This window comes from Heloderma suspectum, chromosome 13 (genome assembly GCF_057233095.1).
Source record: "Heloderma suspectum isolate Gila_16-S chromosome 13, 16-S_ref, whole genome shotgun sequence".
Classification (NCBI taxonomy): domain Eukaryota; kingdom Metazoa; phylum Chordata; class Lepidosauria; order Squamata; family Helodermatidae; genus Heloderma; species Heloderma suspectum.
In genome coordinates this window covers 17,709,384-17,951,608 of record NC_139470.1, presented here as the reverse complement: position 1 = coordinate 17,951,608, position 242,225 = coordinate 17,709,384, and the positions used below count along the sequence as shown (strand labels likewise).

Below are 242,225 nucleotides of genomic sequence, written 5' to 3'. Positions count from 1 at the left end.
TCAAGCAAGCAAGAGGGAGCAATCACGAGAAAGAGGAGAAGAGCAGCTGGTGACAATGGTGGTGAGAAGGGAGACTCACGGAGGGAGGGGGCCCATGGAGGGTGTCTTGCCCAAGGGCCCTCAATGCCTGGCACCAGCACCAGATTGTCAGAGGAGGCTGACGGCCCCGGTTTCGATGGGGCTGCGAATCCATTCCGGGTTTCGGTCAGAACCAGCCACAATGCTGAAGGACCTGTCCAAGGTGCTGAACCCTATCCCCCAAATAGGTTCCACATCTTGGATAGCTCCTTGAGAGTTCTGGTTGGTCCTGACTGAAAGCCAGAATGGATGCACAGCCCCACTGAAATCGGAGCCACCAGCCTCCACTGCAGGTTGCCCACTCCTGGTCTACACAGATGGGCAGCTGCTCTCAAGGGCTTTCAAAGCAGAAGAGGACAAGGATTGCACAGTGCAGAGAAGGGCCCGGCTGGCTCATTCTCGCCCACACTAACTCGTAGGAGCCCTACAGCAGCCTTCCTCAACCTGGTGCCTGCCAGATGCACTGGACTACAACTCCCATCACCCAGCACATCTGGAGGGCACCAGGGTTGGTGGATGCCGCTTTACATGCTTTCAGTTGGGACTTTTCCCAGCCCTGCCTGGAAATCCTGAGGATCGAACCTGGGACCTGCTGCCTGCAAAGGATGCAGTGGCGCCCCTAGAACCAGATCACGGGGCAGAAGTCTAGGGCTCCCACAGTCCAGGTGGTCCCCCCCCAAATCCCTAACAGGTAGTGAGGGCAGTGGGTTAGTGGCAGAAAGTCATGGCGCACTGCCAGTAAAGGAAAGTGCTATTCCAATGACTGGCTGGTCGAACCTGCAACCGCATAGCATTTTAAAGTAAGTCTTTCCCAAAGTCTGAGTAGCAGCGAGCTGAAGCATTCATTCAGGCGCTGAAATTCATTCATCTGGGGGGCACCCTGCCAAGGAGGGCACCAGAGTGGTGTGAAGACCACCGTCTCGCCACTCTGGTGCCCTCATTGGTCGCACACTTCCAAAGACAGCGTCTGATTGGTTCAGCTGGCTGCTACCCAGGCTTGGGGAAATACTTTAATTTGAACTTGCACCTGTGGCTGCAGCCTTGCCCGCTGGTAGCTCAGTGCTTTGCTAGGAGGAGGAATAAGGTGCTGCCAATGCGGCCACCGAAACAACCAGTTTACACACACAAAAAAGGTGCACGACCCCAGAAGGCCACGTCTCTTTTTCTTGGCCCCACCCCCTTTATCCCAACCACCAATCGTTTGGTGGTTTCCTGGCTTTTGTGCAATTTCTTTCCCCCCACATTCTAAAAGTTTTAAATGCTTCTCCTGAGGAGAATTTAGTTACTGGAGCTAAAAGCGTCAAGCTAAAAAATGCAGGAATTTGGGGGTATTGTTTTGCTCCACCCCCTTGCCTTTGGCACCACCCCATTTGTCCTTTGGCCCTGCCGGCCCCTGGAATGCGGGCCCTGAAAGCTTCTCCGAAATGGAATCTGGCCCTCAAGCTGAAAGACGTTCTGCATCCCTGATCTGGCTCCTTATTTACACTGACTGAAGGCAAAGGCTCCCCAGGATTGCAGGAAGACGTTTTTCCAGCCCGACCTGGAGATGCCAGGATTCGAGGCTGGGACCTTCTGCGTGCAAAGCAAGGGCTGTACTGCTGAGCTACGATCTCTAATATGTCATGCAGATAGTATAATACTTGGTACGAAGACTGGGATGTTACAAGTAGTCCTGTGCTGAAAAACTCTCCCACATTCTTTTCTAACATTCTTATTCAATTGGATAGAAAAGAAATAGTTTTCGAAAAGAAATTGACAAGAGAAGAATGTTTGGAGAAATTCTCATGGGTTGGGTTCAGGGTTCTTGAGCTTGCCTTGCATATGAGGCGGCTGAGGAGTGTGCGTGAGTGTCCTGCCTTTCATTGTACCATCATCTCTCCGCACCTTAGAGACAAGATGCATCCAGAATTTGTCCTCAGAAATTTAACATTTGGAAGATCCTGGGGAAGGCACTGAACCCTAAAGAACGTCAAGAGCTCAGCCAATATTTCTCAGAAGACATTTTTCTTAGAGAAGTCCTGAGATTTTTCTTGGCTTAGCCCCCTAGAAATAAAATGCCGCTTTGCAAAATTTCCCCAAATTTATTCCCCATTTTGGGGTGAGGTTCACTTTCCCTCCCTACCGCAGTGCCCCAGAACGATGCTAAGTGTGGGGTCTTGCGGAGAATGCAGAATTGGGGCCAGGCTGCCAATACAGCTGCTGCTGTTGCCACTTGCAATGGCAGTGCAAACCAACAAACCCTGGGGGGGGGGAGGAACAGAAGCTGTGTTACAACCCTCGCCTATGGTGAGCCCTACCTGTGAGAAATTGTTGCAGAACTTCTCCTCCCACTGGAGAAATCGGGTGAAATTGTCCCACCAATTACTCTGCCCACAAATAGAATGGAAAATTTTAAGAGGTCATTTATGCACAGCTGTAGTTACAAATACACTGCTATTTTCTTCCGTGAAATGTTGAAGAGGGTGTTGCATAGGCAGAAGGAACGACTGCAGAATCAGCTGGCCTCAAACACAACCGTTCTTTAATTCATCACACACAGAAGTGGCCACTTAGCAGACGCTCCACCCACTGTTGCTACTCGCAGCTCTACAGGAGCTGCCAAGGTTCAAAACAATAAGCCACACTACCCCCCCCCCTCCCCAGGATACATAACATTCCTCCCCCCTTAGCTATCACAGTCTTCCAACCAATGAGGAGGTACCCTGTCACAGCACGGTCTCTGCACTCGACTCCTAGGTGTAGCTTGCTGAGATTACTTCCTTTCAAAAACTGCCGTAGGTATGGAAGGAGTACTGCTCCCATCACTTAGTGGTTCTGGTGCTTCAGCTTGCAGTGAGAGAAACACATCCGTCCCAGATAGATCTTCAGCAGCTACCTCTGCTGATGACAACCCACTCTGGCCAGAATGCCTTCTCAGCTGGTCAACATGGCGATGCCACACTACCCTTCTGCACACTGGGCCTTGTATGACACAGGTCCGATGACCTCAGTGATAGAGGAAGGAACCCACCTCGGTCCAGCATCATAGTTCCTAGCAAACACCTGAACTTGTGGGGCAAATGAACAAGAGCAGAGCTGAGAAGGCAGCATGCAGAGCTAAGCTACAGTACCACCTGCCCCCAGGATCCATAACATTGGGTATGGATTATCAAATGACCACATAGCCTAAATGAGCCAGTAATTACTATTCTTCAAATTAAAGTGCATCTCAGATACGGAGAAGATTTCATCCCTCCTATTTCTGTGCACCTCTTGGCACGGGCTTTTGTCCCGACTGCCCCCTTGGCCTTTGGCTACTTTAATGTGGGTCGGGCCTGGCAACGTCATCTCCATGGCAACCTTTAATGAATGCCATTGGCTTGGTAGGTCTGCCCTTGCTCTCATTACATTTAAATGACTTTCATAAGGCCTGGACATATAATTAATATCAGACACATGGTATTTGTCAGGGTAAGGTTTTTAAGGAGAGAGGGCGTGACATCATGGAGATCGGGCTGGGGGGTGGGGATTCAGCCCCCTAAGCATCACTGAGGCAAACAAAAAGAGGACCAAGGAGTTGGCCATGGTGCTTTGGTAGGCATTTGAACGTCTGTCAGGAGAAAATACATGTTCTTCCTTCATGTTATGAACGTTCCTTGTCTGGGAATATGTTGCCCGTTATACTCAGTGATGGCATGTGCTTGTGCTTGACTGAGTTTGTAAGAATTTGCCTCAAACCACTCATTTTCTAGGCACCAGGCCAACAGTGTGGTACCAAGCCACTTAGCATATTTAGGCAGTGGGTGCTATTTCTTAGGTAGCTAAAATGCATCACCCATGCACAAGAGCAGGTGTCCCAAATCTTTTTTGGGTCAGTGGTAGGGATGTACGGTTTGTGTAAAATCTGTTCTGTCTGTGTTGCCCGAATTTTCAGGCACCTTTCATTCCGCTGTCCTCCCATCCAAGGAATCAGATTTTTTTAATGGCTGAATTTGTGAAAATCCACATTTGCGCAAATGTGCACATGCAAAATTTCTCCCCAAATGTGCATTTCCACACTTCAGTCTGTTGGGGGAAATACGCATTTTTGGCTGGTTTTTAAATTGTGTGTATTTTTCTATGACTAAATTTGTGCAAAATTTGGGAAAGTTAGAAAACCAGTCTGCTAGACTGTGGAATCTGCCCGATGGGGGGAAAGGCAGTCCGCTGCAGAATCCATGGGTCAAAAGAAAATCTGAACTCATTTCATTCTATTGTGGATTTCTCTGACACCCCTAGTCAGTGGGCACATTTGGAATTTCAAGCGTCATGGGTACTCTCACAAAATGGCTGCCATGGAGCAGAATCTTGCCCATTCTTAAAATTGCTGCCATGGTGGGCATGGCCACTATGGATGTATGAGAATTTTGCTCTAGTTCATTAAGCCCCAGAACTTGCTCCTGCCACAACCCCAGATGCAAACGTGAACAGGAGCGCATTTCTCGGCCAAAGTTTGCATATTCCTGAGCTTGTCATTGCTTTTGAACAATGTACTTGCTTGAAAAATGTGCATTTTGAAGAAATATATGCATTTTCATGCTTCAGTCAATGTGGGGGGAGGAAAGTATGTTTTTGGGTGCGTACTTTAAAAAATGCTCCATTTTTCTGTTTGGGAAAAAAAGAAAGAAAAAAGCTCACATTTGGGAACTGGTGAGACGAAAAGAAAAATAACTTGCCCCAGAACCTAAGTACAAGGCAGAGGGGGAGTCTGAGCTCCCCAAAACAAAACCATTGTATGGAACCCAAATAAAGATGGTGCTGAAGGGTCTCCCTTCATAAAAAAAAAAAAAAAGGCCTTTAGGGCACAATCCTATGCCAGAAAAAAAAGTCCTACAATTCCCAGCATGCTGGGAGTTGTAGGGTTTTTTCCCCCCCGGTCTGAACATTATTTATTTATTCAATTTATAACCCACCTAAATACAAATACTCTAGGCGGGGTACAAAGTTACAAACAATTTAACAAAAAATCCAACAATAAAAACAACACAGCATAAAACCAGTATGCAATATATTTATTTATTTATTTATTCAATAGGATAAACAAATAAATAAACATGCACAGGAATGTATCTTTAAAAGTAGAATAAAAATCAAGAGAAGCAGGCAGGTGCCAAGTGAGGTGTCTGCAGGCAAATTGATGCCCACAGGTACCATGCTGAAGACCCCATCACAAGAAGGAGGCATCAGTAGATTCTGGGGGAACCCTGTGGAGGGAAGTGACTGGAATCCTGAAGAGGGAGCACTCTGAGGGAACACACTCTGAGGGGAACCCTGAATTCTGAAGAGGGAACACATTCTGAGGGAACACATTCTGGGGGAACCCTGAGCACACTCTGAGGGAACACACTCTGAGGGGAACCCTGAATTCTGAAGAGGGAACACATTCTGAGGGAACACATTCTGGGGGAACCCTGAGCACACTCTGAGGGAACACACTCTGAGGGGAACCCTGAATTCTGAAGAGGGAACACATTCTGAGGGAACACATTCTGGGGGAACCCTGAACACACTCTGAGGGAACACACTCTGAGGGGAACCCTGAATTCTGAAGAGGGAACACATTCTGAGGGAACACATTCTGGGGGAATCCTGAACACACTCTGAAGGAACACATTCTGAGGGGAACCCTGAAATCTGAAGAGGGAACACATTCTGAGGGAACACATTCTGAGGGAACACATTCTGGTGGAACCCTGAACACACTCTGAGGGGACACACTGTGAGGGGAACCCTGAATTCGGAAGAGGAAACACATTCTGAGGGAACAAATTCTGAGGGAACACTCTGAGGGAACACATTCTGGGAACACATTCTGAGGGAACACATTCTGGGGGAATCCTGAACACACTCTGAGGGAACACTCTGAGGGGAACCCTGAATTCTGAAGAGGGAACACATTCTGGGGGAATCCTGAACACACTCTGAAGGAACACATTCTGAGGGGAACCCTGAAATCTGAAGAGGGAACACATTCTGAGGGAACACATTCTGAGGGAACACATTCTGGTGGAACCCTGAACACACTCTGAGGGGACACACTGTGAGGGGAACCCTGAATTCGGAAGAGGAAACACATTCTGAGGGAACAAATTCTGAGGGAACACTCTGAGGGAACACATTCTGGGAACACATTCTGAGGGAACACATTCTGGGGGAATCCTGAACACACTCTGAGGGAACACTCTGAGGGGAACCCTGAATTCTGAAGAGGGAACACATTCTGGGGGAATCCTGAACACACTCTGAAGGAACACATTCTGAGGGGAACCCTGAAATCTGAAGAGGGAACACATTCTGAGGGAACACATTCTGAGGGAACACATTCTGGTGGAACCCTGAACACACTCTGAGGGGACACACTGTGAGGGGAACCCTGAATTCGGAAGAGGAAACACATTCTGAGGGAACAAATTCTGAGGGAACACTCTGAGGGAACACATTCTGGGAACACATTCAGAGGGAACACATTCTGGGGGAACCCTGAACACACTCTGAGGGAACACACTCTGAGGGGAACCCGGAAGTCTGAAGAGGAAACATATTCTAAGGGAACACATTCTGGGGGAACCCTGAATCCCGAAGAGGGAACACTCTGAGGGAGCACATTCTGGGGGAACCCTGTGGAGGTAAGTGACTGGAATCCTGAAGAGGGAACAGTCCACACTGTAATATTTCGTTGCAAGACCAACTTATACTTTACTATTTTTTATTGAAATACTTCATCATATGACGTTCCAGGTGGCCTGCCAACTTCCTTTTCTGAGCAGCTCTCAACTGCCTCTTACCTTGCACAGAAAGGTATGATCGGCCTCAAGAAAAACCGAGGCAAAAAGTTGGAACAAGAAGAAAGAACCTCTACCAGTTACTAATATGCCAAATGAATGATGAGTTTAGAGGACTGTATGTGTTAACTGGCTTTAAAGACAGATTATTATTTCATCTTCAGGAGCAAAACCGCTGTTCCCCGGTGAATCATCTCCACCTCCTACAAGGATATCACGGTATAATTTTGTGGTTGGATGTTCTGAAGTTAATAATCACTTTAATGAACATTACTGGGTAAGCCAAGATTGAATTATTGCTGGAAACAGTCCGTTTTGGTTGAACTGTGGTGCTATGTGGGATAAAGACAATCATTATTGACAATGCTGGTGAGGTTAATTTTGCCTGAGCAAAAGAGGAAAAGAAAGGGAAGAACAGGAACATGTGACAATTTCGTTTCAGTTCGGTTTTGAGCAGAATTTACCAAAAATGGTGAAGTCCTTCACATTTGGGACAAAAAGAAATTGAGATCTAAAAAACTTGAATGTGGGAGAAACTGAAACTTACAGATTCATCCAGCCAGGTCCAGGGCTTCAAGTGTTTTGCTCATACAGGTCTGGATTTGAATCCCTCTGTATTCGATCACGTTAGTGCTGAATAGGGCTGTAGGAGAACTTGTTTCATTTCATGTGTGCATGCACATGCTGAGTGAAGGCATGCCCAGTGGCACACTCGGGCATTGCCCCTGCCATGGTGCATCATTCCCATGATGGGAATGAGAGCAAGTGTGGTGTAGTGGTTAGAGTGTTGGACTGAGACTCAGGAGACATGGGTTCTAATCCCCACTCATCCATGAAGCTCACTGAGTGACTTCAGGCCAGTCACAGACTCTCAGCCTAACCTACCTCACAGGGTTGTTGTGAGGATCAGGTAAGGAGGAGGATCAGGTAAGCCGCCTTGGGTTCCTTGCAAGAGGAAAAAAGGCAAGATATAAATGTAATAATAAATAACAATTATTATTCTTTAACTGCATGAACTGCAAAGCTATGTCATAAACTGCCCAGAGAGCTTTGGCTATGGGGTGGTATAGAAACGAAATAAATAAAGAATATAAATAATAACTGGCTCAGAAATGTGCACAAAAATGTGTATGGGGGATTGGGATAAACAGGATTTAAATGCACATTTCCATGCGATCAAAAAGAATTGCAGAAAACAGGACAGAACAAATGTGCGACTGAAAAGTCATGTTGACCAGAAATAGATTGATCTATCCATCCCTAGGAGGAAGGCAGGGCAGAGAGAAATGATGGGTAAATAAAGGACCATAATTGGGGAAGATCTGCTTATCCTGAACTCTAGCTACTACATTAGGCGTGGTCAGAAGGTAGATTGGGATCTACTGGTAGACTTTTGGGTAACCTGAAGTAGATGGGCAAGGATTTCTGACTCCTAATTGTTTAACAATAGCAGCAGGAACAAAATGACCCCTCCTAACCCTCAATTACGCTGCTGAAATGAAGAAAGTTTGTTGCAACCAGGAGTGGATTATTGTATAGAAGGACTGTGAGCTCCATTCAGTTTTGGTACTCAGAACAAATCCCTGGGCTCAGAATTATTCCATTCTAAGTGCATTTGGCTCTGGTTGGTGGATCATAGAATCATAGAATAGTAGGGTTGGAAGGGGCCTACAAGACCATTGAGTCCAACCCCCTGCTCAATGCAGGAATCCAAGTCAGAGCATCCCTGACAGATGGCTGTCCAGCCTCGTCTTGAATGCCTCCCGTGTGGGAGAGCCCACTACCTCCCTACGGAATGGGTTCCATTCTTGTATTGTTCTAACAGTCAGGAAGTTTTTCCTGATGTTCAGCCAGAATCTGGCTTCCTGTAACTTGAGCCCATGATTCCGTGTCCTGCACTCTGGGATGATCGAGAAGAGAGCCTGGCCTTCCTCTCTGTGACAACCTTTCAAGTACTTGAAGAGCGCTATCATATCTCCCCTCAGTCTTCTCTTCTCAAGGCTAAACATGTCCAGTTCTTTCAGTCTCTCTTCATAGGGCTTTGTTTCCAGTCCCCTGATAATCTTTGTTGCCCTCCTCGGAACCCTCTCCAGTTTGTCTGCATCATTCTTCAAGTGCGGTGCCCAGAACTGGACACAGTACTCCAGATGAGGCCTAACCAGCGCTAAGTAGAGGGGAAATAGTACTTCCCGGGATTTGGAAGCGATGCTTCTATTAATGCAGCCCCAAATAGCATTTCCCTTTTTTTGCAGCCACATCACATTGTTGGCTCATATTCAGCTTGTGATCTACAACAATTCCAGGATCCTTCTCACTTGTGGTATTGCTGAGCCAAGTATCCCCCTTCTTGCAACTGTGCATTTGGTTTTCATTTTCCTAGGTACAGAACTTGGCATTTATCCCTATTACATTTCATTCTGTTGTTTTCTGCCCAGCACTCCAGTCTACGCAGATCACTTTGAATTTTGTTTCTGCCTTCCAAAGTATTAGCTATCCTGCCCAATTTTGTGTCATCTGCAGGTTTGGGTTCTTGTAAACAAACAAAGTAGATCCTGCAAACCTGAAGTCTGCCCACCCCTGCGCTACACCCAGTGGTGTAGTACTAAATTCTGAAGTGCAGGCGCTTATCATGACAGTCCTCATTGATGGGAATTATTTGGTATTGATGCCTTCTGTTAGAAAGACAGGTAGCAGAGAAAACCAAAAGCAAAAGACAGAACAGAATGAGCATTTACCAGTCCCATATGCACACAAGGTTAAAAAGGAGACTGCACCCTTCCTTAGTGAAGGAAAGATAAAATAGTTTACTCACAATATAACCTTGTATGTATTATGCAGATATAGTTTAGGGTTTCAAAAACAGTTTGTTCGGTCCATTTGTGTTTCATTACACCAGCAGGAGTTAGAACAAATACAAGTGCTCCCAAGCAGTGGAGGAGGTCGGGGGGGGGGGGAGAGGTGGAAGAAAGGGGAGGAGCAAAATGAAGAAATCACAGGAAACCACATTATAGGTTATAGAGATCCGAAGGCTAGCTGTGGCCTAAAGTCCTGTGCATTAACTACCTAACTGCAACACTGCCTGTCAGGGTTCCCTTTTGTCCCTGCTGAACTTCAATAGCTAAATAAAAACATAGACAAGAGGCTTCTATCCACAGCTCTTTAATCCTTTTACTTCAATGGGTCATACGGATGCAAATTGTCAGTAACTCACAGTCTACAAAGGAAATGCCTTCAGGGAGTTCAAAGGGAAGCTACGAAGGTTGAAAGTTGCCCACCGTTTGAGAAAAGGCAGACACGCTATCCTAACTTAAGGGGTAGAGTGGGGATCTCCCTCTATCTCGTGAGGTCTCTACGTGTAGCTGTTCCCGCCAGGCCAATTGGGCAGATTGCCTAAGCTCCGCCCTGCCATCTCTTTCTTGGCTCTGTGTCTGCGCCTGGCATCTAAGAATTCAGGCTCTCCAAGCCCCACCTCTCCATGTTCGCTATCTCTCACAGGGGTGTGTGAAGAGAGGCCCTCTCCATCCAGCTGGACCATTGAAACCTGAGGAGTCTGTCTCTCCCTGTCTGGAAGAGTCTGGGAAAGTTCCTCCCCCACATTTTGCAGTTTCTTTTCAGAATCTGAGCTACTCTCCCACTGCCTATGCTCAGAGGCACCCCTGACACTGCCCCCTTCCAGCAACTTGCAGACGAGGTTGCAATATTCCCAAACCCATAGCCATGCCACCAAGGAGAGTCCAAAAATACAAGTAGCTGTGATGATCCATATCTGTACATGTGTGTATATGTATTATCTATGGGTGCATGGGATAGCTCACAACAATATATTGTTGTTGGGAAAATCCATTCCTCTGCAGCTACTGTTGGGGATTGCAGCTTAGCTGAGAGGAAATATGGAAATATTGGTCGGAGATGACATCATACTCTCTGCTAATCATAATGTCCCGGTGTTTCAACCCTGTGAGCCCTGTGTCCACTACACCCCTGCACTGTTCTTTTGTCCATAGGCACTTGTGATTCCACAGTGGTTTGGAAGGAATTACTTTGGGAAGGAAATGCTGTAATGTAATGGTCCCTGTATATGTGGGAAAGAGCTGCGATCTAATGTTGTTATTTCCAAAGAAAAAGATCTCTGTTATTGCAGCTGTTAGATAAGTTGAGGGAAATGAACGCGCTGGGCACTCATATAAAATATTAGGAACGAGGCTGCCAGCGCTCAGTGTTCCACAAATCTCATTAAGTTGCAAAACAAGAGGAGATGGGTCCCCAAATCCATTTTGCATGACTTCTCCCTTTCACCGACAACTTCAAAAGAAGATTAAATCCAGTCTCCTTGGAGCTGTCAATCACATTTCACATTTTCCCCAACGGGAAAGAAAGAAAGAAAGAAAGAAAGAAAAGAAAACAGCCTGCCATCAAACAGGGGAACAACTCAGTTTCATTTTCTCTACCTGTCACTCAAACTATTTGAACTGCACATTAAAAGTGGGACCCATAGCAGCCATCTTGTGGACACCAGTTGAGACCAATACATCCAGCAGTGTGGGGAGCAAGTGGAGGGGGTGGGAAGCACGATTCAAAACCACCGAAGGCATTCCCGCTTTTGAGAACAGGGAGACCTCCCCAACATTTTTAATACTGTGTCGACTTTCTTCTGTTGGAACAAGAGTCAGAAATGGAAGGAAACATCAGACTCCCTTGGAGCTTCCAAATCTCAACATGGCTGTTGATGCTTCTGTCAAAGCTGCAGCTTTTTCCCCCCAGTGGAAATGCTTCAATTTTAATTTCAAGCATAATGCAAAGACTGGACATGCAGCTGTGTGAAGGCCATGCTAGAGAGATGATGCAGAAGACCCTGGATCTCTCATGTTTGGGTGGTGGTGGTGGTGGTGGAATGAATTAGCTGTCATATGCAGCTGCTTTGAAGATTGGGAAAGTGACACTGGGAAGGGGTATTATACATACATACACTCACACACGTGAAACTCCTCCATGCAGGAGTGAAGCTTGAAAAAAGCCTCCCACTGGAGGCTTGGGAAAGCTTTTTTCAAGCCTAATACTGCACAGGGAGGTTTCGGGAGGTCACAGAACATGGGAGAAGAGGATTAACCCTCAGCTGCAACCCTCTCACCCAAAACTCAGCCCACCTTAGGCTAGAAAAAAGCTGCCTCTGCCACCACTGGAAGCTTTTTAAAAAGCCTCCCTTCTGCGAGGGGGGGGGCAAGGAAGGGAGGCCCCCATGGGCTGCATTCAACATGCGGGCCACTAGTTCCCCACATCTGCCATCGAGGCTCAGACCTGTTCTTCAGCAAAGTTGATGCATCATGTGCCTTTGTATCAAATAGCTTCACTGTTTTCCGGTATCCGATTTACTGAGATAAGAAACTTTTTCCATGTCCCAATCCTTATGTAGCCAAAATGGTACTATCCATGCACAAGAGGACTTGAGGGAACCTCATTTTTGAAGATGTACAAAAATTCTTTAGGGAAAAAAAGACTGTGTGTGTGTGTGTGTGTGTGTGTGTGTGTTGGATAATAGGAACAACTCTGCATGCTTCCAGACACTAGGGGGCAATAGAGAATGTCCTGCAGCTTGATCAGTTTCCATTTCCTGTTCCCTGCCCTTCCTCTTCCTTCTTCTTCTTCTTGCCTTTGCAACAAGGCGCACCGTGTGGCCTCTCTCCTGAAGGAAACAAGTAACTATATCTTATGCTTTCGCTTACTTGCACTCATGCACCCAGCTTTAGGGGGTGTTTGTAGTGAAACAGTGTTAGACAGCCACCTCTGACGATGTATATACAAGCACTAATAAAGGAATTTGATTTGAACTTCTTCTAAACTTCTAGTCCTGTCCTCTGGAGCAACAGAAAACAAGTTTGCTCCATCTTCTGCTTTTGAGATATTCGGTTATTGCACTACATCGTTTCCCCTTAATTTTCTCTTTTCCAGGCGAAACATTACCCATTTCCTTCAAATGTTTTTCATAGCAATTGGTTTCCAGACCCCTCACCATCTTGGTCACCCTTCTCTGGATGTGCTTGAGTTTGTCCATTTTTATCGTAAAATGTGGGGCCCAGAACAGGTCACAGTACTCTCCAGCTTCTGTCTGACCAGCACAGAATAGAGCAGAGCTATTATTTCATGTGATCTGAACACTATGTTTCTGTTAAGGCAGCCTAAGATTGCATTAGCCTTTGGAGCAGTCACATTGCACTTGTTGGCTCATGGATGTCAAAATGCAAGCACGTTTGGGTGAAAAAGGCCAGTGTGTTGCTTCCTTCTCTGTCATACACAACTCTTCCACACAGTTTGTATTTGAAATGGGAGTCTGTGCAGGTGTGTTAACATGTAACCATCAGCATTCCTTTTTCACCCGAGACACGATGGAGGATATGATTAAAGAAGGAGTGGGCTGAATTTTCATAAGAAATATTTTAAGTACAAAAATGGGAGTTTGGGGAAGGGGACACAAAAAAATTCTCCAAAAGAATCTCGTCAAAAAAACCTTGTTGGTTTTCACACCTTTTCTTTCCATTTCATTCTGGTCCGCTGCCCTTTTTGGCAGCTGCTTTGGTACACTTTTGTGGTGTTCTTTCTTTTTTTTTTTTTTAAAGAAGGCTTGTCTTGTTGGCCATGTAGTTCAGCTAGTCAAGAGCTGTGTAGCCAATATGATGATGTCACTTCATCAGGGATCCAATCAGATACAGCTATGTGATGGCATCACAAAGTCAACACAGAGCGAGGGCGACACTCTGAAAAAGACAACATTTTATTTATTTATTTATTTCTATACTGCCCAATAGCCGACGCTCTCTGGGCAGTTCACAAAAATAAAAACCACAAAGCATAGCATAAAACAATATAAAATATGAAAGCTTAAAACCACAATATAACAGTACAACCAGAATAAAATCTAGGAGCAATGCAGAGATCTGTTTTAAAACACAGATTTAAAACACCAAAGCTAAAAGACTAGGAAGCTAAAATGCTAAAATACCAGAGAATTAAAAGGGCTTCACCTCTTGCCGGAAAGAGTACAACGTACGTGCCAGGCGAACCTCTCTAGGGGAGCAATCCTATGGCCACTAGACAGCGGCTAGACAGCCATAGGATATGTTGTTTTCTGGGAACCGACCTTGGAGCCCGCACTCAGAGGTCGGTTCCTGGAGAACCGACCTCCCCCACTTCTGCGCTGCCTCAGAGGCAGCGTGGAACAGCCCTGTCCTCTGCACTCACAAGAGGATTGCGGAGCTGCTGAACAGGGGCATGTCTGGTGGCATTCTGGGGTGAGGATGGCAGAAATGCCTGTATGACACATCCAATGTGTTGTACAGCAGTTTCCTCCTCTGCTCGGCGCCCCCACAGCTAGACAGCCGAAATCAGCAGTCTAGTGGAAAATTCAGGGCGGCTGAAGTGCGGAGGGAACGATCCCCTCCGTGCTTCTCCTGCCCTGGATTGGCTAGGCGGTCGCCTCCGAGTTCGGAGGTGGCCACCTATCTGAATAGGATTGTGCCCTAGGGAGCTCATTCCGCAGCCAGGGTGCCACAGCAGAAAAGGCCTTCTTCCTAGTCCCCCTTTTTTTTTTTTTGCGGGTCCTTTGAATTATCACCAAAATGACTGCACAGATGAGGGGAGAAGGCACTTTTGACATAGGGTGGATATTTTCACAAAACACCTCTCTGCTTTGGCTCATCCCTCAACGAAACACAGAACAAATGAGATTCAGTAACCAGGTACAATTGACGAGAATGAGGGCGTACCCGGCACAGAGGATTTGCAAGCATTAAACAGTGGCGTCCTTCCCATGCAGGAAAGAAACTGGCTTTCGTCTTGCTTAGAAGCATATTCGGCAACATAAGTGCGATGCAGTGAGCCAGCCCCTTCCACCCCCCTGCATAGTATGAATTAATGATGAAGCTGCTTTCAACTGGGGGGGGGGGATGGAATTTTTATTGGGCAGGATGCCTGGGGTCTACACAATGAGGTCTCCAGATTCCCCTCCCTCTAGGGGACTTCAATTACACTTCCTAATGAGCCCTGTTTCATTAGCGAGGGAAGCAGAAGTCGGCACTAATTAAAATTAAATTAGGGCGTACTTGAGTTCTGGCACTCAGTGCTCCGAGTAGTTAATTTTTTGTGTTTTTTTTAAGCCTGCCTGGAACAAGCGTAGGCCGAAAGGTCAAGCGATAACAATTATGAAATACAGGCAGCAATGTCAGTGGAGGGATGTTTTTTTTTCCTTTTTCTTTTTGCACTCTGAATTTGCCATCGAGGAGACATGGGTGAGACCAGGGGCTCCAGTTCTGAGATGCAAGAGAGAGAGAGAAAGAGGTCCATTCATCCGATGGTGCTGCTGTGTTGCGACTTACTAGCTTGCCCCTCTTCAAATCGGCACCCGTTCACAAGCCTAAGTGCTCTCCCATTAGGGCTGGCCCTACTGTTCGGCAGAGCGAGGCAGTCACTTCAGGCAGCAGATTCTGGGAGGTGGCAGCAAGATCTTAAGAGCTGTTGGCCACACGGCCTGCCCTGTGCCCCCTAAGCTAGCCTGCTGCCTTCAGGTGTAGTGGATGATGCTATCCCATTGCCAGTGTTGAAGGAAGACCCAACTGCCAGTCTTTGGGGGGGGGGGATTTTGGCCCCACGATCCAGCCCGAATTGCACTACTGCTCCCTATCTCTTACGTACTATGTACTTGTGTACATAGGCTCACTGCCTCTGGTACCGGAGGTAGCATATAGCCATCAAGACTACACCTATTGATACCCCTTTCCTCCAGGAATGTGTCCAGACCACTTTTAAAGCCATCCAAACTTGTGGCCGTCACTACATCCTGTGGTGGCGAATTCCACAGTTTAACTCTGCGCTGTGAGAAGAAGCCCTTCCTTTTCTCAGTCCTGAATCTCCCACCAATCAGCTTCATAGGATGACCCCGGGTTCTAGGATTTTGTTTCATTTTATCCCACCTTTCCTCCAAGGAGCCCAAGATCCTTCTCTCCATTTTATCCTCACAACAGCCCTGTGAAGTAGGTTATTCTGAGAGTCCGTGACTGGCCCGAAAGTCACCCAGGGTCTTCTGAGTCCCAGTCAAACAGTCTAACCACTACACCACACTGGTGGAGAGGGAAGGAGGTTCCCTTTCGCACCCCAAAATAACTTTGCATGGGGAGAAACCATTTACCTCAGGACCACAGCATGAGGGGAAAGGGTTAAACCTCCACACACCACGGTCCCAATCCAGATTGCCTGGTGAAGCTACTATTTAACCCCCACCCCCTCAGAACAGATATGTGAAATGTTATTCTGCGTGTAATATAATAACATGTTGTTTGACCCTTAGTGGGCCAAATGTGTGATTTATGCGAAACGGGCCTCTAGTACCACAGGCACCATGACAAACACTGAGGAACACACTGTATTTATTGACGGCAACGTTGGCAAGCATTTAACTGTAACTGGGGTGAGTCAGCAGCTTACGTTCCCTTAATGGGTATTTACAAGGCACATCATGAGGTCTCTAAATACCATGTGTTACAATAAAAACATCCTTAATGTGTATTTTTCATTTCCCCCAGAACAAGAGCCAATGGGCTGTTACTTTTAAAGAGGGTGATCGTGTGTGTTCTAATTCCCCCGTCGCCCTAATCTGTTTTGTACGAGGTTCCTGACTGTGAAAGGTTGTTTACTCCCAGTTGGCTAAATAGTCTTGTTTCGTTCTCTGCAGTCTCTCAAGGTATGCATTTATTTAGTCTCGTTACATTCAACTCTATCATGTGCGCATTAAGGGACCCTTCTGGTTGCATCATTGTAATGGTAGACTCCTAATACAATCTCGTTTATCTTGTTTGCTTGTCTCTTTACGTTGTGCATTTCATATGGATCGTAGATCTCTGGGTCGTGTAAGGGGTCCATGAGTTAGGTGCTCTGCAAATATATCTGCCATAGACCCGGAAGGTCCTTTCCCCTCGTTCCTGATTTCCAAAGGGGTAACAGTGTTAGTTCGTTGCAGCAAAAACAACCAAGAGTATTGTGGCACCTTACAGATTAATGTATGTATGTATGTATGTATGTATGTAATTAATTAATTAATTAATTAATTGCCCATCTGGCTGGTCACCCAGCCACTCTGGGTGATGTACAACAACAAAACAGTTACAACAATAAAATTCTACATTGAAAACATCATAAAAAATACCCTAACCCACCCCGAATACCTGCCTGAACAACCACGTTTTTAATGCGCGGCGGAAGCTCATTAAAGAGGGGGCATGACGGAGTTCCCTAGGGAGGGAGTTCCACAGAGTGGGGGCCACCACAGAGAAGGCCCTCTCCCTCGTCCTCACCAGCCTAGCTGTCCTGGCTGATGGGACAGAGGGAAGCCCATCTGAGGCTGATCTTGTTAAGCGGCCTGTCTGGTGTTGCTGGAGGCGCTCCTTAAGATAGGCTGGGCCGGAACCATATAGGGTTTTAAAGGTCAAAACCAACACCTTGAATTTGGCCCGGAAAACAACTGCTAACCAGTGCAACTCCTTCAGCACTGGAGTGATGTGATCTTGCCAGCAGCTGCCTGTAATCAGGCGAGCCACCATGTTCTGTACCAGCTGCAGCTTCCAAACTGTCTTCAAGGGTAACCCCACGAAGAGCGCATTACAGTAGTCTAAACGAGAGGAGACCAGGGCATGTACTACCAATGGGAGCAGATGGTCGGGAAGGTAGGGGTGCAGCCGCCGTATCAGATGGAGTTGGTACACCGCTGTCTGACTCACAGCTGACACCTGAGCCTCCATGGACAGCTGGGAGTCTAAAATGACCCCCAGACTGCGGACCAGGTCTTTCAAGGGTAGCCATACCCCATTCAACACCAGGTCAACATCCCCCAACCTCCTCTTGTCTCCCACCAAAAGTGCCTCAGTCTTGTCAGGGTTCAGCTTCAGCTTGTTCCTCCCCATCCAGCCACTCACCTTCTGCAGACATTTGGAGAGGGATTCTACGGCCAACCTTGGTGAAGATTTGAATGAAAGGTAGAGCTGTGTGTCATCCACATATTGATGACACTGCACCCCAAACCTCCTGATGATAGCCCCCAGCAGCTTCACACAGATGTTAAATAGCATCGGGGAGAGGATGGAACCTTGTGGCACCCCACAAGTGAGTGGCCACAGGTCCAAAACCTCCTTGCTGTCAGGAGCACCCTAGCGGCCTCTTTCAGTAGACCCCAATAGCCAACTCAAGACACAGACGAAAGGATTGTTTTCAAGGCTTTAATCCTTTTACAACTTAATGACTCTTTCAGATGCTATTCACCAGCGACTAAGCAAGGAACAGCAGAGTGGCCTATGCGCCGAGTAGGCAGTTGATCCCCATTTGAAGGAGAATCACTTGCAGACCCTGAACTTATGGGCTAGGGAGAGTTTCTCCTTCTTTCCCTTGGGTCCACGGGAGGCGGCCGTTGCTTGCGCGCCAAACGGGAGCTACGCCTCCTTTCCACGCCCTCCATCGCTCATCGCTCCCTGCGTCTGCATCGAGCATCTAGCAAGCCTTGTTCCCGCACTTTCTCACTGCTAGGATCACTATCTATCTCAGGAATGCTGGCAGGAGGAATCTCTGCCAGCTGCTGTGCCTGTGAGGGATGAGCTGGCTCCTCTGCCACGGATTGCTGATCCTCCTCAGAATCAGAACTGCTCTGGGGTTCTATCGGCTCAGTTTCCACCCTGACACTCTCCCAGCGCTATCCTCAGGTACCTGCCGGAGAGGAAGGACCGGAACCACCGCAATATGGTGTCTCCAATGCCCAACCCCTCCAGGTGGTCCAGGAGGATACCATGGTCAATGGTATCAAAAGCTGCTGAGAGGTCGAGGAGAACAAGGAAGGAGCATTTGCCCCTATCCAGAGCCCTCCTCATATCATCCACCAAGGCGACCAAGGCCGTTTCTGTCCCATGCCCAGGCCTGAAGCCTGACTGAAATGGGTCTAGATAATCAGTTTCTTCCAAGTGTGCCCTCAACTGCATCGCCACCACCCACTCAATCACCTTGCCCAAAAATGGCAGATTTGAGACTGAGTGAAAGTTGTTCAGAACTTGGGGATCCAAGGAGGGCTTCTTTAAGAGTGGTCTCATCACTGCCTCGTGAGGGCTGATGGCATCACTCCCTCCTCAAGGGAGGCATTCACCACTGCCCTGATTCCCTCACCCAATCTCTCTCTGCAGCCCATAATGAGCCAAGATGGGCAAGGATCAAGTAAGCAGGTGGTAGGCCTTACAGATGAAAGCACCTTGTCTACTTCATCAGAAGGAAGAAGCTGGAACCGATCCCACACCGGTTTGCCACAGACCACCTCTTGCTCACTAACTGTATCCACAGTGCATGGAATAACACTCCTAATCCGATCAATTTTATCTGCAAAGTGCCTTGCCAAGGCCTCACAGGAGGCCTTAGAATGCTCCAGCAGTTCCGGAGCCACTGGACTGACCAGGCTCCGGACCACTTGGAACAGCCTCCTGGGACAGCACTCTGCGGATGCGATAGAGGCAGCATAATATTCCTTTTTTGCTGCCTTCTCCACCATGTGATAGGCTGAAGATACAGCTCTAGCCCGTGTCTGATTGTCTTTGGAGCGAGACTTCCTCCACTGGCGCTCTAGCCATCTCACCTCCTTTTTCAGAGCTCGTAACTGCATAACTGCGGATTGAACCATGGTGCAGTCCGAGCCCTGTTCAGGGGGTTGTTGTTGTTCATTCGTTAAGTCATGTCCGACTCTTCGTGACCCCATGGCATGCCAGGCCTTCCTGTCCTGCGCTCTCTTCCAGAGCGTGCTCAAGTTCATATTCATTGCATCGGTGATGCTATCTAGCCATCTCATCCTCTGCCGTCCCCTTCTCCTTTTGCCTTCAATCTTTCCCAGCATCAGGGTCTTTTCCAGAGAGTTTTCTCTTCACGTTAGGTGGCCAAAATATTTGAGCTTTAGCTTCATTGTCTGTCCTTCCAATGAGCACTCAGGGTTGATTTCCTTTAGGATGGATTGATTTGACCTCCTTGCAGTCCAGGGGACTCGTAAGAGTCTTCTCCAGCACCACAGTTTGAAAGCACCGATTCTTCGGCGCTCAGCCTTCCTTATAGTCCAGCTCTCACAGCCATACGTTGCTACTGGGAAAACCATAGCTTTGATTATACGGACCTTTGTCGGCAAGGTGATGTCTCTGCTTCTTACTATGCTGTCTAGGTGTGCCATAGCTTTCCTCCCAAGGAGCAAGCATCTTTTAATTTCATGGCTACAGTCACCATCTGTGGTGATCTTGGAGCCCAAGAAAATAAAATCTGTCACTGCTTCCATTTCTTCCCCTTCTATATGCCATGAAGTGATGGGGCCAGATGCCATGATCTTAGTTTTTTTAATGTTGAGTTTCAAACCAGCTTTTGCACTCTCCACTTTCACCCTCAACAAGAGTCTCTTTAGATCTTCTTCGTGTTCTGCAATTAGGGTGGTATCGTCTGCGTATCTGAGGTTGTTGATAATTCTCCCGGCAAACTTAATTCCGACCTGTGATTCATCCAACCCGGTGTTTCTCATGATATATTCTGCATATAAATTAAATAAGCAGGGCGACAATATGCAGCCTTGTCGTACTCCTTTCCCAATTTTGAACCAATCAGTTGTTCCATGTCTGGTTCTTCCTGTTGCTTCTTGACCCTTGTACAGGTTTCTCGGGAGACAGGTAAGGTGGTCTGGTACTCCCATCTCTTTAAGAATTTGCCACAGTTTGTTGTGATGCACACAATCGAAGGCTTGAGCGTAGTCAATGAAGCAGAAATAGACGTTTCTCTGGAATTCTCTTGCTTTCTCCATGATCTAGCGAATGTTGGCAATTTGATCTCTAGTTCCTCTGCCTCTTCAAAACCCAGCTTGTACTTTTGGTAGTTCTTGGTTCACATGCTGCTGAAGCCTAGCTTGTAGGATTTTGAGCATAACCTTGCTGGCATGTGAAATGAGCGCAATTGTGCGGTAGTTTGAACACTCTTTGGCGTTGCCCTTCTTTGGAATTGGAATATAAACTGACCTTTTCCAGTCTTGTGGCCACTGTTGAGTGTTCCAAATTTGTTGGCATATTGAGTGCAGCACTTTAACAGCATCATCTTTTAGGATTTTAAATAGCTCAGCTGGAAGACTGTCATCTCCGCTAGCTTTGTTGTTAGTAATGCTTCCTAAGGCCCACTTGACTTCAACCTCTAGGATGTCCGGCTCAAGTTCAGTGACCGCACTATCATGGCTATCAGGGACATTAAGATCTTTCCTGTATAGTTCTTCTGTGTATGCTTTCCACCTCTTCTTAATCTCATCTGCTTCTATTAGGTCCCTGCCTTCTTTGTCCTTCATCATGCCCATCTTTGCACAAAACGTTCCCTTGAGATCTCCCATTTTCTTGAAAAGATCTCTAGTCTTTCCCATTCTATTGTTTTCCTCGATTTTTTTACATTGTTCATTTAAGAAGGCCTTCTTGTCTCTCCTTGCTGTTCTCTGGAACTCTGCATTCAGTTGCATATATCTGCAGTACTGCTTTTCCCACCCTTTTGTTGCCTATGAGTGCTCTTCCATTTCTTCTAAGGGATTCTTGCCCACAGTAGTAGATAGAATGGTCACCTGAATTAAATTCGCCCATGCCTGTGCATTTTAGTTCGCTGATTCCCAAGATGTCGATGTTCAATCTTGCCATCTCATATTTGACTACCTCCAGCTTACCTTGATTCATTGACCTTACATTCAAGGTTCCTAAACAATATTGTTCTTTACAGCATCGGACTTCCTTTTCACCACCAGACACATCCACAGCTGAGTGTCCTTTTGGCTTTGGCCCAGCTGCTTCACTCTTTCTGGCGCTACTTGGAAATTCCCTCTGCTCTTCCCCAGTAGTATATTGGACACCTTCCGACCTGAGGGGCTCATCTTCCGGCGTCATCTCTTTTAGCCTTGTGATATGTTCCATGGGGTTTTCTTGGCAAGAATACTGGAGTGGGTTGCCATTTCCTTCTCCAGTGGACCACATTTTGTCAGAACTCTCCGCATGACGCCATGTCTTGGGTGGCCCTGCACGGCATAGCTTACGGCTTCACTGAGTTATGCAAGCCACTTCGCCACAACAAGGCAGTGATCCATGAAGGGTGTTCAGGGGAGAGGGTGTTATTTATTATGGTATGCGTTATAGGGTGGCCAGGAGTCCTACTTTACAGAGGATAGTCCTCTATTTTTTGAGAACCAGCAGAGGACAGTCCTACTTGAAGGTGTCCTCTATTTGAAGAGATGTCCAGTCCATGTTTGGTTCAAAGGCCTTGAATCTGCTTGTCAAAAGTTAGCACCTGGACAGCAGACTGAGCAGGCACAGAGGTCACCTGCTCAGTACAGTGAGATTATATATTATATTTCTACTGAAATTATGATTTCTAAATTTGCACCTATGCATATAAATGTGCATGTGCAAATGTTATGTAAACTGTTGTCGTCTTTTTTGGCCATGTGTAAGTGACCATTTGAGAAATGCAACTTATTCCTGTTTAAATTAGAATTAATTTAAGTTATTTCTACATATGCATCTATAGATACAAATTAGCATATGCAAACAGTATACAAAGATTTGTCCCTTTTTTCTTTTTCTTTTTTGAAGATGCGTCAGTGGCCACCCTCAGTGATGTCGACTGTACTCCATGAAAGCTTATGATATAATGAATTTGTTAGGCCTTAAAGTGCCACAAAACTCTTTGTTGTTGTTTTTCTCACTGTACGGAGTTATCACTTATCAATGGTTAATACGGAATAGGGAGGAGAAACCATTCAGGGTTTCCTTGAATTATTTAGGTGTATATGTATTTTTATATATATATATATATATATATATATATATATATATAAAAAAAAAGCGTCTTTAAAGGATTTCTTTTAGGGTCTAGTGCACGGTGGGAAGGAAGTTCCATAACTGGGGGTGAGAGCACTGAAAAGGCTCTGTCTCGTGGGATATTTTGAACCCAGCACAATCATAAATGTAGCAATTGGTCTTCTGTACAAAGTGCTGGTATTAAATGGGTCTTTATATTTAAAGTGAAAGTTTTTAAAAATGCTGGGAGGGGGCTGATAATTGGATCAGAGCAGGCATGGTGGGGGGAATTTTCCCTATTGTGGTCCTGAGGAAGACCCCTCTTCTGTGGTGGCCATGTGTCCTCTTTTACGGAGGACGGTACTCTAGTTAAAGGGCTGTTAGATTACTGCCTTCTGTTTGAAGGCACCCTCTATTTGAAGCACTGAGCTGACCATTTCTCCTTTAAAGATAAAGAACAGAATCCAATGGGGCACTTACACCCCTGCCGATTCTCTTCCGCCTCGCCAATTCCATTGCACGAGCAGCCATTGCCACTTGTGCAATGTTGATTGAACGCTTCCAGGGCAACCCGAAGTGAGCGGAAATGTTTGTTTCTGGAAGGTGCTCCGCTGACCTGACCTGATTTGGGAGCACCCCTAGCAAGTGCTAAATGTCCCTTGCATAAGCTGTGGGTCCCGCTTGCGCAACAGAACCAGCAGGACCCACCGCTTGTGGAAGGGAATTGGTGCAGCGGAAGGGAATCTGCAGGGGTGTAAGTGCCCAATTGGATTCTGCCCAAAGAACCATAAGAACTGTTGCCCATCCACAATCAACACTTGGTCACCTGGTGGCAGCCTTCCAGACTATGATGAGATGTTCTGAGTTGCTGTCTAAAGTGTAATAATAATAATAATAATAATAATAATAATAATAATAATGTCTAAATTTGCATCTATACATATAAATTAGGATATGCAAATCACATGCAACTCAGTGTCCTCTTTTATCCTCTTTTTGGGGGGTGATGTGTTTTCTTTTTTTGGCAGTTCGTAAGTGGCCACCTTCTGAAGCTGATGTTTGCTGCACAGGGAGGTGGGGAGAATCCCCCATTGGTGCCAATGCCAATGGGGGATTTCCCCCAAGAGCAAATACTACCAGCCCCTCCAGCTGATGTTATTTGACTTAAAGCAAAACAAACAAAACCCTGCACCTTAAATACAAAGATGCATTTGACACTGTGTGTAGTTTGTCCTTGATTTACAACTCATCAAGCATGAACTTCCTATCTTTCAGCCAAAAGTTGTGTTGTTTCACCAATTCGGTTATCAGAGTTTAGTTGAGAGACCCCTTTTCTAGGAGACCTTTCCTCTGATCACTAGACCACCTCTTCTCCTCTTAACAGAATAGAGGATGGACCAGCTGTCAAGGGAGTGCAGGGATTTTCGGTGAGGAACAGATCGGGACATGGGCATTAGCAGGTTTCACTGGATCCGTTGGGGAGGTGGAATAAATATCCCCCTCGCCAAGCCAAGGGAAGAAACGTTAGCAGTGATAAGACCATCAATGTCTGCAAGTCATGATGGCTATAGGGTGGGGGATTTCTGAATCCCCCCTTACAGAAAAAAAGGAAATGCGTCACCCAAAAAAGAGGACAAAAATGTGCACATGCTCATTTATATGTATATGTGCAAATGCAGACATAATTATTATAATTTCAATAGAAACAAAGTACATCTTGGCATAGCATGGAACACTGTGACGTGGTGATCCATGTGCCTGCCCTGTTGTATCTGCTGTCCATCCCTCCAAGTCCTTATTGTGTTGTTTCAGTGCATGAGAGGATTGCGTTGGTTAGTCCCACCCCGTCATCTCCTATGTGTGCACTGGCCACACCTGCTGCGGGTGCACATTCATTGGTGTGTGAAGTGGCCATACATCTTCCTATGTATAGCTCCTTCACACAGTTACCAATATAGGCAACAGCCAGGGGAGGAGAATGCATACATGTTGGTGTGATAAGCATGATAAGCATGGGCATACCACCCATGACCCTGCGACCTTTACACACATCGAAAGAATGGTGAGGATGCTCGAGTGACACCCCGGTGTGGGTGATACTAGTTTTTTGTCTTGTGACCAAAAGAAAAGGAATCAACATTCACATTTCTGTGCAATTCACAGACAATGGAATGAAGCTGGAAAGACAATTAGAAAAAAATAATCCAATCATATTTAATGTTAATATTGTTGGATTTTTAAAAATTGTCCTTCCAGTTTTGTTCCATTTCCTATGCCCCCAAAATTGGTCATCAGAGATTCCCACCACTCCAGTTGACCAATTTTGGGGTCCCCCCCAGGCAACTTATAAATTCCTGGTAAGAGTGGTCAATAATAGAAGCATTTACTGGGTCACATATTAGGGAGGCAACTAAAAGTTGGCTTATAAGGTTAATTTTCTCTATGCAGGAGGAAAAGAGCTATCTAAGGAAAGTGAGGCTAGAGATGTCAAATGACATGATTCTCCCCTGTGGGTTCCGTAGCGGACTGTCTTTTTTCCGAGTTCCGATTCTGCAAGCTTGCACACTAGTTTTTTACTTTTAGGGGGTATTTGTGGAAATGCACATTTGTGCAAGTGCATGCTTGTGCTAACATGCATTAGTGCTAATGCACATTTGTGCAAGTGTGCATTGGCACAAATGCACATTTGCAAACAGGAATGAAATTCTCATACATCCCTAAAAAAACTGCTGGTTCTGTCAATGAGCGGACAACGGAATGAAAGATGCCTGAGAATCTTCAAAACACAGATGGAACAGATTTAACAAAATCTGTGCATCCCTAGGTGAGGCAGCTAAAAAAAATTCCTTAGGGAATCCCTTGAGGCCATTGTGTGAGAGAGTTTGCAAAAATGAGGTTGAAACGAACCCAAGAGGACTAGAGGAGGAGTCTCCGACTTCTCCTGAATGTGTTGATTTTCACTAGGGAAAGTGCAGCCATTCCCTCAAACTCTTCATTTATCATTTTTATTTTTATTTTTACTCCCCCAACCTTCAAAAAAGAATATACAGTATTTCTTCCCTCATAGGCAATTTCTAGGATCCGCACGCAGGTCTGTGCTTGCTTGCTTTCACATATGATTCTGTAACAGCTCCCTGGGGAAGGAAATTTAGTCTATCATCCCATTAGGTTCTGCAAAAGAAAGGATGGGCTGTGATGTTTGCAATCTGGCCTTGTTAAATAAGGTGTGTGTGTGTGTGTGTGTGTGTGTGTGGTATTTGTGGCAAGAGAGGGGACTTCTTTTGAAAAGCTTCCAAGTTTCTGTTCTCTCTCAGACATCCAAAATGGAAATCAAGAGAGATAAGAACAGAAAAGCCCTGCTGGTTCAGTTGCTGGAGGTTCATCTAGTCCGGCTTCCTGTTTCCCATGTTGGCCCAAGCCAGATGCCTTTGGGCGGAGCTCATCACTTACACATCACTTACCCTAACTGGTCAGTTTGCCAGAAGACAGATTTCTTGCTTTACAACAAGAACATAAAGATCTTGAGAAGAGTCGCTACATTCCTAATAGCATTACTAAACTCCATACCAGATTTAATAAGGCAGATGAAACACGTTGCATTGGAGAAAATTGGTGGTTTAAGGGTGCAATCCTATGCCTGTTTAGACAAAAAAGTCCGACAACTCCCAGCATTTCCCAACCAGCATTCTGTCTAAACAGGCATAGGACTGCATCCTAAAACTCTTAATTTTAACCTTGTATGTTTTATTTTTGGTTAGGTTAACATCCAGTTTTAGAAAGGTTGGAAATCAGTATCAGGGAATTTTATCATAAATCTTACTTTGTTAGAGAGCAATGCTATGGCCCCTGGACAGAGTCTGGGAGGCCATAGGATAGTTTGGATTCCTGGATCTGAGGCCAGAGACAGTGCTCTGATCTCAGACCCAGGAGTCCAAGCTCCCCTCCCCCACCCCCTCGCAGCTGGCGTCCACGAGCTCACAAATGCAAGCTTGGAGAGGAGGGAAAAGGGGTGGTTCTGTGGGCAGGGAGGGGACCAGGGCAGATGGCTTACGAAGAATCCTCCAGCTGCCCCAGCCTCCTTCCCTCCTTCTCCGCAGAGCCCTAGCTAGACAGGCAAAATCACCCATCTCACAAAACTGCAGGGCGAGAGGTGCGCAGAGGCAACGATTGCCTCCACGCTCCTCCCGCCCTGCATTAGGATGCCAATCTGCCTCCAGGTTCGGAAGTGGATAGGCATCCAGATAGGACCCCGTCCTTAGTTCCGAATTCTTAGTCATTTTCCTGATAGATGTATAATTTTTAAAAAACGTTTTGTAATATGCTGGATATTTCCTTTCTGTTATATTGTGATGACCTAAGGTTCTAAACAAGAAAACTGAACATCACCTACGTGTCACATCACTTACATGTTCCCCAAAAAGAAAACAACAGAAGGCACATATTTGCATACAATTTGCAGATGCTTGTTTATATAGTAATGCAAATTTAGAGATAATTGTTTTAATTCAAATAGAAATACAATTTCGTAATGGGGAAGACTTGGACCAGTCTGCCTGCTTCTTCAGTCTCCTCTCCGGGTGCTAACTGTAGATAGGCAACTTCAAGGACCCAGCCTCTCCCTTCTGATGGTTCCTTCACTTTAAACTTGATTGGACAGGACAGTCTTTTAAAGAGCAGATGCCTTCAAATACAGCACAGTCTTCTGGTGGCCCTTCAACAACAGGACTTGGCCCCTGTAAAAGAGAACTCATGGTGACCCTAAGGCCAGAGTCACTATCTGGCATCTTTCGGCAACTGCTAGAGACCCAGCAGGGATAGGGTGACCACTTATGAATCACCCCCAAAAGAGGAAATGCATTATTAAAAAAAAAAGATGATAAAATTTACGTAACATTTCCATATGCTAATTTATACATAGAGCTGCAAATTTAGAGATTATTATAATTTAAACAGGAATACAGTACATCTCGCCACAGTGTGGAAGGCTGTGACCAGGTGAGCTGGTGTGTTGTCCCAGTGTTGACAGGCAAGCTCTTCCTTCTCGTGGTTCTTTCTCTTTCAGCTGGACGTGGACTGGACAGCCATTCAAAGAGAGGATGCCTTCAAAATAGAGAATTGTCCTCTTTAAAAGAGGACACATGGCCACCCTAGCACACTGTTGACACAGGCCCTCCCTCTCCATACATACACTGCCTGGATGGGACTGCAAGCCGCTTTCCAGTTTAATTACCCACAATTAGGGATATATGGATTTTATTATAGCCAGGGCCAGCCCTGCTATGAGGCAGAATGAGGCAGCTGCCTCAGGCAACAGATTTAAAGGGGCAGCAAACTTTTAGCTATTCAGTTAGTTAATATTATATTTTTACTGCTAGAGATGAGGAAAGGCACTTCTGGGATTTTCTGCCTCATGTGTCCAAATAATGTGTCTGGCTTTTCATCCTGTGCACCTGACTTGGGTGGGTGTGGAAAAATGTCTTGGGCGAGCTCTGGTTATATCCATTCCATCTGTATTTCACAGATTGTCAGGTATCTTCTATTCCATCGTCTGCAGGACACGGAATCATGGGCTCAAGTGACAGGAAGCCAGATTCTGGCTGAACATCAGGAAAAACGTCCTGACTGTTAGAGCAATACGACAATGGAACGAATTATCTAGGGAGGTGGTGGGCTCTCCCACACTGGAGGCATTCAAGATGAAGCTGGACAGCTGCTGGTCAGGGATGCTTTGATCTGGATTCCTGCACTGAGCAGGGGGTTGGACTCGATGGTCTTATAGGCCCCTTCCAACCCTACTATTCTATTCTATGCTCATTGTTGGAATAAATTTTTTTTTAGGGGTATACAAGAATTTGATTGCACTTGCACAAGAGCACATTAGCATTAGTGTGCGTTAGCACAGCGTGCATTTGATAATTCAGGCACTGGAGAAGATGGAGGTAACTGTGCTATCTGTTTTTGGTGGTGACTTTATTAATTACTCAAAACAACTGACTTAGGGTGCAATCCTATGCATGTTTAGACAGGAAAAAGCCCTACAATTCCCAGCATGCCCCAGTCAGCATGGTTGGCTGGAGGACTGCTGGGAGTTGTAGGACATTTCTTCTGTCTAAACATGCATAGGACTGTGCTCTTAAAGCATTTAAGTCCTGCTCAATTGCTGTGATCATCAGGAGGTCTTCTCCGAGAGCAGCTGCCCATAATGGTGCAATGGGTGGCTGTCAGGAAAGAACTGTGTAGTGGCTGTGGAATGCGCTTTCCAGGGAGATCTTCTTGGGCTCCTCACTGAATACACTGACACTCCAGGTCAAGAACTGTCAGGGTGGAAACTGAGCCCATAGAGCCCCAGAGCAGTTCTGATTCTGAGGAAGAACAGCAATCCGTGGGAGAGGAGCTCGCTCATCTCTCACAAGCACAGCAGCTGGCAGAGATTCCTCCTGCCAGCATTCCTGGGAGAGATACTGACCCTGGCAGTGAGAGAGCACTGGAGGGGGGCTTGCTGGACGCTCGACGCAGACACAGGGAGCGAGGAGCGATGGAGGGCGCCGAAAGGAGGCGCTCTGCTCGTTTGGCGCGCAAATAACGGTTGCGTCCCGAGGACCCACGGGAAAGAGGGCGGATCTCTCCCTAGCCCATAAGTTCAGGGTCCTCCCGTGGTTCTCCTTCAAATGGGGACCAACTGCCTTACCTGGAGCTTAGGCTACTCTGCTATATTCCCCAGTGCTGTTCCTTGCTTAGTTGCTAGTGATTAGTATTTGTAAGAGTCATAAAGTTGTAAAGGAATAAAGCCTTGGAAAGAATCCTCGTTGTCTGTGTCCTGAGTTGGCTATTGGAAGGGACTGCAAGAGGCAGCTAGGGCGCTCCTGACAAGATCTTCCTCTTCCAGCAGGCATTTCATCTTTAATCCCTTGCTCTGATGATGAAATTTACTGCTGGCTCTTCAATATATTAAGGCCGCAATCCTATGCATGTTTAGGCAGAAAAAGGCCTAGAACTACCAGCATTCCCCAGGCAGCATGGCTGTCTGGGGCATGCAGGGAATTGTAGGCCTTTTTTCTGTCTAAACGTGCACAGGATTGCGGCCTTAACGCATTTTTAAAAATGCTTTAATATTTTTATATGCTCTTCGTTGTATCTGTTGTTTTGGTAGTGATTTTATTGTTTTGATTTTTTATGATTGTAAAAAAAGGACCTCAAGCCAATTGGGTGGTACTTAAATTTAATAAATAAATACATCCATACATTTACAGTAGTTGGAGGAAATTGTTTTTTCCCACATAAATCCATGGGTGGAGCTCCACGGCATGGTGCCAATGTTAAAAGGACCTTTGTTCCAGAAAAAAATGTGTCCCAAACACTAGGCGAATGTTTGCTCTATACTGTTTTGTTTTGTGTTTTTTAAAGCATACCTAGCATAAAAAGAATAGGGTTTCTCCTCCCCTCCCTTATTTTCTTGTTCAAGTCTAAAAAGTGTCTCCCCTGCATTACAAGTGACTCCTTTGTTTCAACAAACCGACCGTGAATCAGCTTCCAAGTTCAGGGTCTTTTCTGTCTCCCGCTCCACTGTCTTGGCTCTCAAACGCTTCCGTGCCATCTCCCAGGTCATTGTGTTATGGAGGCCCTAGGAACAGGCCAGAAGGGTAAAGGCAATTTATAACTCACATTGTGACATCAATCGAACCTAGCAACCTCCTTAGCAACACCGCCAAAGCATTACGATGTGGCTCCCGTTACTCAGATGTGATGATGATAGCAGCATTGTTAGGGAAGGACAGTTTGCTGGCTTGGCCTAGCAACAAATAAGAGCCTGACCTTGGGCTCCGTTGAAAGCTGAGAAGCTAAACAGGAGAGGGGTGGAGGGCAAAGCTGGCCAAACGAAAGACCCCTCAGCTCTGGCCTGTTCCTCTTATTTGACGTACACAACTTTTCAGTGGCAGGCGGGTAGAAAATACAGTGTTGCATCCAGATGTTTTTGGGTGAATCCATTCCAGCTTCCCTCAGCCTCTTCTTAGGGTGGCCACGTTTATGGAGGACTCTCCTACTTTATGGAGGAGAGTCCTCTGTTTAAAGGGGTCCTCTGTTTGAAGTGCTATCCAATCCATGTCAGGTTTAAAGATAAAGGACCATAAGAAACCCCAAGAATGGAGAGCAGGGGGCCTTGAAGTTGTCCATCAACAGTTAGTAGCTGGTTAGGGTGCATCACCAAAAAAGCGGACAAAAGAGGGCTCTGAAATTTCCATATGCCAATTTATATGTATAGATGCAAATTTAGACATCATCTTTATTATTATTACTATTATTATTATTGTAATGTAAATAGAAATAGAATGCTTCTCGCCATAGTGTGGAAGGCGGTAACCAGGTAGACTTGGTTGCTGCCCAAGTACTGTTGATGGGCAACTTCAAGGCCCAGCTCTTCTTTTGATGGTTCTATATCTTTAATCCAGACTTGGACTGGTCAGCTCTTCAAACAGGACACCTTCAAAATAGAGGAATGTCCTCTTCAAAAGAAGACACTTGGCCACTCTGCAACCTAGTCAGCAGACTGGGCAGGCACACAGTTCCCCGGTCACTACACTGAGATGTATTGCATTTCTATATCTGTATTTCTGTTCATTGCTGGGAAATCCAGTTCTTTTTTTGGCTTGATGGAGTTCCATGGTGTATATATGACTTGCTATGCCTCTGTGAGCAGAACTACAGGCTGTTCCCCAAACTCCAGGACCTATTTTGTGCATTTTGGTTTTGGGGGAGAAGGTTCTGCAGTTCAAGCAAATTTCTCAGCCATTCGTGCAAATTATGGCCACATTTGTGCAAATTACGCAAATTTGACCACAATTTGTGCAAATTGCTCAGAAATTTTAAGGCAGAACCTTAAAAACAATGCAGAAAATTCCAGGAAAATCCATGAACTGGCCCAACTCGCTGCAGCTTGAGTCGGACACCGCAGCAGAACCCGAAATGAAGTCTGGGGGGCAGAGCCTAGGAAAATTTGGCATACTCCTTCCTGCAAATGGATTTCTTGGACATCCCTAATTAAGATGCAGATTTTTGTGTAAATTTATTATCTGTGTTGTTTGGGATCTGTGCATGAACCCCTTCTCTGTGAAAATAAAGGACGGCCTAAAGATGCTGTGCTGAATCATAAGTATTTGTTACTTATCTGTATTGAGTATGCATGTATATGTTTTCCCTCCTTTCTGAAACTGTTTCTGTACTATAAACACATACACACAGAGAGAGAGAGAGAGAGGGAGAAAGAGAGAGAGAGGTGTAAAATGTCCTCTTTTGAGGGGGAGGTAGAAAAGGAAGGAAAAGCAAAGGTAGACCTTTCCTAAACCTGTAGCAATGAATCTGGATATGAATTTGCTGAAGGATTTGGTGGCAATTTGAGGTGTGCACCTATAGTTCATTCTATAGCAAATGGTCATGCCCCCTCTGGAGGAAAACTCTTTGGCAGATGACCAAGAAGATTGGCTATCCTTGACTTGATCCTAACCAACAGAAATGACTTAGTGGATAAAGCAGAAGTTATGGGAACTCTGGGGGAAAGTCACAATGTTATACCCAAGTTCTTGGTTCTAAAGGAAGCAAAAGCTGAGTGTAGCCAAATGGAAACCTTGGATTTTAGGAAAGCCAATTGTAATAAACTCAGAACAATGATAAGTAAGGTCCCATGGCAAGCGACTCTAATGCGAAAAGGAGTCCAAGATGGGTGGGAGCTTTTAAAAAAGGAAATTCTAAAGGCACAATCACAAACAATTCCAACAAGAAAAAAAGTTGGAAGACAACAGAAGAAGCCAATGTGGCTTCACAAAAAGGTTAGAGATGACCTGAGAACAAAAAGGAACCCATATAGGAAGTGGAAGGAAGGCCAAGCTGCAAAGGAAGAGTACAGGCAGGTAGCACAGAATTGCAGGGATGGCGTCAGGAAGGCTAAAGCTGAGAATGAGCTGAGGTTAGGGAGGGATGCTAAAAACAACAAAAAGGCTTTCTTCAGATACATGCATAGTAAAAGACAGAGGAAAGGAATGGTGGTTCAACTATTAAATAAGGATGGCAAAATGATAACAGATGACAAAGAAAAGGCAGAAATGCTGAATTCCTACTTCGGTTCAGTCTTCTCCTGAAAGAGGGTCTATGAACCCCCTGGCAAAGGTAAAGTACAGGCTGAAGGGGCAGGATTGCGGCTTGAGACTGACAGGCATATGGTCAAGGAACACCTAATTATTTTGAATGAGTTCAAATCTCCAGGGCCAGATGAACTGCATCCTAAATAAAGGAACTGGCAGAAGAACTCTCAGAACCACTGTCTATTCTCTTTGAGAAATCATGGAGGATGGGGGAAGTTCCAGATGACTAGAGGAGGGCTAATGTTGTCCCTGTCTTCAAAAGGGAGAAACCTGGGAACTACAGGCCAGTTAGTCTGACATCAATCCTTAGGAAAACTCTGGAGCAGATTATAAAGCAATACATCTGTAAGCACCTTGAAAACAATGCAGTGATTACTCAAAGCCAACATGGATTTGTCAAGAACAAATCCTGTCAGATGAATCTGATCTCATTTTTTGATCATGTAACCTCCCTTGTGGACTGTGGGAATGCTGTGGACATAATATACCTCTCCTTCAGCAAAGCTTTTGACAAAGTGCCCCATGATATCCTGATTAGCAAACTGGCTAAAAGCGGACTAGATGAAACAACTATCAGGTGGATCCACAGTTGGCTACAGAATCTGACTGAAAGAGTGCTTATCAATGGGATCTTCTCAAACTGGGAAGAAGTAACAAGCAAGATAACGCATGGCTCAGTCCTAGGGATGGCGGAGAATTTCTCCCCGAAACTTCGGGGGGCCGAGCGCCAACGTGTTCGGCCCCCCGAACAAGTTTCGGGGAGAAATCCTCCGAACCCCCCCCGCCCCCCGCACACCCCCCCCGGGACGGGACTTACCTTCACCGAATGTCCCTCCCGGTGGCGGGTCCGGCCGGCGGTTCGGCGGGTGTTCGAGCGGGGCGGGAGCGGCAGCCGGTCTTTCGACCGGCTGCCGCCGCCGCCATTGCAATCAAAGGAAAAAAAAAACGCCCCCTGATAGGCTACGTGACGATTCACGTAGCCTATCACGGCTAGATCTGCAAAGTCAGCCGTGATAGGCTACGTCAATCGTCACGTAGCCTATCACGGGTGACTTTAAAAAAAAAAAAAAAGCGCGTACGGATAATGGCGGCCCCCATAGGGAGCCGCCATTCCCGTTCCTTATTTGGTCGCTGTAGTCTACGTAAATGTTTACGTAGACTATGGCGAAAATAAGGGCAACGCTATTTGCGTTGCCCTTATTTTCGCCGTAGTCTACGTAAACATTTACGTAGACTACAGCGACTAAATAAGGAACGCGAATGGCGGCTCCCTATGGGGGCCGCCATTAGCGTACGCGCTTTTTTTTTAAGTCACCCGTGATAGGCTACGTGACAATTGACATAGCCTATCATGGCTGACTTTGCAGATCTAGCCGTGATAGGCTACGTGAATCGTCACGTAGCCTATCAGGGGGCGTTTAAAAAAAAAACTTTCGCGTTCGCGGCCGGGTGAGGCGGGAAGCCTCCTCCCCGGCCTGAATTTTGGCCGGGGCGAGGCGGGAAGCTTCCCCCCCGGCCTGAATTTCGGCCGGGGCGAGGCGGGGAGCCTCCCCCCCCGGCGTGAACTTCGCGGGGGGAGCAGCGAAGCGCCTCCCCCCCACTGCGAATGTCCTTCGACGACAGGTAAGGGACTTTCGTCCACCCCTACTCAGTCCTGGGCTCAGTGCTCTTTAGCATTTTTATTAATGACTTGGATGAGGAGGTGCAGGGAATGCTTATCAGATCTGCAGATGACACAAAATTGGGCAGGATAGCTAATACCCTGGAAGACAGAAACAAAATTCAAAGTGATCTGGATAGGCTGGAGCGCTGGGCAGAAAACAACAGAATGACATTTAATAGGCATAAATGTCAAGTTCTGGACCTAGGAAAAAGAAACCAAATGCGCAGTTACAAGATTGGGGGATACTTGGCTCAACAATACTACAAGCGAGAAGGATCTTGGAATTGTTGTCGATCACAAGCTGAATATGAGCCAACAATGGGATGAGGCTGCAAAAAAGGCAAATGCTATTTTGGGCTGCATTAACAGAAGTATAGCTTCCAAATCCCGGGAAGTACTAGTTCCCCTCTACTCAGCACTGGTTAGGCCTCATCTGGAGTACTGTGTCCAGTTCTGGGCACCACACTTTAAGAAGGATGCAGACAAACTGGAGAGGGCAATGAAGATGCTCAGGAGACTGGAAACAAAGCCCTATGAAGAGAGACTGAAAGAATTCAGCATGTTCAGCCGTGAGAAGAGAAGACTGAGGGGAGATATGACAGCACTCTTCAAGTCCTTGAAAGGTTGTCACAGAGAGGAAGGCCAGGATCTCTTCTCGATCATCCCAGAGTGCAGGACACGGAATAGTGGGCTCAAGTTGCAGGAAGCCAGATTCCAGCTGAACATCAGGAAAAACGTCCTGACTGTTAGAGAACTACGACGATGGAACCAATTCCCTAGAGAGGTGGTGGGCTCTCCCACACTGGGGGCACTGAAGATGAAGCTGGACAGCCATCTGTCAGGGATGCTTTGACTTGGATTCCTGCATTGAGCAGGGGGTTAGACTCAATGGTCTTATAGGCCCCTTCCAACCCTACTATTCTATGGTTGTATGAGCTGGAGGTCCCCAAGCTGGACATCACAGAGGAGCTGCAAATGGGTCCTAAGGCAAATCAGGGCACTTTGAGGTCTTCAGGGGAGAGGGCCATCATCCTCTAAAAACACTTAGCCCTTTCTCAGACCTGGAGGCTGATGGTGAGCAGCCACCTAGCCCCAGGGAGTGCAGGCACCTAAAGGTGCAGGCTTGGCCGGCTGCCAGACACGGAAGTGTCTGCTGGAGGAATAAGGACTCCTTGTGAGTAAGGCTCTGCTCATGAGAAGAACATCCCCCAGGTGTCACTGGTAGCCTGCAGCTGTGCTCTGGGTGGGGTCCTGTAGGCTCAGGCTTAAAGAAACTTCAGTTCCCAGCACATAGTGCTGGAAAAATGTTTGTGTATCAGTTCTTAGATACATGCTTGGTCTTTCCTCTGCTCTTCTCTGGACCTTGGACTACCTTTGGAAGTGATCCTGGCTTTATTCCTGGAGTTCTCTGTCCCACTCCAAGCAGGGCAGAAATGTCAGGCTTCTAGAACTGACTTGATTTTCTAGTACCCCTCTCCAGATCCTTCAAATGGAGTCAAGTGCAAAAGAGTATCTGGGCGGCGATAGATGCAAAATTGTGGCTCAAGGGGTAGGAGTCCATTTTCCTTCTGCACCCTAGGAGCCATACACTGCAATGGCCTGCGGATGCAACTACAGGTGTATATCTGATGGCTAAACTAGATGCTATGTTAAATAAGTAGCATGCAGCTGAATGTCACCATTTTTTCAGGTGTGCCATCTAATGTAGTATTGGGGCCAATTGAGGGTTTCTTTCTTTTTTAAAAAAAACACCACCGGGAGGAGAATTTAGGGCAGAGGGCGAGGCTCTCAGGAGCAGCACTCCAGTCATGGGTGTGGTCAAGGGCAAAAGGGGTTGGGCCAAACCCCACAAATACTGGCCTATTTTAGTTTAAAGCTCTAACTGCCAGTAGCTAAACTTTAGGAGAGGCATTTGAACCTTGTAGAAAGGGACAAAACATGCAAAAGCTGGAAAACCACCAAACGGATGGTCAAGGGAAAGTAGCCATTATCAGGAAAGAGGCCATGGCCATCTGGGGCAACCAGACAGCTCGATTTAGCCCATAGGGCTGAGGTTCCTCATCCTCTGCTTTTTTGGCACACCCTTAGCTGTGCCACACCCTTGCCTGTGTCTGGCCCTCCTGATCTGTACTGGAGCCTTGTGCGCTTTCTTCAAGACTTAAAAAGTGGTGAGGATCAGCCACCAGTTCCATATTTAGCATAGTGTGCAGTTTAGCCCTGAGTCACTTCAGATTTCTAATTCACAGGTCCAACACTGGCTAGTACAGCTGCATAAAGACTTGTTCCAAGAAGGCAACCTATAGGGATGTCAGAGAAAGCTGCAACGGAACCAAATGATTTCAGATTTTCTTGAATCTGACCCATGGATTCTGCAGAGGACCGGCTTTCCCCCTGTCAGGCAGATTCTGCAGAGTTGCGGACCAGTTTTCTAACTTTCCAAAATTTTGCACAAGTTTTGTTGTAGAAAAATACGCAAAATTAAAAAACCCAGCCCCAAATGCATATTTCCCACAAAGGCCAAAGTGTGAAAAAGTGCATGGGGGGATTTGCGCATTTTCGCACGTGTGAATGTGCATTTGTGCAAATTTGGAAACAAAAGGATCCAATTTTGTTGATGGATGATGAAATGAAAGACATCTGACAATCCACAAAACACCGACAGAATGGATTTTGCATGATCTGTACATCCATAGCAATCAACGAATACTCATTTTTTACAAATGAGGAGCCCCGAGCCCTAAGGGATGAGCGGTTGGCACAAGAACATGGTAGGGATTTTTTTAAAAAAAATTGCACTTGGATTTTTACTTGCTGTTGTTAACCTACTGGGAATCTGTAATCCCTGCCAATTTACTACAAACAGGGCTGTGCTGACTTGAGGTTGTCAAAGTTTTCCGAATGCCATCTCAAAGCACGTTCCAATCCGCATCAGTCCGTGAGCTTTGTTTTTTCTCTTTTTGCATGAAAATCTGTGCGTATGTTTGTGCCTATTTTTCCAAATGTATGCATCCATTGTGCACATCTTTGAAATGTATGCATTCTTCTCCCTTTGATTAAAGTGTCCTTGTGTGCATTTGCCCCAAGTACACATTTTTTCATGCTAATTTTTCCAAGGTACATATGCTGTCAAATGCATTGGGGGAGGGGTCCATAGATGACATTGCAAGCTTGGAAATGTACAGCCTTTGGTTGCAGATTGCCTCTGAGTCCATGTTCAGTCCAGAAAGTGCAAAGTGGGTAAATCCTCATCAAAAACACATTACATCCCTAACTAAAAATAACCCAGAAATCTGCTAGGAGATCTTGATTTACCTTCTGCCCACGGCTGGTTTAGGCTGGTGATAACTGCATGTAGATCAGCATTTAAGTGCCTTGGAAGATATAGCCAAATCACAACAATGAGGATATTCTTCGAGGAAGGCATTCTTTCGGGGGGTGGGGGGAGAAAACTGACCCGTAGCAGTGATGGTTCAGTCTTTAAGGAAGGAATGAGGCTCTCTCTATATTAGGATCCCAAGTGCCTGCAGTTAATGCCAAGGTCACATTGTCAGCTAACATTTGTGCTTTTAGGCTGGGGGTGGAAGGGGGGGTGGAAGGAAGGGTGAGCTGTACTATGTAGTGAAGCCACAAGATGTCAGGAGGTTGCTGTGCTCACTCCCTTTATCAGACCATGATGAGGAAAGTTGAACGGGAGGGCCAGGTTTTACTCTAAGAATCTCTAGAAGTCTCACAGTGCAATCCTATATGCGTCTATTCAGACAAGAGCCCCGTTGAGTTCAAGGGGACCTTGTTGTTGTTCAGTCGTTCAGTCGTGTCTGACTCTTCGTGACCCCATGTACCATAGCACGCCAGGCCTTCCTGTGCTCCACTCTCTCCCAGAGTGTGCTCAAGTTCATATTCATTGCATCGGTGATGCGATCTAGCCATCTCATCCTCTGCCGTCCCCTTCTCCTTTTGCCTTCAGTCTTTCCCAGCATCAGGGTCTTTTCCAGAGAGTTTTCTCTTCGCATTAGGTGGCCAAAATATTTCAGCTTCAGCTTCAGTCTCTGTCCTTCCAATGAGCACTCAGGGTTGATTTCCTTTAGGATGGACTGATTTGACCTCCTTGCAGTCCAGGGGACTCGTAAGAGTCTTCTCCAGCACCACAGTTCAAAAGCATCAATTCTTCGGCGCTCAGCCTTCCTTATAGTCCCGCTCTCACAGCCATACATTACTACTGGGAAAACCATAGCTTTGATTAGACGGACCTTTGTCGGCAAGGTGATGTCTCTGCTTCTTACTATGCTGTCTAGGTTGGCCATACCTTTCCTCCCAAGGAACAAGCGTCTTTTAATTTCATGGCTACAGTCACCGTCTGCGGTGATCTTGGAGCCCAAGAAAATAAAATCTGTCACTGCTTCCATTTCTTCCCCTTCTTTATGCCATGAAGTGATGGGGCCAGATGCCATGATCTTCGTTTTTTTAACGTTGAGTTTCAAACCAGCTTTTGCACTCTCCACTTTCACCCTCAACAAGAGTCTCTTTAGATCCTCTTCACTTTCTGCCATTAAGGTGGTATCATTTGCGTATCTGAGGTTGTTGATAATTCTCCTGGCAATCTTAATTCCGACCTGTGATTCATCCAACCCGGCGTTTCTCATGATGTACTCTGCATATAAGTTAAATAAGCAGGGCGACAATATGCAGCCTTGTCGTACTCCTTTTCCAATTTTGAACCAGTCAGTTGTTCCATGTCTGGTTCTTACTGTTGCTTCTTGACCCTCGTACAGGTTTCTCAGGAGACAGGTAAGGTGGTCTGGTACTCCCATCTCTTTAAGAATTTGCCACAGTTTGTTGTGATCCACACAATCAAAGGCTTTAGCGTAGTCAATGAAGCAGAAATAGACATTTTTCTGGAATTCTCTTGCTTTCTCCATGATCCAGCGAATGTTGGCGATTTGATCTCTAGTTCCTCTGCCTCTTCGAAACCCAGCTTGTACTTCTGGTAGTTCTCGGTTTGCATACTGCTGAAGCCTAGCTTGTAGGATTTTGAGCATCACCTTGCTGGCATGTGAAATGAGCGCAATTGTGCGGTAGTTTGAACTTTCTTTGGTGTTGCCCTTCTTTGGAATTGGAATGTAAACTGACCTTTTCCAGTCTTGCGGCCATTGCTGAGTGTTCCAAATTTGTTGGCATATTGAATGCAGCACTTTAACAGCATCATCTTTTAGGATTTTAAATAGCTCAGCTGGAATACTGTCATCTCCGCTAGCTTTGTTGTTACTAATGCTTCCTAAGGCCCACTTGACTTCACTCTCTAGGATGTCCGGCTCAAGTTCAGTGACCGCACTATCATGGCTATCAGGGACATTAAGATCTTTCCTGTATAGTTCTTCTGTGTATTCTTTCCACCTCTTCTTAATCTCATCTGCTTCTATTAGGTCCCTGCCTTCTTTGTCCTTTATCATGCCCGTCTTTGCACAAAACGTTCCCTTGATATCTCCGATTTTCTTGAAGAGATCTGTAGTCTTTCCCATTCTGTTGTTTTCCTCGATTTCTTTGCATTGTTCATTTAAGAAGGCCTTCTTGTCTCTCCTTGCTATTCTCTGGAACTCTGCATTCAGTTGGATATATCTTCCCCTTTCTCCCTTGCTTTTCGCTTCCCTTCTTTCCTCAGCTACTTGTAAAGCCTCATCAGACAGCCACTTGGCTTTCTTGCATTTCTTTTTCTTTGGGATGGATTTCGTTGCTGCCTCCTGAACAATGTTACGGACCTCTGTCCATAGTTCCGCAGGCACTCTGTCTATCAGGTCTAATCCCTGAAATCTATTCCTCACCTCCACTGTATATTCATAAGGGATATGATTTAGGTCATACCTGAATGGTTTAGTGGCTTTCCCTACGTTCTTCAATTTAAGCCAAAATTTTGCAAGAAGCAGCTCATGATCTGAGCCACAGTCAGCTCCAGGTCTTGTTTTGACTGACTGTATGGAGCTTCTCCATCTTTAGCTGCAAAGTACATAATCAATCTGATTTCGATATTGACCATCTGGTGATATCCATGTGTAGAGTCGTCCCTTGTGCTGTTGGAAAAGAGTGTTTGCTATGATCAGCGTGTTCTCTTGGCAAAACTCTATTAGCCTTTGTCCTGCTTCATTTTGTACACCAAGGCCATGCCTGCCTGTTATCCCAGTGATTTCTTGACTTCCTACTTTAGCATTCCAATCCCCTATGATGAAGAGGACATCTTTTTTTGGTGTTAGTTCTAGAAGGTGTTGTAGGTCTTCATAGAACCGATCAACCTCAGCTTCTTCGGCATCAGTGGTTGGGGCATAGACTTGAATTACTGTGATGTTGAATGGTTTGCCTTGGATTCGTACTGAGATCATTCTATCATTTTTAAGATTGTACCCCAGTATGGCTTTTCCCACCCTTTTGTTGACTATGAGTGCTACTCCATTTCTTCTAAGGGATTCTTGCCCACAATAGTAGATATGATGGTCACCTGAATTAAATTCGCCCATGCCTGTCCATTTTAGTTCGCTGATTCCCAAGATGTCGATGTTCAATATTGCCATCTCATGTTTGACCACCTCCAGCTTACCTTGATTCATTGATCTGACATTCCAGGTTCCTAAACAATATTGTTCTTTACAACATCGGATTTTCTTTTCACCACCAGACACATCCACAGCTGAGTGTCCTTTCGGCTTTGGCCCAGCCGCTTCACTCTTTCTGGCGCTACTTGGAAATACCCTCTGCTCTTCCCCAGTAGTATATTGGACACCTTCCGACCTGAGGGGCTCATCTTCTGGCGTCATATCTTTTAGCCTTGTGATACGTTCCATGGGGTTTTCTTGGCAAGAATACTGGAGTGGGTTGCCATTTCCTTCTCCAGTGGACCACATTTTGTCAGAACCCTCTGCCATGACCTGTCCGTCTTGGGTGGCCCTGCACGGCATAGCTTATGGCTTCACTGAGTTACGCAAGCCCCTTTGCCACAACAAGGCAGTGATAACTCCCTGGTTATAAGATTACATCCATAGGCTGTAGTCCCAGACCTGTTTTCGGACACCGGGCATTAGTCCAGTGTCCGCATGTCCCACTTATTTCTAAATTTGTATGCACACATCCCTAAATTAGAATATGCACATTTTATGTGAATCCATGTCATCTTGTTTTTGGTGATCCATTTGCTCTTTTGGGGTCACCCTAGGCACAAGCCCCATTGAACTCCTTGGAATTCACTTTTGAGAAAACATATCTAGGCTTGCACAGCTCAGTTGCCAGGTCTTGGCACTGATCTTGCATGATGTTTCAGCATCTCACCCTCCTGTTCTCAGAGCAGGCAGTGCTGCAAGGGCTGGACCTGATGAGCAACAGCAGGTCTTCCTCTTCCTCTAGCTGGCTCCTGTGTACAAAGAAGCTTTGTGGCACCTGGCCGGTTGGGGCTGCAATTCAACCGCCCGCCATTCTAATTGAAAGGGTTTTTCTTTCCTTCTTAACTTCGACTAGCAGGGAGCTGAACCACTCAGATGCCGCCATTGGGGGAAGGCAGCCAGTGAGAGCCCAGGAGTGGTGTAAGGATTGCCCCTTCACCAGTCCTGCCCTCTGCCTGGCTTTAAAGCAACACAGGAGCAGGAAGCAGGGCAGGGCCAACCAGCCCCTTCCCTGACATCGCATGCACCAAAGAGCCCCTCTCCTGGCATCCACGCACACAGTACAATCATCTCCAGGGAGGGGGCTCCATGTGTTCAGCTGTATATGCAAAGGCCCCCTCCTTGCAGAAGTTTGCACTGCCCGTGTGGATGCCGGGTGGCGGGGGGGCTACTTTGCCCATGTGATATCATGCTGGGGCTAACTGGTGCATTTCTGCTCCCATGTTGCTCTTCATGGAGCAATAAGGCCTGGATAAGGCTTACTTAATCTCTACTTGTAACCATTGGGGCTCTCATGTGGTTAAAGTGAATATCTAAGAACATAGGAAACTGCCTTGTACTGCATCAGACTCTAACCTCTAACCTGGGTCCCTCTAACCCAGTACTGCTGACACTGGGTTTCAGGCAGGAATTTCACCAGGCCTACCTGGAGATGCCGGGGATCAAACCTGGGACCTTCTGCATGCAAAGCAGGTGCTCTACCACTGAGTTACGTCCCCTAGTTTCTTTTACCCAAAGCAACACCTGGGAGAAATCTAGGCTCATCCTCAGCCACACAGGTTGAGACTTTTGCATTTCTGCAATTACTCATTAAGGTTCTGTTGGGGCATATTGCTCACCAGGAGTTTGGTTTATTAGTCCATTAATATGTCTGTTAATTGGAGACCTCCACTCCGGCAACATAGACTGGCCTCCTCTTGGAAGAGTTCTTTCTCCTAGCGATGTCCAGACTCGGTCGTACAGCCTTTCCTCTTTTTCTGAGAAACCTCTGAGAGCCAGTGTGGTATAGTTGTTAAAAGTGTTGGACTGGGACTCGGGAATAGGGATGGTAAAGAAATCCCTTTGGGGGTTGGAGTTCAATGGGTTTTCCTAGGCTCAGCCCCCCAGACTTGGGTTTGTCTTCCGTTGCGTACACAACTAGATCTGCAATGAGTTGGGCCAGCTCGTGGATTTTCCAGGAATTTTGTGCATATTTTGGGAAGGTCCTGCAATTCCTGCAAATTATGGCCAAATTCATGTAATTTGCCCAAATTTGACTGTAATTTGTGTAAGGTGCAGAAACACTCCCCCCCCCCCGGCACAAAAAGGTTTCCAGACTTTGGGGAACAGCCAGAAGCTTGGCTCGCAGATACAATGTGAAGTCGTGCACACCACGGAACTCCACTGAGCCAAAAAAGAACTGGATTTCCCAGAGATAGACATGCCAGCTTGGGACATCTGGGTTCTAATCCCTCGCAGCCTAACCTACCTCACAAGGTTGTTGTGGGGATAAAACAGAGAGGAGGAGGATCATGTTTGCCATCTTGGGCTCCTTGGAGGAAAATGCCTTGAACCAAGTCAGACTATTTAGTTGCTGTTGTTGTTGTTATATCCTGCCCTTTTCCCCTCTTGCAAGGAACCCATGGCAGCTCACATGGTCCCCCTCCTCTCCATTTTATCCTCACAACAACCCTGTGAGGTAGGTTAGGCTGAGAGTGAGTGGCTGGCCCAAAGTCACCCAGTGAGCTTCATGGCCAAGTGGGGACTAGAACCCAGATCTCCCGAGCCCCAGTCCAACACTCCAACCACTACATCACACTGACTCTCAATTTGTTCCCTGAGTGGTGTAGTGGTGAGAGTGTTGGACTGGGAGCCGGGAGATCGGGGTTCTAGTCCCCACTTGGCCATGGAAGCTCACTGGGTGACTTTGGGCCAGTCACAGACTCTCAGCCCAACCCACCTCACAGGGTTGTTGTTGTGAGGATAAAATGGAAGAGGATGACGGTGTAAGCCGCCTTGGGTTCCTTGCAAGAGGAAAAAAGGCGGTATAGAAATGCAATAAATAAAAAAAAATATTGAGTAGACGCTACTCAAGCAGAGTCTGGAGTAGACTCCTCAATCAAATTCGAGGAGAGATGATGCGATGCACAAACACACAGCTGATGCGATGGAGGCATTTAAGAAATTAAAGGCTGGTGTTCTGTTTCAGCCTCTACCATCTTGCATGGAAGAGGGACAGCAACGTGTTTGATCTGCAGCTTTGGTGTTCGGCGTTTGGCAGGGAGGAGGAGAGAGGAGAGAGATGCCAACGCAAATTGTAAGCCACTTTGCCGCTTCTCAGGTTGGCAACTTTGCACTGTACGCCAGGGCTGTTGCGGAACAAGGGCTTTTGCTGCTACAGTGCCTGTAGAGAAAATCCTAGTAAATTATGTGGCGATAAAGAAAACTTAAATTCTGCAAATGGATGATGAGGATGATAATAATACAAGTATTGGTTTAAACTTTGCTGTGACATTCCTCGGGCCAAATGCCGCATTATGCCTACTTCCTCACAGAGAGAAGCAATCATAAAAAGAGCAAAATCTCATGCTGAGCCAGAGTTGAAATAAAGCAGGGGAGGAATTGAAAGCTAATCAGTGTCACAAGCTGTTTATGCCAAGAAGGGAGGATTGGGAGCCAGGAAGCCAGAATGGATTTTCCAGATGGCGTTAGAGCCACATCCAGAGAAGGAGCAGACTTTGGTGCACAAGCTCCCATGGTGGGTGAAATAATTCAAATCCAAATGATTTAGATCAGAGCTGGGCAACTGGGTGGTCTGGGGGTCCATTTTCACACACACCCGACTCCCCCCCACACACACATGGGCTGCAGTCTGCAGGGCTCGCCAATTTTTTTTTAATATTTAAAAAATATGCCAGGTGCTGATGCCAACCCTGATCCTGCCCTCTGTCCTGTGCAAACGTGAGATCAGGCTGTTTGGCCCAAGAGGCAGCGCCTTTTCAGTGGTGGCACCACAATAGTGGAACTCCCTCCCAGCAAAGATTCATTAGACTCTCTCTCTTTCTGTCTTTTGATGGATGCTAAAGATCTTTGTATTTCAACCCAATTTTAATTAGGGACCAGCTCTTTCTACAACATGTTTTGCTGAAGTGTGTTGGGAATATTGCAGCCTTATCTGCAAGTTACAGGAAAGGGACAGTGTTGCAATTATTTAATTCATGGGAATTGGGGGGCATGGCTAGCCTTAGGATCTCTATAGCCTACAGTGTGGTTTCCTATGATTGTTTTCTTTTGCTCTTCCCCTTCCTTCCCCTCCTCCTCTGACTTCCTCCATTGCTGGGAGCACATGAGCTTGCTCTGCTTTGCTCCTGCTGGTGTTATGGAACACAAAATGGACTGAACAAACTTTTATTTGAAACTATACACTGCACCTACATTTTTATGCAAAAATTGTGACTAAAGCTGTTTTACCTTTTCTTTGCTAAAGAAGGGTGGGGTCTTCTTTTTAGCTGTGTGTGCATGTGGGACTGGTAAACGCTCATTCTGTGTTGCCTTTTGTTTTTACTCTGCTAATTGCCTTTCTAACAAGAGGCATCATTACTACTAGGGATGGGGGAGAATTTCTCCCCGAAACTTCAGGGGGTCGAGTGCCAACGTATTCGGCCCCCCGAAGTAGTTTCGGGGAGAAATTCTCCGCCCCCCGCCCCCCCCCGGGATGGGACTTACCTTTCATGAATGTCCCTCCCGGCGGCGGGTCCCGGCGGCGGTTCGGCGGGTCTTCGGCAGGTCTTCGACAGGGGCAGGGGCGGCAGCCAGTCTTTCGACCGGCTGCCACCGCCGCCATTCCAATAAAAGTAAAAAAAAAAAAAACGCCCCCGTGATAGGCTACGTGACGATTAACGTAGCCTATCATGGCTAGATTTGCAAAGTCAGCCATGATAGGCTATGTAAATCGTCACGTAGCCTATCACAGGTGACTTAAAAAAAACACAAAACGCTATTTGCGTTGCCCTTATTTTCACCGTAGTCTACGTAAATCTTTACGTAGACTACAGCGACCAAATAAGGAACGCGAATGGCGGCTCCCTATGGGGGCCGCCATTTGCGTACGCGATTTTTTTTTTTAAAGTCACCCGTGATAGGCTACGTGACGATTAATGTAGCCTATCATGGCTGACTTTGCAGATCTAGCCGTGATAGGCTACATAAATCGTCACGTAGCCTATCACGGGGGCGTTTTTCTTTTTTTTAACTTTTTATTTCGCGGCCGGGCGAGGCGAGGCGCCTCCTCCCCGGCCTGAATTTCAGCCGGGCGAGGTGGGAAGCTTCCCCCCCGGCCTGAATTTCGGCCGGGCGAGGAGGGAAGCCTTCCCCCCCCGGCCTGAACTTCGGGGGGAGCAGCGAAGCACCTCCCCCCCACCGCGAAGCAAGCTGCGAGACCAGGTAAGTGACTTTCGTGCACCCCTAATTACTACATAATTCCTATCAGCGTTGGTACTGCCCCCTTCAGTTGTCGTCTTGTTTTTTCTTGTTTGAATGGATGCATTATGTTTGAGTTTTGCTATGTTGTATTTTCTCCTTGGTTATTGTTCGAACTGAAAAGCAGGATCCCAAATATACTCAGCTGAACTCAACAAAAACTAAACTTAGAAACGTGTCACTCAGTCATGTGATGGATCAAGTGATCTGTAGAGATTGTGAATCACCACAGCAACTGATGGGCCCCAAACACGACCTTACTGAAATACGTGTTTTTCTCAGACAAAAAAGGGAAGTGTGAATTTTTAATTCCTCCTAGATGTTGACCTCTATGCTTATTGCTGGTGATGGGGTTCAGTAATGAGGAATTTGATGAGCTTCAAAATTTATTTTGGGGGGCAGGAGCTGTATATGTGTTATTTATGGGGAATAAGTTCTTTCCAATGGCCAGTTGCAATGGTTCCTGGGGAGCCTGCATTTCCCCGAAATGAAGAGCTTCCTGTTGGTTCCACTTTTGATCTTTCCTCAGTGTCTGTTTGCTTTACATTAAAATAACTTCCCATTAAGGATAATCCCTGCAGCAGCCTCAGTATCACACTTTCTATGTTAAACTTTTAAGCATTTTAGAAAAGCCAGGGTTTCGTGTTTTAATAATCAGTGGTTAATCTCCCAGGAGTTGTAAAAATTTATGGAGCTTTTCTATCCGATTTGACTTTACGTCTTGAGAGCTTGCTGCTAATGGCCCATTCAACATTCTTACATTGGGCCTTGTCTCTGTTTTGTTTTGAAATAAAAAAGTGGGGGGGGGGGAATGCTTCCATGCCTTAAGCATTAGCAGATGCTATTAGCATAGGAAGCAATTTCAGCCAAACTGGGGTGGGGGGAGAGAGGTGGACTGTAGGGGGTTTACACCAGCAGTGGGGAACTGGGAACCTCAAGCCTGGGGGATAAATATTCCCCCACTGGCTGGTTCTGACTAAAACCCAGAATGTATTCACAGCCCCACCAAAATTGGAGCCACCAGCCTCCATTGAGACGATCTTTGCTGGCTCTGACCAAAGTCCCCACTTGTCCAGTGCCCCATTTCCCACAGTGGCCAACCAGCTGCCTCCTGGAAGTCTACAAGGAGGACAAGAGGGCAACACCCCTCTCCCACTGCTGCAACCCAGACACTGGTAATACAGAGCTTAGTGCTTCTGATCCTGGAAGTATTATATAGCCCTCATGAAAGGTGGCCACTGATACACTGCCAAACAGAAGGAAATGCATTAGCAAAACGGACAACAAAAGAGGGCACCAGTGTGCATAACATTTGCATATGCTAATTTATTTGAGTTGATGCAAATTTAGAAATGATAACTATAACTTAAATAGAAATAAGATGCACCTTACTGTAACTGGAAAGACCCCCCCCCCCATTCCCCAACTACCACTGGGTGGTTTCCAGTTGTCATGTTCCTTCATTCTCTCCCTTCACAATTAACACACTCCAGGAAACAAAGCTTCAGGCCAACATTACTTTTATTAGTCAAGGACTCGCTTCTTTACAAATGCAGATTCTAGGACACTCTCAGACTGCATAGAACCAGCTAATCCACACATCTGCGAATATCAATGGAGGAGACGAAGTGGAAGTTACAGAAGTTGCCAGCAGTCTGGGCATGAACTTCACGACCAGACCTGCTTGGTAGGGATGCCCTCCCTTAGGGTGGCTCCCTCCTACATTGGCTTCCACGAGTGGCCAACCAGGTGGAGCATCTGTGCCCTGCCCCTAACTTTTCCCACTTCGCTCTGCGACAGACCCTAGTGTCCCTCCAGTCACACCCCTCGTCCTCTTCCAAAACTTGAGTTCTCATGGTGGAGGAATGGGGGAGCTGTTCAGGCTGGGCTATCTGTGTGTCAGGGTCTTGGGAAGAAAGTCTCACCGTATCTGGGCTCACTAGGGAGGGTGCCTCCCTCTGTTCTGGCTGTTCCCCTTCTGATTCTGAATCTGAGCTGCCAGACATGCCCATACATTCAGATTCATTCCTGACACTGGTCTTTTTTGCAGCTTTTCCTCATTGTCAAATGCTGAAATGCTTCTCCTTAAGCTTATTTACTGGCAGGAAGAGCTTTAAGCTGGTACATTTGGCCCCGTCCACTACTGGAATGTGGCCCTTGAGAGATTTGCCAAAATGTAATTTGGCCCTCGGGTGAAAGAGCTTCTGCACACGTTTCTCATCATGAGGCATCTGCAACTCTTGAGATGGGCCTGCATGTGTGTCTGGTTTAGAGCAGGGGTGCAGAAGCTCTTTCACCCGAGAAAACTTCCCCAATTTCTCAACTATATTTCTTCCCCATTGCTCTCTTGTTGGCTTCTTCATCTCTCTCCACTTCTCCACGTGCCCAGAGAACACACAGGTTCTATAACCTCCCTGCTTTCCCTTCCCTTTTCACACTCTGTACACTGAGAGAGCTTTCTGCCAGTTATGGGGAATTCCAAACTGGCAGCTTTAAAAACCAAACCAAATCTCCTTAACAATGGGGTGATGCCGCCGCTGCTACTGAAGTGAAACTAGAATGAGGTACCCTGATTGTTTCAGTCATGTTGCTTCTCAGGTCAAGTTTTTATCTTTCTCTTTCCTTCTTAGTGTCTCAGCTTTGTGCGTGTTTACAGCTGATTCAGGAGGGCTGCGGCTTCTTTCTAAACCATCAGTGGTGTCTTGCCAAGGTAGTGCTGGGTGTCCTTTGTGTCATAACAATGGAAAGGCAGAAGTGGAGATCAAAAGCATCATCGGGTAAACCCATCACAGACGTTTGGAGCAAAAGCCCCCAAACTGCTACCTAAATGAGTGGATGCAGAGCTCCTCCCCAGCCGCATAATTGGTCCTCTGTCTACTGCTGAAAACCCCCCAACCCTCAACCCTTTTGTCCTTTGCTCTGTCGTCATCTCGCATTACACGGTGTGAAATAACGTGCTTTTGGCTGCAATGAGTATTGCATGCAGGAGACGGCTAAAATCACAGCCTTGTGGTGTTTGTAACCTTTCAAACCATATTGCTCAGCTTCTTCCTGCGGGGGCACAGACAGGGGCTCATACAGGGGACTTTTCTGCTGGGTTGTGCCAAAGGGCAGAGGGTAAGCAAGTTGATCTGTAGGGTACTTAGGAAGCTGCCTTATACCAGGCCAGACCACTTGTCCATAGAATAGTAGGGTTGGAAGGGGCCTACAAGGCCATCCAACTAACTTAGTGCTGAATTCTCCAACTGGCAATGGCTGTCCAGAATCTCAGGCAGAAGGTTTTCCCCAGGACCAGCTCAAGAGAGTTTGCCACCTGAGGTGAAGAACAAGATGGTGCCCCTTTCCGTACTATTCTCAAAAGCCCACTGGACTGGAAGTTGAATCTTTCTTCAATACCAGCATCTTGCACCACACCTGAAGACAGCAAGCTAGCCAGGATGGCACAGAACAGGTTACTTTGCAAATAGTTCTCTCCCTCAACACCTTGCTGCTGCCTCGCCACAACTGTCGCCTGAGGTGACCGCTTCACTCTGCCTAATATTAGGGCCGGCCCTGGTTTCCTCATCACCTGCTACTTGCTCCTTCTTTGACTGGGGATTTGAAAAAGAACTTTCTTCCACATGCAAAGCATGTCCTCTTCCACTGACCAATGGTCCTTCACCTTCCAGGAGAGAATGCAGGGAAGGGGCAATTCAATCCACAATTCAAGCACAAGACTTCCTCCAAACTCTGGCCCAAGATCTGCCTTTAACTTTAGCCTGTGACACAGAACCCAATTTCAATGTTTTAACTAGGGTTGTAACATTAATAAATGGACTGGATCAGGGGTGGGCAGTTTCAGGAGGTCTGGGGGCCATTTAATGCAGGCTACACCTTCCCCTTTCGTGGTGCTGAATCTTATTTTTTTAATGGCAGAGCCCCAAAAGGGTAAGAATTAACTTGTTTGCAAGCTAATGTTGACCCTTTTGGTGCTCTGTAGTGACTATGCTCTGTAGCGACCATATGTACACTCCCGGACTCTAAGATCATCTTCAGGGGCCCTTCTCTGAGAGCCCCTACCAAAGGAAGTGAGGTGGGTGGCTACCAGGAAGAGGGCCTTTTCTGCTGTGGCACCCTAGCTGTGGAATGAGCTCCCTAGAGAGGTTCACCTGGCACCTACATTGCACTCCTTTTCATGCCAGGTGAAGACCTTTTTATTTTCCCAGCATTTTAGCACTCTAGTCTTTTCACTCCACTGTTTTAAATCTGTAGTTTAATTCTCTGCATTGCTGCTAGGTTTGATTCTGGTTGCTTTTATATTGCAGTTTTAAGCTTTCATATTTTATATTGTTTTATGTTGTACTTTGTGGCTTTAATTTTTGTGAACCGTCCAGACAGCTTCGGACAGTGGGTGGTATAGAAACTAAAGTAATAAATAAATGGGTCAAAGAAAGGTCAAAATGGCTGCCCTGGGTGTCTCTGTATTTATTTTTATTTATTTTACCATTTTGGGGGGGGTAGCGGGGTGTGGTGCGGGTCCCATGCATGCAGGCAGCCAGCAGTCTGACCACCCCTAGTTTAGATCAACTTTTGCCAACCTGGAGTAGAATCCAACTCAAGTCCTGCTTAGAGCAGAAATGAACAGGACTTAAGATAGTCATGACTGACTTAAGTTCCATTTGTTTCAATTGGTCCAACCAAGACTTTAGTTGGATCCTATCTCCTGCAGCTGTGTTGGGCTGCAACTCCTATCAGCCCCAGCCAGCATAGCCCTACAGTCCAACAATCTGCAGGGAACCAGGGACCCATCTATACTGCACCACTCTGACTCCCCACCCCATTGCAACTGCACAGCAACGCAGCTTTAAATCAGCATGCCCTGCAATACACTCGCAGTGTACTGCACACTTCCCTTGCAGACTCGCTGTGCCCTCTCTTTTTTTGCCATTTTACTGAAATGTGCAGCTGTGCACTCCCATGAGTGTGGGCGTGCGACACTTCAGTGGCTGCCTCCTATCTGAGGGGCTCTGCTGTGCCTTTCCGTCCCTTTTTAGATAAAAAGTGGGTGTTTTGTGCTCCTTCAATTTGACAGCATCAGTTTGTCAGTTCCCCAGCCCGAGACTCTTGCAATGGTTCACACTCGCAAGCATGAGCGCTGCATGCCTAGCCATCATTCTAAAATGGTGGCCAGAACGATGTTGGTTCTCCCCCAAGACACACACACACACACACCCGGCCCTTGGGTACTGAGTCCACAACTAGTGCAAAGATACGAGGCTGCAAAACTGTGTGGAAGTGTGATTAAATAGATGAAAACACCCCTCTGTACCTGTAACTGCGCAGCTGCGAAGGGATGGGGGGAGTAAAGGGGCATCACAGAGTGACGCAGGCACTAAGCACGCCTACAACACGCCCACTGCAAAATGCGAAGTCGGTTCGGGGAAGGAACAGACAGCCTGCAGCCACAGGGAAACCCGCAGCAAACCCCCCAAATAGCAGTAAAATGACTCCTTGGAACTCTGCATTTGCTGGGCAAAGACCACGGATGGCAGCAAAGTTGTGACTGCATCATCTATCATGAGGGACCTTGACTTGTACCCGCCCCAGAGTAAAAGCCTGATATAGATGGGGCCCAGGTCGGGGAAGACTTTACTGGTAGGCCTTGATCTAGCTTCTGCCCACCCCTGCCTTAGAGAACCCCTGCAACCTTGGTAGAGAGATTCCCCAATGGGGCAAATACAGGGGAATTCACTCCTCCTCTTGCAAAGTGACTGGGGTCCCACTGGAACGGTTGCCTGTTTGCAATTATGTTGTTTTCCCACCCTCATTTGGCCAACAGTGTTTCAGTGTTTGAGACATCCAACCTTGCCATATTTCTTGGCTCTGTTACTGCATTGCTGGACGATTGCTGCAATCCTTTGGGGCTTATTAGGAGCAGTGATTGTGTGAGTGCACGCACAGGCATATACACACCTGGCTTGTGCCTGTTCTCTTTTTATATATAGCTCTTCTGGGATAAATTCCATTTCTTCCTTCGCTTTAGACTCCATCAGCCAGTGAGCAGCCTTCGAATCCTCACAACTCCGTCAGGGAATTCTCAGAGTCCTCCAAGAGGTGTTCCCGAAATTACGTTCGATCAGGGCACTAAGCTGGCAAGCTGTTGGCAGTTCTGACTCTGATGACTCATTCTTCCCTTTGTAGGGTGCTACTGTCAGAATCAGTGCGTTGGAGATCTTGCCGCTCTCTTATGTCATCTCAGTGTGGCAAGAGCAAATGGGGGGGGGGGGTTGGCTCGTGACCTCGATTCGCCTGTATAAACGAAGCGTGACGATTCTGGTGCATAGATTTCTGCAATGAGGGAGTCTGCATGTTCTCTGTCCTGAGAACCCAAAATGTGCAACGAAGGTGGGTGTAGTGACTTGTTTGGCATGGGGCCAATAGAGACTTTAGCAGCCTCCTCTCCTGCAGCACGAACAAGCTCATTTAATTTCTAGCTGGCATTTTGTTGACCGTTTGGACTATTTGCCTTCGCAACTGAGGATTTTGAGTTCACATTCATGTGCTTCGCTTGCAGCCGTGACGGGTTTGTCCCTGGTCCTGTTGACAACATCGGAACTATGCTTTGCATTGCTACTCCACTCTCTCCTGCACCATCATCATTATCATTATCATGCGCCTCATATTTGCTAAGTACTGCACAAACATTAATTCCCTCTCTGCAGGCATAGCAATACAAAAGACAAAAGGGGTGGGGAAGAAAAAGGAAAACAAATAAATTCAGCCGCTAATTCTTCACAGCTGCATATGGTACTGGCTCCAGGTTTTTGAGGGTCCTTGGGCAAGACACTCTCCATGGGCCCCGCTCTCCTAGTGAGTCTACCTTCTCAATGCCATGGTCACCAGCTGCTATTTCTCCTCGTCCTCTTCCTTATCATTGCTGCCACTTGCTTGCTTGACAGGCAGAGAGCCAGGGAGCAAGGAGGCCAAGGCATCTCCTCCTCCTCCTCCTCCTCACCACCACCACTGTTGTCTGAGCCAGAACCAGAGGCAGATGAAGAAGCAGGTTGAAATGGTGAGGAAGAGCAGCAACTCCAGGGGGGTCTTACCCTTGATGCCAGCCCTGGTTGCATAAATGTTTCATGAGCGGGTGGAACGGCCACTGAGGGAAGACGGTTCTGGGAGAGGAGGAGCGTCAGTGTTGGTCAAGCCAATGGGGTCACGCCGTCATGATCTCACCTCTCCCTCTGCTGCAATCTGGTTGGAATGGCTGCTAACAGATCCAGTGGTGTGGTGAAGGAAGAAAGGTGTGGCAGAGCATTTCCAGGACTTTTTCCAGAGCAGGAGCAATGATGTCAACTGCCAAAATGCCACGGTAACTGTCAGGCTCTCCTTGCTGTGGCAAGGGAATGAAGTGAAAATGAGGCTTTCAAGTTTTACTGTTTGTGACAAATTAGCACAGGGGGTGTCGATGTATATAGGGAAAGACAGTCTGCTAGGTATCCTGGTCCCGAGTTGTTTACTGGTTTATATTATTCCCTGTTGTAATGTGCAATATTTTAGGGTGGCTTGGCCTTGAATGGGCAATTACAATCCATTTGCTTTCTTTTATTTATTGCATTTATATCCTGCCTTTTTTCCACCTTAAGGCATACATAGTCCTCCTTCTCCTCCAGTTTATCCTCACAACAACAACAACCCTGTGAGGTGGGCTGGGTTGAGGGTCTGTGACTGGCCCAAAGTCACCCAGTGACCTTCCATGGCTGAGTGGGGGCTAGAGCCTGGATCTCCCGACTCCCAGTCCAACACTCTAGCCACTACACCACACTGGCTCTTTACAAAAGACCTGCTCCTGGTGAAGATGAAAACTGCTTTTATAGGTTAGTTGATATAGATCAACACAGCTGCCTGTACTTTTGGATTCTCCTTGGAGGTTATGCGGACTGTCATGATGAACGTCTGCACTTCAACATTTACAACTGCACCAGTGAGCAGGAGCTAAATGGCTGTTGGTCCCAGCAGATCCAGGGAGGTGAACTATACTGCTTCACCTCTCCACCTGCTATCGTCATAATGCTAATTAATTAATTAATCAATCAATCAATCAATCAATGGAACACAGTTCTATCCAGTAGTGTAAGCATGGCAATTTTAGACACTGGACTTAATGATCTTATGGGGACCCTGTTTAGACAGCCACGTGCATTACACAACTGATTTTTTTGGTCTCCCCGCCCTCCCCCATAACCGCTATTCAATGTGTACACCTGCTTCTACATTCCTGATATAGTAGAGCATGCGTGGGCAACACACACACCACATGGAGCCCCCTTACTGTTGCACATCTCTGTGTTAGATGTGCAACAAAACTGTCTGCCAATGCTGATTCAAACAAAAACAAACCTCTGGGCAACCCTCCCCCCTTTAAATCTAGGGATGTCCGTTGCTGGAAAATCAGGTACTTTTTTGGCTCGACAGAATTCCGTGGCATGCATGGCTCATTTTGTCTCTGTAAGCCAAGCTGCGGGCTGCTCCCCGAACACCAGGAACTTTTTTGTGCATTTTGGGGGGGGGGGGGAGTTCTGCCATTGCAGAAATGTCTGAGCAACTTGTGCAAATTATGGCTGAATTTTGGCAAATTACAGCCGAATTTGCACAAATTACGGACATTTGGCCGTCGTTTGTGTGATTAGTGCAGTTTTGGCTATGATTTGCACAAATTGCTCAGAGATTTGCACAAATCGCAAAACCTCCCTCACCCCCCAAATGCGCAAAAAATCTCAGAAAATCCATGCACTGGCCCAACTCACTGCAGATTGAGCTGGGTGCCGCAGTGGGAACCAAAATACAGTCCAGGGGGCCAAGCCTACGAACACTGATCACACTCCACCCCACAAACAGATTTCCCTGACATCCCTCCTTAAACCACAGCACCATCATGACTACAAGGATAAAATGGAGTTTGCTTCTGCCACGCTTGCCGCATGCTGTGGGGCCCATGACATCAGCCCCAAGGCCCAACCCTAGTGGCACTATTGGATCCATTAGTAGGAATTGCCTCCCAGTTTAGAGGCCATGTGCCTCTGAATGCTGATCATTAGATGGCTAACGGTGGAGGGCGGAAGGCTGCTGCCTTTGTACCCTGCTTGGAGCCTTCCTGGCAGTATCTGGCCAACAGTTGTGGGAAACAGGATGTGGGACAAAATGGAAGTTGGGTTGAGTGGCCATGTGTCCTCTTTTACAGAGGACAGTCCTCTATTTGAAGGTGTCCTCTATTTGAAGGGCTGTCCAGTCTAAGCCGGGTTGAAAGAGAAGAACTCTCAGGAGGCCTTGGAGTTGCCCATCAACAGCACCCAGATAGCAGACTGGGCAAGGCCAGGCACACACGTCAACCAGTCACAGTTTTCCACACTATGATGAGGCCCGTAACATTGTTCAGGAGGCAGCAACTCAATCCATCCCAAAGAAAAAGAAATGCAAGAAAGCAAAGTGGCTGTCTGATGAGGCTTTACAAGTTGCTGAGGAAAGAAGGGAAGCAAAAAGCAAGGGAGAAAGGGGAAGATATATCCAACTGAATGCAGAGTTCCAGAGAATAGCAAGGAGAGACAAGAAGGCCTTCTTAAATGAACAATGCAAAGAAATCGAGGAAAACAACAGAATGGGAAAGACTAGAGATCTCTTCAAGAAAATTGGAGATCTCAAGGGAACGTTTTGTGCAAAGACGGGCATGATAAAGGACAAAGAAGGCAGGGACCTAACAGAAGCAGATGAGATTAAGAAGAGGTGGAAAGAATACACAGAAGAACTATACAGGAAAGATCTTAATGTCCCTGATAGCCATGATAGTGTGCTCACTGAACTTGAGCCGGACATCCTCGAGAGTGAAGTCAAGTGGGCCTTAGGAAGCATTACTAACAACAAAGCTAGCGGAGATGACAATCTTCCAGCTGAACTATTTAAAATCCTAAATGATGATGCTGTTAAAGTGCTGCACTCAATATGCCAACAAATGTGTAACACTCAACAGTGGCCACAAGACTGGAAAAGGTCAGTTTACATTCCAATTCCAAAGAAGGGCAACACCAAAGAGTGTTCAAACTCCGTACAGTTGCGCTCATTTCACATGCCAGCAAGGTGATGCTCAAAATCCTACAAGCTAGGCTTCAGCAGCATGTGAACCGAGAACTACCGGAAGTACAAGCTGGGTTTCGAAGAGGCAGAGGAACTAGAGATCAAATTGCCAACATTCGCTGGATCATGGAGAAAGCAAGAGAATTCCAGAAAAACGTCTATTTCTGCTTCATTGACTACGCTCAAGCCTTCGATTGTGTGGATCACAACAAACGGTGGCAAATTCTTAAAGAGATGGGAGTACCAGAGCACCTTACCTGTCTCCTGAGAAACCTGTACAAGGGTGAAGAAGCAACAGTAAGAACCAGACATGGAACAACCGAGTGGTTCAAAATTGGGAAAGGAGTACGACAAGGCTGTATATTGTCGCCCTGCTTATTTAACTTATATGCAGAGTACATCATGAGAAACGCCAGGTTGGATGAATCACAGGTTGGAATTAAGATTGCCAGGAGAATTATCAACAACCTTAGATACGCAGATGATACCACCCTAATGGCAGAAAGCGAAGAAGATCTAAAGAGCCTCCTATTGAGTGTGAAAGTGGAGAGCGCAAAAGCTGGTTTGAAACTCAACATTAAAAAAATTAAGATCATGGCATCTGGCCCCATCACTTCCTGGCATATAGAAGGGGAAGAAATGGAAACAGTGACAAATTTAACTTCTTGGGCTCCAAGATCACCGCAGACGGTGACTGTAGCCATGAAATTAAAAGACACTTGTTCCTTGGGAGGAAAGCTATGGCAAACCTAGACAGCATAGTAAGAAGCAGAGACATCACCTTGCCGACAAAGGTCCGTCTAATCAAAGCTATGGTTTTCCCAGTAGTAATGTATGGCTGCGAGAGCTGGACTATAAGGAAGGCTGAGCACCGAAGAATTGATGCGTTCGAACAGTGGTGCTGGAGAAGACTCTTACGAGTCCCCTGGACTGCAAGGAGGTCAAATCAGTCCATCCTCAAGGAAATCAACCCTGAGTGCTCATTGGAAGGACAGATACTGAAGCTGAAGCTCAAATATTTTGGCCACCAAATGCGAAGAGAAAACTCCCTGGAAAAGACCCTGATGCTGGGAAAGACTGAAGGCAAAAGGAGAAGGGGACATCAGAGGATGAGATGGCTAGATAGCATCACCGATGCAATGAATATGAACTTGAGCACGCTCCGGGAGAGAGCGCAGGACAGGAAGGCCTGGCGTGCTATGGTCCATGGGGTCACGAAGAGTCGGACACGACTTAAAGACTGAACAACAACAACTGTATTTATATTTAAATTACAATGCTTCCAAATTTTCATCTATACATATAATTCAGCGTATGCAAATTTTATGCAAATTGATGTCCCCTTTTTGGGGTGATGCATTTCCTCTTCTTTGGCAATTCCTAAGTGGCCAGTGTAACTTTTGGTTTGGTGCAGCAGAAACCTTTTTTTTTTTTTTTTTAACATCCATCTGTGTGGCTTTAAGAAAAGGAAAAGCCACTATACAAAACGTATTGTGTCTGATGCCTCCTCTTGGCCCATATCTGACAAGCAGTGACATCTGTGCAGTCTCAGTTTGCTCTACCTGTCTCTCCAATTTTTGGCTTTGCATGGCAAGGACTGGATGGGGACATAGCTCGGATGTAGAGGGCATAGTTCAGTACAAAAGGCACCCGAGTGGACATGCTGGCATCTCCAGATCATCTTTGCTTGAGGCATGGGACAACTACAGCCAGTCAGGGGATATAATACTCACTCCAGGAACCCACAGCAGCTTACCTGGTCCTCCCCCTCTCCATTTTGTCCCTGCAACAAGGCTGTGAGGTATGTTAGGCTGAGAGTCAGTGACTGGCCCCAAGTCACCCAGTGAGCTTCATGGCTGAGTGGGGACTAAAACCTGGATTTCCCAAGTCCCAGTCCAGCATAGTGGCCTCTAACCACTACACCACACTGGCTCTCCAAGCACTCTCAATGACTCTAAACTGGCTCTAAACGGACCAATGATCTGACTCAGAGATGGAGTTCCCAATGTTCAGTAGAGGTGAGCAAGACTTTGTTTCTTTGTTTTGGAATTCCATTCATTCTCACCATTAACACCATTTCCTTAAGTGGCAGCTGCTGCAGCAGAGCCAGATGAGGAGGAAGGGCTATTCCGTCTGCCCTGTGGAAAGACCAGCTCTGTCCAGCTCCTCCTGGTGGCAGCCATTCCACCAGACTGCAGCAGAGGGGGACGAAATGGGAAGCAGGGCCATCCCATCAGCTCCATCAGGCTTTTCTTCTCCCTTGACTGTCACCTGGCAGCAGCCATTCCATCAGGCTGCAGCAGAGGGAGTTGAGATCGGAAGAAGGCCATCCCATCAGCTCCATCAGGCTTTTCTTCTCCCTTGACTGTCACTTGGCAGCAGCCATTCCATCAGGCTGCAGCAGAGGGAGATAGAAAGCAGGGCCATTCCATCTGCCCTGCCGACAGACCAGCTCCAGAGGGTTCCTTTTCATCCTAAACTGTTTCCAGCTGACCATGATAAGAACTGCTATTCAGCTTTAAGAATTGGTGCCTGACTTTGCTCCCCCCCTTCCCTCCCCATCCCTTTTTGCTTTGGGTTTGTGTCTTTTAGATTGTAAACCTGTGGGCAGTGATGTTCTTTTTAAAATTACTGATCGTGTGTAAGCCACCTTGGCAGAATATTTGGCTGAAGAGCAGGGTAAACATGCTGTCGATATAGGAGTAATAAGTCAAAGACTTCATTCATTGCAATATCGATTTGTTACAATCACGTTTGTGCAAAGTTCATTCATTACATTCAGATTAATTTTGTTACTCACTGTTTCCTTTCCCCCCGCTTCTGTTTTCAAAACTACTCTTTTGTTGCCAGAGGGAGTGACAACAGAGATCCTCCTTCTGGTGGCCACCATTTCATTTCCCTAGGAAGTCTGAAACTTTGTGGTGTTCTGGGGCATGCTGGGAGGAAAATAGCAACTGACACTAAAAAATGGTGGATGCTGCTGTTAGCCGTGCCCCACTGATGCCTCCAGTGGTCATGCTGTCCCACCATTTGCGAATTCAGCACATGTGAGAGGGGTCTCTTTGCAAGCAGGAGGGTCCTGGCTCAATCAGCACCCCTTCCACACTCATGTGGAGGAACACTATGTGTACACCAGTAATTGTGTAGAGCAGGGACTGGAAGCTTGTAGGCAAAAGGATCTAGGGTGGCCAGGTGTCCTATTTTGCAGAGGACAGTCATAAGAACATAAGAAGAGCCATGCTGGATCAGACCAAGGGTCCATCTAGTCCAGCATTCTGTTCACACAGTGGCCAACCAGCTGTCGAGCAGGAACCCACAAGCAGGGCATGAGTGCAACAGCACCCTCCCACCCATGTTCCCCAGCAACTGGTATAAATAGGCTCACTGCCTCTGGTACTAGGGGTAGCACATAGTCATCAAGAATAGTAGCCAGTAATTCATCCAACCCCCTTTTAAACCCATTTGTCCTCTATTTTGCCAGCAAAGGACAGTCAGCAAAGGACAGTCCTCTACTTTGAAGGTGTCCCTTATCTGAAGAAGTGTCCAGTCCAAGTCTGGTTTAAAATCATCTATAAGGAGGGAAAGCAGGAGAGGCTTTCAAGTTGCCCATCAGTGGTCAGCACCTGGACAACAGACTGAGCAGGTACAGAGGTCACCTAGTCAACCTTCTCCACTGTGGTAAGAGATATTGCATTTCTATTTAAATTATCGGTATTATTTCTCAATGTGCAAATATACCTACAAATTTGCACATGCAAATGTTATGTAAACTGGAATCCTCTTTTTCTTTTTTAGTGATGCATTTCCTTCTTTTGGGCAATATGTCAATGACCACCTTACCCATGCTCCCTCACCATGGGCTATGCTAGCTAGGGTTGATGGGAGTTGTAGGCCAAAACATCTGGAGGGCCACAAGTTGCCCTCCCTGGTGCAAAGCTGCTTCTCACGTGTGCACCGAGATATCCCCCCGCCCCCATAATCTTTGAATGAGTGTGGTGACCGTCTGACCTTCCCCTTCAACTGTAGCTTTAAAACAGAGCCAGAATGTATTTATTTATTTAAAATATTTCTTGGCTGCCTTTCAGGGCAGAAGCCTTCCCAAGATGGTGTACCATAATAAAACACAGAATAAAGCATTCCGTGGAAATATAGGCAGACGCTTTAGATGGATCCACATCCCATTTTATGTGTTTTGTGTGCTCTCTGTCTGCCTGACAAAGGTCATGGGTGGGGGGCTCTTCTGACACTCTGTTGATCTCTTTCTTATCTTTATTTGTATGGGCAAGCCCTTTTGGGTTGGAACAAGAGACCTCTCTGACTAAAACTTTGAACTCCAAGTAAGGTAACAATCGAAGCAAGTTTATTGGCAGACAGAGCTAACTCAACTGGGTTATTGCTTTGGCTACACTGCCCAGTAATGTCTTTATTTTACTGATATCCCATTTTCAAGTCCATCCTAAGAACAAGGTTGTCTTGTCAATTTCCTTGTATGTTTCAGCTGCCAAGGAAAGCACCTAAGTGGAGTAGTTAACATACAAGGAAACTGACAAGGCGAGACTGCACATAGGCTAATTTGCACACAGTTGTGAAGGATTGGGGGGGAAATAATAGTAGGGCAAAGGGGGGACCCATTTGCGTAATTCGGAAGTACCGAAAAAGGGAAAAAATGTTAACGAAGTAAGTGCACCGAAGGGGGGAGTGGGGACAATATCTCTCACTTGGCAATGTAATCCTCTTGCTATTAAATGTTGAGCTGTCAGTGTCTTCCTCCCTTTCAACACTTCCCTGAGTCTCCAGCAAGTCCAGAAAGGGGAGTTATTGGCTCTCCACCCTTTTTGTGGCTCCTTCTTGGAGTAATTGCTGCTGCTGCACAAATTTCCCCTCTGTTTACTCCCCAACCTTTAAATTTGCACAAATTTCTCATCCATTTACTTCCCAGCATCTAAATGTGTGGAAATTTCACCTCCATTTACTTCTCAGCCTCTAAATTTGTGCAAATTGGATTGACTCGCTACAGATCAAGTTGATGCCAGTGGGGGAAAAATGGAACAAAATCCACCAGGGCTGAACTGGAAAAATCCATCAGGTTTTCACCCCTCAAATGGAATTCTCATACATCCGTAGTATATACAGGTTTATTTTCAGTGTATGCTGCAATTCCCTGAGCTGATTAATGTTCAAAACACTGCAGCCCCTATACATCTGCATGCAATAGTATTGAAAAGTTTTTCTCTGGTCTGTATATATTATATATATTATATTATATTATATCAGGAATATTTAAAGGTCTCTCATTACTTATCATCCTGTCTGTTATCTGCAATCAACTGATCATTAAATTTTATTTTATTTTCTCTGGCTGTTTAGGCTGCATCATAAGCACACTTGAGCCACAGTCCTATATACATTTTCCTGGGAATAAGCCCCATTGAATTCAGTGAGGCTTACTTCTGAGTAGACATGGATAGGATCACACTGTTAGCGGGGAGTTCTATCAAACTTGCCAAGACTTAAACATGCATAGGACTCCACAGATATTTCTATTTTCTTGTCTTGATGTCTTTTTAATGTATTATTACAACTATATCCCATCCTTTTTTCCTCTTGCCAGGAACCCAAGGCGGCTTACATTCTCCTCCTCCTCTCCATTTTATCCTCACAACAACCTTGTGAGGTAGGTTAGGCAGAGAGTCAATGTTTGGCCCAAAGTCACCCAGTGAGCTTCATGGCTGAGTGGGGACTAGAACCTGGATCTCCTGAGCCCCAGTCCAACACTCTAACCACTACACCACAACTGATGTTGTTTCTCTGATCTGCATTTCTTAAACCATTGGCAGTTGTAAACCCCTTTGAAACTGGAAAAGTGGTGTATAAATATTTTAAGAAAATAATCACATAAACTGGGAAGGCTTGTTTTTGTTTCTTTGTTATAAATCTTGGTTGCTTTTTAAATTACAAATGTTAGCTGCCTCTAGCATTTTGTTTAAAACAGAAAATTGGGACAGAAATGTTTTTATAAAGAAATAATAGAAATGAGCAAGTGAATCCTCTGACACAATGTTCCTGTTCAGGATTCCAGCCAGCCATGCCCTCTTCCACGATACTCTATTCCAGTCCACACACCCCTCTGTTTTCCTCTCTAATCCTCAGCCAGGAATTTGTGGCCACTGAGCATGCTCAGTCCTACATGAGCTGTTTTTTGAGTCCCTCTCCTTAGGATCCCCCCCCCCTCAGTTTGTCCTGTTTGTATTTCCACAAACCCCGGGGCTCCCCCAAACCTGCGTGAATAGCACCAGAGAATGTATTTGCTATCAGTACTTACAAGTGGAACCTGCAACAAAATGTTGCAGTGTGGTATGCTCCTCTTCAGGATACTCCATTCCAACCTCACTCCTTCTATCCAGTTTTCCATTTTCCACCTTGCAACAGTCAGCCAATGTTTTATGGGTCCCGGAGATGCACAGTTCTCATTGGACTGTTTCTGCCCCCTGGCCAGTCCCTCCCCCGCTCATTTTTTGGTACTTGCAGACCCTCCTTGTGCATGGATGGTGCTGTTTTTTCTACAGAAGGAGCCACGCTGGGACAATGAATTTGCTATTAGCATATATTATAAACACATACGTAGATATCTGCCAGCTGAGGATTACAGGTCATGTAGGCGATGAGGTAGGCTCTAGTCCATCCAAGCTTTTGCCACAACGGCAATGCAATCCTATGCATGTTTACTCAAAAGTAAGCCCCACTGTGTTCAGTGGCACTTACTCCCAGGGAAGTGTGCGTAAGAAGGATTGCAATCTGAAGGTGCAATCCTATGCATGTTTAGTCAGAAAAAAGGCATACAACACCCGGCACGCTGAGAGCTATACGTCATTTTTGTGTCAAAACATGCATACGATTGCATTGTAAACCTCTTAGGCTGCAATCCTATGCCCACTTTTCTGGGAGCAAGCCCCACTGAGTTCAGTTGCACTTGCTTCTGAGTAGACATGAACAGGATTGCACTGTTAGCCTGTAAGGCAGGGATGGGGAACCTGCAGCCCTCCAGATGTTCTGTAGTCCAATTCCCATTCTCCCCAGCCAGCATGACCAGTGGTCAGGTGATGGGAGTTGGAGTCCGACTACCTCTGGAAGGGCACTCTGCTATGGAACTGGGTGCACACTCCTTGTATCAAGGATGGGGGATGTGATTTGATTGGGCTCCCATCATCCTTCACCACTGGGGATGCTAGCTAGGGTTGGTGGGAACTGCAGCCCAATACATCAGAGGGGTAACAAGTTAGGCAAGGCTGGGTTAACCCTACTGTGACTAACAGTTCAATCCTACACAGGTTTACTCAGAAGTAAGCCCACTGAGTACAACGGGTCTGACTTCCATGTAAGTGTGTATAGGATTGCAGCCTTAGCAATCCTATAGCTACTTGCCTGGGAGGAGGCCTCACTGAAATCAATGGGACTTACTTCTGAGTAGACCTGTATAGAGTTGGCAGTTAAGGTGTTTTTTTGGTGTGGCTACCTATGCCCTTTATAAGCACTTTATGCAATTAGGCTGCAATCCCACATAGCTGAGAGAATCAAGCCCCATTGCCCTTTAGTGGGATTTACTTCTGAGTAGACCGAGCCCTGTTTATTCCCTCGTTCGTTCGTTCGTTCACTCTTGGCGGCGCGGGGGACGGGGGGACGGAGAGAAAAGGATGCAGACCTCATCCTGGAAAACCTTTCACTGACACCCCTCCCGAGTGCTGATCGCTAGTGCGATCTTGAAAACCGGGCGCTACCCCCCCCAATAATCCACTGATGCCATTCACCATCCACAGCCTTTTGAAAAACTTTTTGAAACTTGTGACTCTGCGAAGTCGCGCACGCCCCAAGAGTAGTAGCCAATGTTAGTCCTACATAGCGGAGACCCACTGAAGTGAATGAGACTTCAGTGAGTCACAACTACCTTAACTCCCGTTCATTTCAATGGGTCTACTCTACGTAGGGCTAAAACTGGGAACTACCTCAAGCTCCAAAATCCGGCGTACAACACAACCGACTGCTTTCCGGGGACACACGCGCAATCATTCCACGGACCCGCGTCCATTCGCCCACGGCCTCAGCCTCTTGCAACTGGAGGGTCGGGGCGCGGGCATTGCGGAGGGGACACCAAGGGATCCGAGGGCGGTAGCCAGCGTCAGCCCTACTTAGAGTAGACCCATTGGGGAAAAAAGACTTCAGAGTCATGGGACTAGCTGAAGCGCCGTTCTTTTCAACGGGTACCCTCGAAGCAGGGCGAATGTGGGCTACGACCCCGAGGCAAACTGCTCAAATACCTCCGCGCTGCCTTTCCTTTGCGCGCAGGGGACGCGCGCGGGGGAGCCGGCGCGCGCGGGTGCGCAGACACCCCAGCGCTGCCTCCGCGGAGGGGTGTGCGGTTGGCCCAGGCCGGCGCGCGTGTGAGTGTGAAAAAGGGCTGCATGCACCGATCCCGCTCTCGCAAGGCGCATCGCCAAAGCAAAAGCCGTTATTGCTGCGCTCAACTTCCATGCGCAAAAGAGGGAGCGGGGCTCATCGCGCACTCCTCCTTTCGCCGCTGTTGCATGCCTTTCTTTCTCTTCCCCCCATCTCTCCCTCTTCCTCCCTTCTCTCTCTCTCCCTCTCTCTTTTCCTTTTTCCCATTTTGGCTTCTATTCAAATGTGGGTCAGGGGTGAGCGACTCCCAACGTCAGACGCTTACAAGATGGCGCTGAGAGCAAGGCGGTGAGATGGGAACGGCGCTGCTATAAGCCGGGGCGACCAGGGGCAGGAGAGCCGGGCCCGGGGCGCCAGGGGAGGAGGAAGAGGCGGGCGAGGGGCAAACCCAGCCAGCCCCCCACCCCACCCCCAAGAGAGGAACCGACTCTTGCAAAACCATGCAATTCAAACGGTAAGCGGCGCCGCTGCCTCCTTACAAAGCGGGGAGCTGGACGCGCGCCCGGCAGGGGGTGTGTATGTGTGGACGCGCGCACGCGTGTGTGTGTGTGTGTATGCGCGCGCGCGCATCCAGCCAACGGGCCGGGGAGAGCAGCTGCTTCTCCCGCGGCCCGGCTTGGCACTGCATGCAAAGCTGCCCCCCTTGTCTCTCTCTCTCTCTCTCTCCCCCCACCTCCTCGAGTTCTCCGTCAGTGTGTCTTTTCTCCGAGTCCCCATTCTGCGGGAGCCAACGCACAAAGGAAGGGGAGGCATGGGGGGGGGGGTGCGCGCGCGTGTTTTTAAACGTGCTTTACGCGTTTCCGAAGCAGACTCGCGCTGGCCTGCGCGGCGACTCCCACTTTTTTTTTTTTTGGCCTTTCCAGCGTGGCAGCCAAATAAATAAATAAACGACAACAAAACGGCCCGGCGCGTCATGCGGACTAGAAGATTCGCGTGGCTTTTGTTGTCTTCGGTTGCGGCTCTTTCCCCCTTGAATCGTGGGTGTGTGCGCCTCTGTGCAAGGCATATAATAATTAAATATCCTACCACGAATCGAGCTGCTCTGAAAACTTTGGGTTTCTCTCTCTCTCTCTCTCTCTCTCTCTCTCTCTGTCTTTTCCTTCCTCTCCTCTTTGTGTGTGCGTGTGTGTGTTTTGCATTGCCCTGCCTGCCCTACTGCTGAGCCGATGCCTCCCGGGGGGAGGAGGGGGGGAGGAGGAGGAGGAGGAGGAGGGGGCGGGGTAGAAGAGGGGGGGCATTAGGAAAGCTACTGCAGCTGCTGCCGCTGCGTTGGAGAAGCCATGCAAGAAGGGAGGGGATCCCCCCCGATACAAGGTACTCCCTTTCCCTGTTCCTCATTGACTGCTGGTTTGGGGAGGCAGTTGCAGCTAAGTAATTATTTGGCGTGTGTTGTGGGGTGCGGGGGGGGGGCGTTCCGTTTTGCACGGGCTTGTGTTTGTGGTACTAGAAGGCAAAGCGCCTCCCCGGCTTCCCCCACTCCGGCAGGGCAGTGGCTCCCGGTGGCGACTTTCCTCCTCCCCCCCCCCCCGTCTCCTTCCCGAGGCGGTCCGTGGAGCCCCCATCTATGGCGACTGAAAGGTGACCCATCCCCACGACCTCTCTTTCCTCCTCGGGCCGCGCACCGTGCCCCCCCTTTTCAAGCTGCGTTCGAACTTTTGCCACATCTCTTTTCTCTCCTCCCCCCCATCTCCATTGAGATCGAAGAGACACTGTCTCTACGGGGCGTTGTTAATAGCTGGGGGCTTTTGTTGCCGCTGTGAGATTCAAAGGGACTAGAAACAGAGGGCTTCCCATGTAAAACCTTGGGGTCTCCCCCAGCTGCATTCTCCTTGCGCCCTAACGCCCACCCCTTTTCCTGTGTTTTTGAAAGAATACCTTTCTGGAATCTCTAGATGATGGTACTATTGATACTGATTATTATTGTTTCTAGTATAATTATTATTATTAATGTGGTGCCTAAGAATACTTTTCACACATTCAGAGAATGCTTTGCTTTCATGCGGCTCTCCTACTCCTTCTTTGAACTGAATTCCCCCCCCCCACCACTCCATCTTCATGAACAAATGCACTAAGTAAGGAAATATTATATGTATGTATGTATGTATGTATCTGTGCCTGCATGTGCATGTTCTACAGATACCTAAAACAAAAGGAAGCCCAAACTTTTTGAATTTTAATCTGAAGGTTTGCATCTGTAGTATGCTGTTGCCAGGGAAATTGTATTTGGTGTGTCGTGTGTGTGTGTGTGTGTGTGTGTGTGTGTGTGTTTAGTCACTTTGGTTGATATTTGATGAATGAAATGTTCTTCTGCATGGGGAGCCTTTACTGGTCTCTAACTAGAGGGCTGGCTGATATTTACAAGTGAAAACGACCCCATTGTGTTTTTTGCTGGGCAGGGTTCCTGTGATCTCCTTTGGGTATCCTGGTTTAGAGAGCCCTCGATTTGTGAAGGGGAGAAGGAAGAGGTTAGACATATTCTGATTTTAAAGTTCTTCTAGGTCGATGTGGGCACACCAGGGAGGCCAAAAAGGGGGGGGGGGTCTCATTCTCACCACCGCCACCCTCTCCTCCTCCAGCACAGCACAGTTTCCTTCTTTATCAGTCCTGCCAGCTGGTTTCTTCTTGTTTAGTCATTTTACCAAGGGTGACTGTTGTGTCATTGGCTTGGAGGGTGGGGGAGCAGCTATTAACTTTGCATTTAAAATTCTGTTCTTTTACATTTTAAAATTCCTATAAAACCTTAAAAAAAGAGAGAGAGAGAGAGAATTTGGTACGCTGAACCCGGCTGTCACTTCTACCTACTGCGTGAGGAGTTTCGTTTTGTGTCTTGCTATTCAAAGGGAAGGTATATTTTTGAATTTCTACATAATGAAATCTGTTGGAAAATCCGATGTATGTGCAGTTGGTGCTGTTGGTCTGGAACACATGGTGGGCATGAACGGGGTGGGGTCAAAAAGTGGAGGGGGCGAAATCCTTTCGTGAACTCAACTCTATTCTGGCCAGAAAGCAAATTTTATAAAGTGCACGCCATGTCATTAGAATGGCGATATTCGCACAAACCACGACCCCCAAAACGAAGGGGTGGGAAGAAAGAAGGAACTTATTTTGAACAAAGATCTGTGTGTGTGGTTTTTCAGACTCAAGCTTCAGCTTTTAGGGCAGTTGTTCAGGCAGGAGCCATAAATGGCTGTTTAGGATTCTGCTGTTGCCGTTCTGCGTGCCATCAGTGACGTACAAGGAAAAAAGCTGACTTATTTTTACAATTGTCAGTAGCTTGTTTTGTGCCTCCCCAACCATGATACACCATAATCCTGAAAGCGCTGGGATCAATTAATTGCGTGGCACCTAATACTCTAGTCTGAGCTATTTAAACCAGGCCAACATCTGAAGTCAAAAGTGGAATACAAGGTTTCTACTCCGTTCCTATTTCTGTGGGCATAAATCCTGTTGACTTCAGTGGAGATCTACATACGGATATTGTCTGGGTGCAGGATTGGAGCCTTTTTCAAAAAACAAACAAAACCCCAGAGGGTTGCCAGCTGCCTCAGTCATATCATCTCGCCAACTATGGTTCAAAAATAAATTTGACAATAAACCCCTCTACATTTGTTTCATATTCTCTAGGGCATAAATGTCTTGTTTCGTTGGGGTCTAAAGTGCATTCCTCATGCATGCGTGCACACAAGAGACGGCATCTTAAGATGTGGCCGCGCGCGCTCATTTCTTTAAAAAGTAGCTTCAGAAATTGTCTTTAGGTGCATCAGCAGCCCTGTGTGCACAAGAGGTGCTGATGCAAAGAAATGCTTGCCTGTGCACCTACATTTAAAACTGTGTTTGCATGCTGTTTAGGAAGGGTTGTGCACGTGCCAAAATAAGGGCAAGTGTTCTCTTGACAGTCTCTGAAGTGCATGTCATCCTTTCTGCGTGACAGTCACATTTTGAGGTGAATACGCACCCACCTTTTAAAACTAGAAGTAACCTTAGGAACAAGTGTACTTAGGCCTCTAGGAAGTGGGTGGCATCGTGATGTGCACCAGTGCGCCCCTGGACACCTTTCTTAATGTACACCAATGTGCTCTACCCCTCCTTTTCTTTTTTTAAAAGTTAACACATTTTCTTACTAGCCGTTTCTGTTTCTGTGAAAGAGGTTTCTATTGGTGCTGAAAATCTGGGTTCAAAGCAGGAGTTTAGTGTGTTGAGGCTCAGACTCCACCTCTGCCTTGTAGTCAGTCTTTTGGGCAGGTTACTTGTCCTTTGCCACACCTCCCATGGCAGCCATTTTGTGGCAGTGCCCCAGACAGTTGCTCAGTCTGGCTTGAAGGTCTCAAGACGTAAACTGTTTTAAACTTACTGTGCACGTGTGTTTTTTAAAAGGCGCTCCTAAAGGGAATGGTAAACGGTAAAACACGAGCCTTGAGTGCTTATTTAGACAGGCTACTGTACTGAATTTCTTGTGGTAAAAAGTGTGCTTCAAGACTGCCTGAAGCACTTTTGCTATCATGTGATGAGGTTTAGCAAGCTAGTCCTGGATTGTTGAGCAGAAGAAATGGTGTGATAAGGAGGCCGTAGTCTTGGGAGGTGGATGGGTGCTACTTTAATTGTTTCCTTAAGCTGGAATGGATTTACACCTAACTCTTGGCTGTTGCAGTTCTAGTGTTCCCCTAAAGCGCTGACAAAATCTTGGACGGGAAATGTGCCACCAAGGTGAGGAGATTTGGGGAAAACTGGTTGTAACAAAGCTAGTTGGAACGTAAATTCCCCATTCGCAGAGGTGAAAGTGGGGGGAGCGTTAAAACGCATGTATCTTTGTTCAACTGTTAAGGTGGGAAAGGGCCCGTCGGAGCTGATGGATGCTGCGTTCTGTTTTTTTTTTTTTTCTTTTTTGGCAAAATCGGGATTTGAGTGCATGTTGGCAGATGGCTCCTTCAAATGCTGCGGCGTGTTGATTGGCAGGGCATCTTCTCAGCTTAACGAAAAATGGACCTTGTTGCCATATTGGAAGAGAGACATCCCCCCACCCTTCAACTTCGTTCCTACGGTTTGTAGCCTGACTCTGGCCCTCTTAAAAAAAAAAAAGGTGGGGGTTGGTCTTGGCTAGCAGTCTCCAATTTAAATGTAGTGCTTCTGGTTTTAGCCACCACTAAAAGCCATTGCCTCTGAGAGCGCCTTCGTTTCAACAACTCAGCAGCAGATGTTGTCTTGGAAAAGGTGGGGGGGGGAGGCGGAAACGAATTGCATTTGTGATTCAGCCATTATGTGGGCTGTGACAGTCTAAGCTCAATAGGGTCTGAAGGAGTGGGGGAGGGGCCAGAGAGAGAGAGAGAGAGAGAGAGAGGGTGGGGGGTTGCATTTCACCATCGCTGGACATGCCTGCCCTGTTCGGCTTTGCGAAAAATTAACTGGGCTCAGCTGTTGAATTGCTTACCGAAGAATCCAAGCCGGGCTATAAAGCTGGAAGACTTTTTTTAAAAAATGCCAAAACCTTTTCCCAGTCCTTGGCTTGGCCAAAGGGGAAAGATGACACGTAATGCCACTTTGTTCTAAAAGAGGTTTAAAATTGTCTCTTGGAGCTGTGCAAAAGCCAGTATATTGTCATAGGAAGACGAAGGCTTGATTCCAACCATGCAGGGGGCAGTTATTTTTCTTTTTAAACAAATGTGATCTGTCCCAGTTTCCTGCCCGCCTGCCTGCCTTCTTGAGGGCGGGAGGGGGGAAGTGTAATCATGTGTGTGAGCGGTTTCATCCACAGCGGTTGCATGGTTGTGATCTCTTGCGTCTCGGAATGTACACTGGGTGTTGTGGAAGTTTCCGCGGCTTAGATCTGTGATTGCCGGCTGGTTGGAAGTTGCTCCCTTTCAGACAGATGTGGGAGCAGCTCCGGCTGAATTCTGTCCTAGTTGGACTAGACGCCAAACAGGCTTGTTGTGATGTGAACGTTCTTATATGGTCTCAGGTCGCCTACACAAATCTGATGCCACAAGAAAATGCATGACTCCCCCCCCCCCCCGCTTTAAGGTGCCAAAGCATCTTCTATTGCCTTGCTTCTATGGGCAAATATGGCTATCCTTCTGGAATTTCGAATGCATCAGATATTTCATGTGGCTGTACTGCAGTTACTATGGTAAAGATTCTCTTGTAATGTGTGGTATTAATGATATGTCCTAGTCTCTCCCCCCACACCTCTCTCTTTGCTTTAAGCTCCTGTTTAGAATCTCAGAGGTTCCCAGAAGCCGTACATGTTCCTAAGAAAGCTGACCCATCAGAACCTAAAGCATCATGTGGAACGCTGGGTATTGGCTTCACATCGAATGTGCTAAGGCATCTTTCCCCAACTTGGTGCCCTCCAGATGTGTTGGACTACAACTCCCATAATCTACCAGCCAGTATAGCTGCAGGGCACTCCCATAGTTCCCCAGCCAGCATCTGGCAGGCACCAGACTGGGGAAAGGTAACTTAGTGCTACTTATCCAGACTTATAAGAATCGGTTACACTGTGATGAGCAATAAAGTTTCTTCTTGTGGTGCTGGGCTCTGGCAGACCAAGGGAGAAGAGAAGCAAAAGTCCAGTTTTGTGTCTCGGGTGCAATTTTGTTTTGCTTTTTTAAAAAAGCAGCTGTTAGAATTACAGCGCCAATCTGTACCTGCGGTGACAGGTGGGAGAAATGTTCGTGTTGCTTTATCTGTGTTTGGATGGAGGCCCAGTGTTGGCTGCAAACTGCAATCCGGGATTAATCTCCACATAGTGTTTTCTTTCTATATATCAGATTTCTCATTTTGTTAATAACCGATGCTGAGCTGGCCGCTTGAAGTCAGCTGTTCCAGAGGAGAAGTGTGGAGAGAGCCCTGAGGTGCGTGTGTGTTCTGCATTATTGAAACGGCAGCTCTTCTATGGTCCAGGAGCTTGTATGGTTTGACCCCGGGACTGGGTGTTGTTTTTTTTTTATACTGGTGGTGAGCTCTTGGAAAAGGAATTAACTTGATGGAGACGTTGGTTTCGGTTTCTTATTTGGCAGGTGGAGGGTGGCAGGAGGAAAGAAGAAGAGGCTCGCTCACTTTTGCAGAAAGGGTGGGGCACATCAGAGCATGTGTCTGACAACCATTATGGGAAGGTATCCTTGATTCCCTATCATTTGAGTACTAAAGCAGTTTGGCTTTCACAGTACATATAAATGTACATATATATGTACATATTTACAAATGTACATATACAAATATGTATATGTACAAATATGTACAGTACATATTTGGCTTTTCACAGTACAATAAATACAAACGTATTTATTTGTGACGTATCTTGCCTTTTCCACCAGGGTGCCCACGGTGGCTTACACGGTCTCGCCCCTCCCCATTTTACCCTCACAGCAACATCCCTGTGAGGTAGGTTAGGCTGAGAATTGGCGACTGGCCCAAAGTCATCTGGTGAGCTTCATGGCCAAGTGGGGACTTGAACCCAGGTCTCCGGAGTCCTAGTCCAACATCTAAGCACTGCACTACACTGGCTCTCCATTTCTTGTGTTTAGGATTTTTGGGGTAGTGGTGGGGAAATGTCTGACCTTATATGAAGCTGGCACCAGAGCATATTTACATGCCCCCTTAATTCTGCAGATGTTGCATTCAGTGCAGCCTCTCTCTCTTGGCCTTGAGAATGAAAGAGAAGAAAGGCCAATCCTCAGACATCATCATTATTGTTGTTGTTGTTGTTGTTACTTACATTTCTATACCACCCCACAGCCAAAGCTCTCTGGGCGGTTTACAGAAGATAAAATGTTAAAATACAATATGCAAAGTTAAAAAGCCATTTACATAAAAGCACACAGACAATATACACAAACAGCGTAAAACTAGCAGTTAAGGATGACCACTTTTCTGTCATCCCACCCCAGTTTTAATTTAATGTTTTAGTTTTAAGTGATCTTCTGTGGCCACCCCCAGCTTCCACTCCCAAACACGTGTCAATAAAAATATGATGTTTCTGACACTTGCCGAGTATTCAGAGCATTGTGAATACATTGTCTTTGGAATCCTAACGGCAGTTAAGCCAAGATTGTTACTGCCCATGCTTCAGATCCAGTGGTGTGCGTGCACGCACATGCACAGAGGAGTCAACTGAGAAAACTGTGTCTAGTGAGTGTGGGAAGCTGCCTTTACACCAGGGGTGCAGAACATCAAGCCTCCCCAAATCTGGGGTCCCAGTCTGGCCTTCCAGGGCTTCCCAGGTGGCCATGCCTTCTTCCCCGACTTCGCCCTCTTTCCCCCAAGTGCCAATTGTTTGGTGGTTTCCCAGTTTTTGCACAGTTTTCCCCCTGTTCTAAAAGGTTGAAACACCTTTCCTAAGGCTTAGTTCCTGGCAGTGAGAGCTTTAAGCTCAAAGATGCTGGTCTGTGTTCTTTTTGGCTCTGCCCCTTTTGCCTTTTGCCCTGCCCGCTGCTGGATGTGGCCCCTGAGAGCTTCTCTGAAGTGGAATTTGAAAAGCGGTTCTGCACCCCTGATTTATACCACACCAGACTGTGATCCTTCTAGGCAGAGCTGGCAGGGATTGAAGCTGTGGTGCGTATGGAACCCATGTGCCCTGCCACTGAGCGATGGCCCCTCTCCCCCATGGATTTATGGCAAGCCTGAGCCTTGCAGCTCATTGCGACTGCATCAGGTTGCTTGAAACGTCTCATCGGTTAGAATTGCCTGATGGCTTCCATGCCACTTTGCCTCTCTGCTTAGCTCCTACATACTCGCAGACACCAGTTCTTCTCCTGCTCCTGCACTCTCCTTCTTGACTTGGTTTCAGAAGCAGCAGTTAAAGACTCGTGACCCCCCGTCCTTCCTGGTCAGCAGTTCCATTGGTGTTGCAACCTTCTCTTTGGGAAAGCCCCGAGCCTTGACCGGTCAGCCTGTAGGCGTGTTCACGAGAAGTTGTGTAAAATAAACCTGCCAAGATCATACTGCCCTTACACAAATCTCTGGCTTGACCACGCTTAGAATATTGTGTTCAGTTCACCACATCTATAAAAGGGCACTGTAGAGTTGGAAAAAGTGCAGAACGGGACAACTGAAATGATCAAGGGGCTGGAGAACTCCACTGTGAGGACAGGTTACAAAATCCGGGATTGTTTAGCTTTGAGAAAAGGTGAGTGAGGGGAGACATGAGGCGTGCAAAATTATGTATGGTGTGGAGAAAGTGGATAAGGAGACATTTTTCCACCCTGTCTCATAAAACTAGAACCTGGAGTCATCCCATGAAGTTGATTGGTGGGAGATTCAGGAAGGACGGACTTCTTCACACAGTGCAGAGTTAAACGATGGAGTTCACTTCCACAAGGCCACTGCTTTGGATGGCTTTCAAACGGGATTGGACAAATTCCTGGAGGTGAAGCTATCAGTGGCTGCTAATCCTATCTCTAGTATCAGAGGCAGTATGCCTGTGTACACCAGTTTCTGAGGAACATGGGCGGGAGGGTGCTGTTGCGCCCATGTCCTGCTTGTGGGTTTCCCGTGGGCAGCTGGTTGGCCGCTGTGTGAGCAGAATGCTGGACTAGATGGACCCTTCTGTGATCCAGCAGGGCTCTTCTTGTGTTCTTAACTTAGGGCTAAACCACACACCCATTTTGAGAAGCATGGTGGTAAGGGACTGAGACTGTTACAGGTCTAGCTTACATGAGCCAAAGGGGAGGGGCCGTAGCTCAGTGGCAGAGCCCCTGCTTTGCGTGTAGAAGGTCCCAGGTTTGATCCCCGGCTTCTCCGGGTAGAGCTAGGAAAGAATTCTGCCTGAAACCCTGAAGAGCTGCTACCCATCAGCGTTCACGAAACTGGCCTAGATGGACAAAGGGTCTGACTTGGCTTAAGGCAGCTTCATATGTTTCTAAGGGCACAATCCTCTGGTCGCTAGATAGCAGCTAGACGGCCACAGGTTTGGTCAGTATCTGGGAACCGACCTCAGAACTCGCGCTCTGAGGTCATTTCCTGGAGAACTGCCTCCCCAGCCCCTCCCCTGCCACCTCGTGGGTAGTGCAGATCTGGCCTCTTAAGAGCAGCACAGAGCAGGCCAGAAGGGGGCAGAGAGTGCGGAAGTGCCGGTCTGACACTTCCTGTGTGTCGTCTGGCCTCCCCACCCCGCGCTCCAGCGTCCCATGGCTAGACAGCCTGAAATCGGCTGTCTAGCCACAAACGCAGGGCAGCTGGAGCGGGAAGAGAGGATCCCCTCTGCGCTCTTCCCTCCATGCGTTGGATAGGCGGTTGCCTCCGAGTTCGGAGGCGGCTGCCTATCCCAGTAGGATTGCTCCCGAAATGTGTCAGAGTTTTGAGTTACACCAGATAGAATGGCAACAATTGCTTGTCTGTAGAGAGATCAGAATTGTTGATCTCAGCCTGTGTCTTTGGCTGCTGTACACGCAGAAGCGTCATTTGACCTGCAAGGGGCTTCAAGTTGCTGTAATGTCCCAAGACCTGAAGGACTCGCTCTGTTTGACTTGAGATTACAGCCACTGGGCCATTGTCTTCTGAGGAAGCTCTTCCGGCATGCTAGTGTGATACGAAACTAGGCCTGTCAGCATTGTCTTGGAGCCAGACAAAGACCACCTATACAGTTTGCTGCTCACCTAGGGAGATTGGTGGTTGCCCCAGGTGGATACCTCCTTGTGGTTGGCTTTCTCTAACTCAGTACCCTATGGATGTGTTGAACTCCATCTCACCATGCTACAGTTCCTAGGGTGGGGAGATAGTACATGGTATTATGACTGGGAATATGATTGGGATTAATTAATTAACATTTATATACTGCCTTGTTTACTAAAAAGCGATCAAGGTGGTGAACAACAATTTACAAATAAAACTGTAGTAATTATTTCATATCTATGCCACCCAATAGCCAAAGCTGTCTAGGCGGTTTACAAAAATTAAAACCACAAAGTGCAGCATGAAACAATATGAAATATGAAAGCTGAAAACCACAGGATAACTGTACAACCAGAGTAAAACTTAGCAGCAGTGCAGAGATTTCAAATGCAGATTTAAAACAACGAAGCCAAGTGACTAGGAAGTTAAAATGCTAAAATACACGGAGAATAAAAGAGTCTTCACCGGGGGCTGGAAGGAGTACCATGAGGTGCCAGGCGAACCTCTCTAGGGAGCTCATTCCCAGCCGGGGTGCCACAGCAGAAAAGGCCCTCTTCCTGGTAGCCACCCGCCTCACTTCTTTTGGCAGGATGTGTTTGTTTTTGTCTTACTGCTGCCTTTCCCATTCCTCATCTTCAGAATTTACGGAGAGGCTGATGGATGGGCCCACATTTTGTGGCTTTTTTGTTTGCTTGTTTTGTTTTGTGATTGGCTTTCTCTAACCCAGTACCCTATAGATGTGTTGAACCACATCTCCCATCATTCCCAAAGTGGCCCTGTGACTTCATTAACTGTTGTCTGCCCTCCCCCCTTCCCCAGGAAACTGGTAAAGTCAGGGCAGAAAGCCTGTCAGTTTCATCAGCCTGGATTCCTTTATCCCTTCAAAAGAGTGTGTGTTCGCATCAACACTGGGGCACATGTTAATATAGTAAAACATTTAAAAAATAACGGGGGCGGGGGAGAACCTGACTAGTCTTTTCCCTTGATGTTTACTTATAAGGCTGTAAATGGCTTGGGGCCGAAATGCTTGTTAGGGTGACTCTCAGGTAAATACCAGCTCTGGCCTTTGGGGTTCTTTTGATGAGTCGGTTGAGGTTTCCCCCCCCCAGCAATTATGTATCATTTTGCTGCTGGTTTGGTTTTGATGACTGTTTAGAGTTTTATAGTATTGTTTTATTAGTGCTGTGCTTTGTCTTGTTATTTTTATTTGTAAACGGTTCTGATTTCTTAGGAAGGGCAGTATATAAACCTGTTTTGGGGTTCCTCCCTTTGATTTTATTCTATTCTTGTGTGCTTCTGCAAACCTCGGGTTTCTCACACGCCTGCTGATGACTCTCCCCTGGTGTGGGGGCCCTTTAGCCCTTTGCTTCCCACTGTGTTCCTGATCGAGACGAGGCCTCCGGTTCCTGTAATTTGCTGCTTTTTTGTGTTGGCTGGGAAGAGAGGTCCCCTTCCTTCTGCAGTCAGCATGGAAACCGAGGAGGAGAGACCCTGCAGGCTGGATGGGAATTCTTCAGGGGCCGTATCCAGGCTGGAGGTTCTCAGTCTCTGGTCTAAAGGCACATGAAGCAGCAAGTCTGGGTCTGGTCTGTGTTTGTATGAGCGACCGCTTGGGAGGTCACTCTAGGCAGTATCCAACGCTATGCTACCGCTAATGTAAATTCCATTGCGCAAGCGTAAATGACCTCTAGCTCAGTGCCAATTAGGGATGGGCGAACCCTCAGTGTCCAGGCTGGGGGCAGGGGGGGAGCACTGTGGGGCAATCCGGGCTGCTTGGGGCCCCTGGATTTCCCTAGAGCCTTGGTGCATCCACCAGACTTCACAGGGTTCTCTGTATTTCTGAAAGCTTCAATAGCACGTGAAATCTGAGGACACACAGGTAAGCGGGGGCCAGTGTGCTGTGGACTCCGGAGGTCGAATTCCTGGGAATTTGGCCTCATTTGTCTCCGCAGCAGATTTCTCCAGCATCCCTAGTGCCGATAGCATTTGCTGGTGTCATGGGTTTCCCTGGAAAAAGTTGCACCAGCAAGTGCTATTGGGATTCTGCTAGAGGTCATGTACCTAGCGCAATGTAGTCTGTGTTACCAGTAGTGCCCCATTGGATTCTGCCCATTGAGCAGTGGAGGCTGGTGGCGCTGATTTTGGAGAGGCTGTGAATCCATTTTGGGTTTCAGTCAGAACCAGCCAGTACCCCAAAGGATCTATCCAAGGTGCTGAAACATAGCCCCCAAAGAGGTTCAGGACCTTGGATAGCTCCTTGAGAGTTCTGACTGCGTCTGACTGAAACCCAGAATGGATTCACAGCCTTACTGAAATCAGAGTCACCAGCCTCCACTGCCATTGAGCCTTATGATGGAAGAAATGGGAAGGACAGAAATACTATAAAAGAAAGCTCTGCAAACAGTCATGCAAACATTTCTATGACGTTTTGTCGGTGTGGTGGAGTGCTTAGAGCTGCCTTCCCCAACCTGGTGCCCTGCAGACGTTTTGGACTTCAGTTCCCGTCAGCCCCAGCAAAGGATGCCCTGGAATGCCGGGAGCTGTTGTCCAAAACAATCTGGAGGCTGCCAGGTTGGGTAAGGTTGGATTGGAGTGTTGCAGACTTGGGTTCAAATCTCTGTTCAGCCATGAAGCTCATAGGGTAGCCTTGGACTACTGATGCCATTTCTGTCTTTCACAGTCCAATTTACTTCACATGTGCAATTGTGAAGATAAAATGGGGCGTGGGGGAGAACCATGTATGATGCCTTGAGTTTTTTGGACAAAAGGTGAGACACAAATAAAATTTTACCCAGCTTGAGTAGATTTATGGGATGTCTGTATGATAATGATGACTTCCCATAGTTAAAACGTCATTGCCTTCTGGCCTGTTGTTTTGAGAGAGAGAATAATTTATGCCACCCACTTTTCCTGGAAATCCCCCCTCCCCCCACATCTGTCCCTTTTCTGAACCTTCATGAGGAGCAGCCTATTTGTCTCTTGTTTGTGTGCATTTTTCCCCCTGCTGTGCTCTGGTGCCAATGTACGGTGTGACTCAAAGCATTCAGAAATTCTTGGAAAAGAGTTTCCTTTTGCTCGAGGTCAAAACCGTATTGGCAGTGAATCGGGCACTGCTGTTTTTGCCAGCCTGTTTCAGGAAACTCATAGCATAGTTTTGATGTGTGCAGCACGTGGGGATGTACGGATTTTGTTAAACTCGTCCCGTCTGTGTTTCGTGGATTGTCAGGTGTTTTTCTTCTGTCCGCTCATTGACAGAACTGGGTTTTTTTAACCAGAAATTCATTCTGCTTGCACTAATATGCATTAGCACATTTGTGCCAGTGTGCATTAGCGCTAAAGCATACTTGTGCTAATGTGAACTAGTGCAAATCTCCCCCAAATTGAAAACCCAGTTCTAGATGTCCGTGGAATCCATGTGACTCAGAAAAAGCTGCAGACTCATAAGAATCCGAACTCATTTGAATCCGTTGCAGATTTCTCCAGCATCCCTAGCAGTAAGCCCTGTGAGGTGGTATAGGGGGTTGCAAGTGCCAATCTTCTGAGGAGTCGATAGGTTTTTAAAGGGGATGAGGTTGTGCCCATGGAAGCGGCTGCCTTGGGTTTGCCATGCTGGGCTGTATTCAGCTTGTTTTGGATGGGGTAGGGATGCATGAGAAATTAGTTGGGTCCAAATTTTTATGCAGAAGTTCCTGATTTACATCTCACAAATGTATATGCACACTGGAATGCACTCGCATGCCGCAATCTGCACTTTTCCAAATTTCGCAATGCAATTCGCAACTGAAAAAATGCACACAGAAATGTATATGTTAGGGAAAAGTATTCACCAAAACCATGACATTTGGGGAACATCGCTTGCAAAAAGTACACGCGCTCTGAAAAATCAGTTCAAAAACTAATATATTAGAAGAAACGTACACAAATAATGCAGACTATTTATTTATTTGCCAGTTCCTAAGCTGATGCATCAGTGGGCTGAAACAAATGTATGGTTGGGAAAATGAAAAACCGAGCAGACCTGAAATTGACTGATTTTTGCTCTTCCAGGGTGTTTTCCAAATTCAGCTCTGTTGCTAGAGCCCAAGCAAACTTGGAGACATGAAGCAGAGCTTTTACCAACTAGGGCCAGTTCCCCAACTCAGTGACTTCTCCTGAACAGGTCAAGTCCGGCCGTGGAGATCTATGCTCTGGTCACCTCCGAATTGGATTACTGCAGCGTGTTATATGCAGGTCTGCCTTTGAAAATAATTCACAAGCTCCCTTTAATATAAATACGTCTGCTGGAGTTTTGACTCTTTCCTCTAGCTCTGCTCATATCACACCAGTCTTAAAAGCACATTGCTGGTTGTCTGTTGAGTCCAATTCAAGGTGCTGGTATTTTATTTTTACTGCTTGAAACAGCTTGGGACCCAAGTACCCAAAGAAACACTTTTTTCAGGGTTTCCTCAGATTGTCACCCCCCACCCCCTGACCGTCAATTGTTTGGTGGTTTCCTGGCTGTTGTGCTATTTTATTCTCCATTCTGACACCAACATCTTTTAGTTGCCAGGCATTTAAAAAAAAAGAAAAAAGATTCAGTTCACCCTAGCATTTTGAATTTGGCTGGCTGAGTGCCCTTGATATTTTCAGATGCCTTTTCTGCTGCTTTGTAGTGATTTTATTGTATGGTTTTTAATACCTGAGCTACCCTGAGGACTTTCTGTTGCGGGGTGGTGTATAAATACCATAAATAAGTACAATAAAACTTAAGTGCATGACGTTGTGCTTGTGTTTCTATGTATTGTTGGAAAACAATCCTGAAACATTTCAATGAAGGACAGTATATAAATATAGTAAATAAAAACCTGTCCACTGTCATACTCCCCAGAGTTTTGTAGCTTGATTTGATCTCTTTCCCAGTTTTTGTAAATGCTCGAGGTTTATTGTAGTTCATGCTCGGCTTCCGCACTTCACAGATTCTGTTGTGGAGAACACAATTTCTTACCCAACCACCCACTGAGGTTTGTGGCTGAACAGCAATTTAAATATACGCCTGGTGCACGGTGGCTTTCGTGAGCTGGTGATTGGCTCCTTGATCTTTCCATGTAATTATCTGATCTTTTAAAATGGCCAGTCGCCGCTGTCGTAACAGCCTTCTCAGTTAATTACGTAGGTTAATTATGCCTTGTGTAAAATAAGTAGTTCTTTCAGCAAAATCCACTGCAGGAATCCTGGCTTTCCATTCCTTTGTTTTATCTTGAGAAGCAGATTTCTATGGAGAAATTCGACTTTCAGATTGAATTTGGTCTAGCTGTGGTTGCCTTTTCATTTGTTTTTTTGCCAGTTCTTCGCTTTAAAGGTGATAAGTGTTTTCGTGCATGCGTGTTATGCTCAGGGTCATGCTCCTCATGGGTTTTGTTGTTCTTAAGATTTCATTAACTGTTAGTGGAGGTTGCGGAGTTAAAATGGTTTGAGAATGAGGATCGTTTTAGTGCAAAAGGGTTAAAATTTGTGAAAGCAGATAGATGGTTTGGCGCAGAAGATATCATGACACTGCGTGAGAGCTGATGGCAAGAATGCACGGTGCTCATTTACGGCTCATAAAAAGGTTTGTTGAAAGTACAGTCGGTTCTTGGTGTAATCGGTTAGCTAACACAAAAGGCCCAAAGCTATAGTTAGTGGTGCTTCTCTACTGGTGGTTGTACAGTCTACTCTTTTTTTATTATTATTATTTAAGTTCAGAAATGAAAATGCCTGCTTGTAAGCAAAGGTAGTATCAGAGGGGTTGTAATTAATACTGTGGCTTTTCCTGAAAATTTTGAAATGGAAAATGCTGTGGACAAAGTTCCAGAAAATTTTTCCCTGTGTAAGTTATGTTCTGTAATTTGCATTGGGGGGAAAAAAGAGTTAGCATTTCAATTGTACTTTTAGTTAGTAAACAACACTCCCCCCCCCCCCCCCGGCACCATGTAAATTCTTTGTCCCAGTACACAGCAAGTATTCGACTTCAAATATTTGAGGGCAAAAATAAAAGCACACTAAATGTGATTTAAATGTTATAATATGTAGACTTTTTTTTTTGGAATGCTTGTAAAAGTTTAAAGACTTCCCTTACATTATTTAAATTCAAGGAAAATAACAAAGGTACTGAAAAGTGTTGACACACTAATAAATCTTAGCAACCCAAAGAACTGTGCATAATATGCTGACAACTATTCATCTATTTCAAGAGTTCAGCTCTTTTCCAGTGAGATTGTTCAGGCATCTTTAGTTTCACTATCACTACTTTTCAGTTCCGTTTCACACTGAGACATATATGTATTTCACTGACATATAGGTATTCTTTCACATACTTGCTAGGGATAATTATCTGAAAAGCATTAATTGTAATTTTGAAACTGCCAAACCTGGTATAGTATTTCCAGCTGGTGTCCATCCATTGTTACTAATGAACTTAGGAAATGGAAAATTTTCCACAGAAACATAAAGTACTGGAAACTTTTCTGTGGAAACTTTTCTGGCCCATATCACTGTAATATACGCACATCCCCTCCCCATGAATTTTTCCATCCCAAAACACTAGAACCATATGTTCAAAATCTCCAGTGTCACATGATTGTGAGGGGTTGAAGTCATGAGGTTTTCAACCTGTAAAATAAAAATGAAAGTTGAACTGAGGCACAGTAACACTATACTTTGCTCTTCGCCCTCATCAGTATAAAAGGGATATTCTTACCCCCCCACCCGATGTATGAGAATTTGGTAGCAGATCCTTGCGTCGAAATGTAGCCTGGACTTCTGCATGTGGAAATATCCTCTTCTTCAGACTTCCTAATATAATATTGGCTCTACTTTCTAGGCCTGATGTAAATAACTACGGAAATAATATGCGTTGACAGGAGCATGCTGCTTCTTGATTACAACCTTGCTGGCTTCCGATGCGTTTTCAGGCTAAATTAAAAGTGCAAGCGATAACCTTTAAAGCCCTAAACAGCTTAGGGCCAGAACTGTCTGTTCAAATGCAGAGATCTCTGGAGAAGTTCTCCTATGTGTCTTCCCAACAGTTGATGTAGTGGCCATGTCCAAGCTTTGCATCTCCCTGCCTTGTCCCCTCGCTGATAACATTTTGGCCTTACCCTGGAACTGTCCTCTTTCTGCAGGCTGTGGGTGTGTAAGTCAGGGGTGGGCGGAAAGTAGATCTCCAGATGTTCTGGACTTCCATCTCCCAGCATTCTTGAGCATTGGCCATGCTGGCAGGGACTTCTAGGATTTGAAGTTCAAAATATCTGGAGATCTACCTTCTACCATGCCTAAATTGTAAGTTTTTATGTTCTCTGGATGTCTGTGAGTTTCTGTTTTTAGAAAAGTTCTCACTGTCTTTATAGTTGTTGCCTGTTTTTTAAAAAAAATGTCAACATTTCTGTTGCCTCTGAGTGTGCTCAGTCTTCATTGGGCTGTTCTTTGGTGTGCCCCCCCACCATTCTGTGTACTTCTGTTAGCTTTCGGGTTCCCCCAAGCCAGCTGTTCCCCCCCTCTTGTGTGTACATGGTAGTGTTTGAGCTACATGATAATCTACACTTGGAGAATGGCTTTGCTAGTACTGTATGGGTGGTTCCCATAAGAATGTGAGCATGGCCAGGCGTCTCGATAACCGACCTTTCCAAAGAAAACTTTTGAGAGTGCTTTGTAAACAGGAATAGGCTCTGAGCTGCCCTGGCCATCTCTGTTTTACTTGTGTAGAAACATACTTCCGCACAGGTTAATTATGTGACTTCCAGAGGTCATGCGACCAATCAATTAATGCAACTGGGAAGAGAAATGGGTCTTGTCACCCAACCAGAATGTACAATTGTGGGCTAAAACTGGAATGTATACTGCAGCCTTCCCCCTGCCCCAAAACCGGGTGCCATTCTGGCTGGGGATGATTGGAGCTGTAGTCTTAACACATCAGGAGGGCACTAGGTTGGAGAAGGTTGACGTGCCAGCAGATCGCAGTGTCGCATGTATGAGAAGCAGGTAGTTGCTGCTGGAAAGTTTTAAGTTCCATCTTTGATAGGCTGTTCTCCCTTCCAGGGCCTTATGGGTTGGATCCAGCAGTTCTCTGCCTCCAATGGAAAGTCTGTTTTGATTGACGGAAGGGAGTCTTTGGATCCAGCTGTTTGTATTTTTTGATGGACCTGACAGAAGGGCAGAAGGCTCTGCTCTTCTTCTTCTTTGCCTAGTTGGCACAACCTTCGGTTAGTACATGCTGATGTCGATGTGAGTTGACGTTGGTTTTTCTTTCTCATTGCATCTGCTGGCTTTGTCTTGATACGGTCTTTGAAAGGATGTTTGAACCCATGATGTGAATGAGGTTGCCACTGGAATGCATGTCGTTGTTTTCCCAGCACATCCAGGTCCAGTGAAAACTCTTCCTTGAAAGGAAGGGGGACTCTTATTCCACATAAATGCATTTAGAGGGGCTGCAGCTCAGTGGTAGAGCCCCTGCTTGGCATGCAGAAGTTCCTGGGTTCGATCCTTGTCATTTCTAGGTAGGGCTGGAAAAACTCCTGCCTGATACCCTGGAGAGCTGCTGCTAGTCAGTGTCAACAATACTGGGCTAGATTGTGCAATGGTCTGACTCAGTATAAGGCAGCTTCCTATGTTCTTACGGAGTGGCAGCCTTTTGTGAAGTGATGGAGAGGTTGTTGACAGTCCATTCTGGAACAAAATGAAAGACGTTGCTGAAAGTTCAGGGGCCAGCAGAAGAAGGCAGGAAAGAAAAATGGATTCATTCCAAAGGTGTGGTTCCTCTGCTTTTCTGAGAAGTCAAGGAGCTTTATAGGGAACGGGTCCTATCTCATCATTCATGCCTAAGGTCCCAGGTTCAAATCCTATCATCTCCAGTTAAAATGGCCAGGTAGCCAATATAGGGAAGACCCTTCTTTGCTTGAGATCCACTGCTGGTCAGAGCAGATCAGAGGTGCTGAACCTTAGGCCTGTGAGTCAAATTTGGCCCACCTGGGTCCAGCCCTCTAGGTTTCCCCAACCATTGATCATTTGGTGGTTTCACAGCTTTGTGTCCCCCCTCCCCTATTCTAAAGCCTCTCCTAAGGCTTAGTTGCTTGGTGCAAGCCTTAAGTGAAAATATGATGGTATTTTTGTTTGTTTTTTGGTCCCACCCCCTTTGCCTTTTACTCCACCCCTTTACCTTTGGCCCCACCCTCTGCTAGAATGTGGCCCCCGAGAGCTTTTCCAAAATGGAATTCAGCCCTCGGGCTGAAAGAGGTTTAGCACACCAGGAGCAGACAATACTGGGCAGGCTGGACACATAGCCTGACCTGGTGTAAAGTAGCTGCCAATGTTTCTTTCTGCACTCTGGTTAATGCAGAGGTGTGCACATGTGGCTAGAAAGATATTGCCCTGACGAGGTGCTGCTGCTGAGTTGTAGTTGCTACAGTGATGATGAAAGGGGGTGGCAACAAGTATTTTTTAAACTCACACATGGGTAGAAAAATGTGTGGAAAAGAAAATGCAAATTACTCTGTTCTAATTCATCCTTTGTGGAGCCTGAATATCAGTGATGTGATAAAAAGGAACATTCAGTTTTTTCATTGATTGGGACTTGATTTAGCATGCTTGTTGGGTTTGTATTTAGTAAATGGTATTTTGTGTTTCTTTTCCATGCTGTATCTCATAATTTTGGCTGCTGGGAAAAAGATGAACTAAATATTTGGTTAGTGGAGGGGGGAGAATCAATTAAGCACTTACAGTGCAATTATATTTACTCAAAAGTAAGTATCAGTGAGTTCAGTAGGGCTTGCTTCAAAATAAACATGTATCAGGTTGCTACACTTCATGTGGTTTACATTTTATAGGCAATCAAATTCAAAGCTTTACTTGGAAGTTATTTTTATTGCAATAGCTGTCAATATTTATAAAACATGAGTATTTAGTAACATGCACTTGGTTTAAAATTTCAGGGGGGAAAGCATCAAAAGGTATTAACATACTGACTTTACTATGTCCCAAAGAGCTGTGCAAGAGACTTCCTAAGTATAATCATCTGAAAACTAAGTAACAGTTTTGAAGCTGCCCAGTTTCAAAAGTATTTATCCGTTCTTTGAACAACCATCTTGATATGCAAAGATTCTTTGGAATTGAGTGTTGTACCAGAAGGAGGAATGATAACTTGCTTGTGAGTAGTCCCATTGACTTCATTGAGCCTTACTGCTGGATACGGGCTGTGTGGGCATCTCTCCCTACCAGCTGATCTACAAGCTTTCATATTCATATAGCGTCTGCATGTGCAGATAGCATTGCATATTTATTACATTGCTATATTTATTTTAGAAAATGTATACACTGCTTCCCACTTAAAAAAAAAAAGTTGGTAGTAATGGTAATTTTGGGACTTAATGCTATTTATGGTTACTGTTGGTAATGTAGGTAAGTTTAGGACTTACAGTATTATTGACAGCATGGGTGTTAAGGATATGGGGGTTTATGAATTTAACAAAGATATTACTTTATAATTCAGTAGTTGGCTTAAAGATTTTCTGTAGTGATGTACTGTATTTAAAGTGTGTGTGTACATAGAGCAGTACTGGATACATCCATGTGCTAGTGGAATGTACTGCTAGTGTGATGGAAAAGGAATGGAAAAGCTCTTTTCCGGAACCTGGAAGGAAATGAAACGCTTGTTTCCGGAAGGGCGCAGATCAACGGAGCTCGCAGAAGGGAACTTGGCTGACCTGCTCCATTCCGGAAATGATAGTTGCCGCTCATTTCCTGGGTCATTTTTGGAACAGCCAGTTCCTGTTGCACAAGCAGTCAGTTCTGCTTGTGTGAGAGAACCAGCGGAGGTGCAGCAGCAGTATAGGATACTGCCCATACATACCTAAAATCTGAAATTGTGCATATTAAAATAATTTATTTAAATTTTGTTTAAGTTTCAAAAATAAAAGAGGTATGTAGCTGAGAGCCAACGTGGGTTTTTTCCCCTAAAAGGAGAAAAGATAAAGTAGCAATGGCCCCTCCTGGCATATGTTCAGTGTGCAGTGTATCAGGTGATGTTGGGGAGTTTATGGCAGTATAGCCGGTTCTCCCCCCAATTTTATCCTCATAGCAGTCCTGCGAGTCTGAGAGATGATGACTGAGCCAAGGTCACCCAGAGAGCTTCCTGACTGGGAATTCGAACCTGGGTTTCCTAGTCGAGCGGATTTAACCACTATTCTGCCTTGGCTCATGAAGCATTGTATGCTATCACATGCTGTTGTCCATCTGTTTCTTCGTTCTTGTTCCTCTCGGGGAGCAGAAGGGAAGGAGCCTGCTAGCTGGTTGCTTGTCTGATGGTACTTGAAGAACAGCTCACCTCCCTGCCGAAGTGCCTAAATAGTTGGCAATGATTTGGGTATTGTTTATGTTGGCGAAAGGCCATAGTTCAGTGGTAGAGCACATGCTTTGCATGCAGAAGGTCTCAGGTTTCATCCCTGGCATGTCCAGGTTGGGCTGGGAAAATTCCTGCATGAAACACAGGAGAGCCACTGCCAGTTGGTGTCAACAATACTGGGCTAGATGAACCAGTAGTCCGACCATTATAAGGCAGCTTCCTATGTTTATATCAATGAGTTGCAGGGGGCTTTGAAGCTATCGGGTGCAGCCCCCTGCTTCCTGCATGAAATCCTTTATGCTTTCCAGCCATTCGCTGTTTCAGCGATGGTTCTACTCTCTGGTTCCTTGATCAGAACAGTAAGATTCCGGTGAGGTCTAGCCCTAGGGTTTAATTCTGGAACTCTTTCCAAGATGCTAAAGTTGCCACATTTGCAGGATCCTGTTTACCAGTTCACATCTCCCAAATGTGATTCTGAGAGTGCCCAAATAGCCAGGATGTCTGAATCGGGCTGTGATGCTACACTGTAAATTCAAGCTGCGGTATGAAAAATGCCATCAAATGAACCAGTTAGAGCGGGCTTCAGAATGGACATATATTTAGCACAAGATCATTCTTTCTTTTTAAGACTTTAGCCTTTAAAAGTGTGTAGTTTTGAATGCTTGACTGTTTTTATTGTTGCAAGAATTAATCTTTTTAAAAGCCTTGATGGCTTTTTAGCTAGCAGATAAGGCAGCACAGAAAGGTTAACAATAAATAATAAATAAATACACAGTGAAGATGCAGGGCCGCTTTTAAACGTGTGGGTTCCCTAGGTGTTTCTGACCTATCATGTACTACTATTTAAGGAGGTCTGAAAGATTCAGCCCCCTCATTATCAGTGTGAAGCAGGAGATGCAATCCACACCCATTCACTCCTACTGCTGGCTTGGCAGTTGCAGCTGTGCCTCAGTCTCGCACACTCCCTCCCTCACTTCTTGACTTATGCCATCCATAGGTCAGTCTTCCCTAACCTGATGCCCTACAGATGTTTTGAACTACAACTCCCAGAATTCCTGGCCATTGGCCCTGTTGGCTGATGGGAGCTGAAGTCCCAAACATCTGGAGGGCACCAGGTTGGAAAGGTCCTCCATGGGTGGTAGTGGGTGTCGTTGTCCGAACCAGAGAAGTGACGGTGGTGCCAAACAGTTGTTAGACTTTCCAGTTCTGGGTTGAAGGCAAACAATAGCTTGCCTAGTTTGTACATAACATGCTAGTTATTATTGCAAATCAGCAAGTGATGGAGGAAACTGCACCCTTAAAGGTGGCCTAAAAATAATTTTAGATAGATAGATAGATAGATAGATAGATAGATAGATAGATAGATAGATAGATTTGGGGTTCACTGCCCTGATGGCCAAGTCATGGTTTTGTTAGTGATGCCTGAACTGTGCCTTAAAGCAGGGCCAGGGGTCCTGGGGCCTTCCAGTTGTTGACTGCCAACTCTAATTTGAGGAATGGGCAATTATTGTTGTTAGGAACATAGGAACCTGCCTTTATACCAAACTTTAAATCAGAGTATGGGCCAAAACAGACATGTCTTTAAATGTGTGTCCCGCAGCTACGTCTTGTTTAATTTTTACTCTTGGGTAGGTCCAAGGCCCCAGTCAGGATTGGGACACTAGCATGGCTGTGGGGGGGGGGGACTTTTAACATCAAGACTGGCCCCTGTGGCTACTCTAGAGTAAAATGAAAAGACATAGCTGCTAGACAGATATTGAAAGGTTTGGCCCCGTTTGTTGTCTAGTCCAGCACTAGGGCTGTTTGCACGGAATGGTGGCATTTGGCTGCAAATCATGGGTTAATTAACCCACAATTTCTCGGGATGCGCACTGTCAACAAGCCACTTCCGGTTTGCAGCAACAACCCGTGAATGCCCTATTCATAGGCTGTTAGCGTGACATCCAAATCCGGACACTTTGGGTTGTTCCTAGGTTAAACAACTCAAAGTTAACCTAAGAACAAACCATGGGTTAACTTTGTGTTGTTTAACCCATGAATAACCCAGAGTGTTGGGGTTCGGACATCACGCTGACAACCTACAAATAAGGTGTTTGTAGGTTGTTGCTGCAAACCAGAAGCGGCTTGCACATGCTGTATGACCCCGTTAATTAACCCACGATTTGCCACCAGACCCTGTTGTTATGTGTGAACCAGGTCTACTCTGGCAGGAGGTCTCCTGGGTCTTTCTCATTGCCTATTACCTAATTCTTTTAACTGGGGATGCCAGACATTGAACCTGGGGCCTTCTGTATGCAAAGCAGGTACTCTACTGCTGAGCGACTATCACTTGTTGCTGGTGTTAACTGTGGCTGGTCTAGAGATCCGCCAATATTTTCCAATCTACCTTCTGCCGACGCATGTTTTATAGTGGTGCTATCTTTTTACTTAATTTCTTCTTCATTTTTTTTTAACGTGTGAATGTTTGGCCTAACCCTCACATTTCAAATCAAAGTCAGCTAGAACAGTTCGATCTCTTGAATGTCGTAGACATTTATTTTTATTTGTACAGCATTGTTGGCTGCAAATAGTAACAGTTGGTTGCAGTAACTTTGTTTTCACTGTTGTCATAAGTGAACAATTTTTTGAGCAGGGGGTTGTCATTGGCCCACTTGTCTCACTCAGTTGCAGCTTTACTCAATTTCATGTTTTCAACATTCAACCGTTCGCAGCCAAACGATCAGTCTTGCTCATCATCTGGTGGATTTATTTGCTCTGTGTCAGTACGAGCAAGTTATCTCAGCAAACTGGTTATAAGAACCAATAAACTGAATTTCCAGTATAGCTTTCAGATGAAATTAATGCTGCTGAATCTGACCTTAGAAGCTCCCTGCCCCCCCATGTATAATAATAATAATAGTACTACTACTAGTAGTAGTAGTAGTAGTAGTGGAGGAGGAGGAGGAGGAGGAGGAGGATTGGATCCAGATTTCAGTGTGAGCAACTGCACTGGAGGAACTGGACTTCCCTGCTCCCCTCCTTCCCGTTGCAGTCTGTTGAGCTCCCTGAAAATCCTGCAGTCAGGAGACCCTGCTGAATGGGGAGAGGGGAGGTGGAATCCTCAAAAATTGGGCAGAGGGACCTACTGTGAGCAAATCCTTCCTGTTATAGAAAGCAGATCCTGGATCTGACATCATGATAATACTGATAAATACATTTTCGGTCACCTTCCAAGGCCCTCCTCTGAGTGCCCCTGCCAAAGGAAGCTAGATGGATGGCTACAAGACAGAGTGCCTTCTCAGTAGTGGCACCTCACTTGTTGAATAAACTCCTCAAAGAGGTTCGCCTGGTGCCTACGTTGTTATCTTTTTGGTGTCAGGCAAAGACCTTTCTGCTTTCCCAGGCATTTTAGACACCGAGTTCTAGGTTATTATGGCAGCTTTATTGATTCCTGTGCTCTTTATTGTTTTGCATTATATTGTATTTTATTTTTAAAAATATTTGTATTGCATTTTATATTTTTAATTGTTCTGTGGCATTGTCGGTTTTTTAACCGTTCATAATCCGCCCAGAGAATATTAGTTACTGGGCTGATTAGAAATGTAAAAAATTAATAGGTAGATGATGATGATAAATGCTGAAAATGGTCCCATCCTCAAATTGAGTCGTTGTTGAGGTGTCAGATGCTGAATTAATTTAAAACAAGCAAACCCCATTGAATCCTAGAACAGTAGGGTTCGAAGGGGCCTATAAGACCATTGAGTCCAACCCTCTGCTCAGTGCAGGAAACACCACATACCTCAAAGCAGCATACATCTTCCACATATCTTCAACTATGACTCCCATCAGCCCCCAGCGAGCATAGCCATAGCATGGGGCAGTCTGCATTAAAGGGTATTGGGTGATTGGCAAGCTTGAATCCTTGACTTTGCTGGTTCTGCAGAGTCTTGGTGGTAGAGAAGTAATCCGTTTTCCACCTCCTCTTTGCAGAACAATACGTGAAGCAGGTTTCCTCGCAGTTCCAGCTTCAGCGATCCTTGTTTGCTTTCTAAGAACAAGCACAACAAAAGAGGATTCTTGGCAATGGTGCCAAAATAAGGGATTTGTGTTTAACGAAAGAGTGGGCAATGAAAAGAATAGAGTGAGTGGCATTATCGCTTGAGCTTTCCTGTCAGCTGTGATGAAATGGCAAACCGTAACTTGGGGGGCCCAGTATAACACATGACAAGACAAGACTGGTGTAACAGAATAGTACTCGTGTATGTGTTTTTAATTGTGTGCACACACACTGTTATTTTATGAAACCATCATTTCTATCCCACCCAGTAGCCAAAGCTCTCTGGGCAGTTCACAACAATTAAAACCATGAAATGCAAGACAATAAAATACAATATAAAAGTTTAAAACTGCAGTACAAAAAATAAAAAGTAACCTCATAGAACCTAGTAACAGTGTAAAGGTTTAAAACAAGGCACTAGGTTTAAAACAGAAACCTCATTAAAAGAGAACCATATTAAGATAATGTTTCAGTGGTATTTTACCCCATATAAATGAAACAAAATATATGAGAGTTGTTCAGACAAGTGTTGGAGATGTGGGGGAATGAAGGCTGCCTTTGTTCATGTATTTTGGTCTTGTCCTGATATAAAGAAAATACTGGGAAATGGTCTTGCAACATATTTATGAAATGACGGGACATGAGATACTGATGGACCCATTGTAAGTTTTATTTAGACATGTTAAAGACTTAAATTTAACCTGTGATTTGGAGCTTGTTGTTAATCTTTTTAAATAAAATACTGATTGGTAGCTTCTGGAGAAAGACAAGGATTCCGTCTAATGAAGATTGGTTTAATGAGGGTTTGGGATACAGTTTATATGATAAAATTGACTAGGGGAGCAATCCTATTGGAATAGGCAGCCGCCTCCGAACTCGGAGGTGACCACCTATTGAATGCAGGGCAGGTGGAGCGCAGAAGGGATCCTCTTCTCTGCACTGTGGCCGCCCTGCATTTGCGGCTAGATGGCCGATTTTGGCTGTCTAGCCATGGGGCCTTGGAGCAGGACGGGGCGAGGCCTGACGATGTATAGGAAGTGTCAAAGCAACTTCCGCACTCCCTGCCCCTTCCCCCCGGAACACCTCCTTTTGCCCCGCTCTGCTCTTGCAAGTGCGGACTCGGGGACAATCCATGCCACTAGAAGGGGGAGGGGACACAGTTTTCCGGGAACCGACCTTGGAGCTTGGTTCCCAGAAACAGAAAAATCCTATGGCCGTCTAGCTGCTGTCTAGCGGCCATAGGACTATGCCCTTATTTAAGAAGGTATAAAGAACGATCTACAGAGCAGATCAGGGCTAAGCAACACGTGGCCGTCCAAATGTTTTGGCCTACAACTCCCATCAGCCCTAGCCAGCACAGCCAATTGGGGAGAGATCATTTGGGATTATTTGGGATCTCTGAGAGATCATCTCTGTTAGTACCGTTGACATCAAATAACAGATCGAGGGAGTTGAGTACGCCCAGACTTTGGGGACTCTGGAATTAAATGGAGATATAAGTCTACTGCTGATAACGTTTTTTCACCCTGACAACTGGAAAAGGAGCAAGGGGATTAAAAGTACAGGGGTGTGGATTTAAGACAAATACGAACCAAAGTTTCTTAACTCTCTCCTCGGTACGGTAATGGAGCAGGCTGCCTGTGGGGGTTGTGGAATCTCATTCCTTGGATGCCTTCAAGACAAGGTTAGACATGTGTCTGTCTGGGATGCTTTGGGTAGCGGCTAAACCTGCCCCAGGGCAAAGGGTTGGACTTAAAGGCCAGCTGGATCCTTTCTAATTGTTCATTTTGTATAATTCAAGGTTAAGAAGGCTGAAGGGGCCCTCATGAGAGGACATCAATATAGCTAGCACCTCTTTGATTGTACAGACGCAGAGTGTAGAGGAGCAAATTTCACATGAAATGACACTTCTTGGACTGAACCAGTGCAAAGGGGTCGGGGTGCATGTCTGGATGCTAGCATATCAGGGTTCTGGGTTGATGTTCTTTATATAGCACTATCCGTCAATTTATTTGCAAGCCAAAGGCCATTGATAAAACCTATATGACTTTGCAAAACATATAACAGAAATGACACAATGGAGTAATGGAACAATTAAAAAGACAGCTTAGTGAATCTGAACCAAAAGACACCCAGGCCTTTACACCAAAGAATCACATTTACAGCTAACTGCGATGGCAGTTAGGGCTAGAGCCAGGGCTGGTGCCGGAATCCAGCGGGCCCTCAGCATAGTGCTACCAGTGGAGCACAAAGACCACCCTGGGCCCTCATTGGCCGTATTCCCCCCAAAGGCAGTGCCTGATTGGTTCAGGTCACTGCTACTCAAAAAGTAGCTTAAACAAGAAATTAGAATGGGGTGTCATGGGCTTGCGGGCTCAGCCCAGGCACTTCCGTTTGCCAGTTAAGTGGATAAGCGAGGAGGTGGAGGGTGGCGGCAGCTGCTACAGAGGCAGGGATGGACCCCCCTGAGCCTCTGGGCCCTCAGCAGCTGCCAGTCTATGCTGACCCCTGGTTTTAGCGCCAGGCCTGGCTTTAGCACAAATTTTTGAAGCTGCCAAGGCAAAAAAGCGTAACCTGCTGGGCCACTTGAGTATCTTGATCGATGCACCTGGTGCTTTTTACATGCTCTAAGATGACTGAGTCTTGTCCCAACAAATTTACAATCTAAAATTTAGGAGGGGGGGGGGATGGAGAATATTTTGTCGCTGCCTCTCCACTCCCACCAGTGCTAAATGCCAAGTTAGGCTGTTGAACTTCAACACACTTGGGGCTTTTGTATACATCTGAACATTCAGATTCTATGGCTTGCAGAACCAAGTAGAGCGGGGCCCATATTGGGTGCAGTTATCCAGTAAATAGCTCTCCCTGCTGATTCTTCAGTGCAGACATGTAGGCTCCAGGGTGTGTGAAGTCTAGAGACATAACTGCAGGAGGGAAGGTATATCTAACATCATTTGTGGAGCAACGGTGTTGGTTTGGGCCTCTGCCACCAGCTCTAAGTTCTCGTCTTCAGCTCCTTCAAACTTTCCCTTCAGATTAAAAAAAACTCTCCACTCTAGACTGGAGTGTGTTTTCTGATGCTCTATTTAGCTTCATTGGCATGGATTTCTGGGGTGAAACCAACCCAACGCAGGTGGAGTAGCTCTTGCCACTGTTTTTTTTGTGGTTTTGTTTAAGTTGCCCAGGTCAGATGAGGGCATTGTAATCCTTAGACCAAGGGTGCAGAACCTCTTTCAGCCTGAGGGCTGAATCCCATTTCAGAGAAAGTCTCAGGGGCCAGATTCCAGTGGCAGGTGAGGCTGAAAGCAAAAGGGACAGGACCAAGGGGAAAGGGGGGCTGGGCCAAACATAGAAAACATACCAAGACGTTTTAGCTTACTGCCAGTAAGAACATAAGAAGAGCCGTGCTGGGTCAGACCAAGGGTCCATCTAGTCCAGCATTCTGTTCACAGAGTGGGGAGGAGGGTATTCCATAGAAAAATTTTGTACTGGAACAGTCTTTCATATTCACGGATGTATACACTCTTTTAAATTATTTACCTGCTTCATGGAAATGAACAAATGGTCAGCATAAATGGATTCTCTGCACCCTTTTGACAGCTAAAAGACTGATACTACAACACTGGAAGGTTAAACACTCACCCCTCATAATGCAATGGATTGAGGACCTTACAATGCTATCAGTATTTGAACAGGTGGGATATAGACATCACCTTCAAATGGATACTTATTTGGATATTTGGTCCACTTTTGTTGAACCCCTTGTAAAACTGGTAGAAAGCTGTATGCATTTCATACAAATCCGTGTGTGTGTGTGTGTGTGTGTGTGTGTATGTGTATATATATATATATATATATATATATGTATGTTGTTTGTTAAATGGGTGCCATGGCACTTGCAGGTGCTGTGTGGGGGACCCCTGTTTTAACCTTTTAGAATGGGAAAAAAACTGCACAAAAGTTGGGAAATCAAACAGTTGATGTTTTGGGGAAAGGGGAAAGGGGGCGTGGCCATCCAGCATACCCCTGGGCAGGCTGGCTTCCCTTCTGAAGTTCTATACCCCTTGCTTAGACAGTTGCCTTCTCCCTGGAGTTCCAGAGTGGGAGAGAAAGGAGCAAGTGAAGGGCAAGTGTGATGCCATTTTGAGTTGTTTTATGAGGTGGCAAAATGTGCAAAAGACTTCCTTGGATATAAACAGATCATGAAATACTGGGTGGTTGAAGCTGGGTGGTTGAAGGAGCACATCTGAACTGATGTCCCACTGGTGATGCCCCAGTTGTAGAGTGTTCCCCCACAGACCGGTTTGCCTGGTGCCTACTCTTCTGACTTTTTGATGCTAGCCTAATACCTTCTTTTTTTCAATTTCCCCAAGTCTTTTAGGCTTAATTTTGAACTTTGCTGATTTTTTTTACGCTGGTTTAAGATATTTTTAATGCCCTTTTTATGTTTTGTTCACATTTGTAATTTTAACTGTTTGCTTTGGGTTTTTAAAATAGATTTTTAAGCATTTTTCTTCTGCTCTTTAGCCCCCAAAGACAGATGGAAATACCTATACTAACGTAAAAATGAACAGATTGAAATTTTGGTAAAAGTCTGTAGCCTGGTTTACATGCAACGACAACCCAAAGTATGGGTTGAATATGGGCTGTTGTTGAATTTTGGGTTGTCGTTCTGTGTGGATCCTGCACTATGGTTTAACTGTGGGTTGTTAACCACAAACAGCCCAGGAAGAGAACCCATGGTTTGTTGCTGGGTTGTGAACTCTGGGTTGTTTGTGGTTAACAACCCATAGTAAAACCATAGTGCAGGGTCCATATGTAATGACATCCCACGGTTCAATGACAACCCATACTCTGGGTTGTCATTACGTGTGAACCAGGTCTATGTGTTGCACATCAGGGAGAACAAATGAATCAAACTTGAGTGGGAAAATTCTGGTGATGAATAGGAGAAAAATTGATAATAGATAAGAAAATGACTGTACCTGCCAACCATGATTGTGCTCCATCAGTCAGAGGGGAGGAGAGGGAATGTGGATCCTCTTTGAATCCATCTACAGTGGACCTCTCAATATGGTTTGTTTGGGTGTGTAGGTGTACCCTCAAATTTAATCCCTTAAGTCTCCATTTGTGAGCATTTATAAAAACGTGTATTCTTACTTGAATAAACTTGTACCACTAGGAGATTCATCACCCCCCACACCTCAAAGCTAACCTAATTCTCAACAAACCCACCCTGGATTTGATGTACAAACTGGATTAGAAAGAGTATAACTTGCGGTGATGGGGAGATAACCACAAAACTGTGTTTTGTATTTGAGGCATTTATCCTTGATGAGATTTGCAGTGGTTATATTTGAATAAGGGGGGTTTCTCTAGCTGTGTGTGCGCATTTCTTTGCTATTTGGGAATGAGAAGTAAGCAGCCTTGAAAAATGGATCCACAAACTCTTTATTTACTTAAAACAGTTTAAGGCTGTTCAGCCAAAAATGTTCCGAAACTTACAACATCAGAAATCAGATAGTCTCTGTTCTCAGTTTAAAAACTAGCCTGCATTTTTTTTAAAAAATGTGCATGGCCCCGATTCAGTTCAGGACCACCGTGCACTGGGAAGGGGGATTAAAATTTCCCACCACCACCACCATTTGCTTCCCGAAATTAACAAAAGAAAAGACAAAGGGTTAACAAAAGGAGGCTTTTTTCTTTTTTCTTTTGTGAACTCCCTCACTGGGAGTGGGGGATTTGGGGTAGCAAATGGTGTGTGGGATAAAGGTTAGTCCCCCTCTCTCAGTGTGTGGTAGTAGGACTGATCCGAATCGGGTCCACGCATGCTTACACTAAAGGAAAGCTAAACCTCAGCTACGCAATGAGCGTAACAGGTTGTTTGGCTTAGAGGTAAATTTCTGCTGAACCTAGCAGATTCAATGTTGGAGACGCTCTCAAAGACCACGTTCCAGTAGTGGGTGGGACTGCAGGCAAAAGGGGGGTGGAGCCAAAGGCAATGGGGCGGAGCTAAACTTCTAAAAAATACCAGCATATTTAAACTTAGAAGTTCTTTCTGCCAGTACTTAAGCCTTAGCAGAGGCATTTCAACCTTTTTAGAATGGGGAAAAGACTAGAGCTGTGCACAGATGGCCTCTCAAAATTCTCCAGCCTCTTTGTGGGCAGAGAAAATGGCGGGGGGGGGGGGAGACAATTTCGCCCAATTTCTCTTTGGGGAGGAGGAGAAATTCTCCAACAGTTTCTCACAGAGAGGGCTCACTATTGGCAGGGGTTGTAGCACAGCTTCTTTCTTTTTTTCCTAAGGGGTTTTGGTTTATTGCACCACTTCTGTAAGTGGCAAGAACATCAACTGTGCTGAGGCTTCCACTCTTCTGAGGCAGAATTTTGAATTTCTTTTGGTGGTATTTTTGAGCTTACGTAATCACTGGGAGGTGCCCGAGGGTGCTGTATGTGTTTTCTCTCTGTTACACATCTTTCCATTGCTCTGCAGCCTCCCAGGCTTCCTGCACTTTCTGAACTGAAAAAGCCCCATGGGAGGAATTATCTCACAATGTCTTCCTCATGATGGCTTTAACTGAAGCATGGGAAGCCAAGGAGGCTGCAGGCTGCCACAGAGATTACTGTACAATGACGGACAGGACATTCACGCACACTCCTCAACCACCTCACAAATAGGGTAAGCACAGGAACCCCAACCCAAGCCACAAGAATTTATCTGAAATTTCTCCTCCTTTGAATTTCTTCCTGAGCCATTTCTTTTCTATCAAATTGAATGAAAATGGTCAAAAAATATGTGGAAGAAAGTTTTGGCTCAGCGCTAGAAAAGACTGCATAAAAGCCAAGAAACGGCCAGCTGATTGGTAGCTGGGGGAAAGGGGTGGAGCCAGGAGAAGGGGCATAGCTACCTCAAACTCTGGATGGCTGGATTGGGCCCACAGACTTGAGGTTCTGCACCTCTGCGCTTCTCCTTTTCTCTTTTCAGTTGTAATTATTTTATTAACTGGGTATTTTTAATAGTGACTTTAAATACTTCATTATGTAAACCGCTTAGAGGTTTCGTTATTTCAAGCGGTATACAAGTATTATTAACAAGGTGTCTTGATGTATTGGTTGCTCTTTGGGGGTTTAGTTGTTGTCCCCCAGTTTGTATATTTGTTTTTGAGTGCATTGGAGATGTAAGCAAGTATGTTGTCTCGGAACCTTCTGTCAGATGTGGAGCGAAGAGCATTTTAGCTTTCAAACATAGAGCAAATTTTAATCTTCATGGACGTTGTAAAACAAGGATAGGAAACCTGGGGCCTCCAGATATTTTGGATTACAACTCCCAGACTCTGTGACCATTGACTGCGCTGACTGGGGTTTGTGGAGTTGTAGTCCGAAAGTTCTGGACAGCACCAGTTTGACCACCCCTGCTGTAAACCATGAAGGCGTTACTTTAAAAGGGGTTCCTTCAAAGGTTGCAAACATAACTTTGGCTAGAATTGGCATCTCTTCTGGAGTACATGTAGTGGTGGTGATGTGGCTGCTTCATTTGCATATTACTCTTGCTTTTAGATTTGCCCTCCATTTTTACAGAACTCTTTAACTGGGTCAACATGCACACCTCATACAGTACTTCCATTTTGAAGGGTACCGTAAGGATTGCATTCCCCCCTCCCCCAGCATGTTCCTCCCAGAGTGCTGTGATCAACATTTGAGGCGCTCTGCGTGGCATTCCCTGCCAACTGCAGTGTGGAGGGCATCCGCAAGGAGCAGGGCCTTTTGAGCTGTGGAGCCAACCTTAGCCCTATTTGGCATTTGATACCTGTGGGCCTCCATCCCAGTGAATGGAGCCCTGTATGTGTACTTGTGCCCCCCACACACACTGAGTGATGTCGGATGGATGTGGGGAATGGGCAGTGCTCGCGTAGGCATCTAGGTGGCGGGGCCAGCTCATGCATTCTCGGCACATGCTCATTAATGCAAAAGCCCATTAAGACCTGGCTAATCAGAGAGGTCTTTGGTGTGGGCCAAATGTGGCTGGTTGCTAATTTCCCCCTCATAAATGCTCATTAATGAGGCAAAAGCCGCATTAAGACCTGGCTTTTCAGAGATGCCTTTGGTGTGGGCCAAATGTGGCTGATTGCTAATTTTCCCCTCTTTCTGTTCTGTTGGTAGTAGAGTTATTCCCCTGTGGTTTGCTTCTGCGTTGCTTTTATTGTGGCGGCTTGTTTCCACTGTGGCCCTCACGGGGGTTGTTGCACTCTCATAATCCCTGACCATCGGCCATGCTGGCTCGGGCTGATGGGACTTGAAGTCCAACAACATCTGCCACTCCTTTTGTTTCTGCTGTTTGTACCTTGATTTTTATTACTGAGAGTTAGTTTGCGCTTCTGTTGTAAGCTGCTCTTGTTTTATATTTGAAGACAAGCAGGATAGCGCTCGTTCGCAATAAACAATTTGCAATAATCCTATATCTGACTCAGCCCCCCCCCCCCAATCTAATTGTTCCTCATAAAACTAAACAAGAAATGATGGGATGCACTGGGGGGAGGAAATCAATTTTCCTCGTAGTGTTCAGTATTAAAAGCCTCTGAAAGTAGAGTTTTTATTGAGGCTAACAAACAATTTATTATATTATAATCTCTATGTGCATGGGTGAGAGGCTTTTTTTTTATCGGGGGATTAGTGTAAACCAGAGGTAGGCAGTGTGGTACCTATTGCAGCAGTGTGAACCTGGACACCTTTCTTGGTATCGGCTGAGATGCCCTAGCCCAATTTTTCTTAGTGGGAATGAGTTGCCTGGTAGAGGAGAGTGGGGAAGAGAAAGAGTTTGCCTTCCATGACCCTGGGAACTGTTGGTACAAAGGAGGAGTTTAGTGTGTTGGGGCTCAGACCCTACTTCTGCCTTGTTCTCAGTCTTTTGGGCAGGTTACTTGTCCTTTGCCACACCTCCTATGGCAGCCATTTTGTGATGGCACCTTGGACAGTTTCTCAAATTGCCAAATGTGCCCAAAAGCCCCCAAAGGTTGCCTATTCCTGTTCTAAACAAGATATTGTGTGTGTGTGTGTGTGTGTGTGTGTGTGTGTGTGTTGGGTGGCAGGGAAGGTCATTATGTATTAGTTACGTAACTTCTATAAATATTACTGAAAATGTACAAGAAGGTCCTAGTATACAAGAAGGTTATCCTAGTGCGTTTACGCTCATCAGCCATGACAGTGGCAGGCAGGAGCCGGTTTACTTAGTGAGTGGTTCAAGAAAAGAATGGCTGCCGTTTTTCCATGATGTTGCCACAAGTAAAAGGGCTGGATGCTTTCATTTGTGTGTGTTTTGTTTTTAAAGTGAGGTTAAAAAGAAGTTCAGAAAAGGGGTCTGGAAAACTTGGTGAGGGGATTGTGCACACACACACACCCAGTCTCTTGTGGTTACAGCCTTGCAAGTCTGCCTCATCTGGAGTCTTTTACAATGGTCTGGGAATACCACCTCACTTACTTCCGCCCATGGGTGCAAGGAAGGCATCACTGGCTGGTGTGGATGGGTGATTTCCCACCTTTGGCTAAAATAGGGGGGTGACGTACGGTCTGAATCACCTCTTGACATCTCTCGGGTAACCAGCTTGAGACCTGCTGTGGTTTGGACCCTAACTGTAGCCTGTCTTTTATTTATGTATTTATTTGTAATGCTTACATACCTCTTGATATAATAAAATCCCTAAGCAGTTTAAGACATGAATGGGGGTGGGTTGGTTAGAGTGGCAGCCATGCGACAAGGTGGTCATCATACCTTTAGCCTGTCACCCTCCAGGTGTGATGGACTACAACTCCCATAATCCCCAACCAACATGGGGAGGCTGGCTGAGGGTTATGGGAGTTGAAGTCCGACCACATCTGGAGGGTGCTGGTTGGCGAAGACTGGCTTAAGATCTTTAACAACCTTGGGTGTTGCTGTTTCTTCTGCTTGTTTCCATTTTATATCACTTTTATAAAGAAAGACAGATTATATACATATATAAAATAAATAATAATAATTATTATTAATTTCATTTCTATACCACCCAATAGCTGAAGCTCTCTGGGTGCTTCACCAAAATAACAAACCACAAACAAGATAATAAAATACAGTATAAACTTATTAACATACAAAATTTGAAACAATTTAAACAGCTAAAATAGTTTCATTAAGATACTAGGCCTGATCGAGACAGCTGATATAAACAACTTAGGACCAAGATACCTGGGAGAGCACTTTCTCCCTTACCAACTTGCCTGGTCACTGAGATCATCAGAGGGCATGTTTCTGGTGGTTCCACATGGACCCATGGCCTGATTGGAGTCCACCAGGAAAAGAGCCTTCAGTGTGGTGGCCCACTTGCTATGGAATTCCCTGTCTTAGGAGATCAGGCAGGTGCCAACGTTGTGTTGCTTTCGGTGCCTCCTGAAAACATTGCTATTTCAGAAAGCATTCCTTGAGTGACCAACCATGGTCTATCAAACTTGGCTTTATCAGAACTCGGTTTCTTTAAAAAAAAAAAAAAAATTAACAGGGATGTTGAACCTCCTCCAACCCAGGGGGCAGATTACATTTTGGAGAAGCTCTCAGGTGGCGCATTCCAGAGGTGGGTGTGGCCAAAGACAAAAGGGGCGGGACCAAGCTACCAGCATATTTTAGCTTAAAGCTTTTACTACTCGTAACTAAGTGTAGGAGAGACATTTCAGAACAGGGGGAAAGGGCACAAAAGCCAGGAAACAAGCCAGTGATTGGTGGTCAGGAAAACCACCCTGAACAACCCAACAACAAGCCATGGGTTCTCAAGGTGGCTTGTTCAAGAAAAATAAGCCACACTGAATGGTTAATGAGCCACCCTGCAGAAAATGTCCTGGATTCAGACAATATGCAAACAACTAGTTCAACAAACAACCCATGGTTCAACAACAACCCACACTCAAGCACTGAATGTGGGTTAGTGTGTTGTGTGAACCCAGTCATTGGCTCTTTTTTCCCCCTTTAGAATCGCAAAGGAGGACAGAGACATACCTCTAATTTTTATGCTTCTCCCATATTGCTAAGCATTATGTAGAAGGGAGAATTTGTGCAGCTGCAGGTTCTCATACCAGGGTCAAAAATCAACACCTGGCATCTTTTCTGATTAAAAGAAAAAGAAACACTTGTCTTCTGCACCTGGTCTTCCTTTATTTTCTTTTTCATATTTCTTCTGCCTTTCCCCCAAGGAGCTCATGGTGACATGAAAGGTTCTCTTCTCTCCCCTCCCCACATACCTTTACAACAACCCTGTGGAACAGGACAGCGACAGGCCACAGGTCACCCAATGTGGGTTCGTGCCTCTGGGCCTTTGAACCTGGGTTTCTTGGCCTAAGGTGCTAATCCCTATACCACAACTGGCATTCTTTTTCTTCCTCTTTCCAAAAAGAAGCCCAAGCAAACAAAAGCAGTGGTAGGACCACAAGTACGAACTCCCTTAGCTCAGGGGTACAGAACGTTTTTCAGCTGGAGGGCCGAATTCCCTTTTGGAGAATCTCTTGTGGGGGCCGTGTTACAGTGGTGGGCAGGGTTGAAGGCAAAATGGGTCGAGTCAAAGGCAAAATGGGTGTGGCCAAAATGCCAGCATCTTCCAGCTTAAAGCTTTTACTGCTAGTAGCGAAGCAATCTTTTAGAATTGCAGGGGAGTAACCGGGGAACTACCAAACAATCGGTGGCCAGGGAGAAAGGGAGTGGAGACAGCAGGAGTGGGCATGGCTTTCTGGGAACCTCAGAGGGCCGGATTTGGTCCCCCAACTTAAGGTTCCGCACCCTTGCTTTAGCTTGGTGTAAGACCCATTTGTAGTCCCTCACCCACCAGCGGAGTCCTCTTTTTATTTAATAGTTTCCAGCTTATCCAGAACTTGCAACCCTTCTTTCCTCCTTAAGTAGCTTAGACCAGGAGTTGGAATTATATGGTCAGCAGACCACAGGTGGTACCGATACACATGACTTGCATTGACTGGTCTTAAGAAAACGAATGTTTTTTCTGTCCTGTTTGAAATGCACTTTCTTTCTCTGTCAGTGCCAGGGGTGCCACTGGGCAACAAACTGTCTGGCTCTTCTCTGCAGGACTCCCTCTCTACCACTCAGAATTTCAAGTGAAATTGTTGAGGAGAATGGAGCAGGCACAACTTTGCAAAGATAGACGGTTCTTTGTGTGTGTTTTCCAGCTCTTCCCTCCCCACCCACCCCTGGAAACATGACACTTGTCACATGCGTTTAAAATTTGGTTTCATGGGGAATCAACAGCTTCTTAGCTTGGCTGGTCAAACAAATGGAGCCAGGGCGTGTGATAACTGACTTCATTCATTCCTTTCCATGCCAGCTCTTCCCCCACCACTCCCTCACAGAAACGAATTCTCTGCACAATTTGAGATTAACTTACATCAAAGGCTCTTGAAGAGCGGTCTGTGGCCCACCAATGGCCCACCAGGTCCATTCAAGTGGTCCACATTTGCAGAACAGTTGAGAAAACCTATGCTTGGCCCTGCCTGGCCTTGATTGGTTTGCTTTTTTTCCTGGCAGAGATTTGTAGCCGTTTTGACCAGGGCCAGGTTATCGAAGAGGCTAGGAGGCTGAGATGTAGGGCCTGTGATTTTCATAATACAACACTGGTACAGTCTAGTAATCCCCCCCCCCCAAATGTCAGTTTAAAGGGGCTTTTCTCAGCAGCATGGCCTAGGCCTCATGATTATCATCATGAGGTGTTGGTTTTGATGATGCCAGCATTAAAAAAAAGAAGCTATTAAAATATGAGTTATTTTTCCTTTTCTACTTATGTTTCCAATTATTTTTATTTTTATTTATGGGGGAAGGATTGATCAATGGACTGAGTGATCAGCTCAGGACACTGGACTGAGTAATCAAGAAGGATTGCTGTTATACGAAAATAAGAAGTACGGTGAATGGCTACCAGAGAAAAGGCCTTTTTGGTGGCACCTTGGTTGCCTTTCTGAAAGGGGCTTACCTGGCACCCAGGTTAGGGTCTTATTCTCCCAAGCATTTTGAGTCATTTAAAGAGCTTCTGTGTGTGTGTGCGTGTGTGTGTGTGTGTGTGTGTATTTGTGGCAGCTGTTTTAATGTTTTGCTGTTTCTGGTCTCCTTTTCACTCAGCTACTTAATCCTTATTGTTTCAGCCATTTGTTGTTGTTGTTCAGTCGTCAAGTCGTGTCCGACTCTTCGTGACCCCATGGACCATAGCACGCCAGGCCTTCCTGTCCTCCGCTCTCTCCCGGAGTGTGCTCAGGTTCATATTCATTGCATCGGTGATGCTATCTAGCCATCTCATCCTCTGACGTCCCCTTCTCCTTTTGCCTTCGGTCTTTCCCAGCATCAGGGTCTTTTCCAGGGAGTTTTCTCTTCGCATTAGGTGGCCAAAATATTGGAGCTTCAGCTTCATTATCTGTCCTTCCAATGAGCACTCAGGGTTGATTTCCTTTAGGATGGACTGATTTGACCTCCTTGCAGTCCAGGGGACTCGTAAGAGTCTTCTCCAGCACCACAGTTCGAAAGCATCAATTCTTGGGCGCTCAGCCTTCCTTATAGTCCAGCTCTCACAGTCATACATTACTACTGGGAAAACCATAGCTTTGATTAGACGGACCTTTGTCGGCAAGGTGATGTCTCTGCTTCTTACTATGCTGTCTAGGTTTGCCATAGCTTTCCTCCCAAGGAGCAAGCGTCTTTTAATTTCATGGCTACAGTCACCGTCTGTGGTGATCTTGGAGTCCAAGAAAATAAAATCTGTCACTGCTTCCATTTCTTCCCCTTCTATATGGCAGGAAGTGATGGGGCCAGATGCCACGATCTTCGTTTTTTTAATGTTGAGTTTCAGACCAGCTTTTGCACTCTCCTCTTTCACCTTCAACAAAAGGCTCTTGAGATCCTCTTCGCTTTCTGCCATTAGGGTGGTATCGTCTGTGTATCTGAGGTTGTTGATAATTCTCCCAGCAATCTTAATTCCGACCTGTGATTCATCCAACCCGGCGTTTCTCATGATGTACTCTGCATATAAATTAAATAAGCAGGGCGACAATATGCAGCCTTGTCGTACTCCTTTCCCAATTTTGAACCACTCGGTTGTTCCATGTCTGGTTCTTACTGTTGCTTCTTGACCCTCGTACAGGTTTCTCAGGAGACAGGTAAGATGGTCTGGTACTCCCATCTCTTTAAGAATTTGCCACAGTTTGTTGTGATCCACACAATCAAAGGCTTTAGCGTAGTCAATGAAGCAGAAATAGACGTTTTTCTGGAATTCTCTTGCTTTCTCCATGATCCAGTGAATGTTGGCGATTTGATCTCTAGTTCCTCTGCCTCTTTGAAACCCAGCTTGTACTTCCGGTAGTTCTCGGTTCACATACTGCTGAAGCCTAGCTTGTAGGATTTTGAGCATCACCTTGCTGGCATGTGAAATGAGTGCAATTGTATGGTAGTTTGAACACTCTTTGGCATTGCCCTTCTTTGGAATTGGAACGTAAACTGACCTTTTCCAGTCTTGTGGCCACTGTTGAGTGTTCCAAATATGTTGGCATATTGAGTGCAGCACTTTAACAGCATCATCTTTTAGGATTTTAAATAGCTCAGCTGGAAGATTGTCATCTCCGCTTGCTTTGTTGTTAGTAATGCTTCCTAAGGCCCACTTGACTTCATTCTCTAGGACGTCTGGGTCAAGTTCAGTGACCACACTATCATGGCTATCAGGAACATTAAGATCTTTCCTGTATAGTTCTTCTGTGTATTCTTGCCACCTCTACTTAATCTCATCTATTAGGTCCCTGCCTTCATTGTCCTTTATCATGCCCGTCTTTGCACAAAACGTTCCCTTCATATCTCCAATTTTCTTGAAGAGATCTGTAGTCTTTCCCATTCTGTTGTTTTCCTCAATTTCTTTGCATTGTTCATTTAAGAAGGCCTTCTTGTCTCTCCTTGCTATTCTTTGGAACTCTGCATTCAGTTAGATATATCTTCCCCTTTCTCCCTTGCTTTTCGCTTCCCTTCTTTCCTCAGCTACTTGTAAAGCCTCATCAGACACCCACTTTGCTTTCTTGCATTTCTTTTTCTTTGGGATGGATTTCGTTGCTCCCTCCTGAACAATGTTACGGACCTCCGTCCATAGTTCCTCAGGCACTCTGTCTATCAGGTCTAATCCCTTAAATCTATTCCTCACCTCCACTGTGTATTCATGAGGGATATGTTTTAGGTCATACCTGAATGGTTTAGTGGTTTTCCCGACGTTCTTCAATTTAAGCCGAAATTTTGCAAGAAGCAGCTCATGATCTGAGCCACAGTCAGCTCCAGGTCTTGTTTTTACTGACTGTACAGAACTTCTCCATCTTTGGCTGCAAAGGACATAATCTGATTTCGATCTTGACCATCTGGTGATGTCCATGTGTAGAGTCGCCTCTTGTGCTGTTGGAAAAGAGTGTTTGCTATGATCAGCGTGTTCTCTTGGCAAAACTCTATTAGCCTTTGTCCTGCTTCATTTTGTACACCAAGGCCATGCTTGCCTGTTATCCCAGTGATTTGACTTGACTTCCTACTTTAGCATTCCAATCCCCTATGATGAAGAGGACATCTTTTTTTGGTGTAAGTTCTAGAAGGTGTTGTAGGTCTTCATAGAACCGATCAACCTCAGCTTCTTCGGCCTCAGTGGTTGGGGCGTAGACTTGAATTACTGTGATGTTGAATGGTTTTCCTTGGATTCGTACTGAGATCATTCTATCGTTTTTGAGATTGTACCCCAGTACTGCTTTTCCCACCCTTTTGTTGACTATGAGTGCTACTCCATTTCTTCTAAGGGATTCTTGCCCACAGTAGTAGATAGAATGGTCACCTGAATTAAATTCGCCCATGCTTGTCCATTTTAGTTCGCTGATTCCCAAGGTGTTGATGTTCAATCTTGCCATCTCATGTTTGACCACCTCCAGCTTACCTTGATTCATTGACCTTACATTCCAGGTTCCTAAACATTATTGTTCTTTATAGCATCGGATTTTCTTTTCACCACCAGACACATCCACAGCTGAGTGTCTCTTCGGCTTTGGCCCAGCCTCTTCACTCTTTCTGGTGCTACTTGGAAATACCCTCTGCTCTTCCCCAGTAGTATATTGGACACCTTCTGACCTGAGGGGCTCATCTTCTGGCGTCATATCTTTTAGCCTTGTGATATGTTCCATGGGGTTTTCTTGGCAAGAATACTGGAGTGGGTTGCCATTTCCTTCTCCAGTGGACCACAGTTTGTCAGAACTCTCTGCCATGACCTGTCCGTCTTGGTTGGCCCTGTATGGCATAGCTTATGGCTTCACTGAATTACGCAAGCCCCTTCGCCACAACAAGGCAGTGATCCATGAAGGGGGTTTCAGCCATATGTCACAACAAAACAAAGACAAGAAATAAGAAAAGCCATTACAGCAAAGCTAAATATTGACAAAAACAGTAACTTAACTTGTACGGCTAAGAAAGCATAAAGTTGCCTCAAACTTCGGAAGCAGAAGAGGCGAAATCCACCACTACCAGTAGGGTCATCCTGTTGTGAGAAGTCAGCAGAAATTATTTTTATTTATGTAGTTTTGTACTCATTATTTATTCTTTGGTTTGATTTTTAGGATTCCTTTTGATTGTGTTCACTGTGTACAACTCTGTGTCCAGAGGATGCTGTTAACTGGCAGTATACAAATTTTGGAAATCAAACAACCAAGAACTTAGGACCGTAGGAAGAGCCAGTGTGGTGTAATGGTTAGAGTGTTGGACCGGGACTCAAGAGATCTGGGTTCTAGTCCCCACTTGACTGTGAAGCTCACTGGGTAACTTTGGGCCAGTCCCTGACTCTCGTCCTAAGCTATCTCACAAGGTTGTTGTGAGGATAAAAAGGAGAGGAGGAAGACCACATAAGCCACCTTGGGTTCCTTGGAGGAATAAAGGTAGGATAGTAATGTAATAAATAAAATAAAAATAAATAGGAAGCTGCCCTATACTGAGTCAGATCATTGGTCTGTTTAGCCCGGTATTGTCAACACGGACTGACAGTCACTCTCCAGGTTTTGAGGCAGGATTCCTTCCCAGGCCTGCCTGGAGATGCTGGGAATCGAATCTGGGACCTTCTCTGCATGTAAAGCATTTGCTCCACCACTGAGTTACGGTCCTTCCAGCCCTTCTATCTTGAGATGCTTTTTAACTGGAGATGCCAGGTACTGAGCCTTTGCCAATTTCTGCGTGTGCCTTGCCGCTGAGTTAGTTTCCCATTGTCAAACTTGTTCTCTGCTTCTTGGTGATAAACAGCCTCATCCGCTTCTCCTTCTTCCTGCTCCTTGTCCCCTCTAGGGATGTATGGATTGTGTCAACTCCATCCCATCTGTGTTTCGTGGATTGTCAGGTGCCTTTCATTCCGTCATCCGCCCACCGACGGAATCGGCGGGGGGGGGGGGGTTTCTCTGAATTTGCGCAAATGCACATTTGCATAAATTCGTACATACGGAAATGTACAAATTCCCCCCAAATGCACATTTTCACACTTTAGCCTATGGGGGAAATGTGCATTTCTGGCTGGGTTTTTTAATTTTGTGTATTTTTCTACAATGAAATTTATGCAAAATTCAGGGAAGTTAGAAAAATGGTCTACACGTTTGTGGAATCCACCCGACGGGAAAAGCCAGTCTGCTGCAAAATCTGCAGGTTGGGTTCATGAAAATCCAAACTCATTTGGTTCTGTTGAGGATTACTCTGACATCCCTAGACCCTGTGCCCTGCCTCCCTGCAGTATGGGAATGAGCCAGGTATACATGGTATGAGAGGGGTCCTCTTGCTATACTTGTATGTATGTATCGGGGGGGGTAGTTAAAGAGAGCAGGGCAAAGATGAGCAACACAGATTTGTGGGGGGGGGATATTGGGCTTGGGTCTGGAAAAGCCTCGCTAGCCCTGAATGTGACTTGAGGCAGGGTTTTTGTAGCTCCCTCTCTCTCCTTCCAGCATGTCGTGAAGAGCTGTGTGTCTCCCTGAGGGATCTCCGTTGCTGGAATATCTGGCCCCTTTTGGGCCCAATGGATTCCCGTGGTGCTCCTGACTTGGCTTGCATTAGCAAGCTGAGCTGGAAGGTTGGTCCCGAAATCTGGGAACTTTTTCTGTTTGGCGGGTGGGGTGGGGGTGAAAAGCCATTTGCACAAATTCTGGCTGAAATTGACGTAATTTGCGCAAATTGCAGCCTCAGTTTACACAAATAGCTTTACACACATTTTTCAAAGCAAAACCGGAAATCAGCGAGTTAGTCTGTCTTGCTACAGTTTGAGTCGGGCCAGCTCACCGGAAAGAGAGCCGAAGTCCGGGTGGCCGAGTTGATGAAGGCTCAGCGAGCTTCACCCCCTGGACAGATCCCCCCAACATCCCTAGTCTCCCCACCCCCTAAATGCAGATATGCATATCCTTGCAAGTTAGAACTGGGTCCACAGCACTTGACTTTTTCGCACACACTGTCCCTTTCATGAAAATGGGTAGAATTCTGTAGATCTTTTCCCAGATCCTGAACTTCCGATAGATGAAATAAATGAATCGGCAGCTTTCCCAGATGTGGCGCCCTCCAGATGTGTTGGACTGCAACTCCCATCATCCCAGGCCAGAATGGGTTTTGTTCAAAACATCTGGAGGGCACCACGTTGGGGGGTGCCGGGAGAGCGAAACGTTAATAGAAGCGCGAGCCTTTCCCGTGCAAACACTGTGATCGTTCCAGGCAACAGGCGTTTATTTAGCTGAAGGAGCAGTAGCCAAGATTACGGGCATTATCAGTACAGATAAACAAAGGCTGGGTTTCCAAAATCTCTGCCCTGTCCATTTTATCTGGAATCCTGTTTCAGAGACCGGGAGAAAATGCCAGATCTGCTTGGAGATAGAGAGCAGCTTTCCAGGAGAATCTGCCAACAGACTTTGTCAGCAGCAGAAGCTGTGGTTTGGGGCCAAGCACTGGAGGGGTTCTTGGTTTCCTTGCTTCAGAGTAGCACCAGAGCTGTTGCAAAGTCAGAGCAGAGAGGTTCCAGAGCCTATCCCTCCTACTGCCATCTTTGCTGCCTTCCCCCTAGCATCTGAAGCTTCGAACAACGTTGGTCATGTGGTTTTATTCCTCTCAGGATGGGGATGTTGCGGGCATCCAGCTGGGCTTCGAGTTCTGGCGAGAAATCACTGGCTTGGCCCCCCAGACACCAGTCTGCAGATCCCAGTGCTTACCTGACTTGGCACACGCCGATTTGGACGAGCGCAGGGATCCCTGATCCCTCGCTGAGCTGCAAAATGGCAGCTTGGACATTTTTGTGAAGGCCAGTTTTATGTAAATGGCAGCCATAAAGCGACCATTTACGCAAGATTGCAGGCGTAAATGGCCTCTTTACGGCCGCCATTTGCATAAAACTGGCCTTCACAAAAAAACTGGCCTTTATGAAAAGGCCAAGCTGCCATTTTTACGCAAAATGGCTGCTTGGCAAGGGATTGGGCGGCTGCGCACCATGTGCTCGCGGACTTCCCGGCGATTTGCTGCATCTGGCGTGCAGGGCCAGGTAGCCAGTGGGGGTCTGGCGAGCGGTATGCGACCTGGACCGTGGTGAGTTTGCCCATCCCTACCTCAAAAAGAGTGGCTTTCCCCTGCCGTTCAGTTCCATTTATTGTCCCAAAGGTTTGCTGTGTCCTGCATTCCGCTCTTGGTGGATTCATAAACACAGGCTGTTGGATCAGACCAAAGGCCTGTGTAGGCTAGCGTCCTATTTGCCACAGTGGCCATCCAGATGCCTATGGCAGGAACTGGAGAGCCTGTGACTCCCGAGGCCTCCCTATTTGCCCTGTGGCTTCCCTACAACACCTCGCCCTGGGGCAGTAATTAAGCTCTTTAAAAGCTTTCATGGTGACACTGGAAGGTTTTTTCCCCCCAAGGCTAATTGTTGCTGGAGGGAGGTTTTCAGGGGAGTGGCAACAGAAGAGGGAAGGGTTAAACCAGGGGTGGGGAACCTCTGGCCCAGGGACCAAATCCGGCCCTCCTGATGTCCCCAATGGCCTTCGCCCCGACACCAATTGCTTGGTGGTTTTCCAGCTTTTGTTTAGCTTTTTCCCCATTCTAAAAGGTTGAACTGTCTGTCTTAACGGCCTAGTAACTGGCCGTAAGAGCTTTAAGCTACAATAGGCCAGTATATTTTTTTGGCCCCGCCCATTTTGCCTTTGGCTCAACCCACCCCTTGAATGCAGCCCCTGAGAGCTTTTCCCAAATTGAATTCAGCCCGCCTGCTGAAAGAGGTTCCACACCCCGGGGTAAAAACCCTTCCCTCTTTGCCTGCTGTAATCTTGTCACTGAAAATCATCCCCACACCTTAGGTCCAATGGGAGGCTTTTTTCAAACCCATTTGTTGAGCAGGGGTTGTGTGAGTGTGAATGAATAAACAAATGGTGGTGTACAAGGGAGAGAGAGTGTGTGTGCCCGTGTGTGTGTCTGTGTGTATCTGTATGTGTGCCTGTGTCAGGTGGCCCCACCGCTCACTTTTGGCTTCAGCCGCTTTGCGCGTGCACGCACAGACACACACACTCGCTCATATACATACACACTGCCGTTCATTTATTCATTCACGCTCACACCCACCCACTCAACAACTGAGCTTGAAAAAAGCCTCCCACTGGAGCTAACGGGAGGCTTTTTTGCAACCCTGTGGGAGGTTAAGCTGTCAGAGAATATGGCCCTCTGGCTGAACAAGGTTCCCTAACCCTGGCCTATGTGCAGCTCACAAGGAGGGCATGGGGGCAGTACTATTGTTCTCCCAAGAGTGGTATTGTGAGGCATGTCTAGTTGCTGTGAAAGGATCCAGACTGGGGCCAATATCAGCTCTACACCTTCCTCATCCGCCTCCTGGATCCAAAGATCCTGGATACGAGAGCCCTGATGCATCAGACCAAAAGCCAGTCTAGCCTAGAACACTCTCTTTGTTTATTTATTCAAAGTACTTTTTTATCCCTCTCCTCAGCCAAAAAGGCTCCTCGAGCTATGTATGTGCAGTCCGTAAAACAGAACAGCCCCCTGCTTGCAGGCTTACAATCTAAAAAGACACGACAGACAAGGAAGAAGGGACAGGGAGGGAAGAGGAAAAAAACCAGACTTTCAGCAGGGCTGGTGGAATGGCCCTGCTTTGGCTCTCCTCTTCCTCTGACCAGCCTGTTTCCCACAGAGAGAAACTGATAAGAAGGACCTGAGGGTAATCGTCTTTTCCCAGTGTGGTTCCCCAGCAACTGGTGTTCAGAGGCATACAGCCCTTGATCTTGGAGGCAGCATATCGCCATCATGACAAGTAGTCTTTGGTAGCCTTATCATCCACAAGTTTGCTTAAATTAAAGCCACTGTAAGTTGGTGGCGGTCACTTCACCTTGTGGCAGAAACTTCAATAGTCTAATTATGTGTTCTGTGAACAGTACTTCCCCGTTAAATTAAAAAGGTTTAATTTCTAAAACGTAACTCTGGAATTCAGGCATGTGCCGGTCATTTCAGCTTTTCAGCTGATTTGCATCCATTTCCCCACTTCCTACATTACTGATTTACATTAAACAATAAAACATTGCTGCTCCTAACGACCATCAAATCTGGCTTGTGGTTGCATGTATGATCGCATCAAGTCTCTTCACATGCACTTGTGGGCATTGATAAAGCACAACACCAAACCTTGATCTAAGCATGCGTATAATCGCATCAAAATGGGGGGGGGGCTTTCCCCTATGTTTGATCGATGCATTGGTGCACATCAGTAGAGGGAGGGAAGCAGACATTAGGGGATTAAAAAGATGTGGCCAGCACTGCATGTATCAATGCTGTATACAAAGTACATTAAAAAAGTGGAATGGTGGAGAATTTCAAAGGCATCAGTTCCACTTCAGAAGCAAAACCAGGGGTGAAATCCAACCTAAGTCCTACGTACAGTAGACCCATTGAAATGAACGGGACTTAAGTTAGTCATGACTAACTTAAGACCTGTTCATTTCAGTGGGTCTACTCTAAGTAGGGATGAGGTTGGATTTCACCCCAGATAATTTAGGCTACAATCCTATACCAGTTACGTGGGAGTCAGTCCCACTGAACATGGTGGGATTAGCGGAGATGACAGTATTCCAGCAGAGCTATTTAAAATCCTAAAAGATGATGCTGTTAAAGTGCTGCATTCAATATGCCAACAAATTTGGAACACTCAACAATGGCCGCAAGACTGGAAAAGGTCAGTTTACATTCCAATTCCAAAGAAGGGCAACGCCAAAGAGTGTTCAAACTACCTCACAATTGCGCTCATTTCACATGCCAGCAAGGCGATGCTCAAAATCCTACAAGCTAGGCTTCAGCAGTATGCGAACCGAGAACTACCGGAAGTACAAGCTGGGTTTCGACAAGGCAGAGGAACTAGAGATCAAATCGCCAACATTCGCTGGATCTGATATGCAGACGACACCACCCTAATGGCAGAAAGCGAAGAGGATCTAAAGAGCCTCTTGTTGAGGGTGAAAGAGGAGAGTGCAAAAGCTGGTTTGAAACTCAACATTAAAAAAACGAAGATCATGGCATCTGGCCCCATCACTTCCTGGCATATAGAAGGGGAAGAAATGGAAGCAGTGACAGATTTTACTTTCTTGGGCTCCAAGATCACTGCAGACGGTGACTGTAGCCATGAAATTAAAAGACGCTTGCTCCTTGGGAGGAAAGCTATGGCAAACCTAGACAGCATAGTAAGAAGCAGAGACATCACCTTGCTGACAAAGGTCCGTCTAATCAAAGCTATGGTTTTCGCAGTAGTAATGTATGGCTGTGAGAGCTGGACTATAAGGAAGGCTGAGCGCCGAAGAATTGATGCTTTCGAACTGTGGTGCTGGAGAAGACTCTTACGAGTCCCCTGGACTGCAAGAAGGTCAAATCAGTCAATCCTCAAGGAAATCAACCCTGAGTGCTCATTGGAAGGACAGATACTGAACCTGAAGCTGAAATATTTTGGCCACCTAATGCGAAGAGAAAACTCTCTGGAAAAGACCCTGATGCTGGGAAAGACTGAAGGCAAAAGGAGAAGGGGACGGCAGAGGATGAGATGGCTAGATAGCATCACGGATGCAATGAATATGAACTTGAGCACGCTCCGGGAGAGAGCGCAGGACAGGAAGGTCCATGGGGTCACGAAGAGTCGGACATGACTGAACGACTGAACAACAACAAAGAGACATAGGTAAGATTGCCATGTCAGAACTCTGAAATCCAGGGAGAAACTTGGAGGGGGCGAATGTTGAAAACATCCTTTTATCCTCAGCTAATTAGGGCCTAGTCAAATTTAGATTCTTGCTGGCTTGGCCACCATCGATTTCTTGTCTGATGTCTTTCCATCAGTGCCTTGGTGCATGTGATGATTTTGCACAAGCAGGCAAACTGGTTTCGGGTGCAAAATCCAACCTCCGGAGAATCTTGGCACTTAAAAAAAAAAGAAATGAAAAGAAAAGAAAAGAAAGAAAAAGGGCAATTCGGGCTACAGTCATACAGACTTGAAATGTCCAAAGCTGAAGGAGACATGGCAGAAAAGACTGTGAATGGCGGAGGTTTCTGTGCGGCCTTGAGATGTCCTAAGGGAGGGACATCCCTGCGAAGCTAATCTGGCTCAGAAGTTGTTGCCCAGGCTGCTGGCACCTTCTCTAACTTCCACTTTGTATCCTCTATTGATATTTGTAGATGTGTGGATTAGCTGGTTCTATGCAGTCTGAGAGTTTCCCAGAATCTGCAGTTGTAAAGAAGCGAGTCATTTACTCATAAAGTAGCGTAGCCTGAAGCCTTGTTTCCTGCAGTATGTTGATTGAGAAGGAAGAGGACAGAGGAACATGACAGAGGGAGTGGTCTGAAGCGAGGAGAGGGCTCTACGCCATCAGGTGCCCAGCGTGACTTACAATCCTGTGTGATCAGGCTTCTACATCACACAGGGAGACAATGAGTGTATACGAGGCTCCTTGCTTTAGATCTTACCTTCATGCGCATGGATGGTGCTGTTTCCATTCCCGTGACTCTAATTGCGTAGGACAGGGGTGTTAAACTTCAGGCCTATGAGCCAAATCCGGCCTACCTGGGCTTCCAGTCTGGCCCTCCAAGTTTCCTCAGATGGCTGCACCCCCTTCCCCTGCCGCCATCACCGCTCCCCACCCCCTGGACTGCCGATAGTTGGTGGGTTCATGGCTTTTGTGCAGCTTTCCCCCTCCCCATTCTAAGAGGCTGAAAGGCCTTTCCTAAGACTTAGTTACTGGCAGTAAAAGCTTTCAGGTAAAATAGGCTGGTAGTTTGGCCCTGAACCATTCCACCTTTGGCCCCGGCTGCCACTGGAATGTGGCACCCGGGAGCTCCTCCGAGATGCAATTCAGCCATTCAGCTGAAAGAGGTTCAACAACCTCTTGACACAGGGGATGCATATTTGAGTTTTGATGCCCAGTGTTGAACCTATTAAGCCCGGAGTGGGCAGACTTCAGGCTTGTGGGATCTACGTGGTTTCCTACTAGTCTTCAGCAATCTGCCGGCTAGAGCCCAGTGCAAAAGACATACCCTTAGATTGACTTCTGAGCCCAGGAATTTGTTTAGAATACCAAAACTGAATGAAACTTAGGGTCCTTCTGCATAAAAAACTGCTCCTGGTTAACGCCCCCGCCACACGCACACAGAGATCTCTTCATTTTATCCCTTCTGTTAAAATGGGGTGTGTGTCATTTTTTTGCTGTTGTTGTTAAACAATTAGGAGTCTGAAATCCTTGCTGATCTACTGCAGAGCACACAGATCTACCAGAAGATCCAGCTCTACCTTCTGGTCACGCCAGAATTATGCAGAGGATTTTTTAAAGTTAATTTTTAATAAAAGAAATAATTTATTAAGTACAAACATACCTATATCCTGCTCTTCCATTGTTAAAAAAAATGCTTATGGTGGCTCACAGTGGTGGGTTCATACAGTGTCCCTCAAGGAACGTGTCAGGTGAGTGTGGGATCACATTGGTTAGCCCCACCCAGTGCCAGACCCAGCAGCCAATGTACACATGTATTTCAGAACATGTTGAGCCTATTGACCAAGCAGTGGAGGGTGAGCAGAGAAGGCGAAGTGACCTCCTCTAGGCAGAGTGTTCCATTGTTTGGGTGTGGCCACAGAGAAGGCCCTCTTTCTCCGTCCCAGCCGGTTGTCCATGCCGCAGATGGCATGGGAAGAAGAGCCACTCTAGCAGGTCCTAAAGATCTTGCTGATAAAAATGATGGATGGTGTGTTCCATCTTGGAAAAAGCCTTTCTCTTCTCAGGCTCTCACACACAGGAAGGGGAATGCCTCTTCTAACACACAGGAACGCCTCTTCTAATGGAATGCCTCTTCTAATGCGTCTAACAAAGGAATGCCTCTTCTAACAAAGGGGATGCCTACAACAACAAGTGCATGTATGCATCCTTGAAAGCGGGCTTCCCCAGCCTGACACATGCGTTGGACCACAGCTCCCACATCTGGAGGTACCAGGTTGGGGAAGCCGGTCTAAATTCAAAGACAAATGACTTCTTTTCCTCAGAACTATTCTTATATTCATGCACAAATGTACCGAGACTTAATTAAGGCTCGTTTGCTTAATCAACTAAGATTTCTTTAATCAAGCGAGGATTCTTGTTTGAATGCCCCAGCACTCTGTTCATTATCCGCTTCTGTCTAGAGACCAGCCTGGGGTTCTCCATTCCATTTGCGGCTTCCCACTATGTTTTATATGTAGCAAAATAACATGCATGTTTGCGACAGACGTTGCATGTGGATTTTTATGCAGCAGGTGCTTTTTGTGTTGGACGGATTACGATTCTCAAAGCAGTCCCAAGTGCAACGCCATTTCTGAAATCCATATGAAACTATGGGGGTTGGACTCAATGGTCTTGTAGGCCCCTTCCAACCCTACTATTCTATGATACTATGTTTTATATGTAACAAAATAACATGCATGCGTGGAACACGGGCTGCATGTGGATTTTTATGCAGCAAATGCTTTCTGTGTTGGTCGGATGCCACTTTCGAATTGGCCTTAAATGCAGCACCATTTCTGAAACCCATCCCCGGCTCCTGTCACTTTTGCCCCTGGGGGCTGATTGACAAGAATGTGTGTGCATGTCTCTTTTGTACCATGGTGGAATTAAGTTTTAAAATCCTAACATTTTTGGACCGTGACAGCAGCTGGTGTGGCGTTTCAGCATATATTTTAGCTTAGATTTTGACTCGGGGGTGCACTGGAAGAAATGCAGTAAAAATATGGAGTCAGCTTTGAGCCTCGAAGAACCAGTTTACAGTTTGTTCATTCTCTCTCTCTCTCTCTCTCTCTCTCTCTCTCTTTCTGAAATTTGATAGCAACCGGGGGGTTTTCATTGTACCCATCTTAAGCTTGACAAAGATTAGTTGCTCTGGTTTTAAAATCTTCTATGCTGTTGCTACAGAGATACCTGCGCGACCCATGGGTGGACTGAATTGCTGTGTAGACAGAATTTTCATACCTTTGGACTCTGTTTCTGTCTCAAACATGTGTTTAGTGGGGCACTTCCATTTTAATCTCCTTTAAAGGCCTTTCGTGCTAACTTGTGGTTTTCTGGAAAGCTTTTCTTTTTGTCCAGCAGTTCTGGCTCATGGGTGGAACCTGGGTTGTTCCTGGGTTTTTTGATCTGAATTGTTCTTGGTATGGAAGCAGAAGGAAGATGAGTAAACTTTCAGCTTGGAATCAAGGCATTATTTGCTTATCCCAGTTGATTTTTTTTTTAGGTTGGGATATATTTCCTGTTTGGTCTGTATTATTTGGTCCAGCCCACTCGAAATATTTGAAATAGCTGCCTTTTAAAGAAAAAACAAAAACAGACTTACATTTCTTGTAGCAACACTTTGAACGTTGCTCACTTGTCTTGCGTAAATCCTTGAACGTTGTTGGTCTCTCGCTCTCAAGCGAACTTGCACATTTTATTCTACCTTTTACTCTAAAGAGCTCCAGATGGTACATATGGTTGTCTCTGCCCCCATTTTATTCTAGCAACACCCCTGTGGGGTAGGTCAGGCTGAGAGATTGTGACTGGCTCAAGATTACCCAGTGAGCTTCATGGCTTAGTGGAAATTTGAACCTAGGACTCCCTGGTCCTAGCCCGGCACACTAACTCAGTCTTCCCCAATGTGTCACCCTCCAAATGTATTGGACTGTATTGGATAAATGTATTATCGCTAGTCAGCATTGGTCGGTGATGGGAACTGTAGTCCAACACATCTGGAGGGTGCAAAGTTGGGGAAAACTGCTGTAATCGCTACGGGGTGTGTGCACGTCCTGCTGGCATTGGGCGTGGCCCTTGTGCACTCCTGTGCTACACCATGCTAGCTTCCCTATACCTGTATTGCTGGCCTAATTAGTACAGAATTCAATCCTGTGCTGCTTTCTGTAACCAGTTATCCAGCTGTTTTTCCATTCTGTAATTCTTTAATGAACTGATTTAGCCTCTATTTCCTCTCCGTTATTTTTACGGCGACCACCGGGCAAGTCTCCCATATGTTGTAGAAAAGTCAGGGACAAATGGAATGCTCTAGCCCTTGGTTTGTTTAATTAATTAATAGCTTATATACCATTGACCATACTTAAAAATATGTCTAAGCGATTTCTGCTCTGGCTGAGTGCATCTTACTGGCTTCTTTGTCCTAGTTTTTCTAGTTCGTAAGAATTCTTCTAGTAAATGAATGAACCTTTATCATTCAAAGCCGTAGGCCATCACAATTTAAAAAACATGACTGGATAAAATACAGTAAAAACCAATTTAAAAACAGCACAAAAACATTATGGTTAAAATGAAATGTATACACCTCACTTCCCCTCCAAAGTACCAGCCGCAAAGTCCTTCTCCCTAGATTTATAAGAGGGTACAGTATGAGTGAGTAAGTAATACGTTTATTCCTCAATCCAAAGATCGTTGCAAAAGATACAAAATTAAAATTAAAAATGCTGTTATACAGTGTCAAAATTTACACATAAAGTTAAAACAACTAAGGGAGCAATCCTATCTAGATAGGTGGCCACCTCTGAACTCAGAGGCGACTGCCTATCCAAATCAGGGCAGGAGAAGCACGGAGGGGATCATTCCATCCACGCTACTCCTGCCCTGCTTTTCAGCTAGACAGCCGTTTGAGGCTGTCTAGCCACGGGAGGACGGAGCGGGGAAGGGGGCTGCTGTACGACAGGCAGCTACGCTCTCCCTGCCCCGGAACTCCCACAGCCATGCCCCTTTCCAGCCGCTCCGCACTCCTCTTGCGAGCGCGGAGGCTGAGGCTGTTCCGCGCTGCCTCTGAGGCAGCGTGGCAGTGCAGGGAGGTCGGTTCCTGGAAAGACAGACATCCTTTGGCCGTCTAGCCACTGTCTAGCGGCCATAGGATTGCTCCCTGTGCTATAAATTACATATCAAGTCTTTACTGAGGTTAAAATAGGGTGGATATGCAACAATAATATAGCATAAAGGAACCTTTAGGATCATATCAATCACCTTACAGTCATATTTCTGAGTCTTTATAACAGTTCATACCGATGGCACCCAAAAACTTTGCTCTACAACTAGTGGCTTTCACCGCAAATACCGCGACCCTCTGTGTCACATATGGATTGGATGATTGTAATAAATAACTCAATTTCTCCTTTACAGCCCTGTATTTCACTTTCTTTAGAAGGGGCTGTAAATAAGAGAAAGTTATGTCTCTATATGACTGAAGGCAAAAGGAGAAGGGGACAGCAGAGGATGAGATGGCTAGATAGCATCACCGATGCAATGAATATGAACTTGAGCACGCTCCGGGAGAGAGCGCAGGACAGGAAGGCCTGGCGTGCTATGGTCCATGGGGTCACGAAGAGTCGGACACGACTGAACGACTGAACAACAAAAAATGTCTCTATATAGTGAGGCATTTGGTAGCCCTCTCCTACTTTCTTCAAATCTTTCCTTTTTGGCCATGAAGCCTTGGGCAGAACCCCCTTCTCCCATATCCTACCATGCGACTAAGAATGAGTAACTATATGAAGGGCGCAATCCTATGCATGTTTAGACAGAAAAAAGTCCTACAACTCCATGCTAGCTGGGGAATGCTGGGAGTTGTAGGCCTTTTCTCTGTCCAAACGTGCATAGGATTGTGCCCTTAATCCATCCAATGTAATACCTTTATTAGGCCAACTCAGAGATCAGCCCCCCCCAAATGTGCCAGCTTTCGAGAGTTCTAGATCTCTTCATCAATCAAGATGTTACAAAAAGTGGGTTGTGTGGGGCAGGGAGCTGACTGGATGTTGCAGTCAGGGTGTCCACATGGCCAGAGCCTTCAGATGATATGGAGGAGGAAGGTTTGCAGACATTCAGATTGGTGACGTGATGGTTTGAGGTTTCAGTGCCAACCTGTAGGACCACCGGGAAGAAGAAAGTGGCAGACAACTGTTGATCCTCCACTTTCGAAAATATAACATTTGTTTGTTAATGCAAAACATCCTGCGTCCTGGATGAACTATGCAGGTTCTTTGCTTGGTGGAGAACAAAAGTAAACCTCAGCTAGGCAATCTTCATATTAACGAAGCCAAAGATACATCTAGACGCTGTGTTAGGTTAAAAAAAAAAGTCAATAGACGCCAAGTTGGGTAGTTTTACCTACTAGCTGGAGGGGATGAACCGTTGGAGAATAAAATCCCAGCTTTAGGGCACAATCTTTTGCAAGGGAAACAAACATCTGTTTGTTTTATTGCATGTGTTTGATTTATTTATTTGTTGTTAAGTTGTGTTATCTATCTAGTACGTTTCTAATCCTCCCGGTAACTAATGTTCTCTGGGCAGATTGCAACCAGTTTGTGGTTTAATTAAGATTTTGTATTCAATCCTTATTTTATTGTTAGCCACTTCAAGCTTAATTTTTTTGGCGGAAAGGCGGGCTATACAATAAATTAATTGGGTATTTAAAACATTTAAGAGTGTGTTCAGGCTGCAAACAGGGAGAGCTGTAAATCTGTTTATTTCTATACCATCCAGTAGCTGAAGTTCTTTGGGGGAGGCCCTTCTCTGGGTGTGCCTGCCACCATCAGAGGCACGCTGGGTGGGGATGCAAAACAGGGCCTTCTCGGTGGCAGCTCCCAGGCTGTGGAACTCCCTGCCAAGGGAAGCTAGGTTGGCTCCCTGTCCGCCATCCTTCCACCTTTTTATTCAGGCAGGCCCTTGGCATGTAAGCTAGCCTGTTGGGTTGGATGCTGTTTTTATTCTTTTATTGTTGCACGTGCGCACGTGTTTTCCAGTTCTGTTTTTAATACATTCGGTCCGTTGTTGCTTTGATTACGCTTGTATTTTAAAAGTTGTCTTTTATTGTTGTTAGTGCCATTTCCTGGTAGAAAGATGGGCGTGGTGTAAATAAATAAATAAATGGCCAAGGGGAGAACATTGCAAAATAGACCACCTGTAGTGGTTTGGAGAGTTATTTTACCTTTCGGTGCTTCTGGTGCTCTCTGAGTTGAAGGCCAGCGTGACTGTCAGCCCCTCGTTGCTGCTGCTCCTGTGCATCGGCTTCCCTTGTCCCACTGAACCCCATCTGCACCATCACCAAGGGGGAGATGGACAGCAAATACAGGCTGCTGCTCCTTGCTCTTGCTCTCTCCTTGCTCCTGTCTTCGCTCCTTTCTCCTGCCATTGCTCGCACTCTTGGAGAAGGCAGGTGAACCGGCAGCCACGCTTTAAGGGAGGCGGCTCAGCGGGTTGGCGGGAAGAGTGGTGGATGCTCCGCCGGGGTGTGGGCAGAGTGCCTACCACTGCCGGCCCTGCTTATCGTGCGGGTGTCGTGTGTGAGGTGGGAGCGGTGGACAGCTTGGGCGACTGGCTGAGTTATTTGGCAGGAGCCGCGCTAGTGGTAGAGACCATCATCCTCTCGTGAAAAGCGGTTAGCATATACAGCACCTTCTCCAGCCTTGTGCTGGCTAAGATCTCGGCAATGCATTTCCGCCACCGCGTTCCACATCTCGCATCCTTCAGCTTCAAAAAAAGCAGAGCGGGAGAGCTTGTGTTTTTTCAGCATTGTTGAGAACGGTTTCTTTGAATAACGACCAACCACACCCCTGCATTGCACCCAGACTTCACGGGGCTTGAGAGCAGAACCAATTATGGAAGGAAGTTTGGCTTTATTTCCCTTTGGGGCTTGCAAAAGCACAAATGACAAACTTGTCCCCCCCAAAAAAAACCCTATCCCCCCCCTCCTGCTTTTCTTTTGCTTTCTTCTTTCAAATAAAAAGCTGAGCTGTGCATAGCCTCTGGTTTTGCAAGCCTAGCAATTAAAAGTGGGACACCTTTGCCCTCTTTTTTCATAAAATGTGGTGTCAGGAGTGTGTGTGTGTGTGTGTGTGTGTGTGTGTTTTGTTGCAAGGAAGGCCCATCCAATCTCTTCTCCTCTTCCACTTCCCAGTTAATGTTCCTAGAAACCTGATCTGCTACCTATTTTTCCCCTGTTATAATGCTGGCAGAGTCTGATGATACCACCTCTGCAAAAGAAGTGGGCATTTTAGCTCAGCAAAAGGAAGGTGAGTCCAATGCTAGCCCTAATACAGGGGTGTTGAACATCTTTCAGACGGAAAGCTGAATTCAGTTTCCGAGAAGCTCTCGGGGGGCCTGGATTCTAGTGGTGGGCGAGGTCAAAGGGGCGGGGCCAAAACTGCCCAAAATACCGGCATATTTTAGCCTAAAGCTCTTACTGTCAATAACTCAGCCTTAGGAGAGGCATTTTAACCTTTTTGAATGGGGAAAAGAACTGTGCAGAAGTGGGGAAGCCATGAAAGGCCATGGAAATAACTTCCATGGCCAAGAGATGGAAGTTATTTGTGTATGGGCTCGTCCCCCGTATTGCCGCCTTCCTCAGCCTGGTACCCTCCAGATGTATAGGATTGCAACTCCCATCATTCCTGGCTGAGAAAGGCACACATAGCTCAGTGTGACGGAGCAACTGCTTTGCATGCAGAAGGTACCAGGCTCGATTCCCAGCTTCTCCAGGTAGGGTAAGGAAAGAATCTTGCCTGAATCTCTGGAGAGCTGCTGCCAGTCAGTGTTGACAATACTGGGCTAGAGGGACCAAGGGTCCGACTCGGTATAAGGCAGCTTCCTATGTTCAAAGGGGTGTAGCCATTGGGAAAACCTGGAGGGTCAGACTTGGACCCCAGTAGGGCTGGATTTAGCCCACGATCCTGAGGTTGCTGACCCCTGCCTTAACACCTTCCCAGAAATGTTTTTTTTTATGCCAGGGAAATTTTTGACCTTTATAACTATATATTTGGCAGGGGTGGGGGGGCAGGATCCCACCTGCTATGATAAGTTGCAGTCAATAAATGCTGCTATACAGAACCATAACAGAAAACATTATATGCAGCCTAGAATGGTCTCGTGTGGCATATCATAGCTTCTTACATTTAGCATCTGTGCGCTGGAGTTCTTTGGGTTTCACACCACCTTGGGGTCAGTGGCAGTGCCTCTTGAATTTAAATCTGTAAGTAAGAATACAAAGTGGTCTTATACCGAGTCAGACCATTGGCCCAGCTAGCCCAGTATTGTCAACACTGACTGGCAGCAGCTTTCCAGGGATTCAGGCAGGATTTTTACTCGCCCTACCTGGAGAAACTGGGGATCGAACCTGGGACCTTTTGCATGCAAAGCAGGAGCTCTACCACTGAGCTACGGTCCCATGCATCTTGATTGTCATGTAAACGCATCCATATGCCCCACCACCACCACCAGAAGCCAGATAGTAAATACTGCTGAATACGGTTTTAAAGTTACAGATTTCTATAATAATAGAAGAGGATGTGTGTCTGTCTGTCAGTGCCATAGCGCCAAGACCATGAAACCTAGATGCCTGAAACTTAGCATGCATGCTAAGGGGACCCTGGGATTGTGCACTACAGGGTTATTTTGTTTTTAAAATGCATTAATTAGCTTTAACTTAAATGTGTTTGTGTTTGAAGTCTGTAGTAACATCTTCAGCCACTAGGGAGAGATTTCCGTAACGAGCACATTGCTTTGCAGTCCATACAGTTTGAAACCTGTGGAGATGAGCAGGCCGAGGGACAGAGTTATATGCCTACCGCCTCTGCTGTGGGGCAGCCCCCTCTCAGGGGAATGGAATGGACAGACCCATCCCTCAGGGGACTGTAGGAGAGCACCATGAGAGGTATAGTGCTGAGGGGTGCCTGTGAGCCTGGCTGCACTCAGTCGGGGCAGGCAGGATGTGTGCAACTCTAACAGCTGGATAAGTTTGCTTGAAGGCTTTGCTGTATCAAACTCAGGGTTATTCCAATCCAGGCTTGTGGGATTTGTTGAGGTCCTTCCTACCTCTTCACCCATAATTTGAGCACTGTTGTGGACTGCAAGCTGTTGCAAAGTGAAACCCATGCCGTGTACAGATAGATGGTGAAGAACCTTTAGGTCTATGTAATGGGGAGGACTGGACAAAGCAAATATTTGTATCAAGCATAGACTATTGGACATAAACTTTCTAAACTCTTTTGCTTTGACTAAAGGGTTTTGTTACCCAACATATCTTGATTTACAACCTAAAATCGATTTACAGCCTGAAAGGTCCTTGACTGGGAGTTGTAGGGCTTTTTGTTTCTTTCTAAACATGCATAGGATTATGCCCTAAATTGTTTATTTTTCCCCGATCTGTGGTCTTGGAAATAAAGTAACGGGGGGGGGGGGGGGAGAGACTTGGTGTTCCTAAGAGTGCTGTGCCCTCCCCTTCCCGTGTTTGATTTATGACGCATCGGAGGGTACAAGAAACATGTCGAAGGAACCAACAGGGCACATAAAAGTCCTAAAATCTGGTTGTGTGTGTAGAAACAGGTAGCAGTGCTGTTAGAGAGTTAGCGTTGGTCAGAGCAGGCAGGGGGAGTCTTCTTGGCCAAGAGATGGAAGTTATTTGTGTATGGGCTCGTCCCCCGTATTGCCGCCTTCCTCAGCCTGGTACCCTCCAGATGTATAGGGTTGCAACTCCCATCATTCCTGGCTGAGAATGATGGGAGTTGTCGCCCTACACATCCGAAGAGCACCAAGTTGGGTAAGGCTGCTTTATCGGAACATAGAATGTGCTTTAGTTGCTTTTCTTTTAATGCCAATATTTTGCATTGAAGTGCAAGTACTTACACTGATACCCTGTCTACTAACTCCTTGCCCCTACCTTGAAAGCGATCTGCCCATTCCACTGGTGTGCTCTGCTGCCCAGGCACATCTCTGCCTGGCCGCCTTGCTCCTTTGGCTGCACTACCCTCACCTGTCTGAAGATTCTCCCCCACCCCTTTCCTCAAAGAGTTCTACCCTTTCTCCCTTTCTGCCCCTTCCATCTGGAGCGCTTTTCCAGAAAGCCCGTGCGAATCAATCCACCCCTCGTGCTTCTCCTTTCAGAACCCTCCTGAAGAACCACCTCTGCCATGCTGTCTTTGGCCTCCTTCTCACCTGTAACTAAGCTGATGTAAATGAAAGGAGCGCATCACGCTTCCCATGTTTTACTCTTGCTTCCACCTTTCCCCCCCGCCCCCGAAAGTTAAATTGTAATCTCCTTGGGACAGGGATGCGTTATCTTGCACCTCTGTAAAGTGCAGTGCAGACCGAAAGTCTTGTGGTACTTTAAGGACTAACGCATTTGTTCTGGCATAAGCTTTTGTGGGCCATAGCTCACATCATCATAAGATGCATGGAATGTTATGGAGAGTTTCAGGTTTATATACAGTACATATTTTGGAAGGAGTGGGGCAGAATTGTCAACAGCGAGGTCAGAAGGAACGCAAATTAAATGCAAAAAGTGACAATCACATGATTAACAGTAGTCATTCACAGTGCAGTTGTTGCTGATAACACAAACATCCTGGTGCTAGGTAAGCCACTTAACACATGTAGTGCGATAAAAAAATCTATTATCCTGATTCAAGCCTCAGGCGATAACAATTAAACCTGTTGATGAGTTTTAACTCGGCAGTCCCTTGCTCTGATCTCGCTTTTGAAGTTCCTTTTCTCTGCAGTGGCCACTTTAACGTCAGTGATGGTGCTATAATAATTAATGATAATGATAATTGCAATAGTTTATGTACGTTGTATTTCCTCCACTGATCAGTAACTACAGGCTGCTGCACACTTCTGGGATTAAGCGGTGAGGTTCCAGGACAAAAAGGGGCAAATTTTCAGGCAGCCTTAATAAGATTTAGAAGAAGAAAACATTCCTATTAACCAGGAAACTAGGATCTGTGCTTTGTGGTCCCATGAACACCAGCCCCTGTGGATTTCCAGCTCTATGTGTCTATAAAAGAAAATTCTGGACCCTTGTGGTGAAGTCCTTTTTAAAAAAAAACAACAACCCTGGAAGTTATGCAAATCTTTCCTGAAATGCCATCTCTGAAGCAAGATGTAAGAGGAAGAGCTGACCATGTGCAATGCCAGAGCCAGACTTGGGCTCTCTCCTTCCTCTCTATTTCTCCCCCCACCCCTCCCAGTGTCTCCTTTCGCAAGGCCAGGGAAGGCCAGGTCGAGAGAGATAAAGGAGGTTCGGTTCCACAGCGCAGCGATAGACTTGTTTGCTTTTAAACACCCGTATTTCACAATTGGCCCAAAACTTTGATCCTCGTCTTGGTCTCTGTCATCTCCCCCCCCCCCCACTTCTGCTGCTGTTGTGGAAACTATCTCTAGGAGGCCCTGAAAACCATCCTGAGTCACAAACAAGCTGAGGTGGACATTACTCAAACCCAGCTGTGATCGATCTGACCAAACAATGCAGTTCCTTCCCGCGCCCATCCGTGTGCCCTCCGGGCTGTGCATAATCTGTTATCTTACCTGGGCTCCAGTTTCCCCCCACCCCTACCCTTCCTACCTGGACGGCAGACCTGGAACACCCAAATGTTCTTGGGTGGGTTGAGTGAGGGTTAAGGGTTTTAAGGTGCTCTTCGAAGGACACACCTGTTGCCTAAAAATGGGCAATGAGAAAAGAGCAGGGGAGGGCAGGATGGATGGGAAGGGAGATAAGCAGTCAACTGATTTGCCAGATCATGCCCAAAGGGCTGCAGGAAGCCACATTAGTCACTTTCCTGGTATTTATAGCCTTGCCCTCTGCAAACGACCTTAGGGGAGTGCCCTGTGGCACCAGGACGCCGTTCAGTGGCAAGTCCGCCAATGAATTCTCGGAATGGGGCGTGGGCCGAGATAAAGGGCACCCCATGGAATTTGCAGATTGCTTGTACATTTTCTAGTCAATCTCCTTGTTAAGGAAAAAGATAGGATTCTTCTTTTTCCACAATCACTCCCCCCCCCCCCCGCCGCCGCCACGCTGGTCTTCCAAGGCTCATCCACCGTCCCTGCAGTTTCAGTTGGGCTCTAAACTTCTGCTTCCTCACACACACACACACACACCTACCTTTAGATTTTTTTTTTAATGTTTTGCATATCTAGGATTAAGCGATGGGCTTTCAGTGTCAGAAATCCACAAATTCAAGGCCGCCTCAGTAAGATTTGGAAGAGGGCTGATGTTTTTCTCCCTCTCTCAAAATACTAGAACCCGGGGTCATCCTATGAAGCATACTGGTGGAAGATTCAGGACAGATAAAAGGAAGGGCTTCTTCACACAGCGCAGAGTTAAACTGTGGAACTCGCTACCACAATACATAGTGACGGCCACCAATTTGGATGGCTTTAAAAGGGGGTTGGACAAATTCCTGGAGGAAAAGGCTATCGATGGCTATTAGTCCCTGATGGCTATAAGCTACCTCCAGTATCTGAGGCAGTGAGCCTATGTACACCAGTTGCTGGGGAACATGGGCGGGAGGGTGCTGTTGCGCTCATGCCCTGCTTGTGGGTTCCTGGTCGACAGCTGGTTGGCCACCGTGTGAACCAAATGCTAGGCTAGATGGACCCTTGGTCTGATCCAGCAGGGCTCTTCTGACGTTCTTATGTGATACCCATGTCTTTCTGGAGCAAATAGCTTAAGGTTCATGGTAGCACGTCCCCCAGTTTGGTAGCCCTCTCCAATATATGTTTGTTTATCTTAAATTTTTTCTGTTTATTTTTCCTTTTTTATGATCCGTTTTCTTTTGCTGAAATGTGCAATAAAAAATTCATTAAAACAACAGCAACAACTTGGTGGCCCACTCTAGGTGGCGTGGGGGACTACAACCCCCATCATTCCCAGCCAGCATTGTGCCAGCTGGGGGTGATGGGAGTTGTGCTCGGATGCCCCCGGAGAGCCGCCAGGTTGGGGGCAGCTGGTTCAAGGGCTCAGCCTCTGTTTTTGAAATGGAAAGTGCAGAGATGGCTCTTTTGGTATAGGTCTCGTGTGGATGTATGCCTTCTGAAGGTACCTGAATTGAGAACTGAGGTCTCTATGTCCTGGCTGTGGCTACACGGATCTGAGGAAAGCCCGACTGCATGAGCTGTATTTGGTCACGTCAAAGCAAGACATCCGCCCTCTGTTTGGGGGATGTGCATGGAGCATTTGGAAGCTACGGCTGGTGCAGGATTTCATTTGTTTTTTAGAAGATTCTATACCTGCCTTCCCCAAGCTGGGACTACGACACCCATCATGCTGGCTGGTGGATGCTGGAAGTTGTAGTCTGACACATCTGGAGGGCCCCAGGTTGGGAAAGGTTGGTTTGTACCCTCATTCTCCCAAAATGTTGAGCAGTCTTGGGCCGACTTCCTAGGAAGGCATACAGAAAACTGGGTTTTCGGGTGAGCTGCAGTTCTCAAGTTTGCTTCCAGGTACGGTTCAAAATGATGGTCTGAGCCACAGGGCCAGCCCTGTCGTTAGGCAGAGCAAGGCAGCTGAGTCTTGGGTGTCATGCTGCAAACTGTTCATTATTTATATTTTTATATTTTTGCTGCCAGGGATGGGGGAGAGACACCTGTGGGATTTTCTCCCTCTGGTACCAAAATAACTTGGCTGGCCTTGGTGCTATGCACCTCTTCGGGGGTGGGGTGGGGGATCTATTTGGCTGCTCCACCTCAGGCCACAAAACGTCTTGAGCTGGCCCATTGTACTTCAGAAAGCATTGCTTGGCTTTGGCCCTGCCTGTTCTAAAGAGCACCGTTTTGTTGATTAGCCGAAGACGGCTTGCCAGCGGTATCATCCCAGGGCCAAGTTGGTTCTTGTTCTCGCCAGTTGGAAGGAATTTGCTCCCACAACAAGCCCGCCAGAGCTCAACTTCACAGGCCTTTTGCACACCTTGTAAATATTTCTATCTGAGAGAGATTGTGGAGGGCTAGGGTGAAGCTGGTATCGGATGTATTACTTTTTTCCCCTTAAAAGCACCGCTGCCCTGTTTGCTCGATCCATGAAATGGGGGTAAATAGCTTAAGCTTCGAGGTGCAGTTCTCCAACCTGGCGCCCTCTGGAGGTGTTGGACTACAAGTCCCATTGTCCCTATCCAGCACCATGGGAGTTGTAGTCCATGGGCTCTGGAAGCAAGGGCTATGTCATTTAGCGAATTAATCACTTAGCTTAATTTGATTTTTTTAAAAGTTGATAAGCAGATGTAAATATTTGGTGTTTTTTTAAAAAAATAATAGTTAAAAAAAAGTTACCGTATCAGCCTGCCCACACTTTAAGATCAGCAAGAGAGGCCCTTCTGACTTGGCTGCCTTTGAGGGTAATTAAGTGGGCAAGAGAGAGCCTTTTTCACAGTGGCTCCACACCCCTGGAATGGATCGCCATCAGGGCTCCACATGTTTCAGTGGACAGTTCTGGGTTTTTAGCTGCAACTGTGTTTTAGATTTTAGTATTGTCTAGGCTAGAGGTTTCATTGCTGGTGTTTTTTATCATTGCCTGGGTTTTTACTGTATGGGGGCACGAGGCAGTATATTGTGTAAGCTGCCTTGGGAGGGCTCTTTCTCTGAAAGGGAATAAAAGCAAAATAAATATAAGTTCTTTAAAAAAAATCACAGCAGATAGTGCTTGCCATGTCTACTGTGTGTGAGAGAAGGGCAAATGCCTCTAAGACAAAATCAGCTATGAAACCTGTTTGTGTTACCTTAAGACGAGACTTCCCCAACCTGGGTCAACTCTGTGCCTTCCAGGGGTTTGGGAGTACAAGCCCCATCATCCCTGACCAGTGGCCATGCTGCCTGGCACTGATGGAGGTTGTAGTCCAAAATATCTGGAGGGGACCTGTGTCGTGCTCAGTTTCCTTTAAAAACAAAAGGCATTCTGCTTTTCCTTATCGGGAACTACTGTTTTTTCCCCCCCTTCAAATGCAGATTTATGCACATTAGATTGATTGACTTACTGACTGATTGATCGATTAACTATGGTTGTAATCCTATACCCACTTACCTGGGAGCAAGCCTCATTTTACTCGATGGGGCTTGTTTCCAGGTAGACATGTATAGGATTGCACTGTGTTTCTTTAAAAAATTGGATGAAAGCTTTGGGAGAAGCGGAAGGTACTTTTAGATATCATGAACTGTTAATTGTGAAATTTTAAAAGAAAATATTATCTGGTGATCAAATCCGTAGATTTACTGTAGCAAGCAGGATCCAGGAAGGTGCAGCATCAGAAAAAACGGAAACTCTGTATATTGTATTTTAATGTTTTAACTTTGGTAAACTGCCCAGAGAGCTTTGGCTTCTGGGCAATATAGAAATGTAAATAATAATACGTTCGTGCTGAACTGCTCCCCGGCAAGCTCTTTCCCACTGATGCTGTGGCATCTTTTACATGTTGATCTTTCTCCACAGTTTGTTATCAGTGGAGCTGCTGCTGCTGCTGCTTTCTCCAATTTGGGGTGGGGTGGGGGGAATGGACCAACCATGGTTTGCCTACATTACATGTCTTTCAATTTGTACTGATTTGGATCGACCAGACAGGCCGCTTAACAAGATCAGCCTCAGATGGCCTTCTCTCTGTCCCATCAGCCAGGACAGCTAGACTGGTGGGGACGAGGGAGAGGGCTTTTTCTGTGGTGGCCCCCACTCTGTGGAACTCCCTCCCTAGGGAACTCCATCATGCCCCCTCTTTAATGAGCTTCCATCATGCATTAAAAACGTGGCTGTTCAGGCAGGCATTTGGGGTGGGTTAGGGTATTTTAGAAAATGTTTTTATTGTAGAATTTTATTGTTTTAAACTGTTTTTATTGTATGTTGTACATCGCCCAGAGTGGCTGGGTGACCAGCCAGATGGGCGATTAATAAACTTAATAATAAATAAAATAAAAATAAATCGTTTGGTGGTTGCTTAACATTTTGACACTGAGTGAAGTTGGCAGCAGGGGAAGAGCACCTGGCCAGGTAACGCAAGGTGATTTGGTTTCGAGTCAGCCAGGATACATGCAGCGGTAGCATTAACCCTTTGTCTTGCCATCAACAGAGTTCATGATAATCAGGAAAGCACCATGGCTCAGTGGTAGAGTGCCTGCTTTGCTTGCGGAAGGTCCCGGGTTCGATTCCTGGCAGCTCCAGTTCAAGGGGTTAGGAGCAGGGATGAGAAAAGACCCCTCTCTCCCAGAGAATCTGGAAGACTGCTGCCCATCGCAATAGACCAGGTGTTTTAGACTACAACTCCCATCAGCCCCATCAGCAGGAGTAGCAGGGAACACAGCATCCCGAACAGCAGAGGTGGGGAACTTCAGCCCTGGAAGCCAAATCCGGCCTTCCTGGAATCTCAACCTGGCCCTCTGAGGTTCCCCAGATGGCCTTGCCGCCTTTCCCTGGCCCCACCTGCTTTCTGCCAGCCACCAATCGTTTGGCTGTTTCTCAGCTTTTGTGCAGTGTTTTCCCCATTCTGAAAGCATGAAATGCCTCTCCTATGGCTTAGTTAGTTGCTGCAAGAGCTTTAAACTAAAAGAGGCTGGCGTTCTGGCCACTCCCCTTTTGCTCCTGGCCTTGTCCACCACTGGAATGCGGCCCCCGAGAACATCTCTGAAATGGAATTTGGCACTCCAGCTGAAAGAGGTTCCTCACCCCTGCCTAAAAAGCTGGCATAGTTAACCCCTCGAGCCGCAACTCTTTGGGTACAATCTCATTCGCACCGTTGTGGTCAACTCGCATCTGGGCTGTAACGATTCTTGGTGCAGGTGGAGCATCGCAGGATGGAATGCTCCTGATCCACTTGGGAAGAAAAATCCTACACTTGGAAAGCTAAGCATATCAAGGCTAGGCTTGAATCTTTCTTCTTGACAGGCTAGTTCTCTGTATTCAGGGATCCTTTATTTGCATGTAGAGGAATGTTCAGTCGTGTGAGTGCTCCGCGCCTCCAAGGAGAACCTAGGCCCTGAAACTTACCGCTTCAAGGGGACCCTCTTTTTTTATTTATTTATTACATTTATATCCCACCTTTCTTCCATTGTGGAACTCAAGGTGCCTACATGTGGTTCCCAGGTGGTCTCCCCTCCAAGCACTGACCAGACCCAGACCTGCTTAGCTTCAGCAACGTGGCTCCCTCATGTCTGCCTCCTCCAAAACCCCAGGATGGGGACCTACAGGGATTTCCTGGGTGTTCTCTTGGTCAGGGGTGGGCAGAAGGTAGCTCTGCAGAGATGTTGGACTCCAGCTTCCATCAGCCCTAGCCAGCATGACTTATGGATGGGAGTCGTAGTTAGAGAGTTGGAGAAATCTGGAACGGAATCAAATGAGTTTGGATTTCTCTGAGTCTGACCCACAAACACTGCAGCAGACGGGCTTTTCCCAAGTCACACAGATTCTGTGGACGTGTGGACTGTTTTTTTATTTTATTTTACACAAACGTAGTTGTAGAAAAATACATAAAATAAAAAACGCCGGTTGAAAATGCGCATTTGCCCCATGGGCTAAAGGATGAAAACGCATATTTTGGGTGAGGGGTTGCATATTTGGGGCAGGATTTGTGCATTTTGGAAGTGCAGATTTGCACAGGTGCAAATTTGGGAAGTTGGAAAAAATCCAATTCTGTTACTGCACAGACGATGGAACAAAAAGCACCTGGCAATCCATGAAATGGAGACAGAATGGATTTTACAAAATCCATACATGCCTAGTTGTAGTCCAAAAGATCTGGTAGGCACCCTATTGCCTGCCCCTGGGTTTGATTGTCAGATTAGGGCAGTTGAGACCCGGATTCAAATCTCCCCTTAGTTGCGATGCTCACTGGATAACCTTGGGCCAGTGATGTGTGCGCTCTCTCTGTGTAACCTTCCTAGCAGGTTCGTTATGTGGATAAAATGGGTTGAGGAGCGGGCAGAACTGTGTCATGCCACCTTGAGCTCCTTAGAGGAAGAGAGGAATATAAATGTAGTCATAAAGCTGAAAAATAGCTTGTGGAGCATTCTGCCTTGGTGTGAGGATCATCTCTGTTGTGTTCAGAATGTTTGGAGCCATGGTAGATTTTGCTTCTTCATTCAGCAGTATCATCTGGAGGGGGAAAATAATGGCTCTCTTTATTTAAGGCAGCTTTCCCCAATGTGGCATGCTCCAGATGGGAGGGATTGCAACTCCCATCATTCCCAGCCATTCCGAATGATGGGAGTTGCACTCCCACACATCTGGAGGGCACACATTGGGGAAGGTCAATTTAAGGTAATGATATGCCTCTCATTAGTATAAAAACTTCCAGACCAGCTCTCAAAATCTTTAGTCCCATGGCTTTTTCTACCCACTACCCATTTTTTTCTTCCTTTCTTCCTCTTTCCTTCTCTCTTCCCCCTAACCTCGCCCCTTTCCAGCAAGGCTGTTCATTTGGTCCGAGTGTGGGGGGGACTTGTGGTCCTCTAGACATTGTTGGACCAACTTCTGTTACTCATAGCAATGTTCAGAGATTATAGGAGTTGTAATTCAACAAAATCTGTAGAGCTACAGGGTCCCAACCCATGGTGTAGTCGTTCAGTGTAGTTTCTCTCACGGGGATGTTTGTTGACAGTTGCCTTTTAGGACTTAACAGTGAGAAAAGTGTGCAAAACGCTGTCCCTTTTAGGGAGGTACTTCGTAGGTTGTGGTACAACATCAATTGGTGTTCAGGCTTTTATGTTTGTACCTTAATGGCTAAAATGCTGCTTTGTGTTGTGTTGTTTATTCCCCACGCCGCCGCCCCACTTTTAGACCTTTTAACTGCCTTGTAAACAAACCCGCAAAACTTACTACCTTGCTAATCTTTGTTTTACTAGCTCTGTCCCTAATCCAGCAACCCATTGGAGTTTGGTTAGGGGCTTACTCTTGCAACCAGTCCTCTCGCTTCGTTCCTGTGTTGGGTGCAGAGGAGAGATGGAGCACTTCGTCCCACGTTCGCCAGACTGTTCACTCACCTGTAATGGAGTTTCTTGTCACCTAGGGCTACCAGGCTAACGCATCAACTCCAGGCTGTTTTTTAATACTGTAAAAAAAATCTCAACAAAGCTGACAGTGCAAGCAAACAACGTGGAATGAGAATTCTGGGTGTTTTGAAACCATGATTGGAGGTGTAAACAGTGGAATGGGAGAGGCAGACATTTAGCTTCTCTGTCCAGTTTTGCTGGTTTCGTACCTTTTAACGTTGGGCATGGCTCCTTTTTCTTTAAGTCTTCCTCTTTTGTTTGCAAAGGAAGCTGGTTCGAGAACCCATCATCACGTGCAACACTCCTTTTAACCAGCAATATCAAGAAGACGGCATCGATCAGCCTCCCCAACCTGGTGTCATCCAGGTGTTTGTGAGTACAGCTCACATCATCTCTGGCCATCGGCTGTGCCGGTTGGGGCTAATGGGTGTTGTAGTCCCAAGCAGCTAGAGGGCACCATGTTGGGGAAAGCTGATGTAGAAAGTTTCACACAGCACATAGTTAAACTACGGAATCTGCTACCCCAAGATGTAGTGGTGGCCACCAATTTGGGTGGCTTTAAAAGGGGGTTAGACAAATTCATGGAGGAAGAGAAAGCTATCAGTGGATATTAGACACAATGGCTGTATGCGTTGCCTCCAGTATCAGAGGCAATATGCCAGTGTACACCAGTTGCTGGGGAACATGACCGGGAGGGCGCTATTAAATCTCATGTCCTACTTGGTGAGCTTCCCATTGGGACAGCTGGTTGGCCATTGTGGACTAGAATGTTGAACTAGATGGACCTTTGGTCTGACCCAGGCTCTTCTTCTTATGTATTCCATGAACATCGGGGGGGGGGGGAACGTGCATAGGATCGTGCCCTAAAAGCCATATGATTGATATGCCAAGATTTCTTTTAACTGGATGGTGGTCCTGTCATTTTTCTTTCTAAGCAAAAATATGTCCAAAGAAAAACGGTGGATATGTGTTCTGATGAAGCCTTTGTCACACCATTTTTGCCCTCTTGGATTCCAAAACATGGTACGGGGGGCCATGTGTTTCCATGAGTGCGCCCATGTGTGTGCTGTACCTTAACGAATAAGGTGTGTATATGCTGAAACCACATGCAACGTTCAGGTGTGTTTTCGCTGCTACTGAGGGCTACGTGGTTGTGTGAATATATCTGGAGTCTGCCTCTCCACTCTTCCATCTTTCTTTTAGTGAGAAAAGATGGACTTCTAATTGCCGCTTCTTTTTAATATGACTGCAGAATCATCCTCGTTTATCTTTTCTTCCTTTTTTAGCCCACACGAAATGCGGTACAGGCTCTCTCTTTCCTTAAAGACTACGAAACTTCTTTCTTTTTTTTTATCCTAGTGACTCAGGAGATTTTTGAAGCTTTTTCATAGGGAGCCTTTTGGGGTGTTTAAAATGAATAATAATAACACAGAGAGGTAAGTGGGATAATAAACTTTATTAGATCTGCTAGAGTTCACAGTGCTGGAAGCAAGTGCTTGCATTATAATGAACATGTCAGGGCAAAAAAAGAAAATAAAAGAAAATTTACTGTTACATGCCCCGGCTGACGATAACCCAATAAGATTTATTTCTGGGTTGGGTGTGTGTGATTGTGACCCCTCCATCAAAGGCAGGTGGTTAGTTATCTAATAGAGAGACAATCCTGTGTCCCCTAGACAGTGTCTGGGGGAGATAGGATTTTTCGGTTTCCCAGCCATGAGCTCATAGACAGCCCCACGAGCCCATAGCCAGGAAACCGTGCTCCCCACCCCCTTGTAGCCGGGGCTGAGAAAACAGCGTGATTGCCGCCTCCATGCTTGTAACACGGAGCACAGAGGGGTGAAAGCGGGGCGTTCCTGGGGGCGGGGATGGGAGAAGACCATGGAAGCTGTTTGAGACAGATTCCTATTATGGTCTCCAGCCCCATTCCTGCCCCATTCCCACCCCCTCCCCAAAGCCGCACTCAGACATGCGCAAACGTGCGTCTAAGGCAAAGTGCGGGGTGGCTGCAGCACGGACGGAATCCTCTCCTCTGTACTGCTTCCGCCCTGCATTGGACAGGCAGTCACCTCCAACTTCAGGGGAGGTTGGAAGCACCCGTCTGTCTCTACAGGATTGCGCCCTAAAGCAGCTCCTGAAAATAATACAGTTCTCTGCTCCTTTGTTTTAAACAGATATTCAGTGGTACCAAGTTTAACTTGGGCATGTGATACCATGACTTACTTTAGATTTCCCCCCACTTTGAATACCTAGAAATGTAGAAAGCTGCTGTATACTGAGTCACACCCTTAGTCCATCGAGCCCAGTATTGTCAACACGGGCTGGCAGCTGCTGTCCAGGTTTTCAGGCAGTATTTTTTACTTGCCCTACCTGCAGATGCCGGGGATCGAACCTGAGACCTTCTGCATGCAAAGCAGGGGCTCCACCCCTTAGCTGCAGCCCTTCTCGTAAAAGCAGGGGGATGAAGACGAGCTCTGTGTAACTTGCTAGCTGCCTGCCATCATTTTGAACATTATGTGCCACTGTTTCCTCGCTCATTCTGTGCCATCAGTATGACTCCTAGTGTTGGCACAAACGTAAGTACAACAGCACCTCTTTTTCCATACTGGGTTAGGCAACCTGGCACCTTCCAGATGTTTTCGACTACAACTCCCATAAGTCCCAGCCAGCATGGCCAATGGTCAAGGATTATGGGAGTGGTAGTGCAAGACATCTGGAGGACACCAGGTTACTGACTCCTGCACGACTCACAGAGGGGCCTCCAGTTTTGATCTTCAGCATCAAAAAGGCTCTATCTAGTCTTGATCCCAAAATATGGTTACAGAAGCTTAACTATGGGTTTGTCTTGATACCTGAATGGACAACCCATGATTTGTGCGTGGCTGGCAAACTGAAATGGAAGGACATGAGGCTGGACCTTACTTCATGGGCTTTAAATTAGTTACTAATTTCTCATGGCTTTCAATGGGTCAACTCTGAGTACGATTACAGCTGGACACAGCCCAGCGTCGGGTTCACAAAGCATTGTTTGTGGTATGTTCTTTGGTATGATGTCGAGATTTGACATGCAGTGGCTACACCACCAGTAGGGATTTCAGAGAAATCCTCAACGGATTCAAATGAGTTTGGATTTATATTAATCTGACTTGTGGATTCTGCAGCCAACTGGCTTTTTCAGAGTTGTGCAGATTCCACAGACTCGGGTTTTTTTGTTTGGGGGAAGGATTTGCTGAAACTCGCACTTGCGCTCATCACGTTAGCGCAAGTGTGTGCTTGACTCTGATGTGCACATGTGCTGATGCGCACTCGCGCACGTGAAACGAAGTCCTCCTACATCCCTTTAAAAAAATCTGATTCCGTCAATGAGGGGACGATGGAACGAAAGATGCTTGATAATCTGCGACACGCAGAGGGAACAGATTTAACCAAATCCATACAACCCCAACCATGGAGGACTGCTGGTTCACAGTGACGGGCTTGAGCCTACTGGAGCTGCGAGCATGGGGGCTGGAAAATGAGACTAGCCGCTTTGCACCGTGGGTTGCCCGTTTTAGTGTCTTTTGAAGCTCAGACCTTGGTTTGCCTGGGTTAAGCTGGAGCAGCCTTCCCCAACCAGGTGCCTTCCAGATATGTGGCTGTGCTGGCTGGGGAGGATAACCATAGCTCTGTTTGATAGAGTACCCGCTTTGCATGCGGAAGGTCCCAGGTTTGATCCCCGGGATCTCCAGGTAAGGCTAGGAAAGAATCCTGCTTGAAATCCTGCAGAGCCACTGCTGGTTGGTGTTGACGCTACTGGGCTAGATAGACCAAGGGTCTGACTCAGTAGAAGGCAGCTTCCTATGATGGGAGCCATAGTTCAACACCTCCAGAGGGAGCACCAGGTTCAGGAAGGCTGAACTGGACCATTATATGCTTGGCACTTCAAGGAAGGGAGGACCTTTGGAGGCTGCAAGGGCTGTGTAGCAAATTTGTGTCTCTTTTTGGCAACTTCTTGCTGTTGTGCTTTGGCTAAGAGTGCCACCCTTGTTGCGTCACGGTGCCATATGGCTGCATTTCCTCCTGTTGTATTGCCCCAGCCGAGGGCTGCTAAGGTTTGGAGGTGCCGAGATAATGATAAGCCAGATCTAGGTTTGCTTACAGGGAGACTTTATTGCATACTTACAGCGCACAGGCCTACCCAATGGTTGGATCAGGCAGCTTCTCTGAACCCATTGTACCCCTTCGCTCCGTTCAGAGAAGCTGTCTGATCCAACCATTGGGTAGGCCTGTGCGCTGTAAGTACTCAATAAAGTCCCCTTGTAAGCAAACCTGGATCTGGCTAATCATAGAATAGTAGGGTTGGAAGGGGCCTACAAGGCCATCGAGTCCAACCCCCTGCTCAATGCAGGAATCCAAGTCAGAGCATCCCTGACAGGTGGCTGTCCAGCCTTGTCTTGAATGCCTCCAGTGTGGGAGAGCCCACCACCTCCCTAGGTCATGGGTTCCACTGTTGTATTGCCCTAACAGTCAGGACGTTTTTCCTGATGTTCAGCCGGAATCCGGCTTCCTGTAACTTGAGCCCATGATTCTGTGTCCTGCACTCTGGGATGATCGAGAAAAGAGCCTGGCCTTCCTCTCTGTGACAGCCTTTCAAGTACTTGAAGAGCGCTATCCTATCTCCCCTCATGCTTCTCTTCTCAAGGCTAAACATGCCCAGTTCTTTCAGTCTCTCCTCATAGGGCTTTGTTCCAGTGTCCTGATAATCTTTGTTGCCCTCCTCTGAACCCGTCCAGCTTGTCTGCATCCTTCTTGAAGTGCCGTGACCAAAACTGGACACAGTACTCCAGATGAGGCCTAACCAGTGCTGAGTAGAGGGGAACTAGTACTTCCCAGGATTTGGAAGCTATGCTTCTATTAATGCAGCCCAAAATAGCATTGGCCTTTTTTGCAGCCACATCCCATTGTTGGCTCATATTCAGCTTGTGATCTACAACAGTTCCAAGATCCTTCTCGCTTGTAGTGTTGTTGAGCCACGTATCCCCCATCTGGTAACTGTGCATTTGGTTTCTTTTTCCTAGGTGCAGAACTTGGCATTTATCCCTGTTAAATTTCATTCTGTTGTTTTCTGCCCAGCGCTCCAGTCTACCCAGATCATTTTGAATATTGTTTCTGTCTTCCAGGGTATTAGCGGTCCCGCCCAATTTTGTGTCATCTGCAAACTTGATCAGCATTCCCTGCACCTCCTCATCCAAGTCATTAAAAAAAATGTTGAAGAGATCATTATCTCGGCACCTCCAAACCTTAGCAGCCAATGGCCAGGGCATATACCCGTGAACATAGTTCGCTGATGAAAGCATGGTTGGTAACGTCCCAAAGGCAGGGACCTGCTTTTGGCACCAAAAAAAGTCAATGTGGTGTAGTGGTTAGAGTGTTGGACTGGAGAGACCTGGCTTCTAGTCCCCAATCTGCCATGAAGCTCACTGGGTGACTTTGGGCTAGTCACTGAAGGTCAGCCTCACCTACCTCACAGGGTCATTGTGAGGATAAAATGGAGAGGAGAGGGACCGTGTGTATGCCATCTTGGGCTCCTCGGAGGAAAGGTGAGATATTTACGGGAACAAATAAATACATCTATGTTGCATATGGAGATTGTATTATGGGGTGTTTTTATGGCCACAGCACCTTAACGTCACGGGAAGTGGGGGAGACTAATTTCGCCCAAAACTTTATTTGGGGAGTTGGGGGGGAGTCGGTTAAGTGTGATTGGCACGAAGCACAGTTGCAAAACGCCAACTTGGGAGTTGACCAACTGCTTGTTAAAACAACCTCCGTTGAAATATGCTTGCCACATCAGCGTCTAGAGATAAAATCTAGCACTCTGTTTTCTTGTTTCTCCCCCCATCCCCAAATCCAGGTATCTAAATGTGGTCACAGGGCTGAGCCAAGTTAACCCAAGAATTTCTGCTCCCTCCCTTCCTCCTGCTGTCTCTGGCTTTAGTCTGTTGCTTTTCTGCGATGCCCTTCTTTAGGGCTGTGGTGGTGGGGGGGTTTGCGATGGGGAAAGAGGTTCCCACTCCTTGCCGTGCCTTTATTGCTGACTCTGAAGAATCTCCCCGGTACCCACCCTCAAGAGGAGGAGGGTGGGAGGGAAGAGAAGAGGTGTTGCAACCCTTGAGAAATTGGTTCTCTTTTATCTCTTGCAGCTGCAGGGCTACTTCTCCCCCCCCCACCCCCCCAAACATGGCTGGTATGTCTGAGCCATATCCTTCAAAACCAGTTTTCTAAGTAGATTAGATGGGCAGCAGAGACAGCTATGCAATCGGGCAAAAATGTGTGCTCATGCCTGCCTTCTGTGAGGTGGTTTGAGCAGTCGGCGTATACCATCTGGGTGGGTGGGAGGGGAGGGGGGAGTTTGCCTGTCCACTCCCCACATGAATCACCAATGTGTTGTCTTTCTGACACTGGACAGACAGAGGGGGCAACTGTAATTAGCTGAGCACGGCTAATGCCATTTTGTGGTGTTCGTGTGTGACGTGAGATTTTATTTTATGCATTTGTGTAGCACCATCTGTGTTCATGGTGTTTTTGCTGAGGGCAAGGGGAGAGTTCCCTGCCCTGAGGAGCATACATCTCATATTCAGCACAGGGGGGAACAACTACCAAGGATGTGGAGGCAGGGGTAATCGGGGAAGGGATTTGAGATTTATTTCAGTTCATTCATTTCATTCATTTTTTCATTTATTGCATTTCTATACTACCCAATAGTCAAAGCTCCCTGGGCAATTTACAAAGGTTAAGAACCATTTAAAATACATTATATATAGTATAAAACCCCACTGACATACAAACAGATAAACTTTATCTACTTATTTGTATATTTTATATCCTTTGAATCCAGTTACTAGGACCTCAGATAAGTAATGAGTGTGTGTTACGCAGAAGGGGGAGAAAACTGCACACTTCCAAGTCAAAGATTGACCCAGTGCACAGAATATATCTTGCAAACAAAGTGAAATCTATTAATGACACACAGGAAATTATTGCGGTAATTACCCTCCACTGCCCCCATCCACGGTGGAACAGACAGCTCCCTCTCAAAGGCAAGAGGAGTTGTCCCTAGAGAATGGAAAATTGAGTCCGGCTCCCCAGAAAGTAATGATAGATGGCAGGTTAAAATCCCATGAGGGAGAGGGAACCATAACTATGGAGGGGTCTCCCAAAACAGGTTCACTCTATCTAGATATCAATAGCATTAGAAGGCACCTAGATGGTCAACCTTTAGCCTGTCAACTAGTAGGGGAGAGGAAGGATAAACTCCAGGCTAACATCACCTTGGTAAAAGAGGGGCTGAAACAAACATACAGACAGCACACAGGCAGACATATATCTAAACTATTTTTAAACAATAAGAAAAATCCAGGACCTGATTAAAAATAAATAAATAAATCATAGGTTGCCAAATGCCTGAGAGAAAAGGAAGGTTTAACCTGGTGCCGAAAAGGTAACAAAGTTGGAGCCGGGCAGACCTCATCGGGGAGATGGTTCCATAATTGGGGGGGCACCACCAAGAAGGAGTTAACACGTGCTTAGGAGTAATTCGGGGGTGTTGTACCTCTTTCAGCTGAAGCGCTGAATTCAGTTTCAGAGAAGCGCTCAGGGTCTGGGTGGGGCAAAGGAAAAAGAGATGGAGTCAAACGTACCAGCATATTTTAGCTCAAAGCTCTTACTGCTAAGAGAGGCACTTCAGCCTTTTAGAATGGGGGTGGGGGGCAGTGAACTTGCAAAAGCCTGGAAGCCACCAAACTGTCAGGGGAAAGGGGCATGACTATGGAAGAGCTGGGTTTGGCTGGAATTTGGCCCACAGGCCTGAGGTTTTACAACCTTGGCTTGGTTAACCCTGGCTTGGTTAACCCTGGCTTGGTCGCAGGCTAAGCCTAAATGATTATGTATGGGTTGCCTTAGATGCAGTGCTAAGCTATGGATTTGATTTTGATTTTTGTTCCTCATGAGTAGAGCCCTGCAAGACCAAATCAAAGCCCCCATATACTCCAGCATGCTGTGTCTCACAGGAACCACCCACCAGATGCCCCCGGGAAGCCCACAAGCAGGACACCAAGGCAATATCACCTCCCCGGTTCTTGCACCAGAGCAACCAACATTCGCAGCACGCTGTCTCCAACCCTGCAGGCTGCCTAGAGCCATCGCAACTAGTATCCATGGATGGGCTTGTCCTCCAGAACTTTGTCTGATCTCCTTTTAAAGCCATGGAAGCCACCACCCATCACTGCATCTTGTGGCAGAGAGTTCCGTGATGTAATTATATGCTGTATTAAAAAAAAAAAGGAGGTCTTCCTTTTGTTCAACCTGAATCTCCTACCAAGCAAGTTTTAGTGGATGACCCCAAGTACGAGACCGGGAGGGAAACGTCTTTCTGTCCTATTTCATGCGTCAGTTTTGTAAACCTCTGTCATGCTCAGTTTCAGTCTGCTTTCCGCCATTGTAGTGCAGGGCTTCAGTCTAATGGCAGTCTACAGTTTTGATAACCAGGAAGTTACTAATCAAGCAGGAGGTGGGAGGTTGGGGGTTGCACAAGCACATAACACCAAGCTGGTGTTACATCGCTACTGACCTTCAACGTGAGAGGAATATCGGGAGCTGTCGTCACAAACCATTTTACTGTCTGACCTGGACAAGAATGCCAAGTCTTCCAGTAATCCTGGGTTAAATTAGGAAACTGGCTCACACATGCCCCCCAGCCCCCGCTAAGATGGATTTATATTATTATTGGTTTCCTATCAGATTTCGGTAAATACGGCTATACCTGGCTGGAGTCTTGGACTTGACAAAGGAGTGTTAATAGCCTGGGATCTTCCAGCGATGTGTCTCTCTAGGGAAGCAAATGGTTAGAATATTTGTTTTTGGCATGGGACCACTCTGGAATGTTCTGAATATGTACACCCAATTGGAGGAATGGGGAGGGGGCAGCCCTTCCCTCCCCTGAAGCTGATGGTGATGTCATCCAGGTGTCGAGGTGAGAGTGAGCGAAGGAAACAAAGGGAATAGACTGTAGTTTTTGGAGAGAGGTGCTGAGTGTTATGTGCTCTGTAAGCTAACAGCTTCAGGGAATCAAAGGTGCCTCTAAAGGAGTGGTGGACAGAAAGTTGATCTCCAGATGTTTTGGATGTCGACACCCAGCATTCCTGACCATTGGCCATGCTGGCAGGGGGTTCTGGGAGCTGAAGTCCAAAACATCTGGAGGCCTTCCTTCTGCCCATTCCAGCTCTAGAGCTCCAATGGGTTTTGGCTGTTCCAGCTCTTGCTCAACGTGTATGTTTTTACTCAAACTCAAATATTACAAAATGCCAATAAGCCTTCCATTTTACGTCCTTCCAAAGGAAACCACACCTGGGTGAGCACGTACCTCTTGAATTCCTCACAGCTCAGAGAAGTTGAGGTGAGTGTAGTTGTTGTCCTTCTATGAAATTATACCCCGTCTTTCCAGCCAGATATGTGGCAGTAATAATAATACTTCAGTTTGCCTTGCGCTGGGCATGCATGATCTAGCTGTAAATCTTACAACAGCCTTGTAAGGTAAGACAGCATTATCATCCCCCATATTGGAGACAGGGAGATTAAAGCAGAAGGAGCGAGGGGACGGTCATCTAAGGCCTAGAGAGCAATCCTGTGGACCCTAGACAGCACCCGGGGGGCAATAGGATAGTTTGGATTGCTGGATCTGAGGTCGGAGATAGTACTCCAACTTTGGACCCAGGAGTCCAAGCTCCCTGACCCCTCACAGCGGGATGGAGAGAACCACGCTGGCTGCCTCTCCAAGCTTGCGAACGCAACCTTGGACAAGCTACACACTATGTGAAATGCGTCATTTGGAACCACCATAGATGGTTTTCTTATAAATAGGCATGGAGGATGATTTTTTAAAATCAGGATTGCAGCACCCAGGGAAGGAGGTTTAGCCACAATCCGACCCAAAGGGCCCCGACGCATGGGAAAAGAGCTTCCCTTGCCACCAGGGGTGCCCAGAATGGACACATTACTCCAGGTGAGATCTGAGCAAAGTGGAATAGAGAGGTGCCATTGCTTCTCTCAGTCTGGACACTATATCCTTCTGTTGGTGCAATGCCAGAACTGCATTAGCCTTTTTAGCTGCCGCCTTGCACTGCTGGGTTTAGCTTGTGCTCCCCTAAAATCCCTGGATCATTTTCACATTTTCTGCTGTCAAGTATATCTTCACCCAATGTGGTTTGCAAACCTGAGTGCACCTATCTAGGAGTGAATCCCATTTTAACTCACTAGGGCTTACTTCTAAGTAGACACTCTTGCTTTCTTTTGCTTGCTGTCCTTTTCTTACCCCATCTCTGGTAGATTACCCATACCCATTCATGGCTGTTTTTTGCATGTTGTAAAACCAGTGCAAAGGTGTTCCCTTGGTAAGAGAGTACAGTTTCTCTTCTCTTCTCTTCTCTTCTCTTCTCTTCTCTTCTCTTCTCTTCTCTTCCTCTTCTCTTTTTCCCTTTCCCTTTCCTTTTCCCTTTTCTTTATTTACTTCACATCGTTTTTAGGCCACCTTTACAAACGGAGCCTCTCTTGTTTTTAACTGAGCGACCCCTAGTTTTTGCACTGCCCCTTCACTCCACACCTTATCTCGATTAATTCATTTTCTGCAGAAGCCTCGTTCCCTCGTTAGTTCTTGACTGCTTAGAAGTGACAGATTTTTATGTTTTGAGAGCAGCCTGCTGATGGGAGAGCAAGCCCTTTTCTGGTTATGATTCTCTCAAACCCATAAAACAGTCATAAGGTTATACGGTTTTAAAAAGAGAGGTTTATTACAGTTACCAACATCTGAACCCCCCCCCCCAACCATGCCTGTAACGGCAATCGATAACAACTGCACATGGAACTACATACTGTATAAGCTGTTCACATAACTCTTTCAAACGATTATGTCCGTCTGTGCATCTATATATACGGAGTGAAAACATGCCCATGGGCACATCTGCAATGGTGCACCACCATAGCCCCCTTAAGGGGGGTCTGTCCACTCCATTCCCCTGACGGGAATGAGGACCAATGTGGTGGAGTGGCTGGAATATTGGACTGGGATTCAGGAGACCTGGGTTCTAATCCCCACTCGGCCATGAAGCTGACCGGGTGACTGTGTGTGCTCTTTGGTTTTAATTTTTATGAACCACCCAGAGAGCTTCGGCTATTGGGCGGTATAGAAATGAAAAAAATAAACAAACAAACAAACTTTGGGCCTGTCACTGACTCTCAGCCTAACCTACCTCACAGGCTTGTTGTGAAAATAAAATGGAGAGGAGGAGGAGGAACATGTGAGCTGCCTTGGTTTCCTTGCAAGAGGGAAAAAAAGGCAGGATATGAATGTAATATTTATTTATATTTATTACATTTCTATACCGCCCCATTGCTGAAGCTGTCTGGGCGGTTTACAAAAGTTAAAACATTAAAATACATTATATAAAGTTTAAAAGCCATTTACATAAAAGCACACAGACAATATACACAAACAACACAGAACTAAAAACAGCTTTGAACTAAAAGCAGTTTAACAAAAAACCCAACAATAAAAACAACACAGCTTAAAAACAGTATACACCAGCCAGCAAAAGGAACAACCGTTCTAAAACGGGAAGGCCTGCCAGAATAATAGTCTTTAATTCCTGCTTAAAGATCTTCAAAGAGGTCAGCAGGCACATTTCAATCAGCAGGTCATTCCACAAGTGAGGGACAGCAAAGGCAGGGGTCCTCTTGCGTGTGGCTTCTAATCTCACATTAGGCAGCCGCAGCAGATAGCCCTATACAATAATAATAATTGTATAACTGTATGAACTGCAAAGCTATGTGGTGGTTAGTGACACCTCCTCCTAGTGGCTGAAGATGTTACTGCAGTCTTCAACCACATGGGCATATTTAAATTAATTAAAATTAAGCAATACGTTTTAAAAAACTAAATAACCATGAGATGCACACCCCTAGGCTCCTCTTAGTATGCATGCCAAGTTTCAGGTTTCTAGGTTTCACAGTCTTGGTGCTATGGCACCAATGGACGGACAGACACGTGCCAGAGCCGTGATTTATGATTTATTATCATAAATGTGCATGCACGTCCTTGTAGGTATTGTTAGTGGAATAGATGAGTTGTACTTTACCTTTGGCCAGTAGTGTATGGTTTGAAAAATATTTGAGTCTTTGCATCCTCTGTAGCAGTGCTGAACCTGTGGTCCTCTAGAGGATGTTGGGCTACAACTCCCATCATCCCTAACCATTGGCACTGCTGACTGGGGCTGATGGAAGCTGGAGTCCAAGAGCATCTGGAAAGCCTTGCTCTGTAGAAACTAGGGATGCCCCTGGAATTAAATCTTTACGAATTCAGATGCAAACCAACCCCTTCAGCGCCTCCTGAATTAATGTTTGGATGAGAACTTAATTTTCCTTCGGGTCTTGCGCTTCTCTGAATTTCACGAAGCAGTTCTCAGCTCAGACATGCCAAAATGCACTTTAAAACAGTGTATTTTAGGCCAAAAAAACCAAACAAACAATTACATAGCTGGCTGGGGAATGCTTGGAGTTGTAGGACTTTTTTCCTGTCTAAACATATGTAGGATTGCTCCCTTAGAAAAGTATAAAATACTTTAGATAAAATCCATGTAGGTGAAATACTTTTATAAATGCATGTTTTGTGAGGAAATACATTCAAAACTGTGCTTCGAAATGCACCTTTACATGTACATTTTTGAGCAGGTTTTTTTTTTTTTAATGCGTAGATTAACGTGGAAATGGGACAGAACCGACTTACAAATGAACACATGCAAAATAGTGACCGGCTGAAAATAGACTGATCCATTCCTAGTAGAAATCTGACCCAGGTAGTCCATTCCTGGTGGTCTTAACTTTGTGAGCAACGTGTTTATTTTCTGTGGTGCTCGGCCCCTGTTCTCGTATGTGGCGGTGCTGTTTTTCTGAAGTGGTTCTCGGAATGCTCTCCTGTCATTGCTGGTGTTGACAATAGCACACTGGTCTCCACCCCTCCCCTCTTTCTCAAACGTTCTTTGAGGTTTTCTATTTATACACCGTCTCCAATGTCTTCCCTCCATGAACAGTGCCCTCCAGGGATAGAGAGTGCTGATTAAAGACAGGCCTCTCTGGGAAAGGCAGACCCGGGGTACCCCTTGGAAACAGGTTCCACCAGTGTCGCTGCCTCTACATGACCGACCAAGTTTCCTTGTTGGTAATTATTGGGTGGAAAGCAGTGGCTCAGTCGTTAAGGTAAACCAGCATGTAATACTTCGGATGGAAAACATCCCTTTAAAAACAAAAACAAAAAATGTTGGTCCTGTCAACGAGTGTTTGAGTAATTCTGGGCCAGGTCCCAAGAAGATGGGCAGGATCCCAGGAAGATGAGACAATGTGTTTAGGAATTGGTGAATGTGGGGCGGGGTAGTTAATGGGCCTCAGTCCAGTTTGAGAAGACGTACAGCCTTCTAACATGGGTGGGACACATCTATCGGCAGCCGCCCCTGCACCACTGAATTCAGTGGTGGCGCCGGGAGAAATGGCGGTTTCAGCACTATAGAGCACTACAATGGTCACATTGTTCTCAAGCTCTATTTATTTATTTATTTATTTTCATTCCTATACCACCCAATAGCTGAAGCTCTCTGGGCGGTTCACAAAAATTAAAATCGAACAGCACACAACAAAACAATATAAAATATATAGAACATTAAAATCACAGTATAACAATACTACCACACTAAAACCTAGCAGCAGTGCAGGAATTTAAAATACAGATTTAAAACAGCAAAGCTAAAGTCTAGAAAGCTAAAATGCCTCGGAAAATAAAAAGGTCTTCACCTGGAGCCGGAAGGAATACAATGTAGGTGCCTGGCGAACCTCACTAGGAAGCTCATTCCACACCTGGGGTGCCACAGCAGAAAAAGCCTAGTAGCTAGCCACCCGCCTCACTTCCTTTGGCCAGGGGCTCATGGAGAAGGGCTGCTGAGGATGATCTTAAGGTCCGGGCAGGCACATATGGGAGGAGGCGATCCTTCAGATAACCTGGCCCCAAGCCATTAAGGGCTTTGAATGTTAACACCAGCGCTTTGAATCGGGCCCAGAAATGGACTGGCAGCCAGTGCAACTGAAAAAGTACTGGCGTAATATGAGCTCGCTGGCCAGTCCCTGTTAACAATCTTGCTGCCCTATTTTGGACCAGCTGAAGTTTCCGGACCGTTTCCAGAGGCAGTCCCACATATAATGCATTGCAGTAATCCAGACGAGAAGTTATCAGAGCATGGATTTTATTTATTTATTTATTTATTTAATTTCTATACCGCCCAATAGCCGAAGCTCTCTGGATAACTAGCTAGGCTATCTCTGTCCAGATAAGGGCATAGTTGGTATACCAGCCTAAGCTGATAAAAAGTGCTCCGTGCCACTGAGTTCACCTGTGCCTCAAGTGACAGTTCTGGGTCCAAGAGCACCCCCAAATTACAAACGTGATCCTTTAGGGGGAGTGCAACCCCCTCCAGAACAGGTTGAATATTACCTAGCCAGGCAGACAAACCACCCACTAACAGTACCTCCGTCTTGTCTGGATTGAGTTTCAGTTTATTGGCCCTCATCCAGTCCATTACCATGCCCAGGCACTGATTCAGAGCAGCCACTGCCTCACCTGGGTTGATGAAAAGGAGTAGAGCTGGGTGTCATCTGCATATTGATGGCACCTCAGCCCACATCTCCGGATAACCTCCCCCAGCGGTTTCATGTAGATGTTAATGCAAATTTGACCCTTTTAGCAAATCACCCATGTTTCTCTCCAGCACCCTGCAGAGAGCAGCCTACCAGGGATGGGGAGGGGGCAGAGGGGTAAAAATGGCACCCAGCCCTCTACCCTCCCCTATTCTAATGCCACCATCATGTCACCTTTGTTTTGTCTCTCTGGACAGGCTATGGCTGTGTTGTCCAAGCTGAAAGAGGGTTTGAATCTGAAGCATCTGTAGGTGTGTTTCTTCTAACTTAGCTGTGTTTTTTCCCTGTCGGATTGATACAGAGGATTTATTAACTGGAGTTCATGTTGTTGTTTAGTAATGGTGTGAATCTCAGGAGTGGGATGTATGGATTGCATAAAATCCATTCTGTCTGCGTTTTGCAGATTATCAGGTGCCTTTTGTTCCATTGACCGCTCATCGACAGAACTAGAATTTTTTGAGTTTCCGAATTTGTGCAAATTCACACTTCCGAAAATTCCATTGTAAACATGCACAAATACCTCTAAATGTGCAAATACCCCCCAAATGTGCATTTTCACCTTAGCCTATGGTAGAAATGTGCATTTTTGCCTTTTTTAATGCATATTTTTCTATTACTAAATTTGCGCAAAATTCCAGAAAGTTAGAAAAATGGTCCAGAAGTCTGCGGAATCTGCCCGATTGGGGAAAAGCCGGTCTGCTGTGAAATCATAAAATTGGAACTCATTTGATTCCATTGCAGATTTCCTGAACATCCCTAATATACATATATACATACACACATGCGCACGCACAGGCTCTCTTGCTCATTTCTTGATAACTTACAGATGAACATGTGAACTCCTTTCCAACAAAACATATTGAGTTTGATGTGATAGAAGTCTGTGGTGCTTTGATTAGAGATGGCTCCTTCACATCTTTCTTTACTGCGTTTATATCCTATGTCTCCTTCCAAGGGTCCTGAGGAAGTGCACCTAGGTCTAGCGCACCCTTCCCCCTTTTATCCTCACAACAACCCTATGAGGTAGTTTAGGCTGAGAGATGGTAAAAGGCAAATGCTATTTGGGGCTGCGTTAATAGAAGGATAGCTTCCAAATCCTGGGAAGTACTAGTTCCCCTCTACTCAGCAGTGGTTAGGCCTCATCTGGAGTACTGTGTCCAGTTCTGGGCACCACACTTTAAGAAGGATGCAGACAAACTGAAGAGGGTTCAGAGAGGGCAACGAAGATGGTCAGGGGACTGGAAACAAAGCCCTATGAGGAGAATGAAAGAACTGGGCATGTTCAGCCTTGAGAAGAGAAGACTGAGGGGAGATAGGATAGCGCTCTTCAAGTACTTGAAAGGTTGTCACAGAGAGGAAGGCCAGGGTCTCTTCTCAGTCATCCCAGAATGCAGGACACGGAATCATGGGCTCAAGTTACAGTAAGCCAGATTCTGGCTGAACATCAGGAAAAACTTCCTGACTGTCAGAGCAATATGACAATGGAACCCATGACCTAGGGAGGTGGTGGGCTCTCCCACGCTGGAGGCATTCAAGACGAGGCTGGACAGCCATCTGTCAGGGATGTTCTTGGATTCCTGCATTGAGCAGGGGGTTGGTCTCGATGGCCTTGTAGGCCCCTTCCAACCCTACTATTCTATGATTCTGTGGTGACTGGCCCAAGATCGTCCAGTGAGCTTCAGAGCTCTGTAGGGATTTGAGCTTGGGTCTGTCCAGGGCTAGTCCAGCACTGTAACACCTAACACTGGCTGTGCTGTCATCACATGTCTATCACATGAAAGTCGTCATATTTCAGTCATCAAGTGCATGTGCATACGGGACCGTGTGGCTTTGTACTGGAGAACAGATATCTGGATGTGATGTGGCTCTTGGAAAGCCTAGCTCGTGATGGTAGGGTTGCTTATTTGAGTTTCAGCTATGCCCGTGGTTGGAACTTGTGAGGGCCTGGTGTGTATGGCTTCTTCTCTTTTATATCCATATGTGGTTTTGAGGCTGACCTAGCAGAGCAATGAATGAGAATGCAGAGAGAGAGAGTAATGTCGCTACTTCTTTTTTTAGATAAGTACTTGGAAGAAAGAACTCTGATACTTCTATTTATTCTATTTAGTAGTAACACCTCCCTCTTAATATCAAACTCAGATGGTGAGTGCCAACAGGTCTGGAGCCAAAACGGGGCCACCGAAGAACAAGAGGGTGGTATCACCATACTCATGGGGAACCCCAAAGTTTTCAGAGGTGCAATTAAACGAAACAGCCCAATGAGGACTGAACATGCTCAGTAGCCATGGAATGTTGAAAATTTCAGAAAGAAAAAGAAAAGATTTGGAGGTGAGGATGGAGTGTCCTACTTGAGTTCCGTACAACCTTTGCTATATTGGAGGAAGGCATGACTCGCTGGAACACTGCACAGAAGCACTCCTGTTAGGAGGTGAGGATACACTGCAACATTTTACTGCAGTTTCCATTTGTAAAAATAATTATAATAAATACATAAAATATGTATTTTGAAAATACTTGGCTTTTTATATGCTGCACCTCTTCCAAGGAGCCTGGAGTTTTCTGCATGCAAAGATCCTTGTGGGCCCTGTTCGCCTAGATACCTCTGCCATGTACATTGGCACATTATGATTAGCAAAACCTTGTGGCACTATTTTACTCATGAACATCTGTCTACCTGGGCTGTTTCTTCTGGCTGAAGCAAGTTTCATAGTCTTCAAAGTGAACCTGCTCTTCCCCTTTTGTAAATGAAATGACAATAAAGTATATGTCTTCTGATATGATTTAAAACAGCCTTCCCCAATCTGGTGCCCTCCTGATGACCTGGTTTGCATGTAACTACTAGCTATGGGTTGTTTAACCCATAGTTTGTTGTGGCTGCACATGCTGCCTCCTGCCTGCTTCCACTTTCCTAAACAACCCAGGTTCCTAAACAACAAACCATGAATTAACTCTGGGTTGTTAAGCCCTGAACAACCCAGTGTATCCGAGTTTGGTCGTAACAGTAACAACCCAGGAATGGGGCATCCCTGGGTTGCTTAGGAAAGTAGAAGCAGGTGAGTGGGTGGGAACCAGCCTGCTGCTCTCTCACAAATGGCCCGTGGGTTGTCAACCATGGGTTGTTCAATCATGTGAACCAGACCAGTGTTTTGGAATACAACTCCCAGCATCCCCGAGAGGTCATAGACCAACACATCTGGAGGGCACCAGGTTGGGGTAGGCTGCTTTAGAACACCCTCCTCGATGGCAAAATGTACGGAAATTGCCTTGAAGTAAAATGGGTTAACGGAATGGCATGTTAATTTCCGTTTGTGGAGGCTCCAGCGGTAGCGTAATTGATGCAAGGGTTTTTTTTTGTGGGGCAGGGTGTGTGTTATTAACCGTGTGTTCTGGACTCCTTGCGTTGGACCGTTCATTATCGGTAAACAAGCAGCGCCCTGTAACTTTGGCTTTCTGAGGTTTCGATAGCTTTAATGACGGCCGTGCAGGGCTGGGGCGGATGAATATGTATGGTGTGGTTTGCCTTAACTCTTGGTTTGAATTCATGGGTCATATATATATGAGCGGCATAATCAGACTGGGCCCTCTTTGTGAGAAGCTCAGTCCTGTGTGGTCTCCTTTTGTTAGGGTGGTTTAGGGTCTCTGAAAGCTTCCCTCACTCGCCCCCTGCTTGGGGGTGCCAGCTGCCGCTTCTTCCTGCAGAAAACAGTTTGCATGCGACGGCAGGCTTAAGAAAGCCAAAGGGTGGCTCTCCGTCGATCCTTTCTTCCAGCTTGTTTCGCCTTCAGGTTTTAAACTCTTTTTTCTTAGACCACTAAGGCATATTCCTTTGTCCATCCGCCTCCCCCACACTTACTTATAAAAAATGGAATTTGAAGTAATATTCTCTGAACCCTGAGTGGAGTCTTCAAATACAAACTGCAGTCCAGGACTTGGAAATAATTTTAACAATAGACCATATGGGAGTCCTAAACTATCGAGCTTTTATTATTCAGAAGGCGGAAGATGTGGTCTGATATTCAATTGATACACAGCGTAAATGAGAACCACAAGACAGCCTCGCTTGAGCTGGGGGTGGGGGGGGGGGAGTTCAGATGGTCCTTTGAATATAATAACTTAACATTTTGGCTTGAGTCCATAGAATGCATCCCAGCTGCTGGTTGGAAGCCAAGAAATAGCGCGCTGTGGTCTTGGATGCTTGCTCAGTCGCTGTGGCTTTGCTCTTGCCTCGCTTTCCTCAGTCCCCGATTTTGCCATTTTTTCCCCTTTTCCTTTTTCTCTTCCCTTTTCTCTCTCTCTCTCTCTCTCTCTCTCTCTCTCTCTCTCCTTCCCACACAAATGCTTCCTGTCCTTCACTCTCCCTGCAAAACGTTTTTCTTCTGTGGCATGCCAGGTCGGGAGCTAATCTGGGGTGGGGGCAGGGAGAGAAGAGGAGAACTAAAAAGAAAACCAAACTGGCTTGAATTGCACTAACTTTCCATTTTGGTGACTGATCGCTGTTGTATACTTGATAATGGATTTGCACATGACTTTGCTGTTCTGTATTCTGTGTATGTGCTTTGAATTTCTTCAGCATTTGCTATCTTGGCTGCATTTTCTCTCATGGGGTTGCATTTTCCTTGGTCTCCGTGCTATCTCAAATATGGGTTCCTCGAGGCTGGCATTCCCATCTCACCTAGAGTAGCCAGGTGTCCTCTTTTACAGAGGATTGTCCTCTATTTAAAGGGATGTCTTGTCCAATTTCAGTTTAAGGATTAAGACAGACTGAACAGGTAGGCCACACAACTCACCTGGACACGGTCTTCCACACTATACTGAGATTTATTTATTATATTTATTTATTTCATTTCTAAACCGCCCAATAGCCAAAGCCGTTGCCCTGTATTTCTGTTTAAAATAATTATTTCTAAATTTGAGAGCCAGTGTGGTGTAGTGGTTAGAAAGTTGGTCTGAGACTGGGGAGACCTAGGTTCTAGTCCCCACTCAGCCATGAAGCCCACTGGGTGACTTTGGGCCAGTCACTGCCTGTCAGCCTAACCTACCTCGCAGGGTTGCTGTGCGGATGAAATGGAATGGAGGATCATGTGAGCTGCCTTGGGTTCCTTGCAGGAGGAGAAAAAGGCAGGATATAAATGTAGTAATAAATAATAATAATAATAATTGTATGACTGTATGATCTGCAAACCTACGTACTGGTTAGGGACACCTCCTCCTAGTGGCCCGCCCACCCTCCCGGTAGTGGGCGGGGCCAATAGCAAAAGCGGTGGGCCCAAAAATACCTGAATATTTCTGCTGAAAGCTTTTGCTGCCAGTAATTCAGCCTTAGAAGAGGCATTCCAACCTTTTTGGGGGGGAACAGTATGAAAGCTGGGAAACCCCCCAACAATTGGTGGTTGGGGGGAAAGGGGTGGGGCCTTCTGGGGAACCCCAGACAGGCTGGATTGAGCCCCCAGGCAGGCCTGAGGTTCTTCACCCCAGTCCTAGGGCTTTCGCTCGGTTCTTTTCTGTCTGCCCCATTAACAGCACCTAGCAGAACATAAGAAGAGCCCTGCAGGCTTCTGACCAAAGGCCTATCTAGTCTGGCATCCTTTTCCCACGTTGTCCAACCAGATGCCTCTGGGAAGCCTATGAGCAGGACATGAGCACCATACTGCTCTCCCACTATTGTTCCCCAGAGACTGGTATCCTGGAGCTAGCCCATGAGTGCTGTTGTTGTTGTTGTTCAGTCGTGTCCGACTCTTCGTGACCCCATGGACCATAGCACGCCAGGCCTTCCTGTCCTCCGCTCTCTCCTGGAGTGTGTTCAAGTTCATATTCATTGCATCCATGATGCTATCTAGCCATCTCATCCTCTGCCGTCCCCTTCTCCTTTTGCCTTCAGTCTTTCCCAGCATCAGGGTCTTTTCCAGAGAGTTTTCTCTTCGCATTAGGTGGCAAGCCCTCATTCTACATGGATTCCAAGGTGGCGTGGAGGCATAACGATTCAAAATTACAAGCACAATAGTACAAAACCCTCATAACAATAAAACCCTGACAGGCAGCAAACAATAAAACTATACAGCCAGCAAAAGCAACGCAAGCAGTTCAGATGTTTGATTAAATAAAAGTCTCTGTCGGCCTGGCACCAAAAAGACTGTAATGTTGGTGCCAGTAGAACCTCCTCAGGGAGGATGTTCCAACATCAGGACGCCATCACAGAACTAGTAGCCACTGAACGTGTCTAATTTTCGTCTAAAGGCATCTAAGCTGGTGGCCACCTTGCAGCTGTCAGTCCCATAAATTAAATACATGCTGTGTGAAGAAATGCTTCCTTTCTTTTGTTGATCCTGAACCATGCATGTTTGAGCTCCTATTTAGAGCTCCCTTTGTTTTTTGGAACTGTGCTCCTTGTTTGTTTGTTCTGTGTGCTGCCTCCCCCCCTCCCTCCAGCCAGGGTACTCCTAGGAACCCTTGTCCTCCAAAGAGATTCCGGAATGGTTCAGGAAAATGACTCAACTACAGAGAGGCATCACAAGTCTTCTACCTCCCCAGGACCCATTTCACCAGAAAGACCCCAGGAGTCAACTCCCTTGTATTCAGAAGAGGTTCCTTTACCGTCCTCAGACTCTGAATACTTGGGCAATGAGGATACTAGCATACCCCAATTGCTCCCACTTCATCACAGCCTGTGATTGCTAAGACAGGACAGGCCCCTTTAAGAGAAAGTATGTCAGTCAGTATGGAGGCAGGACTTACCAGCCTAAATCCAGCTACACTCTTATTTAAGTCTTAATCTTGCTCTGGTCAGATCATATGTTGGAGAAACATACAGACAACCCTGTCTATCTTCCAGCCCCAACACCAGTCTGAGCTTTCTGTGGTGCTGATCTCCCTCCATCTTTCCTCCTGAGAAACCTGATCCTTGCTCAAGGTCTAAGCCATAGCAGAACCCTACAAGCCAAGCTGCATCACAGAACCCACAGCCTGAAACGGTGCTGTGCCCTCCAGATGTGCAGACTACAAATCCCAGCAGGTGCTGGCTGGGGATGATGGGAGTTGTAGTCTGGTACATCTGAAGAGTGCCAGGTTGGGGAAATCTGATCTAGTGGTAGATCCAGGGGTTTCTGACAAAAGCAACAAGTATAAAAGGCTTCGTTTGAGAACGATTTAAGATCAGCCCTGAAATCAAATTCTTGGGTTGAGCATGTGCTCAAAGACCCCCTGATCCTTAATTCTAAGTGTGCCACCATTTTGTATCTGGCTCTGGATCTCAAGGTTTTAGTAAAAAAAAAACCCACACAAAGTAGTTCTCTCCACCCCTGCTCTCTGGTGCAGTCATTGGAACCGTGAAACAGCTTTTTTAGTGTATCACCATGAATGGAGATTAGTTGAAGCTGGAAGGGAATTTGAGGGAGAAATGGTTTATAAGCAAAATTTGCATTCGTTTGCCAAAATCTGCTTAGAATTATTTATTAACACTGCAGTCCTATACCCACTTATCTGGGAATAAGCCCTATTGAACACAAGTGTACATATCTGAGTAGATGTGTACACGAATGCAATGTTAAGCATACGTTCTACCAGAAGCTATAGAGGTGTATAAAATTATGCATGGTGTGGGGAAAGCGGATAGGAAACATTTCTCCCTTTCCCCTAATACTAGAATCCGGGGTCATCCAATGAAGCTGAATGGTGGGAGATCAGGACAGATAAAAGGAAGGGCTTCTTCACACAGCGTGTAGTTAAACTGTGGAATTCACTTCAGGATGTAATGATGGCCATCAATTTGAATGGTTTTAAAGGGGGGGGTAGACAAATTAATGGAGGATAAGGCTATCGTTGGCTACTAGTCATGATGGCTATATATTTTCTCCAATATCGGCAGCGGTATGCTCTGTATACCACTTGCTGAGGAACATGAGCGAAAAGGTCATATCCTGAGTGGACTTCCCGCAAGCAGTAGTTGGGCACTGTGTAAATAGATAGATGATAGATAGATGATAGATAGATAGATAGATAGATAGCTAGATAGATAGATAGATAGATAGATAGATAGATAGGCAGGCCTTTGGTCTGATTTAGCAAGGCTCTTATGCTTTTATTCTGCTTTCGTTAATGCTTAATTTGAGAATTGGAAGACATGTGTGTGTGTGTGTGTGAGAGAGAGAGAGAGAGAGAGAGAGAGATGGCGATGGCCTATGGCAACCTTTCCTAACCTAATGCTCTCCAGATCTGTTGAACTACAAATCCCAGGCTGGCTTATGGGATGTTTTCTGTCTTGAGTGCGGGGAGCAGGTAGGAGGGAACTCGCCTTCTTTGTTGATTGATAACTGAAAATGTTGGGTGTAGACTTAGAAAATGGCCAGTTGATGCTCAAACATGGGTTATTTTAAATCAGGAAGGATTTTGTGTTGTGCGGGTGGAAGGTTGAATCCTCAGAGTGGGATTCCAGTTGCGACGTTCAGAGAAGTTCAGACATTGAATTCGAAAAGTGCTGAAATGTTTTTACTTCTCGGAACAATTTTTTAGGCCGCTTTGGAACTTTTCCTTTTGTATTGCTTTTATTTTAATTATTATGCCATTGTGCTCTTCCCTGTAGGATCACAGGTGCATAATGATAAAAACAATACAAATACCAATATGATGTAACATTTTTACGACTGTCATTTGAATTTTGTTTTGTTCTCACAACATCCCTTCACATTCGATCATTGAGCAGGATCCAAAGGACCGTGAGCCGTCTCCTTCTCAGGGGCTTTCAAGCTTCCACCTTCTAGCATTAGCTCTGCATAGTCGCTGCAGATCCCCTCTAAAGTCACTTCCCCTTTTTTAAACAAACAGTGTACATGTTGGGGGGGGGGTGCCTCCAGAACTCCTCCAGGAGCTACAACCCTGTTGTGCCTTCACAACTTTGTCATCTTTTCAGTCCCATCCATTTAAGCAGCACATTGCAATTCAGGCAAAAATATAGGTCTCTGCCCGCTAGGAGCTTACATGCCAAAGCTTGACAGAGAACAGGAGGGGAGGGATGGGGGAGACACCGCAGTAGGTAACGTGGCAGAAATATGAGCAGAAAAGCAAATACAGCCACACAGACCTGATAGGGCTGAAGCAGGTGGAAGGGTGGTTGGGAAGTGAAAATAATCAAGGGATTAATAGAAAATTCAGAGATTACTTTGGGAGAAAATGTTCTACGTTCTATGAGCGAGACGACGAAACTGTTTGCGCACCTAGAATTCAGAGGCTTGGGGCTGCTTCATACATTTCCAAATTCCACCATAAAGTAGTTGAGTCTCTAAGGCCATGTTTATTGTATATGCTGGTAGCTGGCTGCAAGCCTCTTGATATGCCATAGTGTGTCTGCTGGGTAATTCAGGCATGCTTACTTCTGAGGTTTGTCCTGCTTGCTTCTGAGGCTTGTCCTGCTTACTTCTAAGTAGACGTGCAGAGACATGGTATTTGGGGTGCTATTTGAAAGTGCTGCTGAATGATTCATTGGCCTAGTACGCACATAACGCTAACCCGTGGTATGGGTTGTTGGATTCTGGGTTGTCGTTATATGTGAATGCGACTGTGCTAACAAACCATGGTTTGCTAACCATGAACAACCCAGAAGGAGAACCCATGGTTTGTTGTTGGGTTGGGAATTCTGGGTTGTTTTAAGTCATGGGTTGTTTTGTGTGAACCCAGAGCCGTGGGGTGTTCATGAGTTCTTTCACAAGGCTACAGAAGTGGTGAGCCAGTACAGTAAAAAAAAAAAACAGCCATTCTACATGCCAGTACTACCGTGCCGCTAAGGTATTTGGGATACAGGGAGGAAGTGTAGAAGTGTTTGTTGAGAAACAACAATTGAGAAAAACCACGGTTTGTTTGATCTTCTGTCAGACAAATCCTGGGTTAAATAACCCATAGGTTAGCCTTGTGCGCAAACCAGGGCAGTGACTAGGGAAATTCACACTGCAATCCTAAACATCCTTACTCGAACCATTGAACACCATGGGAATTATTTCTGAGTAAACTTGGGATTACACCATCGATGTGCAGCTTTGAAAGGATCAAAATCTCTCTACACTTATAACCCCAATGAAACTGATGGGAGTTCGTTAGGGTCTGACTCTGTGCATGCCATCCTGAGCTCCGTAGAGGAAAGGCAGAGTCCAAATGTGGTGAATTCTGTGCCAATTTGAGGGTTCCGTTGTTAACAGATGGTGCAAATGTGTACTGATAGCACAGCTGCTGTCTACAAAATACACACTCGGGGCAGGATCCTGATGGTTAACAGGTGGCCTCTTTTGTGTACTTGGAAGCCAAAGCTATTACTTTTCTTAAGGTCATTCGTAAATGGTGCTATGCCTTAATATTTGTCTTGGAAATCCATTTATTTATTCATTATTTATTAATAATACTTGCATACTATTATAAGAAAAGGAGAGTAAGGGGAGACATGATAGAGGTTTACAAAATTATGCATGGTGCGGAGAAAGTGGATGGGGAGAGATTTTTCTCCCTCTCTCATAAAGCTAGAACCCAATGGGGTCATTCCATGAAGCTGATTGGTGGGAAATTCAGGACAGAGAAAAGGAAGGGCTTCTTCACACAGCACAGAGTTAAACTATGGAATTCACTTCCACAGGATTCAGTGATGGGCACCAATTTGGATGGCTTTAAAAGAGCCAGAGGCAGTGAGCCTATGTACACCAGTTGCTGGGGAACATGGGTGGGAGGGTGCTGTTGTGCTCATGCCCACTTGTAGGCCCCCAGTCGACAGCTGGTTGGCCACTGTGTGAATAGAATGCTGGACTAGATGGACCCTTGGTCTGATCCAGTAGGGCTGTTCTTATGTTGTTAAAGTCTCTTAAGCAGTTCACGTATTAAAAATATTTTAAATCACTGTTTAAAATACTCTAATTAACTATTTGGATACCCATATTTACCTACCCGGGCATTAAGACTATTGTCTGACACCTTCTCCAGGTGTCCCCGCCAAATGAGGTGAGGTGGATGGCTACTGAGGGCCTTTTCAGTGATGGCACCCCATTTGTAAAATACTCTCCCCAGTGAGGCTCACCTGGTGCCTTCCATATGGTCTTTTCTGTTCCAGGTGAAGACCTTTTTATTCTCCCAGGCATTTTAAGATTTTGTTTTGTGCTTTTAGTATTTTATTCTGCTTCCGATTTCAATTTGGTTTTATATGCTGGAATGGTTTTTATTCTTTGCTGCTGGTTTTATCGCAGTTTTATTCTCTGCTGTTTTGGTTTTTTGTTTGGATGTTTGGATTTTATGTACTCTATCCTGCCCAGAAAACTTCAGTTATTTGGCATGTTAAAGGTACAGTAAATAAATACATTACAGTTACAATAACAAAAATAAATAAATAAATAAATGAAAGAACAATACCAAAAAAACTCCAGTAAAACAGATCAGTTACAATTAGGGATGTTGGAGAAATCCACAATGGAACAAATAAGTTGGGATTTTCATGAATCCAACCCACAGATTCTGCAGTGGACCGGTTTTTTCACTGTTGGGCTGATTCCACCCACTTGTGGACTGATATTCTAACATATTTTGTCATAGAAAAATATGTGAAATTTTTAAAAACTGGCCAAAAATGTGCATTTCCCCCATAGGCTAAAGTGTGAAAATGCATATTTAGGCAAATTTGCGCATTTTTCACTTGCAAAATGGTGCATTTGCGCAAATGCGCATTTGGGCAAATTGAGAAACAAAACCAAAAAATAATTCCATTGCTGGGCGGACGACAGAATGAAAGGCGCCTGACAATCCACGAAACACAGACAAAACAGTTTGTATGTAGTCTGTACATCCCTAATTACAATCCAGAGGGAATCTGTTCTACGGTACAAAATAGAATGTATCATGTGACTCTTCTGGAGGTGGGGTGTAAGAGAGGAGTTGCATAGGAAGCTACAAATATTTAGCTATCTTTATTGAGGGGGAGGGAGGGGTGTTATGTTTGCATCTCGGGGCTCAGCACATGTCAGCGAAACTGGGTTTCAACACGCTTGCTTTGCCAACAATCCTTGTGTTTGTCAAGGATTTAAGAAAAAATCTCTGGGCCTGAATATATATCGGGCTGGGTCTGAATGCATTCAGAAGAAGATACCTTTCCAGCCTACCCCAGTGCATCTTTTTTTCCTCCTTTTTTATTTACCCAAGCGCAGCATATTGCATGCAAACCTGTTAAGCTTGAACTCGGTTTGAATGGGGATGACATCTCATCTTTGGGTCTTTCTCTCCCCCCCACCCCCAAAAAAGTTGGCTAACTAAACAAAAAGTCAGCGTAGTCAGATACCCTTATCAGCGATGAGGGGTGCAATGTGCTGCAACTTAATAGTGAGAAAATTGGTGGGCGAGGGATGAGCTCTAATTTAGTGAAGATAGTTTCTGACACACACACACCCTGCATGCCATCGTCCTGACGCCTGGTGTTAACATTCAAAGCCCTTAACGGCTTGGGGCCAGGTTATCTGAAGGATCGCCTCCTCCCATATGTGCCTGCCCGGACCTTAAGATCATCCTCAGCGGCCCTTCTCTGTGAGCCCCTGCCAAAGGAAGTGAGGCGGGTGGCTACTAGGAGGAGGGCTTTTCTATGCTATGGCACCCCGGGTGTGGAATGAGCTCCCTAGTGAGGTTCACCTGGCACCGACATTGTATTCTTTCCGGTGCCAGGTGAAGACCTTTTTATTTTCCCAGGCATTTTAACATTTTAGCTCTTTAGACTTTTAGCTTTGCTGTTTTAAATCTGTATTTTAAATTCCTGCATTGCTGCTAGGTTTTATTCTGGTTGTATTGTTTTCTGTGGTTTTAATGTTTTATATATTTTGTATTGTTTTATTGTGTGCTCTTTGGTTTTAATTTTTGTGAACCGCCCAGAGAGCTCCAGCTATTGGGTGGTATAGAAATGAAATAAACAAACAAGCATCACTGTGGAAAAGCAAAAAGAACCGATTTCCCAATTGGTCTTTGTGTCTCCGTGTTCTTAACACTTCAGGTCGGGGGTGGGGAAAATGTGGCCCTCCAGAGGTCCTCCATGTGCCCCAGCCAGCATGGTCAATGGTTGGGGATTATGGGAGTTGTAGTCCACCATGAGGGGGTAGATGGTCCCCACTCCTGTTTTGGGAGAAAGGAATGTGGTAAGGGCTGGCTTGTTCATGGCGTTTACTCATGAGCAAAGCCAATTGAAAGTTAACTTCTCCCTGTCTTTCTTTCGTACAGGTAATGTTGCATGTTGCCCCAGGGCGAATTCCCCCTGTTGGTAGCTGAGGTAAGAAAAGTTTTCTGTTGGTTTGTTTTAGTTGCTTAGAAATTTATTTATTGATTACATTTCTGTAGCATCCAGTAGCAAAAGCTGTCTGGGCAGTTCACAACCATTAAAACCATAGAATGTAAGACGATAAAATAAAATATGAAAATTTAAAAGTTAAAAACTACATTATAAAAATAATAATGAAATAGGTGTGGCACAAAGATTTAAAATACAATTCCGGATTTAAAACAGAAACTGAAAAACTAAAATGCCTGGGGAAACTAAAAAAAAAAGGTCTTTACCTGGCACCGAAAAGAGAAGAAATAACTTCTCTGAGAAGAAATAACTTCTCGGACTCTCCTGAGATAGGGGGGGCTGTGCGTCCCATACCCACAGGTTAGCCGGATCAGAGAGCTCGTCATGAGCTCCAATCACACCCCTTTTGTCCTTGTTTCAAACAGAAGTTTAAAAGTGTTGGGGGGTTGCTTTTCTTTCTTTTGCTTTGTATAACAGGCTTGTGGGCGGAGTGAGGGTTTTATCCTGCAGAGACAGGTTATCGAGTGTGGCTACTATTCCAAAGGAGTTAACCTGCAGGATTGATTTTTGCATTTATTTTGCATTAATTCTGTGGTTTTTGCACATGGACCCGTTAGAGTAATGCTGGCTGGGGATTATGGGAGTTGTAGTCCAGCACAGCTGGAGGGCCCCACCTTGGGGAAGGCTGCATTAGAGTTTGCAGAAATTTTGGAGCAAACATCCTTTTAAGTGGTGGAATGCTGGACCTTGCTAAGAGAGGACAGAAGACACTATGAACTTAAACTGGTTTGTTTAATGGGCATACCTGCGCTTTCCCCCAGCTCCCTGTCACCGCTGCCCGTCTGCTTGCCCAATCCCCCTGGGCCTGATCTGCCCCACTGCTCAAAAGGGGAGGGGGAGCAAAGGATGTGGCTCTTTCTCCTTGCGCTTGTCACCCTCCACACACTTGATGAGGGCAGGTGAACAGGCAGAAACAGAATGGAGGAGGAAGGGGCGTGTTGGATGGTGTGGGGGCGCAGCAGTGGGCCCCCTGCTGGGGTGGGCCTCAGCAGGTGCCTGTTGATGCCGCCCCCAGACACTTTGGCTTCAGGTATCCACGTCAATCTTGCACCGTCCCGGTGGTGGCTGGTGAGGAAGCTCTCGGCACAAACCGGGGCAGTGAATATGGCAACTGGCGTCTCCCGTGTGGCGGTAGCTGTAAAGAAATGTTTCTGTTTAGCCTTGGGAAGAGAAGACCGAGGGGGGAATATGATAGCACTTTTCAAGTACCTAAAGGGATGTTGCACAGAAGTAGGCCGCAGCCTGTTCCCTACCATCCGAGACTGTAAGATACAATATCACAAGCTTAAGTTACAAGAAGGCAGATTTCGGTCGAACATCAGACAAAATTTCCTCACAATCAGAGCAGTCACTGCCAAGGGAAGTGGTGGGCTCTCCATTGCTGGAGGGATTCAAGCAAGACTGGGCAGCCATCTTTCGGGGATGCTTTAAACTGGATTCCTGCGCTGAGCAGGGGGTTGGATTTGATGACCTTGGTGGCCTCTTCCATTTCTGTGATTCTCCACCACCGTGACCGAAGTGTTCTTTTCATGTGAGAGGGGTTTTAATGAGCTGAGGCCATCGTACAGCTCCTAGCTTCGGGTTTGCCAAAAGCCATGCTCTTGGAAGTGGCAAGCTTTTATTTTGTTGTTGTTCAGTCGTTAAGTCATGTCCAACTCTTAGTGACCCCATGGGCCATAGCACGCCAGGCCTCCCTGTCCTCCACTCTCTCCCAGAGTGTGCTCAAGTTAAGCTTTTATTTATGTATTTGTTATTTATTTATTGCATTTCTATCCCACCGTTTTTCCTCTTGCAAGCAACCTAAGGCGGCTTACATAATGCTCCTCCATTTTATCCTCGTAACAACCACCCTGTGCGTTGGGTTGGGCTGAGAGTCTGTGAGCGGCCCAAAGTCACCCAGGGAGCTTCCGTGGCCGAGTGGGGACTAGAACCCGGATCTCCCGGCTCCCAGTCCAACACTCTCACTGCTACGCCACACTGGCTCTCTGCTAGACCAGGTGTGTTGAACAAAAGAGTTACGGCTCAAAGGGCTAGCGTTGAAGCCAGCCTCTTGAGCCGGGATCTGGAAACTCTTTTAGCCTGAGGGACAGACTCCATTTTGGAGAAACTCGAGGGAGCTGCATTCCAGTGGTGGGCGGGGCCAAGGCAAAGTGGGCGGTGACAAAAAAAAACCCGATAGCAGCATCTTTTAGCTTGAAGCTTTAGGAGAAGCATTTTGACCTGTTAGTATGGAGAACAAACTACTCACAAACCAGGAATCGCCAAACGGTAGTCTGACAAAGGGAGGGGCCTTCTGAGGAAAGGGGTGGGGCCTTCTGGGAAACTTTGGAGAGCCAGATTGGGTCCCCAGGCCTGAGTTTCTGCACCCTGTACTAGATCCACCAGGATCAGCATGTTATCAGAAGGGGAAGCAGGACGTTTATGATTAGACACACCATGTTTAGTCATTGAGTCAATTAAAGAGAAGGCTAATTTTTGTTCTTAAAAAGCTGTCCTCAACCTAACTCTGCACCAGATATTGGGGGGAAAAAATACAATTTATTTTGTAATGGAAATCCGTAGCTGGCAGGTGCCTTTTTAGGAGAGATATTTTTCCAGCTTGGGCAAGGCTGGTTTAACCTACCTGGCAGTAGCTTTTAGGGATGTTTGTTTGCTTATTACATTTATATTCCGCCTTTTTTTCCTCCTAAGGAGCCCAAGGCGGCATAGATAATCCTCCTCCTCTCCATTTTATCCTCACAACAACAACCCTGTGAGGTAGGCTGGGCTGAGAGTCTGTGACTGGCTCAAAGTCACCCAGTAAGCTTCCATGGCCGACTGGGGACTAGAACCCGAATCTCCCGAATCCCAGTCCAGCACCAATGTTGGAGAAATCCTCAATGGAACCAAACAAGTTTGGGTTTTCATGAATCCAACCTGCGGATTCCGCAGTGAACCAGCTTTTCCCTTGTTGGGCAGATCCCACAGACCTGCGGATCGGTTTTCTAACTTTCTCGATTTTGCAAAAATTTCATCATAGAAAAATATGCATTTTTTTTTTTTAACAGCCAAAAATTTGCATTTCCCCATAGGCTAAAGCATGAAAATGCGTATTTGGGGGGAATTTGCACATTTTCACATGTGCAAATTTGCGCAGATTCAGAAACAGAAACTCCGACTCCGTGGATGGGTGAGCGATGAAATGAAAGGCGCTTGACTATCCGCGAAACACAGACGGAATGGGTTTTACACAATCTGTATATCCCTAGTAGCTTTCTCAACCTGGTGCGTTCCAGATGTGTTGGACTCCCATAATTACCGGCTTCTCCTGTCTGTCAGTCACACTCATGCAACATTCTCTTTCTTTCTCACTCTCTCTCAGCCATGAACAACCAAATGAAATCTTAACATTGTGAGAATGAAAAATTCATCAGCATCCACAGTATAAGCACAGTACTATAGATCATTAAAACAACTCACTGATTTCTCTTATGTTCTTTAAAGCCTGCCGTTGGGGGTAAAAAGAATCCTTGGCGGCATGATTTCTAGCGTGGGTAGCCCATGTTAGTCTGTTGCAGCTAAAACAACGAAGGTTCTTCTGGTACCTTAAAGACTAACAAAGATATTATATTGAAATTGGTTCCTGCAGGGACTTCGTGGGATGTGTGTCTCTTCCTCCAGATACCCTGGGTTCCTTTCCTTTTTTAACAAGATAGTTGCTTTTAGGGTTTTCAACTTCTAGTGCTTTTGGAAGAGCTTTACGAATAACTGTTAGTAATGATTATTATTACTATTTAATTTGCATTTGATTTCTCAATCCTGCCTTACCGGTGCGTCCAGGGCAGCTTACCAAACACCGCAAAAATAACGGTCTTGTGTACCACACAAAAAGGACATAACAGTTACCAAACAGATGAGGAAGCTAAGCCATCTGGCAACGCTGTTAAGCAAAATTCACACCTTTCCCTGAAAAGCTTTCACAAATGGAAATGCTGTGGGGAGTGGGGGTGGGTATAATGTGTGGGTGTTTGTATATATGTGTATAATTTCCCCCTAAAAGTCAACATGGCAGAACACGGAACCCCCCACAGGAGACGCCTATCCTAGACCAGGATTCAGCTTTCCTCATACGACTCTGCCCATTTTGATGACATCAGCCGAGGCCCTGTTTCAGGGGGGGGTGTCCGTCCCCATTTGAAGTTGAGTGGGTGGGTTACTAGTACAGGACCTTTTTCTGTGGTGGTGCCCCAACTCTGGTGTGCCATCCAAACAGATATGTCTGGTGCCAACTTTAATAACTTTTTTGCACCAGTGAAATGTCCATGTAAGCTTCCTTGGACATCAATAAGGCCGAATGGTGGAATATACGTTTCTTAAATCAATGTTAGTGTTCTGTTCCATCTTACTGCTGTTAGGAAAACAGCAGTAAGAGTGTTCCTGGTAGCTCATGCATGTGGAGAAGTTACTTCTAGATGGTTGCTTGTGTGTTTACTATCCGTTTGAATAGGATCCTTATTTGTTTGTTTAATTTATGCCCCATCCTTCCTTGCAAGGAGCCAAGGGTGGCTAACAACCCATACAAAACAGTACAGTATATAAACCTCATCCAAATCATAATTACAGATGTAATACAATACACTAAAACCATCACTAAAGCAGTGAAAACTCTTGCCTATGCGCCAAAAGCCTGTTCAAATCAATATGTCCTTAGCTGGCACCTGAATGACAACAGTGTTAGGGACAGCTCCTCTACTGGAAAGAAGTTCCAAAGCCAGGGTGCCACCACGGAGAAGGCTCTGTCATGTGTGGTAGCCCCACAGGGCCACATTCCTCAAGTGCACCACAAGCAGAGACTCCCCAGCTGATCTTAGTACTGGGGAAAGGTGGTCCTTCCTATGAATATAGGAATTCTGCTTACAGGATTCATTCTCTCTCTCTCTCTCTCTCTCTCTCTCTCTCTCTGGAAAAGCTATGCCAGCCTTCCGCAACCTGGCATCCTCCAGATGTGTTGGACTGCAACTCCCATGTTGGAGAAGGCTAAGTTATGCACATCTGGCTAAGCCAGGGGTGGGCAACTTGTGGCCCTCCAGTTGTTTTGGCCTACCACTCCCATCAACCCTAGCAAGCATGACCAATGGCGAGAGATCATGGGCGTTACAGCCCAAAACATCTGGTGGGCCATCAGTTGCCCACTCCTGGGCTAAGCCATTGAGCCGCTACTCTTCCAGCATATGTCACACCCCTCGAGATCACTTCAGCGAGTGACAATTGTGTGACCACCACAGGTCACATCAAAAGCTTGCCTTTGCATCCTTCAATCCAATGCTGGATATTTTGTGTTGGCACTTCCCGGCTAATGGCCAAAACCTCTTTCAGCATTTCCTTCCTATTGAAAAATAATTTACAGCCAGTGAGAATGCTTTTTTTAAAAAATGCAAAAAAAAAGCAGGAGAATGGGGAGAGAGAGAAGGTTTATGGAGTTGATGAAGGGAGCCAGCAATTCAGGTGATGAGAGCATATGTGAAATCCATAACCAAGATGTTATTTAGTGTTAGTTTCCATGGGAATGTTTTGGCCAGTGCGTACTCGTCTTCTCGGGCTCTTTCCTGTGCATTTCCTGCAGGGAGCATGTGTTACATCTTTCTATCCAAGAGACACATGTTTCATATTTTCCCATAACCTTCCTCTGACCCTTTTGGCTGAGGAAAGGAAATGCAAGATGGGACCATCTCTCTCTCTCTTTCTTGATTATGATTACTTACACGGAATGGAAAAATTCCATGTTGCTCTTTTTTTCTTCCTCCTTCCCCCATGCTTTTTCGTGGGTGTGTATGTGCAATATCCCTTGGATCTGTAAACCCTCATGAAGGATCAGCCAGGATTGCTCAAGAAGTGGTTGAGTGCTGTCTTTTCGTTTTAGACTGTTTCTCTTCTCCTAAGCCTTACCATGAAAGATTTAACTAGCAGGTGATTATGGGTCAGATGAGCAAAATCATGATTGTCCTCCCTCAAAGGCTAAAAGCCCTGAAAGGATATGTTAGTCTGTTCATTTTGTGAACGCTTTAATGTTTCCTGTTGGTGACTGAGGTGAGTGCAAAGTAATAGCCAATTTGCATGAACTTCTGGCTCATCTATGCCTACGCCATAGAGATAGAAAATGGAACTTGGGTAGAAATGGAAAGTGGCCGCTACCCATAATTCTCCATAGGCACAGTGAGTGTTGCTCTACAGTCCCGTGGCATCTCTGTGGTGAAAACGTTATGTTCCTCTCCCTCAGAAAACAACACTTCTCAGAATACGATGAGGAAAGCTGTGGTAATCAAACCAGTGTAAGTCTGTAGCAGAGACGGGCCATATATCTCTCTGTCCAGGCTGTCAGCCTATATTTTAAGTTCGATTGTGGCCAAGCACGTCGGTTCCCGGGGCACCACGCATTTGTGGTAGTGCGCTAAATTGGAGGCTTCTGCTCATGACAGTCAGCAGTCTTACAGCTTGCTTTGTTGGGTGTTGAATTGCAGTGTAGAAGAAGCTTTCCCCAACATGGCACCCTCCAGAAGTGTTGGACTACATGTCCCATCACCCCCATCCAAGGGCCCTGCTGGCTGAGGGTGGTGGGATTTGCAGCCCAACACATCTGGAGGCACCAGGTAAGGCTGGAGAAGGTTGGTCTAGAAAGAAGCTGAATACACACAACCTTCTGTGATGGACTGAGATTCTACAGAGCTACTGTCTGTCAAAGTACATAATCCCAGATTAGATGGACAGCTAGTCTGATTTGCTACAAGGCAACTTCCTATGTTTCTTAATTTTCATAAGTGCTTGTATGAACATGTGGAATTACACTCTATAGCTATCCTGCCAGGACACAACCACTATGGAAGGAATTGCATTGCCAGTGGGATTGGATTCCCATGTTGTAGAAAGGGCTTTTTCTTGTTCCTTGCAATAGGTTGTCTCCCATTCTATGCCTCTCTTCCCTTTCCCACGGATTTCCAGATCTGAGGTGTCTAAGAACACACCCGATTACCTGCCGCTTTATTTTATTTTAATGGTTTTTCATTCAACAATCCTGTGTCTGAAGAAGAATTCTGGATAGCATATGAACTCCAGGCTTCCAACAATTTGACCCTTTTTGTTTACCCGCAAGATTCCTCCGTTCGATGCTGTTCTTGTGTGCCCTCCCCCTCTCTCTTTTCCTTTCAAAAATATTCATTTTGGCAACTGTGCTTTCAGTGATGTTTCCTTTCCACATCACACCCCCAGTCGCTTCCAAAGAGGTTTGTCGATGAACCAAACCGTTTCTTCCTCTAGATTGTGTCTTGCTCCCCACCCTGTTCCACCCCACACTTTGTCTTAGGATCCTTTATGCAGTGTATTCCAATCTGCATTTTCTTCTGAAAATGGGCACCAACCAAAGCCGAGATTCATTTAATGCGGCCTTACCCATCATGGTGCTTTCCAGATGTTTGTGGCGGCAGCTTTAGACAGCCCCAGACAGCATGGTCGTTGGTCAGTTGTGATGGGACCTGCCATCCAAAACATCTGAGGAGCCCCACATTGGACGAGGTTGACTTGTGGGGGCTCTCTGCATCTTTCTTGCTTGACGCAAATGAGCTGGGAATTTGCAGCTGCTAACTCTCAAGATTTCATTTCTTTAAAAAAACAAAAACAAATCTATTTGTCATAATGAACACTTCCAGAGAGTACTGCACATCAATGTTGTGTTACGTGGCTTTTGGACTTAAATGCTTCCTTTTCCTGTTGCACCCCACAGTCGCTCCAATAGGAGTCTGTGTGTCAGGCCATTTGCTTCCTCTAGAGTGGATCTGGGGGGGTGGGGGTGAGGGAAAAAGGACTGGACACATTCTTGCACACTTACGGAGCACAAATGGTCTTTGCTTAAAACATTCTCTTAAGGTCGTAGGCCAAGGGGTGCTGTGTATGCTTTTGAAAATAGCTTCCCTTTTGAGGGCAGTTATCAGATACCCCTCTGGGGTGGGCTACACCTGGTGCGCCTTGGGACTAACATAATCCTTTGCATGGTGTCTACAGGACGCAAATGTGCCTCTCAGTGTATTTAAAGGGGCACACCTGTTTGGTTACGGCTATTAGATGCTTTAGGCAAGGGAGGGATTCTACTGGGGAAGTGTAAGGGGTTTGGTCCATATTTACCCAGAATGTGTGTGTGCGTGCGTTCCTCCTGCCCTTCTGTGTTTCTCCATAGAGCTGAGCAAAAGGGATCTCCCAAAATTCTCTGCTCTCTTTGCGGGTGGTGAAGTTGGAGTGTGAGAGGGGGAGATTCCCCCCTCCTCCCAAATATCCTCCAAGGGTTTTGTGGTAGCTGAAATTCTCAAGCTGTTTGTGGTGGTGGGAGTGGAATAATGTTCTCAGATAATTTCTTGGGAAATCACCTTGTCCTGTAGCTATAGAACCAATTGGTTGGGTTTCAGTTCTTCTTGCACAAGTGTGAACCCACCCATCCCCATTGGCCAGGGGTATAAGGGAAAGATTCCCCCTTGCAGTTGAGGAGCTCTTTTTCCCGTTAACGGGCAGTGTTGTGGGAAGGAGGGGCCCTGTGCTAATGAAGGTCTGGACTGATGCTCACAAGTAATTCATGCATGACCAGGGGATCCTTGTTGGTCTCAATAGAGGGAACTGATCTGTGCATAAAGAAATGTGTGTATGGTACCTTTCCTCAACTGGGTGCCCTCCAGATATTTGGGAGAATGATGAGAACTGAAGTCCAAAACATCCAGGGGGCGCCAGTTTGGGGGAAGGCTGGTGCGTGGTGTGTCTCGGTGAAAAGGGTAGGGTACTGGAAACGAGGTGTGTGCAGGTCGTAAACATGGTGTGTGTGCATTGGAGTCATTGTGGCTGGAAAAAAAGCCAGCGGGATCAGGGCGGTTGCTCAAGTCTGTGGCTTCCTCGTGGCTGGCTGGAAGGTTACATCTAAAATGGAGGGAAGGTCCAAGTGGAATTCACTGCCGTGAGATGTAGTAGTGTCTCGTGGTTTTAAAAGGGAATTAGACAAACTCATGGAGGAAGAGTCTAGCGATGGCTGTTAGGTACAGTAAGTCAAAGGAAACCTAGGGGACTGCCTTATATCAAGTCAACCATTGGTCTTACCTAGCTCAGTATTGTCTGGCAATATAGTGGTGGCCATGAATTCAGATGACTTTAAAAGTGGGTTGGACAAATTCCTGGAGGAGAAGGCTATCACTGGCTACTAGTCCTGATGGCTATGTGCTGCCTCCAGAACCAGGGGCAGTGAGCCTATGTGCACCAGTTGCTGGGGAACATGGCTGGGAGGGTACTGTTTGTTTATTTATTTATTAGATTTATTAGCCACACATCTGGCCGGCTACCCGGCCACTCTAGGCAGCATACAATACAAATAGCAACACAAAATACAACATTATCACTTGTGTCCTGTTTGTGGGTTCCTGGTCAACAGCTGTGCAAACAGAATGCTAGACCAGATGATCCTTGGTCTGATCCAGCACAGCTCTTCTTATGTTCTTATGTCTCCTCTGACGGGCAAAGGCTGTCCCAGGGTTTGAGGCAGGAGTTTTTCCCAGCCCAGAGATTGAACCTGGGACGTTCCATGTGCAAAGCATGTCTTCTACCACTGAGCTACATTCCCTCCCCTGGCTGAAAGGCAATTTACATCTGAGTATCGGTTGCCATAGGGCATTGAAGTGGGTTGGGGGAATAGGTATTACTTTCATTCCCCACTCAGTAGGTTTCCCAACAGTATCTGCTGGCCAGGTCCGGCCCTACCACTAGGCAGGGTGAAGCAGTTGCCTCAGGCGGCAGATGCTGAGAGGTGGCAGCAAGATGTTGGAAGAGAGTACTGTGTGCCTCACAGCCTGCCCTATGTTCCCTAAGCTAGCCTGCTGCCTTCAGATTCAATGAAGGATGCTGTTCCATCACCAGCGTTGAAGAAACAGTCTAGTCGGTTTCCGTACATGAAATTGGAGGAGGTGCCACCTTGTTCTTCGCCTCAGGCAGCAAAATGTCCTGGGCCAGCCCTCCTGCTGATCACAGTGGGAAACAGGATAGATGCTGGACTACACAGACCTTTTGAGGCTTGATCTTACATTCTTAAGGGCACAATCCTATGCATGTTTAGACAGAGAAAAGGCCTACAACTCCCAGCATTCCCAGCTGGCATGGCCGGCTGGGGAATGCTGGGAGTTGTAGGCCTTTTCTCTGTCTAAACATGCATAGGATTGTGCCCTTAGAGACATAGGCAGCTGCCTTATACCGAGTCAGACCCTTGGTCCATCTGGCCCAGTATTGCCAACACTGACTGGCAGCAGCTCTCCAGGCCTTCATGCAGGAGTTCTTCCAGCTTTACCTGGAGAAGCTGGGGATTGAATGTGGGACCTTCTGCCCCCAAAACATGTGCTTCACCAGTGAGCTACAGCCCCTTCCTTCTGTACAGAGCTTTTGTAATGTTAACCCTGTAATTGCGGCAGCCTCTTGCGCAGGTTGAAATGTTTTACAACAGTGAAGCTAGACAGAAGATAGATAGATAGATAGATTTGTTTGCTTAAGCTTTTGTACGAAACAGCGAGGGAGCAAAGTGGAGAACTACTATCACTTTATAAACTGTGCTACTTATACACCTTCATTGGGTGTGTGCGCTTTTAATCCATTCAGATGTCTTGATCCAGCACGTTATATTCTTACAGCTGTGCCATTTTTATCATGTTTTGCCTACGCTCTCGTCCCACCCTACCCAAATGTAATAGATATCAGCCCCAGTTTCTGTTCGGTCAGTTCCCCACGACTACTCAGGGAGTCTGTAACTCCTGCTTTTAAAAAAAAGAAAGAAAGAAAGAAAGAAAGAAAGAAAAAAAAAAAAAGCCTGCAATAGGGTAACTAATCAGTTTCATATAAACGGCTTAGCCAATGTTTACTGGGATCATGGGACTGAAAAAAAACCCCAAAAGTCAACTCCTAAATACCTTCATAGTAACTAAATGCCATCCGTAAGCCTCTTCCTACTTTGTCGTAGCAGCCAAACCTGTTTGGCTTGCTGGTTAGCTTAGCCAAAGCCCTGAATTTGCCACTAGAGGAAGGGGGAGAGATCCCCTCCTGATTAAACTGTGTAACTACTCCCAAACTCCATCTGAAGTCACCTTGTACATGACGGAATACTTATTTTTTTTTAAAAAAAACATGCTGCATTAATACGTCAGGAAACAAGCCTTCCACACAGTTCCCCCTGTCGCTCGAGTTTTAAGACACACCATATTAAACAAGTTAAGAACAAAACCCCATCACTAAATTATGGTCTTTCATATTTTCATATTGGTTTAATTATTGTATAGAGAATGACAGTCTGTCCGGATCATGCCCATTTTTATTTATTTCAATTGATTCATTACATTTACATCCCTTTTCACCAAGAAGCTCACAGCAGCATACATGGTTTTCCTCCCTTCCGCCACTCACTTTATCCTCACAACAACCCTCTGTGGTGGGCTACACTGAGTGATAGTGGCCCACTTTGCACAGTGATGGAAATATACCACAGTGGCTTATTTCCTCCACCACCCTCCATGTGCATGCCAGTGGGGTTTGCATAATCGCCCTCGGCAGCACAGCTTCTCATGTCTTGTGAATCCAGCATGTGGCTTCTGGCCATAGGTACAACTGTATGAGAATTCCATTGGGGAGGGTTAAATTTCAATGGATTTTCCCAGTTTGGTCTTGCCAAATTTCATTCCGTTTCCCCTCGCTGGTGTTGATCTGTAGTAAGTCGATCCAATACACGGATTTTGGAATTTTTTTTCATGGCGGTGGCTATTTGTGCAAATGGGATCATGGGTTTTAAAAATTATTTTTCAGCTGCCGTGATTTGCGCAGATGGGATCGTGTTTTATTATTATTTTTCAGGTCTTTAAATTTGTGGAAATGGAGTTGTAATTTTAAAAAAAATATCAGTGGCCTTTTGCAAGTCCGCTTGTCCGCTATGTATTCCCATTGTACATATCCTTGTCAGTTGCATCCTTTCCACACACTGGTTCATTTAGCCCAGCCCCTACTTGTTAGAGAACTTGTCAATTTCATCATCTACTTCCCAGCAAATGGGGGCAGGGAGCTCAGAAGTGGAGGGTGAAACTGACAAATTCTTTGACAAGTACAGAATTTGGCTCTGCTGGGCTAAATGAAGTAGAGTATGGAGAGGATGCAACTGACAAGGATATTTACAATAGGAATACATAGTGGGCAGGTGGACTTGCGAAAGACCACTGATAATTTTATAAAACAAATGACCCCATTTGTGCAAATTTAAAGACCGGGGTGGGGGAGACACAATCCCATTTGCACAAATCATGGGACCCCAAACATGCGTCTGTTTTTTTAATGTGTACAAAAACATACGAACATTTCAGGAATTAGGGAAAACAATCCACTACTGTCCACCACTGCTTGTAAGAATAGAAATACTGTGAAATCACATTGGGCTTAAATTGAACAGAAGTCCCAGTGTCACACATCCCTAGTAACAAGCCATCCAGAACCCTACAACAGCCCATGGGTTCTGGGTGGCTAGCTGCCCAGAGCAGTAAGCCACCCTTGCTGGCTTCACACAACATGAGAAGCTGAGATGCCAGTGGTAATTATGCTAATCCCTCCAGCATGTCTGGTGGGGGAAATAAGTCACCATGGCTTATTTCCTCTCTGTGATCATGTGAATCCAGTCAGTGACTGGCCCAAGAGCAATGAGTCTGGCTGGAGCATGAAAATAATTGATGGGCCCTCTTTATGAGTGAGATGATACAAGGCTTTCAAGTTTTACTATTGTTTGTGACAGATTAGCATAGAGGACATCAGAGAATGAGGAAAATAATAAAGCGGATGCTGAATACTTCTGTCATTTTACTTGATAGGGAGTTCCTACTTCACACTAGCAGTTTAAATGGTAACACTTCTATGTAATATTGTTTGCATTTTTAATTTAAAATGAAAGGTTGCGTTTCAGCGATCCGAAGATCTTTTATGAAGTTATGTTGGTGGTTTTTCCTGGATTGGGTAAATGAATCCAGTACCAGAGGCAGTGAGCCTATGTACTCCAGTTGCTGGGGAACATGGGTGGGAGGGTGCTGTTGCACTCATGTCCTGCTTGGGGGTCTTCTGTGGGTGGCTGGTTGGCCACTGTGTGAACAGGATGCTGGACTAGATGGACCCTTGGTCTGATCCAAGAGGACTCTTCTGATGGTCTTATTCAGATTCCCTCTTCTCAGCCCTTCTTTGTTGTCTGGTCACCCTAGGGCATAGGTGGTCAACCTGAGTCCCTTGGACTGACTTCAAAAGCCCTCTGCAAAGGATCAGTTCAGACCTCTGGCAAGAGTGATCTGTTCCTCTCCCGGCAGCCCCCTGGGCAGGAAAAGGATCAAAGGGGTAGGAGAGAGAGAGTGGGGGAAGGCATGGCCTTGTCCATTTTTGGCATGTGCCCTCTCCGACAGATGCCTGATGGAATGCAGCCCTCGTCAGAAAAAACGTTCACCACCCCTAGTCTACGGCGTAGATCAGGCCTGGCAAGAGGCAGGCCACATACGGCGCCTGCACCCCAGGGGAAAAAACAAAAGCGTTCCTGTTATGAAAAAGAAAGGCATCCGTAGCACCAGCAAGCTCACATTTATCTAAATTTGACTCTTTTCAGGCTCTGTAGCTTCTACAGAGCCCTATAAGGGTCAAATTTAGCTTGGAAACATGATAAATTTGACATTTTTTGTGCTGCGTAATGCTACAGATGCCTTCCCCCCCCCCCATAAAATAATTTTTAAAAATTAATTTTCGGGTCACCCGGCACACTGCCACGTAGGGTGAGGGGGGAGCCCAGGGGTGAAAACGGCCCCGCATCTCCCGAAGTTGCCCACCCTTGGCCTAGACGGAGGGCAGAAACGGACATAGAGAGTCAACAACCTAAAAGGGAATCCTGTCTAGTAGCTTAAAGGTTATGTCCCAAGTCTGCAAAGGTTGAAGACTATTAGTCTAATAATAACTTACTAGTTTTAAAGAAAGAGGGCCAGAAACTTGGCTGTGTTTGTTTAGGAAAAGCACGCGAAAGCAAGAGACCAATAGACCAAGAGACCAATTTAAAAGCGACCGGGTTTTGCGTTAGGAAGGCAGTATCTGTGTGTCTTAGTGGAATGATTGATGCCCGGGTAGCGTGCATGTATTTTGCCACGCCCTTATGGTAATCTTGGCACTGCAAGACTAGCTAGCCTAACAACTTTTTGGGCTTTTGGGGGGGAGTTGGTTTTGGTGGGGAAAAGTAATTGAAAGAGCATCCATTACAAAAGCTCCACCGATCCCTTAGTCGGATCTCATTAGGCAATTCCCCTGAGGGCAGGCATAATCTATTAACAGTAAGGGAGGCTGGGGAGAGAAACGGGAGCTACTGGTGAAGCAACTACATAGCAAGCGGCTGTTACACAAATATGAGCGTAAACACCTGAGGGCTATGCAGGTGACATTTGGAGAGATGCTTCTGTGCCGTGTTTCAGGCCAACCATGGGCTTTTGGAATGCTAAAATGTAAAGCAGTTATAGCAGCTTTCCCCAAACTGACACCCTCCTGAAGCGCTGGGGCTACAACTCTGATCATTCCTGGCCTGTTGGCTGGGGATGATAGGAGCTGATGTCCAAGACGCTGGGTGGGGGAGGCTGGGTTACAGTGGCTGGACCAGGATTATAATTTAAATTTATTTATTTATTCAGTTTATAACCCACCGATATACAAATAAGAATCCAACAATAAAATCAACACAACTTAAAGACAGTATACAAGAGTCACCAAAAGGAACAAGAGTTCTAAAAAGGGAAGGCCTGTCAGAATAACAGTCTTTAATTCCTGCTTTAAAACCTTCAGAAGAGGTCAGCAGGCACATTTCAACCGGCAGGTCAACCAACTAGAGAGATCCCACCATTTTGTTTCATCATCAGAGGTCTTTCTCCACATCCTGCAGTTTTCAGAGGTATAGCCGACTGAGACGCAGCAGGACAAGCAGGGCCTTCTACACTGTGGCACCAAGATTCCAAAACTCCTTCCCTAAAGAGGTCCACATGGTGCCCATTATTCCTGAGCTTCAGACAAGCTGTGAGATCTCTCCTCCTCTTTCCTTTTCTTTTCTAATCTGGCTTCTGGTTTGGCCTAAGTTTCTTTTCTCCCTTCTGTTGGTTGAAGTATGTTTTTACTGACCTCATTTTAATGTCTGGTTGAATTGTACTTTTTTATTTTTAATGTATAATTATGTTTAATTGTAGGTTGCTTTGGGGCCCTTTTTAGGGCTGGAAAGTGGGGTTATAAATACACTTAGATACAAACAAATAAAATCTCCACTCAGCCACGAAGCTTGCTGAGGTGATCACTGCCTCTTGGCCTAACCTACCTTGCAGGGTTGTTGTGCAGATAAAATGTGTCCAGGGGAAGAACCATGGATGTCATCCTGAGCTCCTTTTGGAGGAAGAGCAGGATAAAATGTAGTGCATAAAGTTTTTATGGGATGTGCCTCCGCCCCGGGAGGGTTTGGCCTCCCAAAAAACAAACATGGTTGCATATTTTAACACAGTGAGATTAACACTTGAATTGCCAATGATACTTCCTAACATCTGCACAAAGCTGGGTCAGAACAGAGTGCTTTCCTGGTATAAAAGAGTGGATTAGAAAAACACCTGTTTTAATAGCAGTTAAATGCTTTTGTTTTGCAACCCAAGGGGAATCTTGCTAGTGAATGAGATTTCACCAGCGCCTCTTCTGTGTCTGATTTCTCATCTCTGCTTAAAATCCACCCTCCCCTTTTCAGGCTTTTGTGGGGTGTATGTTTTTATTATTTAAATTGTGTACATTTTAACTCCCCCTGTGTTCCCTTTCCTCCACTTGTCCTTTTCTTATCTGTCTCTTTGCCCCAAATGTTGCATTGCTAAGATGTTTCCTGGATGTCACTGATGGCCAAACCAGAAATGCACTCACCAGCAGCCTCGTTCGAGAGAGGAAGGGAGTCGAACCGCTCTGCCACCATTACCGTCTCCTCCTGCCCTTCTTGTGGGTCTCAGTTGGGCCGCATACTCTCAGCTGTACAGAGATGACGGGAGATTCCTCCCTGGCCAGTTCCACCCTGTACTCCCCACTGACTGTGCATCTCCTTGTATGTTCTCTCTCCCTTATCAGGGGCCATGCACTATGCAGGCTTGATAGGGTCAAACTCTTGTCAAAACAGACACTTCGCTGGAGTCTCTTATCCTTCCTCTATCCAGCTCTGCTGGTGAGCAGATGTCCTTTTTGCTCGGCAGTATGGGGCTTCCTTCTCTGGAGATGCCCGTGGTGGTCTCCACACCCCCACACCCCTCATGACCCCTTCTAAGACCCCATAAGCCAGATGTGCAGAATTTCAGGTTCACACGACATGATACCCCTCCGAGCAGGGGTTACATATGCAACCTGGCACCGCAGCTTAAATAACCCACGATGAACTGCAGCATGTCATCTGAACCGGGTCAGTCTCTCCATCCTTCAGCTAATCTCTCCATCCTTCAGCTAATGCTGTCCTTATGAATAGACCTGGATAATCAGATGCCAAGTCAGGAATGGGGAACCTCACACCCAGCGGTCAAATCTGGCTTTCCTGGGGGTCCAATCCAGCCTCCCTAAACCTTCCCCAGATGGCCACGCCCCCTTCCATTGGCTCCACCCCCTTCTCCCAGGCGACTGATCCTCTGGTGGCTTCCTGGCCATTGTGCACTTTTCCCCCCATTCTAAAAGGTTGAGATGCCACTCCTAAGGCTTCGTTGCTAAGGGCTTTAAGCTACAACATGCTGATGGTTTTGGCCCTACCCCTTCTGCCTTCAGCCACGCCCACCACTGGAATGCGGCCCCCAAGAATGTCTCCAAAATTGAATTCTGCTCTTGGGCTGAAAGAGGTTCCCCGTCCTTGTGCTAGGCGATAATGCAGTAGCCTGTGTTCTAAAGAAAATTCTGTAACCCAGTGGGAAAATACGCAGTGCCGAACTTCTAACTCTCTTTCAGCTGGTCATCCCACAACCAGCCCCAGATTGATGACTTACAAACACCTATTTTACGTGATGACCGTTTTAACACTTTTAGGGCGCTCACGAGAATTTTGTAGGGGGAAAAAAAGAGAAGTCCAAGGCAGGATTTCTCTTCAACTCTGACCTTCTAAGAGTGTATTGCCGGTGTTTGGTTTTGGCAAGTAGGTGATTGTTGCACAAACAGGCCAATAAAAACACCATCCGTTGACTCGGCACAGGTTTTATGAGTTTAACAAGTCATCCCAAGTCTGGCAATCTTATGTCATGTTTACATAGTACAGTCTTGCAGTGCACTCTCCTTCTAGGTGTCCATTAAATAGTCATTTTCTTGTGCCGTCTTCAGTGGTTAATGAGACTTTGGAAGCAGGGGAGGAAAAACATAAAAGAGAGAAACAACAAAGTGACCTGCTTTGCACATAACAAACCCGTGGTTCATTTAACTCAGGGTTTGTTTGGCAAACAGTAGAACAAACCATGGTTTGCTTTTACTATCCCTGGCTTGGTTGTTTCACTCCTCCTTCACCTGCTTCCTTCTCGTATCCCAAATGCCTTTGCAGCTTTGTAGTTCTGAGATGTAGAGTGGCTGTTAGTTGGGGGTGGAGGGTGTTTACTGCATTTTCCCACCACCTTTGTAGCCTGGCGAAATAACTCATGGCTCTGTATTCACACATAACGACAACCCATGGTTTAAACAATCCAGAGTTCACAACCCAACAACACACTCTGGGTTCTCTTTCTGGTTTGTTAGCACAGCTGGATTCACACATTATGTCCATCCAGAATTCAACAACCCATGGGTTAAATAAACCATGGATTAGAGTTATGTGTGAACCTAGTCATAGTCTTAAAGAGAAAGAATAGAACCCATGGCTTGTTTTTGGGTTGTGAACTCCGGATTATTTGTGGTTTCACATATAACAACAACCCGTGATTCAACAACAGCCCATGATCCAGTGACCCATACTCAACCTGTACTCTGGGTTGTCATTATATGCAAACCAGGACTGACAAATTTATTCTGGCATAAGCTGTCGTAGACTATAGTCCACTTCATCAAATGCATGAAGTATTATGGAGAGTCTGAAGTTCATATGCAGTTACTTATGTTGGAGGAGGTCAGAAGAAAATGAAATGCAAAAGGTGACAACCATATTATTTACTAACAGTGGTCATTCACAGTGTCATTGTTGCTGATAACACAAACATCCTTGTACTAGATAAGCCAATTAACACGCCTCGTGGTGTGATAAGAATCTTTTATCCCAATTCAAGCCTCTGGCAATAGGATTAAACGTGTTGTTGAATTCTAACTGAGAGATAGGGGAAGCAAAAATATTGTTGGATGGGATCTGCTAATTTACACACTTCCAGTTTCTGGTCAGCTGTCAGAACCGGCAGGCATGGGCATTGTAAGCCTCTTGCCGTTAGTTTTCAGGAAAGAGAACTGGGCTGCAGTCCTATACCCGCTTACCCGGGAATGATCCTCATTTAATTTAATGGGGCTTACTTCTGAGCATGACTTGGAGCATCCCAAAATGTCTATCAGTAAAAGATACAGTGGATCAATAATTTTAATAAGAAATGGAAGAAATAACTATGCTGAGAATTGTACAGAGATTATTAAAAAACATTTTCCCCCACGGCTTCATTATTTCTAGACCTTTTATATCTCTAGTCTTTCTAGAAAAGTCTTCTTATTACATAGTTTTTAGAAATCATTTGAGTGGAGTAAAGGCTAGATAACAGTATATAAACACATTGTCTCAAATGCGAAAAGAAAATATTTCATAATCCAAACCTGTACAATTTTTCAGAAAAAAACAAAAATGGTCTTTGGAAAGAAAAAAAAAAAAAAGGAAAAACACCTGTTTTTCCCCCCCATTTTTTTCCGGGTTTTTCCAGGCCTTCACATCTCTACTCAATAATCCTTTATCAGTTGTTTTTAGAAATCCTTAGGCTGGAGGTTCTCACGGAGTAGCTAAACCTGTGTTTGGGCTGTACTGCCTCAAATTGTAGGCGGGGATTCATCTGACCGAATGCTCCTCCCATTTTGTTTTGAATCCCTGCAGACAGAGAAGTAGCATGCTGAGGGGGAGGCTAGGCTATGGCTCTTCTACCTGCTCTGCTGTTTTTCTGCATGCAGGAATATTTCTCTATGGCGCAGGGGGGGGGGTACAGTCTTCTGTGAATCCCTATTGTGTGAAAGGGTGGAGAAGGAGACATGGAAGACATGGGAAGTTCAGGGATGGACAACTTGTGGCCTTCCAGATGTATTGGCCTACAACTCCCATCAGCCCTAGTCAGCATTGCTAATGGCGAGGGATCATGGGAGTTGTAGGCCAAAACATCTGGAGGCCCACAAGTTCCTGTTCTAAGTGAAAGGAGTTCAAAGTGTGTGTGTGTGTGTGTGAGAGAGAGAGAGAGAGGGGGGGGGAGAGAGAGAGAGAGAGAAAGAGCAAAATTTTCTTGAAAAATGTAACCTGTACAGCAGCCTCCCCCAACCTGGGTCCCCCCAGATGTTTTTGATGACAAGCCCCTTCATCCCTGCCTAATAGCCTTGCTGGCTGGGGCTGATGGGTGTTGTAGTCCAAAACAACTGGAGGGTCCCGGGTTGCAGAAAGATGCTGCAGAGGTTGGCTGGGGCCGAGTTAATCCTCGTTGAACACTTCCAATGAAGTCTCAGAAGTGTGGATTTTCATCTGTTATTTTGTTTTTATAACCAAAAGAAGCAGGAGGGAAATTTCCCTGGGAAACTATGGTCTCTCCTGTAGAATTAAGGCCGGGAGGTGGGGGAGAAATAGGTGCAGGGAGTTGAGACAAAAAGACTGGATTTTGATGAGGGTTGATATTTAAAGGGCTAGTTTAAGGGCGCAATCCTATGCATATTTAGACAGAAAAGCAGCTCTACAACTCCCTGGTTGGGGAATGCTGGGAGTTGTAGGACTTTTTCTGTTTAAACATGCAAAGGATTGTGCACTAAGAGACTTAAGAGATGGCACAATGTGTTGTTGTTGTTTTTAATTTATGTGCACAGACAGCTTGACAGCCCCTTCAGTGATGTGTCAAGGTAGCAGGTTCTAGTGACTTCACCCCTGCTGCATCCCCCACCCCTTTAGCCCTTTCGGGGTCTCTTGCATTGAGAACCACATTAAAATACACTTGAAAAGTGGGCAGAAGGCTCGGCTCCTTCTCCAGAGCTTGAGAGGGGTTTGCAAATTTCATAGCAACATTTGGCGGGTGTCTTTCTCTCTCTCTCTCTCTCTCTCTCTCTTCTCCTCTTTTTCTGTTCTTTCTTTTTTTGAAATGGATGTTTCGATTTTGATTGCAATTTTTTAATTGCATTTAACAGTGATCCCTGCTGGTTCTTCACTCAGCATCTGTACAAGCCACGTTCTATCGATGGCCTGTTGTGATTTCAATGGAACATCATGGGATGTACCTGGCCCGTCGGCAGCACGGGATGGAGGTGCCTTTAGCTCAGTGTACCCGGCATGGTAAGCAGCAACAAAGCGGAGTTCACCTGCGTTCTTAATGCTCTGCGGCCCAGCGCACGCAGCTGGACCGCTTTCCTTCCCTCCCCGCCCCCGCTTTGATGCAGCTTTTGCACCAGTTAATTTTGCTGCTTCTTTGTGCGTGTGTGTGTGTGGTTATTTTTTTGTCGGCATGTACTTGCTTCGCCTGAGCAAAGATTCAAAGCTTCGTTGGGCTTTTTGTCTCTTTCCCCCCTCCCCACCCCTCTACCCAAAGCTAACTTGTGGTCTGCTTCAGGTTACTCTCTCCCTTGATTACGCAGCCCTCCAGGGTGTTGGCTTGTTATTGGGCTCTAGAGCAGGGGTGGGAAACCTTTCTCAGCCCTCAAGAAGCTCTCAGGGGCCGCATTCTGGTGGTCGGCAGGGCCAGAGACAAAAAGAGTGGAGCCAAAAATATCTGCATGTTTTAGCTTAAAGCTCTTACTGTTGGTAACTAGGTCTTAGGACAAGGCATTTCAAGAGGCGGAACTGGGCAAAAACTAGAAAACCACCAAATGATTGGTTGGGGGAAGGAGTGTGGCCAAGAAAGGGGGTCTGGCCGTCTGAGGAGCCTAGGAGGGGCAGATTTAGCCTGCTGGCCTGAGCTTCCCCACCCATATTCTAAAGGAGGGGTGAGCAGGCCTCAGCCTTGCAGGATCTATTTTTGTTTCTTACCAGCACCCTGAGGTGCAAAATAGAGGTTCATGGGTGGGGGACATATTAAGGACCAGGGTGCCTCTGAGCTAATGCTTAGCCCAGGGACTTGTCTTCAGAACCTGACCCGAGCTTGCAGCTCTTCCATGCAGAAAATCACTCCTGGTTTCCCTCCCCAAGTTTCTTTAGTTAGAGCTGTCTAATTTAAGGAGGAAACTTTTTAGTTGTGACTCACGTGAAACAGCTGGGAGTCAGAAACTCTTGCCGATCTGTTGCGTATCACCAGAGAACTTCCAGTAAGTCCAGATGTATCTCTGCTAGGGCAGGCCCGAGACATTTCGCTGCTTGTGGCGAAGAACAAGATGGTGCTTCCCCCGCCCCCCACATTCCATGTAAAAAAGCTGACTGGACTGGCAGATGTATCTGTCTTCAACACTGAGGATGGGACAGCATTCTCTGCATCACCTGAAGACAGCAGGGTAACTTAGGAGGTGCGGAGCAGGCTGCATGGGACACAGGTTTCTCCTCCAACACCTGGGTGCTGCCTCCCAGCATCTGTCACCTGAGGAGACTGCTTCAGTCTGGCTAATGGTAGGGCCAGCCCTGATCTCTTCCTGTTCCTGCTCTAAAGACTGCTAGTGAATGATACCAGATGGTTGTACCAGCATGTTGCTGGACTGGGTTTGGGAATAGTCACTCAGGGGTGTGGGGCAGGGGGAGAACTGGAAAAACATGGTCAGGAAATCCCATTGCCCCTCCCTTCCCAAAGAACTGGAAGAAACCACACACACACACACGTTTCTGGATTTCTTTTTGTTTTCCAGGCCTTTACATCTCTACTCTCTTTTGGCCATCTGTGAGAAGTCAAAATTGCTTCCAGCCAACCAGCCAGGGACTGTAAACAGAAGGAGTTGGGGGTTACCTATGTCCATATGTTTAATCCAGACACATTTTGAGCAATTGGTTCTTCACCAGGGGAACCAATTTCTTGCATGACTGCTCCAAGAGGAGCTATTAACCTGCTGACTTTTAACCATGGTAGCTGACCTAGTCATTGACGGGCCAAACTACACCATAACATTAACCGCAAACATTTTTAATAGCGTGCTTAAACTTGGCCACCTCTTTCCCCGTCATCCAATCTGGATTGGGACCACAGCGTACAAGGAAGGGGTTATTTATCCCTTCCTGCCCCGTGCCATTTTCCCACCAAAAATCTCCCTCGGTTGCTATGTATTCCCTAGGAATAGCAGCCTGGAAGGCAGAGATTGTTGGCAGGAAAAATGCTGTGTGGAAGAAAGAATTAAAACACACACACACACCCTGTATGTCACAGTCCCAGTCCAGATGAAGACCCCCCGCACAACTTTTTCTGAAAAAAGAAAGTGACCAATTCTAAGCGTGCTTTTCAATATACGCATTTAACGTAAAATGGCTTTCTCAGACTTTGTAAGAAGGTTCTCCAGCTGCACGGCTTGAAACATCTTGGGATTTATACTTCCTGGATTAATTCATTTGTCTCCTGCACCTCTGGGATTTCTGCTTGGTTTCTCTCCCCCTCCCTCCAAAACAAAACAAATAAAAAGAGCTCTTAACGTCTGGGGTCTTGTAAGACAAAGTCAGACCACACTCCTCACCTTTACTCCCTGAACTATTAGGCCTGGTTTCAGGCTACACTACATGTTACTGAGGGTAACCTTTTTACTCTAAAGTAAGTGTGTGTGGCCCCAATTCATATTGGGACCACCATTCACTGGAGGGGAGAATTAAACCTCCCCCTCCATTTCCCCCCCCAAATCCTCCCCCCCCCCATTGTGTGGGGCAAGGGTTGAAAAAGGGAGGGGGGAATCTCCATTGGCATCAATACAGGTTTTGTCTTTTTTTAACCCCCCCCCCCACAACTACATGCTACGCAGTTAATGTAACGTGTGGTTTGACCCTGACACATGCAGCAGAATGAAGTGCTACGGTTCTGAGATGGTAGAATGGACTTATACCACTTCATATGGCAGGTGTGTGTGCTGGGTGGGATCACTTTTTCTGAATGGTCCCTTGCATAAAAGCCTCCCTGCAAGCAGAGAACCAGCATACCAATGAGCTAAGTTGGTTAAACCTTCTCCCTTTGGTGTGCTTTCCCCCCCCACCCCTTTCTTTGATCCTTAACCAAAAAAACGTGCAGGGAGGTTCTTTGGTTTTTGTGTCTACGTGTTTGTTTTTCCACATAGGAGGGTGGAACCACGCACTGTACCAGCTCGAGATCCTCCCCTCTCACCCTGTGAGACGTTGTAGTCCTCTGTGGCAGCCTCTGCCTGTTTGGGGGGGGGGCCTTCCCCATGTGCGGGTGACACAGCAGCACAAAATGGGTGTGGCTGTCCCAAGCTCACTCACACCCACCCTGTTTCGTCATTGCAGTGGACGCCTGAGCAGTGGCGTGGCTCAGGTGGGACTTTGGGGCCTGCACCCAGAGGGGTCTTCAAAATGACCACCTAGAGAACGGCAGGTGATAAAGGCATCAGGAGTGTCCTGTAGTCATGTTGGTGCTTTGACTGAAGTGAGGTTAAAATGCAAAATTCCACAAGTTTGGGGCATCCGTATTATTTTTAATAGCTATGCTGTTCTAACATATTGGGAATGTAGAAGCTGTTGTAAAGGATGGAATGGCAGTTTGGTGAGGTGAGGAGAAGAGAAGAGAAATGCTCGTTGCTACTTCACAAGTCAAGTAATACACATGGCCATTATTATTATTATTATTATTATTATTATTATTATTATTATTATTTATTAATCGCCCATCTGGCTGGTCACCCAGCCACTCTGGGCGATGTACAAGAACAAAACAGTTAAAACAATAAAATTCTACATTAAAAACATCATAAAAAATACCCTAACCCACCCCGAATGCCTGCCTGAACAACCATGTTTTTAATGCGCGGCGGAAGCTCATTATGGCGGAGTTCCCTAGGGATCTCATCTTAAAGGACCCCCCCCCATAAGATCATAACGTCCAGGGTCTAAAATTACCTCTCTGGACCACTGTATGTGAGTGGCACATTAGTCCCAGAAGGGGGGGGGCAGGCCCCTATAATTCAAAGCCTTCTAGACCAAGGCTTGCGGGGGGGGTGTTCTTTTGACTAGCGAGGAAGTTGTTATCTTGGCATACACCATAAGCAAGTCTGCAACCGGACACATTTTGGAGAGTTTAGGTCAGTTGCTTGGACGTGGACATCTCCCTGAACACTGCGGATGTCAAGATGCCGGAATCCACTCCCCCGACTTCTTTTTAAGCACATTCTGCCTTGGTCCTTGTAATCGTCTGGGCATTGTAGTGAGTGCAACATGAGTCTCTCTTCCAGGAGGGTGCAAAGAATGGGAAGCAGAGCCAAACCAATCTGGCAGAGAAATCGCAGGCTCTGTGTTTTTTCCTTTAGTCAGCAAATCACACAGCAGCCAGCCGCTTTAGTTTTCCCTCCCTCCCCCCCACTTCTTAAAATGGATGTCGCTGTTGGGCTTCGCTCACCCTGTGCATGCTGCTGAGCTCCCAGCTTCTGTCCACAAAGCACAGCAACTGCTTTCAGTGCATGCCCTGCAGGTTTTCAGATGTTCTGCTGTGAAGAGTGGGGTGCAGCGTCTGTTTGTGGCTCCCCCCTGCTTTGACTTCTCTTATGGATGGAGATGCTCGAGCCGTTAGGTCGCTTTGCTTCGACTTGAAGCTTCTGGTGCTCTTCTCCGTCCTCTGGTGTCTCGCTCCAGAAATTTGTTGCTCCAGGAAGTCAGAGTCTTGCCTGGAAGTTGCCCATGATCATGCTTGTTTCTGGCATATTTATTTCAAAGCATTTCTGCTCCTCTCTTCAAACGAAAAGGTTCCCAGAGCGGCTTATGTAAGAGGAACTCTGCCCTCAGAGGCTGCTGCCCTCACCCCACCACCCAAAAAAACAGATATATGGCTGACAATAGCAGAGTTGGTAGAGCACATGCTTTGCATGTAGAGCGCATGTAAAGCACTCTGTAGAGCACATGTCACACATGCTTTGCACGTAGAATACATGTAGAGCACTCTGTAGACCACATGTAGCACAAGCTTTGCACGTAGAATACGTGCTTTGCCTGCAAAAGGTCCCAAGTTGAATCCTTGGCAACTCCAATCATATTGCAAGTGATCGGAGACCTGAGGCTCTGGAGTGCTACTGCCAGTCAGGAGTAGACAGTACTAGGACCAATACGCCAACCCTGCTAGAAGGCAGCTTCCTAGGTTGAGGGGCAAGCACTCTGCCCATATACAAAAAGCAATTTATTATTAGGGGTGAGGTGATTTCCCCCAGGTCCAGGGTCAAGGGTAGGCATGGTTAGGCACCTCGGCAGGTGCTCATTAACAAGATCTTCCTGAAGTTGCTCTTCCTCTTCACTGTTGCAGCCTGCTTGTTCAGCTGCCTCTTACCCTGGCCCAGACAATGGTGGTGGTGGTAAGGACGAACAGTAGATGCCACTGCCTACTTCCTTACTGGCCCTCTGCTTAACAAGCGAGTGAGTGGTGGCAATGATGAGAAAGAGGATGAGGGGCAAGAGCAGCTGGTGACGTAGGCAGTGAGAAGGTAGAGTCGCTGAGGGAGGGTATCCATCGAGGATGTTCTGCCCAAGGGCACCCCAAAACCTGGAGCTGCACTGATTTCCCCTCCACCATTCTGTTTCTTTATTGTCCTCTGGGTTTGTTCTGCTTTGCATTCCTACCCACCTGAATTCTGGTGTAATGAGGACCCTGTTCTGGCATTTTCTCCACATGTGTTCCCTGTCATGCAAGGATGGATGTGCTCACAGATCCTGTCCCCTCCACACATTGGGGCTGAGATTCTGCCACGAGGAGCCTGCTATATTCATATAGGCTCCCTGTGTGATGGGGGCTGTGTTGGCAGAGGATCCCCTGAACAGGGCTAAAGAGAACCTCTACGTTATCTAGTACTGCAGTTCGTTTGTCAGCTCCATCAGCCCCTTTGTTTTGCTTCCTCTGTGTTCCATCCCACACATGTGCATCAGTAGCAGTCCAAAACCCCAGTGCTTGCATCAAGATTCTTTTTCTGCTTGATCGATGCACTCCTGCACAAAGACAAAAAACACCACACACAAAAAGTATCTCAATATGTACTGTCACTTCGTTTGCTTTTGAAGATTTGCTGTGTGTTATCAACGCGCACATTGCTATTGTGGGGAGGGGGCACAATTAAACTGAAAGCTGCAGCAAACTGCAGTCCATGCATGGTGCTTTGTGCAAAACTTAAAAAGCAGAGCAACTGAGCTTTTGATCCATCAGTTCTGCTTTGGAAATGAGGCCAGGTAATTGGCACTCCAAAATCCAGGGGGAAATTTGGATGGGGAATATCCCTGTTTCTTACAGGAGAGTACATTACTCTTTACTTTTGCTGCTGCATCAGATACTATTCAAACAGTATTTGCTGCCATCGCTGTAAAGCGGTGGTAGCAGTGCAGGCATGGGTGCTCCAGAAAGCCCTGCAATATTTGCCACAACAGCAAAAGCTGCTCCACAGTTGGCAGGTGGGCAGCAGAAGCTGGGGTGCGGGCATGGTAGCAGCAGGCCACACTGTGTGTGGCAAATGCGGGCTGCAGTCTGCCACCTGAGCCATGTGGCTCATGGTAGAGCCAGCCCTGCTTACTCCTTACTGAGCTGGTAGAGAGGTATTTTTGAAGGTTCTTTGTACTTCTGCAATCCTGGGGTTCCCCTGAGCGTGTCGATATCTCCCTCTTGTTTCTCAGTGGCTTGCTTTTTAGCTCCAGTCCTGTTGGCACTCACCAGCTAGGTTTGCTTTTAGAGGGAGTGATGGGGGCTTTTCACACAACACACTGACCCACACTCGTTGTTTGAGTGTGGGTTGTTTTGAACTGTGGGTTGCTTGTTGAATCGTGTTGTCTGAACGTCGCCAGGGTGGGTTGTTAACCATGCAGCGTGGCTTATTTTCTCAAAGAAGCCACTTTGAGAACCCATGGTTTGTTTTTGGGTGGTTTGGGGTGGTTAACAAGCCACCCTGGCCGCGTTCAGACGACACGATAACCCATCCTGTGGAAAACGTGCTGCGTTCAGACAACATGCTAAGGTTCAACAAATAATCCACAGTTCAAAACAACCCACATTCAACTACTAAGTGCAGGTTAGCGTGTTATAGCATCAGCCCATTGACCGGGTTCACACAACATGCTAACCCACACTAAGTGTTTGAGCACAGGTTGTTGTTGAACTGTGGGTTATTGTGTTGTCTTAACGCAGCGCATTTTCCGCAGGGTGCCTTGTTAACCATGCAGTGTGGCTTATTTTTCTCGAACAAGTCACCTTGAGAACCCAGGGTTTGTTACTGGGTTGTTCAGGGAGGTTAACTAGCCACCCTGCGGAAAATGCACTGCGTTCAAACAACACGATAACCCACAGTTCAACAACAACCCACACTCAAAACTGAGTGAACCCAGCCCATGAGGGTAGGCATGTTGTGTGAAGCCAGCCATTGTGTGTGTTCTCTCTGATGGCTTTACAAGTGTTTTAAGGTTTGTTGTTCTGTGTCGGATTTTGTCCGGCAGTTTTCAGTAGCCCCCCACCACTGAAAACATCTTGCTGAAGTGCCCTCACCTTGCATCTAAGCCTGCCCTGTCTATGCTGTGCTGTAATCTTAACAGACAAGCATTCTCCGACTCTGCCTTGAGGTCCTGCATTTTGCCTGTGCTTGCAGAAGAGACCCTCTTTGCACTAGCAACGTCAGCACAAGCCTCCCGACGCTTCTGCTGGCTTGTCTGTTCTGTTAATTGCTTCGCCTTTGCTGCCGATCAGGGCCTTGGGGAGGCACCAGCTACATCTGAAGAGTGCCAAGGTCTTGCAGGACGTAAGAGGAGCCATGCTAGATCAGACCAGTCGTCCATTTGGTCTGGCATGCTCTTTCCCAAAGTGGGTTGTTGTGAGGATAAAATGGAGAGGAAAAGGACCATGGAAGCTGCCCTGGGTTCCTTGCAAGAGAACGATGGGATAAAAATGTAATAATAAATAAGTCCAGTGATGTAAGGTTGAATATTAGAATGGCCGCCTGGTTCAAGAAACTGTGGTTGATTGATCAGTTAAATCTGCATTGTTTTGCATAGGAGGAAAAACAATTCTAAAGAGAGAAGTGTATTTTCTTTGCCTTTTTAGGATGTGTGTGTCACAGCAGGTATCATTTTAGAAGAAGCCTTTTCATTCCCGTCCCCTCAACCCTCTCTCACAGAGGGAAATGCCTCTTAAGACTTTGGGGTGGATCACACGTAGCAACAACCCTGAGTATGGGTTGTCATTGAATCATGGGTTGTTGTTACGTGCGAACCCTGAACTAAAGTTTAGCTATGGGTTGTTAGCCACAAACAACCCAAGAAGAGAACCCATGGTTTGTTGTTGGGTTGTGAACTCTGGGTTGTTCGTGGTTAACCCAGAGGTAAACCATAGTGCAGGGTTCACGCGTAATGACAACCCGTACACTGCCATTGGCAGTGACCCAGTTTCCACAGTTAAACAACCCATGGTTTATTAACCATGGATTGTTGGGAATAGGCATGCTGGCTCCCAACCGCTTGCCTATTTCCACTTTGCTAAACAACATAGTTCTTGGGGTTTTCTCCATGACATCTGAACTCGGAACTCTGGGTTGCTGAGTGAGAAACAACCTAGAGTTTTAACCCATAGTTTGTTCTTGGGAGAAAACTCTGGGTTATTCCCCCTCAACAACCTGGGTTGTTTAACAAAGCAGAAGCGGTCAAGAGTCAGCACACTCGCTCACTCCCGCATGCTCCCAGACAACCCACAGTTAACAAACCATGGGTTGTTTCATCATGCAAGCTGGGTCACTGTCCTCTTCAAGGTTCCAGTCACCCAGACATGCTCTCTTACAGGATACTCCATTCCCTGTACCCCACCCACCCCAACATACAATCTATGGCCTCTGAATATGTTCAGTCCTCATTGGGCTGTTTTGGAAGGGTTGTCCCTTAAGGTTTCTTAATAAATATTTGTTGTGCTTCTACAAGCCCTAACCCAAGCCTACTGATAAACTACCTGTCGTGCATGTTTGGCCCCATTTTGGCTACATAAGGATCGGCACTCATCCCCAAACATTGCTAATAGAGGGAACAATTATGGATACTGGTGGCAGTGACCATTTGTCTTGCATGCCAAGAGTGTATGAGAGTTTCAGGAAGCAACGTGCCACTCTGTTTCTCCCTTGCTTTTTGTTCTGCGTGGAACTTGTTCACGTCTCATTCGATGATGCAGCGTCTGTCTTGGCATCTTGGATTTTTATCTTGAGCAGAGGCAGCCTGGGATGGAGTTTATCAGTACGCCATTGCTCCCACCTACAAGCCTGCTTTCTAAAATGGAACTGGTGGCTTTGCATGACTACCCTACGTCGGTTGGTTTGTTGCTTCACTCGAGTGCCTTTTGATGTAATGCCTAGGCTTAAACTTTCTCGTTATCCTGCCCAACAAGTTTTTTAAAGCATCACTCTTGTATCTATTTGGATGGGGGTGGGGGGCTTAGTGCCCCATTCCTAAAGCATTTGAAATTCCATACTTCAGCTGGTCCAAAACAGGGCAGTGAGATTATTAACAGGGACTGGCCAACGATATCACATTACACCAGTACTTTTCCAGCTGCGTGGCTGCCAGTCCAGGTCCAGGCCTGATTCAAAATGCTGATATTAACATTCAAAGCCCTAAACTTTGGGGACAGTTATCTGAAAGCGCCTCCTCCCATAAGTACCTGCCTGGACCCTAAGTTCATCTTCAAGGATCCTTCTCTGGAAGCCCCTACAAAGGAAGTGAGGTGGGTGGCCACCAGGAAGAGGGCCTTTTCTGCTGTTGCATGCCGGCTGTGGAATGAGCCCCTTAGAGAGGTTTGCCTGGCGCCAACGTTGTACTCCTTTCGGCGCTGGGTGAAGATCTTTTTATTTTCCCAGCATTTTAGCACTCTAGTCTTGAGGCTCTGCTGTTTTAAATCTGTATTTTAAATCTCTGGCTTGCTGCTAGGCTTTATTTTGGTTGTACTTTTATACTGTCATTTTAAGCTTTTATAATTGTATATTGTTTTATGTTGTACTTCATGGTTTTGATTTTAGTGAACCGCTCAGAGTGCTTTGGCTATTGTGCGGTATAGAAATGAAATAAATACCAGGGAAACACCTTGATGTAAATCCAACCCCCTGTTGCATGTAACAAGCATGTAAACATGCCTACCTTTGGGGAAAGTGTTGTATGCCTTATTTCAAATTGGGCATCCAATACAGCCATACAATACAGCCATGCTGGATCAGATCAAGGATTCATCTAGTCCAGCATTCTGTTCACACAGTGGCCACCCAGTTGCCCATGGGAAACCCGCAAGTAGGACGTAAGTGCAACAGCACTCTTCCAGTTATGTTCCCCAGCAACAGGTGGACCTAGGCTCAATGCCTCTGGTACTGGAGGTAGCATATAGCCATCAGAACCAGTAGCCGTTGATAGCGTTCTCCAGGAATTTGTTCAGTCCCATTTTAAAGCCATCCAGATTGGTGGCCATCACTACGTCTTGTGGTAAAAGGAGGGACATGGAGCCCCCATGTTATGCTAATTGTGACAGTAGACCCACCACTCCTCTGCCCAGCAAGTTTGGGTGACTTGCGTATGCTTCCTCTCCATCGCTTGTTCATATGGTTAAATGTATAACCTGACTTTCTTCCATCCTGGAACTTCAGACTTGTGTACATAGAATTTCCAGCCATGTCCAACCAAGCACTGGCCAGACACAGTCTTGCTTAACTTCAGCTAGTTTGGTGCATCATATGCTTTCAACCTATGCTTAGGGACCCTTAATAGGAAGGTCTGCTCTGAATTTCAGAGCCGTAGACTTAAACCTTTCCTCTTGGCTGTTAGAAGTATATTTGTTGAGGTGGGTTGTTTCTGGCTTTGTCTTCCCTTTCCATTTGGCAAAGACATTTTCTTTTGGGGCAGGGCGGTTATGCTAACACCTCTGTCAGATTTTTCATCCTTAATGGTGCATCGAAAAGTTGGCTGAGGGCCCGTGCTTTGGCGTGCGTCTAATGCAAATGCAGCAATTCCTGTAGGACCAGAAATGCAGTGGGCAGCCTGGCGGTATATATTAGCTCGCTGTTTCCACTCCGTCCAATGTAATAGCTCTGCTTATAACTCAAAAGCTTGCATACACCTACCACAGGCTTGGTCCAGGAGACGAAACAGTGCCTTGACCTCTCTTGCATTTCTTAAAAAAAACACAACCTTGGACAGCTCTCTCTACTGGAATTATGCCAAGCTAATTGTGTGTGGAACAACATGGGAAGGACCAGCCTGCATGTTCAGGTCTTCCTCGGAGGCCCTGCTCCATGTACCATTACCATCTGAGCCACAACCAGCAGCGTGCCCAGGTTGTTGACCGGGACTAGGAGATGTGAACATACAAGCCCAGTCCTGGCTTGCCTGCACGGGTTGCCAATTTATTTCCGAGCCAAATTCAAGGGGATGGTTTTAATTTATAAAGCCCTACATGTCTCGGGACCCCAATACCTCAAGCAAGGACCACCTCATCCCATATGAACCTACCCAGTCCCTGAGATGAGCATCAAAGGCCCTTCTCTTTGTGCTCCCCCTGAGAGGAGCTCGGGAGGTGTCAGTTTAGGAACAGGCCTTTTCTTTGTTAGCCCTATGGTTATGGAACGCGCTCCCAGCAATGTGATGTGGCTGCAAATGCTATTTGGGCTGCATTAATAGAAGGATACCTTCCAAATCCCTGGAAGTGCTAGTTCCCCCCTACTCAGCACTGGTTAGGCCTCATCTGGAGTACTGTGTCCAGTTCTGGGCACCACATTTTAAGAAGGATGCAGACAAACTGGAGAGGGTTCAGAGGAGGGCAACAAAAATGATCACAGGACTGGAAACAAAGCCCTATGAGGAGAGACTGAAAGAACTGGGCATGTTTAGCCTTGAGAAGAGAAGACTGGGGGGAGATACGATAGTGCGCTTCAAGTACTTGAAAGGTTGTCCCAGAGAGGAAGGCCAGGATCTCTTCTCAATCATCCCAGAATGCAGGACACGGAATAATGGTCTCAAGTTACAGGAAACCAGATTCCAGCTGAACATCAGGAAAAACTTCCTGACTGTTAGAGCAATATGACAATGGAACCAACTACCCAGGGAGGTGGTGGGCTCTCCCACACTGGAGGCATTCAAGATGAGGCTGGACAGCCACCTGTCAGGGATGCTTTGACTTAGATTCCTGCATTGAGCAGGGGGTTGGACTCGATGGTCTTATAGGCCCCTTCCAACCCTACTATTCTGTGATTCTGTGAAGCTCGTCTGGCATTGACATGATCATCCTTTTGGTGCGAGGCAAAGACATCCTTATCTTTCCAAGCATTTGGGCATTCGTTATGGCCCAGTTGTTTTGGGCTCCTTTTGTGGTGTTCGTTCTAGGCTGTGAGCAGGGGACAATTCTATGTATTTGTGGATGAACACTTTTCATATTGTATTGTCTTTAGATTATATATTGTTTTTGTTTTTATTTGTATTATTTTGCTGATAATGGTTTGTATTGATTTGGGGGATTGTTGTTATTTTCCTATTTATTTGAGACTGCTTTTTGCAGTGGGAAATGACACATAAATTTAATCAATAATAATAATAATACTCAGGATAGCACCCTTGCAACAGTAGGGCCAAAACTGGAAATATCTCTCTAAGAAAATCTTCCGTGTTCTTTCCCTGTTGTCTTGACCTTTCAGTTGTTGGAAGCTTTTTAGAGACACTTTGGGGTTCTTTGACACATCTGTTTGTTTGTTTGTTATATACTGCCCGATTTTAAAACTGAAGGGCAGTACACAAAATGTCAGTTTAAAAAGTTGTAAAACAAACCATCAAGCAAAAACTATTAACCGTAGCATCAAACATTTTTTTAAAAGCCAGCAAAAGATAAAACAGCCTTGGTGATTTTAAAAGGACTGGGAAAACAAACAAAACATAATACCCCCAAACAGTGGCCTGGTTCACATAGATGGGTTGAACCATGGGTTGTCGTTGAATCGTGAGTTGTCATTACATACAAAGCCTACACTATGGGTTGTTAGCCACAAACAATCCAGGAAGAGAACCTGTGGTTTATTGTTGGCTTGTGAACTCTGGGTTGTTTGTGGTTAACAACCCATAGTTAAGCCATACTGCGGGGTTCACATATTACGACAACCCATGCTCACCCTGTACTCTGGGTTGTCCTTACGTGCAAACCAGGTCATATCAGTGGAAGCAGCAAGCATCCTTGGGGAGACAATTCCACAATTGGTGTGCTACAGTCCCCCCAGATGTCCTCTCTCTGAAGATACAAACATACCCCATTTCAGCTCCCCTTGCAGGGATATCTGGAGGAGCGGCTCTTAATATCTGGGCAGGTAGATGGCTAAGAAGACTTTCCCTTGAGATGCGGGGGTGGGGGAGCAGTGTGTGCACCTTTTCCATTAATAACCACCTTTTCTTCCTTTTCACATGCTAAGCTCTGCACTTCATGCTGGGCCTGACTGTCTCATCTTTCCATCTAGCAGGGAAAGGAAGAACAAAGGATCTAATTATATATAGAGGAGGCTTCTGCAGTCCTACACAGCCATTGATAACGATGCCCAAATATTTCTAAGCTGAGTGTCAGAAATAGACAGTCCAACTTCTTCTAGAGCCTTCTCTATGGCTCGCCATATAATGTTGATTCACCTTGAAGCAGTCTCAACATGGTATTTCAACACACAACCCCGGGTTTTTGGCTAGGTATCAATGTAAATCTTTTACATTTTTAATATCGGAACTTCGTTCCCTCTTCCATGCTGCAGCCACGGCAGTGATCCTTTGGGGTGGGGGCAGGCAGATTGGAAGATACAGAAGGACTGTATTCTGTTGCAAAATGTTGATTTTAATTTACTTCTCTGGGCTGTGAACCACCTTTTATAACCCTTGGCTTTCACAGGTTTGTGAAATGTGAGTCCCTCTGTATTGCACCTTAACTTTGGCATTCCAAGGATGGGGTGGTTTGCATTTTGTTTGCTTTTTGGTTTTGATTACATTTTATAATGCCTCCTTTTCCAGCGCTATCATGGCCCCAAAGATAGTTTAGAATCCAACTAGCTGATCAGTATTGGATTAGGGGAGCCTTCCTCAGACCGGGTTCCTCCAGATGTTTTGGAACACAACACTCAGCATCCCTGACCATTGGCAATGCCAGCTGGGGCTGATGGGAGCAATACTCGAAATCTGGTTACCACTGGTTTGGAAAAAGCTGCATTTGGTTGTGAAGCTGGTCTGTTTTAGTATCATATACTCCAACTTCCCTTTGTTTTCTGGGCCATGTCCCTTGTAAGTCATGTCCCTGGTAAGTCATGTCCCTGGTAAGTCACTGTCCCAGTTTTATCATGTGAGGAGATGTTGTTAGGTCTCTAAGGGCAGTATCCAGCTGGGTCATTCTGCTAGCGCTATGACGTTAGGGTGCTGTTGTGCTCATGGAGGGGCCATAGCTTAGTTTGATAGAGCACATGCTTTGTGTGAAGGAGGTCCCAGGTTTGATCCCTGTCTCCTCCAGGTAGGGCAGAAAATGAATCCTGCCTGAAACCCTCAAGAGCTGCTGCCAGTCAGTGTTGGCAATACTGGGCTAGACGGACCAGTGGTCTGCCTCAGCATAAGTCTCCTGACTCCTGTGTTCCTATGTCCTGCTTGTGGGTTTCCCATGGGCAGCTGGGTGGCCACTGTGTGAACGGAATGCTAGACTAGATGGACCCTTGGTCTGATCCAGCATGGCTCTTCTTATGTCCAGGGGAAAGGGGTGTGGCCATCCACGAAACATTGGGACCCATAGAGGGTCTCCATCCCTGATCTTTCTAAACCCAGGCTCACCCCAGGAAACTGAATGATGGGAGATTCAGGACAGATCAAAAGAAGGACTTCACACAGCACACAGTTGGATGATGGAATTTGCTACCTCAAGATGTAGTAATGGCCACCAATTTGGATGGATTTCAAAGGGGATTAGACACATTGATGGAGGTGAAGGCTATCAATGGCTGCTAGTCCTGATGGATATATGCTACATCCAGTATCGGAGGCAGCATGCCTCTGTATACCAATTGCTGGGGAACATGAGCAGGAGGATGCTGTTGCACTCATGTTCTGCTTGTGGGTTTCCCGTGGGCAGCTGGTTGGCCACTGTGAACGGAATGCTGGACTAGATGGACCCATGGTCTGATCCTGCAGGGCTCTTCTTATGTTCTTAAACTAGGTTCTGAACAATGCGCAAGAGGGGAGTCCAACTAAAGTTTGTGTATTTGTGTATGCTTGCACAGCATACACAAATGCTGTGCAAGCATTTGCACAGCCTGTCACACAAGGGGTTGTGCATTTTGATTGCACAACCCCACATGCATCCAGTTTGTGCATTATGCTTGTGCAAGTGATTGTGCATTGCAGTTGCACAACTGGCTGTGCAAGCATAATGCGCAACCGCTTGCATACTAGAAAGATTCGGCAGAGCTTCACTAGCACTATTTGAGTACAAGGAATGACACTGTTGGATACTACCCTAAGAATACATTTCTGACTATATGACTACAGTGTGCATATATGTGAATATATACTGTGCACATGGACACAAAATGGCTCTACACTGATTCCCCACAACTTTGTATTCAGACAGTAAATGCTGAGGAATGTGTTTTGAGTCATAGCTATCCTTCCCGCTAATGGCAAGCTCAGGTGGACAAGTGCCTATCAGTTTGGAAGTGAAAGGGGGCCACCCCTAAGAAAGTAGTGGTTTCTACTCCCTGAATATGCAGGAATACATAAATTTGTGAAATGAAAGAGAGTCTTAACAACAGTGATGGCCCACCAGGAACCGTTGAACTTCCACACACACCAAAAATGCGCGGGGGGGGGTCCTAAAACCAGTGCCCTCCAGAAGTCTGGGACTCCAACTCCCATAATCCCTTACAATTGGCCCTGCTGGTTGGGGCTGATGGAGTTGTAGTCCCAAACATCTGGAGGGCTCCAGGTTGGGGAAGCCTGATCTAAAGGAACAGAAGTTGGGCAGACCGAGTGAATCTAGCAAGGTAGTCTGTGGGTAAGAGGCCTTGAGAACAGAATGCTGAGAAATCCTTCAAATGGTCCTTTTCTCTTCCGCTGTCCTTAACCTTACCCAGGTAAGGCCTGGACAGTACTATACGTTTCCTTTTCCAGGCTGCCCGGAGCCCTGGACAAGAGCATCCTAGAAGGTGGGGATAAATTGCAACGCTTCGTTTGCAGGTCCCCAACTTCTATAAATTACAACCAGATCCTTTGCGGGATTAAACATTTTAGTCAACATCCTTAAAAGTTAAAAAAACGAACCCTCTTAGGATTAGTTTAATAATATACAGAGGAGTGGGGGACTGCAGGAATGAGGGAATGTCAGATACTGTTCATTACTGGGAGAATAGGGCACTAAAAGTATCTAGCTGTGTGTTTTCATCTGGACAATGTTTGGCGTGCATGTAACAGATGGAAAATGAGACTCACCATCTTTGTTCTTCCTGCTCCCCGCTTTTTTATCTTTAGGTGATAAAGTGAACGGGGAAAGGAAGAGAAGGTGGAGATGGAACTGCCAAATCATGCCAAACAACTGCTGCTGCAGCTAAACCAGCAACGAGCCAAAGGTTTCCTCTGTGATGTGATCATTGTTGTAGAAAATGCCCTCTTTCGTGCCCATAAGAATATCCTGGCAGCCAGCAGCATGTACTTCAAATCCCTCGTCCTGCATGACAACTTGATCAACTTAGATACTGACATGGTCAACCCTACCGTGTTCCGGCAAATCTTGGACTTTATTTATACTGGCAAGCTCTTAATGACCGACCAGCCTGGTGAACAGAACTTCAACGCTCTCCTCACCGCCGCAAGCTACCTCCAACTCCCCGACTTAGCAGCCCTTTGCCGGAAGAAGTTGAAACGCAACGGGCGGTCCTTCGCTGGCAGGGCAGGCGGTGCCCCCAGCGTCGGGAGACCCCCTCGGAGTCAAAGACTTTCCACTGCTTCGGTCATCACTCGTTATTCAGGGTCAACCGAAGGGATGAAGGGCTCTCACTCCAAGGAGATGCCAAAGGGAAAGATCTCGGACGACGAGGTCTTCATCAGTTCCAACCAAGAGAATCCGCACGCCTTGAGCAGGGGAATCAGCAAGAACGGTGGCGACGGAAGCAGCAGCAGCGCCAACGGGAGCAGCGGAGACCAGGAGCTCGGCCTCGACCTGTCCAAGAAAAGCCCCTCGCTTCCGACAGCCACCTCCCAGGATGACGCGCAGCACAGCGAAAGCCAGCGCAGTTCCCCCCGACCTGCCTCAGCCCCCGCAGCCAACAGTGCCTCATCGTTCGAAGAGTCCACCGCCGGAGCCCCCCCAAACCTAGCCGACAGCTGCGAACCCATGGAAATGGACTTGAGTGAAGAGCGGCAGTCTCTCCCGGAAGGCAGCCAGCGGAAGAGTCTGCGCCACTCATCCCGCAAGAAGGAGTGGATCAAGAAGGACAATGCCTTCGACAGGAAAGATGGCAGTAGCAAAGGTGGCGAGGAGAGTGAGGGGCTGCCCAATGGCATCCTAATGGGCCCCTTGTGTAAGTCGGCGGAGCGGAGCCTGGGCCTGGGCGCCTACGGGTCAGAGCTGCCATTTACGTGCAAAGAGGACGTGGAGAACGGCAAGGAGAACAGCGACGACAGTGGGCAGAGCGAGAGTGAGAGCGGCGGGCACACCAGTGCCAACTACGTCTACCGGCAGGAGGGCTATGAGCCCGTGGCCTTTGGGGACAACCTCTACGTCTGTATCCCATGCGGGAAGGGCTTCCCCAGTTCTGAGCAGCTGAACGCCCACGTGGAGAAACACACGGAGGAAGAACTCTACATCAAGGAGGAAGGGACGTACGACGAGAAGGAGGAAGAGGCGGAGGATCTGTCCAACCCCAACCAGCCCTACACCACAGAACCCCGGCCCTTCAAGTGTTCGGTGTGCGAGAAGAGCTACAAAGATCCGGCCACCCTCCGGCAGCACGAGAAGACTCACTGGCTGACGCGGCCGTTTCCTTGCAACATCTGCGGCAAGATGTTCACGCAGCGGGGCACCATGACCCGGCACATGCGCAGCCACCTGGGCCTCAAGCCCTTTGCGTGCGAGGAGTGCGGCATGCGCTTCACCCGGCAGTACCGACTGACAGAGCACATGCGGGTCCACTCAGGGGAGAAGCCCTACGAATGTCAACTCTGCGGCGGGAAGTTCACCCAGCAACGCAACCTCATCAGCCACCTGCGAATGCATACCTCTCCGACATAAAGCCAAAGACTCTGCAAGGAGGTCTGAGCCCACTGGCCATAAAGATACCTTTCCCTAGACTTGCTGCTTTAAATAAATGAAACAATAACCCATAAAACAAAAAAACAAGGGCCGTTCCCTTCCCTGTTCAGTCATGGGGGGAGGGCTCAACCAAACAGAGCTTTATTTCTTTCTCTTCTCCTTCCCCTTCCCGTCCCCTCCACCAAATATACAAAGAAAAAACCAGCCCACCATTAAACTGCTGCCTCCCATGTTTGCATCCCCACCCCGCCACTTGCCTGTCAGGACAAATTGTAGCAAGTAATGCCACTGGTCTGCTAGGCTGCGGGGAGATTTAGCTTAACTGTATGAACCCAGGTGGAGAGAGAGGTTGGCAGGGAGAGAGAGTTTTTCTTCCAGGTTGATGCGAATTGGAAACACGGCGCAATCTTTGTGACCGAAAAGACGGGCCCCGACCGCTTCTCCTTCCTCTCTTTACTTTCTTAGCACTTTGGACTCATAATTGCAAAACTCGGCCCCAGTATTATTTCCGTCGCTCTTGCTGACATTGCGTAAAGTCTTTGGCTGTGCCGTGGTGGCCACTCTTGCTAGTCGACGGGCTTTTATCTGCTTGCTTCACCAGTTAGCTTTTGGGGAAGCTATCAATGTTATCTGTGAGGACATTTCTGGCCCACAGAGCCCCATTTGGGTTTTTTACTTTTATCTCCTCAGAAAAGAACAGATGCCATGGCCGTTGGCTGAAGTAGAGGAAAATTTTGTTGGTGACATGATCAATTAATTGGCCTTCTCTGTAAATAGGGGAGAAGTGAAAGATTCCTCCTAAAGAATTTTTGCATGCTGTATAAGAGGAACGTTTTCAGTCGGAAGGTGGCATCCCCACCCGCCGTCCATTTTTTCAGTGGCAGAGCTTGTCCGTTTTAGCGTTGGCACACCAAACATGTACCTCTTCTCTTCTAACCTCACCTCCTATCCTCATTTCAACCTCTTTAGCCTTATCCATGACTGAATGGGGGCTGGGTGCCCTCCCCCGGGGAATTTCTTTCAAGTGAGCAGGGGTCGTCTTTATGTTGTTGTTTTCCCTACTAGTTTTGTATGAATATCCTTTGCTTAGAGGTACTTGTTTTGTTAAGAGAGAAAAAAACCATTGTTAACGTTTATGTAATTGTTGGAACTGGAAGGTCTGAGGTAACTCTACGGAGCAGGCAGGGAGTGGGTTTGATGTAGGCCGGAATTGCTACAAGTTCCTTTAGGTACTTTTTTATTATTTTGTGTGTGTGTGTGTGTGTGTGTGTGTGTGAGCGCGCGCGCGTGCGTGTGTGTGTGTTTAGCTTTTTCTCCCTCACTAAAGAATGGGTCAGAATGACTAGGCCCGTTCCCTTTGCTACCTCTTGAATTCACGAGAACAATAAGATGGTTAGTGAAATATTAGGTGTGGCGTTTTGTCCCGTCCCCGTCCCCCCCATTTGTAAGTAAGTGTACAAAGTAGGAACTAAATTAAAAGTTAAGGGATTTTTACCACCTCGTCCTTCCATCAAGAAGTCAGCTAAAATAATTATAGAAGAAAACTTGGCCAAAGACAATAGGTAGATTATAAGCCAGGGAGGCCCAAGTGAATAGCGCTGTAGGGGTTACTGGTTTTCACCAAATTACTGATTTTTTTCTATCCATGAGGAAACTTTCTCTTTAAAGAGCTTTTGGGCTCTTTCCAGCCTTGTTTATTGAACCTGGATGCTATGCGGGGGGAAGATGTCTCTTATCCGTTGCTTTCCCGAAGCATCTGGGTTAGCGCGTGACCATCTGACAAGATAAGAGACCCATGACGTAGCAGGCTATATGTTACTAAGATCCAGAGTGCAATAAGTATGTGGAGAAAGCCCAACCAAAGTGTTTCATATCCTCCCTTTTTAAGGGGTGTGGGTGTGTGGTTTTCTGCTTTTATTATTATTATTGTTGTTGTTGTTGTTGTTGTTATTAAGGAAATCTTAACACATGCACACAAGTTGGAAAAATGGAAGAGAGAAAATTCTCACGGCATCTAAAGAAGACATCACGGCCAACAGCTGCTATAGGTTAGGAGGAGAGGACCAGGGTATCGCCTGCCATTTTATGGCCCCTCGACTTCGTTGGCGTGACCTTTTTGTAAAAAGTGATGGCTCCCCCCCCCCCCCGCAAGTGGGTGGAGTGTGGTGGTAAAAATTTCATGGTCCCTTTAGAATCCTGTCTAAATTGAGTAAGGTTTACATTTTTTTCCTCTTTAACTTTCTTGCTCAAAACCATTGTTCTTTTTATTATGATGACGATAATTAATATTATTATTATTATTATTGGTAGGGTTTACCAAAGCCCTGCATCTTTTTTTTTCCTTAAAAAAAGAAAAAGAAAAAAACTTCTTTGTCTTTTTACGTTTAGACCAAAAAAAAGTGAGCATGTTCAAATAAAACAAAGATAAGCTTTCTTTAGTTTTTCCCTCTCACCCCTTTAAACGTCTCCCTCACCCCCCACCCCTGGGTTAAGAGAGTGACTAATCCGTAAAAGTATTTTGGGTCACTTTGAATGAATTGAGGAAACCTTGAGTCCAGAGCTTCATGCAATACAGATTACACCTAACCATATTGAGCCTAGTCAGGTTACAGGGAATATATCTCCCTCCCCCAAATTCTACATAAATTTACCTCACTCATCACCAGGGGCTGCTATTTAACTCCACATAACCCCTCTTGTTCTAGTACCGCAGTTCTATTTTGTCTAGATTTTGTGGGTCACTAACAGAGCACTACTGTGAAGAGAAGATTCCTCCCACCCCATCTTATTGCAAGATGCTATTTTCGGGGGGGGGGGTAATATCACTGTCATTGTCTGCCTTATGGGACGCAATGAAGAAAAATAAATGCACCCTGTAAACCTTCATCTTGAGCTCTATGCACAGCACACTGCAACGCACATGGAGTTCTCAAGGAATGCAGGGCTCCCCTATCCTTTTAAGTGGGGGGGGCCACTCGTCCCTTAGTGTGCTCCAAGCCGCCCCCGCCTCACCCCCAGCCAGTGAAATGAAGTCCTTACTGGCAATGGAGTTCTATAACAACATGGCTCACAAGTGGTTAATGGACTGTGGTGCCCGTATTTAATCCACCCAATGCTTTTTGTATTGTACCTATTGCATTTGTTTCTATGGGGAGATAGTATGAGAACCACCCCGTGCAACCACTGTTGACAAATGGTGGAAGTTCCAGTGGCGAGTTGATGGGTTTGGTGCTCTCCTTGCCAAAATAAGAGAGCCTCAACCCAGCACCCATGCATTAATATTCTGGGCATGGAAACCCTCAATGGGCAGCTTTGGCCCTGGAGCTCAAGGGCACAGCTGTGAAATTTTAATTTCTGAACCATGTAAATCACTGGGCTTTGGTTTGCTCCCCTTCCCACCATTCACCTCTCAAATATCCAGACCTTTTCTGACTCTTGAGATGCCTTTGGAGCCAAGACCTGAGCCAGTAATCTGGTATCTGAAGTCAAGAGTTGAGATTCACTCTGCTTTGTTCCTACCTCGCTGTCCCCTCCCCCCCCAAAAAAGCAGAACAATGCCTAACTCTTCTTCCACAACTACCCACCACCACCAAACACCTCCTGTTACAGTTACAAAGTGACAGGGATGGTCTCCATTCCATCCTACAGTTTCTGTAAAGTGTCCCCACCCCACCACACTTTCCCATCTCCTTCCAACTGGTATTGACCATGATAAGCATTAGTGCAACCAAGCTGAAGCACTGGCAGAAGAGACCCATGTAAGTGCAACGGTAGACCTTTTGCTGAGCCAAGGTAGCAGGTAACTTCCAAGTGGTAGCTTAACCGTAAAAGAGATACGCCCTCACACATGGAACTGGTCATTAGTAGTGTCAAACCACTTACTTCCTGTTGGCATGGTTATGACAAGATATTGGCCCCGGGAGGCAGATGTTACTGGAAAGTACGTCCTTGTGTACTTGTATTCCCATCGTAGTAAATTGCCGATTGGTAAATGTCCGTCTTTAGTTATCCAAAGAGGAGCCCAAAAGCATAGCGAGTGCAAAGAGCAAACTATACCTCGATCCTTCAGAATTTTATTAGTTCCAGTAGTTTTTTGTGGTGAGGGGTGGGTGGAGGTGTTAGGTTGGTTTGGAGTTTGTTTTGTTCTGGTTTGAAGTTTTGGAATCTTGAAGTTTCAGGACCTATTCTTGGGGTTGTTTTTTCTTTTATTATTATTATAATTATTATTATTATTAAAGGAGCCTCCTTTTTATTTTTATTTCTCCCCTCAGCACTTAAACAATACGACAAAAAGTCTGTGTACAGCGCGAGTATTGTACAAAAATGAAAAAAAAAGTTTCTCCTTTTTTTTCTTTTCTCGCAAAAGTAGCTGTGTAGAGTTGTGTTCCATATACCGAATTATGACTTCTTTCCAAATTGTGACAATAATAATGAAAAACCTAATAATACTCAAAAACTTCAGGGACTGTTCAGGACTCATTTAAAGGGTCCGGACACTCAACTGCATTTGTACGACATAGTATTGTATCAAGCATTTTCTGTATTTTAATGAAAAAGCAAAACACTAGTTTCATATTTAAGATTTTAAGAGTTCTAGGGTTGGGGTGGGGAGGGAATAACTTTTTTTGTTTTGTTTGTTTTTTATTTTTTTAATTTTATTAAAAAAAATTTGGAGATACAGAAAGAGCCTCCTGAGGGATTTTTTTTTAAGGTAAGGTTACAGAGGCCTGGCAGCTTAACTAAATGCTTTAGTCAGTTTAAATCCAGAATGTTTTCGGAATAACAGGAGAGGATAATAAAGAATAAAGTAGAAAAATAAGTTGTATTGAAAAGATAGCTCATACCCAAATTCACAAAAACTATTTTTTAAACCAAAGCACATTTGAATGAGTATGGAACCTCACTTGGCTCAGAAAAAAAATAGTAATATATTTATCTCATTGTTTACATAAACTTTTACAGTTACAGACCTCAACAGATCTAGGGGCCAGACAAAATTAATCTTTGCTTTTTCCATTGGTTTAGCTGTCAGAAAGGCGATCACAAAAATTTTTGTGTTTTTCTTAATTTTTTTTAAAAAAACACCTATTCCATAGGAAGTAATATGTATTCCAACACATTTTAGCATGCATCAGGTATCGGTCTCAGGAGTGGGCAATCTGTGGCCCTCCAGATGTTGGACTCCAAGTCCCAGCAGCCCCAACCAGCATGGCCTAAGGTCAGGGGTGATGGGAGTTATAGTCCCAACATCTGGTGGGCTGCAGGTTGTCTACCCCTATTCTCATAATACTCAGTAGTTGATGCCCTGTGAATAGAAAAGAGATTTCCATTGAGAGAGTTTAGAGACAGATAGGATCATGTCAGGGAAGTAGGGGATTTCATAAGGATGGGCTTCCATTTGCTAAAATGACATTGTACGGAAAGGAATTGCGCCCCTTTACTATTAATTATATATGATACTGTCTTGAAGATGTTGGGAGAGAGTGAGAGAGAGATTAAGAAAGTAGACTGGTATTTCCTCCAACAATCAGATATCGGACCGGGATGACAGGAATGGTAGATGGTGGAGAAACCCAACAGGACACCATCTTTGGAAGTGAGGAAACAGGCGCTTAACATAAGAGCTGGGCTGTTGTTCTTGTTTCTAGCCCCTGCTAATGGGAGAATTGCCAAAAAAAACCCAAAAACCTTTTATTCCAGCCTTGGGCTACTTTGAGGAGCCCCACAGTTTGCAGAAGACACCAAAGAGCTTCTGACAAGTAGCTTTTTATCTTGGGCATTAGCTTCAGAAAGGAGCACAGACCTCACGGCTGGCCCTCTGCGCTACCCTGAAACGTCCACAGGTATTAAAGGGCTTGCTAATCAAATCTAGACCAGGCTTGGGTACTTGGTGAGAGGTAGTCTGAATCCGGTAGGTGCCCTCCCTGGGTTTGGGAGCATGGGCTCAAATGCCAAATTGTTTAGGTTATATCACTTTCCCCCCCACCCCTCCTTTTTGACACGTTGGACTAATTCACTCCAATGAGACTTTTGTGGGGCTTTTACATGCAAGTCTCTGAACCAGGAAGTACATCCAACCCAGTTCGCAATCTGGCACACTCTGGAGGATGCAAGACACACTTTCTGTCAGCAGGGTGTTGTATCCAACACGCTATGTAGATGCATCTGTGTGCATCAGGAGCCATTTCCTGCCCTGCTGTGGGACCCATGTCTTTTTTACATGAACCCTTCCCTTCCAATGGTTTTGTCAGACTGTGACCTGGGTGGGTTGGATCCCAAGTTATAGTGCTTCTATGTAGAAACACTCTGTATAGAAACACTCTGTGTATCCTTTTTTCCAAAGGAAAAATAGAGAATCCAACAGACATATAAAAGTATTTCCATGTAAAAAAGGCATGCTTGTTTTTGCATTGTTTAGATAAAAGTAAGAATGATCACTGAAGAATATTTATAGTTCCAAAGCTCCCACCCTCCAAAATTATACACAATTCCCCACTTGACAGTTCTTGTTTGATTTAGTGCTGTTTTTCCACTTTTTACACCAAAGCCACCTCATTTTAAGTTAGAAAAAATAATAAAACCTTTGGGGTGAGAAAGAGGCAAGGAGAGGCTGATGGAAAACAAACAAATTAATTTTGCCTGGTCTTGAATATCTAACAAAGATGGTGCAAACACTATTTGACAGTGTTGTTTTTTGTATCAATATGTATGTGCAGTAATGAATGTATTTATTTCTCAAGATTCTGTATGCACAGTTTTGCAAGGAGGAAAAAAACAAAACTCAAGAGCATTTGCAAATGATGAAAGGTGTGTCCGCAGGGTCTTCACTACAGGATTTCAAAAAAAAAAAAAGTGTTAAAAATATTTTAAAACTTAAAAAAAAAAAAAGAATCTCAGAGACTCTCAGTATAGCCATAAACCATAACCTGTGAAGACAATACAAAGACTGGGACATTTGTAGCTTTTGCATAGAAGACAATTTTGTTTTGCTGTATTTAAATGTTTCCAGTTACAGTGTCACTCTTATTACAATATCCTGTCCTCTTTATTTTCTCTCATATGTTTTTGTGTGTGCGTATGTGTGCCTGCGTGTGTGTGTGTGTGTGTGTGTACACGTGCGCATGTGAGCAAGTGTGTAAAGCACTGATTTTGAACGGTGCAGGTCAAAGTCTTGGGTTAGCAGTATTTTCAGTTTTTTTTACCATGTCACTTCTGTTCTAAAATGCAGGAATGTCAGGCTGAAGGAGGGAAACACCTGGGAAAATTTGGGGAAAGAAGGCAAAACCTAATATCTTGTGGAAGGGCAGGGGGTGTTCTGTTTTTAAATCATCATGGCAAAACAAGGGAGGGAGAGAGAGAGAGCAGGTGGAAGCAGCATTAGCCATGATCTGTGCTGGTTCTTGGATGGGGGAAAAGTCCTCTTAATGCCTCACAACCTGCTCCTGTCCTTGTTCCCTTCTTAGTGTTTAAAGTGTAAGCAATAATAGTCTAATATTTTGGCAGAGGAATGGGGCTCGTCAGAGAATAGCTGGGGGTGGGGAGATGGATCACAGACCATCTTTCTGGGTACCGTTGACGTGATGCGGTTCTGCAGTGCTTCTCGCCCTACCACACTCTCAAGTGTTGCTGTGTCTGGGATAATTTGCATCCTCAGACTGCACTTGCCCAATCTTCGCCATGATGTACCGCAGCTCTTGTGTAAGCTCTGTGCCGTCAGGCACCGGCAAGTCTTCAACTGGATGCCAACCCCGCCTCAATAAAAATATAGCGGGTCTTCTCGTAGATGCACTGTGCCATTGAGTGGCAGTCACCATCCCTATGACAGGGAGAGTGCTTTGGTGGCCCCAACCAAACAGGACACCACATGAGACACATCTGGATGCTCGGCTCTTCTGAGCAGAACCAAGCCAGGTCCTCCTTAAAAGTCTGGAGACTGTGAGTGTTCAAGGTCAAGTTCAATTCCCAAAGCTTTCAGCCAGTGTTGCTCATCTAAGGGCCTAACTAGACATCACACACACACACCTTTTAACAAGGGAAAAACCACATCCAGAAGGGGCAATTGGGATAGGCACATGTCTGATCCTGATTGGCATTCAGGGTCAGAGAAGAAAGAGCAATGCTCAGCCCAGCTTGCTGTTCTCCTGCTTGACAGTGTCCAGCCAGCCTCCTACTGTACAGGGTTCCAAATGTGTAGTTGCTAAGGAAGATTTGGAAGGGAGGGCATGGTCGGCGGGGAAAGCATTAAGCACCCCTCCTCCAAGTCCGGATGCAACTTTTCCCCTTTTTTTCTTTTTTAAGAAAAAGGTCTGTTAGGATAATGTCACACACATCTGCTGCACAGAACCTATACATTTGTCCCAGAGTCTTAAAATCACATCTTATTTTTGGGCCTTAAGAAAATGAAATTATAAAAATGTGGAAATTAAGCCCTTACCAGTGAATGCTTGCGCAGACAAACCTCCGTGTGTGTGTGTGTCCGTCCCCACAGGTCACCGCTATATACTTGAAACTCGTTTTGGCTAGGCTTCTTGAAAAACAGAAAGCTTTTTACCAGAGACACTTTGAAAAAAGACACAACATTTAATATGCAACTTTAAACAGGATGACACAACCTTTTTACATTCTTTCATTTGTATCCACCCCTTATACTGTCCAGATCTCTTCTGATGGTTGTAATGCAAAGCCTAGTTTCAGCTTTCATGTTGTTTGCCAACTTTGGTCACCCTGTTGTCATCTTATAGCAACCTTCAGTGGTCCCTTTTTGGTCCCTTTTATAGTCAAGTCTGGCTTCTCTCTCTCAATTTCTGGAGCAGCTTCCAAAAACAAATTACTTCTCCTCGAACGGAAGACGTCTCTAGGATCCACAATGAGATTTCTATGCTGTGGCAGACTTTTCCTTTCTCTGAACGTGTAGCTTCATGTATTATGGGGATAAATCTCCTTTTCTACCTCACTCATACCTCCAGTGGATGTTGCAATACTTTTTTTTCTGTCTTTCAGAGCTCTTGGAAAGGATTTGGAGGAAGGGAACACTTTTTTGTAGGTGTCCCACTCTTTCTCTCTGCCCCCCACCCCAATCCTCCCTCCGTTGCTAGGATTGATCAACATTGAATGTGCGGTATGGATGTATTGACTGCCGTATCTCATAGCTCACATGGGATAGCGTAGGTAGATTCTAGGTTTGGAGCAAGGCATACTAGGAAAAGTTATGGCAAGACAGTTGATAGATTTTGCTTTAACTAGCAAATAGATTATATATGGGTGGGGTTTTTTTTAATACATAATATTTTAGGGTGCAATCCTATGCATGTTTAGATAGGGAAAAAGTCCTTTATTACCATCTAAAGTAGGACTTTTTCTGTCTAAACATGCATAGGATTGCACTCTTGATAACTTTATCAATCACAAGATGTTAGCAGTAATTTCACAAATTTTGGTTGATCAAGAAATTGTATATCTGTTTTTTCCCGTCTGGGAAAGAGCAAGGGTTTCATTTGGATTTTTTTTTAACTTAAAAGAGTTCAGCTGGAAAAGCAGTCATGTATTACCTCTCCCTGCTTTTTAAGCCTTAACGTTCTGTCACACCAAGAGTCCCAGATGTTTCCTCAAGTTTGGCTGACATTCCTGTTGTGATGTTCTGTTCATTTCCTTCAGAGCTTGAATTCAGGTCAGAGTTGCGGGGTGCTGTGACTGCAACTCAAGTGTCATATTGGGGGGAGGGGGAAAATTAAAAAAAATACAGAAATTATAATATGATCTCAGCATTCAGTAATTTGCAGTCTTAATGTACAGTGATGAGAAACTGTTATTTTATGAACTTTTCATTAAAAGGTTGATTGAAAATTATAATCTTGTGCTTGTATTTCTCTTTTATCTTCATGATGCTTGCATTCGGGGGGGGGGGGTAACTTTGTTCAACCTGGTCCCAAGTTGTAGTCTGAAGGTACAGGAGACACCCACCTTGCTGAAGCTAAGCAGGCCTGGGTCTGGTCAGTGCTTTGCAGGGAGACCAGTGGGAACCGCATGTAGCCACCTTGAGTTCCACAACGGAAGAAAGGTGGGATATAAATGTAATAAATTAATGTAACTTCACAAGTGCAACGCTTGGTGTCCTTATCTTATATAGTATTTAAGCATGCTTAAACTGGCCATTTTTATTTTGAAGAAAAAGCCACGGCTGATCCGTGATCTGGAACATTGGGAACACATTCCCTGAAGTTGCTTTTTCTTCAAAATAAAAGCGGCCAAAAAAGCACGTGTTGTTGCTTTTCTTTTACAAAAATGTCAAAGCATGTTTATTGTGAATGAGTGGCTTGGGACCCACAGATGCAGAAAAGGGCAACCAAGACGATCCAAGGGAATCTAGCGCCTTCCCTGTAAGAAAAGGCTTACATGTTTGGGGCTCCTCAGTTTTTTGAAAAAGGACATCCAAGATAGCGTTGTTTAAATTATTCATGGTGCAGAGAATGTTTCCCCTTCGCCCATAACACTAGAGAGAACTTTATTCTTATATCCCCCAATGAAATTGGTGGACAATAGAGTCAGGGCAGACGAGAGCACGTGCCTCCTATGATTCATAATTTAGGGAAGGCACTGCCACATGATGTGGCAACGGACATGTGCTTAGACGGCTTTCGAAGGGGATTTGACAAATCGGCATCTGTCGATGGTTGTTGGCCACAATAGCTTGATGGAGCCCCCCAGTTGAGAGGCAGTGTACCTCCTCTTTACTGGAGGGCAGCAGGGATAAATAATGAGATATGGCCCATATCCTCCTTGCAGACTTCCCAGAAGCATCTCTCTGGCCAGTGCAGTCGAACAGGATCCTTCTAGATCAGGAGTGTTGAACCCCTTTTGGCTTCTTTCGGAGAAGCTCTCTGGGGCCACATTCCAGTGGTAGGTGGGGCCAAAGGAAAAGGGATGGGGCCAAAAATATGACCAATATTTTAATTTAAAGCTCTTGCTGCCCAGTAACGAAGCCTTAGAAGAGGAATTAAGCCCTTTTGGAACAGAGGGGTTGGGACTCTACGAAAGCCAGGAAACCACCAATCAATTGGTGGTTGGAGGAAAGTGGGTGGAGCCAGTGAATCAGCATTCTTATCAAACACTTGTTCAAGCACCGAAAACAAGTTCTCTTTTTCTTCTTCCTGACACTGGTGCTACTTCTCCCTCCTCCGTCTTCTGTCTGGCTGGATTTGTCCCCTGGGCCTGAAGTTTTGCACCCGAGCTTTAAAGCCCCTTCCCATGTAAGGTTGGGCCCGCTTCTCATTTTCCTTTGAAAATGTACTAGGCACTGAGGAGGCCCAAACTGGAAAATTAGGACAGATATTAGCCTATACTGAATACTGACAGTAAATGCATTCTCTCAGTATGGATCCTTATGGAGCTAAAACAGTGCCATCTACACAAGAGGGAGAATTCAGCGCTACATCAGGGGCATTGTCGGAAATTTTAATGGCAGCTGGACTAGTGCTGCTCGGAGCACTGGGAGTAGAGGCAATTAAAGGCTGGAGGAGAAGGCTATCAATGGCTACTAGCCTTGTTGGCTATGTGCTACCTCCAGAACCAGAGACAGTGAGCCTATGTACACCAGTTGCTGGGGAACATGGGTGGGAGGGTGCTGTTGCACTCGTGTCCTGCTTGCGGGTTCCTGGTCGACAGCTGGTTGGCCACTGTGTGAACAGAATGTTGGACTAGATGGACCTTTGGTCTGATCCAGCAGGGCTCTTGTGTTCTTAAAGGAAAGCCTAGGGCCAGCATGGGGGGGGGGGGACACCCTGCCAGGGTGCTGGGGTCCTGGCAGTTGCTCAGTGATGCCCCTGATTTCTTCCTTCTAAACCAGGGGTGTGGAACCTCTTCCAGCCCGCGGGCCAGATTCCATTTCAGAGAAGCTCTCGTGGGCCGTGTTCCAGTGGTGCGCAGAGCCAAAGGCAAAAGGGGTGGGGCCAAAACAAAAATACCAGCATATTGTAGCTTAAAGCTTTTACTGTCAGTAACTAGGCCTTAGGAGAGGCATTTTTAGAATGGGGGGGGGGACTGCACAAAAGCCAGGAAACTGCCAAACGATTGGTGGTTGGGGCGAAAGGGGCATGGCCATATGGGGATCCCTGGAGGGCTGCATTTGGTCCCCAGCTTGAGGTTCTGCACCACTGTTAAAAGGAATTCATAGGAATATATCCCAGGAAGAGGAAAGGAGGGGGGAGCAGTGGAGGCTGGTGGCTCCGGTGTCAGTGGGGTGGTGAATTTTCTTCAGTTTTCAGTCAGGAGAAATGCCCCTGTAAATTATCCCCCCCTCCTTTAACCTACAGCTGCTGTGCCAATTTTGGGCCACATGCTGATATGGTTAATTCTGTGCAGACGTAATTGGTGTAATTAATGTCTGGCCTAGATGGGAAGGCCAAAGCAAACATCCCAGGAGATTTCCCCCACCTCGAAGGACTTAGCAGCGATGAGCTCTTAACTGCACCAAGACCTACTTTTCCACAGGGCAACATTTTTCGAAGACAAGTATCTCATTGGATTGATGTGTGTGTTCTTTCTTCAAACCAAAACAGCTCCTGTCATATCCCCTACAGTTACTTTCCCTACAAGGGCATAAGAGCCAGGCTTAATATTTAGAGAGGGTTTCCTGTGTCGTAATGTTGGCTAAATGTAACTCGCTTCCAGTCCAGCTGTGTATAACAATCCTTGACACGCTGCCATGCAGCCGTACCTTTTTAAAATCATCCCCATCCCTTCTTTCCACTGCCCACCCCCACCGCCTCACTGAAGCATCTGCAAGCCTGACTATATTTTAAAGTGACTGACTGTAGGAGCTTTGAATTTTGTCTAGGTTTTTTTTCCCCCTTCCTCTGGCAGGTTGCAAAGTCAGCAGTGCTGGTTAGAAAATCAACTTTATCTGTCCTTGGAGATGTGCTTCGCCCAGCAAGGTTAAAGAGAAGGACAGCAAAGAACAGAAAAACAGATGAAGAGCTACGGCCAGAGGGAGGCGGGGGCGAACATAGTTGCTTGGGGGAGGCAATCCGCCCCTTCCCTCTTCCTAGTGCTGTGTGCATGTACACACATGTACCCCTTTGTTGAGTCTGAACAAATCCTGCAATACCCACACAGGTTGTGATGAATTTATCCATCATTAAACTGCAGCTGTTTGAGGTGGAAGAGAGTTTGTGAAAAATGAGGCATCTTTATCTAAGGAGAGTGGAGTAGGGGATTTTTGCTGTCAGACAAATCCACCACATCTTAAAAGCATTTGTGAGGAGGTCTGTATAGGCTACCCCCGCCTCAAGTGCCTCCTGGCAGTGCCGTCCCAAGACATCTTTCTGACTGAGGTGAAGAACAAGATGGTGCCTCCTCCCGTTTCATGTACAAAAGCTAGCTGGACTTGCAGTTGAATCTTCCTTCAACATGGCCATGGGACCATTTTTGGTGGACAGCAAAAATCCCCTACTCCACTCTCCTTAGATAAAGATGCCTCATTTATCACAAACTCTCTTCCACATGGCAATGGGACAGAACCCTCTACCATACCTGAAGGCAGCAGGCTAGCTGAGAGGTCACAGGGTAGAGCGTGTGGCCCACGGATGTCTCCTCCAACACCTTGCTACCACCGCTTCCCAAAATCTGCCGCCTGGGGTGACTGCCTCACTCTGCCTCATGGTAGGGCCGGCCCTAATATTGGGGCTGCAAAGAAACTTATGTGAACTTCAGGGTAAGCAATTCTGCTTCCTTACTTGATGCAAGTCCACTGCCTGGTCCCAGTCTTGGGGCAAAGGTATGTTGGCCAAGGCCAGCAACATCTGAATACAGTTCACCAGCAGAGGCCGTGCCTTGATGGGGTCTTCGCCAGCCACCATGCATAGAACGAGCATCAGGAAGCCAGCTGCCCTGCGAGTTATGGAGCTGTTCCTGGGGCTATTTAATAAATCCGAGCCCTGGGCAAACGAGAAAGAACCAAAAATATCCAAGTGGACAACAGTTCAGTGACCCTCTGTGAAACGTTGGTGTTACATTCAGTGAAGGCAAGGCCAAACAGATGAAGGACATTTTGAGGCCTGAGGCAAAAGACAAGATGGTGCCTCCTCCCGTTCCATGTACAAAAGCCAGCTGGACTTGCAGTTGGATCTTCCTTCAACGTGGCAATGGGACAGAACCCTCTACCATACCTGAAGGCAGCTTAGGTAGCACAGGGGAAGCCATGTGGCCGACAGCTCTTTCTCCTCCAAGACCGTACTTCCCAGAATCTGCTGCCTGAGGTGATGGCCTCATTCTGCCTCACGGTAGGGCCGGCCCTGCCTCATGGCCATGCAGTCAGCCACTGTGAGAAGGGGCCATACGAGTGTATTGATTGCATGCATGTCGGGCTGGACGCGAGGTGGAGGGACTTGATTTGGAGGAGCTCTACATGCGCATACTGGCATGCTCATGTGGCATCCTTCTCACAGTTGCTGAATGGGTGCGCAGTGGGGGCGGAGCTAGCTCACGCAGCCCCTTCATGCTGGATTTTTTTAAAAAAACCTCTACGCTCTCCTTCATTCCCCCCACCCACCCTCAAATAAAACAGAATTCAGGGCAGACATAAAAATTCTTCACAAGCACGATATTAAAACAGCAGTTAAAATGTCCTAAATTGAGAGACAGTAAACAAACTAAAAACGAGGAAACAACCCCATCAGTTTAAAATATCTGTGCAAATAAAGAGGGGTTTAACCTGGAGCCAAAAGGAACACAGCGGTGCTGCCAGTTCAACCTCCCTAGGGGAGGGTGTTCCAGCGTTGGGGCACCATCGCATAAGAACAGAGGGAGCTCCCTCATACCGAGTCAGACCCTGGGTCCATCTAGCCCAGTGTTGTCAGCACTGACTGGCAGCAGCTCTCCAGGGTTTCAGGCAGGATTCTTTCCTCGCCCTACCTGGAGAAACTGGGGATCAAATCTGCTTCTTTTTAAATGTTGTAATTGTTTTAATATGGTTTTATTCTTTTATGTTCTTGTTCACCGCTCCAAATCAAAGATTTTGGAGTGGTGAACAAGAACATAAAAGAATAAAGCCATATTAAAACTATATTTACTATAAGTACAGTAAATTAAATACATACATACATACATATAAAAATTGAGCCTGGGACCTTCTGCTCACAAAGCAGGGGCTGTACCATTGAACTACGGCCCTCTCCTTTGCACACACATAATGCGCCTCTCCTACTGATGGAACTCTGAGAAAGGAGCCTCATGTGCGGATTTCAGTGTCTCCTGGAAGCACGCAATCCACATGCCTTGTCCCGACGGAAAATTGCTGCGATTTTGGCCGCCGCCACGATTCCGGTGGCAAATGCAGCAGCGGCATATGCAGCAGGGTGCAAGCCCCTGTGGGGTTCCCGATGGGGCAATGCAGCCACTTGTCCATTGGACTCTGCTTTAAGGCATGGGTAAGATGGGATTGGAGGAGGTGCTCTTTCAGGTCTTTAGGTCCTGAGCCATTTAGGGCTTTAAATGGAAGCAGCAGCACTTTGAGCCTGGGCTCGGAAGCGAATAGGGAAACCATCTTCTTTCTGAATTGGTGCAATAAAATAGCGCCCCGTAGCTAAACCAGTGAGAATTCCAGCTGCTGAATTCTGCACGGGATGAAGGTTCCAGATCATCCTCAAGGGTAGCCCCACATGAAACACATTTGCATAGGTGCAAATTTAGAAATAGTAACTATAATTTCAATAGAAATACAATATGATCTTGCCACAGTGGAGAAGACTGGCCAAGTGAGTGGGGTGCCTGCTAGTCTCCTGCCCAGGTGCTGTTGATGGGCAGCTTCAAGGCAGCTCCTGCACAATGGCCTTATGGTTCTTTGACTTTAACCAGAGCTGGACTGGACACCTCTTCAAATAGAGGACTGATCTCTCTTGGCTCTCAAAAACAGAGGACTGTCCTCTGTAAAATAGGACACCTGGCCAGTCTAGGTGGTTTGTTTCTGGTACTGCCGCTGCACCAGAAACAAAGCCGTTGAGCCCGTTTAATTTTGTAATGCGTTGCTGCCCTAAGATACATGGGGGGGGGGGGCTGGACCCTTTGTTTGTTCGTTTGTTTAATTAATTTCTTAAATTTTTCTACTGCCCAACAGCCAAAGCTCTCTGGGTGGTTCACAACAATTAAAGCCACAAAATACAAGACAGTAAAATACAAGCGATAAAATGCAATATAAATGTTTAAAACTAAAATATAAAACTCAAAATAATAACCAAAGAGAAGCTAGCAGCCGTGCAAAACTTTAAAATGCAATACCAGATATTAAAAAAAAAGACCTAAAGAAAACTATAATGCCTGGGAGAATAAAAAGCTCCTCAGCTGGCACCAAAACGAGCACAATGTAGGCACCAGGTGAGCCTTTCTAGGAAGCACATTCCACAACTGAGGTGCCACAGCAGAAAAGGCCCTCCTCTTAGTCGCCACCCAGCTCACTTCCTTTTGTGGGGGCTCCCGAAGAAGGACTGCTGAAGCTGATCTTAGGGTCTTTTTGCATCGGGAGGTTTAATATTGTCCCAGTCTAAAAAGCGACATGCTGTCCTCTGTGCGTGTAAGGCCGCCAGAGCCACAAAGCTGAAGCCAGCCTTTCCATTTTCTCAAGGTTACAACTATTACTCCCTTTTACAGAACATTCTCTTTCCTGCCCTTCTACTTCTGTTTTGCTTTGCCTTTTCCCACGTAAGCATTTTACAAAGTGCTAACGCTTGGCAGTGGGTTGTCCGCTTGGTTTTAGAGAGTCCATTTATTATTCTCTCCATTTCATCATAGCCCTTGCTCCTTGCCTTTTGGGGGGTTGCACTTGTAGTCGCAGTAGTAGTTAAAATACACCACACAGGGACTTCCTTTCTTCCCAGTCCTGTTTAGCTTCAATTTATCTAATCTGTGTGCACACAAATGTCTCCCTCCACTCATAGGTGGTCTCCCCCCCGCATGCCTTTTTGATGGACCCCCCCCTTCAGATAAATGTCTCTCTCCCAAGGCCCCTGTGCTTTCCATTGCTGGTTCTTTTCCTTTCCTGTTGAGCAACTCCCTGTGGCTTCTTCTCCTCACATCACATCTTTTACAGTCCTCATTTTACAATCCTCGTTGGTACATTCTCCAGCCCTTTGGCCCTCCCGCTTCCCAGCATCGGCATGAGATCACGTTTGGCTCGCCGTGTCACGATGTCTTCAGATGCTTTGGAATGGGTTCCTCTTGAGGGATTAAGACCACAGATGGAGCCTTATCAACACTGAGCTGCAAGGTTTGGCATTGGGCGAGGAGAGCAACATGAGCCTTGCATGTGGCTCAGGGCGGACGCCATCCCAACGTAGATAATGTGGAATGTTTGTCAGGGCTGAGCCAATGGGGTCAGTGCCAGGGCTAAACGAATGTCAGAAGGGAGCCAGGATTTGTGCCAAGGTGGGGAGGAGGGCAGAGCCAAGGAACCAGGCCAGGAGTCAGAGCTGAGGAATGTACCAGATTCAGGGAAACTATCAGTGTGTGAGGGAAGTCCCATCCCAAACAGGAAGTCCTTTATAGTCCTTCCTGTCTAGGAGAGTCCAATGGCCATCCAGGATGGGCGTGGCCAGTCCAATCTGGGAAACGTCGTGGGGGCCGTGGGTCTACCTGGGGGCAGGCCCAAAATGTCCCATCCCAAACAAGAAGGCTTTTATAGTCCTTCCTGTCTAGGAGTTTCCAATGGCCAGCCAGGGTGGGCGGGCGCAGTCCAATTTGGGAAAGGTCTTGGGAGTCTTATTCTACTGAGGGCGGGCCCAAGATGTGCTGCTTACCAATTTTAAGCCTACTCAGAAGTAAAAGGGACAAGCCCCTGCATGTCTACTCAGAGGTCAGCAGGACTGAATCACTCAGCAGCCAGCCCAGTGGGACTTCTGAATAGGCACATACCGGGCAGATTATTGGATTTTAGCTCCCGTTGGTAATCTACCAAGTAGGGTAGCTGTATGTCCTACTTTTCAGAAGACAGTCTGTTGAAGCTCTGGCAGAGATGGGGTGGACTCTTTTACACAGGACAGTTCCCTATTCAAAGAGCTGCCAGAGGACCACCCTCTGAAGGCATTCCCTATATTTGAAGAGCTGCCTGGTCCAATTCCAGTTTAAAGATAAAGAACCATAAGAATGGTTCCCATCAACCTGGACAGCAGGCTGAACAGGCAGGCAACACAGCTCACCTGGTCACAGACTTCCGCACTATGGTGGCATGTCCTAATTTCTGTTTCACTTATAATAATTTCTCCATTTTCCTCTGTACATAGAAATTAGCATATGTAACATTTATCCTCTTTCGTCCTCATTTTTGGTGATGTATTTCCCTTTTTTGTGTGATTTCTGAGTTGCCGCACAAGTGGACAGTCCTCTGTTTGAAGGCATCGTCTGATAAGCTGGGCTATGAGGAAAAGTGGGTGGTCTCCTGCCAGCTTTGGGGGCTGCACAGGGAGTGGCTGAGGGCCACAGGTTGGGTACCCCTGCTTCAAGTCCTCCTAGGGTGGCCATGTGTCCTCTTTTACAGAGAAGCATCCCCACTTGGAAGGACTGCCAAAGGGCTGTCCTCTGTTTTGAAGGGGTCCTCTATTTGAAGGACTGTCTAGTCTAAGCCCAGTTAAAAGATAAAGAACATACAAAGAGCCCTGCTGGATCAGACCAAGGGTCCATCTAGTCCAGCATTCTGTTCTCAGTGGCCAACCAGCTGCCCACGGGAAACCCACAAGCAGGACATGAGTGCAACAGCACCCTCCTGCCCATGTTCCCGAGCAACTGGTGTACATAGGCATGCTGCCTCTGATACTGGAGGTAGCAGAGAGCCATCAGGACTAGTAGCCATTGAGAGCCTTCTCCTCCAGGAATTTGTCTAACGCGCTTTTAAAGCCATCCAAATTGGTGGCCATCATTACGTCTTGTGGTAGCAAATTCCACACTTTAACTAGGCGCTGTGTGAAGAAGTCCTTCCTTTTATCTGTCCTGGATCTCCCACCAATCAGCTTCATGGGAGGACCCCATTGGGTTCTAGGATTGTGAGAGAGGGAGAAGAATGTCTCCCTATCCACGTTCTCCACACCAGGCATCAGAACCATCAAAAGGAAGAGCTGGGCCTCAAAGTTGCCCTTCAAGAACATGTGGATAGCAGACTGAGCAAGGCACACAGGTCACCTGGTCACAATCTAGCACAGGAGATGAGATGTACTATTTTTCTCTTGAAATTAGGATAGTTATTTCTGGATGTGCATCTGCACCTATAAATTATGGTATGCAAATTGTATGCAAATCGGCATCCTCGTCTTTAGGGATGCATTCCCTGAAGACATGCCTTCTGCATGGCGGAGCATTCAATCCCGTGAACAATCCAAATTTGTACAGGCCTGACGTAGGTTGACCATCCTACTTGAGGACCAGGCCGTCCAGGAAGAGAGCTGACATGCTATTATTTCAGCTGCCTTTTGAGCATTATTCCCATATTGTTCTGCGGCCGAAAGAGAGGGAATGAGAAAAACACGGCATTGGCTCAATTTGTGATGGGAAGGCTGTTGAAAGATGGTTTCAAGGGGAAATGGTGGGGAGAGAAGGGGAAGTTCGCAAACCACCTCCCCTTAACGGGGGCTGCTTGCTCGAGCGCCATCTGAGTCCTGACCCCTGGCTCACCTGGGCCCTTACAGACGGCAGCCAACATTTGGCGGCACCTCTAGGAATCTAAAGTTATTCCACAACCACTTCCTCGTGGCATAGCTGTTCTCCACCACCACCCTTCCCCCAGCATCCTGGATGAGATTTTCTCATCAAGCAAGACCCAGGAGGAACCCCTCAAAAAGAGAGAGAGAGAGAAGATTTTTTGAAAAGGAAAAAAGAGATGCATGTTTCCTGAGCAAAGATGGAAAACAGCTGTACAGAGGAGAAAAGTGTGTGCTGGGCAGGGGGAGGGAGAGAGGGAGGATGGTTTTGCCAGGCGAAAACAGTGGAAAATACAGATCCAGTTTGGGTTGTGCAATTCCACTGAGCTGGCCTTCGGCGGAGCGGGTGGAAGAGAAAGCAGCTGCTTCAGGCCACAAGCCACTGCCCGTCAAACTGACAGTCGGATTCAGCACAGAGCCTCTGGTGACCACCAAAAAAACTATGTCTTGGAAATGGCTCCTAGTGTCTAAAACAAAAGGTGACAGGGGCAACCTGCATACCTGGGGAAATCTAAATTACCCCCCCCCCCAGTGCGTGCAGACACACACACAGACCCCCAACACGTGGTGAAGGAATGCAATCTCTGTACTGTATTATTCAGGGCCAGCTCTAGGTATTGGAGGGTCCTTGGGCAAGACGCCCTTAATGCGCCTTCTCCCACAGTAGGCCTACCTTCTCACCACCATTGTCAGCAGCTGCTAAGAATATAGAAGGAGCCCTGCTGGATCAGACCAAAGGTCCATCTAGTCCAGCATTTTGTTCACACAATGCCCAACCAGCTGTCGACCAGGAACCCACAAGCAGGGCATGAGCGCAACAGCACCTCCCACTCATGTTCCCCAGCAACTGATATACATAGGCTTACTGCCTCTGGTTCTGGAGATAGCACATAGCCATCAGGACTAGTAGCCATTGATAGCCTTCTCCTCCAGGAATTTATCTAACCTTTTAAAGCCATCCACATTGGTAGCCATCGCTACATCTGTGGTGGCGAATTCCATAGTTTACTCTGCGCTGCGTGAAGAGGTCCTTCCTTTTCTCTGTCCTGAATTTCCCACCAATCAGCTTCATGGGATGACCCCAGGTTCTAGCATTTTGAGAGAGCGAATAAAATGTCTCCCTATCCACATTCTCCACACCATGCCTAATTTTGTACACCTCTATCTTGTCTCCCCTTACCCTCCTTTTTTCCAAGCTAAACAGTTCCAGCTGTTGTAACCTTCGCTCATAGGGGAGATGCTTCAGCCGCTTGATCATTTTAGTTGCCCTTTTTTGCACTTTTTCCAGCCCTCCAATATTTTTTTTAGCTACGGTGACCAGAATTGGACACAGTATTCTCAGCGCGGTTGCACCATAGATTTTGCTCCACACCCTTTTTCTCATCATGGCTGCCGCTTGCTTGCTTGACAGGCATGGAGCCAGGGAGCAAGATGGCAGTGGCATCTGCCCCTCATCCTCACCACCACCACCGTTGTCTGGGCCAGAGCGCGAGGCCGGTGAACAAGCAGGCTGCAAAGGTTAAGAGGGGGAGAAGCTCCAGGGGGACCTCAACACGTACCTAACCATGCCTACCCTTGACAACAGCCCTGGTATTATTTATAAATGAATAAAAGTTAAATGCTGCCTTTTTGTTTACAACACTTAAAAATCTCAATGCAATTAAAACTCGAGAGCTTTTGAAAAAAATAACAAAAGCCGATAAAACAGATCTGTAGCCAGAAAGACTGAAATGTACTAAAAGCCTGGTGGAATAAAAAATGCCTTAGGCACAGTCCTATGCATCTTTAGACAGAAAAAAGTCCTAGAATTCCCAGCATTCCCCAGTCAACCTAGAGCATGCTGGGAGTTGTAGGACTTCTTCCTATCTAAACATGCATAGAAGTGTGCCCTTAACCACTTGCCTAAAAGATATGAAAGAAGGGGTTGGCATTGATCAGTGTTACTTAGAGTGGCCATGTGTCCCACTTTACAGAGAACCGTTTGCTATTTGAGGGTGTCCTCTATTTGACGGTGTTCTCTGTTTGAAGGGCTGTCCTGTCCAATTCTGGTGTAAAGATAAAGAAACATAAAAACTGTTGCCTATCTGCACAGTACCTGGACAGCAGGCACACTGGTCACCTGGACACAGTTTTCCCCACCTATGGTAAGTTGGATTGTATTTCTAGTTGAATTACAGTCATTATTTCCACTTTTGCAGGTATACAAAATATAAATTAGCACATGCACATTTTATGCAAAGTTGTGTCATCTTTTGTGCTCTTTTGGGGGGCTGGGGTGATCCATTTGCTTTTCTTTGGTGATGGGAAAGTGGCGACCCTAAAGAAAGGTGTCATTGTGCGGGTATTCCGGGAGGCAGGTTCAAGCATATGATCCATGGTAGCAATCCGAATTGCAAGAATCAGTTAAGACTAAGACAGAGGCAATCACAGAATGAAACAATTGTGCATTAAAAGCCTGCCCAGGGGGGCGGAGGGGGAGAAAGGAAGCATGTTTTCAGATTCTGTTGAAAGGAACTTAGAGAAGGGACTGGACACAGCAACTCGATTGGAAGAATGTTCCAGGGCTGTGCCACCAACAGCAAAAAGGCCCTGAATATCTTATGACAGCACTGAGAACAAGGTTTCCCAGGCCAGTCTCAAAGCTTGGGAAGGACACTATGGGAGTAAGTGGCCCTTTAGGATATTGGTTGATATATTCTTGGCTGTATTCAGCTGCAGTCATTGCCACGCAAGTCACCCCCATTGAACACAGTGGGATTTGCTTTCAAGACAACATGCATAGGATTGCACAATAAGAGTGCTACAAATTCTGTTCAGTATGCTATTCAGTGTAATATGCTTTTGTTTGATGTTGTGCAGGACCGGCCCTACCATGAGGCAGACTGAGGTCACCACCTCAGGTGGCAGATGCTGAGGAGGCAATGGGGAGTGGTGAGGTGTTGGAGGACAGAGCTGTGTGTGTCATAAGGTGACCAGGTGTCCTACTTTACAGAGCCCAGTCCTCTATTTGAAGGTGCCTTCTATTTCAGGGTGGGCAGAAGGTAGATACTAGAACCCGGGGTCATCCCATGAAGCTGATTGGTGGGAGATTCAGGACAGAGAAAAGGAAGGACTTTGCCATGTAGCACATAGTTAAACTATGGAATTCACTTCCACAAGATGGAGTGATGGTCACCAATTTGGATGGCTTTAGAAGGGGATTAGACAAATTCATGGAGGAAAAGGCTATCAGTGCCCACTAGTCCCAATGGCTATATGCTACTTCCAATATCAGAGGCAGTATCCAATGTACACAAGTTGCTGGGAAACATAGATGGGAGGATGCTGTTGCACTCATGTCCTGCTTGTGGGTTTCCCATGGGCAGCTATGGTTTGCCACTTTGTGCATAGAATGCTGGACTGGATGGACCCTTGGTCTGATCCAGCATGACTCTTCCTATGTTCTTATGTCCTTAGCTCTCTGGATGTTTTGGACTTTGAGAAGCCCCTGCCAGCATAGCCAATGGTCAGGAATGCTGGGAACTGAAGTCCAAAACATCTGGAAAGCCACTTTCTGCCCACTCCTGCTCTATTTGAAGGGCTGTCCAGCCCAAATCAAGTTCAAAAATAAAGGACCATAAGAAACTCTAAGGAGGGGAAGCAGGGACCTTGGAGCTGCCCATGAACAGCAGACTAAGCAGCGACACAGGTTAGCTGGTAACCATCTTTCCTAGTACTGTGAGATTATCGCATTTCTATTTACATTGTAGTAATTATTTCTAAATGTGGATCTATACATATAAATTAGCACATGCATTTTTTCTGTAAGCCCATGTCTTCTTTTGTCCCCTTTTGACAATGCATGTCCCCTACCTGTGTGTGCTACACTGTCTAAGCTCACCTGTTGTCCTCAGATGTGGTGGACAATGTTGTCCTCTCTCACCACTTTTGCAATAAGATTCACTCCGCTCCAGTCAGCATATGGGATGAGGGAGGAATGCCATGTTGTCCTTCTCCTCCGGCCAGGCCAAGACAGAGTGTTTCTGTGGGTCTTCTATATTTCTCAGCTGTGTTCCTGTTTTGTTTTTTAAAGGCTGAACTGTCGGAGGCTAGTTGGATTGCAGAAACCTGCTCTCCGTGAAATCGCGCACACAGACAAAAGTCATCATGTGTCGAGACATTTGGCTGACTTTGTGAAACGGAGGTAATTTCGGGAGGTGGCTCAACCTTTTGTGGGAGTCTTGTAGAATCCCTAGTGCTCTTCCTCCGCATGCTTTGGTGTGGCCGGCCCTTCCTTCGAACCTGGCCCTTTCGCACAGTTTAGGGAAGTGGTGAGGCAACATTCTTGAGCAATAAGAAGAAGATGGGTGATACAAAGAGCTGCTCTCTTACTAAACCAACCTCTGTCATTCCCACCCTCATAACAAGTTTGCAGCCTTTATGTTTATATTTTCAGGCCCTCTACAAAGGCGACAAAGATCCATTAGTCATTTATTTTTCATGTCTGATGGGGAAAAGTTATATATATCTTCCTTCCTTTCTTCTTTTAACCAACAGCTTCATGGGGGCTCAGCATGCCCTGAAAACATACACACCTAGAACCTCCATGATTTCAGAAGGAGTTTTAGGTAGACAACTAGAACTTAGATCAGCCATACCCAAGCTGGCATCAGGTAACCTGTGTGCCTGCCTAAGGTAAAATCCACCATAAGTCCTACTCAGAGCAGACCCATTGAAATGAATGGAATTTAAGTTAGTCACGACTAACTAAATCCCATGTCTTTCAATGGGTCTACTCTGAGTAGGACTTATGGTGGATTTTAGCCTTCATCTGCTGTCCAGGTGTTCCTAACTATGGATGGGCAACTTCAAAGCCCTAACTACTCTCATTTCTTAGGGTTTATTTGTCTTTCAACTGAATGTGGAGTGGACAGCCCTTCAAACAGAGGACGATCTCTGATGGCCCTTCAGAATAGAGGACTGTCCTCTGGAAAATATAACACATGGCCACCCTCCTTGGACTCCCCCCAGTTTTAGCCAAATCATGCCCTGTTCAAAATGGTAGCTAAGGGAGGCATCACAAAAGATAAGGAGTCTGGATCCCTGTGCGCACCTGCCCCGCCCACCCCCGTAATTTGAGAATTATGTTAAAGTTGACAGATGGCGCTGCTTTCCTCTTAATGTTTCCTTCGCCTGTTGAATGTCTTCCTGGCATCCCCACTGTTTGATGAAAGCCGTGGGAGCCCTCTTCAGAAATCAGGATAGCAGCTCTAGCTTTGCTCTGTGAGGGCTCGTTTCCTCTTCCGTGCATGAGAGATTTGACAGGGACTGTTGCACCAGGCTCCACCAGGCTCTGCACTGTGAAACCCTCGATAAGAATGCTAAGTCAGTCGTGGGCCACTTTTTGCTAAGGCAATATGGAAATTTGGGATATCATGGTTGGCTGGGGGATGCTGGGATTGGTAGTTCGACACATCTGGAGGGCACCCGTTTGAAGAATAACATAAGAACATCAGAAGAGCCCCGCTGGATCAGACCAAGGGTCCATCTAGTCCAGCAACCAGTCTGTTTACACAGTGGCCAATCAGCTGCCCACAAGAAACCATAAGCAGGACATCAGTGCAAGAGCACCCTCCCGCCCATGTTCCCCAGCAACTGGTGTACATAGGTAAGAGTTGCTGGGGAAGGTTGCACCATGCTTTTGCACAGGTCGCACAAAGCGAGGAAGACAGAGTGCTTCCTCCTGAGGCATTTTGCTGGATGAAAGCAGCTGGCAAACCTGGATCCCTTCTTGCCTCGGAAGAGGGCGGAAATTTGACCGATTGCTTAAATACCGTCGCACACTTTGATGGAAGGACAGGCATTTCCTAACGCTCCTCTGGAGGCATCTCCCTAACCCGAGGGAAACAAGTACAGCCACTGCTCATTCTGTGCCTGTCCTTTGTCCATGGTTTTGTTTCCTTTCGTACATGCCCATTTAGAAGTACCCAGTGACAGTGAAGGTGAATCTACCCCGGGTTTCAGTCAGAACTCTAAAGGAGCTATGCATGGTGCTGAACCTATTTTGGGGGGTGGGGCTCAGCACCTTAGATAGCTTCTTTAAAGTTCTGACTGAAACCTCGAGAGGATCACCACCCCACTGACATCGGAGGCCCCAGCCTCCACTGACCAGAGGCTATTTTCACAAATAGTGCTTAACCAAGCAGGACCTGCAATAAAATGTGACAGTGTGGAGTGTGGCTGTTCAGGATGCCAGCCACGCCCTCTTCTACGATGCTCTATACCGTCCCCTCTTCCCTCCCCCAACTCAGTTTTTAGCTTCAGGGCAAGGGACAGGGAGAGCTTGGGGTGGGGCAGGCCCAGGGTTGCCAGCCCCTGCCATAATGCTTTCCCTCTTTTTAAAAAACAAACACCGGCAAGCAAACACTGGCTGGTTGGACACACCGGCACAGGAGAGGGAAGGAATGCACAGTCTCTAAATCAGGGTAGCTTTCCTGCTCTTTTACCTTTTTGTGTCTCGTTTTAATTTCTGGAAGGGGCACACTACCAAACAATTTTGTTTTTTTGCGGGGGGGGGGAATGCAAAATCTTTCAAAGGAAGTTGACAACAATTGAGTATGTGTCGAGGGGGGAGGAATTTGGTTTTTGCCTTAATAAGGTGCACAAAACACTGGGCGGGGGGGGGGGGGAGACAACACACACATTCTGCAGCCACTGCCTTGCCACAGTGATCTTCCTCTCTTTCTGAAGGAAGTGTGGCATTTTTCCAACGAAAAACTCTCACACTTCCAAGTACTTAGGCGAAAGGGGGGAGCAATTCTCTTGTGAAGGACAGCACAGCCTTCAAAGAAGGCGGTGTGGATGGCAAGCATAGAACGGGTAACGTGTGTGCCTTTATTCTGCAAAACCTAGGTTTTGGAAGAGAAAAAAACCTGCTTCACTCTTCTTCTCTTTTAAAGCAACAATTATTTATGTGGTTCCTCAAGCATGGCCTTTGGGAAATGCCTGTGTTACTAGTATGTCGTGCATCTCTCTGGTGGAACTGACTTATTCTTTTCCATCCACACCTGAGCCCAGAATTTGTTTGCCAACCTTCCTGCCTGAGGTGAATTTTTGCAGTCAAATTCTACAGCTCGTTCTCTCTTTTCCCTCCCCTTGCCTTCCCTTTCTCCCACCCCACCACCCCCACCCCCTCTCCCCAAGTCGTTTTTCTGGCCTTACTGCTCTCCTAGACAGGCCCATTTTATTCTAGGGAGGGAGCTCGGAAATATGATGAGGTTGTTAACTCTGGCAACTGCAGGTCGCACTGTACAGACTCTCTCGTGGGGTTATCTTTCCCTGGCTTGCCTACTGAGATGGCTCCTCCAAAAACAGCACTAAAATCCCCCTTACTGTGAGATCAGCCTGTGGTTGGTAACTTGGGAGCTGAACAAAAGGAAGAAGAATGGCAGGAGAGGGTCCATGTCTTCAATAAAGCAACGTTTCTATTTATATTAAATATTGTTAGGAACACAGAAAACTGCCTTAACATTAAGACAGACTGCCTCTGGTACTGGAGGCAGCACATAGCCATCAGGACTGGTAGCCATTGAGAGCCTTCTCCTCCAGGAATTTGTTTAACCCCCTTTAAAGCCATCCAAATTGGTGGCCATCACGATGTCTTCTGGTCCTTCTTGGTCCTGTCGTCTCCCCCTATGTGAGCCGATGCAGCTGCCAAAACTGCAGCACCCACTCAGGTTCTTGGGGGTGGGAAACAGAATCTCAGAGTCTCAGCAGGGTGAATTGTTTCCCCTCCTTGCCCTGCCAGGAGGGCTTTCATAATGCCTTTCATTTGGATGTGATGCACAATGCACACGCATGCACAACGCACACACATGCACGACTGGTTCAGCCAGGCTGAAAATAAGAGGTTAAAAAATAAGAGCCAAGGTAAAAAACAAGAGTCTGCTTAAAAAATAAGAGCCAGGGTAAAAAAAATAAGAGCCAGGGTAAAAAAAATAAGAGCCAGGGTAAAAAATAAGAGCCAAGGTAAAAACTAAGAGCCAGGGTAAAAATAAGAGCCAGGCAGCCAGCAGTGCAAAGGTAGCCAGTGTAGCCATGCTGCAGAGAGACTCACAGTCTGTCAGTGTCTCTGATTTTATCATCATAGCTGTGCGAGGCGGGAGGAGGAGGGAGGGCACCGCACTGTCTGCACACTAAAGGAAGCCGCTACCATACGGGCTACTCTGATCCGCGGCAGCTCTCCAAAGTCTCAGACAGCAAGAGATTTTTCTTTCCCATCACCTGCAACCTGATCATTTTGGGGTGGGGACTCTGTGACTGTCCAGCTGTTGTTGGACTCCAGGTCCCATAATCCCCAGCCACAACCCAGAGGGGTTAGGGACCCGAGACTATCCTATCAGCCACATTCTTCTTTGGCGAGAACAAAAAATCACCGTTGCCATTGTTTGAGTGATGGTGCCTTTTGAAATGCAAACACATGGTTAAATTGAGAAGTCAGGTATGCCATTTATTTTTCTTTTCTTTTACATTGGAAAGAGATCATAAGAAGAGCCCCACTGAATTAGACTGAAAGGCCTATCTGGTTCAGCATCCTGTTTCCCACAGTGGTCTGCCAGGTGCCTCTGGGAAGCTCACAAGTAGGCCATGCACACGACATCCCCTCCTACTGTTGTTCCCTAGCCACTGGGTCAGCATGCTGCCTCTGTTCCTAGAAGTTGCACATAACCATCAGGACTAAAGGGTTCAGAGGAGGGTGATGAAGATGATCAGGGGACTGGAAACAAAGCCCTACGAGGAGAGACTGAAAGAACTGGGCATGTTTAGCCTTGAGAAGAGAAGACTGAGGGGAGATAGAATAGCGCTCTTCAAGTACTTGAAAGGCTGTCACAGAGAGGAAGGCCAGGATCCCTTCTCGATCATCCCAGAGTGCAGGACACGGACTAATGGTCTCAAGTTACAGGAAGCCAGATTCCAGCTGAGCGTGAGGAAAAACTTCTTGACTGTTGGAGCAATATGGCAATAGAACCCATTACCTAAGGAGGTGGTGGGCTTTCCCACACTGGAGGCATTCAAGATGAGGCTAGACAGCCATCTGTCAGGGATGCTCTGACTTGGATTCCTGCATTGAGCAGGGGTTGGACTTGATGGTCTTGTAGGCCCCTTCCAACCCTACTATGCTATGATTCTATGTTCTTATGTTCTTAGAGCAATATGACAATGGAACCCATGATCTAGGGAGGTGGTGGGCTCTCCCGCACTGGAGGCATTCAAGAGGAAGCTGGACAGCCACCTGTCAGGGGTGCTTTGACTTGGATTCCTGCACTGAGCAGGGGGTTGGACTTGATGGTCTTGTAGGCCCCTTCCAACCCTACTATTCTATGATTCTATTACCTCTCTTCTGTGGTTCAGATCCTAATTAGCCTTCCATATGGCTTCTCTCTTCCCACCTGTGCATCCATGCTCAGTCATCCACCTCGATTGGGAACCCTGCTTAGAGACGTTCCTCCCCCCCCCCTCCCAAAGTACTCTCACCACCCAAGGCAACCTGCAAACCCGCATCTGTTAATGGTAACATGGGAAGATCCTGGCCAGCCATTTCCCCGCAGCACGGATCAAAAGGCCCACATGCAAGAGCAAAAGGAGCAGAGCCAGCCTTAAGGGAGCACTATTACAGCAAAATTGGAACCTGCTGACAAAGTGCAAACAGCTGGGACACAAACCCACACCAGAAAGACACTTTTCGAGTCTGAAATATTTACTCCTATCCCAAGCCAGCAAATATTGGGGACTGGTTTCCATAAGAGGTTCCCCAAACATTTTGGCTTGGTGGGAACATTTGGAATGTTGAACAAGTCTCACAGTTACTCTCACAACATGGCTGCCGTGGGGGTGTGCCCATTGATAAAATGGCTGCCATGGTGGGCATGGCTGGTCACAAAACAACTCATTTCCCAGAAAACAAACTAGTGAGACTAAAAGAAAAGTTAACTTGTCCAATACCTGAAGTACAAAGCGGGGGGGGGGGGGTTGAGCTCCAAAAGACAAAACCGCTTTTTGGAACCCAAATGAAGATGGTGCTGGAGGGCAGCACTTTGCTTGGGGAGGGGGTGTAGTTCAGTGGCAGAGCAGCTTCTGGTCCCAGGTTCGCTTCCCAGCATCTCCAGGTCAGGCTGGAAAAACTCCTGCCTGAAACCCCAGAGAGCCGCTGCTGGTCAGTGTCGACAATACTGGGCTAGATGGACCCAGGGTCTGACTTGGTACAAGGCAGCTTCTGATGTCCCTATGCTTTGCAGCATGCCTCCCAGTTAAGGGGAAAACAACCTTAAGAAATCAAATAAAAATTAGGAGAGGCATGGGACCTGGTGGGGGGCAAGAGAGGTGTCTGCAAGTGCATTGGTGCCCATGTGGGGTGGGATGGGAGGCATGGATGGACAGCCAGTGACAAGATGCCCCGTCCGGAACTGGGGGAAAGGCATGCCAAGCCTTGCCTGTAAATTCATAGGGCAGCCCATGGGACCGCTAATGCACAATTGCTGCGAGGTGTCCAGAGTAAACAACTGTGGCACACCAACCTTCCATAATGAGGCAGGGGTGTGTGTGTGTGTGTGTGTGTGAGAGAGAGAGAGAGAGAGAGAGAGAGAGCGCAGAGCAGAGCAGAGCAGTAATTCAGGGGTAGCCCAAGACATTTTGCTGCCAAGGCAAAGGACAAAATGGCACCCCTTCCCATTCCCTGTACAAAAGCCGACGGGACCAGCAGATAAATCTGTCTTCAGCACTGCTGGTGGGACAGTATCCTCCGCTGCCCCTGAAGGCTGCAGGACAACTTAGGGGTTGCAGAGCAGTCTGTACTGACCACAGCTCTCTCCTCCAACACCTTGATGCCGCCTCCAAGCATCTGCCGCCTGAGGTGACAGCGTCACGTTGCCTAACGGTAGGGCTGGCCCTGCAGTAATCTTTGGCAAAAGTCAGCATCAGGGCATTACAGTTGTGCACCTGGTTTCACTTATGCAGCCCTTGATGACATTTTGTCAGTGCAGTTCTTCTTCAAGATTCAGGCCCAGAGGGGCTGCTAGTCATGGACCACCGGGCAGAAGTCCAGGGATCCAACTTCGCCCTCAGGAAAAAAAGGCTTCCTGACCTGCACCAACAGCTGCTGCCTCCAGCAATTGATATTATGGGGATCAGAATTACCTTCCCTGCCAGCGTGGGACTGGTGGCCATTGTGATTCTGCTCTCCAGCCCCCAAAACCTGGCTGGGTGCTGCCATTCTGGTCACTGTGCGCAGCTGCGTCAGTTCACATAGGGGGAGGCAGCAGGGCCACAAGACTTTGTGATGGCCACCAATTTGGATGGCTTTAAAACCAGGTCAGACAAATTCCTGGAGGAGAAAGCTATCAATGGCTTCTAGTCCTGATGGCTCTATGCTAGCTCCCGGATCAGAGGCAGTACAAAATTATGCATGGTGTGGAGAATGTGGGTAGGGAGACATTTTTCTCCATCTCTCATAATACTGAAACCCAATGGGGTCATCGCATGAAGCTGATTGGTGGGAGACTCAGGACAGATGAAGGGAAGGTCCTTTTCACACAGCACATAAACTATGGAATTCATTTCCACGAGATGTCGTGACAGCCACCAATTTGGATGGCTTTAAAAGGGGGGTAGACAAATTCCTGGAGGAGGCCATAAATGGCTACTAGCCCTGATGGCTATATGCTACCTTCAGTATCGGAAGCAGTATGCCTATGTACACTGGTTGCTGGGGAACATGGGCGGGCACCGTTGCACTCCTGTCCTGCTTGTGGGTTTCCTGTGGGCAGCTGGTTGGCCACTGTGTGAGCAGAGTGCTGGACTAGATGGACCCTCGGTCTGGTCCAGCAGAGCTCTTCTTATGTTGTTTGTCTTTTTATGCCCAGTTCCACCCCTTGCTTGCACGTGCTTAGTCAGATGCCTGACATAGGCCCTTCCCCACTTCTCTAGCAGGTCAGTATCTGGGTAGGTGGCTGGCTGCATGTTGTCAGTAGTGTCCCTATGCAGAAATGCATGTGGACAATCATTAAGGGCCAAGTCTGTTGTGACGGTAGAAGTGTCATTCCAACAGCATGCCAAGATTTAATCAATAAATATTAATAAGGGGTGTGTGTGTGGGGGGGGGGATTTTCCTCAGGACCACAATGTTCAGGGAAGGGAGGTTTAACCCTTCCCTCCCCAGCCCCAATTCTGACAAAAATCCCCCCTCCCCTGCTGCTGTTGCTGCCAGTGGGGGGTTTTCTTGAAAAGCAAAGGCTACCATTAGAGGTGGGATTTCCCGCTTGACCACTGCAGGGGTAGAAAGGGTTAAATTCCCCTCCATGCCTGCTGCGATTCCACTAATTGTGTCCTCACAAGCTGATGCTATTTGCATTAAAAATAAAAACAGCCCTGCATACTAAATACAAAGGTGCCTTCAGCATCATGCCTACTTTGGCCCCATTCCACGAATTGTGTCCTCACAAGCTGATGCTATTTGCATTAAAAAATAAAAACAGCCCTGCATACTAAATACAAAGGTGCCTTCAGCATCATGCCTACTTTGGCCCCATTCCACGAATTGTGTCCTCACAAGCTGATGCTATTTGCATTAAAAATAAAAACAACCCTGCATACTAAATGCAAACGTGCCTTCAGCATCATGCCTACTTTGGTCCCAACATTTTTCCTAATGCATTAAACAAGGGCTTGAGTTCAAAAAGACTGTGGGCTCCTTCACACTGAGCTTTTATCCTGCGATGGAGATTCCTCCTTCACGGACATTTGCGGGCTCTTTGCATGACGCTGTGATCATCCCAGGCATCTCCTGCACTAAATGCCCTTTGTTCCGTTTGTAAACAGATCACAGATCATGAGCTACCAGGGTTCTTTGCATGACGTTGTGATCATCCCAGGCATCTCCTGCACTAAATGCCCTTTGTTCCGTTTGTAAACAGATCACAGATCATGAGCTACCAGGGTTCTTTGCATGACGCTGTGATCATCCCAGGCATCTCCTGCACTAAATGCCCTTTGTTCCGTTTGTAAACAGATCACAGATCATGAGCTACCAATTACCCTGTGGTGTTGCGCTTGAGTTCCCTCCATGAAAAGAGGGAAAGCGGCAAGAAGAGGAGCGAGATCAATGAAAGGTCAGATACGGGAGAATCTCAGAAGACTCAGATAGGGGAGAAGGGGGGGAAGGGGGTTGGGGAGTCATTGTGATCCTGCATTTAAAAGGGAAGCAGACAGTCCCATTTCAAATGCAGGATTTTAGGCTGGTGTAGAGATGCCCTGCGTGGGGCACTTTGTGCCAATGATCAAATCTCACAGCAAACATGTTATGCATAAATGCCGCTGGGCATTCTGCAGCCCAGGCCGTTTCTTTGCAGAGCTGAAGACGGGAGCCAAAGCCGAGCCTCTTTCTCTTTCTTCCTCTCTCCCTCTTTTGCAGGAGTTTCCTGGAAGTCTCTCGTGTTCCGGGAGACCTGCCCAGCTTCTGCGGTGTCTCTGCCTCAAAGCTGGATCCGCAGCGCTGGCGGGCTGTGTATTTCAGGAATGTGAAAAGCTGGCAGGGCAAATGCTCCAGCAAAGCCAAGATGATGTGTTGAGGCACGACCGGCGTTAATTAAACGAAAGGAGAGATGCGTACGGCACAAAAGGAGCAGCGTAGGGAGAAAAGGGGGTTGTAAACATTTAGGAAGTCAATTCGCTATTCCGTATCGGAGGGGTGCACATGCCAGAACCTAAAGGCCGGTGCCGTGATCTGGGAAGGGGCGGGGCAGCACTCCTGTCCTAATGAAAAGGCTCCACCTACACCGGATTTAGTAGCTACCCTGGGATTTGAACTCAGATCTCTATCTTAGGACATTCGGAAAGTAGGAAGTGGCAGTGCTGGCTCTGGGTTTTTTGAGGACCCTTAGACCTCAAGCCGCCCCCCCCCCCCGGAGTCTACCCTCTCATTGCATTGTCACCAGGCTGCTCCTCAACCTCTTCCTCATCATGGCTCCCACTTGCTTGCTTGACAGGCCCGTTGTCTGGGCCAGAGGCAGGTGAACGAGCAGGTTGCAGTGACGAAGAGGAGGAGGACGTCCGGGGGCTCTGATCAGTGGGCCCCTGCTGGGTGGTGGCCCCTCCGCAAGTACCCAACCATGCCTTCCTGTCCTGCTCTAGACTGAGTCTTGGCTGTTTGCGAGCACGTACAGGGAGCCCGGCGATGGAGTAGTCAAGCTGGCAAGCAAAGGGTCAAGCACACAGGTTTCAGTCCAAGGAGGGTTAAGCTAAGGCGGGAGCGGTCAGAATCCAGGCAGAGGTCAGAACGCAGGCAGGCAGGCAGGCAGGAAGCAAGGATCAGGCAGCAGCGGGAGTGGTCAAGACCACAAGCAAGACGTCAAACCCAGCAAAGCAGGCAGGTACGTCACACGGTCCAGAAGCAGTCCAAACGGTCAGGAAACAGTGCATCAGTCACGGGGCACAATTCAGGAGGCAAGGCACACGGCAGAGGCTGGAAGGACCAAGGCTGAATCTACACGTAGCATTTATACCGTTATCGTAACTGTTGGTACACATGACACCAACGGGCACCAATAGTTATGAAAATGGCATGATGACAGTATAACTGCTACGTGTAGATTCAGCCCATGTTGTTCCAATGCTGGCTGGGTTTCCAGTGAAGGCTTTTAAGCCCAAAGCCAGCCAGATGCCGCCCAAAGCTCAGCTGTGGCTGTCAGAGCTCCCGTCCCAGAGCCTACTCCTGAGGAGTCCCTTTCTCCCGAGGAGACCTCTTCTGAAGGGGAGTGCTCCTTTGCACAGGAGCCCTGCTAGCCTCTTGCTTGAGGTGACGACGCTTCTGGGGGTCAGGGGGTGGCCCAGCCTCTGCCTCAGAGGCAGAATCCCTCTCTCCTGACAGGGATGGCCCTGCAGCCACCTCCCCCGAGGGTTCAGGCTCCTGTGGGTCTGGTGACAGCCCCTGGTCTGGGGTATCCTGGGCTTTGGGGGCCTCTAGCTCCTCCTCTCAGGAGGACTCCTCCAGTCAGGGCATGAACCGTCGGTACCCTTGACACTGGGCCTGAGAAGCTGCCTTATACCAGGTCAGACTATTTCAGCCTTCCCCACCCTGGTATCCTCCAGATATGTTGGATTACAACTCCCAGCATCCCCCAGCTAAGTCTCTGTCTCTATTTTTTTTTCCTTTGGGGAGATGCATCATTCTCATTGTCAGCATAGGTTGCTGCAGTCCTCCTCCTTCCGGACCGAATGGACAGGATCCAGCGGGGTTGCCCTGTCTCCGCTGGTTCTGTTGTGCTCGTGAAGCCTACTGCATGTGCAACGGGGCTTTGTCGCTTCTAAAAATCATCCCAGAAATTAGCAAAAGCACTCATTTCCGGACCTGGACATGTCAACAGAACTTCCTTCTGAAAGCTCGGCTGACCTGCCCCATTCTGGAAACGAGTGTTTCCTGCTCGTTTCAGATTTTTTTTTAAGAGCGCCAAAAACCCCACTGCTTGAGCGGTGGGTACCGCAAGCACACAGGCACAATAGGATACTGCCAATGTCTCTAGAAGTTCAGTCCTTGAGTTGGGGATGTGAGGAAGGTACATCTGATGCATGCACATTACGGTTACGGTGCCATGTGGCGCACACAGCCTGTCCTTTCAAATATTGGTGAAACTCATTTTGAATGCCTGATGACACATTGTAGGACTTTTTGTTGCTGTGGTTGTTTTTCCAGTGTATTGTTACACACGCCCCAAAGTAGGTTGCTTGGACCAATGTTGAGAGAAGTTCAGTTTCTGATTCAAGTGGTCTAGTAGCCAATCAGACATTTATTTTGAGGCTGTTTCCGCTTCTTTAATTATTCTGAACTTATATTACAAATGGACTAATCAGTTCTGACCAGATGGGTTACTGGGGGGGGGGGGCGCAGGGGAAGATGAACCTGATATTTGGAAATAAATATTTGGAAATAAAACACAGGGTATCTGTCTATTCATGCCTTCAGGGGTGCCCAATTGCAAGAACTCAAGGTGGCTCTATGGGCCTACATCAGACCATTGGACTAATCACAGGGCATTACAAGTGTAACCCTATTTTAATCACTTTTCTGTTGGAAGCTAAGTTACCTGGATATGATAATTCAGAAGCACAGTTTATGGTGCAATCCTATGCATGTTTAGACAGAAAAATGTCCTACAACTCCCAGCATTCCCCAGACAGTTATTTTCCCGTAGACCAGTTGACCAGCTCAAGACATTTTGCTGCCTGTGACAAAAAACAAGATAAAATGTTTCCTTTTATACATGGAAAGATGTATTCCATGTACAAAAGCGACTGGTCTGGCAGTTGAATCTTTCTTCTTCAACACCGACAACAGGACAGCATTCCCTACCACATCTGATGGCAGCAGGCTAACGTAGGAGGTGCCCGGCAAGCCTTGTAGCCCACCACTCTCTCCTCCAAGACCTTGCTGCCGCCTCCCAGCATCTGCCGCCTGAAACAACCACCTCACTCTCCCTAATGGTGGGGCCAGCCCTGAGGAAGGTCAGGATGCCAGGCTATTTCTTGGAAGCCTGAGGCCCGTTTTTTCATTGGAATCAGCCTGCAGCAGCAGGTCCATCAATTCATCTGGATCCCCCACCCACCTCCCAAGACTTATTTTCCTGGGAGGAATTGACGAGATGCTGCTAAGCCCAAGAAGGCGGAGACCTCCACCTCCTAGGCCCAGGAAGGCTGAGGCTCCATCCCATAAGGTGTCTGTATCTTTCTGTATTGCACCACTTTTGAGAAGGGCTGCCAGAGGACTGTTCTCCATTTGGAGGGCTGACCTGTCCAGGTCCAAGATAAAGAGCCATAAGAAGCATTGCTCATCCACAGTCAGCAGCACCTAAACAGCAGACCGAACAGGTGGGCAGAAGGCTCGCCCGGTCACAGTCTTCCGCGCTAGGGTGAGATGTCCTGTATTTCAATGTAGACAAGATAATTGGTTCCCCATGCACACAGCTCACAGAGAAAAATCAAATCGAATAAAAGGTTTAACTTAACAGAGGGCGCAATCCTATGGGGATTGTCGGCCGCCACCAAACTCGGAGGCAGCCAACTATCCAACGCAGGGCGGGAGGAGCACAGAGCAGATCGTTCCCCCCACACTTCTCCTGCCCTGCATGTGCGGGGGATCATTTGAGGGATCATTTGAGGGGATCATTCCCCCCACACTTCTCCTGCCCTGCATGTGCGGGGGATCATTTGAAGGATCATTTGAGGGGATCATTTGAGGGATCATTCCCCCCACACTTCTCCTGCCCTGCATTTGCGGGGGATCATTTGAGGGATCATTTGAGGGGATCATTTGAGGGGATCATTCCCCCCACACTTCTCCTGCCCTGCATGTGCGGGGGATCATTTGAGGGATCATTTGAGGGGATCATTCCCCCCACACTTCTCCTGCCCTGCATGTGCGGGGGATCATTTGAGGGATCATTTGAGGGGATCATTTGAGGGGATCATTCCCCCCACACTTCTCCTGCCCTGCATGTGCGGGGGATCATTTGAGGGATCATTTGAGGGGATCATTCCCCCCACACTTCTCCTGCCCTGCATGTGCGGGGGATCATTTGAAGGATCATTTGAGGGGATCATTTGAGGGATCATTCCCCCCACACTTCTCCTGCCCTGCATTTGCGGGGGATCATTTGAGGGATCATTTGAGGGGATCATTTGAGGGGATCATTCCCCCCACACTTCTCCTGCCCTACATGTGCGGGGGATCATTTGAGGGATCATTTGAGGGGATCATTCCCCCCACACTTCTCCTGCCCTGCATGTGCGGGGGATCATTTGAGGGATCATTTGAGGGGATCATTTGAGGGGATCATTCCCCCCACACTTCTCCTGCCCTGCATGTGCGGGGGATCATTTGAGGGATCATTTGAGGGGATCATTTGAGGGGATCATTCCCCCCACACTTCTCCTGCCCTGCATGTGCGGGGGATCATTTGAGGGATCATTTGAGGGGATCATTCCCCCCACACTTCTCCTGCCCTGCATGTGCGGGGGATCATTTGAGGGATCATTTGAGGGGATCATTTGAGGGGATCATTCCCCCCACACTTCTCCTGCCCTGCATGTGCGGGGGATCATTTGAGGGATCATTAGAGGGGATCATTTGAGGGGATCATTCCCCCCACACTTCTCCTGCTCTGCATGTGCGGGGGATCATTTGAGGGGATCATTCCCCCCACACTTCTCCTGCCCTGCATTTGCGGGGGATCATTTGAGGGATCATTTGAGGGGATCATTTGAGGGGATCATTCCCCCCACACTTCTCCTGCCCTGCATTTGCGGCTAGATGGCCAATTTGGCTGTCTAGATGGGACACATGGGAGCAGTGGAGGACAGGCTGGACGGCACATAGGAAGTGTCGTAACGATGCTTCCGTGGTCTCCTCCCCTCCCTGCCCCCAGGAACGCATCCTTCTTGCTTGCTCTGCCCTGCGCTTATGAGCACGGAGATGGGGATGTACCGTGGAGCCTACAAGGTGTGGGGGGAGGGGAGGGGAATGAGGTTTCTGGGAACCAAGCTCAGAGCCCTGACTCCAAGCTCGGTCACCAGAAAGCAAAAAATCCTGTGGCCATCTAGACATGTCTAGCGGCCATAGGATTGCGCCCGAACTGCGTTTATTGAAACATTCAAAGTGTGGGTGTCTCTTAATCCCTTCATGATTTGTTTACAGGCTGTATGGTACTGGCATATCATTGTACTTTGGCCCGCACCTATGTTTATGAAGGTGTACAGAGACTTTTTTGTGTTCACATTTCATTTTGCTCCCATTTGCAATTTATTATGGCTGTTGAATTTTAATTGACATTTTTTGATATTAAAAGTAGGACTTTATAGTATATTGTTATAGAAGATAGCCTAATTCTTTTTTTTTTTTAAGTTTTATGGATATAAATAAATTCCCAACTTCGAATTATAGTTTAAAAAAAACGTTGCTATTCATGGGATCTGCGTCTCAAGAGCTTTCCAATAAAGTGTGTTTCATGAGAATCGGTCAATGGGAAGGCAGTCAAAAAAGGATGACCAACTAACTCCCAACTTTGAATTAAACATAGAAGATATTATAATTATGTCTAAATTTGCATCTATACATATCAATTGTCATATGCACATTTTATGCACATTTTTGTCCTCTATTGTGGATGCATGCCCTCTTTTTGGGTGATTCAGAAGGGGCCACCCTATCTGAGGTGTTTGGGTTTGTTGGGAGCTAATTAAGGGCGCAATCCTATGGCCACTAGATAGCAGCTAGACAGCCATAGGATTGTTTGGTTTTCGAGAACCGACCTCAGAGCCCATGCTCCAAGGTCGGTTCCCGGAAAACCCCCCGCCCCGCCCCTGCCCCTACCTCATCATAGGCAGCAGGGATCGTCCCCGGGCTCAGATGAGCAGTGCAGAGTGGGGCAAAAGGGGTGTTCCTGGGGATGAGGAGGAGCCAGGAGCACAGAATTGCCAATACAGTGCTTCCTATGCATTGTCTGGCCTCCTTCCAAGGCGCTCCAAGGCACCCTGGCTAGACAGCCAAAATCGGCCCTCTAGCCACGAATGCAGGGCAGCCGGAGCGTGGAGGCTCAGCCTGCCCTGCACTGGGTATTCAGAGACAGCCATCTATCCCCATAGGACTGCTCCCTAAGCATGTCACTAAGAACCAGCATCTGAGTTTGTCTATTTTTCTCCACCTTTCCAAGCCCTTTTTCCTTTTGTGCCATGTCTTTAGTCTGCAAGCCTACGGGAACGGACTGTCTTATTATTGATTATTGCAAGCCACTCTGGCAGCCTGTTTCAGCTGCACAGTGGGGTACACTACATACAGTATCTAAGGCCCTCCTTCAGGTGCCTCCGTCGAGGGAGGGTGGCAACAAGAGATAAGGCCTTTGCGGTGGTGGCCCCCCCAATTACAGAATGATCTCCCTGATGAGGCCCGCCTGGTGCCAACGTTATTATCTTTTTGGTGCCAGGTTAAAATTGCCCTCTTCTCTCCGGCATTTGGCAGCATATAATGAGATTTTAATCAGGTTCTGGATTGCCTTTGGCTGATTGTTTAAGAATTGTTTTTAGATATATGTCATCTGCGTGTGTGCTATTCGTTTAGATGTTTTTATGTAAATCGCTTTGCACTTTGGACAATGTATTTTTAACTGTTTTTAATTTTTGTGAACTACCCAAAGAACTTCGGCTATGGGGCGGTATAGAAATCGAATGAATAAATGAATGAATGAATGAATGAAAAAGCTTTAAGGGTGCAATCCTATCGATTGTGCCCTCAGTGACTGGAAGCCCCCAAACTTGGAGGCAGCTGACCATCCATCTTCACCTCCCCATCCTCCCGCCCAGCAGATTTCACTAGACAGGATTTTCAGCCCATCTAGCAAAGGCGCTTTGGAGGGGGAGGAAAGGAAGCTCAGGATAACTGGCATCTTGGCCTCTCTGGTCTCTTCCACTCCCCGCCCATTTGAACACCCCCTTTCCCCCCTCTCATGTTGCGTTTCTGACCTCAGAGAGGCAGCCAGTGAGATTATCTCCATGCTGGCTGCGAGGGGGAGAGGTCTGGGATCTCTGACCCCCACTTCCACGGCTGGAGCACTGTATTTGACCAAGGAGCAGTTTTACGAGATATCCTATGGTCTCTGGGACCATAGGATTGCTCTCTAAATAAAATAAATAAACCCTGAAGCAGGACATGAAGCCTGTCCCTCTGGATCCTGGGTCACACCACTTTAGTACGAACAAAATCTATTTTGTTAGAAAGACTCTTAACTGCTAGAGAAATGCTTTTTATTTTTTAAAAAACTACTTTGTTCTTTTCAAGCAGCAAAGGAACCCATGGTGTAGTGATAAATTTTGAAGTGCAGGCGTTCATCATGACAACCCCTGTAGCCAGGCTCCCAAGGAGAGGCCAAAAATTCAGGCAGCTGCATTGATCCAGATCAACAAACCCATTCCAGCAGCTTTCATCTCCACCCGGAGCAGGTCTTTGGTAAAGGGTCTTAATTGCCCATTCGAGACCAAGCTGCCCCAAAACACTTTGGACTACAACAAGGAAACATACAATGTTACTGGAAAAACCCATTCCCTACCCACCCAGCTACTGTGAAAATTGCAGCTAAGCTCAGAGGGAAAATGGAAGTCAGAGGGGGTGGCAGATGATATCTAATTAGGCATAATTAGAAAAGGAATTGAAAATAAAACTGCCAGTATCATACTGCCCCTATACAAATCTATGGTGCGGCCACACTTGGAATACTGTGTCCAGTTCTGATCACCACACCTAAAAAAAGATATTGTAGAGCTGGAAAAAGTGCAGAAAGGGGCAACTCAAATGATCATCTCCCCTATGAGAGAAGGTTACAACAGTTGGCATTGTTTAGCATGGAAAAAAGGAGGGTAAGGGGAGACATGAGAGAGGTCTACAAAATGATGCAAGATGTGGAGAATGTGGATAGGGAGAGATTTTTCTCCCTCTCTCAGAATACTAGAACCCAATGGGGTCCTCCCATGAAGCTGATTGGTGGGAGATTCAGGACAG

General features: G+C 46.5%; 1 protein-coding gene and 3 long non-coding RNA genes across 13 annotated transcripts; 2 read left to right on the top strand and 2 right to left on the bottom strand.

Moving 5' to 3' along the window:
• Positions 1-6,990: 6,990 nt before the first annotated feature.
• On the top strand, positions 6,991-28,315 carry LOC146336110 (uncharacterized). The gene is made up of 3 exons (XR_014785721.1): positions 6,991-7,155; positions 16,448-16,605; positions 28,257-28,315. It is a non-coding gene; the product is annotated as an uncharacterized LOC146336110 (long non-coding RNA).
• Positions 27,180-66,120, bottom strand: LOC146336109 (uncharacterized). The gene is made up of 4 exons (XR_014785723.1): positions 65,992-66,120; positions 30,253-30,356; positions 27,700-27,835; positions 27,180-27,468 (listed from the first exon to the last, which is right to left on the bottom strand). It is a non-coding gene; the product is annotated as an uncharacterized LOC146336109 (long non-coding RNA).
• Positions 65,019-207,908, top strand: HIC2 (HIC ZBTB transcriptional repressor 2). Of its 10 annotated transcripts, none has more exons than XM_084819628.1 (4): positions 65,019-65,419; positions 162,249-162,297; positions 182,770-182,914; positions 199,202-207,908. In XM_084819628.1, the coding sequence occupies exon 4, from the start codon at positions 199,239-199,241 to the stop codon at positions 200,958-200,960; it is 1,722 nt and encodes a 573-aa protein (XP_084675754.1). In that variant the 5' UTR covers positions 65,019-65,419; positions 162,249-162,297; positions 182,770-182,914; positions 199,202-199,238; the 3' UTR covers positions 200,961-207,908. The 10 variants fall into 10 exon arrangements, with proteins under 10 accessions (XP_084675754.1, XP_084675763.1, XP_084675758.1 ...); XM_084819632.1 differs by lacking the exon at positions 65,019-65,419 and adding an exon at positions 65,432-65,946; XM_084819629.1 differs by lacking the exon at positions 65,019-65,419 and adding an exon at positions 66,200-66,279.
• A 3,059-nt stretch (positions 207,909-210,967) lies between these two features.
• Positions 210,968-224,940, bottom strand: LOC146336107 (uncharacterized). Its single transcript, XR_014785722.1, has 3 exons — positions 224,535-224,940; positions 214,712-214,912; positions 210,968-211,014 (listed from the first exon to the last, which is right to left on the bottom strand). It is a non-coding gene; the product is annotated as an uncharacterized LOC146336107 (long non-coding RNA).
• Between the last annotated feature and the right edge of the window lie 17,285 nt (positions 224,941-242,225).

Coding starts and splice junctions, on each gene's coding strand:
- HIC2 (XM_084819637.1), top strand. CDS start 199,239: ATGGAACTGCCAAATCATGCCAAACAACTGCTGCTGCAGCTAAACCAG.